At 50.1% G+C, this 282,304-nt stretch overlaps 9 protein-coding genes and 1 long non-coding RNA gene across 25 annotated transcripts in view; 4 read left to right on the forward strand and 6 right to left on the reverse strand.

Annotated features, from left to right (window-relative positions):
- Positions 1-50,505: 50,505 nt before the first annotated feature.
- mef2d (myocyte enhancer factor 2d) lies at positions 50,506-128,995 on the forward strand. Of its 9 annotated transcripts, XM_088904948.1 has the most exons (13): positions 50,506-50,683; positions 87,476-87,833; positions 93,357-93,560; positions 97,268-97,516; positions 97,584-97,721; positions 105,692-105,902; positions 106,698-106,754; positions 109,956-110,134; positions 110,768-110,797; positions 114,289-114,415; positions 114,766-114,988; positions 118,877-118,927; positions 123,514-128,982. In XM_088904948.1, the coding sequence occupies exons 2-13, from the start codon at positions 87,780-87,782 to the stop codon at positions 123,872-123,874; spliced, it is 1,884 nt and encodes a 627-aa protein (XP_088761074.1). In that variant the 5' UTR covers positions 50,506-50,683; positions 87,476-87,779; the 3' UTR covers positions 123,875-128,982. The 9 variants fall into 9 exon arrangements, with proteins under 9 accessions (XP_088761074.1, XP_088761066.1, XP_088761068.1 ...); XM_088904940.1 differs by lacking the exon at positions 97,584-97,721 and having other exon boundaries at positions 97,268-97,402; positions 123,514-128,995; XM_088904942.1 differs by lacking the exon at positions 97,584-97,721 and having other exon boundaries at positions 97,268-97,402; positions 110,768-110,788; positions 123,514-128,995.
- Positions 128,996-139,134: 10,139 nt separating this feature from the next.
- Positions 139,135-155,015, reverse strand: nes (nestin). Its single transcript, XM_088905797.1, has 4 exons — positions 154,083-155,015; positions 150,232-150,356; positions 148,143-148,216; positions 139,135-146,575 (listed from the first exon to the last, which is right to left on the reverse strand). Exons 1-4 carry the CDS (start codon positions 154,908-154,910, stop codon positions 142,407-142,409), a joined length of 5,196 nt encoding a protein of 1,731 aa, XP_088761923.1. The 5' UTR covers positions 154,911-155,015; the 3' UTR covers positions 139,135-142,406.
- Positions 155,016-157,689: 2,674 nt separating this feature from the next.
- LOC148815298 (membrane-spanning 4-domains subfamily A member 4A-like) lies at positions 157,690-169,353 on the forward strand. 3 transcript variants are annotated; one of them, XM_088905684.1, is made up of 7 exons: positions 157,690-157,760; positions 161,988-162,178; positions 162,961-163,071; positions 164,149-164,205; positions 164,998-165,141; positions 165,981-166,094; positions 167,887-169,353. In XM_088905684.1, the coding sequence occupies exons 2-7, from the start codon at positions 162,011-162,013 to the stop codon at positions 168,061-168,063; spliced, it is 771 nt and encodes a 256-aa protein (XP_088761810.1). In that variant the 5' UTR covers positions 157,690-157,760; positions 161,988-162,010; the 3' UTR covers positions 168,064-169,353. The 3 variants fall into 3 exon arrangements, with proteins under 3 accessions (XP_088761810.1, XP_088761809.1, XP_088761811.1); XM_088905683.1 differs by lacking the exon at positions 157,690-157,760 and adding an exon at positions 157,817-158,027; XM_088905685.1 differs by lacking the exon at positions 157,690-157,760 and adding an exon at positions 157,891-158,027 and having other exon boundaries at positions 161,992-162,178.
- Positions 169,354-177,617: 8,264 nt separating this feature from the next.
- Positions 177,618-187,501, reverse strand: ankrd34a (ankyrin repeat domain 34A). Its single transcript, XM_088904949.1, has 2 exons — positions 187,458-187,501; positions 177,618-179,360 (listed from the first exon to the last, which is right to left on the reverse strand). Exon 2 carries the CDS (start codon positions 179,292-179,294, stop codon positions 177,687-177,689), a length of 1,608 nt encoding a protein of 535 aa, XP_088761075.1. The 5' UTR covers positions 179,295-179,360; positions 187,458-187,501; the 3' UTR covers positions 177,618-177,686.
- Positions 187,502-192,478: 4,977 nt separating this feature from the next.
- On the forward strand, positions 192,479-202,250 carry polr3glb (RNA polymerase III subunit GL b). Its single transcript, XM_088905594.1, has 8 exons — positions 192,479-192,548; positions 193,871-194,014; positions 196,144-196,273; positions 196,636-196,704; positions 198,089-198,145; positions 199,486-199,556; positions 199,887-200,000; positions 200,361-202,250. The coding sequence occupies exons 2-8, from the start codon at positions 193,895-193,897 to the stop codon at positions 200,445-200,447; spliced, it is 648 nt and encodes a 215-aa protein (XP_088761720.1). The 5' UTR covers positions 192,479-192,548; positions 193,871-193,894; the 3' UTR covers positions 200,448-202,250.
- Positions 202,251-224,050: 21,800 nt separating this feature from the next.
- On the forward strand, positions 224,051-226,712 carry LOC148815301 (uncharacterized). The gene is made up of 3 exons (XR_016086061.1): positions 224,051-224,178; positions 225,745-225,830; positions 226,614-226,712. It is a non-coding gene; the product is annotated as an uncharacterized LOC148815301 (long non-coding RNA).
- A 7,712-nt stretch (positions 226,713-234,424) lies between these two features.
- Positions 234,425-239,640, reverse strand: txnipb (thioredoxin interacting protein b). The gene is made up of 7 exons (XM_088905733.1): positions 239,115-239,640; positions 238,207-238,282; positions 237,938-238,085; positions 237,581-237,683; positions 236,904-237,160; positions 236,239-236,547; positions 234,425-235,946 (listed from the first exon to the last, which is right to left on the reverse strand). Exons 1-7 carry the CDS (start codon positions 239,368-239,370, stop codon positions 235,902-235,904), a joined length of 1,194 nt encoding a protein of 397 aa, XP_088761859.1. The 5' UTR covers positions 239,371-239,640; the 3' UTR covers positions 234,425-235,901.
- Positions 239,641-244,106: 4,466 nt separating this feature from the next.
- Positions 244,107-253,083, reverse strand: hjv (hemojuvelin BMP co-receptor). 6 transcript variants are annotated; one of them, XM_088904913.1, is made up of 8 exons: positions 252,883-253,083; positions 252,624-252,691; positions 249,763-249,956; positions 249,185-249,325; positions 248,503-248,687; positions 247,655-247,791; positions 246,195-246,706; positions 244,107-245,780 (listed from the first exon to the last, which is right to left on the reverse strand). In XM_088904913.1, exons 6-8 carry the CDS (start codon positions 247,749-247,751, stop codon positions 245,193-245,195), a joined length of 1,197 nt encoding a protein of 398 aa, XP_088761039.1. In that variant the 5' UTR covers positions 247,752-247,791; positions 248,503-248,687; positions 249,185-249,325; positions 249,763-249,956; positions 252,624-252,691; positions 252,883-253,083; the 3' UTR covers positions 244,107-245,192. The 6 variants fall into 6 exon arrangements, with proteins under 6 accessions (XP_088761039.1, XP_088761041.1, XP_088761043.1 ...); XM_088904915.1 differs by lacking the exon at positions 249,763-249,956 and having other exon boundaries at positions 248,503-248,660; XM_088904917.1 differs by lacking the exon at positions 249,763-249,956 and having other exon boundaries at positions 247,655-247,786.
- A 720-nt stretch (positions 253,084-253,803) lies between these two features.
- LOC148815304 (uncharacterized) lies at positions 253,804-256,729 on the reverse strand. The gene is made up of 4 exons (XM_088905433.1): positions 256,536-256,729; positions 256,245-256,410; positions 255,219-255,334; positions 253,804-255,096 (listed from the first exon to the last, which is right to left on the reverse strand). Exons 1-4 carry the CDS (start codon positions 256,689-256,691, stop codon positions 254,284-254,286), a joined length of 1,251 nt encoding a protein of 416 aa, XP_088761559.1. The 5' UTR covers positions 256,692-256,729; the 3' UTR covers positions 253,804-254,283.
- A 7,062-nt stretch (positions 256,730-263,791) lies between these two features.
- The window catches only part of thbs3a (thrombospondin 3a), a 19,681-nt gene continuing 1,168 nt past the window's right edge, over positions 263,792-282,304 (reverse strand). Inside the window, exons 2-22 of the mRNA XM_088905846.1 lie at positions 281,683-281,936; positions 281,284-281,386; positions 281,098-281,124; positions 280,479-280,561; positions 279,675-279,726; positions 278,137-278,285; positions 277,584-277,724; positions 276,790-276,864; positions 276,387-276,539; positions 276,155-276,265; positions 275,528-275,635; positions 274,728-274,887; positions 273,393-273,511; positions 272,882-272,934; positions 272,515-272,708; positions 272,218-272,396; positions 271,559-271,607; positions 271,230-271,426; positions 270,558-270,730; positions 266,841-266,980; positions 263,792-265,524 (exon numbers count right to left, since the gene is read on the reverse strand). Coding sequence (XP_088761972.1) covers positions 265,463-265,524; positions 266,841-266,980; positions 270,558-270,730; positions 271,230-271,426; positions 271,559-271,607; positions 272,218-272,396; positions 272,515-272,708; positions 272,882-272,934; positions 273,393-273,511; positions 274,728-274,887; positions 275,528-275,635; positions 276,155-276,265; positions 276,387-276,539; positions 276,790-276,864; positions 277,584-277,724; positions 278,137-278,285; positions 279,675-279,726; positions 280,479-280,561; positions 281,098-281,124; positions 281,284-281,386; positions 281,683-281,936 — 2,582 coding nt within the window. The 3' untranslated portion in view covers positions 263,792-265,462. The remainder of the gene's footprint in view (positions 265,525-266,840; positions 266,981-270,557; positions 270,731-271,229; positions 271,427-271,558; positions 271,608-272,217; positions 272,397-272,514; positions 272,709-272,881; positions 272,935-273,392; positions 273,512-274,727; positions 274,888-275,527; positions 275,636-276,154; positions 276,266-276,386; positions 276,540-276,789; positions 276,865-277,583; positions 277,725-278,136; positions 278,286-279,674; positions 279,727-280,478; positions 280,562-281,097; positions 281,125-281,283; positions 281,387-281,682; positions 281,937-282,304) is intronic.

Consider the following 282,304-nt stretch of genomic DNA (forward strand, 5'->3'; position numbering starts at 1 on the left):
GAATGAGGGCCGGTGAAGGGGAAATGTCAGAACATTCTGTGATGGGAAAAATCTCGTTTCTTTTGGAGGCTTCTGTTTCGGTTATATTGGCGTTTTATTTTTAGACAATCCAAATCTTCATTGGAAGATCACGCGCAAACGCTACATCTAAACTCGGATTAAATAATCAGAAGCATTTGACCGCCCAGGTAATCGCCGTTTGTAAGGCCGGTCTCTGACAATGGTCTTGCTGCTGACTAGGAGAGAAACCAGCATCTCGCGGCGAGAAGTGAGTTTGTGATTTGTAAGCGACAGGTGGGTTGAAATTTTGCTTTTAATCCGCACCCAGCCCTGCTACCGCTGATAAGACTCTGCACTGCTGGATCAGCGCGGGTCTGTGAGCGTGGCCTGGAGATGCAGGCGGCTTAAGTTGGACCTTTCAGGGAAAGAAAAAAAAAACTCATTTCAAAGGAACTGTAGTCCCCCCAACAGCAGAGAGCTCGGCTGTCTGGACGATCCGGTTTTTAACAAGCAACATGTTCTCTCGGCGTGGGAATCTGGGGGTTGAAACGACGAGAAGACGCGATGTCTCGGGATCATGTTAAACGTGACAGGGGGCAAATTGGCCTCCTTCCGGAAAGTAGAGCAACCGATTCTCAAAGCGGTCCGTTTTCCCCCCCATCTGATTCGGCGGCGTGGAGTTAGACGCGATTTTTCGGTGTAAAATGTAAAATTGTTAGATGCGCGCTTTTCACTACCTTTTTATTAATTTCTGCCAGCCCTCACGCCAGGACAAATCTCCTTTGCTCTGTATTCGATATATATATATATTTGTACCAAGTGTTTCTAGCGATCTATCTAGAGAAGGCCTTTTTACTGCGTCATAGTTACATTTATAATTACGTAATAATCACATAACTTTATTACATGTATATAGCTGAGTACTATTTTATTGTTATAGTTATATTACTTTTACTGTATTTCCTCATTCTGAACGTGCAACAGAATCAAATGGCTTTTCAAAGTCTTCAAAGTATGAAGACTTTGAAAAGTCATTTGATTCTGTTGCACGTTCAGTTGAGAACCAGTCATATTACCTATCCTAGCTGTAGGAGCCGTTTTACCGAAATGCATATTTATGGATCGATGTTCTGTGATCAGCCCCTGCTAACTGCACTAAGCACTAAGTATGTAGCATTTGGGACTGATGAGATATCTGAAGGTAATATTTATCTGTGACAATCTAGCTTTCCAGAATCTCAGCTTTACTTCTCGTATGGCTTCATCGTATCTCCTAGAAAACAGTAGATCTGCCTATATTACTGTTTCAGTGGCCTGTTTTATAGGTTTGTACTGAAATTGCATTTACCCTGCCAGCTCAATAATATCTTTAGATAAATGGCTGTGATCTTTAGTAAATCTCAGTTCTGATTTAACCATAGTTAAACACCTCTGCATTTGTTAAAAATGCAAAGAAATGGTCTAGGAATGCCACTCATGTAGATATTGCATTTTAAGTCCTGCAAACTGATATTGTAGTCTCAAGCTTATATGCACTTATTTTTCCCATAAAAACGATGTAGGAAGAAGCATAGCCAGATTTAATGTAAACTCTTACACAACAGGGAAACTGCATCCCTACATTATCCAGAAGTCACTAAACATTTGCAATAAAAAAAATATTTTCTCAAGTGTGATGATAATAACTGAACTGTTGTGACCTCCCTTTAGAAAAGCCCTGTTCTGCCTGCTAGGTTGAATCAGCTCATAGTATTTCCCTGAAGCTAAATGACAGGGTAAGGAGTTTATTCAGGCTACACATGACGAGGCAACGAAATGGCATCGAACTGGAGCCCAACGCGGAGCAACACGCCAAGCGAGTCGTGCCATGGGCGTTGTTTGTCATCCTCTTGGCTCCGCCCCTGCCCTGTCACCTTCGCAAGCACCACTGGATTACTGCGCGCAGCTACTGGGTCTTCTTTCCGAGAGGGGTGGGCACACGCTGTGCTTGGCACTGCAGCTGGTGCAATCAAAGCCTGTTTGTGCTTGAAAATGATGTTCTGCCCCTGGCTGTTGAATAACCACCACAAACTGTGCTTTAGGGTTCGGGGGTTTTCTGTTTCCAGACGATGGAAAAGCAAGTACTGCCAAGCCAAAGTGTAAGAACTCGCCAACCTCTCTCCCAACCCCAACAAAAATGTTGTCCTCTACCCTGTAATCCTCAGATTGTTTGTCATCATTCATTAATTCTGCCTGTGTTTTCTGCCCCTATCGTGCCATGCTGTAGCAATACAAATGAAGCAACTGACCATTTTTGGGAGGTTAATTTCATTTTCCTCTTAGACCCTGAAAACTGGCACGGTACCACAACATTTATGTGCTAGCGAGATGCAAGATCAATCAGACTGTTTCCCTTGAAGGATCGCCTAGATCCTAATTTGAGTGTTGTTTTAGGATTTGGATGTACAAAAGTATAAAGATTAAATTAAAAAAACCAAATGATTTTTGGTTCTGAGACATTTATTCACCTAAAACAGATGAACGGGTCTTTTATTAGTAGGTTCACCTTTGAATGCAAACATCCATCCATTTTCTAACCACCTCTCCAGTACAGGATCACAGGGAAGCTGAAGCTTATCACTGGAAATACTGGGCAAAAGGCAGGGTACACCCTGGACAGGACACCAGTCCATCAGAGGGCACACACAGACACACACACTCACTCACACCAGGGTCAGTTTCCCCAGAAGCCAATTAACCCACAAGCCTGTCTTTGGACTGTTGGAGGAAACAGGAAGGAGACCCAGAAAAACACAGGGAGAACATGCAAACTCCACACAGACAGCACCACAGGTCCAGAATTGAACTCAAGGTCCCAGCTCTGCGAGACGACAGTGCTGACAGCTATGCCACCATAGATGCAAATATTTCAAGTTTTAATGAATGGAATTTTTTTTTCCACATTGAAATATGATCTCCTTATGTAACTAATGATCATCGGTAATAGTGTTTGTGTCTTTTTCAATATTCTATTCAGAAAGCTGAATTAATATTTACACAAAAAATTCTAAAATAGAGAATGGAATGTATGATTTTATTTCATTTTCATTAAAACAAAGCATATTTAAAGAAAATGTTATGTTCTTTAAGGTATTTTTTTAATGAGAATATTAAATTGTTTTTAACTTTTTAATTACTGTGTATATTATATTTGGTTATAATTTTAAATTAAAACAATAATATAAATCAATTTAAAATGAGACTGCTTCCTAATTTTCCATTTAATGAAATACTCACGTTTCTAGTTCTTCAATTATTGCTTATTTCTTTTAGTTATTGCTTTAGTTTGTGTGAATTTCTTTTTTTTTTAACGATTTATCGATTTCACGGTTGCATCTTCTATTCACATTAAGATCAGAGCCAGTTGTTGTCACTCGTGCCATTGACTTCAGAAATGCGTTCATACCGGTTAAAAAGGAGCTGTAAAAACCAGGACGTGCACAGCGGTTATTTAAAGATTTTCCGTGGGAATTCATTTAATAATGCCTTCAATCTGTGCTAATATAACAATGGTCTATAGATCTATGATTAAGATTGGGAAAATTCTACGCATTTCAAATACAAATTTCTGACCTAAGACTATTTAAAAACACACGGAATTTAAAATTCAGTTTAATTTTAGACATTTTGTAATTTTGCATTACAAACACATTTTTTTTCTGATGCATTCTATTCACACGCAATGCAACAAAACTCCGATTTAAAAAAAAAAGGAGAGCAAATGCCGTTTAAAGGAATCCCAGCCATAAACACAAACTCAAGCTGGCATTAGCCTCGTCTAATCTTGAGAGTGTGGACTCTTTTTCCCTCCATCCGATTAATTCCAACAAATACAATTACAGCTTTTGATTCAGGGCAGCTCCTCTCTGCTTTTGCGTGACAGCAAATCAACTGCACATGAATCATTCTCTTTATTAAGCTGTATTTTAAGTTCCTTTTAGCCCATTGTGGATGCTGTAAAATTCGTTTTATTGTAACTGTACAAACTGAATCAGGAGATGGTGAGGTCATATTTATTACCTGATTATCAGCATTTATCTCCTGCTGCCTCCAAATCAGCTTTTAATATTTCCTACTAGACCCCGGGACGCTGTTGTGAATCTTTGATAATTGCACTGTTTTGCATTAATTGAGAAAAGCTGTAGCCTAACCTGATCTGCGCTTCTTTTAGCAACTTTGTTCTAGTACTGAACAATTTGACCTCCCCAAAAACGTCTGTACTGTCCTTATAAGCTTATTTAGTCATTCAACAAATATCTCCTCATTAAATTGGTAATTGTTTTTCAGTAAATATACTTCAACATTCAGCTAAAGCAGAGGTATTTTTAATGCTAATGTAGATTTCAATACAAAACCATATTTACTTAGGATTTTTTTGTAAAATCAGTGAAGAGTAGAAGTACAACTAGACATATATTTACAATATCCCTGTAGTAGTATTTCAGGATTCAACAGTATTAATTGATAATATTTACCTACAGGACCTTTGTGTGTAAACTTACATACTGACAAGTGCGTTTCTGTCCATCTATTGCTTTTGATCTGAAGGTAATCAATTAATGATCGAGGGTTTTCTCGTCTTTGTTGTCGAACCAACATTTCGAATGATGAAATAACTGTCCGAAGGATCACAGAAACGTTTGCATTACTGCCATTTCGCTTTGCTACTTATTCTAAAGCGATCTGTTTAAAATGTGGATTTATGCATTTATTTTCCTTTATAAGGAAAAAAAAAGATTTGGATAATTGAAATATTGAAACACAAATGTATAAACGTGTATGCATTACGTAAATGTGTAATTTATTTATAAAGTAAGCAGGCATAAGACATAGAATTGCTTTTTTTTTTCTATTTTCTCGCAAAAGCATTACACTATCATCTCCGGTATTCTGTTTTTACACTTAGAAAAAAAATAAAGATATCTGCCGTGTCCCGCCTCCTGGAAGCAATTGCATCTCAGTTAAAAATATCACCAAAGAACAGGGTTAAACATTCGGTGCCGGAAGATTTAACATTTCGGCTTTCTGATGCGGCGGTAAAAAAAATACATATTACCACAGAGCAACAAACAGTCGTTTCCAAAGGCAATTTCACCGAGAAACAAACAGGGCCTTACTTTCTGGAGGAGTATTTCATAATGATGATAATAATAAATTATTTAATTAATCATCCAGACTGCTAATCTCCTGTGTTGCGCCCTGTCGCCCTCACCAGCTCCTGATCTCTGCGGCCCACGGGTGCTCAGGACTGGGCTCTAGTTACAATTAACCCGGGACCCTCGTCACGATAGTGCGTTTCAAGAAGGTGCAGTTCCGAGGGCCCGAAATGACACCTGCAGTTATCAGGAGCACTAAAAATGGCTTCCGAAAACGAGCACTACAAAATATTACAGAGGTGTGCGATTGATACTTGAAAAAAACCCCAACAACACACTCGTACTTGAATAGTGTTCTCTTCTAATGAAGTATTTTATCTTCCTAATTTATTTTACTACTAATAATGATGACGGTAAGGCATGCGTGTGACACGGTTTGAACGTATTGTGACAAATTACGTTTCTGTAATTCGACGTCGACTTTAAACAACAATAAAAAGATCTGTGAAGGAACAGACTGGACTCGCTGCGTGGCGAGCGGTTATCTGCTGAGCTGCGTGCGTGAGTCCCGGGGGCTGAGTTTGTGTTGAGACCGGCTGCCGGGGGGGGTGTTAGAAGACGAGATCAGGCAGCTCGCGGGTTTCAGCACCGCAGAGCCGCGGACAGCACCCTGGACCCGCGAGCCGGCGCCGGCGCGAGCTCGGCGCGCTCACACACACACACGCAGCGCGCGGGGTGGCAGAAGCGTGCCGCGCTCCAGGCGCGCCGTAATGACCAATTCATCTTCTGGGAAATAAACACAGGCGACCCTTTCGTTTCCCGCAGCACCCAGTTTCAGACTCTTTGACGACCATTAGTTGGTTTAATGTTTCGCTGGTAGCAACAGCACCCGGGAGAAACGATTATCGGAGCGCCTGCATCGGCTAACCCAGTCGCCTCACTTTTGTAGGAAATATCATCCGCCGCGAATGCAAGCATTTAAAGAAATTACTGCAATTTTAATGTTGCACAGGTTCACTTTTAAATATAGGCTGGTATGTCCTGGAGTTCTTCTACCATTCGGTCTTTTAGTCGAGGTATTGATTATCGTTATCGCTATCCCGCCTTATGCTTACCGTGGGCGCAGACCGCAGGCGGCAGGAAGGGCTCGCGGGACACCTGGGGGTGTGACGGAAGCAGCACGCGGGGGCTGCACCGCCGGTCTCCGGGGAGCCACGGCGGGGTCTCGGGCGCGCGGTGCGTCAGGGACGGGTCAAGCCGGGCTCGCGCTTGGCGGCGCTCTCCGCGGGCCGCCGGCTCGCGCACTGAGCCGCCGACTGAAGCTTCGTTCATTCATCCTCCTCCTCCGCCTAATCCCCGCTCGCTATTGGCCAGCCGCTGGTGATGTGGTTTTCTTTTGGGGTGGGGGGTTGTGTTGGGGGGGGGGGGGGGCTGAGCTGACGTCTTTAACCCTGGAGCGCCTGTCAGTTTATCGATGGCGCTGTACGTCTGATTCAAGAAACGCGGAGGGTTTGCGGAGTCCAGTAAAGAGAACCGAATAAATCGCCCGTTCTCGAGAACACCCCTCTTTCTATGGGCATACCTGGGCTAAAACCCCCCAAAACGAGGAGAAAACCCGTGGGAAATAAACACGGCAAAGACTAAAATCGTGGATGAAGTATGCCATACATAGATTACAAATACCGAGGAATTTACGTTTTGTCGTCTACACCTACTTCGATCAACGCTCATCCGATGCTAGTTCGACGTATATACAGTCTGTATTGAGGCTATGGGTCTGAGTGTAGCTAATTTAAATGAACAATTATTAAATTAGCCCGTTGGCTTCGACTCGGACACGAACCAAGAGTTATTTCAATTTTACCGCCATCACCATCATCCTCATTCTTTATCTACAGATTATTCGGCGGAAGAACGATTTTTAATTTTGAACAAAATCGAAGCTCAGGGGTCGCCAAAAAAAATGCCTCGGCTTTTCTTCATTCGACTTCGGAGTAACGATTAAGGCGTATTTGTATCGACAGGTCGCCACCTTTAGAGCACAATCTTTTGGGTTACATTTGTCCATCAAGTTTTATTTATTCTTATTTTTCCCCAAACAGCTGAAATGTAAATTATAGGTTGCACATGGGAAGAGGGGGTTAAAATTATATTATTTTTTCAGCACAGTAAGAATTGACAGTAGTGATACAGAATAATTTAAAAGACACGGTAAGATGCAATGCTTCAGAACAACTAAAAACACAATTTAAATTTAGTATATATATATGTGTGTACTATATAACCAGTTATAGGTAACTTTCTCAATATTCACCAACAGAATTTCGGGCTGCGCAGTATTTCACACCCAGAGTACTTTGAAATAAATCCTAAATCGGAGTTTTGCTGGCGTGTAAAAAAATTAAAATAGTATTGTGGTTCACGTTTCAATTTACTTGATGATGTATTTGGAGAGGATTTATGATTATTTATTATTTTATTATATGATTTCTAAAATATTTCCTTTTAGAAAATTACTCGTGGTTACCCAGGTTTAAAAATTTCAGTGAGATTTTTGACGTGTAAAAAACCCTTAAATCAAAAGAAAGAGTATGTGTAAAAATACTGTAAATACTTGAGGATCAACAAGTTAGGAACAGCAACTTTGATTATATATATATCTCTCGTGAAATTATGTAGTGGTTGTAAAAATACAACAATTATAACAACGAAGGAAAATTAGAATTTCACAATTAAATACTTGTTAGGTATTTAAGTCTATTTTGGCATGACGTCTGCTCAGTCACTGTCCCATATACTGTATATCCCCAAACGCAGCTGAAGACGCGTTGATCTGTTTCGAGGGTCGCTCATTGCTCAGTATAAGAAGTATTACAGGCTATTTTCCAAAACTAGGAGAGGCCTTTTAACTCGACAGTGAAAAAGTGAATACGACATTTTGTAACAACTTTAAAATTACTATGGATTCGGGAAAAAAAATCGTATTATTTACGTTACACGCTGAATCTGATGGCCGAACGACTTCTGGAGAGGCCGTGCTCGGATTGGAGGCTTTTAATTGCTTTTTTTTAAGCTATGGCCATCTTTTAAAACTCATATTAATTTTCCCAAATCCCAGAAACCTCGAATCCACCGACAAACACGCCTTTTCAAAAGCTTTCGATATCAAGAGATTTCGTTGACGAAGCGACGCTTCTGACGCCTTCAGTCTAAAAAGTGATTTCTTTACAAACGGTTATGATGACATTTTCTTGAATATCGAGGAGACAACTGCAACCTCGGAACTCTGGGATCTGTCGCTTGCCGACCAACTCTGTGTCGCGAAATTATGAACAAGTAAACGGCACAGAATTACCCACGGTTGCGAATACACCTTGAATTGATCGCTGAAAACACCCCCGAACAGCCTGATCTCTTTTCAAACATTTTCCACATTTCCTCTCCATCTGTTTTAAACACAATTGGTCATTTGATTGAGCAAACGGGTGGGAAAAGTGACCAGACGACCAACTCTTTGAAAAGTGATCTCCGAGTTTCCTACATGCCGCAGCTCGAGTTGGGCACCCAGAACTCAGCCGCCAGTTTCTGTAACAGTAGGTAGATTCCCCGATTCAATTACATACACCCTTCTCCACAGACTATACACAGATTTCAGTTTTTTTAAGGAAGCTATCACACTGCTGTGTCGGAAAAGGCCTACTGTATTACATTTTCAGCGAAGGCTGGAAATGTCAAAACACCCTTTACGTACCAGGAAGCATAACAGGCTTATAGGATCGCATACTGTTTACCTAAGTGCTGGGAAAGAGGTGTTCCGTGGAAAAAATATGGATTGTATGCAGATCTGCATTAGGCTTCTGTTCGGGGAAAAAATGGTATTCTGTGGTATTACGAGAAATACGTATATATGTAACTACGCCATTGACATGCATATAAGGGCTTCGTGCAATACTGTAACGAGGAGGGGTGGGTTGCGTTTGTACGCCAGGGATGCGGTAGCGATAGAAAACATAACAGTGTCTCACAATAAAGACATGCGGTACGTGTGCTTATAGAAAATTCAAAAATGAATATTGGCAAAAGGGAGAATTAAAAAAGACATTACCTGAATCACGTGGTCTGGCGTGCATCGAGCCCAGGCAGCCAGGCTGGGAAAAAAAACAGCAAGAAATTAGTCAGCGTGCCACTGCGCATGCGCTTCTCCGTGGCGTGCATTAGCTAGTGTGTTTCCAAGATGGAGAGAATTCTGCTCGGATAAGGGAGATGGCCAAACCTGTAATGTACAGCGTCACTCCAGACAGTACAACACCTGAAGTCCAGTTTGTGAGCCTCGTCCCGCCACCGTTCACACCGGAGCCCAGCGGGCCGAGAGACATAAACCACGTGCTGGCATTTGTCATGACGCATCAACAGTGTCAAGAGCACAGCGTCTCAAGGCGCTGGGCCTGTCCAAAGCCTATACTTGTATTTAGACCCACTGCATTCGCTTAAAAAAATCTTCTGACGGTTGTTGACGGTGTTCACGCTACCCGGATAGTGCAATGAAGTACTGAAAGGCCACGGAGTATCAAGAAAAAAAAAAGGTTTAGGGCAGATCTGAAGAACGACAACCCACGGGATAGATAGACACGCCTTATTGCACAGCAGGCAGTAACGCGCGCATACACAGCTTCGTGCGGTTTTACTTTCGCAACACGGATCACGGTTGCTTTTTGGTTGCTACATGCATTATTTCGCTGTAATATAAATCACTCGCTCGAAACAGTCGACGTGATTTAAGGTTCCATTCTGTGAAGCTCTTATTTTGCATGATATTCAAAATTCAAAAAGTCAAAACGTCACCTACTAAACCCGTGAATACTAGGCTCCGCTTCGTCGTTCTGATTATCGTCGTAACATGAGGTAGAAGATAGAACTACGAATTGTAAGGACTTGACACGTTTAATCCAAAGTAAATTGTAACCTTCCTACCACCCATAAATAAAAACTGTACCACATACCGATGACACAGTAAAAACAAACAGGAACCCTTCTTTTCTAAAAAAAAAGAGCGTCAAAATCGGCCGAGAGAAAATTCCCCACCAGCCAGCGTGTGTTCTACTGTCACTTCGGTGGATATTAATCGGGAATTAATCCATTTCGGGGCTCTTCCCGGAGCTGCACGATGTGATCGGCTGGTTCTGCCCGGCTTCGTGAAACCTGGCCGTTAGCACAAGATCGGCCAGCCGCCTTTCAAATAAACGGTCGGAGCAAATGGTGTTCACAGTAATTCGCTGTCTCGCCTCAGGTTGATGTTTCTTCGTTGCATTTGCTTATATCTGATGCCTTGATTATTTACGCGCTTTAAAACACACACTTGGGCGCCCGCTTAACAGTTAAGAGAATAAATCACCGCAATTCAATTCCTTTGAATTGAGGCCCGCAATTCATAACGATTAACAAAACGCACTGAAACACGAGCACAAATGTAATGCAAATCCTAGAGTCTTCCTTCTAAAACTGTTCTAAAACAAACACATAATGCGCCCGAATTTCAAAGGCTTGTGTAGTGCTGACAACTGTACACACAGGGTCGGTGAAAAGAGTTCATTCACTACAAGACGTGCTGTGCTGGTGTTGTGTACACTGCACACACGGGGGCTAGTTTTTACGATATTCATATTCTTTGACTGTGTGGCCTTGACGTGGACTGTGTCCTCACCGGGCCTGGATTTCGGCGATTCTTCTGATCATTAATTAAAAAAAGAGGTTCCAACGTTTCGTTTCAGGGCAACCCGTCGCTGAAATGCTTCACGAATTAGCGAGGGCAGCGCTGGCAGTAAAAACCGAGCCCACGAGTTTCCTTAATCTGATTAGAAAGATTTAATTCAAAATCAGGTAATACCCTTCCTAACACTTCCAGTAATTAAAGCGAACCCCGCCGTGGCTGAGGGGATTAAAATCATTCTTTATTTGTGCAAATAAATAAATATTATTATTAATAATAATAATAATAATAATCCGTAGAGCGTCCACCGGAAATTTAAACCGAAGATAGTATAACCAAAGAAGTTATATTTCAAGCCATGTATTAGACAATAAATTAAGGGGGAAATTTATCTTAGATCTTTTACCGCGTTCGATGCATTGCAATGGTTTTGACATATTTAAATACAACACAGAAAGAGCAAGATGAGGGTCCGCGCACATACGGCGGTATTTCACATTTCTCCTCGCACAGAAAAAAAAAAAACAAGCCTTTGTTGTTGAAAGCTCCGCAGTGTGGTGCCTTCCTTACAAAAGCCGAAAATATTTGGAAAAAATGTCTTTAAATTCTCACGGCAGATTACGCCCGTCTTATATAACCAGGTCAGCAAAAGTCATTTGCCTTTTTTTTTTAATCCCACAATACTCCAAAACGCGTACACTCAAGCTTAACTTCTCCGGCCTGGAAATCCAGAACGAAACACAGGCTGGTTTTAAGATCTTCAATGTCACTGGATTTTGCGTCAGGGCGTTCAAAGTTGTTTCGTTAAAAAAAAAAGGACTTCCTACATCCGCACGTCGCTGTATCAGTTCGTACAGTTTTCATCACCTCGTATAAATTCTTCTACAGAACTTCGGTGCCTGCACACAAAAAGTCACCTTGCACGGTGGGCAGCTCCCAAGCTATACACATCACGTTAAAATCGTTTGCAGGGGTCTGACATTTCTTCTACACTTTAAATTATCCCTTTTTTAATAAAGGAATGCAAGGCTTTTTGACTCTTGCATTTTCGGGATACTTCTGTTGGAATATGTGGAGGTGACATCACCTACAGTCTGCACTGATGGCACCGTTAAGACGGTGGCTGATATCGGGCGCTATATTACTCCAGATAACCCTGTGCCACCTGGAATGGTGGAGGCAACCCGGGCTCAGCCTGGCTGTCCTCCACGCCTTTGAATTGCCAGAAAGATCCGTTGGTTTTGCGCTGGGATCCCCGGCTGCTCTGGGCCCAGGCTCCTGGACTCACACCCGGTACCAGAGACGCCTTGCGGGAAAACACGGTTCAGCTCAAAGTGGCTTCGCTTTCAAGGAGGCCGGCCAACGAGTCTGCATTGGACTAATTGTGCACCCTACTCGGCAACGACGCGAATCTTTTGGGGGGGGCGGAGAAAGCCAAACAGGTTGAGAAATATCTTCCGAGATCAACACGACAGGAGCAAGAAATGAGCCTGCTCAGGCGCACGCATACAGACGGATACAAATGAAGCGGCACAATTTCCACGGCTGTTTCTTTTTTGCACACAGTAGACGAGAAACCCGGTGCCTTGAGAGAGAGATAGAGAGACACCGTAAACACAGCTTCGTTTTTTTTTTTTGTTTTGTCTTGTTCTAAGCTACTTGCGTTTGCAGTTGTTAAAAAGACGAGCATGCCGTGGGTTCCGAGCGAGTGTACAGCTGTGATCTGCTGGAGAAGAAGGCACTGGGACTGTCACTGGGGTTATGCGAGTGTGTACGTTTGAGTACGGGGAGGGGGGACTTTAATCCCCCGCCCGAGCATTTAAAAGCCTCCGAGCCCGCTCGACACTTCTTCTCGTAAGGAGAATGGAGGAAAAGCAAAATCTCAAGAGCAGGAATCACGAGTGCACAGAAATCCGACCTGTCACCGAGGGATTCGGAGATACATGTGCAGCCATCTGAGCGACCCGCAGCTCTCACACACACGCCTCCATGCCCCCAACTTAAGACGGATCGCAGAGGAAAAAGCGGACGGGGGGGGGCTGAACGGGAAAGATTAAGCCGGCGTATCCTCTTACACCCGTTCGACCCCATTTCCAGACTGCGCGGGGGGGGGGGGGGAGGTTGTGAAAAATAACTGCACTCCGGCTTCCTCTCCGCCCCACACGGCGTTCAGGTGCGGGGAAGGCGAAGAGTGGGGGAAAAAACGCAGCGACACATATTCGCTTCTCCACCGCGGCTGCAGCCCGGAGCGGCGAGCGGAGCCGAGCCGGACCGCGACCCGGTTTCCCGGCCGAAAAGGGCGACGGCGACGCTGCCGCTCTCCAGCTGAAAGGAGCCAAGCAGGAGGGGAGGAGGAGGAGGAGGAGGGAGGAGGAGGAAGGAGGGGGGGATTTTGCGTTTTTGCTTTTCTCGCCTTCGTCGTGGTTGTCCTGCCGTCTTGTAGTGCCACTTTTCCTAACGACGCCGGTGATGTTTGTTTGGTTTTTTTTTTAAATCATTCATTTACAATATCCTCGGTATATCCACGCGTACGGACGTGCTAAAGAAATCATACATATATATATATAGAGAGAGAGAGGGAGGTCTAATTTCGCGGTCCTGAAGCCGTACTTACCGTGTCCCGCTCGCTCCGGGGGAGGCAGGAACCGGCGCCGAGCCGCGCGGGCCGAGCGGTCCGAGAGCACTGCCAGCTCTCGTGCCGTCCCTCCGCCTGTCTTGCGCCGGCTGCCTGCGGCGGGCAGTGACGTCACAGCGGCCCTGTCCATTCAGCTTTTCCCGTCCGGGTAACCCCCCCTACCCCCCTCCCTTCCTTCATTTTTTTTTTCCCCCTGACATGATTATTAATTCCCATCCAACACCGTCCACTCCGCACCCCACCTACACAACCACAGCCTCTCCCGCCCTCTCCCGGAAAAAGCGAGCGAGAGAGCCGGTGTCACTCTCTCTCTCTCTCTCTCTCTCCCCCCCCCACTCCTCCGCTGCTGTGCCGCCGCCGTCCTCCCCGCTAGACGGCTGCGTGTGAACTCGCACCTATGTTAAACCGACAACATATACGGCGCGCAAGGCCCGCCCTCTTCACGACACGCTGCGATGACGTTTCCCCTCCCCCTGGAAGACAGCGAGCGTCTGCCACCCCCCCCCCCCCCAATACAGTTTTCCCCCTTCAATTTTGTCGTCCGTCGGTCTCTGTTCTCTGGAGTACTGGGAGCTGTCCGTCCGTCCGCCGCTACCACCACCACACCCTTCGACTTTAAACAAGCTGCCCATCTCCCGCGTCCATTTTGTGTCACTGCCTTGTTATTGACCGTTTCACTTGTGCCAATTTTCCATGCCCCCCCCCCCCCAGTCTTCCCCTCTCTCTCTTCTCGCTTGTTAGCAGGAGGTGCTCAGAGACTCAGAGCCACCGAGGGCCGTGGCTGTAAGGCAGCCCGACCGAGCACATCGGTCCCGTTCCGGCAGGAGGCGGCGGCCTTCCCGCCACTCCGGGACCCCGAGCTCCTCTGACGGGTGGCACGGCGCGCGCGGTCACAGAGAGCCCCCCCGAGCCTCGCGGGGGCCCGGAGGAATGCGCGGGTCGGCGGGGTGAGAGCGTGCGCCTCCGCGGTCAACGCCGAGTTCAGACAGGCGGGGCGGAGGGGAGGGGAGGGCGTGTACGGCGGGGCGGGGGGTGGTCTGGCGCGGCTGATTATCATCATAATCGCATCTCGGCGACGAAAATCTCTTTTGAATACATTTACTTGTTCAATAGGAGGCGCGACGGCCAAAGAGAAAACTTTGCCAGGCTCAGTCTTGGGTTCTCTCTGATCGCGGACGGGTCCCCCCCCCCATTTATTTATTTTTGTTGTTTTGTTTTGTTCCTATACATATACACACGGCTACTGTTTCGTGTTTCGTCTAAGCCGGGTGAAGTCCACCCCTGGCGGAGAGAGAGCGCGGCAGACTTGGTTACCAAGGGCGGTCCGGGTCGGTCTGTGGAAGGCGGCGAGGAGAGTCTAGAGTTGAGAATAATGCACAATGGCTTCGTTAACACACACACACACCCACCCAACCAACAAAAAAAAAAGACGCCTGGGAACTCGGACGCACCGAAGTTGACAGGAGACTTCTGAATTGCGGTGTGATGTCTCAAGTTCATTATCAACCCCCCCGAACCCAAATCCAGCCTCGTCCCCCATCCCCCCGCTCACAATCGCCCAGGAACCGTGCGTTGCCAAGAAACCGAGTCTGAAAAACAGAAACTTGTCTGAATATCGCGGATTTACCAGTCGCAAAACCTTCGCCTGGCAATGCGAATCGCGTGCAATATCTTTATTCCAGCAACACCGCCAGACGACAATACCGTGCCTGTCGGCTTGTCAGCCAGTTCGGTTGGTTTTTTTTTTCCTTAAAAAAAAAGGCGAATCAGCGATCAGTACAGACGCACGCCGGCACCGCGGCTCTCCCGAGTGGCTTTTGGCGCTGTTCCGGCGACGTCTGAAAGCGAAGAGCGCTGAACACGTAGCCGTCCCTCATTCCTCTGTATAAGCAGGGTATGAAATAAGTAAAGCAGGTGAGCATTTAACCAGCTCATTGTAGACTGTGAATTAATACGAACTCTGAAACAAATCACAGTCCGCAACTTGGCAAAAATTCGGACAACATCTCCCGGCAGTCTGTAATTTATAGAATAAAGACGCTTTGTGGATTATTCCAGTCGTTAAAGGTTGAAGTCGTGAAACAGCCCCGCTGGCCTGCCATCAGCCCACGTGCTCCTGACCTGTCCAGAAACACGCAGAAGTCGAGCACGTGGAGCTGCGAGAAACGTCAACATTTCTGTACCAGGGGCCGAGTCTGCGGACACCCCGGTGACACCAGACGCAGTATGGGAACCTAGTGTAATTCTACAGTAAATTGTATTTCTCCCAGCGGTGTAACAGAAACTGCAGAAACCACACCGGATATTTTAATCTTAGCATTAGCACAATATGCAACTCCCAGCCTAGTGCGCTGGGACAGTTGTTTTTACATAGCTAACGCAGCATGAACAAATACACATATTAAATACATACATATGTTGCATTTGATCATTTTCCCACATGGCCGCGATCGCATGATCGCAGAGACACTGCGATCCACAGACAGTAAATAAAGAGAGAGGCTGCTGAGATCATCACGTGTGCTGTAGGTGTACACACCTGAAGAAGCTCCAAGCCCGTTGTGTTTTCTTTCTTCTCTTTTCAGCACAGGAATAAACCTATTTACCTGTTCCTTTGCAGTTAAACACTTGCCTACTTTAACAACAGACACCGATAGAGCTTTCCCGTGCGGTGCCAAGAGATAGGACTGCTCATTTGTATTGTCAATAAGTTATCCAGGTTGCGTGCAGTGCAGTAGTAAATGATCTTCTCCAAGAGAAGACAATAATGAGTTGATTCTCAATCAAGTGTGTATTTCCGTAGCCTCTATAACCTAACCCATATCCCTGGCTTCAGTAACCTCTCCTCCCATATGCCCGATTCCTGGCAAAATAAAACCGCAAATGTGCCGAGTTAATCAGCGGGAGAAACGCGCATTTCTTTCTTGTTGTACAATAATCGAATAACAATTTCACTCTGCCGCTCGCTGTCATCGAGTCTCATCTCCGCTATAGGGACGATTCCGATCTGCATACTCTTGATATTATTGATAAAAGACCCCTCTTTGTGGTTTAAATAGACCCTTTAACGCGGAAGTATCCTCCGTGAGGTTCTGTACGTTCAAATTAATTCAAATACAAAATAAAGCCCAGATATGCTCATTGCAGAACATGAAAGATGGTTGTCTTGTTTTAAGTTTTCTCATTTCCCCCGCCTGTTATAATTTATAGGCTTGCAGTAGATGAAATAATTCCAACTACAGGAAACTACGGTTTTGTCATGCGACTATCAAGGCCTCGGTCCCCTTAATGCTACGAGCGGTTTTCATTTGGCCTTAAGACACAATTCGCTTTCTTTCCGTGCGACTGCCTTGCAGTGCTGAAGGTTTTGTCGTTGCAAAGGTAATACTGCAGCGGGGACATTTATCCTTAAAAAGGGAACATTTTCCAACGAAAAAGGCAAAGAGCCGGGCGGAGATAGAGCGTCTTTAACTTGTTGTGTTTCCATCTGACGATTTTGTTTTGGTGAGATTTTCAGAAAATGGCCATTTTCGATGCCAGCGTCGTTTACCAAGACGTTTGTGACGGATTCCTTAGACTTCTTTCAAAAGTCTGTGTGGGTGTGCTTGGGCGGGGGGGGGGGGGGGGTTACTACATTCACGGTTCTGCGTGGATTGTCGCCGGCACCTTCCTAAATCATTCCTGCGAAACAAAAAAAATACCATGGATTTAAAAGCAAAACGTCTGGTGCCCGCGCTTAAATTCATTCGGCAGCGTCAGCAGAATCAGGTGGATAAACGGAAATAACAACAAACTAACACAAACGTCAAAAAATATAGCACGGGGGATCTACCTAGATCTCCAAAGTGTAATTAACCATTGATACTGGCTGAACCACTGGCGTAGCCGAAGAAATGTGCTCTGGTTTGTACACGTTCTGTCATCCAGTCGACGCCAGATTTTTGCAATACACTCGGGCGGGACGTGTTCTGGCTGCACGACGTGAAAGCAGACTTAAGTTTAGGAGTGTGGGTCAGAGAGTCGAACTATAGGAGCCAACTATGTACACCATCACTGATGACGCCGGAAATAACAGCTGGGCGGAACGTCGGGATATTTCATCGCTCTTTCGTCATTTTAAACCTTTTTCACAACAGAATCCTTTTACCCCTTACATTACTGCCGTCTGTCGTGAGGGAGTGTCAGGATCGATGAAGATAATAATAATAATAATAATAATAAAGTATTAAAACTGTACTTTTGCCTAAAGAACGCGATGAATATCTCCATTCTGTTTAATCCGATTATTTAGCTGAGTTTCAGTGATTCTTTTTCAGACGAAGATAATAAGAATGTTGTGGCTTACGAAATACAGTAGCAACTGATGGAATTGTTAGATAGATAGGACTGGTATCCCCAAAACGAGTGTATTACTGATTAATTAACTATACGCTTCGATCAGAAAATACGTGCAGTTGTAGCTAGGGACTATATTGAAGTTTCCCATCTGGGCTTTGAGCTTGCACGTAGTTCAGGTGGGCAGCTGCGTCAGCATGCGTAGGCTACAAGTGAACAAGTAATAGGTTTATTCCACGCTGAAAAGAGAAGAGAGAAAACAAAACGTTTCAGCTGTGACACACCTGAAGAAGGCTCTACAGCCGAAACGTTGTGTTTCCTTTCTTCTCTTTTCAGCCCGGAACAAACCTATGCTTGTTCCTTTGAGCTCGCAATCCATGTCTGTAACAGCAGCGCTTTCGGCACTACGAAATAGTGTCCTCACACTCCCGACGGACAGCGCGGACGCCTTGGGGGTTGGAGACCCCGCGGGTTTTACAAGAACTCAATTCTCAAAGCTTTCAACCAGCAGTTAGGGAAGACCTAAAAAAGACCAAGGTGCCTGTCCGGGTGATGAGTTCGGTTAAGCTCTCCAGATCGCCGCAGTGAGAACTGTGCAAAGCCCTTTCCTCTACAAACCCCGTTACCCTGCTGTACATATATACTGGTCCGCCCTGATCCACGCACCTAACAACCACGCCCGGTACATCTGCGGCCTGTCCCGCCGCTGCAAAGAGTTGGAGTCTTTAATGATACGGGTTCGCTGCAGGAAGCAAACCGCCCTTCCTGGCCCGGCCAGAGCGCCCAGCTTCAGCTTCTTCCAGCCAGCCCGCAGTCATCGCGCTTGAACTGGATCACCACCTCACAATAAACTGGTGTGGCTGCACTTCGTTAAAAAATGTTAAAAAAGAAGACGAAAGGGTGAACGAAGCTGACGATTGTATCGAGTTTTAAAAAGGAGAAAAAAGCGTCGCCAATACATCTCCTGAGAGAGGCTTTAATTCGGCGACCAGCCGCTTTAGAAAGGTATCGGGGGGCAAAGAGAGATTCTGTTCTCAGTGTCCGGTGTGTTATGACATTACTCGGTACTGTTCTGAAAGGGTAATGCCGTATAAGGACATTTTAACAACCCGTTCTTACTCCCTGCCTTTCAGAAACCTCGGTGGACAAGTTCGGGCCCGGAATTTGAACTCTGAGTGACGTCATCTCACGCTGGCTGGGACGTCACGAGATCAGAGTAAAGCACGGGAGAATTCCACGCTGAGGCGAGATCAGAATCAGGATAAATTCCACGCTGAAGCGCGGAAGGATGAAACACAACGTTTCGGCTGCTGAGCCCTCCTGTAGGTCTTCTTCATTGCGGTTTTGGCGCCGCCGAATCGTGCTTTCTCATTTTCAGCGTGCGATTCTCCTGGAAGACTTTAAGGGTAACATTATTCGTCAAACCTTTGAATCTAGAATTGTTGGTTTCGATACCCGGTGTGTTTTGTGAAGAAGCACTGCCATGCAGAGACAACCAAGTAGCGACAAGTCCCCGGAATCACGTGACGTCTTGAGCTTTTCTCGGCGGAACTCGCTGCGCTATCATCTCAGCTACACCGGGGTCCGGGCAGCGCCCTTCTGAGTTGAAGAGAAAGTTAATCTCTTGCAAAAGCGATTATCCCACTTTTCAGTCCCCCCCCACCCCCCGACAAGGGCTTGCACAATACCGTGCTTATCCTGGGGTTCAGAAGTTGACAGCCCGGCCCCGGAACCCGAGGAGCAGCACACACCGGGGCGCGACCCCTGTGACACACGGACCGTCACGCGGAGCTGCTCTTGCGAACAACACAGAATCCAAACACACAGAACTCAGCAGAACATTTACAGAAGTGGTGAGAGTGCTTTTCACGGAATTAATGTCTAATTGGACCATTAAAATAATTATGCATCATTAATGAGTACTTAATGAAGCCATTATTGACGACTGTGGCTGAGGCCAGCGGTTAATGGGCTTCTGGGAAAGCTGCCCCTGGTGTGCGTGTGTGTCTGCCCCGTGATGGGCTGGTGTCCCTGTCTTGGCTGAGTCAGGTCTTGCGCCCGTTGCTTGCCGGGATAGGCTCCAGCTCCCGCGTGCCTCCTTTCTAAGAGATAAGAAAACGGGTGTAGAGACGTTCCCTATAGGGTTAGGTAGTGTTAAATATGCCCAAATCAGAATGGACGTTCAAAAGTCAGATCGTATTTGCCCTGGAGGCTTGTCGTAATTCGAAATTCGTCAAATGAGGCAAAATCGTTTTAGCATTCGTAGGCATTGTGATGTGGCGCGATCGTCGCGGCATTTGTTCCGAACTTTTGTGAGACAGCGCGCACCCGAGCAAATGCAAAGAGAAACTCGCGAGTCAGGCGCGAGGGTGGGGTGAACTCAGCTGCGGCACGCGGAGTCCGTAGCACACCATCTGTGCACTCGATCGCACTACAGATCGGGGCCCGGCACGACAACGACTGGATTCTGCAAGACAGACCTCGACTGTAGCCCCCTTTCCGCCTGACCCCTAGTTAAAAAAAAAAACAAACACGCAAGCTCGCTTGTCCAAACTTTCAGTTCCACTCTGTTCGCTAGTACTGTACAGTGTTTGTTTACCCGCGGACTAACGATTATCTCTGCGTGCTTGCGTCTGAAATAAAGATACTCACGTTTGGCCCGGTACCCCCCCCCTCCCGCGATCAACAATGCAATTCTTTCATGTGCTTTTTTTTTCCTCTTTCCTTTTCGAATTTTCTCACCACATCCAATAAATTGAACCCCTTGTCCGCCCAGCCTGGATCCCGAGACGTGTTCAGAACCCTAACCTAGTCCTCTTTTGTTCCGGCAAATCTGTCCATATTGTCAGGACTCGGCGGGAGCTGCTAACACGCCCTCTTCGACAGCAAAACCCCGTCTTATCCCGCCCCCTCCCTGATTACGGTAGCAACACAACCAGTTTTTTTCCCCTCAATTGCTTATTAACTCCGAGTAAGCGCAGAAGTCATTATTCTAATTCAACGACCAATGCCTGGGTTTTTTTTTCTCCTGCCGTTTTTTTCCCCACATTTTGTCTTTAACCGTAGATACCTCCAAAAGCGCGACCTTTCGCTTAAAATACAAAAAAAAAAAACCACAACAACAAATAACTTGTTCTCTTCTTAATGAGAAAGCAGTGCATCGCTGGTGCACACAGCAGAAATGTTTGGACCCAACGCGAAATGACAACCGTATGACCGCATTAGAGGACAAACAACTTCTGATGACGTAACAGCAGACTGCCGTGGTATTCTCATAGCGTCGCTGTTGTTTGTTTGCGTTAGGAACCGACGCCAGAATTCGGCTTCCCGAATCGAGCGCTTCTCTCCCGCTTACCTGCTCTTGATGGCTTTTGAACGATCCTCTATGGTTCGATTTGTTTTCCTCGCGTCCTGTATTCCCCCCTCGGTGCGTCTGAGCCGCGCTTGTTATTGTAGAAAGACCGGATAAATAAGGATTTTTTAAATGGTAGGTGGGGAGGGGGGGGGGGGGGTTGATTCGAGACGCGCTTGCTGTGGAGCCCAATACGAAATGTCACGGTGAGAGAAAGGAAGGCGATTCTCCGGGTTTTTTTTTTATTTAACCCCTGAGCTTCAATAACAGAGGAGCGCCGTGTAGTCGGAGAGCGTAGCCAACACGTAGAGGCTATGTGTAACGCAGAGCCGAAATAATATGATGTAGATTTTTTGTGACAGGTCCGTTTTTATACAAATGAAGTCTGTGATCCCCAGTTGGGGGGTAATAGACTACACTGCATATTATGAAAACGAGCGAAAATGGTGCACCGCAACGCGAAGCATGGATGCCACCATCAGACATGCAATTAATGCGCATTAGCATATATGCAAATGTTCCAGAATGCATGCAGATTTAAAATGGGGTGGAGGGGGAAATCTGTGCTCACTGCACAAAGACGGCTTTTTACTCAGTGTCACAATTATAATATGCACTAGTCATGCATAGATGAGAATTTGTGCTTAATGCATATTAATGATATTATATAACATGCTACATACCATGATATAGATTTTATGAACGTATACGCCTCTGTGTTCATAGCTGATTTGAAAAGCAGTAGTAGATGTTGCCTTTAGACAGAGATAAATACGTGCATTGATATTTCTACGTAAACACTACTGACATCGAAATAACATTAATTGCTGGTTTGTGTCTTTCTCAAGTGATTGCTTGTATTGTATTACCACGCTGCAAAAAAATCATCCTAGAGAATAACACCCCACCTGACACACACACACACACACACATTTTAACTGGAGCGTTAATTTGTTCATCAAAGCCTTTTCCAAGGTCTTGATGACCACGTTCATTTTAATGCCGTTTTTAATTACGTTTCCTGCACACAGAAAATTCCTTGTCCTTTTTATAAGCATGTATTTATCTGTCGCTAAATGTCCACAAGTCATATCTTAAATGCCCTTTATTGTAAGTAAATATGTAAGGCTTTTACGTCATTAATACTACGTTACGACATACGGTTAACATATGTATAATTCTGAAGTTTTAATGCTTGTACTTCGGGATTAATTGGTATGTTCAAACCAGAGTCCTAAATATTTCATATTGAAATGACATTTGCCGATAGATCGATCGATGGTTATAGAAGAAGACAGAAAAGACGAGTTATGATTTTGAAGCTTAATAAATGCGGTGGTATAGCCTAATATTGCAGCTAGATTTCTGAATGATCTCCGAAGAAGCCAAAAAGGGGAAATAATTTTCTTATGGTGTCAACAGTGCGCGTGTGTACATCTGCAGACACGGATGTTTCCCGATAGCAACGTGCAAGAACGCTCGCGTGCGCAGGAATGGAGCACTGTACAGGTTCTAAAGAAATTTCCTATAGGCCAAAATGTCAAGTTCTTAAATTCCCACTTCCCTGAAAATATTTTAAATACCCTAAATTGTTGGCATGAAATGGTAATTGTATTGATGGTTACTTGAATGAATCATGCCAGACCTGTCCCGCTTATTTCTCTCCAGAACGGGATAAAATTCCAAGACATTTTATGTTGTTATAATAATATACTTTATAATAATATCTTGAATGCCGAGGAATGTTTTCTGTGTATGTACGCACTGATATCAGACTGTGTATGTATGTGCATACACATACGTGTATATGTAGAAAGAAATAGCATATAGAATATGTAGAATTTGAATTAGAATATACAGAAAACGGGATAAGAAATCATTTTTTGTTATTGCTAGATGCTGTCTGGTCAGGTGTCTGTTTATACAAATTAAGTAATTTCTCATTTGACCAAAACAGCCGCTTGAACGCAACAAACGATGAGATACGGATGAAGACCGAAAATTATTTTTCCCTCGTTTTTTTTTTTTTACAACGCATTTGTAATGAAGTACCTACTACAGATACTTCACATTCTGGTCTGCGAGAATGTGTTTTCCCAGGAAGTTTTTCTTTTCTGGGAAAGATGTGCTCAAAGACAATATTTAAAACCTTCGAAATCGCCCATGTTTGCGAACATGCCAACTCCCACTGGCCTCATTATGTATGTTACATTATTATGTTACATCATCCGTTTGCAGTTTCCCTGATTTATACGTGTGTATGAAATTAAGTCCATTGTAATGAAGAATACAAAATGAGTCTCGTGTTTTCTGGAAGAGCGTTACACCAAAAGTCTCTGCACCTATCCCTTCGCAAGAGTGGTCTGTAATGCAATTAATTGCTTAATTAATGCGTGTAGCATTCTTAAATATGAATGCAAATCACTCCCTACATGCTAGCACGCCTATACAAGAGGTGTTGTATATGCAGGGCATTGCATTCACATAAACATCTATTCCAATTGAACGGAGAAGTGTCCGAATAATGTGTACCTGTCTCTTAATGCACGTGAATCTATTACTATTACAACTACTCATTTTTTTAAATTGTTAAATTAAGGTGATTCATTTCTCTCCGAGAGAAATAAAAAAAGCTTATGCATGTCTATAGGAAACACATTAGCAAACGTGAAAATGAAACGGCAAGCGCGTATATTTAATACATCTTGAACTGGATGAACGCGATTGACAGTAATAATACTTGTTGAAGGATACGTGTGCTCAGAAAGCAGTTAGCAGGTCGTGATGACAATGCGGCGGGTTTGTTTTATGTTGGAAGATGAGAGATGGCGTGTGTGTGTGTGTGTGTGCAGGTGTGATAAACTACAGCGCTGTACGAAGAAAAACAAGGCGCCGTGTTTTGTGCGGGAGTGATGTGTGTGTGATCGAACAAAAGTGGAACGGCGCCAGGCGTGAGGAGCTGGCTCAGCCGGCGAGCTGCGAAACCCGATTCGGCAAGACCGCGCCGAGCTCGCCGTGCTGGGCGAGTCGGCGCCGGTTCGGCGGGGCCCGGCCCGTTTTGGCTGAAATAAGTGCAACACGAATGCAAATTCAAAAGCGCTTGGTGCTAAGTTAGAAAAATATTCTGTTTATGTGGATGTGAAGTCCTCGCGCCTCGATTTGACGACTTTTCGGTATCTACTGAAGCCGAATTCGCAAGCTGTTTCATTAAAGTGTGCAGTTTAAGTGGATACCTGTGTGTTGTATGTACAGCAGAGAATTGGGATGTATTTTAACACAACGAAGCGTGATGTCGGTATTTCTAGACAGGTAACCCAATTTACTCTGTTAATAATCAGTGCAGCAGAACCCGGATTTCATTTTAAACCTCGTAAAAAAAAAAAACGTTGACCGAGAGAGAGACTGCGAGCGGTTGCTCGGAATGCAGGGCTGTGGTGTGCGGGATAGTATCGGCTCGGTGAGCGATCCACCTGGTCTGTTCCACACCTGTTTTCCAGCTCCAGCAGCGCCGCACGGGCTGCACGTGGCGAGAAGCGTCCGAGTGAAATCGTCAAAAAAAAAAGACGCTTGTCAGGCGTTTATCTTGATAAAGTCAGGCAAGAAGCGTAATTCTGAACCGTCTGTGCACGCATGTAAAATAAGAAGGGAGGGCTGTGTTGTCTGCACGTCGTGCATGATTTCAAATTTCTCTCAGCATCGAAACCTTGAGCACAAGACTAAAAACATGCCTTCCCTTTCATCAGTCACTCGTGCACGCTCCTCGAGACTGTGTGTACTGTGTGTCGCGTGGGGGTTCGGAAGTATTTTTACAAGCTTTAACTCGCTGGCTTGGTTCGGGATGGAGATAATGTCAGTTCTGCTGCCGGGCTCAAGACTGAAAAACACTCAGCGTCTTTGAACCCCCCTGTGCTGCGTCAGTTATAGTAGCAGCTTCGCAAACAGCCTTATTAAGAAAAAATAAGGAACTTCCAGACACAGCCCCTACCACCAACACCCCATCCTCACACACACGAAGTTACATGAGACGAATAAACTCGTTCTCCTCCGTCGCCAGACCGACTGGTACCCACAGCCCCGCGGTGCAAAGCGCGTTAACGCCCCGCGTTAACCTCAATCAAACATGGACAATCCTATTCCCGTGAATAGTTCATTGAAATCATTCTGATGTGGGTGTAAGATAAGGGCAGAAGAACAGCCCCGTGTGTCTCGCTGAACCAGTGTAGGGAGTCGTGAGATTGGTTTCTGCAGTCAGTCCTGTAAGGGAGTATTTCAGTGTATACCGGCACGGGGGTCACGGCCGGGGGAAATGCGAGGTCCACGCGCAATTTAGAAAGCATCACACACACGCGGTATATTAGCGCTCGTCCCGACGCGATTAATTTTGGAGTATCTAAACGTTTAAACCTGTTAAATATCATCAATAGATACCTAGTCAATAAATTCCCTCAAGACGTCAGTAATTTTTTGGGGGTCGTTATTGAGAATTACAGGTAGGGTACAAATCGGGGTTTGGAGTGATGTTTTGAAGTTAATTGTTTCCAATCGAACGCTATTAGTATTTTTGGCATTGTTGTCTGAGAGGAAGGAGCTTTTATTGGGATATAAATTTCAACTGTCAAATTTTGAAATGATTGAATATTCCTCTATCAGACACAGACGCAATTCTTAACGTTTAATTTTGCATTTACTCCTGCATTTTGCATTTAGTCATTTGCCTTGATTAAATACGTAAGTGTCTCACAAGCTGGGTCGCTTTCTTAATCGTCGTTTAACGGGTCCCTAACTCCGACGCAGACACAGCTGAAATTCATTCTCCCGCAGACCACAAACTGGAGTAACCAGTGAGGGTTCAACGATACTTGTAACTCAAGCCCTGAATCGCCGTACGAGGTACGAGGAGGGAAAATGGAAGCTATTTTAAAATCATTTATAATATGTTAAATAAGAAGTCCAAAGATTGTATCGTTGAATTGTGAAGCGATGGAATCTTTCGAATTATTTCAAATACTGATGAATATAATAATAATAAATCAATGCGTTTGGGTGTTTATTTCGACACTTCATAGAAGACTATTCGTGTATTAATAATTATAGAATACGTAATTATTATTATAGAACTCGTTATTCCTAAAACAGTAAGGCCAAATTCTGTGTGTTGCACGCTTTGATCTTTTCTACTGCGTGTCTCTTTCTCAGCTTCTGTTTTGACGGGTGAAGCAGGCGGCGAGTCTGCCCGAGCGCTCGGGCGGCGGCGGGCTCGGCGGCGGGTGGGGGTTCTGCGCCTGTGGCGCGGGGCGCTCTTGCCCTCTTTCGGAGACAGGAAGAGACTCCCCCCCCCCCCCCGTTTGGTGCTCGAGCGCAAAATTCCAGCGCTCCGCGCGCTTGAAAAGACAGGCCGCCTTCACCGCGAGGCGCCTACAGCCAAATAAAACACACGAATAGGCATTTCAGGAGCTCGCCAGTCACAGACCAGTCAAGTCCCAGTTTGGAAGATGGGCAATTGCACAATTCCAAGTTTGGTAGTCCTGTATGAGAGATTATTCGGTACTGTATTGTACACCTCTGTTTTTGTAGCACGCTGTTTAACATTATGTTGTACGACAGGGTATCATGCACATAGTTGTAACACTACCCCGTTTCGCACAAACATGCTGTCTAACACTTAATGTCAACAAAACTTGTTGGATTTGTAATGAATTGTATAAGATGTTGTATGGGCCAGGAACACTCTCGCCACCATCATTTCAGTGTTTTCTATGCGGTTAATAACTCGGTTGAGACTAATTACTATTATTATTATTATTATTATTATTATTATTAATGTTTTCGAAAAAAGAATACTATTCAAGAACTATTTCAATCATCATATAATAATATTATTGTTAGTAATACATATGGTACTAATAATAACAATAAGTATTGTTATACATGTACTTGCACTCGTGTGTATTTATTGATAAAAGTAGAAGCTTTTCAGTTCATTTCTAATTTCTCTCATTTCTCCTTTCCTTATAAAATCGACTTGGCTGCAAAAATATTTAGTTGACTGACAAAACACCGTCGTGTGTGTAGCGTGGTTGGATCAAGTTCTAGGAACGTCTGAGACCTGAACACGTGAACGGGTCTCCAGGCCCGGCCGGGTCCTGTTCCGGTCAGCTCGCAGTCCGAACCAGGAGAAAGGGGCTTCGAATCACTACACGAGGAGAGGAGGTTTCCCTCTCGCCGGGCGTTCTCTGTGGAGCCCGCGCTGCGAGTCCGCTGTGGGACATACTGTAGCAAGGTGCACACAGACCACCTTTCATCGGTCCGTCTTGTTGCTGTTCGTGGCGCCGCGCAGTTGAACACCACGAGCATCGTTCGGGTGATCGCGAATGTTAAGAATTTTATTAAAAATGTAACATGTTGCTCAGAATCTTAACCAACTGCGGGTGTTGGTATCTTCCACTCAAACGTGCGTTAGTCACTTCACTTGTCACCTCGCACACGTCTACGCGGTAAGCGCTTGATACAACCGAAATGTGGCCAACGCGCTTAGAAAAGTGTGAGTCGTAATAATACACGCGGGCGACATATTCCACGCACAGGCCTCGGTGAGGAGCTCGGCATTTGAAACATCTTCAATGAAACGTTTCAAAGGCCGCCGGCGCTCTTGAACAGTGATGGGTAAGCGGGGTGTGAGCTGAGGTAGTTGCCCGCTATCATACTTGATTTGTGTATCGCCTCGGTATCGAGCTTTTCTCCGGGACTCAGATCGGATTACACAGGTCCGGCTGAGGGCGGTGCCCTTCCTTTGAAGCGATTCCTGCACACAGACAGACCGAGGTGTTTAATTAGGAAGAGTTCCGGCCGGCCGGGAGCCCCCGGTGGTCAGGCGGGGGGGGGGGGCGAGCGCTCTGAACCCTGGCGATTGAGTTATCAACTGGGGCGCCTGTGCTGTACAATGCGGGGGTCAGGCCGCTAATGGAAAAGACGGCGATGTCACGCAGGGGTGTGGCGGGGAGCACGAGATAATGAACTGGGAGGAAGGGGAGGGGGGGTCCCTCCGCCGCCGCCGCCGCGTGAACTTAAACGGTTTTTCCCCCCACTTTGTGTTTTACCCGGCGGGGAAGCGGTCGGCTCAATGTGGGACTTTGTCTGCCCTCCCCTCCGTCCCCTCGAGCCGCCGAGCTCGTGGAGGAGTTTTTATTCCCGGGCCGCTGTTTATGTTAGCGAGGCGGGGGGGGGGGGGGGCAGATGTGCTTTGATGGGATTAGGAAATTAATCCTCGCCCGCCCGGCGGCGGGTTCGGGGCTGCGTCTCCGCTCCGCTCCCGGATCCATCCGAGAACTCGGCAGGAATGTCGAGCACAGCCTTTCAGGAAAAGAAAACGGATAGAGGCCAGCCACTAAGAGTGTAGATCGTTGTTACTAGAAGAAGAACCATTTGGTGAGTTTTCGTGCTAACAGGAGGCGTGTGAAACCGAAAGCACGCATCCATCCCTTTCAAGAGCAGCTTTTACCATTTTTTTTCAAACTCTGTCCTCCTACAACTGCCCGCGATGCGGTTTGTAAACAGGCTGCAGGTACGCGCAGCGCGCGAGTGCTCGTGGCGCAGAGCCGCGCTTGGGCACGAGAACGGCCCTCGGTCACCGGAGAGGACACTGCCGGCGTGTGAAAACACCACGTCTGTGTAATCTCTTTGCTTGTGGATAACATTTCATCTGCTCTTTGCTTTTGCGTCTGAGAAGTAAAACATAATCATTTTACTATGAAAGGCCACACTCCACTTTCAAATGTTCAGACAAAATCCCAAGTGAACAGTAAATATGTTAGCGTTCACTGTTACAATTTTATGAAACCAGGAAAACACGGACACGCCGTTGGCAACGCAAATAATATGATGTCCTTAATTTTTTAAATTAGAGCCCAGTAGCCCGTTGCTGAACGCAGCGTGCTTTCTCGTGAAACAGAACCGCGGTGCTCCAGAACTTCCCGGCTGTGAGGAACGATTGGTTAGTCTCGGCGCTGAATGCCGCAATTCTGAACCTCGTGCATTCTTTATGGACGCTTCGGCTGTCCGCGGCGTTGAGTTAATGAGTCATAGTTGATACGTCACAGCGCTTGCAGGACTGTGCGTCACAGTGTAACTGAAGCTTTTTGCTCCGACTGTCGGATTGTGCTTTCAGTCGCGCGTCTCTCGGGGCGGAGCTGTCCAGCCGGCGGTGCTGACGATTCCGGGAAAGACGCCCAATGGAGGCGGGCGGAGGCGGGGCGGCCGTGCACGCCTGCGCGGGCAGCCCAGGTGAGACAAGGGCAGGTGGGCAGCAGGGAGCGCGAAGCGAAATGCAATTCGAATAACTGCTGCTGCTGCTGGTGCTAAGGTCTGGACTTGGCTGTTTTGGAAGAGATCCCCCTTATCCAGATAAGACGCCCCCCCCATCTGGACCTAACCAGCTCATTCCGGATGATGGCTGAGATTCTGTCGTCAAGAGCGAGCCCAGCTGGGGCACGGGGACGGGCATGCTCTGTGCGGAGGGGCGCGCGTGCTCAGTTTCCCGGCTTCCCTCCTGCCCCAGCGTTCCGACCCGCGTGCCGGCGAGGCACGGACCAGTCACGCTCCCCCGGCGTGCGCACATCTGGGGAAAAACAACAACAGCAAACTTGAAAGTTCTAAATGCATTCTCAATTTCCTTCCCCACCGAATGTGATCCCGCCCATCTCCCAGTGCTTTAGAAGGAGAACATTGCTGCTTTTTGGATGGTTTCAGTCAAAGTGCAGAGAAAACAAAAAAGCGACATCAAAACGGCAATTTTAGTACAGCTGTGCCAAAACGAAATTTGAATACCGATGGTTTCTGGCTGTTCCTGTTCGCAGAACGAATCAGGCCACACAAGTTATCGATTCGTGATTTTTGTTTCGTCCACAAGCTCGGGATGGGCGACTTTAAAAGATTAGATGTTAAGAAGTTAAGAAGACGCTTCACGGTTCATGGCGCGGCAGCGGTGGATAGGAGGAGGCAGGACCGAAATTCACCCGAACCACCGCAAGTGTGTCCTTGTACGTTTGAGAAATGGAGTAGGAGCGAGGGGTCCTGACGAGAGGTCCGCTGCCCGACGGAATCGGGCGAAAGCGCTCGCTGGCGGGTGGACTTGGGGGGTCTTGAGTCTGGACCCTAACTGCGCGGACAGGGGCGCCAGCAGACTGCAGGCGCGGTCTCAGTCGTGCTGTCCCGGGACCTGTCGAACCACTTTAACAAGCGACTCGTCGGGCTGCTAAAGACATAGACGGTAAGGCCCAATTCGATGTCAAAACCGAGTCACGATTGGATCAGCCGAGACGGGAAACGGGAAGGACAATTTCATCCCCGAGACCGGGATTTCGACGAGAAGACGTGGAAAACTCTTCCTTGAAGCCGCAGGGATTTCCCGCTCATTTCTCCTTCTCCTGAGCATTGAAGCCACGCTGCACGGGAAAAACCGCGTGAAGCGAAAGAAAGCGCCGAAAAATATTCATATTATAGAGGTTCGCCGCGTATGAATCGTATGTTCTCGAGGCCTTATTCCAGAGTCCACAACCTTTATTCCCGTTTAGTTGACCAACACACCGCTCATTCTAGCAGAGGCAGATTGAATCTACTCAATGCAAGAAATTAATTCCTATCAGATAGCTCTTCCCCCGTCAGACCTAACGAAGAATTACTTCACAGCACCGAGCCTGTTCCTGATTTTTCGTTGTAAAATATTTCTGTAGGTAAGAAGCGCATTGTCCCACGGAATAAAGGCGTGTTGCAATCGAGCGTGGATACTAAGGACATCGAATTCGTTGCCATTTTCTCAGATTCCGAATTGCCACTGGTTTACAAAACGTATTTGTCCCGGAAAAAATCAAATTCGAAAGACGATGGCGCATTGAATTTTCAGGATTTTTGTGTAGGCTGAATACCTCGAAAATGTAAATCATTTTTACGTTTTTGCTACGCGGTCCAGCACTGTTCCTAAGGACACAATTCTGTTTCGCCTGTACGTTTTTTTTTTAAATAATTAGCTAAGCTATAAAACCCGGAAATCAAAAGCCAGACGTTCAATTTTTACCCTGGGTAAAAACCCAAACACGCAGAAAACTTTTTTTAAGAACTCTCCTGTTAAAAATACGAGACCTCTTCAATCGAAAATCGTACTCATGGGTCACTAAAAATTTCCCCTTTCCTATAATTTCCAAGGTGAAATACTGTGCAGTCACATGCTCGCAGTACATCTGGATTTATCCTTAATATATATCGTTATCGTATGCCCCCATTATCAATTTTATTAATATAGATTAATATTATTCCAAACCACCCTAGGTCTGGTATTGAATCCAGGGCCCCAGTGCTGTCAGGCAACAAAGTTAACAAAGTGCAGTATTATTATTATTATTATTATTATTATTATTATTATTATTATTATTATTATTATTATTATTAAGAACCCGTGAATATCCCAATGATCTCTGTCTTACAAAGCGATGTAGAACAATAAAAGACAGACCTTCAAGTATTCCGCATGCAGACTATATAAAGAAGTGTTTTCTAGAGCCTAAATTTAATTTCTTGAGGTTAACCTGCACGGGGTGAACCTTAATCAAAAAGCTGACATTTGACTAAAGGAGTGAACAACATTATGAGCACCGCCTATTGAGGAGAGGGCAATACATAATCTCTGCCCCTATTCTGAGAAAACAGGGGGTTGGGGCTTATTATTATTATTATTATTACTGTTGTTGTTGTTGGTAGTATTGATAATCTGACTTTAATTGTAACAAATACTATTACATTTTAATACATGTTATTAATCATTTATTTTGTTCTGTTTATTTTAATTTTAAATCAGTTCTTCTTCTCTGTCTCCCGCATTGTTAATGCGGTTTCTTCAGTTATAGTGGTGTTCGCAGCAGCAGGCGGGGACGCGGCGGCGGGTAAATCTGACTGAGTGATATTGTGTCCGAGTGCCGCAGGTAGCAGCGCCCTGTTCCAGCGTCCAGCCCGAGCTCAAGCTCCGCTGCGAAAGAGGGGTCGCTCTTCGGGAAGGGTTTTATTTTTAGCGAAGCCTCTGGGAGTGTCGAGAAATCCCGGTCATTATCCTTCCTTGCTGGCAACAGTGCTGTTGATGTCTCGGATTTTACAACCAGGGAATGTGTGTTTCCTTTTTAAATTTCAGTAGCGACTGATTCGTTCGCTCATTGATTAGTCTTAGTCCGCACATACCTGTTACAGTCGGGTTGGGTTCTCCTGGGAGAAAACAGGAGTCTGGGAGTGTTTTTTTGATTTTTCTTTTGATTTCCGGGGAGGTTTAATACTTTAATACCTGACTTGACTCGGTTTGCCTCCACCTCCTCCGCTATGGACTTGCAGAGGCGACTGGCCCTCAACGACCGGTCCGTAAAATATGAAACGCTTCCGGATTCGGTACGATCTTGCCTCTCCTCTGTCCGGTCACTCACGCCCAAAGCTACGATGGGGATGAAAACAGCCTCACAGCTCGAGAAAAAAAAAATCTAGCTTTTTATCCTCCATGTTTTTAAATTATAAGACAAGGGCTGGTTTTCGTCAGCCCCCGACGATATCGTCACAGGCACGTTATGATGTAGCTATGGCTGTGAATACGTCAGAGATAGAGACACCGCGTTCGTTGTGATGTCTGTGGTATATTCCCTAACTCCAGCCTTTTGGATTATACACGTAACGGAAGACTTCAGACAGGTTATCCCGCATTTAACTCGGAGAAATACAGGCGTGTACAACTCCAGCGGCCCTGGACGTTTTCAGTAGAAGTGTCTGCGGCGTGTGTGTCAGCTTTCTCCGAGAGCAGTTAAGGGCTGCTGGAGTTTCGAGCGCCGGTCCCGGTATTACTCGCCCAATTAGCTTTCAAATGAGTTGCCCTAAGACTCTCTGCCAGTCGTTCCTTTTCAAAATGTGTTCAGAGACGCACCGGGCCACTTGCCGGGCAGAACCGCCGCTGACCAGAGAATGAAGCACGACAGTTAGGAACGAGTTCGCTTCAGTGCAGCACGACAGAGTGTCCATCGGCGATTTGCGCTGAAGAAATCCGAACCTCTCCCTGTGTATCGCAGATGATATCCATCAGGAAAGTTTCGCCTTGTTTTTGCGCCGCCGGGGTCACAAAATATGATTAAGTTCACTAAGACAATCTCGGCTTCGGGGAGCCTGGTGGGGGAGAGAAAAAAGGCGATATTGCCGTGTTCCACCAGCGGTCGTGGGCATGTGCCAGGGCGAAGCAGACAGACAACACTCAGCGCACCAAGAGCCAGACACGGGCAGCCTTTCAGGCAAACCCGGAATGTACCGCGATAGTTAGACGGGGAGTTCGGATCGCCCCGTCAATCGGCCCAAAAATGTCATGTGCAAAACGGAGAGAAGTGTGTTTGACCAGGTATCATCAGCAGCTAGGCTGGAGTTTCAAAACTCAAGGAATGGCCTGTAGTCATAACGCACAAAATATTTTTTTCTTAAACTTTCAACTTTAAAACCCTCAAGGATGACATCCACTCACACGTTATCGTTAGGAGCGGAACTGTCCCCAGCAAATAACAATTATTGTATCAGAGGAAAACTGAATAAAACTGATATAAGCAGGAGAGTCTCTCGTGGAGCTTTCTTGTCCAAATGGATATTCATCCTTTTTCAAAGCGCTTCCGATTCAGGGTCGCGGGGAAGTTGGAGTCTATCCCTGCTAGCAACGGGCGGAAGGCGGGGTACGCCCTGGGTGGGATGCCAGTCCATCGCAGGGCAGACACAGACACTCACTTTGCAATTTTCAATAGTCAATTTTCCTATCAACGAATTAGCCTGCCGGCGCTCCCGATGTAATCAGACCATTGAATGCGTCTGATCAGGTTGCGAAGTGATCGATTTGAACCGGTTGCGCTTCCCTGCCGGGTGAGCAGGTCGTCATCAGCCCTTTCCACAGTTTTTTTCTTTCCAATACCACTCTATAATTTAAACAAAGTAAAGACGGCGAGGGTGGCACAGCACCTGCATTGGGAACACACTGCGGCTGATGGCGACAATATTTCTTAGGGCATTAAGATTTCAATACCCACATAATACACAGAAGCGCCAGAAATGAATTAAAACGCCTCCCCTGCGTCACCCGTTTCCGTTTCTCTACCCGACGTGTTTGTACTTAGATCACCAAGTGTGTCAGCGCTCTGAACACAAACGGATCTCGTAGCTGTGGTCAACATCGGAAAGAAAAGACTTAGAGAGGCGCTACAGGGCTATTTTTATACCTCGGGGTTAGAAAGAATCGGCATTGATGAGGGAATTTCAAACCCCAATGAAAGGAAAATGTTCACAGTAACTTGTAAAACCTCCAATTTACATCACAAAATAGACGACATTTCCAGGTCTGCCAGCGCCATGTTCTGCAATTCAGACCAAGGCAATAAAAAGTCCGGTGAGGTGAAGCGGTCCTATTACACTATGAACTAGCAGGCTTGTGAAAAACATCTCTTTTAATCCAATAGAAATATTAATCTTGACTTTCATTATTGTGGACAAATAATATGACACTTCTGCCTGCAGATCACATTGGAACATTTCTGCTGCACAACCTGTACTCATTTGCTCGTACATCACAAGTGCATTAGTCACAGTGCAAGGTGACTAGCGAGCAGGAAGGGCCACATCGCTTCGCAATAACGCAGGAACTGCTCTGACCGGTGGCGAGACGAGGGGATTGAGTCAACAGTAGCGACCATACTGTTACGAAGCGTCCTTCAGGACCCTTTGCAGATGACACAGTCCGGAAGGGAGTGAACACACACAGGGGGGAGACAAGGAACAGGGTTGGTAGAGGAACGGGGGGGGTCCAGGGCGAACAGTCCAAAGGGAAATCCGTGGTGAGGAAGATGTCCAGAGCCGGGTGATCAACCCAAGACGAACAAGACAAAGTTAAAAGCCGGAGCGGGATCCGGTGAGGGGTCGGGGGGAAAAGGGGGAACAGGACCAGGCACTCCAGGTCCCGGACTCGGCTGGGTCAGGAAACCAATGCAGAGCCCGGAACAGAGTGAGCGTCTGGCTTGAGTAGGGAGGCTGGAACAGGGAGCAGGTGCACAAAATCAACTCAAAAGTGAACGAGCCAGAGCACCCTTAAGGGGGAGGGACAACAATCATGACACACGGTCCTTTCACAAAGCTCACGACTGAACTGAAATAATAATAATAATAATTGCTTACACTTATATAGTGCTTTTCTGGACACTCCACTCAAAGCGCTGTACAGGTAATGGGGATCCCCTCCACCACCACCAGTGTGCAGCCCCCACCTGGATGATGCGACGGCAGCCATAGTGCGCCAGAACGCTCCCCACACACCAGCTATCAGTGGGGAGGAGAGCAGAGTAATGTAGCCAATTCATAGAGGGGGATTCTGCTACTGGAATGTTCACCTTTCATCTGGAAGAATTGTGACTTTACCATATTGTAGAAAAAAGAGAGTGTGTCTTATGTGTTTGTGATGTTGCTTCAGTGTGCTTTCTGCCCTCTTCCAGGAGCATGAAGCTTTGTGCAGCCGAGTTAACAGAAACACAACACAACAGAGCCAGCGGCTTTGCTGTCAGTATCTCAAAGAGCTTTGCAGTGTTGGGTTTTGCTGGGACTCATTACGAGGACACACACACCTGAGGAGCAGACAGTTATCCTGGATTACTAGGGTGTGATTTTCCTATCTGGGCCCAATATGCATCATCCAGGTGGGGCTGTACATTGGAGGTGGAGGGGGATCCCCATTACCTGTAAAGCGCTTTGAGGGGGAGTGTCCAAGAAAGTGCTATATAAGTGTAAGGAATGATTATTACTAATATTTGATGATCTTTCATTGGAGGAGATCAATCTCGAATGATCAGTTTCCATTTTGTATGCTTCGCGGCTGATCAAATCAATGGATCGTTTTGGGGGGGGAGAACTGGGTCACCCTTTCAGCAGCTCTCATAATGCCTGGGTGGTTTCAAGCAAGCAAGACGCTGCTCTCTTTTCCTCCTGCTGGAAGAACATGCTGATCTTCAGTTTGCCATGCGTGTGGACAAACTCCAAAGCTGGAGGCACAGGCTGGGGCTCTTGGCTTTTGGGTGTATTTTAGGGCTATTGGATCGGTGTTTGGATGCACATCACATAAACTCTTTTTGTGTGTGTTTTTTTCTATATCATCGTTGGCTCAGTTGTCACCCTATAGGTTTCATTGAATAACCCTGGGTAGCCAATTCACTGGGGGCTGAAGACATCCGGCGCGGCGTGGGGCTCTTAGAGGAAAGCCTGGGCAGATGGGCACAGCTATAGCTCGCTGGTCCCCACTCCCCCTATGGGCAAGTTATGGGCAAGCTGCCCACCCCGTCGAGGACATGATTTACATGGGCAGCTGGCCTCTTGAAAACACTGTGCCCACTGTCTTCCCACCATCTGCAATGAAGCTTGTTTCTTCTTTCGGATGGGCTCCTATACGCCACGTATGCTGTGTGATGGTGCTCAATTCTTAACCATCTATGGAACTGGGTTCTTAATCAGGGTCGGGTAAACAAAGACAAAAAAAAGAGATGCATGGTCCTTAATTGCATCTCCTGTTTGTCTTTAGTCTTGAAACCCCTTTCCCAGTAGGCTCACTGCACTGTATTGTCAAGCGCTCTGAGTCGGATGAAAGCAATATTACAGCACATTATTGTGGAATCACGCGGGCTGGGAACTGACTGGCTATTGTCTAGCTATCTGTGGAGAGCGCGAATGAAACCTTTGGAAAACTGGTTTGACCGCAAGCGAATTTCACACAAACCCACCCTGACAATTTAGTCAGAATCTTCGACTGCAGTCAAAGAACAATGGAAGAAATCAGTGTAAAGTCAGTGTCTTTGGACTGTGGGAGGGAACTGTAGCACCCAGAGGAACCCCAAGGGGAACATGTAAACTCCACACAGACAGCTCCCACAGAGGTCTGGGGAATTGAACCCAGAGCCCCAGTACTGTGAGGCAGCAAAGCTAACCCTCTCCAGCCATATTATTATTATTATTATTATTATTATTATTATTATTATTATTATTGAAGGGGGGAGAGGGCAGCTCCACTCATCACAGAGAATTAGCTGGAAAAGTAAGAATTTACTCCCTCAGCCGAATCAGATCCAGACCCTGAGCACCCTTTCGCCTATAAACACTGCTCCGGGCTGTTTCATGTCCCAGAGATGTTCTACCTCGTCTCTCTCGTCACAACCTCTCCTCTCGCCATATTGTTGCCTTGGTGTGGAGGCTCTGGCCCAGACCGTAAGAGCGCCACCTACAGGGATAAAAAATATATATTTACCCCCGTAGGCAGGTTGAAGCGAGTGCTGTTTGATACACGGCGACTTCCGGGCAGGTGAGGCAGGCGTGTGAGTGTGTGTCGCGGGGGGACTCTTTTAAAAAAACAGGCGGTACGAGGAAGGCTGTAACTAACCGCAGGGGGAATCGGGCGTGAGACCGGAGTTCAGAGCCACGCTGTTTCGAAACTCGTCTGGGAAGGATGACGGTTCAAACAAGCCTCTGAAGTCGCAGGCGTCTGAAAAAGCCCCTTTCCCCGGCGCTCTGTGCGCGGTGTGTAAATGGCGGATACCCCTTTTTGCCTTGCTTGTTGCGGGCCTGTATATTGGATCAAAAACATATTCAACCGGACACAGAAACACACAGTGTTTATTTGCCTGCTTTATCCCACGGTGACAATTACAATGGGTGACAATTAATATGCGCATAAATTAAAAGCGAGGAGAATTCTGCATTCCGAACACACGCAGCCGGCCAATGGGAGCGAGCCGGCCGCCGCAGTCCCACACGGGCTGTTCACACGCTGGAAACAGGGGAGGACGTCACCGCCTCCCTCCCCAAAAGCAGTTAAATGACGGCATTTAAGTCTGTCTGCCTTTGTCAAAAAAAGCCGATATCCGATAGTGGGTTCCGACTCTCAAAAAGACGGAAACACACTGCGCCGCTCAGCCAGTCAGTTCTGGTTTGATAGTAGGGAATCTGAGGGGGGGTGGCAGTCACTGCAATTAAGGGCGAACGTGGTGACAAGGTGGGGGTGTAATCGCTTTTACAATTTACATTTTTAAGAAATGTTTCAGCGCCAGCGTCCCTGCGAACGTCAAGACTTGAATTTACCGGCATTCACCGAACAGTCCGCCCGAGAGCGGGCCACTCGTAGATACAGTACGCCGGCACTGAAGTGATCTTTTAGTTTGTCGTTTTATCGCACAGTAGAGATGATGAATGCCACCAACCACGTTCTTCAAGTCGCACTGTAGGGGGAAACGAAAGAACAGAACAGAACAGAACAGGTCCGAAGTTCATCCAGCGGGGGCAACAGCAAGAGAGTCCAATAGGTCAGCTTTCAGATTCCAGCGAGAAAGCTCTATAGATTCAGTCGGAACTCACACACCTGACCCTGGCCTGCTCTCTGCTCTCCTCTTGCAGGCCAGTATCGCACGCAGGAACAAAGCAAAGCTTATTTCCACGCTGACCAATGTACAGTACAGGACTCACACGTTTCTGCACACGTGAAAAGGGTTTAACAGCCGAGTCGTCGCGTTTCTCCCGCCTCGCCAACCAGAATAATATATATATATGTATGAAAGGATCACACGAGGCTTAAAAAAGGTGTTTTTTTAAAGATCGAACAACATTTGTGCGTAATCGTCGATCTATTTTACTATCTAGACGATGACCGAACGAGAAACGCCGGATTCGGATCCAGTGAAGTACAGGCTTTCTAAATAGTGGCAGCGTGTTCCTGCCATGAAGTCACGACTCGCAACCTCTCGGTTATCGATTCGCGCAATGCCGCTGTACGCCCACAGAATTTCTGCTGTTTTTACACCCGTTTTTGTTGTGGCGCACCATCCTGCTGAGCAGGCGTGGGTTTCAGGATGAGAGTCCGTGGAGCGAACGCGAGTTCGGCAGAGTGGGCAGTTTCTGTCGTGTTGTACACGATACCAGCTCCAGGACCCCAGAACACGCCTGATATCTTTACCGCTCAACACACTCCTCCTTAATTTCAGTTAACATACACCCGGTTCTCCGATTCGATCAAACGGTATTCTTTGATCTTTGACCTCTACACAACTTGTTATAAAACAGTGGGGTTTTTTTCCGTGTTAACGGAGACTTTCAGTCGAAGATAACAGGTGACAGCGGTACTGAGATTCACAGAAATGATCCGAAAAAAAAAACCAGATTGTCTCCCTTTAATCTAGAGGTGGCAGAGATGCATTTCTCCTCTCGTTTTCAAATGTCTTACGTGGCATTTTCCTGTCATGCTCATTCCGGTCTGGTGCTTGCTATTATTATTAAATTCCGTATTCAAACGGAAAGTGAAACATCCACATCCATACTACGCTCCTGCCGTATGTCGGGATAAGACGATCATCATAGGGATACATTTATAGCTAAACACTCAAAACAGTTTCCTTAGCCTTTTTCTTCCCCAAAATACAATGTCACCCCGAAATGTCATAGTTGACATAGTTTACAGGTTCTCTCCTGCCCGTCATTCGGCTGCAATTCCTCGCTAATGTGTTATCTGACTGAGAGGAACGAGGGGTCGCCGTCGCTGTCATTTTTTCAATGTGTCCAGAAGGGTTTTACGGATGCGGTCGGGCAGAAACCGCCGGAATAAGAGTACGGATCCATTTTATGCTATGAAACAAAACACTTTCTCGCGGCACTTTTCAAGAAGGTAAAAGGGATACACAAATGCGACAGCGTTTGCGGAATTAAATTAAAAAATGCCACTTTTTGGGGGTGATATGCAATATGTAAAATGTACATTGAAGTTTGTATATGGCTTCGTTTATTTGTGTTGTAGTGGTGTTTTATACAGGTGTATATGACTATTACTTCGCAATTTAATTAATTTAATTAATCTCCAAGACTCCGAGGCTCGGATTTCCCTGTGGATTCTGTCCTAAACTCCCATTTTCCCCGTCGAAGTGGACACGAGGAAGCGAATCAGGTTGCAGAGCCCGAGACCAGCCGTGTTCTGGTCAGTCGCGACGTCCAGAGCTGCCTTGACACGGACGGGTTAATGACCTGATTGAAAGGAACCGATTTTAAACGAGCGATCAATCCCGCTTTTCGCTCCAGTCTTTCTAAAATTCCATTTCAGTCGCTAAAGATCGTGACTCATTCCTTACATACAATAAAACCATTATAATGATTAATAATATAACATCATTAAACCGAATGTTTGTAGTGGTAATGATGATGACAGATACAGCCTCATGTAAATCTGATAGGGGAGAAGAAATAGTTTTGATTTTGAAGGTGTGAGATTAGATGCCAAGTGTGACTTAATTAAAAAAATAAAACATACAGGAAACGGGTTTTTTTTTCACCTGAGTAAAATACAGTCTTGCCTTCGTTGGTCCAGATGACACCTATCGAAATCGATGCAAAGAGGAAAATGTATCTGCTTGTTATTAAGGTATGTGTGGCTGTCGAGCAAGTCGTGCTGCCACAGTCATTATCAATAATAATAATAATAATAATAATAATAATAATAACAATAATAACAATAATAATAATAATAATAATAATAATAATAAACTTAATTATAACAATACAGTTATTATTGTTAGACCATTCAACGCGGACAAACGCTCACTGAAGAAGACGATGAAAAGTCCATTGCTTTATAATTCGATTTTCGATTGCAAAAAAATGACACATCCAAATTTAACTCAGCTCTGCCACAGACGTCCATTCTGAGCTCACCTACAACCATGACCTTCCTGTTTAAGACGCCAAATACAGCGGGTGGAAAACGGATCATTAAATGGGTCATGGTATGGTTGAGCGTACATTTATTGATCGTATGATTAATGCTTGCCTATATACAAACAGAGACCGAAACAGAGACATCCTGCTGTTATTTTAGTCACCTAACAAGCGCTGAGCGGTAAAAGCGCCTTATTTCTGCGTGAACAACCAACCAACACAAATGTTTAGCGCCTGGTCTCTGACGGAAAAAACAAAACGAAGCAATTCCCGTGTCCGAACTGAACACTTCGGTCTTGTCAGCTATATTCGACGTGTTTTCTTGATAAGTTTCCAGTTTTTATTTGGAAGTAAAATAGACGACACAGTTATCTCATCTTCAATGTGATTTTACGCTACAGCTCATCTGAACGAGCTCCCAACAGATAACACTGGGTTAGAGATGGCGTGGGCAGCCCGATAACCCGCACTGATGGTTTCTGTAAGGTGCAAAATCGGGTTCCGCTCCGTTTTATTTACAAGAGGGTGGACATTTCTTCACCCGTAGATGAAATTCTGACTTTACCCTAAAATGTCTTCAGCTGAAGATGCGCACTGCCGAAATTTCCACAAAAATGTCCACCGTGTGTGTGTTTAGGAAGTCGAGGGGCAGAATGTCAACGTGAATTGAAACCATATGAACAAAACTGCTGGCTTCACCCAAGACACGCTTATGGAGGAGCCCAGGGGGAATTTTAATTCAAGGTGTGTGACTCGGCCCGGCAATGTGCGACTGCAACTTGGAATTAAAATAAATCAGTAGCCGGACCGCCGGTCTTTTCGTGAAGCGTCGCGACTTCGATGCCTTTACAAATTGACGAAGCAGCGCCCCCTGGCGACGCGCGGAAGAATATCACCTATTCAGTGGGGAGGAGTCGCACTTGCGCACAAAGCGACAGGAAACGACGGCCGGCGCGCTGCGTCAGGCCGATCATTTCTTACCCGCTCCTGCCACCGTGTGGCCAGAAGGTATACAAACACGCCAGCCTCCCGTGGCCAAGTTCCCGTTCGGTAGAAATGATTAATTTTTAAATGCACATCCAAATTATACACGAGTACCGTTGTATTTTGTATTGCACAGTATCGTGTGTAGTCATCCCACCCACGCACCGTATACTTGTGAAGACTCACTGAAAGTACTCCAAAGTCCAAATGCAGTGTTAAGCGCCGCAGGCATCAAAGAGATCCAGGCAAGGCGTAAAGAGGTATCTTAGAGCCCGATACCAATGGCTTCCTCGTCTTGCTCTCTGATATAGTCGTCTCCGCTGATAACGATCTAAAACAATCACTCGCTTCCGGGGTCTTCCTGCAGCCACCCACCACTCTTTGTGTAAAGATGTCTTCCCCCCTCCATTTGTTCCCCATAGTTTGCTAGTGCCCTAGGAACTGAACCCAGGGCCCCAGCATTGAGAGGCAACAGTGCTGACCACTGCTTCACCATGCAGCCTGTGTAACATCCTAAGAGACAAAAGCAATTAACTAGCTCTACATATGCAGGTTTTTACTGACATGGCATACTGAAATTAAATTGAGGGGATGTGGCGAGTGGGAGGCTGGGCCAGTGGTCAGCATTTCTGCCACACAGTGCTGGGGCCCTGGGTTCAATGCCAGACTTGCGGTGCTGTCTGTGTGGAGTTTGCATGTTCCTCTCTTGTCCATGTGAGTTTCCCCCCACAGTCCGAAGACATGCTGGTGGGTTAATTGGCTTCTGGGACAATTGGCCCTGGTGTGAGTGTGTGTCTGCCCTGTGATAGACTGGCGTCCCATCCAGGGTGTACCCTGCCTTGTGCCGGTTGCTCGCTGGGACAGGCTCCGACTCTCCTATGACCCTGTACCGGATGAAGTGGTGTGTAAAGAAATGGGTGGATGAAATGTGGAAAAGACCCCAAATCATCACTGGGGTTCAGCACCTAAAATTGGAAGCCACAGTATAAAGCATCTCTCTATCTGCAGATGGAAAGGCAGCTAGAATTCATGAAGGAGGAGTATCAGTCATCAGAAGCGCCTCACTGGCTTTACCGTTGGTCGTTATTGCCCCCTTGTGGTCACCTGATACAGCACAACGCACTTCAATTGAACCCCAAGACTCCAGACTGGTGGTTATTTTTTCATTCTGCCTAAGTTCTTAATTACCAAAACGAAATATGACTTACATCATGTAAGCAAAATTAACTCTTTTTCACAGCATTGAGGAAGTACATCGAACATTAGAGAAACTTTAAAAAAGATAATGATATCTCCATTATGTAGTAGGTTCTGTAGTTTAGCAGGTGTTAAGTGCGTCCTATCTGGCAGTGTACACAGCAGTGTAGTGATTCACTCTTGCAGTGCTAGAGTGCAATGTGCTCAGTTTGAGACTGTGGGGCTGCAGTGTGTTCAGTAGCTCAGTGTCGAGAGTGCTGATCTCCAGTGTGTTCAGCAACTCAGTGTTGAGAGCTCTGATCTCCAGTGCGTTCAGTAGCTCAATATCAGATGGCTGGGCTGCAGTGTGTTCAGTAGCTCAGTATCAGATTGCTGATCTCCAGTGTGCTCAGTAAGCTCAGTGTTGAGAGTGCTGATCTCCAGTGTGTTCAGTAGCTCATTGTCTTAAGTCCCAGCGTACAGTGTGCTCATGACTTCAGTGTCAAGGTGCCTCACTGCAGCATGTTCAGTGTCTCATTGTCACATCAGTAACTCAGTGTTTTAGTATATACAATGTTGAACATGAACATATTTTTCATCGTGAGTGTTTTGCTGATAATGCTCATATCCTCCGGGCTGTTTACTGGGTCCCAGCCCTGTTCCTGTTTTCAGTACTTTGATGTGCTAGCAGCTATTGAAGGTGCTGATTGTGGGGGCATTCGGGGTGGAGGGGGGAGATGGTGGGGGCGGTGGCTGGACTTGTTGTTCCTGTTGCCATAGCTACAGAGAGTTGCTAGGCAACCCCAAGGATGCTGTGAAGGCTAGGAGCAGTGGGTCACATTTGCAAGTGGGATCAACTCCTACGCAGTACTCTGCTGGCCTTCCGCCGAGAGCTGAGCGGGAGAGAAGCAGAGAGGAGCAGGCAGACAGAGGAGCGCGCGGAACAGACTTCCCTGGGGCGCACAGGAGCTGAGAAAGACATGGTGTTAGAACACAGCAGACAGGAATTAAGGGAGAGCTCAGACCAGGCTTCAGTGCGTTAAAGTGCTGAAGGAGTTACATGTTATGGTACATTGGAGGTCAGCGCTGTGTGCTCTATCTGTTTTGCAGTGTCTGCTCTGTGTGCTCAGAGAACCCCAGTTTCTTCTCAGACACTTGAGAGTGAGGGGGGCAGGGATCTCATTAGTGGGGAAGCTGTCCTCTGGGCTGCGGTCGTGGATCCTGCTCTTGTGGTTGTGGTCGGCGGGCTGCCCTGCCCGCAGGTCTCCCTGTAGTCCTCCCTGTTCAAGAGTTAAAAGGTTCAGTCCCTCAGCCTGTCAGTGAGGGGCGATAACAGCATGCTCAGGCCAGTGAAGGTAATCCTAACCTGAACCCCAGCGACTCACTGGGCCAGAGCTCATCCTGGTTTCTGTAGTGTCAAGTGAACTAAAGTGCATGTGACCCCTCCTGGACAGGACACTGGCCATCACAGGGGTGACCCCCCCCCACCACCAGTGCTGGTCACCTGGAACCACTTGGGTTAAGCACTTTCCTCAAAGTGTAATAGCAGTGTCACAGCAGGGACTCGAACCCACAACCCCCAGTCATGAGTCGAATGTCTGACCTGATACACTACTCCACTCTCTGTCAAGAAGACAGAGGGCTCCAGAACTTCATCTTAAGTGTCACTGCCACACTGCTTCAGTGTTAAATCAGTCAATGTCTGACTTTAGTGTGGTGCTGCACTCAGATAGTGACATGTTGTTGTGTAACTGTGATACAGAGATGGTCAGGTTTATCGACATTCAAAGCAGCTTTGATCACCGGTTTATTTTTTTTTGTAACCAACTGACTTTTCCTTTAAAGATCTTTTTTAAAGGAGAGTTTCCAACTCCGCAAGACTCAAGGCGAAGAGTTCATCAATGCATCTGCTGAAACAAGGAAAAAAGGGTCTTGAAGTCTTTCTTCACATGAAATACAAACATTTTCTGTTTTTTTTTCCTGTTCCTCATGTTGACAAAACTTCAAAAATTATAATCATCACATTGCACTTCTTTTTTTTTTGGGGGGGTGGGAGCATGTTTTCATAAATATTGGATGAAGTGTGCGATGCAAACTCTAACCAGATACTGGTGCGATTGCTCTTCTGAGGGTTTCTAGTGTAGATTGCACGACAGCTGCACTTATTAATGAGTTCGATTAACACATTTGCTCCTGCACCCATGTGCACTAATTTAAGTCCAGTTTCGTTGCTTTCCAAAGACGCGCGTGGCTACAGCAGTCTAGCCATGTACCAGGAGTTATGGTGCTCAGTGTGTAATCGTGCAGGACTCTTCCTCCCAATTCTGGAGGAAGGGGTGGGCAGGAATCGAACAACCTTCCCCCCCATCCTTGGGGAAGGCAGATGCCTTCTTTGCCCCCCCTCCTTCTTGTCTCAACATGGAAACATACGAGCGAGTCCAAACGCGAGGAGCTGTTCGGCCCCGTCCAGCCTGTGTGGTGGCCAAGGATCTCATCCAGGTGTCTCCCGAAAAGGATCCATCAACAGGTCAGGGCAGCTTGTTCCCCACCCCCACACCTCTTGGCGTAGAGCCTCGCCTGCCCGCTCTCAGTTTCGAATGCTCTCCCACCCAGTGTCCACCCGTGTCCCCTGGCTCCTGCTTCGCTGATCCCTCTGAGGAAGTCCCCTGGCTTTGACGCTGTCTGTGCCCCTGAGGACTGTCCAACCTTCCCCAGGTTCTCTGTTCCAGACTCTAAAGGCTCGGTTCCTTCAGCCCGCCCATCGCTTAAACCCTGGAATGTATCTGATGGCAAGGGTAGTGTCCACAGGCATCTTTCTGGACATTGTCCTCTCTTTGAGACCTGTCAACTACAGACCCAGAGAAGAGGCATCCCCCTCACTGGCCTGCCATCTGTTCTCATTGACATTTCCTCTACAGATTAAGCGTAAGCTCCTTATACACACAGATACAAAAACCCGCTGTAATCCACCGTCCTGCTGGGCCTACTACACACACGAATTTATCCTTCGGTTCTTTTTTTCCTTCTCCGGAGTGTATTTTTAAAGACCGCCAGAGATGCTCGTTCTATTTTAAACCCACCGTTCACTGTCTAGCCCTGGCTAGGATTGGAAAGAAGAAAAAATAACAGCACCTAAAATAACTTGTTTTTTGTTGGGGTTTTTTTTTTTTAAGAGAGCTGGCTGGCTCCGTGCAGCGCGTGGCTTCCTTCGTGCGCGCGCGCTCGTGCGAGGACTGCCTCCGCTGTCCCTCCGCGAGGGTGGCCCGCGCGCAGGTGCCACAACCCCATGGGCGCTGGACTCTGGTTGTGAACAAGTATTCGTCCCCCTCATGACCGTCTACACTGGCGCCTGCCACTCAAACAAGACTTTAGTTCATTCAAGGTAATATACGTGCAAAAAACCAGTCACATTCTCACGATCGCTGTAGGAAAACTCACAGCTCAATTAAATCTGCATTTTAGGTCTGTGGTCGACTGACCCTAAACATGTAGTGCTGGATTCACATTAGTAAGGTTTCGTGCTTCTTCAAAGTGCCTTTTTAGTTTTTTAGTTTTGACTATTGCGGTTTTATAGCTGCTTGCTGAAAGAAGACGAGCGTCGACTTCCTGAAGAGTTAAATCTTAAGTTATCACATCGACTACAGCTACAACGCCCTTAGGAGAACGCGTAAGTGAAAAAACTAAATGGGAGTTTTCTCTTAAAGGTGTGTTCTTTTTTGCACCCAGCTTTTAAAACTCCCACTGCAAATACAGTCTGCTGGGAGGTGTGCGGGTCGCTGAGAGACGTGTTATACAGCAGGGGTTGTTACTGTATTCCTCACACCCGTCCAGTTTGGAGTCGCGGACTGTGTTGCTCACAGTCAGGCTCACAGTGACACCACCTGGACCGGGACCGGATAAAGGCACCTGATCGCCCCCCATCCCCCAGCTGTCCTCGCGAGTCAGCGCCCAGTCCAGTCGCCACGTGGAGGTTTGCGGTTTTTTTCGTGTGACACGTGACAGGGTCTGCGGCGCCCCGCAGGGGAGTGAGTGCTGATTGGAGGAGCTGCGCTGACGTCACAGCAAGCGAAGCTATCTCCACAATGCTGAAGAGTTTTTTTCCCCCTCAAAAGGCTTTGTTACTTCAGTATTAGGAAAAGCATGACAATTATTTTTAAACTTAATGATGGTCTTATTATTGAACCTGAGTCTTAGTCCTTATCTTTTTATACTAACTACCAATTAAACACTTTGCAGTTTGCTCTTAAGTACATAACTGCTTATTAAAACGTTGCTTAAGGCTGGGAGGCTACCTTACTGCCACTTAGCAGGTGCAAACCCAGCTCCAGATCAAATGTATACTTTAATTTTATAACAGTTCATAGAGAAAGAAAATGCATATCTTTTCTGACGTATTACTCCGGTCTTTAATGACTGAGATTTCGTCTGAAATACAAACAACAGTAAAGCGCGTGTGGTCCGGGTGACATTTAAATCGGTCCGGGTTGCTTTAACTTCCCCCACATGCTGACCGGTAGTTCTGGAGACTCTGACGCAGTTGTGACGTACGTGGAGGTGTAAGGAGAATTTGGAGCGAGGCGTTCTGGAATAGACGAGACATTCTGCCCTGCCGCCCTCACCCCGCGTGGTTAAAAAGCGCGTGTGGGCTTATTGGAGGGACGCTACTGGGGTCTGCCGCAATATTTCAAAAGGTCTGGCCGCTCCTGCCCCTAAGACACCACCTGGTCGCTGTCCTACTTTGCTTCATTTTCTCCCTGCCCTGTAGCAGCCTCACTGCTTTTCTCACAGTAAACACTATATCCCTCCGCCGTCCACGTACGAAATAGTCCCTTTTACTTCTTCGACAGTAGTTTTGCTTATTTAAGCCTAATGTGAGGCCTTACTTATTTTTTTAAAAAATGGAAATCTCCATGTCTTACACACAGGGAGTGTGTGTGTATGTGTGTGTGTGTGTGGGGGGTCTTTTCGGGCAAAACAATATCACGAGTTTAAGGATCGGTTTGTGGTGTCGGTGACACAGTTGCCTTTTTCGCTCTTGGGCAAGAGGTGGGGGGGGGGGAAACACTTTTCGATTTTGACGAGCGGCTTGTTTATGACCCGAGACGCTGTCGTTGCTTTCTTTCTTTTTCGAAAGAGCGAAGCCGGCAGCCGGGGAGCACCTTCGCTGCAGATAAACACAGGGCAGCGCAGCGCTGTTGAAGTTTTGCCCTCATCGCCTGTAAAGGTCACCCGCACATTCCCGCTTCGGTACAAGCGCGCAGCCTGGACAGTCCGGCCCAGGAGCACAGGAGCACATCCACGTCCGGTATTCGAGGCATTCCGAGCAAATTCACACCATAAAACTATTTTGATGATAGTGATGATAATAATAAACTTTATTTGATATAGCGCCTTTCAAGGTGGCTTCTCAAAGCGCTTTACAGAATGACAACAACGATCAATAAAAAGAACACACAAGATAAAACACAATTACAATGCACAGAGGAGACCGTGGACGGTGGTACTAAGTGTGGTAGGAGCGGAGGGGTAAAGAATGGAACCAGTTCAGTAAAGGTTAATATCTAAGTCAAGTATCTAAGGTAAGTAAATATCCCTTCAAACCCCTGGGCGGCAACGTTAACGATATAGTCGGAGACTTGAACCTCCACCGGCCTGGTTCTTTCTGAGAGTAAAGGGCGTGAAAAGTGTGAAACTGCATTCTTTCTTTTTTTCCGGATCTGCGGCACACACAAAAATAGCCCTTCTCGCGCTGGAACACGCCATTCCGTTAAGTACAGGGCGATTTCGCCCCGGTTGGACTCTTACGCAGGTTAATCATCACCGACTAACAGCTCGCCGCGGGCCCTGCTGATGTCTGGGCTCCGGTTAGCATGGCTGGGACCGGCAGTAGTCGAGTGAATTGATGACACTTCAGCCACGTTGGCATGAACCTCGCTGGTTGAACAGAAGTTCAGCGCTGTCAGTGGAGGCTGGGGCGCGTGTTTGCTCTGGCTGAACATTTTGGGTTTTGTTTTCGTCTTTTTTTTGTTTTGCGCGTTACTAATTTTGAAGAAGCCTTTTGATTGGAAAAAAAAAACCCCAATAGTTGTTTCACCTGCAAACAATCCGGTAGCTGAAGATTCAGGTTTTTTTTTAAATAATTTTATTTTGTAAACTCTGAGCGACGCGCGGCGGGCCTGAGCGTGTCAGTCCTGTAATGTACACCCGTATCTAATGAAGGCACCTCCCGAGCTGTGACGTTGATGTCTGTGTCGTAGGTCGTTTTATCGTTAACGCAACGACTCAAATCCACCCGTGAGCCCTTAAAAATGGTGTTTAAATCATGACGTTAGAAGACTTTGCCTTGTGGAAAAACAAAATCCAAGCCGTGCGCTGGCAGAGGTGAAACAGTGCAATGACCTCGCTCCTGAAAGAGAGGGGGAGCAGTTTCAGAACTGCCAGTGCAGTAGTTTCTACTGCTTTCCAAGTCGATTCTATTATTAAATTATATATATATAATATATAATAATAGACACACTTTCTTTTGAAAATTTACAAGACAGGTCTGTTGCTCTCCAGGATGACAAGTGTCAGTTTTTTTTTTGAAAAATTAATATGATTTTTGTTGAATTACTGTTTTAATAAGACTTGGGTTTTATACACACTTGAAAGCAGAAATTTGCAGCTCACATCGTGGAGGCTGGATTTCAAAATGCAACCAGTGCTTAAAACAATGCAATAGTTTTTAAAAAGTCGCTTTTGAAAATTCCTTTGTGCCATAGTAGCTTTTGAACTTGTAAAATCAATATATAGGCCAACTTTGGAGCAACAAGAGTAGACGTTAGAAATTAAAGGAAAATAATAGTATTCTAACTTAATGCTTGTAGTGTTAGATTAACATTTTTTGTGAAATAAATTATTTTATATAATGAGGATGCTGTATTAACAGCGCTGGGCCACGGACATACGCTGTGTGCATATTTATGTCATGTTGCGAGATGATAAAAGGATCATTGGTGTTGTATTTGGCTGTTCATTTTTTACTGTAGATTATTTTACAAACCAAAAAGTAAACCGGTTATGAAAAAATATATATTTAAATTAACTGAGGTGAAGAGGATCAGTACCCATAAAGAGGAAGAATCGTACTGTTGGTGTTTAAAAATGTAAGGCGGAAAAAAAAGGGCCTGTACCTTTAATAGAGACATTTCCTTCCAAATAATCCAAGCAAATCTAATTGACAAGGCGGAGGGATACACACTCGTCAGTCAAACTTGAACAACCCCCCCCCCCTCGCGTTTACACAAACAACCTACCCTTTCTGCCCGCGTCTCATTGGCCGCGCCGCGCCAGCCGCCGTCCGCGATTGGCCAACGGACACGCCACTCAGGACAAGAGGGCCATCCAGGTTAGATTGCACGACACTTTCTACATTGTATCATTTGACTGAACTAAATAGTTACCTTGTACAGCCAAGAGGGGGGAAAAAAAGAGGACGGAGGCTTTTTTTTAAAACAAAACAAAACGACGTCGTTTATTAATTGATACTTTTTTATCGTAAAGGAAATAGCGCTACCCGTTGTGCCTCGCAGCTGTGGAAAAGCCATTCTCGGGTGAGTGAGACGTTAAATTCCTTCCTCTGGCGTTTTTGACGTCCGCACAGTTGCTGCTGCTGCTGTGGTTGTTTTTGTTTTGCCCCACGAATGTCGGTTCGCTTCTTGCTCCCCTTTTCACAAGTTTGTCGTGCTCAGCCGGTGCGATCCGGCCCCCGGAGCGGGTCCGGACACCGTCGGTTTTGCTGTTTACTCCGGCTTTTTCCGTGCCCGGTCTGTGGTCCTCCTGTCGAAGCGGTTGCTATAATAATGGCTGTCGGCGATCCCCTCCACCCCTCTCCAGTCTCCCAGGGAGGCTTTGGGAAACAAAGATGGGTTTGAGACCCATTTCTGCGTGTTCGCCTTGTCCTCCAACCCCGAGAACATTGCGTGGGGGGGTGTTTTTTCCCCCCCTGCTCTTCTGGGGGCGATCCGCGCTCCGTGTCGTCGTCAGGGCCAGCCGTCGTGACAGGAGCTGTCAAGCCCCGGCTGAAGCTGTCAGCGTGGATTTGGTCGCGCTGTGGAGACGAACATGTTCATTTCCGTGGCACGTTTTCTAGTTGATGTGTTGTTGTTGTTGTTTTTTTTTACGACAGGGTGGTATTTTCCTGAAATAAGAGTTGAACGCCTCTCCAAAATAACATTCGCGCGTGTGTGTGTGTGTGTGGGGGGGGGTTATTAGGAAAATGGTTCGTGTGCTGTATTATTTACTTGCATAGAAAGAAATGAATGTTTTGAGAAGCTTAAAATGAGGGATCGCTCCTCAGAAGGGTATGCCTGAAAAGTGGGCTGGCACTGATCAAAACAACAGTTGGCAGTACTAGAACAAGCGTCTTTTTTTTTTTTTTTTGCCATTCGCGTAGGATAGCTAACTCTCCCGCCGCCCGGGTTGTACCGTCACCATTAGACGACCTCTCGGCGGCGGACTGGAGTTGACGAACAAAAGCTCCGTTTTCGTCACGAAAGCGCCGGCCGGATCCGTTTTCGGGAAAGAAATGCGGGCGGCTCTCTGGCGGACACAGGCGCCGAGTCCCGCACTGCGTGTGGAGCCAGTCTGTGGGGTGGCCGTGGTTGGGACGGCGGCCCCCCGACTCGCCCGACCGTTATTTTTAGGGAGGTTTGTATCGACCGACCTACCGCCGAACCCAGCACACGCGCTGTACCGTGCCGCGAGCCGCTGCGTGTCTGCGTGCTGCTGCTGACGACGTCACTTCTTCTGAGGGTGCCCGAGCCCTCTTTTCCTGCGCGTGCGGCTGTACCCTGCCCCCAGACCGCCTTGTTGAGGGTGCGAGGGGGTCTGTGTGGAGGAGTTGGGGTACGGGGATATGGGGGACGCCCTTAACGCGGCGATTGTGGGAGCTCCGTCTGCGAGGGCCCCGTCCCGACGTGAAGGAAACAAGGCGTCACACGTTTTGTGTTGACATGGAGTCTCGTTGCCGCCCGCCCCCTCCGCCAAAAAAAGTCAATTCTCTCTCTTTTTTCCCTTCCTCTCCTCAAGTAACGCCGTGTTTGGTAAAAAAATAATAATCTCCATCAGTATTATCATTATTACTGTTAATCAATACTTACCCCCCCCCCCCCCACACACACACACACACACCATTGACGTTGAAGTGGCTGTGACGCCAGGGATACTGTACTGTACAGTAGAGAGAAAATATCAAACCCGCTGGTCACCATAGAAACACAGAAGTGTGAACTCTTCTTGTCGAATCTGCCCCAGAAGGACCATCGCGGCAAAGGGAAAATGAAGCTTTAAAAAATGTTCGCCATGTTTAATTTGATTTCCCAGGTGAAAGGAACACGTTAAACACGGGATCCGTTTTGAAACGTGTCCGTCTCGTTGCTGTAGATTTCGGACTTCGCAAAAGCACAACAGATCGTCCGGCCCGCCCGCCACATTTGGAAGGCAAAGCAGATTTTGAGTCCGAATCTCTAGTTGGAAGCTGGGTCATCGCTTTAGTGCAGTCTCGGTTCTGGTCCTGGGACCCGCACACATGCTGGGATTCGCTGCTGCTGGGCCCTGTATTTAATCAAACTGCTGAAAGTGGCTGGAGATGTTTAATTATGAAATGACGTACTGTAGTTAAGAACTTAAAAATATACAAATGAGAGGAGTCATTTGTAGCCATTAGCAGTTATTTGATCCATGTATCTCAAGCCAAAGTATTGGCTTTAACCACTTGGCTGGGCAGCGTGTTCCACACTCCCACAACTCTTTGTGTAAAAAAAAAAAAGAAAAGGTTCTTGGCTTTAACTTCTACAAAGTTTCCACTTGTGTCCTCTGGTTAAACAACTCCCCACACCTTAGGTGCTGAAACAAAGTTCATCCTGTTTTTCGTTCAGTGAGGGGTCAGGGCAGCGGCCATGCTGGGGCTCAAATCAGAGCAGTGCAGACCTGTGAAAGGAGTGTGATGGGCAAACCTGAGCTGTGTCCGACCTGACGCCCCGGCCGTGAGACTCCACTGCCCGCGGTTGTACGTTTCGGTTGTAGAGGCCGTTCACCTGCAGCCTGTGAGCTCACACCGCCCCGCTCCCCCTGCGTTTATCCCTGTCAGTCCTGCCCTGGGCTTGTGACCCAGTCCTGCCAGCGCAACACTGAATTTCCCTTTCGGTCCCGCAGAGCCACGCCGGCTCCTGGTTTTACTCCATCCTGGACTCGGTTCGGACCGAGTTCCGACGGAGCGGTGTTGTGAAATGGTGTTTTGTGTCCTGCGCTGTTGTCGCATCTGCTGTAGGTTGAGGGGCTCTTGTTGTGCAAGACAAATGAAGACGGGCTAAATCAACTCTTCACGACTTGATTAATCAGCTGGTCCTTTCACCCCGCCAAGCACTCTGTGGCCAAGTGTTGTGAAGGGCACTGCACCTGATAAAACGATTGATTGATTTAATGGCTCTGTTAGCCAGTTAGCCAGTTCTGTACTTGCTGAGGCTGACGCGTTGGCTGTTAAACCTGGTGCACTGTGGCTCTCCAGGGCCGGAGGCGAGTGGAGCTGCTCTCTGACCTGCTGGCTGAACCTCCTGTGACTTCGTTGCAGTGAAGTTCGTTATTTCCCAGTGAGACCCTCGCTGCAGAAACTGTAAAAGGGCTCGGAAGCGCGCAGCGTGTCCGCACCGCCAGAATCAATGCAGACCTCTCAAAACTGACGCATAACTGCTTTTAGTGCAAGGTTGTCTTAACCCTGCTTCTGGAAACCACAGGTTTCTTGGATAACCATTAAATTGTTCATTTCTCCACGTTTGGAACAATTTCATTCTGATCAGATAAGCAGGTGGTAAACTGAGCGATTTAGCGGTCATCTGGAGAATAATTCACAGTACCCTTCAACCCTCAAGGACCAGAGTTGCCTTAATTGAGCACACCTGCTGTTTTTTTTTGTTCCAATTGAGTGCTGTTACATGATTGAACCCAAAATTGACCTAATAGGATTAAGTTGAACTCCTTGTTTTCAGTTCCTACAGATCAGAGGCAGACCTATTGTGTTTCACAAGTAATTTACAAAGCTCAGATTATTTGGGGGGGGGGGAATTCTTGTTGCAAAGGTTGCGGTCAGAATCAAGGAGCTTATAACTCCATTAAGGATTCAATTAAGTGAATCAGTTTAATTGATTGTTAGCTTTCACGTGTTCCCAATATTCTGGAAACACGACTGGGGCTCTCCAGGGCTGGCGTTGGAGGCTATCTTCAGGGTCGATGATCTGTGCTCAAGGGAGCTTGTTAACATCTTCTGATTAAGCAGAACTTTGACTAGAACAAAATCCAGAAGATCATAGTGGCTTTTCTGGACCAGAGAAGCTCTCTTTACTAATCTTCTGATGTGAGATTAGAGCTTGCAGCTGGACCTGTGATCAACCTACGGGAAGATGTTTGGGGTATTCTGACGCAGGGGTGTTCAGTCAATATCACTGTTGGCTCGTCAGCCAAGCACAGTGTCCAGTGTCCAGTGTCCAGTGTCCAGTGTCCAGTGTCCAGTGTCCAGTGTCCAGTGTCCAGTGTCCAGTGATCCCTCTCCTCTCTTCTGCGCCTTTGTCCAGGTCAAGTTAATCTCAACACCTCTGAATGGCAGCACATAAGAGGAACTGTAATCGTTGATTATCGCTTGGCAGTACTAAAATAAATATACCACTAAGCATGATGCTGTTATTTTTGTATATTTTGTATTGGCACTATTTCTTAATTTTGTAGCTAGCCATATTGCAGATTTGGTGGTTGCCCTGTTCTAAGTCTTCTTGATTTACTTGAGCTGTTTGCAAGGCATCTGACCATCTGATCAGTGGAACCTTTGGTCGACAATGAGAAACTAAACCAGCTATGCAATTCTGCTTGGTCTGTACATTCATTTAATTCAGTTTAGAGGTAACATGCAGGGCCTGTTCTGTGTCAAAGTGATTGATTGATCTGGTGTTGGCTGGCATCCCTAAGTGGGATTCTCAGGGCCAGGTTTGGGAACGCTGACCACATAATACTCTCCCTCCTGGTCCTCAGGGACTCCAGTGTCTGCTGGCGTTTTCCCTGCCGGTCTCTCAGTCACCAGTGTGAACTGGTGTGTCTGTCCCATGTCGGCTTGCTCATCCTCTGCACTCGGGCCTGGGTTTTAGAAACACTCCAGCTCAAGTAGATTGCTCCCAATAGTGAGTCCCCACAACTTACTGTAACCTGCTATTAAAATGGCTTTGCTCTCTTACACCTGACCTACAAAGCCGGTCACCGAAACAGGCCCGCTGTTAACTGTGATGTACAGGCACAGGTGGGAATGACACACTGTTAGACACTCCCACGCGGAGTGTTTTGCCTTCTGCTGAAGTCCAGTTGGTCCCATTTCAGCTGACAATGAACTCCCGAATTATTACAGGGCTGGTGCTGATTTCACTTCCTGTTCATCTTTTTTTTTAAGAGCTGAAACCAAATTTTGAAAAACAAAATAACCCTCAGAGAGAAATCAGTGAGCCTGCGATGAGGGGCTCTGCTGGTGCAAAAGACGCAGGGGTCCTCCCCCCCCCCCCCGCCTTGTACTCGGGCTGCCTTCCTGTGACTCAGCTCTTCAGCCTAAATAAGGGAGCGGTCAGGAGCTGGCCTGCCTGTCCCCTAGCCTTACGCAAACCTGGCACGAGCAGCGCTTTTCACAGCTCGAGGGGCTTGATTCTCAATCCGGTCACGGAGCGGAGGAGCGGGTCTGACTCCCGTTGCATAGCAGGCTGCTCCATTCCGGGTTTTAGCCGGCTGTAAGCCCTTACGCACGGCAAGGCGAGTCCAGGATCCCGATCCGTCACGCGTCTTACTCCATTTTTGTCACATGTCTGCTTCGGCAGACGTTTGAATTTAAAATACTTATTATATATGTGGTAGTTGTGGGTCATCTAAAGGTCAAAGGGTGTGTGTTCGACCTCAGGACCGGATCAGCCCGTTGTCAGTCTTTTCTTCTTAGTGAAGTGCGTGTAAGCAAGTAGGCTGCGCTGTTGTTAACTGTTCGTTCAATTCCAGAAAAGAGAGTTCGTTTACGCGTGCTTATCGAAAGTTACCACAGTATGGTTTACTTGGTCGATTACATTTTGTGTAGAGTTTGGCCAGACCTGAAATGGATTTCACTGCTGGGCAACGGGAGTCTCGTTTCCCTGCCATCGCTGCTCACGCCTCCTGCTGTGCCGTTAGTGGGCGGCTGGGCAAGGTTGCTCTTTCCCACGGGACCAGTGTTTAATCCTGCGTGCCGAAGCAGCAGTCGGACCCGCGCCGTTAGCAGACGGCTCTCGGTACGCTGCCTCCTGGTTTCCAGGCCTGCCGGAGTGTCTTGTGGGGAGACGACACAGGTAAACGCCTCTTGGTCGAGGGAGTGGGTCAGCGCCAGGGGCCCCCGCGGTTCTGGTTCTGACTCACCCCTCCCGGGTCCTTCTCCTTTCGGGCGCGAGGCTGTTACCTGGCCGGGTCGGCCGGCGCTGGCTCTAGCAGCCAGAAACAGGGAAGTGCACAAGGGGACGAGGAAGCTGGGGGCAGGGAAGAGAATTAACAATAATTCCTTACGCTTGTACAGCTCTTTCCCTGGACACTCCCCTCAAAGCGCTTTATCCCCTCCTCCACCACCAGTGTGCAGCCCCACCTGGATGATGCGCCAGTCCGCTCCCCACACACCAGCTCTCAGTGGGGAGGAGAGCAGAGTGATGAAGCCAGTTCAGAGATGGGGATTATTAGGAGGCCATGATGGGTAAAGACCAGGGGGGAATTTGACCAGAATACCAGGGTAACACCCCTACTCTTTTTGAGAAACCCTTTTAATATCCTGGGATTTTCAGGAATGTCACTGGTTTCCCAGATAAATCGGTCTGTTCTGCCCAACTGCCCCTTTGCGTTTCCTGACACGGTGAGCAGGCGGCCCCCTCTCCCTCACCGTGCTCTGCTCGGCTCTCCGGTTCCACATGACCGCCATGTGTGCAGCATGGCACATAGCGTCAGGAGCAGAAGGACACCATGGGCCAGAGATCCGAGGAATGGCAGCCCCAGAGGCGACGGTGTAGAGGAGCGGTCAGGGCTCTGGGGGCTCAGATTACCAGTGGGGCGCTGCTGTTGAGCCTCTGAGCAGGGATCTTCACCCCCCCCCCCCCGGCTGCAGTCAAATCCCCAGCTGTATAAACAGGTGCCAATGTAAGTCGCTTTGGATAAAAGCTCCTGCCAAATAAATACCACGAATCAAAACCAAACTCCGAATTCCTGCGCGAGTCGCGGCCCGGGCTGGGAGCTGGTCGTGATCCTGTCCGGGACACGGCCCGTGTTCCGAGATCGCCTGGCGATCCGACTCCCCCCACCCCGGGATGGGTGAACGTGATTGCCTGCCTCCCCTCCCCCCCCCCCCCCTGAGTCCTGCGTGAGCTGCTGCCTGCTTGGTTTTGTTTTCCGAGTCCGGGTGACTCAGAGCCGATCGTGACCCGCGCTTTCCCGCTGAGACCGAGCTGAAGCACAGCCCCCCCCCTCTCCCCCCCGCCACCGGCGAGTCCTCTCAACGCAAAAACACAAAAACAGTTTTTTTCCCCCAGGTTAACAGCCCTTTCTTTTAACCCTTCGTTTCCCCTGACAGCTGTCATCAGCCCCATCAGGGAAGGAGCTGTGGGGTAGATCGGTCTAGTCTGGCCCACGTATTTTATAGCAAAGTCCACACTCGAGCTTGGGGACCCCCTCAGAGCAGGGCTAGCCCCCAGCTTTCTCCGCACGCAGTGGCCTGAGAGCCCTGCAGGTGTCGCTGTAGCTCAGAGAGGCGTCTCCACTGATCGGGGGGCGCAGACCTGGGGGCTTTTGCAAGTCCTTTGCAGTTAGCGGCTGGGTGAGACCTGAAATCACCGCTGATCGACCTCTGCTCCACGTGATGAGATCCGTTAAGCTGTTAACACCAGAGGCTGAAAGAAAACGACAGGGAAGGCCGGGGGTGACTGTTAAAGTCCTCTGGAACCTGGACAGGAGGCTGTAGATTTGTGAGGAATCAATGGATTTTTTTTTTCCCTTGCGGTTTAACCATCAGGTTGTTCCAGCTGTGAAATTTTTAATTAATGTTGCTCTGGCCTGGTGTGGTCGGAGCTGAAGCCTGAAAAGACACTTCGTTCATCTCCTGTCTCTGTCTGTATAGCCGCGAGAGTCCTGTTTCCTGAGACCCGTCTCTCCCCACAGTGAGGTGCTGAGTATTTGATCCAGAGCCCAGCAGCTGTGTGTTGGTCTGTCGCCTGCAGGAGGGGTCTTCTGGACCTCTCCCTACAGGAAGTCTGAATGCTTGTAATGTCATAAGAACCTGACCTGCACGCCCTATACAACAGATAGGTGGAGCTCAGCAAGATGGAGTGGTATTGGCTGTGGAGGAGCTGTGCTGGTAGTTGGCTCTCATGTAGAGAGATGGAATTGTTTGTAACATTTGGGTCTAGCTCTGTACTAAGGAAAACCTTCTGTTGCGAGGTTACACAACACATCTTTGAATTGAATTGACATCTTAGGTCTTGAATTTGGAACTCGAGGACGGAAGATGACCGATTAGGCTGATTGGAGTGAACATAACTGATCCGAGGATCTCATCCATCCCGTTTTCCGAAGGAAACCAGCTTCAGCATCCTGGTTGGGTAGCCTGTTCCAGTCTCCCGCCACCCTTTGTGTAAAGATGTGCCTCCTGGTCTGGATTTCTGAATGCACCCTTAGTTTCCACTTGAGTCGTCGGTCTTGTGTTGTGGCAGGGGTGGGCCGCTCAAGCCCTCAGGGATGAGGGCTGCACGTAGCCCAGGCACTTTTCTGGGAGTGAACGATTCGAAAAAGATTGTTGCTTTGGCTTGCTATCCCAATCTAAATGAAGATCAAGGGCCAAATGAAAACCAGAGGGGCACTGAAAGACTGAAACAGAGCTGCCCTTTGCTAAAATAAGGAATCCTTACCCTTAAATAAAAGCATTGGCTCCATTTCAGCTGCTTTTAAACTCCAGGATGACTTCAGGGGAAAAAGAGGAACTTAAGGCATTTCATGCAGCTAGCAGCTAGCAGACTTTCTCAGCCTCTCTTCATGTGTGAGCGGATGCCTGCTGCTACAGTGCTGACTAGGCATCTCCAGTATCGGTCCTGGAGAGCCCCAGTCCAGCAGGTCTGGAAGGTCACCTTTAAATCCCCAGTTTCTAAAGCCCCACAGTGACCAATTAAGCAGGTTATCTGATCAATTAAGTTATTTGGGGATCTCTCAGGACTCTTCGGCCCTGCAGTGCTAGAGTTCTCTTGGTGACACAGGCTACTTCATCAGCAGCTTCCCAGAGACGGGTGACCTGGATGAGACTGGGCGGGGGCTGGCGTCTTCAAGAGTGCAGCAGGGGGTCAGGGGGTCAGGGGGTCGGCGGGTGGCCCAGCCTCTCCCCCTTGTCCCCTGCCCTGCCTGCTCCGCTTCGCTGCTGAGCACGTCCTGGGTTTCTGGGTCTCGCCTGGAGAGCCGCCACACAATTCCAAAAAAACACAGATGGCTGGGAATGGCGTCAAGGAATCGGGGATCGGGGAGGGGGGTGATCAGGTGAAAAGCGTACTCCTGTCCGGAACGTCACTGACTTTGAAACTGCTTTTTCATTCTCTTTTGTGAGTTTGGTTACCGATTTTAATCTGGTCAGTGGAAAAATAATAATAACAGTTTAAGAATTCCTTGCGTGCGAAGCGCTCTTTTAACCCCAAAGTGCAGGAAGCATGCTTCATCGAACGGCCCTTCTCGCCGGATTTTGCAGGCTCGCGTGATACAGGATCACGATGAGCGTGTCCGACAGGGGGGCAGTGCGGAGATCATGCTGGGGTCCGCAGGGCCCTGTGCTGAAGTCCTGGGGGCGGGCACGGCTGCTGAGCGCTTGGGTGAGGGTCCTCAAGAGAGAGCGCAGGCTGAGAATAATCGCCCGGACTCAGACTGGCAGAGACCGCACTGGGGTGAGCCCTGCCAGGAGTTTGGGAGGGAGAGGCTCATCACACTGGCACAGGAAGGAGGTTTGGGTGGCCATCACAGGGACTGTAGTTAAACCAGAGCCTCGGACTGCCCTTCAGCCGGGAACCCGGTATTTAAACTGCTCTTTGCAGAGAAGGGGCGTCTCTCTTCATGTGTCTTGTGAGCCCTCCTGTCCAAGCCCTAAAGATGCTTGGACAGGGATATATATGGATTTAGGTGTTGGCTGCAAAAAGGCTGAAAATCAAGCTGTCTTTTCTTCCTCACATGAGATCTGTACCCGAGGAAAATAGACAAGGAGGAACGTGGGCCTGGAGGCAGCAAGGGGAGGACTGCTCAAACGGGCCCCATTCAGCTGCTCTCCATGCTCCAGGCTGCAGGAGTCTCCCCCTCCTCAGCCCCAGCCGATGCGCGAGTAGGCAGAGCCCTGTCCTGTCCTCTGGCAGCTGTGATCTGCGCCACCGAGAACCAGTTTTGCTAAGGCTTTAGTTGTGGGCAAGTTGTGGGCTCCCAAGCCCGTCTACATTACTATGGGTCACAGGGCCTTCTCCTGCTGCACTCCAGAGCTCTGGAATTCTGTCCCTAAGGCTATCGGAGAGCCATCTTCCCAGAAAGCTTTCAGATCCAGACTCAAAACCTTCTTCTTCAGAAGGGCTTTTACTTTTATTGAGCTGGTCCTGCGTCTGCTGCCCCTTTGCTTTCCTACTGTATGCTCAACCCTTATTGTAACTGAGTAATTCTGCTGTCTCCTCGCATTGTTTTTTTCTTCTCTGTAAGGCGTTTTGAGAAGCCACTTTTAAAGGTGCTGTATAAAAAAATATAAAAAAGTGTATTATTATAATGTGATTGTCCAGAAGTTGGGAAATCCAAGTCAGCATGGAAAATATCGGCCGTGGGTCCTTCAGAGCCTGTTTGTAAAGCTGGTAAAATGAAGCTTTTATAACCTTTTATTAGGAATTAATTCTTTTAAGATTAGGACTGTAAGAGCAGGTGAAGAACTGCAGCCTATTCATGGATGGATGTAAGACTCTAGATGCACAGCAGTTTGAGCTGGGTTCCGGGTTTTCCCATTTTCCTCCTCTCAGTTGCTATTAGCTAATTAATGTGATCTCATCCAGACGTTTCCATGTGATCATTCGAGAATCCCCTTCAACCGCATGGCTGGGCAGCTTGTTCCAGCCTCCCGCCACACTTGGTGCAAAGTGGAGCCTCCTGTCTTAAATGCATTTCCTGCTCGTTTCCATTTGTGTCACCAAGGCCCAAGACCTTTGTGCCTTGCAAATGAGCCACACACTTCAAGGATCTTAGTGCTTCTGGATAAGCAGAGGTGGGTTTAAGGTAACTGTTGGGTGGAGGTGAAGTACATATCTGCATTTTCACTTTGTTTCACTGATTGTACTCAGAACATGTCAGTCCCAAAGCCATGAGCCTGACAGCACTGTGGAGCTCAGAGTCTGTTTGCCATCCTGACCTCCCTGCACCCACACAGCTGGGTACACCTCATCAGATCTTGTACATCTCCAATCCTGAAACGCACAGTGGGTTTCGACAGTGCGTCTAGCCTGTATAGCAAAGCAGAACCCCCCCCCCCCACACACACACACACAATCCCCCACCCCTCCCCCCCAGCGCCCGGTAGAGTGATGCATTTCTGCGATAAGACCAGCCTGCCCGTGCGGTTCAGAGCCCTCCTGTCACAGTTTAATCTCTGATTGCTTCCTGCCTGCTCAGGTACAAACAAACCCTGCGAGGGGGGTGGGGGTTAACTCAGTCACCTCACAGGCTCTCCTGAAAATCCCCCCCCCCCCCCCACCCCCCCCACCCCCTTCTGCTATCTGCCTGACTGCGTGCCTGTGCTCTGATGTACCTGTCCTCCCGCCAAGGACTGCTCCGAGACGCACATGGCCCGAGAGCTCAGCTGCTGGCAGATTGATGGCACAGCTTGCTGGGGGCGGGGGCTGCTGACGGGCCAGCGCGGCTGGTGATCGGTCCGAACGGGCTGGAGCCGCGCGGGTCACTGAGCGGGCTCAGTTGGACAAAGTCAAGTCTTTCACTCGCCCGGCGCCTTGCGTGCTGCTGGAGTCTGGGGACAAGCTGGAGTCAATATCTGAGCTCATGGGAAAAGCTTGATTTGGATTGATTTTGCTTTCTCTTTTATGTTGAGTGTTTGATTTTGAATGGATGATTATTTTTGTTGGACATAACTAATTGGGAGTAGGCAATCGGGTAGCCCCAGGCTGCAATATCAGCACTGATTGGAGGAGGGGAGCGTCCCTCACTGGTGGCACCACCCCAGGCTAGATTATCAGTGCTGATTGGAGGAGGGGAGTGTCCCTCACAGGGCAGAACCGCCCCATACAGTAGAACGAGCGCTGATTGGAGGAGGGAAGGATCCTGTAATGGAACACTGGTCACAGTCTACTAGTGACACAGTCACGGTAACATGATCCAGCCTCAACCTGCAGCCAGAGAGGTCTTTCAGCCAGATCGCCCGTATTAGTGTCGTTGTTTGACCCAGTTCCACCTGTGTTATGGAGGATCTCAGAGAGCACGTTTGTAAACCCCCAACACTCTTAACGTACAGAACAGCTTCCATTTTTCTGCTTGCCTTCCTGCACAGATATTTGAGGTGTCTGTTATAGAAGAAGAGGAGGTGTTGCACAAGGGGGTGATTAGCGATTGCAGCAAGTTGCTGGCAGGCGCCGAACACACCCCACTTTTATCTTAAATAACGGCAAGGCAAACTTGCCTGTGATCCAGACCGCTCCTTTAGGAAGTTATGCGTCAGTCTAAAAATACACAGTTCACACGACTCAGTTTATCCAAACAGGCTCTGGTGACGCAGAAAGAGAGCCGAACAACCGAAAGATCGCTCTAAATAGCTTGCCGGTGAAGAGAAAAATAACCGGACTCTTTTTCGGGTGGGCGGGTGGGCGGGTGGCTGTGCGTTTATGGATTTAGTAAATGAAAGGCGTGAATGCCACATCCAGGCTATTTCTGTCCCGGATTACAGTTTGTCCAAGAGTGTGTAGAAAACTCTCCACCTCCAGTTTTTTTTCTGTTCCTGGGATTTCCGCTGCTGGAAGGTTGGAGGCCGTTGTGTGCTTGGGGCTGATCCAGATTAAGACTCTTGTCCTGATGTGGGGGAAAACGAGTATCTGTCAGTTGTACAGCCCCCGAATGGCCATTGGCGCTGCTTCTCATGGGAGGGCAGTGACCTACATACTGGGAGCGCTGGCTGGGCCTTGGCCCTCAATTCACTACACAGGGGAGCCCAAAACCAGGGCTCCAGGTGGTTTTATTTTTTTCTGCTGACCTTTCTGCCTTTGGATTTATCAATGCTGGCTACACTTTTTTTTGTAATCTCTTAACCGGCAGCGCAGGAGCAACACGGGCACTCTCTCTCTCTCTTGCATTGAGGTCAGATCAGTCATCCGGCTTCGCTGCAAAACTGCTTACATGGACAAGGTGCTGCTCCTCGAAATTGTCGGAATGCGCCCGTTCGGTTCGGACCGCCTCCCCCTGCTGGGCAAGAGGAGAAGCCGAGCCCAGTCGGGCTCCCGGCCCTCCTTTGCCATCGGAGCAGGCAGGTGCCTTCCGGGCTGCCGGGGTTGTCCTGTGCAGCCGGGGGCAGATGTGCCGTCTCCTCGGGCTGCTCCCCTTGTTCTGAGGACACGTGCTCGTTGCCGATTTGTGAGTGAGGATAATCCGCTTTGCACGAGCTGGCACTGTCTTTGTGAGAGCCTGCTCCACACTGGGAGCGCGCGTGTGTGCGTGTGTGTGTGCGCTGGGCTGTGCTGTGTTGCCATGTGTTATCGCACCCCAGCCCCTGGGACGGCCGAGCATCCTTGCTCAGTGACTCGTCTCCATGGCAACGTCTCCCCTAATGCTGGAGAGGTGAGTGTGTGTTGGCGGGGATGGAGGAGGGGGGCAGGGTGTGGTTGACGGTCCTAGGTCAGGGTGGGTACAGGAGGCTAAACGCAGTGCTTGGCGCAGCTGTGTGTCAGAAAGCTCTCCTTGCTTTCCTGCCATCCTGTGAGACGCTGCTTGCTGGATTGCTGTTAGAGTGGATATTGCCCTTTTATTCTATTTTGAGGTCTGGGTTGCTGATTTTACCAAATCAGTGAAATAATTAAGAATAAGTACAATTTAAGAATTGCATGTGTGTAGTGTGGAATAATTAAGAATAAGTACAGTTTAAGAATTCCATGTGTGTAGTGTGGAATAATTAAGAATAAGTACAGTTTAAGAATGCATTGCATTTGTGTAGCGGGTTTCATGCTGCAGGGTTTTATGCACTGAAAGGGGCTCACTTCCTCCATCACTGGAGTGCAGCATGTAGCCACCATTCTGCCCCAGCAGTCCCAGCGCACAGACATGAGAAGCTGTGGCATCAAGGGCAAACTGTAGGTGGGCAACAGTGAGCAGAAGCAGAATGTCCAACAGCACCACACAGGTCATCGGTTTTAAAAGTCTGGTCCGGAGGGAAGAGGCGTCTACCAACACTTTAACACCGAGGTTACGACCGCAGCGTGGTTTTCCTCGGTGGTCTCCCCTCGCAGTAAAACAACGGATGTCGCTGTGCTGCAGTGCATGTCGGTAGCTGATGCGGTGAGCGCCGACACTGCCAGGATCGAGCGCTGGTGTTGATCGCTGCCACCTCCTCCGTGTGTCCTTGGACCCGAGGCGCTAGTGTTTAACTTGCCATTGTGAGCACAGCTGAGCTCTTCCAGTGCATTTGATACCGCTCGGTAAAAGGACACCTGTTGTTTATCCTCTATGGATCAAACACAAATTGTAAAACGGAGGAAGCACAAACACTGCAGTGGTTCCCGACGCCGGCCTGCAGAGCCAGATACAGACTCTTCTTTAAGAAAACAGTTATCTCTTCCACGTTGAGTGCCAATTGCACAGTTTACACCTTGGTATGTTTAGGATATTGTAATCTTTTAGGCCCTGTAGCAGTCTGCGGTCCTCTCTTGTAGGAACGCCAACAAGGAAGCAGAAGAGCAGATCCACTGGCTTTAACCTTGCACAGCTTGAGGCATGCAGAAGCTGGAGTGACAAGAGTGTGTAGGTTGTAGGTCGCAGGGCATAGGTGAGCATGTGCCCGTGCCCAAGGGGCAGCCAGAGGGGGGATGAGCGTGTTGGTATGACAGGGCCAGCCAGTCAGCAGTGCTAATGATGGTGGTGCTGTGCCATCGTCTTCCCATCAGCCCTGGCTTGGCCTTGGCCGCAGCACAGCTGAAACAGCAGACAAGAGAGCTGGGCTCTGTAACATTACACCCTCCGACTCCCCCCCTCTCGCTCAGTGCCGCTGTCTTATTCTGTCTGTCTCTCTTTTTCTTGTGCTGTGCCTCGCTCTCTTTCACCCTGTCACTCCTGGTCAGTCTCTTTCTCTCTGTCTTTTGGTGGTTTTCTGTTGCTCTCTGTCTCTATTTCAGCCTCTTTCTCTCCCTGTACCTCTCCCTCCCTGACTGACAGTTTCTCTCTCTCTTTGTCTTGTACTTCCTCTCCTTCTCTCAAGCTGCCCCCCTCACTGGAACCCCCTTTCTTTTCCTCCCTTTACCGATATTGCTACCCCAATAGCAGCCATGGTCGGGCAGCCAGCAGTACAAGACCGTGCACAAAATGGAGCACGCACAAACACGCCAGATCTAGGCAGCTTTGAGCAACCTGAGGCTCTGGTCACACTTTGTGTCGTCTCCTTTTCAGATCCTGGTGTGTTTGGGTTACTGCTATACCTTCCGCTTCGACTGTCTATGTGGGAATAATTCCAAAGTTCAAGAGAAAAAAAAAAAGATAAAAACACACAGATTTTCTATTTCTGGTTGCCTCTCCCATCCCCACTCGCCTGTCATCTGCTTTGAGAATTCACGTTCACGTCCAATCTGAGCAGGAAAGAAAGATCTGCTGTTTGACTCACAGTACAGTGTGGGGGCCAGCAGGAAGTGGAGTAGCAGGCGGGAGCAGATGCTACTGGGCCCACAGTTTCTTTAACACCTAAATGTAAAGCCGCGTACACTGAGAATGCCAGACCCAGCTGTTCACGGCTGAGTGAAGTGTTCTGTAACCCCGCCTAGCTGTCGCAGAAAAGGACATGCTCTCTGCTGTGGGACAGACACACAGACCTTCGATATTGAGCACTTGGCTTGTAAATTGATCCCTCACAGGGGATTGTATGTGTGGTGCTGCTCTAGGGCCAAATCTGAGCAAAAATCAATGAGGCTTATTTCACTATGGAGTGCTTGCTAGAGTGCCTGTCCAATGGTGGCAGTGGTGGAATGAGCTACTGTACCTCTCTCCCAGTCCCTCAGCTCTCACCACTAACTCCACACTGCCTCTCTCTCTCAGCTCTCACCACTAACCCCACACCGCCTCCCTCTGTCTCTCCCAGTGCCTCAGCTCTCACCACTAACCCCACACTGCCTCCCTCCGTCTCTCCTAGTGCCTCAGCTCTCACCACTAACCCCACACCGCCTCCCTCTGTCTCTCCCAGTGCCTCAGCTCTCACCACTAACCCCACACTGCCTCCCTCTGTCTCTCCCAGTGCCTCAGCTCTCACCACTAACCCCACACTGCCTCCCTGTCACACATGTTTGCAAACCTAGGGTTGAAGTACCAGGCTCAGAGGAGGAGTGGAAAGACTTATTGTTTCACTCCTGGCTTCCCTGGAGGATTAGAGCTACTGTTTGTATTATTTAAATGGTTATTACATTACAGCTGTGGCCCTCCAGGCTTGGTGCCTTTCATTGCTGTTGTCTGGGACAGGCTGTGTGCCAGGTGGAGACACAGTGGGCAGGACACGCATGTTTTCTCTCGCTGCCTGTAAACAGAGATGCCCAGCTCTGTTCCTCAAGGTCCTCTGTCCAGAAGGTTTTCTAATCATCTTTGAGTCTCCAGCTTCGTGAGAGCATGGAAAGGCTTGAAGTTGTTCCTTTAAGTAAATAATGAAATTACAAGAAACCCTCTGGCCCTCCGGAGGAAGGGAGCTGTGCCCCCCTGTGTTAGATATTAAACTCAGGGGCAAGTCCCCCACTGGGCAGTAGTTTGATCTGTTCCAGGTTTTTGGAGCTGCAAGTCATTGTCCAGATTTTGGTGATAAAGTGGAGAGGCAGCTTGAAATGAAGTTTTTGACCCCCCTGTTGTGAAAATGTGCTCCAAGTAAACACCCTTGCTGGCTGTTTTTAAGGCCAGTGTGTGGCGTTAATATTTTTCCTCAGAACACGGCACCCAGCAAAATCATGACTATTTTTATATTTCATGTTCACTTTCCCTCGATTAGAAGTCCACTGGGGAGTGGACTTGAGCTCCGATCTCTCTCCTGAACTCCATTCCCAGCCCAACAAGCTGGAGCTGTCTTGCATTTTGGGAATGTTGCACCTAAATGTCTGTGTTCCTCCTGCTGCTGTCCCTGTCTGGTCGAGACTGACCTGTGCTGACCGCTTCTGTGTTGTAGGAAAATTCACTGTGATCCACTGGATCTGCTTCAGACTTGGACTTTGGGGCAATGGAAGTTTAGCTCATTGAGCGTTGCTACACTTGTTGGCCACGTATTGTCTCTTTATGACTGAAACAGCTTTTTAAGTGCTAGTGCGTGACTGATACCTGTGGAATACAGGCACATGGAACCATGGGGTATGCATTTGCTCTTTATTGGTGACAATGGGTGATAAGTACTATATAAGTAATATAGAGTGTGGATTACAATAAATATTAATGAATAAAAATAAAGGGATGCCTAAATCTTCAGTCCCAATTGATAACCATGCAACTTACTCAAAGTTACAGCATAGTTAAAACTGTTAACTGCTTTGGTATTAATCCATCCGTTTTCTAACTGCTGAGTCCAGGTCCAGAATTGAACCCGGGGCCCCAGCGCTGTGAGGCAGTAGTGCTCACCACTGCTCCACTGTGCCTTCCTCTCCTATTAGTCATGTGTTTCATAACAATAATGCTCAGGAATGATGAGTAATCACGGGGTTGCATTTGAGATCATACTTTCATGTCTGTATTTTATGTAATATTATGGAACGCTCTCCCTCTGTTACAGCTGTCTTATTAGAACTTGTTGCTTCAGCGTTAGCCAGTGTGTCCTCATGAAGGCTTTGTATTTGAATTGAAATATCTCTCTCTGTGTATTCTGTAAGTTGGGTGTGCACCCCTCCGTCCCCAGTGGGACACTGGCCTCTGTCCTTGCTGGGATGGGTTCTTGTGGGATCCTGGCCTCTCTCCTTGCTGGACGGGTTCTTGTGGGACAGACGCTGGCCTCTCTCCTTGCTGGGACGGGTTCTTGTGGGACAGACGCTGGCCTCTCTCCTTGCTGGGACAGGTTCTTGTGGGACAGATGCTGGCCTCTCTCCTTGCTGGGATGGGTTCTTGTGGGACAGACGCTGGCCTCTCTCCTTGCTGGGACGGGTTCTTGTGGGACAGACGCAGGCCTCTCTCCTTGCTGGGACGGGTTCTTGAGGGACAGACGCTGGCCTCTCTCCTTGCTGGGACGGGTTCTTGTGGGACAGACGCTGGCCTCTCTCCTTGCTGGGACGGGTTCTTCTGGGACAGACGCTGGCCTCTCTCCTTGCTTGGACGGGTTCTTGAGGGACAGACGCTGGCCTCTCTCCTTGCTGGGACGGGTTCTTGTGGGACAGACGCTGGCCTCTCTCCTTGCTGGGACGGGTTCTTGTGGGACAGACGCTGGCCTCTCTCCTTGCTGGGACGGGTTCTTGCGGGACGCTGGCAGCCCCTCAGCCTCTCTCCCGCGCCCGCGGCCGGCCGCCCCAGCTGGCGTTTTCACTTCTGCTTTCTCCCCGGCCGCGGGGGGAAGTGGCTCAGGAGTGTGAAACCATAGCCAACGGCCGGCCAGCCTCCGCCCCCTCGCCCCCTCGCCTGGCGAGGCTCTCGCTGGCTCTCCTGACCCCTGACCTTCTGCGGCGGTCCCCGGAGGGCCGCTGTGCGCATCTCTTCTTCCTGTCCCACGCCTCCTCTCTCCCTCCTCTTCGCTGTGGTGGCGGCTGTGGCGGGCATGCTCTGCACTGCCCCAGCAAACAAAGAAGCAGAACTGTAACCAGCTGCATCAAGCAAGCTCAAATTCTCCATCGCCTGCCACCCTCCAGCATCCCTGCACTAGAGCCCTGGCTCAGGGCAAAGGCCTCCATGATAAATGAACGAGCCCATCCTTGACGCACTGTGTGCGCAGGGCATTTTCAGGCTCCCTGTGCTCTTTGGAGAATCTTTTCAGCAGCCTTGCTAAAGAGAACCACTTCCAAACCCTGTTAATACTCATCACCGTCTTCCCTCCCCTCTTGTCCTGTCTCAGTTTGTTTAAGATTGTTTTCTGCAGCCCCGTGAGGGCTCTGCCCTCGTTGGCTGTAAAGCTTTTTTTTCCCCCTTGCGATTAAGATTCATTTCAACGGCTTGTCACCCTGTCTTGACTCTGCAGCCACTCTGGGGGTCAGAAGAGCTAATGTAGGCTTGTCCCTTGTCAACATGTTTGCTTTTCGCTTCAACAAAACCCCAGAGTTTCCATCTAAAGTTTTCCTTGAAAGTCTGTTCATTTCAATCCGTTCACCGCGATTTCCAGCTTGATCTCCTGCGTTCTGAACGCTCAAGACATCGCTGTGATGCATTGATTAAACAAGTTCCATTAGGCTGTTCCCGAGAAAAACTCAAGCCTTCAATCTGCTGCTGTGGCAGACGGGACAGACTACCATTTTATCCTGAAGAGCTTCTATTGAAAATCAAAACAGCCACCCGTTTAAAGGGCATGGCCTTGAACAGGTGATTGTCCAAGTCCCAGGTCGGATAACACCGTAAACAAGCAGCAGGGTCACCTTCAGCAGAGCGGAGCAGGGAGAGCTTTGAAAGGGTCTGGCCGTGGTGGCTGCGCTGAGAATTTCGGGAAGAGAGCGAGCCTGGGAATTCTTGAGGAAGGGGCGTGGGATCAGGGCAAGTCGCTGCTACCAGGACCTTGCTGTTGCTGCCTTCGGCTTGCAGGAGGACTTTATGCTGTACTCAACCCCCAGCCGCTTCCAGAGAGCCTTGACCTGTTCTTGTGCAGATCTGACTAACACGAACAGCTGAAAATTGGCTAAAGACTTTAAAGTCTGCCTCATTGGGCGCCTCGTAGCTTGTAAAATCCACAGATCTCGGCAAGGCTTGTTCTTAAAGGATCCCAGGGAATCTTACTTTAACAGCCCAGCCTGGGCAGCTGGTTCCAGGCCCCCACCACTCTTTGTGTAGTGTCGGCATTAGGTTTTGATCTTTGTTTTTTTTTACATTTTGTTTTGATTGATTTTCCTAAGGCTTGTTTGTTTTACACGTAGGGCCTTGTAAAGCTTTTAACCCCCGGAGTGGCCACATTAAGAGTTTTCCCGGTAGAGTAATCCCTGCAAAACCCTCAGCAGAGAAACAGAAAAAGGGACGATAGTGTCCTAAGCGTAATGTGGTGAAGTGCAGAACGACAGGAAAGCAGCAGTTGAGCAGGGGCTCCAGCGAGTAACAGGTGTACTTGGAGGAGGTGGGTGGTGTGTGTGTGGGTGGGTGTGGAGAGGAGAGGGGGGGTAAACACTGTCCCCTCCCCCACCCCCCCCTGCACCTGTAGCCTGTCAGCTGTTTGAAGCCCGTTAAAAGTGTCAGCTGTTTCTGAGCCACTGTCTGAGAGATAGATGGGGAGGGCTGTTGTGTGTGCGTGCGTGTGTGTGTGTGTGGGGGCTGCTTGACTGAACATCAGACAGCCCCAGGGATTGCTGTACACAAACCCACAACGTTCAGTCTCCTCGGGCTTGGACCCGTGAAGCTCCCAGCTGGGATTGTGTGTAATCAGCCAGTCATTCCAGTATTTGTTCTAAGGCTGCTGGGAAGGGTGGGGGGGGGCGCAGATGGCACGAGACTGTGGCGCTGCTCTTCGAACAGTGCTGGTAGGGCAAGACCAAGGCCGTTCCTGTCTTGTTGACATTTTAATAATTTAATTTATTGGATTATGTTGGAGTCACAATGTTATCTTATCTGTTGTTTCTTTATTAACCCAGTGTAAAGCCTGTATCCAATTCACAGTAAGATGCCCTGGATCATATAAACCGCGGGGCAGTCAGATGTCATTGGCTGCTGTAAGGGCTGGGGTCATGAGAGCACAAGAACTGAGAACGGCTACAGACGAGAGGAGCCCATTCGGGCTGTCCAGTCCGGTTGGTGGTTAATCGTTGATTGATCCCAGTCTCATCCAGCCGTTTCTTGAAAGAAACCAGGGTATCGGTTTCAGCGACATGGCTGGGCAGCTTGTTCCACACTCCCACCACCCTTTGCGCAAAGAAGCGCCTCTCTTTCGAGGTTTTAAATGCACTTCCTGGCGGTTTCTACTTGTGCTTCACTGTTCATCACGGGGTTCATCACAGGGTGCTAGCCCCTAATCACCCCCCTTTTGCCAGTATCACCAGGGATCTGCGGCTCTGTCCACACAAAGCCAAGCCCGAACGCTCAATGTTTTGTTTTACTATGCTGTCAGCAGAAGAGTATCGTTGACCGGAGTTTTGTGCCTGGGTACAGGCATTCCCTGACCCACACCACATGTCTGTGCACATCTGCTCTCTCCAGGTAAGGGGAACAGGCCTGCTGTTCCCTCTTTCTCACAGACCCTGAAGTGACCAACTGCTCTCGCCCTGCTCCTTCACCGGTATAAACACAAGGTTCATTCGGGGGCATTGCAGCGACGACCAGTTCTGCCCTTTCTGAGATAGAGCTCTTCCACGTTTTAATCCCTTCTTGGCTCTTAATCAGCTTTTGCATTTGCAGCATCGGGCCACAGGAAGAGACGGTCCCTGTGATAAAGCAGCATTGTCAGTGTCCGAGAGCTCGGGGAGCTGGTAGGGGGGAAGGTTTTTCGTGCTGCGCAGGGTTTTGAAGCCTATTGTGTGAGTAAGGTGTCACTTTCTGCAATGGCAAATGCAGTGGAGGGCATCGCAGAGCAATCCGAGCAGCAGAGTGGGAGATGGTGTGAGCCTTCCCCTCTGCCCAGCGTGGCGCAACATTGGTCTCTACAAACAATGAGCCGTATCCTGTTGCATCAGGCGGGGCCACTCAATCAGAGCGTGATACACCGGCAATCACTGCCACGCTGCCTGTGCGTTTCACAAGGGCCTGCTGGATGGGAACTCCTGGGCAGGGGTCAGGGGGCGGGGGGGAAGAACTTTGCTGCTGCGCAGGGTTTTGAAGCCTGTGACGGAGCAAGTTGGGTGCCCTCCACAAGGTAAATGCAGCGGAGGGCAGTTCAGTCCTGGAAATCTGGAAAGCTGAAAAGCTCGCCCGACATCCCCTGGGTCCGATGGGGCAGGAGCGTTCGATCCAGTATTCCAGATTTCCCGTCGAGGAGTCTCCTCTGCCCTTGCCGAGAAGCCAGTCTGGCAAGAGTGCTGAAAAGCGAATCTGGAAGAAGTGGCTTAGCCTGATCTTGGAAGAGTACACTGTGCATGGTGAGGCGCTAAGAGTACATTTATTCTTTCTTTGACGGACAACATGCAGGAGTCTTCACATGAGAAAATGCTGCTCATTTGGGTTTGTCCCAGAGAACGCGTACCCCGTGTTCGCGGGAACAGAAAGCATTGTACCCACCTGGGATTTGAACCCACAACCCCGTAATCAGGAGCCCGACCCTGCTGCTGCTGACAGACACATGGAGCTCTAAAATTTGCGCTACGAGTTTGCAAGTCTGCAGCCCCCAGAGGCCTGAGACAGATCAGAGTGTTCTTCTTCGGCATTTGTACTCTCGACTCCTTGTATTCGGGTAGTGCAAGAGCACCGCAGAGCCCAGGGTTTCCTCCCAGCCCGCCTCGAGCCCAGCAGTGTGGAGAGCTCAGCTGACTGCTCGCTCGCTCACCCCTGACCTTTACAGCAGGGAGGTTAGGGTTACTGGGTGTACATGGTACTTTAACCCCACCCCACAACTGTTATGCAGGTTTTGCATGGTACGTTTCTTTGCTCTGAACTTTTTCAGTGGTTAAAGCGCAGTGCACGCTGTAAGAGTGAGCCTGAAGTGTTTGTACGGTGGGACAGTATGGGGTAGAGGCAAATCTACCAGCAGTAAACATTCACTAGGGCTAATTCTACTCTCTTGGCTTGCACCTGGGTCTTTCCTGTGTAGCTACTGAAAAGCCCGATGCACTAAGAGAGTACCATGGCTGTTTTCAAGAGACCCTGGCGGTAGCTCCGACCCTGCTGCACTGGGAGATGTTGCACTTCAGCTGAGTTTAGTCAAAGCTCTTCATCCGCACCACCCTCTCCCCTGCCCAGAAAAAGCCAGCCGCTTGTGTGCAGCGAATCTGAACGTAGGAGCGTTCAGAGAACAGCGTGCAGACTGCAGGGTGCTCAGCTGGGGCGGCAGAGACCAGCCATCGGCGGCCGCTTGGAACCGACTGCGGTGTCGATTTTAAAGGAAGAGAGAGTTACTGGTAGACACATCGTATCTCCCCGTGGTGTTTGACAGGCTAGTCTATTTCACCACCAGTTTATTATTTGGCTTTTCTAGGCAAACAAATAGGGATCTTATTCAATTTTTTTAGTTTTTACCAGGTAATGGCTCAGAGGGTTTGCACTGGAGCAGCTGAAGAGCTGCCATTTCGTTTCACCTGTCCCTCTGTGCAGAGTTATTTCGACTCGGGCTACGTATCCAGGGCATGGCAATGGCTTTTTGCTCTCTTTCCCAGCAGTGGAACCGGGCCCTAGTCTGTCCTCCTTGTCAAGGTGTGTCAGGGGGCACCAGAGACCAGTGTGGGCAAGGGTATAGTGCATCTCTTCCCAAGCACAGTACGTCCCACTTCTTCAAGAGGGGTCTTTGTTTGGCGTTTGTGGGAAAGGAAGGAGACCCTCGAGGAGAAATCGGGCACTGACCCCGGCTAGAAGCCACTCCACTGAAAGGGTGATGTCGCCCTCACCTGGACAGAGAACGGACATTTCTCCCCAGCCGTGGCCGGTTTCCTCCAGGGTGGGAGTGCTGGCGACAGGGAAATGAGTCAGGCAGCCATAGTTGCCCTCCTGCCCCAGTGTTTGTTTTGCGGGCGGCCTATCCACTGTACAGGGGACCCCGTTCTGTGGTGGCGGGCTCTCTGGTGGCAGTTTTCCCCTGTGAAAGTGAAACCGCTCTGCGATTACAGCGCAGTGGTCTCGAGCAGCATGGTCCTGGAGGAACAAGGTCGTCTCTGGGTTTTGCTCCAGCTGAGTCCGCGATCGCAGCTTGATCGGTTTCACTTCTCTGTTCTGGGACGGATTTGTGAATTTGCTTTCGGTTCCTGAGAGGTCAGGGCTTTGGAAGGGATGTCAACCCTGTACCCATGTCGGAGTTCCAGGACCGCCCTCCCTCAGGTGTGTTGAGAAATGTAGCCACACGGATCTCTGGAGTAGCGGAAGACTCGCGTTGTGGGCGTGTCTGATACAGAGTCGCTCCCACCAGTGTCTGTTCATCATCGGTGGATCAATACGTCAGAGCTGTGTAGCCAGAATTAACGGACAGCAGGTTGAGGAGAGGCCGCGTGAAGTCCTGTGTGCTGCTGTTGTTGGAGTCGGGTATTTTTGACAGTCTAGAACAGCCCTGATTCGGCTGGGAGCCACTGATCCGGAGCGCCTGAGTCAGCGGGGGCTGTTAGTTTATGACAGGAGCGGTGATCTGCTGTCGGCTTCAGGACTGGCGTGATGATAGACCAGTGCTGCTGGCTGTGCTTTAGGGGCGATGGTAGGTTTTGATGGCCTGGATAGCGAAGGCTTGGTCTGTGTCTGATCTTCACAGGGTCCCATTTGAAATTCCTTAAGCTTTAAGGGTGCATGAGTTGTGTTCCTTGCTACCATGTATCTGTAGTAGCAAATACCGTGTCTGTGCACGACTGTAGTATTGAATTCTATGTAGCTGTATAATTCTGATATGCTGTTCCTATACAGCGGCAGCAGTGCATGCGCTGTAGCTCTGCAGCTGTGAGGCTGTATATCTGAAGGGTTCCTCTCGTGTCTGCAGGACGAGAGAGGGGTTAGGCCCACTTGTGGAGCGTGGCTCCAAATGGGAGGATGAGGAGAGTCTGGGTTGAACGGTCTCGTTCTAGGGGATGAGCCACTGTCGTCGGAGAGGGACCCCCGCCCAAGGCCTCCCGCGCACCAGTCCCGCAGGCTGGATTTTGGTGTCCGCAGGCCCTCGGCACTTTCACTCCGAAACGTGCAAAAAGAGGGGTGAACGCCAATTCCATGACGTCGATTGACATGAGGCCCTGTAAACTATTCCACCGCTAAACCCCCTGATTGAGGGAGCAAGTCGAGCCACCATCACTTCCATACCGCTAGTGTCTAGAGCAGCCGCTCGACAGCGCCTGATTATTGATCTGGAGCACCTCGAGCCGACCACCAGCGTGTTGTTCCAGCTCGTTTTTCCGGTCGTCACGAGTGTCTCCCCCCTTCGTAGGCCCTAAAGATTTCGTAGGCCCTCAGGCGCTGTGCCTGCAGTGCCTCATGGGAGATCCGGGACTGAGGCGGCCCAGTCCGGCAGCTGAGGAGCGGAGGCGTCGGAGGGAGACCAAAAGGTGTGCGAGACAGCTGCTGGGCTCGGGGAGTGAGTCTGGGGGGGGTGCTGCTGATCTGTCCCTGTTCTTCAGCCCCCCCCCCCGTCCCCGAGACCGACACTGACGAATTGGTGCCAGTTGTCCGCCTGTGGACGGCGGGGGGGCTGGGGGAGGCGGGCCGGGCCGAGGGGCGGGTCCTTCAGGGGTCAGCTCTGGGGAGGGATCCTCCTAACGCTCAGTGAAGGCCCTGAGCCACGTCTGCCGACAGGAGGGCTTGCAGGAGAGATCGTCCCGGGTCCGACACCGCAGGGAATTCACTCTTCCGTCCTGGTTTTTTTTTTTTGTGGCTGGGGGGGGAAAACAAAATCAAAGGAGAGACCACATCGCGGGACCCCCGTTTTCTGGATTGGGGGTAAGCACAGCGTCCGCGTGTCTGAAACGGTAACGCCGAAGCCGTAGCCCTCCCGTGGGCTTGGGGGCTGCGTTTGACGGGTAGGAGACGCAGGAGGCGATGGCCAGCGTCCTTGGCTGCTCCGGTCAGTGCGGCGTCACGGCGCTAAGCGAACTCCCACCCCTTCGTCTGCGGGCCCTGCTCTGCCGGAGCTCGCCACAGCCCGTGAGCTCGCAGGTCTCTGCTAACGACCAGCCCGCCTGCGGATCCTGGGGCTAGGGGCCGGAAAAAGATGTATTGATGATCTACGTTCTAATCTGCCTAGATATAAATTAGTTTCATATCAGTTGAAGATAGTAGGCAGCATGGTGGTCTGCAGTTCTGGGGCCCTGGGTTCGATTCCTGGGGTGCTGTCTGTGGAGTTTGCATGTGCTCCCTGTGTTTGTGTGGGTTTGCTCCGGGTGCTCTGGATTCCTTTCACAGTGTTAAGACATGCTGGTGGGCTAATTGGCTGCTGGGAACTTTGGCCCCCGGCGTGCGTCTGTGTCTGTGATGGACTGGGGTCCGGTCCAGGGTGTGCTGGGATAGGCTCCGGCTCCCTGGTCACCCTGAACTGGATGAAGGTGGATGATCTGAAAAAATAAAAGTGCGGTAGTATTTCATTACATTCAAGGTTGCATAATTGGTGACTGCGATTTGCACTTAACTGGATTGGAAACTTTGAGGTGTTGGGGGATCACACCCCACCATTACACCATTCGTGCAGGGAACCAGTAGTTCTTCTTTCTAACCCCTGGGACGTCTGAGACTCCTGCCTGCCTGAACAGATCTCTTTCGTAAGGACTTGCCAGACAAGAGGGATCTCCTGTGCTGTGTCTCAGTGCATGTCTGTAGAGCTAGGAGAGGCGTGCTCGTGTAGCTCCTGATCATTCAGCGCAGGCTGCGAGGCAAGTTCTCAAGTTTGCTCTACTGGGAGGAGTTCTAAAGTTCGCGGGAGAGATTTTTCAAAGCTTTTGTGCTACAGAACCCAATCTTCTCCTATTTTCCTGCATGCTAAAGTAAAACACATAACAGGTTGCCAGTGAAGTTTAAGAGACACCACAGGGGTGGGGAAAACAACTAGAAGCTGGGAAGCTTTCTGTTTAAAAAGAGTGTGGAGATGTTTTTAACTGAAAGAGTGGGAGAAAAACCTGCTCTTTGTTATTATTGCACAGGAGCAAAGTCCTTTGAAGGCCTGGTCCGTAAATTGGATTATTTGAATATTGGGATCATGGGAAAACGACTAACTAAACCTCCAGGTTTTAAGTTTGATTAGGCACGGCACATAAACCCGGCAGACAGCCCTCCTCTGCCTCACCGGACGAATGCCCTTCTCCTTCGTGCCTGTCTGAGGGCTGAGCGCTGCTGAATCAGTCCCCGGACCTGCAGCTGTTCATCAGCGCCGGGCTCCAGCCAGCCACCTCCCGTCTCCGCTGTGCCAGGCAGTCACGCTTCATCTACCTGCTCGCACAGCTTTTGCTGCCTTTCTCTAAGGACATAGAAGTTTTTTTTTTCCCCCTTCCCGCCCCCCCCCCCCCCCCCCTCCTCACATTTTCATAAACACTTTTAATGAGCGTTCTGTGCCCGGTGACAGAAGACCGTGCCAAATGGGTGACGCGCAGCAGCCGTTTATGTCATAACAATTCTTCACATTGACTTGACCATCGGAAGCCGGTTTTGCAAATGCTGCCTGCTGTGGGTTTAAGGGGAAAATATTACAGGCGCTTTTCCAGCTTCCAGCTTTTTGGTAGGAGACAGTTTCTGTTTTGGGTTTTTTTTTGGGTGGGGGGCAGGGGGTACAATATACTACCTGGGCAGGGGCAGGAGATGTGGGGGGAGGTTAGCTCTCTAAATCACTGTCCGCAGGCTGTTGTGCTCAGAGCTGGGTGACATGCGAGTTCAGCTGTCCAGCCGGTCAAGACAAACAAACAGAGCATCTGCTGGCCTCGAGGTGTCTCACAGGACGCTTCTCGAGGCTGGGTCCCTGTTCCCGGTCAATAAAATTAAAATCACGCCAACCTGCAGCCCTCAATATAAATGATTGGTAGCCTACAATGGAACCAGTGTAAGTACTGGCTCATACCAGTCTAATCGGTCTGTTTAAACTGGCTAAAAGTCCTATACCAGTCTAAAAGTCTGTTCTCCTCCCCACTGAGAACTGGTGTGTGGGGAGTGTACTGGTGCACTCTGGCTGCTGTCTCATCATCCAGGTGGGGGCTGCACACTGGTGGTGGAGGGGATCCCCATTACCTGTAAAGCACTCGGAGTGGAGGGTCCAGAAAAGTGCTATAAAAGTGTAAGGAATTCTTCTTCTTCATATTATTATGATTATTGTTATTATTAAACCTATAAGGTTTCTGGCTATGCTGTGGGGCTTGTGCAGGTACAGTATCAGTAATTGTAGCCTGTGAAGGGCGGGCACTCCTCAGGAAAGCAGGGAGACTAGACAAGCTAAGCAAGGCTTGATAATCACTGTTGAAGGAGTTCATGCAGGCAGCTGTGGCAGCATGGGTAAGCGGCAGTGGAACAGATAAAGGTTTATTCCGCGCTGAGAGGAAAAGAAAAGAGACCCAACGTTTCGGCTGTGGAGCCTTCTTCAGGTGTGTCTTTTCTTTTCCTTTCAGCAAAGGAGACCAGCTCTCTCACAACCAGGCGTCTCTGACTAAGGCCTGTGCAGTGCCTACTGTATATATATTTCCATGAGAGCTGGGGCGTGATTAAGGTAACACTCTTAAACGCTGTTAAGACACTGAGCTGTTGGTTATTGTGTAGCACAGCTGAGTTACTCTGACACTTGGATAGTTGATTTATGCTCAATCTTGCACGGGGTCATTGAATAAGACCGGAGAATCAGCAGGGAGTGTTAGCGGCCGGCGGCGTGGGCTCAGTTGTGACATTCATTTCGCAATCTTATTGACGAGCTCTGAATGGGAGCTGGCTCTGGCTGCCCTTCAGAGATACAGTTCCTGTGAAATGACCTGGGGCTGCCGAAGATCAGATTGATCATAAAAGTGGATTCATGAAACTCACACACACCTCCCGTATATGTGCGAGGTGTGTGGAAGCATTAAGTGGCCATGAAGCTGAAATTTGTCAGCACAGTGGGGGGAAAAAAAAATGTTTTCTGATCTAATGCATATTTCCAATGTCTTTTTTCTGAGAAGCAGTCGAGCTCACTTTGACATTCAGGTGTGAAAAAATACGATTTAAACAGATGTAAAAGCTTAGTTTTGGAGCTTCTCAGTAAAAAAGATCTAAACCTACCCCTAACCTTGCAAGAGGCTGTTTTACTTTCCGCAAAGGGTGGTGGGGGTCTGGAACAAGCCACCCAGCTGGGCTGCCAAGGCAAACTATCTGGGCTGCTTACAGAAAACAGCTGGATGAGATCCTTGGAGACGGTTAAACCCTAAGACTCAAGCAAGCTGGACGGCCCCCCCCGTCTGCAGCCTTTCTTGTGATCGCATGTTTGTAAGGTTCGAGGCTTGTGCTGTGAGGGGGGGTGGAGCTGGAGAGTCCCGTGGCTGTGCTTGTTAGATCACTGCTGAGGAGGCAGCAGCTGCTGAAATACTTTCAGCTGAAAAGGGAGCTTGCTTGGCAAGCGAGGTCTTGAGTCTCCGCCATGAGGCCGCAGACAGAGGGTTGTGGGGTTAGTGGTGAGAGCTGAGGCACTGGGAGAGACAGAGGGAGGCAGTGTGGGGTTAGTGGTGAGAGCCGAAGAACTGGGAGAGACAGAGGGAGGCAGTGTGGGGTAAGTGGTGAGAGCCGAAGAACTGGGAGAGACAGAGGGAGGCAGTGTGGGGTTAGTGGTGAGAGCCGAGGCACTGGGAGAGACAGAGGGAGGCAGTGTGGGGTTAGTGGTGAGAGCTGAGGCACTGGGAGAGACAGAGGGAGGCAGTGTGGGGTTAGTGGGGAGAGCTGAGGCACTGGGAGAGACACAGGGAGGCAGTGTGGGGTTAGTGGTGAGAGCTGAGGGAGGCAGTATGAGGGTACAGAAATACACGCTGGCATGGAGGCAAAAACCATGTTTGAATTTTTCTTCTGAGGAAAGCACCTCGGTGGCAGTAAAGGGGAGGGGGATGTTTCTTCCTGGCCCGTCGCCTAGCGCCTCCAGGACAATAATGCCACCTTTGTAGCGCGTCCCGGAGGTGTCGCCCAACAGGCCCGACTGCATTGCCGAGGGCGGGCGTGGGCGAGTTCCTTGTTCTGGGTGCAGGCCGGTGCAGCGCTTTCTGCATCGCTGTCCCAATAAGATTCTTTATCTGTAAGGATTCCTTCTGCAGTTCCATGCTTTTTCCTGTTGCTCGTGTTCCCTAGAATCCGCCTTGCTGTCTCTTCCTTAATCGCAAGGTTGCCCTAGCTGTCATGGATCCTCCTCTCATCGGGGGACAGATCAGGAGGAAGTGAGGAGTGTGTATGTAGGGGCGGGGTATTTTGGTGGCACGCAGGCTTCAGAGAGTTGTGCGCCACTCGTTTCTTTCCCTAACCCAGCCACCCTCGTCAGCCATCCTGAGAAAATCTCATTTGCAGATCATTCCTCTTTTGCCCTGTATGGTCGAGAAAGAACGCACACAGTTTGTACTTAGAAGGTGCATGCAATAAGTAAGAAATGCTCAAAACAAGAGCCCGTCTCCTCACGGAGCCCGTCTTAGTTAGGAGTTGCTAATCGATCCTACAGTTTCTTCAAAGGTCTGATGGGAGCTGCTTCAGCAGCCTGTTCCAGACACCTGCCACCCTTTGTGTAAAGGCACACTTCCTGTTCTCTGTCCAGACTGCTTTCTCTCACTGGGGCAGTGTCCACACTGGGGACACAAGCCAGGCATGTGCTTAGCAGAATACAAAACATTTGATAGTTGCTGGCGTTGTAACAACCCGAAACCTCAGTAGGTGTCTTGTGTAGGTAGATGTCTGCTGTGTATCTAAGAGAAATTGAGCTTGGAGGTGTGATGTGTGTTTTTTTTATTTAGCCGGTAGTATTATACTTGGAGTCGGGCATTTCCATTTGAATTGAGCTTGTAATTCTCTCATGAACTGGTGATCATGTTATAGTTTCTATATAGATAAATCCCCAGTTCTAAAATTTTCAAGATTTTGCAGATGTAGTGCTTCTGAGATCAATGCAGTTTTGTGGCTGAGGTTCACCATCGCCAATGTGCTCCAAAACAGAAAGCCAGAGACAGCAGTGCCTGGCGACAGGCCCACATGTTCTTAAGCCCAGGGGGAGAGGTGGACAGCCAGGGCCAGCTTCGTCCAGCGCATGGTCACACCGCATTACACCACAGCCTTTTCTTCAGAGCAGTGACGCCTTTTCCTGTTGTCCCGATTCCCTCGTGCTCTCTCTGCTCAGACCGTACTCCTGGCCTCAGCTGCACATAACACCCCAACGAGAACTAATCCTGCACCACATTGCCCAATCTCCATTCAGATGAGCAAGGCCTGTTGCTGTTTGTTGGTCTGCCCAAATCACCCTTCCTGAGTGCTCGGCACAGACAAGCTCAACTGCTTTGTAATGACGCGCTTCAGGGGAAAACTAAAGAGAAGCCACAGGAACCTGAGTAACTGGCCACAGGCTACAAAAAAACTTCAGCGTAACCCAAGACCCAGAAGGTGGGAAAGTAAACAGGGGGGAAGGAGTTCAGTGATGCACAGGGTTCTGAAGCTCATCGCTGCAGCCTTGCCTGCAGCGGCCCTCCTCCTGTCCTTGCGTTTCCCCGCTGAGGAATGTGCTTGCAGAACGAGTTTGCGCTGAGCACGTCACTGAGGTGGCACAGAGCGATTTTTTTTTTCAGTTGTCGGAGATGGGGGTGGGGGCTTGCACCCCAAAATGTGACTGAAGACACCTTCGAGCCCGTGGCGATGCTCCACGACACGAATACGGCACCCTGGGTGTCGCAGATACTGTCGGGCAGGACAGAATTTCAGAGAGCCCCCGTCCCACATCACTCAGGGAGTGAGGTGCAGGTTAAACTAGCCTGTCTGCCTGCACGTCTGGCCCAAAATATGCATCTGATTGTTCAGTGAGGCGTGCGCATTCTGCTTTCTCAGCCCGACCCCGGCGCGGGCAGGTTTCTTTAAAGCCCGATTTCGTTGAAGACGCATGCCCTCGATGTGCCCGAGGTGAGAGGCAGGGGGGCCTTGTCCGTCTCTGAAAGCCGCTGTGAGCCCACCCCCTCCTCCCCAGCCGCCCCCTGAGCGGGGCTGGTGGCGGGGCTCAGGCTGGAGCACTGAGGTTGGGGGGGGGGGGGGGGGGGTGTCTTGAAAATGGGCACAGCGCTGCGGATGTGAACTTGCATTCCGCGTGGCATGAGTCTAGAGCGCTGCCCGCAAAACACCGCTCTGACGGCTTTGAATAGCCGATGAGCGATCGGCAATGAAGAGCAGAGAGAGGCCGGGGCTGAAGTCGAGCTGTGTGCCACACGGGCCCACTTGGTGCCCCATCGCTCCTGTGCTGCATCGCCCTGCGCACTGCCAGACTAAGCCTTCGCCTAGAACGCCAGAAATCAGTGGCGATTTCTTTAACTCCTTTGTGACGTCGGGGCTACCCAAGAAACATTCATCCTTCTCCTGCTCCATTAAGAGACCCGATATTTGATTTCAGGAGCGGGAATGCCGTTGGTAACGTACAGTAGCAAAGCAGGCTGAGGTCTTACGAGCTGCAGGATCTTATAGGGTATGTAAGCCCGCGCCAGGAGCTGGACATGTTTCACTTCAGGGTGGAATCGGGTCGGGGGGGGCGGCGTTGAGCGCTGTGAAGTTCTCGTCGCGCTGGGAGTCTGCCCGTCTGGTTCGTGTGTGAGCCTCTGGCCTACAGTGAGAGCCGGGGAAGGACCAGCCATCCCTTTAAAAGAGCCAGCTACCTTTCTGAAACGAGCGGCCGACCTGAGTCATTGCCTTTGGCGTCTTTTTAGGAGTGATCAGATCTGCAGTCCGTGGGAAAAATTCGTCTCTCGAGGGGAGCCGCGGTTGTTCGGCGTTATTTCTTGAATGCAGTGGATCAGCAGGACAGCTCCCCCGCCCCCCCCCCCCCCCAGCCCGTTCCATGTAGACGCACAGATTCCTGTATTCCCCCGGTGAGTAACTGGAGCCCGAGTCGGGCAGGAGTGGGCTTCGGCGGTTTGCTCACACGTTCCTGGGCCTCGTCTGCTGTCCGGCTGATGGGTTTTTTTTTTCGTTTTCCCCTGCGCTGTCGTAGCCGCTCTCCAGCGCCGTCGCTCTGCTGAGATCTGCAGCCCCAGGCGGCAAAGTGTTGATTTGAGTTCAGGGACACTGGCACGGCTCTGAGGGACCTACTGTAACCCCTCCCGCCCCCAGCCCGCCTGCGCTCGGCACCGGTCATCAGCAGGGGTCCGAGGAACTGGGTCACGTGCCGCCTGGCGCTTCGCGGACGTGATTTCCAGCTACCGCCACCCAGTGAGTGTAGCCCTGTCTGAATGGATCCAATCTCGGCCTCTTCCGCACAAGGAGAAAAACTCCCACCTGGAGATAACATGGAATAGCTGTAGCATGAGTGATAAGAGCATAGATTGTCAGAGCACAGTACAGGACGTATCAGTACAGAATCCTACACAAGGGAGCAGAGACGCTGAGGGAGGCTGAGCAGTCTGTGCCAACGCCACAGAGCCTTCATCTTCTCTTTGACGAGGGTGAGAGCTGCCAGACTCTGCGAGGTGCACCTGCTTCCGCATGTCTGCCTGCTTGTGCAGCGCAGCGTGGGGGTGCCTGTAGACATGGGGGGGTGGAGGTGCGAGCGGTTTTCCTGGCTGACGGGTTTGACAGCGGTTGGCCGGCAGTAGCGTGCAATTCGATCGGATCTCAGGCCTGCTCCTCCCCCCCACCTGGTCTCCTGTCCTCCCCACCTCCGTTTCAGAAATCTGTCGCTCATCCAGACCTCCCCTACCGCTTCTCTTACCCAGCCTGCCGGCAGCAGGGTTGAAGGCAGCTGTCCCTTTGCTTTGCACAAAGATGGCTGACCTTGCAGGCCCAGGTGTTTCTCTGTCCCCTGGATGGCAGGGGATCGCAGTGCTCTGATGTTAAAATTCGCATCTGCGTTAAAGCATAGTTTGAGGAGACTTGGCGCCACAGCAGGGTTCACACAGGGGCAGGGCCTGATGTAGACAGCCATGCGGCAGGGGTGGGGTGCAGACGAGGGCACCCCCAGAGACTCTGCTGGGTTTGGTGGCGCTCGTACTGCAATAGGGCTGCGCCGCGTCTGTGCTCTCCGTTTGCACTGTGGCGCAGATCTGTCGCGTTTTTGTAGACAGGGTAGGTCCAGCAGGGGAAAGTCTCCCATTTCCATGAGCTCATCTGTGCGCAGCGTCTGTGCAGCCACAGGCATCCCCTCAGCCCCTGGGTGCTCTGCACCACGGTCACTCCGAGCCACTGTCAGGGCCAGTCCTGATACTTGCGAAGGGCCATCTGAGATGCTGTACAGTTTTCATCATCCTGAACGGTTTATAAGAGGGGACCAGCATTGCTGGGGGGGCCCATTCAGGGGGGGCAGGCGCTCCTTAGTTTGCTTGAAACTACAGAAACTAGAATAGACTCTGGCCTGGTGAGCCCACTCAGGCTCCGGTCTGGACTTCACCCTTACAATGCTTTTAATTCTATGTGGTTCTCACCCTTATTTAGCTTATTTGGTGGAGCAGTGGTTAGCAATGCTGCTTCACAGCACTGAGGCCCTGGGTTCGATTCCAGACCTGTGCTGCTGTCCGTGTGGAGTTTGCATGCCCCCCCCCCCCCTCGTGTTCGCCTGTGGTTTTCTCCGGGTGCTTCAGTTTCCTTCCAGCGTCCAGAAAATGACCGGTAGGTTTATGGGCCTCTGAGAAGATCAGCCCTGGTATGAGTGCGTCTGTGTCTGTGTGTGCCCTGTGATAGGCTGCCATCCTGAGCAGGCTGTACCCCGTCTTGTGCCCGTTGCTTGCTGGGATAGATTCCTTCTCCCCAGTGACCCTGAACTGGAAGAAGTGGTTAGGAAACGGATGGATGGATTGTGGCGCAGATAAAGGACCGGTCTGGCCAATCCTGCCCCAGGGGGTTGTGGGAAGATCCGCACCTCTTCAGTGGGGAGCCCCCGGCGGGCGTGAGAACTTCGGGCGATTGCAAGCCGCGCCGCGCCGATAAAGATCTGCCCTAAACCAAAAGAGGAAAAAAAAGCCGTCTTTTTGAGATGCAGGCCAGCTGGGGAGCTGTGGTCAGGGCCACTGGGTTCATCTGATAAACGGATCCTATCATGTCGCAGAGCCCCCTGCTGGCCCAGCCCGCCGCAGGGCGAGCTGCCTTTGAACTGGGCCGCGGCGGGCACCGAGCACAGAGGCTTCTGCCGCCCGGGCTGGCGAAAGGGGAACAGGGGAGTGACATCACTCGCAGTCGACAGAGGTGTCCTCACATGCACGCACGCACACACAGCCTCTGGCTGTCCTGAAAACACTCCTTTGTGAAATAAAAAAAACCCCAGCTTTGTTTGTTAGCTGTATCTGAAACTCCCATGAAATATCCTGGCCACGGTCCATTCAAACCTCCCTCTTTTTATTAAGAGTAATAGCTCATGGGTCACCCGGGCTGATAAGTATGCAAAGCATGAGGAACTTGAGAAGGGCGCTAGTTTCCCGTATTGCCCCTGAGCTGCCAGTCACGTGGGGCGTAACTCTGCTTTGCCGTTTGGTCCGTTTCGGGTTTTGCCAGTTGCAGGGTCTCCCCCCCCAGCCCCCTTGCAGCCCTGCTCTGATCACCCCCCGCAGCTGTGCGGTCTGCCCGATACCGAGAGGCGCGTGGGTACACCAGAGCCACTGAAGCGCTTCTGTATTCTGTACTGCGGTGCGGAGGGAGGCAGAGACGGTATTTGGGATCCGCAGTTCAGACCGGGGAGACAAACACTGGGAAACGCGGATGGCGGTAGAGGGAATCTGCCTGCCCTGTCGCTGTGGGATGTATACACGCGTGTATATATATATATAGTATGCTATTTTTATGACCCAGGCCTACATTTTTATCCATGAATAGTAATTGCAGGGTTTAAAATATCCACTGGCTCTGTTGCCATTTCTGCGTAACTTCCATTCACACACACACACACACACGCACACACACAGAGGAGAGCAGACGGACAGGCGCTGGAGAGAGGGGAGCCCCGCGTGCACACTTGGCCACCCCACGGAGAGGAGACAGCCTCGCAAGCAAAAGACACCCCCTCAACCGGGCAGTCGCAGTGCCCCCACCCCCCCACCATGAGCTCTCAGCCAGAGCAGAGCTGCGGGAGATGAAGACCCTTCATGAAAGGGCTCGAGCACTGGCCCGTGGGGGCTGCCCCCTCCCTGGGAAAGCCGGGGGGACTCTTGTCGTGGGCTCCTGCCGTTTGCACCCCCTTCCAGCTGTGCACACACCCACCCGCCATTTAAACTAGGGTGTAGATCCAGATCACGGGCGGGCCCTTGTGCACATCCAGCCTTCGGGACAGGACTTGTGTGTGTGAACACTTACCTCCAGTAGCCCACTGCCGTACAGCAGTCTGATCCGCTCCAGGTTTTCGTTCCAGCTACAGGGCCGTTGTGTGGAAGCTGGCTCCCACTGCGAGGAATTCCACTGTTACAAGCAAACTGAATGATCCTTGTCAGACCTTCGGCATATTTTTATGAATTCTGTGTCTGCCAAAATAATTTAAACATGGTGTGCGTGTCTATGTGTTCGCATAATCAAGAGACCTCTTTGCTTCATCAGTGTAAGACCTTAAGCCTGTAGTCTTAGCCTTGATAACTTCAAGAGAGTTTACCAGCCAGGAGAGGTCATTCAGTCCATATTGATTGTTAAGATCCGAGAAGCTTATTGATCCTGGGATGTCATGATCGAAGGGAATCGGCTCTGATGTCAGAGCTGGACAGCTTGTTCCACACGCCCACCAATCTTAATGTAAGATGCCTCAAGTTCTCTGCATTGAGTGCACTCCCTCTTTATTTCTGTTTATTTCCTATGGGCTTAGTTTCACTGGTGATCCTGACCTCCGGAGTCCCCATGGTTGAATTGGGCATGATATCACCTCGTGGTCTGCTCCGTTCAGAGCTCAAGTCCTGTCTTGTCTCCATCCCTAATGATGTCCTGAACTCCTGAAGTCCTGAAGTCCCAGTCCGATGCTGAGCCTGAAGCCATGGTTCAGACCATTGGTCCCTTGGCAGCTCCCATCTTGAAATCCAGTTTCCCTAAAATCTTGTTTTTTAACCCCCGAATTAAAGAGATTCTTTCTTGGTTTGTTCCTCTTCGGCTCTTCAGACACGATGAGGTGATGGATGTAGGAACACCGGTGTCCTGCAGGGACAGAGGGTTCCTGTCCGAGTGGAGGCGGTGGGCAGGAGAGTCACCTCTGGGAAGTTCACCGTGGTGAAGGCGCGGCGCTCCGGCCGACAGAGGCTCAGTCTCTAACACGCTCTCTTTCTCTGCCGCCCTTCCAGGAGTAACGCCAGCCCAGCGGAGACGGCTCGGGGGGGGAGAGGTCGCTTTGGGAAACGCTCGGACGTCCGGTACAGGCCTACCATGAACTGAACGACCCCCGCACAGCCGGCTTTTTTTTTTACCCCCTTTGGTTTTTTTTTCTTCCCCAATTCCCCCCCCCTTCCCCCATACCCCCACCCCGGAACGTTCTCGAAAACAGGGACGGTCCGAGAGGGAAGAGTCCAGCGCCACCGCCCCCCCCCCTTCCCCCATACCCCCATCACTGAACGACGCCCCCCCTTTTCCGAGCGCAATCCCGGGACAATGGGGAGGAAAAAGATTCAGATCCAGCGGATCACGGATGAACGGAACAGACAGGTAAGAGAACGGCGGCTTCCCAGTTTCTTGGCCGGGAATGCCTTGTGTGAGAGATGTTTTGCATGCGACCAGACTCCAGGCTTTTTGTGTCCAATTGTGTCCTGTGAGCTAAAGGAGCAGCAGAAACAAGCACGCCATTAAGAACACTGAGACCTTTAATAATAATCATTCATAATTCTTTACACTTCAACAGCGCTTTTCTGGACACTCCCCTCACAGCGCTGTACAGGTGATGGGGATCCCCTCCAGCACCACCAGTGTGCAGCCCACCTGGATGATGCTCCAGTCCGCTCCCCACACACCAGCTCTCAGTGGGGAGGAGAGCAGAGTGATGACGCCAGTTCAGAGAGGGGGGTTATTAGGAGGCCATGACTAGTAAAGGCCAGGGGGGAATTTGGCCAGGATACCGGAGTAACACCCCTACTCTTTTTGAGAAATTTTTAACGACCACAGAGTCAGCACCTTTGTTTCACATTTCATCTGAAGAACAGCACTTTTTTTACAGTACAGTGCGGCCTCTGGGGGGCGCTGTTTTGCTACGAGCTGGGGCATGCGTCTCGCCACCTGGGCAGTCTCAGTCTCTGCCGGGCTCGAACCCGTGACTGCCTCCAGGGAGCCACGCAGGAGGCAGCGTGTTTTTGCATTTCAGTAACTGGCAGGGGGGGGAGTTTGCAGCTGGCGAGCGAGACCCTCTCTACACGGGCCGGGGGGTCCTGGGGCAGCTGTAGGAAATTCACATCCCGCTGTGACGGGCCGGATTGTAGAAACGGGGCCTTGAGGGGTTGTGCTCCCCCCCCCCCCCCATGTTGGCATTGTGCCGAGGGGACCACTCGGGCAAGGGCATGCCACCCCGTCACTCGGGACGGGTCGGGGAGAGTCGGGGTGCCATCCTCCTCCGGGCTGCTGTTCCCGCGTGTCCGCTCCGCGCCCTGCGCACAGGCGGGGGCGGGCCAGGTGGGCAGCGCTCTGCGAGGACACCCTGCAGGGTGAGGGGCAGCCCCATTGCAGTTTAACCAAGCCGGCGGGTCTGCAGAAACTACGGCTAGGAAGTGGATCCGCTTCTGGCTTGTGCGATCTCGCGGTGGCATCGCGTGGACCATGAGCGGGGTGCAGAGGGAGCTGGATAGAATTGAGTGGGATATAGTGGAGGGCAGGGAAGAGGCACCGAGGGTCAGCACTCCTGACCTGGGGTGCTGTCTGCATGGAGCTTGCATGTTCTCCCCTTGTTCGCGTGGGTTTCCTCCTTGGTGCTCCCACTTCCTCCCACAGTCCAGAGACATGCTGATCGGTTTATGGGCTTCTGGGAAGGTTGGCTCGGGTGTGAGTGTGTGTGTGTCTGTGTGTTGCTCTGTGATGGACTGGTGTCCCGTCCAGGGTGTACCCCGCCTTGTGCCTGTTGCTTGCTGGGATAGGCTTCCCTCTCCCCTGCGACCCTGGATTGGAAGCAGCAGATAACGGATGAGTGGATGGATAGCAGGGTGGAAAGCAGTGCATTGCTGAATGGAGCAGACTGGATGTGCTGGTTTCTGACAGCAGCGTGAGCTGGCCAGGCTGCCAGTCGTCCTCTCCCAATCGTTCTCTTTGCCTTTTCTGTCCTCCTGTTGTGCCCCGAGGGTGCTGCCTCCCCATCACGCGCTGCCTTCTGGGAAAAAAGCCCCCTTTGATTTTTCACTCTGCATGCTAGTCTTACTTGCAGGCAGTGCAGTGTGAGCTGGGCTCTGCAGTCAGTGGATCAGCACGCCAGTTCTAGGACTCTGGGCCAAATAAAGAATCGAATGAAGATTTGTGGCCACAGTGGAAAAAGAGCTGCAGAGATATTTTCACTCATTTGCAGCATTGAGCCTAAACCTGGAGTATAAAAAGGAGTGGTGCCCCCTGTTTGTCTGTGTGCACCAGCACCTGCATCAGGCCCTGCGTAAAGCTAAGCCGCAATGTCTGTTTTCTGTATTTTGCGTCTGCGGGATCTTTATATATTGGAATTCTGGGGCAGCAGAACTGGAGCAGGACAGTGGGGCCGGACAATGGAATAGAATGCAGGAAAATTGTAGGTGAGCTGAATGGGAGAGGAATGGGATGGAGCAGCACAGTGGAAGAGCCGAGGTACTGTACCTCACTCTCTAAACCATGTACGTTTTCCATTTCCCATCCCGACGGGGGAAACTCCCAGTCGAGTGTGGCTTCCCTGCGCCGGCTGGGCTCTATTTCTGTACCCCTTACAGCTGGAGCTGACAGGGCAGGCCCTGCATTCCAGAGCCCATGAAAAGCCCCCTTTCATGCCTTTTTCAGCCACGCGATGAGCTAATGTGGCGATCACACAGCACGCCTCCTGGGCAACTTGCTGTCCTTTGAAGCGATCTGGGGTCGTCTCGTCCTGGGCTGATTTGCTATTTTCTGGGCTTTTTTTTCCCCCCCAAACAGAGGGTTTCAGTCTGAGGAGTTTGAAGGAGAAGCTCTGTTGCTCAGCTGCACTGTTTTGCTTCGTTGTTTCTTCTGATTTTGAATTTTTTCCTTGGGAGTCAGGGTCCCGTGCCTGTTGCTTTGAAGCCTGGCTCACGTCAGAGCCATCTGACAGCTTGAGCATGTTAGACCTGAGGTAGCATCGACTGAAGATTGTAGCAGCTCTCACCAAGAGCCCTGCTGCTGGGGGGGAAAACATGCAGCATATTAGTTTGTACAAAAAAAAGAAAAAACCTGTGGCAAAATAGTTCAGTTCAGAGTGACAGGAAATGCATGGGGGACATATATCGGTGGTGCGCAACATTGCTTTATCAAGGGATGTGGTGCAACCCTGAATTGCTTCCCCAAACTGATCTTTTTTTTTGCTGAAATAGACACTTGTCACGGAAACGGAGGAGGGGAAGGGGGAGCGGGGGAGTTAATAAGGGCCGAGTGCAGTTAAAGGGATCTGAAACCGGCGAGAAATGAAAACAACATCCGGCAGCGTCCGCGGCCGTCAACTTCCCCTTCCTGGTGCGGGCTTGTCGTTCAGATCCGGGGCCAGAGCAGCGTGGCACAGCCCCGGTGTTAATGCATGCATCGAGGGGGGAGGGGGGGGAGAAAACAAAAACGAGGCCGCCACGACATGCCCCTCCCCCCCCCCCCCCCCCCCACACACACACCCCCAGTCCCCCCGCTCTTTAAGATAATCCCGTCATGTCCGCACGGGGGGGTCGACATGTCGTTCCGCTCCAAAGCCCGTTACATAACAAAGGCACAGGTCTCGACCTGCGAGATCAGTTCTGTGTAATCCCCCCAAATACCCAGGCTGAGCACACGGGGGGGATTAGATATCAAGGGCCCTGCCTCCGAGTCTATGTAGAAAGTGTTTATGACTCCCACTTCCTGTTTTCCTTATGAATCTGCCTCCTGCGTCACATCTGCCTTGTTTTATACACGTACGAGGTTTTGCGCTTCATATAAAGCTTTGAAAGCTCACGGCCGTGAAGGAGGAGCCCCTGCCTGCCCTGGTCCTCCTCTGCTGTCCAGCGGGTTTTTCCAGGCTGTTGGGGCTGTGATACCCTTTGCCAGGTGAAGACCTGGCTGGATGAATTTCCAGAGCCTCAGGGCACCCTGTTGGATGGCAATCCTGGCCGTCCAGGAGTGATATTGGGGGGGGGGGGTCACCCAGCTCCTGTTCAACCCATCGTCTCGGTGTCTGATCCTCGACGCTGAGGCGCAGCAGGACGAGAGTCTCGGACGCCAGTTCGCAGGGACAAAGGGAAGCGTTCGAGGAGAAAACGGGAGCAGCCGAAAGGTTATGAATAGGGGGAGGCCGCCCGGCCTGTCTCGTCTCGTTTGTTTTCTGGAGGAGTAGCCGGAATTCTAAACGCCAGCGGGAATGAGAGCGGATGAGAGTTCCCCCCTGTGGATTGTGCCTTAAAGGTCCTGACGTCCTGGGGACAAGATCCCCTCTCCCTCCCTATCGTTGTTCAAGCTCTCCCGGACTTGCCGATGATATTGATGCGTCTCAGCGGTGCCGCCCCATTGACCTGCCCCTCCAGCAGTGTGGCCAGAGGAAAGAGCCCGCGACCGAGACAAAAGTCTTCAAAGCTCCCCTCTCGCATTCCCTAAACAAACAAAAAAAAAACACAATTCCAACTCCGTACCTCAACAGTTCCCACTTCAGTGCGCGACTTTAAAAATGCTGATGACCTTCCTCCCGAGCGTCTGCGTCAGGCCCCGCACAAGGCCGAGAAACGCCAGCCCCCTGGTGTGCAGGTACCAGCTGTGTTCTGTGTTGTGGTAAGGCTGTTTCGGATCCTGAGGTGAACTTGCGTCAGAAACACGGTACAGCAGACCGGGGACACCGGCGCCTACTTTCACATCCTGGAGAAGTGAAACAGCCATTCCTTGCAACGGCACTTGGCGCCCTTGCTGTTTTCGAGCCTCCAATACGTTTTGCGAAAAAAGAGGTTTGCCATCACACAGGTGAGCTGCTGACTGCTTTGTAATCAAATGCAGATTTGCATTGCTGATAAGCCGAGGGAGACTGCAGGAACCAGAGCAGAACTCGAAAGACCTCGTTTTAAAGTGTTTGTTTTTTAAAAGAAAACACGTGCAAAGCCATAACCCTGGAATGACGCTGTGTTTACCTTCGCACCTGCAGCTTGTTGCAGGGGTGCAACCGGAGCTCTCCCCCGGGGAATTCTGGGTAGCCCAAGATCCGCCAAGGCGTGCCCTTCCCTGCCACGCCTCCTTATTTCCCCTTTCATGTCTGCGACCTTGTCCGCTTTATTTTTGTTTTTAATAATAATTTATAATGATAATTGCTTACACTTATATAGCGCTTTTCTGGACACTCCACTCAAGCGCTTTACAGGTTATGGGGATCCCCTCCACCACTACCAATGTGCAGCATCCACCTTTTCACTCGATCATTATTTCTGTTGCTATTAATAAAAACAGGTTGGTGGCCGATGGGGGAGGTTCCGGGCTGGGGGTGTCACTGGCTGACCCCCCCAGATAACGAGGCAGCATCCCTGCAGTAGTGTGCTGTAGGGAGAGAGGCAGAGGGCACAGCTCTAGTCCACGAGCCTGCACCACAGGGTGGCCTTTTCTTGCTGGATAATGTGTTTTTTTTGGATTATAAACCTTGATTTTGAATACATGTGCATGCGTTTGCTTTTTGAGCTTCAGCAATACCACTTCATCAGCAGCTCTTCGTTGTTAAACTGGAAATGGATCAGACTGTTGTGGAGTGGGAGTCTTGGTTCCTGCGTCTTTATGTGTTTGGTTCTACAGGCAACGACAATTCAGGGGTGCATTTGTCGCTCTTTGTCACTGATCCATTTTTTTGGTCTCTCTCTCGCTCTCGCCACCCCCCTGACCTTGTCCTCCCTCTCACTTCTCTCTCGCTCTCTCTCCCTCTCTCCTCTTCTTCTTCTTTCTCCCTCCCTCTCTCCTGTCTCCTCATCTCTGTCCCTCCCCCTCTCTCTTTCCCTCTTTCCTCTGTCTCCTCCTATCTCTTTCCCCGTCTTCTCCATCTCCTCCCCTCTGTCTCCTCCCGTCTCTCCCTCTCCCCAGGTGACGTTCACCAAGCGGAAGTTCGGGCTGATGAAGAAGGCCTACGAGCTGAGCGTGCTGTGCGACTGCGAGATCGCCCTCATCATCTTCAACCACTCCAACAAGCTCTTCCAGTACGCCAGCACAGACATGGACAAAGTCCTGCTCAAGTACACCGAGTACAACGAGCCCCACGAGAGTCGGACCAACGCAGACATTATCGAGGTACACAGCCCTGAGCCGGGGGGGGGCGAGGGGCATTGCTGGGGTTTCCTGAGTGAGGGGGGTCAGCCATTTCCCACTTCCAGTTTCCACTATTACTCTCTGACTCTCCCTAGATAAGTTGCCAGTGCTGAGTTTAGCCCATGCCAAAGAAGACAGATGTTTCATTTTGTGTTTTGCACAGGGAATTAAGACCAAAATGCTCATTTCACTGCTTACTTACATATGTTGTTTTTTGGGGGTGCGTTTCTGGCTTATTTTGTTGAAGCGTTTGCAGCCATAGGGCCGTGTTCAGGGCGGGCCCTGGCCAGGCCCGTTTGCAGGACGGCCCATGGGAGATATCCCATCAGCCCTGGCCCAGTACGGGCGAGGTTAGACCGCTCCGGGTCTGGGTGCCTGGGAAGGCAATGGGACAGGGCGAGGAAGAGCCGGATTCCTGTATCCCAGTGGAATCGGTGTATTTCTAAAACCTTATTTCCTCAGGCCAGCAAAAGAAAAAACTGTATAACATTCAACAAATCAAATATCCGAAGCTGCTTAACTATCATGGAACATGCTTCCATGGTTCTGATTTGTGTGTTAGTGGGTCGTTTTCTGAAAACTGAAGAATCTGAGTTTAGAGAACCCACTGAAGATCTACTGGCAAGTGTTTAAATACAAAATGCTTAGCCAGTTTAAACCAGCTTAATAGCGGGTGATAGGTCTGTCACATGGCTCGGGGTGTAAAGACGCTCTGGGGAGGCACAGGGATGAGCTCTCTAATCCGGACATCACCGACTCGAACCTGGGTCGTGTCTCTGGCTGACCTTGGCGGTGTTCACAGGATGGCAGGGGCGCAGGGGCGAGGGATTAGCAATCCTTGGCGTTCTCCCAGCGCCCTGTGCAACAGCGACTCCTGCTGGCCGCCGGCAGCAAGTGCCCAGTCGCTCTTCCAGCCGGAGGTGGCTCTCCTGTAAGGGGCAGCAGAGCACGCAGCACGGCCGCCCACCGAAGACCCTCCCGGACGGGACTGTGGGAGCAAGGCCAGATCTGAAGACCATTGGCGATTTTGTTTTGTTTCCCAGTCGGATGGGCGTATGAAGCTGTAGCATTAAGTGAGGGCATTAAGACACCTGGACTCCAGTGGCCTTTGGAGCTTCAACACTTGTTGAGATGCCAGTCTGAGACGGAGATTCGAACCCAGGGGGTCTAACCACATTCAATAAAGTTCTGGATTTTTCTTTTTTACTGCTGAGTGGCCGTTTTGAAACATTATGGTTTGCGTTTTTTTTTTCAAAATAGGCCTCTGGCTCTGGGCACATGGTGAAAAGTGTTGCATACTCGAGGGGTGTGGTAGGAATATGAGGTCATATTCCTCATATTGGGAGGAATTCTTATTCCTCATATAATTCAAATTAATCCGTACTGTATATAATGGAGAATTAGCTCTTGGGGTCTCGGGTTTTTCGGAGAATCTTCAGCACAGGAGATGGGGAGCTGGCCTGGGCTGGCTGCTTTATCCAGGAGCCGGTGTGGGACTGGATGAGGGCAGCTGGTGGCTTTCCTGTGAAATCCCCCCGCTGCTCAGAGTCTTTCTGACAGCTCCCGATGTGCCAGATGTGAGAGCCGAGGCTGGGCTCCCGGGGGCACAGGAGTTCAAGCTTGAGCGCCCCTTGTGCGGGTGTGAGTGTTTCTCTGGGCATCATGCAATATTCAGGGGCTCCCGGAACGTCAGTAGCAAGGGGGAGGGGTGACTCCCCCTTGCCCTTGCATCTGCACAGCAGGAACGCTTGTGACTTTGCTGCCATAGTCCGTGCCATACTTTTCTAGTGCTGTACCTGTAATGGAAAGGTACCTGGACAGCTGGGTAATGATAGGATTGCGATTACCCTATGGACTTAGGGAACAGAGAAATCTAACGAGCTGGACTCGCACACTCAACCCAGATGGGCAGAGTGTACCGATCGGTCTCAGCCTGTCTCTCTGTGTGTGTGTGTGTGTGTGTCATCCGTTTATCCGTGTGTATTTGCTGTCTATCAGCAAAACTCATTTTGTTTGTCTTTGTCCGTGAACGGGCTCTTACAGATCTCCACGCTGACTGGAGGCAGACAGATGTGCCCACACACACACACACACACACAAGCCGCGATGCCACCGCGCGCGGACAGGGCCGCGCTGTCAGAGGCTGCTGGGACTGCGCCCCTGTGCCCGAGTGCACACATGCTTCAGAGCTGATGCGCGAAGACAGGCACACGCACTGAGGCGCCCACGCAAACACGCAACACACACACACACACACACACTCTCCCCAGGGCACACACTGGGGCGCACGTGCTGGGAGCACAGGCAGCCCGCTCGCCCTGCCACTGCCGGTTAATCCGCTCGGCTGATCCAGATCACGGAGTCGGAGGGGGGGAGGGGGAATGCCCTTTCTTTAAGCAGCTCAGGAGGAGATCTCCCCTCAGCACGTGGTGTTTATATTACCCTGCGTTGTCTTAATCCAATTTAATTCAATTAAAATATATTCCTCTCTCTCTCTCTCTCTCTGGCATGGAATCACCTAGGCTCCCCTTTTTCTCCCGTGAGCTGGATCTCTCCATCCCTCCTCTTCCCTTCTGCGTCTCCTTCGTGCTCTATCCCTCCGTCGTCCCTCGTCTCCTTCACTCACTCCGCCTCTTGCTCTCCATTCCTCCCACCACTCTCCTGTCTCGCTCCCTCTCTCTCCTCCCACTGTCGTTCCCCCCTCCTCTCCCCTTGCTCTCCGTTCGCTGTTCTTCCCCGCTCTACCCCTCTCACTCCATTAAACCTCCTGGCACCCAAGGCGTTTGTCCTCCGTGTGCTCGGCTTTTCCTGGTCTCGGGAGAGCCACTTGCAGCTGAGGAATTATTCCCAGATTCCCCCCCACCTCTGGGATAGGGGGGTGGGGAGATCTCAGCTTTCCGAGAAATGGGGTTTTGCCATACGCGGCGTTCTGTAGCGCGCGAGTCGACCCGGTTCGGCCGCTGCTGTCTGCCCCCCTGCCAGTCAGATCAGGCCGAGACGAGCGTCTGAGAACTTAGTCCCGGGTCTGCCGGCGATCGCAGGAAGCACGGCCCCTGCGCGGCGTGCGCCGGGCTGATTGCTGTCTGATAGACATCGTTCGTGGTTCCAGTCGAGCGCTGCTCTGAGGACGGGGACGCTCTGTTGAGAAGTGCTGTTTTGGCTGGGCCCTGGGCAGTGAAGGGGAGAGGTGGGGCTTTTTCTTTCCATACTGTCATGCGACTTTTCTCTCCTACAAGCTAGCCTCTTTGAAGAGAAGTACTCCTCTTCAGGCAAATACCCTTTCTTTTCTGACACGAGTAATAAATACAGTAGATCCTTTCAGGCTGCGTTTCAGAGTCTAACGATTCCTCCTCTGATCGCGAGAGTCAGCCTGGAAGAGCCCTGGTTTCTGGGCCTCTGGCTGCCGGAAACGGGTGTAGTTGGTTCCTGCAGTCCTGGGGTTTGTGGCGAAGTTGCAGCAGTGACCAACTGTGCCAGGGGTCGCCATCAGGTCAGGGTGCGGCTTGGTCTCCAGGGGCCTGGTCTCTCCCACAGTCAGTCGCACAAGCGGGTCGTACCTCTGAGCACGCGTCCTGTAGATCAGTGATGGCCGAAACCCGGTAAACGCGAGGCAGTGAGGGAACGCCAGGGGAGAGTCCCAGCTGATCCGGGCACGGGTATAAAACTGTCCCTGGCTTCGCTTCCCGCAGACGTTACGAAAGAAAGGGTTCAATGGCTGCGACAGCCCCGAGCCCGACGGCGACGACTCCATCGACCAGAGCCCGCTGACCGACGACAAGTACCGCAAGACTAACGAAGACCTAGACATCCTCTTCAAGAGATACGTAAGTACTGCCTCCCCTGCGCCTCTCCTAACCTCCTGTCTCTTTCTTTTTTTCTCTCTCTCTTTCTTTCTGTCTGGCCTGCATCCGGTCCGGGCCGGTCTCTCCCCCTGGGGGGTCCTCCTTCAACCCCCTCCCGCCCCCACCGCCCCCGGCCACCCCCCCTATCACAAACGAAAAAAAGGCTCTGAGCAAGAAGGAGCATCGGGACTGCGAGAGCCCGGACCCCGAGGAGCCCTTCTCCCTCACCCCCCGCACAGAGGAGAAGTACAAAAAAATTGACGAGGAGTTTGATAAAATGATGCAGAGCTATAGACTGTCAGTGAGTACTCGCTAGGGGAATGAGAGCACTCCGAAATCCCTCCCCTGTCCCCCAATCCAAGCCCTGTGCAGAGGTGTGTTTGCCAGAGGTGGGCAAGGGGAGAGCAGCATGATGATGATGATGATGGCTTCTTCATTCGCCTGCTGGTTCGCTGTCCCTTCTGTGCCGTCAGCGACTCTGCCTTCAGTTCCTGCTGGGGAGTTATGTGGCTGGGAAGGATTAAGAATGAGAGGAGTACGTCATCCAATATATTAGGGTTCCCCCCTCCTCCCTAGGCCTAGCATTAGACGGACTTCACCTTCACCAGACTCTCGCCATCCCTGGCAAAAACAGTCCTTCCGGCTGAAAACTGGATCAGTCCCACACACACCCCTCAGCACCCCCTAAACTCAAGGCAGTCCTGCACGTGGGGACAGCATCAGGCAGCACATCGTTCAGGCTCTTGTGGTCTGGAGTACATGCCCACCCCCCGATCAGGGTGCCCTTGCTCTAATCAGAGGACAGTCACCTTATGCCATAGAGGGGGTGCTGTTGCCCGTGTCTCGGCCTAGCACTCGAGAGTTCGGGAGCAGCTGCAGGAGCATCAGAGCTTCAGAACCGAGGGGTGTGAAAGCAAAGAAAAACTCATGCAGTAAAACTAGCAGGGAATACGATCAGCAAACTTACACCCGCATATCTGTTATCAGTAATTATGCATCACAGCCTTCGCAATGTTAGCATTTGCAGAAGACATGGAAAGGGTTTTGCATTTCCTTTCCTTTGCTAAAAACGTGTAAGTTTGGATCTGTCAGGTGGATTATAATTCTTTTATCTTTTCAGATGATCTTCTGCAGCTATCCATAGCTTTGATAAACGCAGACCAGGTTCTGCCTGAGGGCTGAACACAAACTGCGATTGTAGTTCAATTACTGTGGAGTGTACAGTGCAATCCAGGCTTGCAGGGAACGCAGGGTCCCAGCTGCTGATGGACAGATAGATGTTGAATAGCCCCGTAAACAAAGAGGGCTCCTGAGGTTCTGCTGCTCCCCAGCTCTGCACAGTCTTGGGCACGCTGTGCTAAGGTGTGCGTCAGTGATTACCTTCCCCCACCCCACACCCACTTCCTCTTAGTCAGAGATCATCCATAACTCTTCCCACGAGCTGCGACTGCTCGAACAGTCCGGTTGCCATGGCATTCATCACTCTCCGCAGGATCGGCGGCACAGAGAAATCGCTGGCGGCACACGCAGGTAATGGGAGTCAGCAGGCGCTCGGGACTGGGCTGCTCCTTCGAAGCCCAGCTCTGTGTGTCAGGACCGCGTGAGCCTTCTGGGAGTTCTGCTCTGGAGAGACATCACCCTGGCCAACAGAGGGAGCTTGTCTGGGCAGGACGCGCGCGCTGCTAGTTAATAAACTCGCAATATTGACTGCCACCACTATAATCATCACCGACAGTCTTGACAGCAGTTAGAATTCCTCAGTGACCGATCCATACTGATCTTCACAGCCAGTCTGCAGTTTTCTGTGCATCTTATTCGCAAAGGCCTCTGTGGTCTCCTATGCTATGCGACTGCATTCTTTTTCCATTTTCCCAGAATCCAAGAGGGCCGAATGGCCTTCTCTCACTTCATGCCCATACTGCAAACTTGTTCTTTAAACTCCTTCAGGGTTCTTTTAAGTTTAATTTAACTAGATACTGTAGGTCAGCTGAGAACAGATTCCCAATTACAGGGACGACCTGGAGAATCTGTTCTGCAGCAGGGTATTTACTAGAGCAGTTCTGCTCGAGGGCACTATCCTCCAGCAGAATCCTCTATGGGATTTGAACCTGTAGTCTTCCATTTGGGACATCAGAGCCCTGAGCTCTACCCCCAAATGCTGCCTGGATTATTTGCTCTATTATCCATACAAACCCTCTGTTTGTTTTTCTGGACATCTGATTGGGAGTTTTAACTTTTTTTTTTTCCCCACTCGCAGCTAATAATTTAGAGCAGCGGATTGTAATATGGGGTGTGAGGTGCCCTCTCTGGGGGGGTGTGAGACAGGCCAGATTATTTTTAGAAGGTGAATCATCCAGAACCATAATTCAACAATTTTTGATCAGGGGTGCAAGAACACCCAAAGAGGTGCACCTGTAGTAAAGGCTAAGAATCGCTGATTTAGAGCAAAATCACACAGTACATTTTCTTTTTTGGCTTTCACGCTTAAATGTGTCTGGAACTCACATGCAAATTTGGAGTCAAATTTAAAACAAATGAATGATGTCTTAAGTCATGAATCTTTCTCTGTGTTCATTACATTATGATGGTAATGTCGGTGAAATGTACGATTACCTGTCTTCCGACCTGGCCCTGCAAATTTTTAATGCTTCGTAAAAATGATCTGATGCAGCGCCTTTCGTGACGGCACGTTGCAAGGCAGTTTGCACCTTTCACTGAGCAGATCCCTCTTGGCGGAGCTTGTCAGCTGTATCTAGAACTGGAAGGTGGCAGCAGTAGCAGGCTAGGGTTAACAGGTGCAAGTCAACAGCCACAGATTTTGTTTCCTAGCCATTGCGGTCGTGTCCGAACTCCCTTGCCGCGGTGCTTTCCTCAAGTCCAGTCAAGCTCCCTGTCCACTCCAGGGCGGAATCGGAAACAGCTCACGCTGTCATGCTCTGCAGCAGAGACCCCCCCCCCCCCCCCCCTCTTTGGTGTACACACCTCGCACAGGCCACAGGAACTGTCGCATACAGCACTATTCCCACAGGCACGGCCTGTAGCCTTGACGTGACAAGATAGGGACTGATGGGATGCACATCCCTCCTTAAATCCCAGAACAGGGCTCCCCAAGTCTGCTTCCGAAGGATAACAGTCATGCAGGTCCTGGAGGCCTCCTTAAACTCGGCCGTTTCGGACCTATGCACAAAAGACTCAAGGGCCAATCGAGCAAGTTAACGAAAGACGCATGCTGCTGGGACCTACAGACCCTGCTGGGCTGCTCGCCCTGCCTTAGCATATCTTGCCACCCATGCCCTTCCTGGAACCCGTGTTCTTGATCGCATTGTCGGACAAGCGGAGATGGCATGGAATCCTGGGAAATCGGGAAAACAAGACTGATGGTCCCTCCGGCTCTTGCTGTTCTGTCCACCTGCTTGATGAGAGTCCTGGTCATCCATGTGTGGCCATGGGGCCCACATTCATTCTGCCTGACCAGCAGGCTGCCAACCCTTTGCCCGCCTTGCTCCGTGGTTTCTAGTGCTCATCACCAGCTCGGAGTGCTCCTTTGATATCGACTTCACCTGCAGAATACTGGAAAGTTTCTACAAAAACAGGAGCGCAGCCCGTGCTTTCTTCTCAAATACAGATGTCCTCCATTTCCCAGGTGGTTCTAAAGCCCTGGCTCTTCCTCCTGATCTAGATGGCTTTGGGTCCATCTGAGCTTTTAATTGACTTAATTGGCCTCATTCAGTTTCTCCTCTCCCTCTCCATGCATTAGAATAGTCATCAGTTATTATTTCCTGATCCAGTATTGTTCATGTATTTACACAGGACTGAATCCCTGGGCTGCTGTGTTTTATTTTAGCGCTCTTTATCTGATTGGCAGGTCTTCTAGCTGCTAAAATGGATCTCCCTTGGCGGGTATCTTAGCTGTCATGCCCTGAGGGTCCAGGGTGAGATACTGTCTGATTAAATGACACCCTTCTTTTTAATTTCAATCTTTTAACAACCAAGAAGTCTTCATCTAGAGCGCTTGTGCACCAGGGAGGGCTTGGGTGCTATTTGCACTAACATGGGGAGAGAACACGACCTCAGAAATATATTCCAGCTTTTCCTCAGGATTGACTTGATTCAAGCTAGTAAGTTCAGTTATCCCCTAATTACTTAATTGGCCCTAAGGCCTAGGAACTTTTACCAACTAGGAATTAGCCAGAATAGAGTTACAATGGAACGCAAGAAGAGGGACACACCAAAGCTATCAACTTGGTCTGGGCCTGTATCGCACAACCAGCTGTGATCCATGTTGGTCAGAGAGGGGGCGTCCAGCCTGAGACATCTGGTACGCTCCCATCTGGGTGATGGGGGCGAGGAGCAGAGGGTTTTCAATCTCCCTGGCCAGAGCAGCAGGGCTGGGACTAGGAGAATGGGACAAGTTAGAATCGGGCAAATGAAGCTTAAAGAGAAGGGAAAAAAACATGCTTGTGCACTCGTTTTCCAGGAGAACACGGTAACTTTTGCAGACTTCTGGGGCACAGAGGAGAAAAGTAGGGCATAGAATTAATTTGCCTTGATAGCAGCACATCAGCGCAATTCACCAGAGTGGAGTGCAGATGAGAAAAATGGGTTAGTTGTGTAGCAGCCTGTACAACAAAGAAATGGGCTTGCAATGGAGGGTATAACACAGGAGATAGGGGGCCAAATTTGTGCTAACCACTAATTGTTCAGAATATGTTCAGAATGTGCGAACAAATATAATCATGACATACAGTAATACCCATTTAATCTAATGGGGATGTATTCATTTGCATAATTAACCCCTTTTTCTATTAAAAAAGAGAGCACCTAATAAGCTAAAAGGTGTGATCTTCACCTTTTTAAAACTGAAGTTACAGCCCCAATTCATTAAGAATAAATATTGATATCCTGCAGGAAAACTCTCCATTTTCAGTAATCCACCTTTGGTGCAACTGCTAAAAAGCTGCATCTCGCCCCTTGTGGTGAAACGGAGTCATTTGAGGAAGTTTTGATTTTTATCCTTCAACAGTTGATCCCCGCTGCAAACCAGATGGTTAAATGAAATAAGTTATCAGAGAAGCTACCCTGCCTATTCGTCAGCAAGCGTCAGAGCCAGCTTGAATAACGTGGTAATTGCAGTTGTATTATAAAGCATGTGCTTTGTTACGGTAGTCACTGCATGGAAAATATTCATTGCAGAAGATAAAGCAGATGGAAGGATCCCAGATATTTAGAATATATTGTGGGCTGTGAGGACCTGTAGCAGCAGTGGGCTCTTCCTGGTGTATTAGGATCTGAGCATTTTCCACCGATGTCATGCTCATGTAATGCGCTTGACCACTGCTGACCAGTGGACAGCGGGGCAGCGAGGAAACACTCACCCGCCATGATGTTTAAAACCCCAAACCCAAGAGGAGGGCCTGTCTTCTGAAATCCAAGCCCCCCCAAACTCAGGCCGGGCTCAACAGGGTTATAAGGTGGACGCTGGCTCTCTGGACTAGCGGACCGACCGAACTGGCCAAGGATGGGGAACAAATTCTCGCACTGACCCACATCGGTCAGTCCGCAGCTCCCTGGACACTACAGCTGCTTGAACAGCAGGTCCTTACCAAACCAGGCGGCTGGCAGGCTCGTCAACTACACCTGGAATTTGCAGGATTTCAACAGCTGCTTTGACACTTCACCAGACTCTGACCATCAGTTTTAAAAAGCAAGTGGACAGTTCCAAGAAAATTGGTTCCCTCAAAGTTCCGTAGGTCTCGGAATGAAATGAAAGGAAATGTCGCCGTTTTCACAGTCGTGAAGAAATGCCGTCGTTGTCCGTGTGGGGAAGCCCGTTGGGCTGTTGGGTCACGTTTGGCTCTTCTGATTGCAAGACCCTGAGCTTCGCAGCACCTCAATTACTTAATTGAGTCTTAATGGCTTAATCGACTGTGGCAGCAGTTTGAAGGGGCCGGAAAACCCATAGCAACTTTAGCCTCCCTTTCAGTATCAAGTGCTGTATGCCACACTTCCCACACACACCCCCACAGCACCCACACCACCACTAACCCCTGGCTTTGACTGACACTGTGGAGTGCTGGAGCATGCCGCCAGCATGTTTGTGCGTGGCCGTCTCTGCCAATACTATGGACCCTGGCATTCGGAGACGCTCCCTCCCCAACACACACGCCAACGCACCGTGTGCCGACCTGGCCTGCCCAAGGTATTGCCATGGTGCGTTCCCAGGAACGGGGAAGGTCTTTCTTGAAGCCCGTGGCAGGGCACTCAACCCTGTGGCTCAGAAAAGTACGTGGCGGAGATCCTAACCAATACCAGAGTCGCCGGTTCGGAAAGCCACACAGGTTCTGGGCAAAGTCTGCTGCCAGCTGCCCTGTTAAAGTGTGCAGCTGCGATGCGGAACTGGAGTCCAAATACAGTGGACCAGTCCACCTTCCCCTCACCCACACCTGTCCAGTATGCCAGGTTATATCTCCCCCGCAGGTACAGCAGCATTACTAACCAGTGGGGGACAAGCTGTACTACCTGCTTCTACCTTTTGTGTTTTTCTAACGGTTTACTGTGGTATCTTGTGCGGTGCAGTTGTGTGGTACCATTCCTGTGGTTTCACGCTATTGCTACACGTAGGTTTGCTTTGCCATTTCACACCGTACTTGTCTGCTTTTCCCGCGTTCTGACCTCCCTGTACCGCACTTTACCACATTACACCAGAGTAAGCTTTTCTAATGGTCTGCCTGGGTGCGCCTGACAATGGATTCTGAGTTTGTTTGTTTTTTTCTTAACCTTGTGATTTCTGTGTCATTGCGTGTGTTCCTGTGCAGGTCTGCCTGCTTTGGCAAAGGCCCGAAGGACAGCCAATGACTGTCCAGCTGTTGAGTGGGGGGCTAGCCAATCATGGTTTACCTAGTTAGCTAGTGATGTCATAGTATGACCTCATCCAAGACATATGGTGTAGGTCTGTATGGAGCTAGGGCACTGCACAGTTCTGCATCCTGGAAGTGTTTGGGTCGTGCTGGTTTTTGTGTTGTTTGGCACAACCTGGGTTCAGGTCTGTAATCTCTAGATCCCCCCGCACTCACCACGCACATCTGGTTTGAGGGGTGGGAGGTGTGAGGGGAACCATATCAAGGCCGCGCCATGTTCCGTTGGCCGTCGGCGAAAATGAAAGCACTTAAAATTCTCTTGTAGCCTCCACCACCACTCCCCCTGCCCTCCCCCCCCCCTCCAAAAAAAAAACCATAGACACAACAGCAGCGATTTTTCTAAGAGCTCGCGGGAAGGGAGGGCAAGAGCATGTGAGAACCGTAGCGCCGGGGGAAAGCCAGATGACTTTCACCAGCTCTTCGAACTGGGTCCTGTTCACGACATCTGAGGACACTCTTGTCCCACATTCTAAATATAGCCTCCCCATTCACGGAGGAATAGGGGAAAATGGGTTGCTCTAATAAGGCTCCACCAGTACAAGAAGTTCCCGTTGTGATGGACGGCCGGCTGCCTGTAACTTGAACAGGGTGACTCATGATTCCAGGAAAAGAACGGCGCTCTTGCAAGTGCTGGTCGAAAGCAGCCCCCTTGGACAGCGACGGGACTCTGCTCTTTCCTGTTATTTCTCTTCTGACCATCTATTCCTGGTGTGAGCCGCGGCTTTCCACTTCCACTTCGGTTTTACTTCCGTATTCCTTTCCTATATAATCTTCCACACACACAAAAAAGCTTTGGCAAAGTCTTTTAAAAGCTGATCACGAGCCAGGATGGGGAATCAAACTTAGGGTTGTTCAATACTATTGAAGGGGGACATTAAAGAACTATAGTGTGCAACACTGAAAAGCTTCCCTCTTCCTCTGATCTGAAAAATGTATCCTTTGAATGTCTTTGTTGTTTTATGACATAAATTTAATGTTATAAAAAAAAACACCAACCACCAATGATTGGTTAATATGGCCGTATATTCCTTGTATATGCACTTGGCTAATAAAGTGATTCTGATTCTGATTAATCACAAGCAGCTGCACAACTGTCTTTTCCGTGTGGGTGAGGATTTAGTGAATGACATCTTATGATCCCATTCTTTTCCTTTCATAAACAGTTCCTCTTAAATTGCGGAACAGCTGGATTAAACTTGTCCTTCATATGGGACAGGCAGAGAGAGTGAGCTAAAGGTTTAGGTGATGCTGCCCGAGTTTCTGAGTGCTTCCTGCAGATCAGGTGATATATATCCCAGGAAGTTGTGGTGGATGTTCTGACAAAAGACCTCTTTTTTTTCCCTCTCCATCTCAGTCGGCAGTCCCACCTCCCACTTTCTCAATGCCTGTCACGGTCCCAGTGTCCAATCAGAACGCACTACAGTTCAGCAACCCCAGCGGTGCCCTGGTTACGACCTCCTTTGTGACATCATCGCTCTCAGACCCTCGCCTCCTGTCGCCTCAGCAGCCCGCGCTACAGAGAAACACAGTCTCCCCGGGGTTGCCACAGAGACCGGCCAGCGCAGGTAAGACCCCTGACGCGACCCTCTCGTTGAAACATCAGCTAGGAAGTCATTCCTAGACACGGTCCTGTCTTTATAATAAACATGTGCCTTGTTTTCTGCATATACTGTAGTAATTTTGCCTGTTTTGTCTTGCTGTCACATTGCTTTTCCTTGTTATGTTCTGTAGCTGTATAACTTTACTGTCCAAAAGGGTGGAAATTTTTCACCGTTAAAAAAACAAACAACATTCAACATTAAATTAATGCATATTAATTAACGATCGTCCTAGCCATGCAACAATACATACACATCTCCCTCTGCTCGTATTGCTCATCTGTTAGCTTAATACAGGAAAAAATTGCCTATAGTAGCTGCGTTTAATATACCGATTGCACAGAGAACAAAGGATTTCTTCTACAAATTTTTCTAGGCCTTTGGCATTCTGAAATGCTTCCCATGAGGTAGCAGTTTAAAATGGGAAAGAAGAGGGTGGGAGGTGAGATTTAGTGTACAAGTCTCTCTTTCACTCTCTAGGGTCTTTATCAGACCCCGCTGTGGTAGTAATAAGGTGGACTCTTATTATTATTATTGGTGAGCTTTTATAGGGGCAGTGTCCACTAGGAGCTGGATTCCCAGAGACCTAGAAATAAAATGTGTCCTACTCATTGTGTACTTGAAGGCACTGGTTGGACAACCTGAGAATCTGCGCTGGATTACAGTACGACTTTCTGAAGAACAATTAGTTTGTTGCAGTCAGTTCAACAGCCGGTTACTTAATTGCCCTCAGTAATATAAATGTTCTCTGCCTGCTTTCAGGAGCTCTTCTGGGAGGCGATTTGAACAACTCCAATGGAGCTTGTCCAAGTCCAGTGGGTGAGTCAATCAATCAATCAGCAGATTCAGCCAGTCATTCGTTTATTCAAAAAAGCACCTTTTGCACCAGTGTGCTGCAGAGCGCCTAAGAGAATTATAGAGCAGCTGACGGTATTGTACAGCAGCAGTTGACCCTGGGGGCACAGAGGAGGGGGATATGACAGACTGCCCAGTGGGAGAAAATAAACCGGTAAAGCTCTGGGAGTTGCAGACGCTGTGGTTGCCACACCCCCTCCAGGCAACGAGGGAGTCACAGAGGGTCATGCAGAATAACAGGAGAGTGTCTGTGAACAAATGCAAGCTTGAGTGCCCTGCGGATGCTCAACAGCTCATAAGACTCCCCTCCCTCCTGGGTCCTGTCGGTGCAGGCTGATCCGTGGCATCACAATCTTTCAGACAGCACTAATCGAAACTGGCACAGCCGCGGTGCCTGCGGGCCGCACGGCCGCGTGCCAGCCCCTGCGGACGGGCTCCCTCCTGCCTTCCTCAGCTCGCAGCGCGCTTCAGTCCTCGCTGGCGCGGGCGGCGCAGTTCCAGGTCCCCTATTTGAAAAGGGCAAAGGGTTTGGCGCTCCTGCCCCTGCGGAAGGTGCACATACTGTCCTCGGCGGCGGGGGGCCCCCCACCGTACCCCGCACAGGCGCGCACCTGTCCCGCCTGTCTGAGCCAGCCTGTTCTCGCTGCTCCAGCGACGAGGAACACGGGTGAGAGCCCCCTTAAAAACCCTTCAAACCCTCCACCGTGACCAAAGCTCAGAAACCGGGGAATATAACTGCTGTCAGATCGATAACGGGCACTAAAGCGCTTTTTCTGAAGTACGTGGTCGCCATCTCTGTGCTTATGCAGGGGAATCCAACACTCATACATGTTGCCAGCTGTCCATCTGTTGCCGGCTTTCACCCGGTCGCCCCGTTGCTCGCGTGAACCTTCGGGCTGTGGTTTCGTGCTCAGCTCAAGCACTTGCCAGTGGTGTCAGTGTTGTCAGCAGGGAGCCTCTCTCTGAGACCAGCTAGCGCCTGTTTACCAGCCCGGGGTCCAGCTCCACCAGGGCCACCGAGTGACCTTCAGCTGTCAGCAGGGAACAGGTGTGGGCAGTGTCCGGCGCGAGAGAGGCATGAATGGCCTGGATAGACAGCACCCCCCCCCCATCTCCCACTCAGCTGTTCCCTCATATCCAGCTCGGCATATCCATCCCCATCTCTGGAAGTTCGGAATATCCTGGTGGGAGAGGGGGATGGGAGAGGAGCTGCTCGATCGCGATGACGTGCCAGGAAGCAGAAAGAAGCCCTTTCTATCTCTTGTTTGATCCCCGGTTCCACAAGCGCCCGCGCAGCAGAGCTCTCTCTCTCTGTTTCTCCCTCTTCCTGTCTTTCTGTGCTCCTCTCTCCTCTTTTCTTCCTTGCACTTCAGCCCTCCTGCAGCTCCTGCGCCTTTTCCAAGTCCCGGCATGAGCCTGGGCTCAGCCTTCTTTCTCTTTCTGAAAGCGACGCGTAGCTAGGGCAGGCAGAACAGACGGATCAAGGGCCTTTTAAACTTTTTGTACCTCTAGATTCAGAAAATGGGGAGGGGGGGGGGATGAATTCCTATCCCATCCGCTGTCCCCAGATTGTTTCAGGAGTGGGTCCAGTAGGTGGTATTAGCAGATCGCAGTCCGAGACAATAGTAGCGCTCACACGACCGGACAATAAGACATAAGAAATCTAACCAGGGGAGGAGGAGATGCTGCATCAGACTCTTGCAGTGTAGCAAGGTGTTGTCAGTGTGACAACACAGTTATCCATTCCGCCCCCCCCTGCAAAAACACACTCGCTCAGCTCAGCTGTTGTGCTGGTAGCCGGGGCTCTGGGAATGTCACTATTGACGTCATCCAGCATTCCACGCATGCCTCCACCCGGCCCAGAGGAACTGGAGCCATTTCTCAGGCAGAGAGGGAGACAGGCCCAGGCCTGGGGGGTCAGGCAGGGGGGGCTTTGAGGGATGGCGTGGGGTATGGGGGGGGTTGCTTCCAACAGCTGCCCACTCGGTGGTCATCTTTCCTCAGGCTGTGAGAAACTCCAGACCCAGGGGGCGTGGGGAGAGGAGGATAACGGCCCTCCTCCCCCTTTTTTCTCTCCTCAAGTCAAGTCCAGGTTTTTTACGTTTTTTTTTTTGGTTCGACAGCATTAGTGTGCATTTAATTATTTTCCCACAGTCTAGTCACTCTCCGTCCCTGGACACTGCGAGTGTGCTGCAGTGCAAGGCCAGGTAGATTTTGGAACAAATGATCTGGTGATGGCTTGACCCAAATTCGAGATTCGGGTTGCAAGTATGAGGCGTGCCGACTCTGGGTCTGGCCATTTTCACGCTGGTCCACGGCTTCGGTCCGTCATGCAGTGCTGGAGCGGCAGCGGAGAAACTGGCTGTGGGAGGTTGTTCAGGCCAGCAGGTGGCGCTCTCTCCTCCTTTCTCCTCCGTCTTTCTGTCCCACTCTGTCGGGCTCTCCATCTACTTGTGCCACACTCTCTCTGCTCTTTCTCTGTCCCACTCTCCCTGGCCTGATCCGGCCCATACCCCTTCCAGTCTCTCCTCCCTCTCTCTTCTCCTCTTCCTCTCCGTCCTCTTACCTTCTGCACAGGCAGGCCTGACTAGTGGCTGGTTCACTTAGATGTCAGCCCGTTGTGCTTGTCTGCTTGCTCGGTTATGGATCAGAGAAAGGCATCTCGTCTCCATGTTACTTGCAAAACAGACGGTAATGCTGACATCAGGCACAGTAAGACGATTCAGATATAGAAACATTGCACATAGTGAAACAATCTCAGAAAATGTGTGGTGTTTTCTGATTTGTCAAGTGCATTAGTGATGCAGATGGAATGTATGCGTTGTGACTCTCAGAGCCACAGTAAATCCTCCAGTTGTTCCACCAATAAAAACCTAAGAGCACTGAGTACCACACCAACAGCTCCTATCTTAATGGATGGTGTTTGCTTATGATACATGGGACGCATCGTTTGTTTAAATGACCCCAGGACATCTGGACCAGCATTATGACTGGGAGATTTACTCAAGACACAGACCACCCTTTGTGTCAAGGAACTGCCTCTGAATTTCAGGCCCTAGTTTTTCACTTGTTACAGTTTTATTCGCTCACCGAGTGACTGGGCTCATTCAAAAGCAGATTTGCCCCCTCCCACCTTATGTGTAGCATTTTTTTATCCTCTCCCAGCAAACGGGTACATCAGTGCCAGGGCGTCGCCCGGTCTCCTCTCAGTATCCAATGGCAGCAGCTTGGGGAAAGTTGGCCCGTCGAAGTCTCCGCCTCCGCCCAGCGCCCAGATGGTGAACAGCCGCAAGCCGGACCTCAGGGTCATCACCTCACAGAGCGGGAAGGGACTCATGCAGCTGGTGAGTCCAGCCAGACGCCTTTGAACCAGCTGAGCCCAGTTCTGGTGCGCTTAGATCACAGCAGGGCACCCAGATCTCTCCACTGTTAATTCTGTTGCCAGTGTGGAAGTTCGTGTAAATATAAATGCACTTTAGTCCACTTTTGTCCTGTGCTAATGGCCTTTCTTTTTCTGATCCATTGCTAGGAAGTACTGTATGTTCCGGGGAAGCATTTAAGTGTTGCATGCACTGCATGTTTGGAAAAGTGTGGTGCAACACAGAGATATTTCCCCCTGGTGTTTGGAACTGTAGGCTGCTGTTTTTGGGCCCAGGTGCGAGGCATTTAAATAGAGAGATCTGGATTCATTCTACTGGACTTGTGTTCATAACACTTTTTGTGGCAAAACTGATGATGCCGCTTGGCATTTTGGTGTTCTATTCAACTCTTCGCCACAAGCAAAAACAGTAGTTCTACTTCATTGCCTGTATGCATTTGCATAGTCTTGTAAGTCTCAAGTTAAGCTAAAAATTGAGCTTAAGACCCTACCAAAACAAACATCTGCTCGACGCACAGACAAGAATGGCAGGCCCCAGAGGGCATTGCAGTGTCTCGGGGTGAATTAACGTGCTTTCTGTCCTCTTCCCTTCATGCAGACAGATGAGGAGCTGGAGCTGGTGAGTGAGGTACATTGGTCTTGCGTCCGATTCCAGCCTAACACTGCTGTGATACCAGACCTCCGTCTAAACGTGTGGAAATATGCTTGGGGTCTCCTGTCTGGCTCCGCCAGTAAACACGCTCACCCAGTGCACGGGTTTAGCACTGTGATCCAGAAAGCTGAGATCTAAGCAGCTCCAAGCCGTGGCTAAGCGACCTGGCTGGTTGCTGGGGTGTGGCAGCTGTCTGCCCCAGCAGCGACTCCTGCAGTTCGAGAGGGGGGGGGGGGCTGCTCTTCCAGCCATCGCTGGTGCTCCTGTGGTCAGGGGCTCCAGCTGACCGCAGGGAAATCAGATGCCCGTGCCTCTGATCCTACTTCTCTCCCACCTGCTGGGTGCAGGAGTCATTGCCCAAGAGCCGATTCTTTAAAACAGTTACAGATTGGGCAGGGAAGCAATGAAAAATAATTGGCGATTTGACGTAAAAAAAGAAAGACTCGTGATGGGCAGTGTCCAGTAGGAACATGGTGGCACATACCCAGTTACTTTCCTTATTGCACTGTTTCATATCATTCTGCCCTGATGGCATATTTCCCAGTTATTGCCTGGAATATAGCGTGCTCACACACCTGCTAAAACAACATCAACCTGATGTTTGAATTTGTTTTTTTCACTGACATGCATTTTTTTATTGCACTTTTGCTTTTGCATCATATGTCACTGGAATGAAACTTCCAACAGTATTGTACTTCACGTGTGCCATATCTTACCAACTGATTTGTCTCCAAAAGTCTCACAACGCCCGGACACCGTGTTCATCCAAACAGATGGTTCAGCCACACAGTGGGCTCTTTGTTCCATCAGGTGTTCTCTGTAGGTCAAGGATCGTGTAATTAATCCAGAAACTAGGTCAAATAAGTATCTGCGAGCTGGACTGCAGTGTGATGGAGGTGTTTCCAGCGTGGCAGAGCAGCTGTGTTGGCTGATCAATGAGATCTCCCTGGTGCATTGTCGTAGTGCTCTCCCTAAACACTCTATGAGAAACTCCTTTTCAGTGTTAATCCAATTCGGCACTGTTGGGACTTTGATGAGTAGTTTGTATCCACTGTTTAACCAGCCTCTGATTTCATTTCTTGTTGTTTTTTTCCTCTGGGCCTAGACTTCCAATTATCTTTCGCTTCAGTCTAGTATTCCCAGAGCCAGGCTCTTGGAATCCACAGTATCCATGGTTGCATGGGGGCAGCAGTATGGAGTGGCACTTTTTAGAGTGTCCAGCACTCATCTTGAAGAGAGATCAGGAGGGTCAGGCTTGTTAGGTGCTTTCAGACAGCATTGAGCAGGAGCTGGGGCTCTGAATTCACGATTGGAGAGGCGCATGTGTTTGAAATGGATCCCAGCATGACCGGGGAGGACAAGGTGGGAAACCTAGAGCTGGGGATAAACGGGTTCATAGAAGGGCTTTTGACCTTGACCTGACCTCATGCTCTATAAATCACTTCCTTCCATCCATCCGTTTTCGAAGCATTTCAGCCAATCCTGGGTCGTGAGGCAGCCGCGGCCTATCCCAGCAAGCAATGGGCACAAGGCAGGGTACACCCTGGCCGGGATGTCAGTCCATTGCAGGACGAATCACTTTCATTTTAATGTTAATGATGAGATTGGCACCGTTATATGACAGTCACAATTCTGTAATGATAATGTCACTCCAGTCCCGTGTTCCTCTGGAGCACATTGCCTGTGGGGGAAACGACTGGCAGCTTCCACAGCAATCAGATTTCATACCTGATGTTTCAGGACATTTTTGTTTTGCGAAGAATCACTTTTTGTCCTGGTCATGTTATTTTGCTGTTATTTTCTTTGGGGGGGGAGACGCATCTCCTACCAGCTCTTAAAGCAAACAAACTGTTGATGATGGTGCTCATACTTCCAAAAGAAGACCAAAATTAAGAGCTTTTTGAGTCCCAGTCTAGTCTTGGAAAGTCAGCACAACTCTTTTGGTTTATTAATAGCCATTGTTTTAGTTTTGAAGTGGTCTGTAAGTAACTCAGTCCACTGTAGTTAAGCCAAGCCATGACTGTAGGCGAGGCACAAACCGCTCCGGTTCTGAAGGTCCAGACTACTTCGTCATTTACATTATTTACAAAGCCAGTGAGGTAGAGGTAGAAGCCAAGCCTCAGAAGGAGCCTGCGGTTCTTGAGGACAGGTGTTATAGAAAAATCCCATCAGCTCTCTCTCCCCAGGAGGACAGGAGCTGTGTCTTTGTTGTAGACAGTCCCATCAGCTCTCTCTCCCCATGAGGACAGGAGCTGTGTCTCTGCTGTAGACAGTCCCATCAGCTCTCTCTCCCCAGGAGGACAGGAGCTGTGTCTCTGCTGTAGACAGTCCCATCAGCTCTCTCTCCCCATGAGGACAGGAGCTGTGTCTCTGCTGTAGACAGTCCCATCAGCTCTCTCTCCCCATGAGGACAGGAGCTGTGTCTCTGCTGTAGACAGTCCCATCAGCTCTCTCTCCCCAGGAGGACAGGAGCTGTGTCTCTGCTGTAGACAGTCCCATCAGCTCTCTCTCCCCAGGAGGACAGGAGCTGTGTCTCTGCTGTAGACAGTCCCATCAGCTCTCTCTCCCCAGGAGGACAGGAGCTGTGTCTCTGTTGTAGACAGTCCCATCAGCTCTCTCTCCCCATGAGGACAGGAGCTGTGTCTCTGCTGTAGACAGTCCCATCAGCTCTCTCTCCCCAGGAGGACAGGAGCTGTGTCTCTGCTGTAGACAGTCCCATCAGCTCTCTCTCCCCAGGAGGACAGGAGCTGTGTCTCTGCTGTAGACAGTCCCATCAGCTCTCTCTCCCCATGAGGACAGGAGCTGTGTCTCTGCTGTAGACAGTCCCATCAGCTCTCTCTCCCCATGAGGACAGGAGCTGTGTCTCTGTTGTAGACAGTCCCATCAGCTCTCTCTCCCCATGAGGACAGGAGCTGTGTCTCTGCTGTAGACAGTCCCATCAGCTCTCTCTCCCCATGAGGACAGGAGCTGTGTCTCTGCTGTAGACAGTCCCATCAGCTCTCTCTCCCCAGGAGGACAGGAGCTGTGTCTCTGCTGTAGACAGTCCCATCAGCTCTCTCTCCCCAGGAGGACAGGAGCTGCCTGTCTCTATTGTAGAGAGTCCCATCAGCTCTCTCTCCCCATGAGGAAAGGAGCTGCCTGTCTCTTCTGTAGACAGTCCCATCAGCGTGGTGTTCCCAGAGATTGCAGTCAGCCTTCTTGGAAAGTATGTGCTATGCAACACCTTGGGGGTGTCTGAGACTCACAGTGCAGCAAGGTCTTGGATAGGCCATTTCTGTCCGTGCGGTAGTGCTCGTATTAGCTGGTGAGGGCAGGGAGTGAAGGGACTGCTATCCTAAAGCCTGGCAGATTTATTATTCAGTGTATTTGCCCTGTGCACCCGAATCACACACACCCTTGTCTTTTTTTTCTCTGTAGACTCATCGCCTCTCCCTTTTTGTCTTCTTGTCCTTTGTTTTTTCCCCCAGAATGCTCCACGGTTGGGCGGTTCTCAGGTGACACAGCCCTTGACCACGCCAGTGGTCTCTGTGGCAACCCCCAGCCTCCTGGCACAGGGCCTGCCCTTCTCCGCCATGCCCACGGCCTACAACACAGGTGAGGGTCGGGTCCTGTCACCGTTGTGCCAGAGGGGGTGTCTCGTTGGTTAACCTCTTAGCTCGCTCTCTCTCCTCTCTCGGCCCCTTCCTATTTTGCACATTCTCTTTCAGTTGCAGAAATGCTCTTCTGGCCTGACTGCAGTCACAGATGCTGTCCAGCCCACTGCATGACATGGAAACACAGAAAGAAACTATAAATGATGTATAACGTACAAATGCATAGTGTTGGACACGAGGGGCTTGTGAGTCTTTAATATTAACTGGCATACATAGATTTGAGATAAATGTCATGTCTCCCTCTCTCTTGCCCTTCCTCTTTCTTCCTGTCTCTCCTGCTCTGTCTCTCAGACTATCAGCTGACAAGTGCAGATCTAACGGCTCTCCAGGCTTTCAACTCGCCGGGTGGCCTGTCGCTAGGCAGCGTCTCCACATGGCAACAGCAGCAGCAGCAGCAGCAGCAACAGCAGCAGCAGCAGCAGCAGCAGCCAGGGACCCAGCAACAGCAGCAGCAGCAGCAGCAGCAACAGCAGCAGCAACAGCAGCTCAGCCTGGCATCGCTTAGCAACCTGGTGTAAGTACCTCTCACTGGACAGCATGGCGCCCTCTTGCTGCAAACTGCCAGTACTGCATGCCCCCCCCCCCCCCCCCGCCAATCTCCCAATCACACCCCCTTCCTCTTCCATCCCAGTGAAAAAGCATGTGCTAGCGAGGCCTGACTGACTCTGCGCTGTACTGAAGGATCTGCAGCTCTGAAACCTGAGAGCCACCAGAGGGTTGCGGGTTCAAATTCCAGGAGGGACACTTTGATCATTATGTCCTACAACACGTAGTTGTGACCTCTGTCACTGTGAATACGAGTTTGAGCCGAGTGAGTTATTACATAATAACGTATTCGTCCCCTTATTTAGAAAGTCAACTTTAATTTGGTCTGCAGTTGCTAAGTTGGCTGTTAATTGGTGCTGTCAAAGAAATGCCGAAAGATTAGTTGAGGGCAAAAGCTTACGATGGAGTGGAAGGAAAGACCTTCAATGGTTTTAGCTTACTAGAAGCTTATTATTGTAAGACGCTGAATTATACTCAGCACAGCGTCTTTCATTTCCAGAAGCCATCGCAATGACTGCTGTGGGGTTTCCAGTGGTAAAGGAGAAGCCTTCATGCATGTGTCTCTCCACCCTCCACCCTTTGCTACTTCTATAAGTAGGAAAAGTTTTTCCAAAGCCGGGATTTGGATAATTTGTAGAGGTGAGGGGGGGGGGGGGGGGACACAGCTGATTCACACCATGCAGCCAGTAAAGATCTGTAATCCCCCTTTTAAAACAAAACACTCAACAGCCGCAGAAAGAGGAGGCCCGTGCTCTTCTGAGGGGTGACCAGTGTGGTCAGGTGGTCAGTTGAGGGCCATTGTTTTTTGGAAAGTGAAACCGTAAAGTTGTTGATATGACCTGGTCGTCCCTTCAAATCTAAATCGATTGTTTGATCCAGTAAAAATCAAGCCTTACAAACGCCTCTCACTGCCTGGGACATCCCAGCCAGGAAATCCAGGCTGGTCAGGCAGTGTGGAAGTGAGCTTCAGAGCTGCAGAAGTTCAGCACTGCCAGTACTCGTGCTGACAAGTCTGATTCCATTCATCTGAAATTAAAGAGCTGATGTGCACTGTATCATAAAGCTATTCACATTGACCATATGCTTCCAGTCTAAGTGTGAATGCCTTGCTAAGTGTATGTTGTTCTTGGTCTGTTCTTATGGATGTGTGTAGGTGGAGAGGCAGGGAGTGTTGCCTGTCCTGGTGCATGCGTTGATCTCCGTTTGCATTTTGCAAATGGTAATGAAATTTGTCTTGCATACAATACAAAATTGCTTCTGTTAAACATCTGAAACAAATTGCCTGGAAAAGTATGGGACTTGTATGGGAAGGGGGATGTAGATTAATGTTGCACAGGGCTACCAAAAACTGTCATTATCAGGCCTCTAGACCTCTCCTTTGTTAGAGAGCTTGTTGTTAAAATTATTTGTCCCCCTAACCCCTAATAATTCTTCATGCACTACTTGCACACTGTATTGTCTACATCAGCCTTTTGCATGAGCAATCCCCTTCAGCCCACGCATGATCCGCCAGACCTCAGCCCCCCGATACTGCTGTGTTTGTGTCTCCTTCCTTTTCTGCTAGGTGTTGTGTCAAGCAGCACCTCTGTGTCCAGGCTGGTCCTGTCAATACTCTGTTCTTCAAACCTGCAGATCAGTTTAGTCGTGGCTTCGCTTAGCGCTTGCTGCTGTTTCTGACCCGCCTAGGGACAAGAGAAAAGTGTTCTGCGTTGCTGGCGAGCCACTGGGCCTTTTTCGTTGTGTGTCGGCTCTCGGTCGCCTCTTGCGCTCAAAACTGTCCGCTGTGTTTTGTCCAAAGTAGTGTTTTGTATTGTGGCTTGCCGCCCGTCTGTCAGGTGCACACGCACTCACACGCACTCACACGCACTCACACGCACTCACACGCACTCACACGCAACACATACGCGCACAGTGGGAGCCCGTTCCAATGCAGCCCTTTGCAGTGTGGAGTCCGATAAGGCTGGAAAGTCGCGGCTCCCCTTTCCCCCATAATGCAGCTGGACTGCATCGTCCCAGATCAGCAGATCAGCCCAGCAGCCATCAGGACCAAAAAGCCTTTCTCTGTTAAAGATGAACCTGGGTGTGGTGGTTAGAAGCTGAAACGTGAGCTGGGCATAACAGTGATCTAGAAAAGACAGGAATAGCAACAGGGCCCCCTAATTGAGCTGTTCAAGGATCTCAAAGCACTATGCTAAGGAGTGAATTAGACTTTTATCTGCCTGATTTCCATTGGAATTTCCATGAAACGTCCCGCACAGAACTGCGAGCGCAGGCAGAGAAATTTGTAACGCTGTTAATCGATCAACCTGCTTGTACAGCAAGTATGGGGGAGCTCGTGACAGTAATAAGAGACATGAGCTGTGTTGGGGGAAATTAAAATTTTCAGATCATGGAGCTACATCATCATCTGTCAAACTTTTTTTTTAATTCAGTGCTGTATCTTCTTTTGTAAATGGGGCAAAAACACAGGTCATAATTAATTGTTCTTGAATGCATGTGCCAGACTTAAACTGTCTGGAATATCATGTGAGCCTTGTGGTGTTTTCCAATATCAGTGGGCCTGTTCCTTTCTGACATGTGTACATGCATTTTTAATTTAGACTTTTGTCAAGAACCCACCCTTTTTTTGTAAACACAATTGAAATAAAACAGTGGTGTTAAGTTAAACATTTAGAAAAACATGACGTTAAATATTGAGATGGGGGAATAGTGGTTTCTATGATGCAGTCTATTCATTGATTATAAATAATTTCAGGAATGTAAACGCCAAAACTGACACAGAACACAATAGCGCGATTCTCCACTTCCGGACCCCAGCTCCCACATTATGAGGGGGTAGTCCTGCACGGTTGCAGTGCGCGGGTTTACCGGTGCATTAAAGGGTCTGGTTGCAAAACTCTGTGCTGTCTATCAGTGTGTTCAGTGTTGCCGGATCGCTGCCCTCCTGGTCGTCCTGTCGTTTCGAATGGATCGCTCTGCTGCACGCTTCTTTATTTGGGTGGGGTGCTGCTGTAAGCATTGAACCTGAGGGGGTCCCTCTCACTGTGCTGTGCTGGCGTTCCTCTCCCAGACGGCGCCCCCTGTCGTCCGTGGTTACGCTGTTTCTCTGGCATGGCTATCTGCGCAGATGTGGTCCTGACTTAGAGACAAGGACTCACCAGTCATTATTTCAGTTACAGTAGGACCTCAAGAGTTGTGACTGGGTTGCTTTGGGTCAGCTCAGCATGGAACATAAATGCCTGCAGCAACAATATGCTATTAATTCCCAGCGACATTGGGTTCAGAACCTAATGACGACACATGTGCATGGTGCTTCAGCAGTCCCCCAGCTGGTGGAAATGCTGTGGTAAATGCTGTGCTCTGAACCCCACTACTACAGTGCTGTGCACTGAAGCTTGAAAAGCTCTCCCATACCAAAACTAGTGGTAGATTTCAAAGTGTGTATAGATCATTCTGATTAGATATTTATAATTGGGATTTTTCTGTTTTTTCTGAAAAATCTTCCTCAATTTTGTAAGCCAAAATGAAGGCACAGATTAGGACAGTATTGGGACACTGCTCCTTTAGTCCTGTCATGTATGACCCATTTCAGAAAAGATGTCTTGACCACTTGTGTGCAAAATGAAAAGCCAGAGGAATTGCAGGAGGGCTTGATGTCTTTTAACATGCAGTGACATTCGTGTGCTTCTGAGGATGGTCGCCGTTTTCTTCTGCTAAAAGTTTATCCATCATGCCACCTGCCCCCTGCCTCCCCCCCTCTCTCTGTCTCTCTGTCTCTCTGTCTCTCTGTCTCTCTGTCTCTCTGTCTCTCTGTCTCTCTGTCTCTGGTGTTAAAACTGCTCATTTTTCTCAACAGTATGACATCTCAATCAAATTTACTGTTGGGGAGGGAAGAGGGTGTCTTCTGGTACTGTACTCCTTTTCCATCTTTGCTAAGTTTGGAGGACTTTTTTAAAGGGGTAGTCCACACAGAGGGCTCACTCTGGATCCAGTTTGCCCTAGAGAATTGAGGTCTCGCTATATCAGCGTACTCCCAGTCCTGGACTTAGAGAGCTGTTGTTGTTTTTTTAAGCATTTAGTGATTACCCCGAATTGATTTATTTTTAAAGGTTTAGGGCAAGCGAGATGATTTCAATTTCAGCTTCAGTTCAATTCAGTTCCAGCTTCTTTTCTCCCCTGGGGGAAATGTGTTTTACTGCAGAGTCCACAACACACTACAACAAATACAGACAAACATCCCCAACAGAGAATTCAGTACGGCCCTGCAGAGGAGATGAAAGATTTCCTGGGTCTATTACTGTTTCACCTAGGGGCACAGAGGCGAATCCCAGAATGGAGTATTCCAAATTTCCATTATTGAACTACTGTAGTTTTTAGAAACTGATTTAAGAGTGACCAACTGAAGGAAAATCTTGCTGGACTGGTGCTCCTCAAGACTAAGGGGTAGCGTCGTCTTTATTCTCATCTCAATAACAGTTAAGTGAGCAGCCATTCCATTATGGCAAAGGCGCAGTGTTACTGTTGTGTTACTGTTGGTGGCCTTGATGGAGGTAATTCTCTCACTGAGGATCAATCCAGTACTGTTTAGTCCAGATTACTCGTGTGACCCTGACTAGCACTGCTGTGTCCTTCCACCAGCTGTGTCTTTTGTGGGCTTCAAAAAGTAATACCCAGTCACGGGCAGGTCCGTAGAGAAACTCAGCGTACAACAAGAGCAGAAGTGCTCAGCTGGCCCGCCCTGAAGGAGCTAGCCACTTCAGCTAGTCCCTCGGATCTTGCCTGTATCCTGCTGTGTTCTCGCATGGTATCATTTCCTGTCACTTGCTACGATCCAATTTGCCACGCCATCTCACTAGATAACCCTCCTGATGCCCCTGATATCCACAGGGCCAGCACTGGGGAAGCAAATTGGTGCCGTACAGCAGCCTGCCATTGTGCAACGCTGTAAGGTATCCCCAGCTGCATTTCTTCAGTCAACCAGAGGGGGGCAGGGGCAGTTTTCAGTTGTCAGTCAGCGCAGTGAATGCAGAAGCCACCACTAAGGCATTGCTCAGGGTGAACAGTTGCTATGGCACTGCTCAGAAGGGGTCCGGGACAGTTCTGAGAGGAAGAGGAGGGCGATTACCCTCCTGAAGCTTCAATCTCTCAGCTGCCAAAACCATTTCACAATGCAAACTGACAGGAAGGTATACGCACAGAGAGACAGGAAGCTCTGCGATTTTAAAATCAGCAGGCGTAGCACAATTACCAACTGCCAAACACAATTTAATTTTGCGCAGACCACCTTGGTAATATCTGGTGGCCTGGCCTAGGGTCTGACAGCAGAATTATGGTATCCATTGCCACAAGCACTGAAAATCCTGACAATTCTACTGAATTTGGCAGAAGGTGTTATAAAATGCAGCAGAGCTTTTTGGAATGTGTACTTATTCATATAAATACATATGTATGTAAGATGTGTTCAAAGTGAAGGAGGAGCAGCTCACCGACGCATTACGGCTTCAGCCCACCGATCAGTAATATTCTGTGATGTATTCCCAGTTGTACTGTCCCTTCGAAAATGAAAACTTCCCTGCTGCACGGAGAGAACCTGTCATGCAGGATGAGAAAAAGAAGGAAGGGAGATGGGCTGTGCTTTGCCTGAGTCAGTCTGTTCACTGACTACCCCTTTAAAGAGTCCCAATGTGCAGAATGAATGAAAACTTCCTAACGTGCTTTGAAGTGTCTCTTTTTGATGCAGTATGGAGGAAATTAACAAATGAGTGTGTGTGCTTGCATGCAGAGGCTCAGATACACAGATCTGGCCCCCCCGATCTCCAGCCTTGATTGTGTCTACTGGCTTTATTGTGCAGTGGTGTGTGTTGCTGTAATGTGCCAGCAGAGGTCACTGGGAGCCAGGAGGAAGTTTTTTTTTAAAACGTTCTTCCGTTTTCTGGAAGATGTTTGCCCTGCAATATTAATTCTCCTCTGTTTGTTAGATCATTCTTAGGCCTGGCCTTACCATTGCAGCATTTAATACAAACACAAACAGATTCTCTAAATCAAAGAAGTGATGCATGGGAAGGATATCACTGTTCACAAGTTGTAGTTTAATAAAGCCCCACTTTATGATGAATATAAGCAACGTTACAAGCGAGAGGAGGCCATTAGGCACGTCTAGCCCACTTGGTAGTGAAGAGTTAATTGATCTCAGGATCTCATCTGGCAGTTTCTTGAAAGAAGCCAGAGTATCGGCTTCAACAACATGACTGGGCAGTTTGTTCCACACCCCCACCACCCCTTTGTGTAAAAAGATGCCTCTTTTCTTAGTTGTAAAAGCACTTCCACCCAGTTTCCCACTTGTGCCGTCTGGTTTTTGGTTGACGGCTCATTTTGAAGACGTCTGCTGGGTTGATTTTGCCAGTGCCCTGGAGGATGTTGAATATTGGTATCTTGTCTCCTCGTAGTCTTCTCTGTTCAAGACTGACAGGGCTGAGTCCTTTCAGCCTGTCAAGAGTAGGACAGTCCCTACAGCATTCCTTTAGATTATTGGCACAGACTACTTTTCAACAAAGTAAGGGACCCTCCAGGATGGTGAGGAGGTGGTCTCTCGAGAGAGACTTCTGCAGCTAGACCGTTATTCTGCAGGTTTTAGAGGATTTGAAGACTCCTGTGCTTGATCAGGTTCCTGACTGGGCCTTCTCATTTAGTTTCAGTGAAGTGGTTAAGTTGCTGGTACCTCTGATTTGAAATCATAACATTACCACTAGGCTCGTGATTCTAAGCCACCGGCTCCTCTACTGTCCATTATGTCAGAGCTCTTCATGACTTAATTGAATCAATGATGGACTTGATTGCCCTTAATTGCGTGCGTTTCCGAAACGAGTCATTGTTTCCATTGCGTTCCGTAACTCGGAAGCCCTGCAGGACTGTGGCTCTCCAGCAGCAAAAGAAAGGAGCTCTTCCCCGGACCAGTCAAGCTCTGTATAAATTTACTAACCAGTACATTTGAGCTGTCAGGGGCTACTGGCATCTCTCATCACCTGATGAGAGCTGGAATTAGCTGTGAATGCAGAGGTACCGCTCTGCGCTAATTAAATCCCATATACAGTGGGCTGACAACAGTGCCGTATACATGGACCTCCTGCATAGTGTGTAGTGTAGTTTAATAATAATTGCTTACACTTTTATATAGCACTTTTCTGGACACTCCTCTCAAACCGCTTTACCCGAATTGGGGATCCCCTCCACCGCCACCAGCGTGCAGCCCCACCTGGATGATGCAACAGCAGCCATAGTGCGCCCAGTACGCTCACCACACACCAGCTCGCAGTTTGTGTATCTCTGGTTAAAGGACATATCTGGACTAGGGTTCACTTAGGACAGTAGATTGTAAGTCATAAGTCATACGCCACCTGTGGTTGGCACTGCCAGCAGATGTATTGTAGAATTGTGCTGTCAGTAATGTGCAGTAGTGTAGAGGAGGAGAGTGTCTGGAATTGTGCAGTTGTGCGGTAAACTAAACGTTGGCTGATAGAGTTCCACCTTTATATTTTGTCAGTTCGGGAGCATGTGTGCTCCCTCCTAAGGCCCTCGATACACGTGTGTTAGCTGGCTGTCAGACGGCTTTGGAAGCATGCGTTTGTGATCTGCGTGTGGAGTTCGACCCATTCTGGGCTCAGCAGGCCAGCCCTCCCAGATCACTGTTTGTGTATCCCACGGGGCCGTGCAGCGTGAGGAGGGCTCAGATGCTATCCCATGCTCTGTTGCAGGCTAGCCTTGTGAGGCCCCGCTGGCGGGGGCTGAACTGAAAACACTGCCCCCTGCAGGAGACGGGGCCAAATGGCTACCTCCTAGTCCAAGCTAGCAGTGCTGTGCCCCTCTGCTTTGTCTGCCTGTTAGACCTTAACTCCAGAAACGTCAGACGTTTGATGACCTTCCTGCGCTTGATTTTGGAGATTTTGGATATTTTCTGAACCTATTGTTGTTAATGCAGAGAATCCCGGGACTCGGACCCGGAGAATATTGTTTCAGACCCAGCTGTTTGTTTCATGCGCCATCCCTAACTTCAGCAGCAGTGGTCCCGGATATTTCCTTACAGATTCCATCCCAAACTGTTTTTTGACCCACGCCTCCTCTATTATGCGTTCTCTGCACTTTGTTATTCTCAGGAGATCAGGAATAATTGCTGGAAATGTGTCTGAACAGCATGAATAATGGAAAGCAAGTGACACAGTAGGACGCGTTGCAGATGATGGGGAGGAAGTGTTGTGGGGGAAGCATTTTCCTGTCGCACGGGGCTCTGAACCCCATCAGGACAGCACGAAGCCATGATATGTACCCCCCTCCCCCCTTTGTTTATGTGTTATGCAGAAATGTAAAATGCCTGTTTGAGATTTTTGAAAGGAAACTCCTGTATAAGATATGAGAATGTGAGACGGACGCAGAAAAACGAGACTGACAATAACGAAAGCGTGTTTCTTGTCTCTCTTTCTCTCCCCCCCCCCCCTCCAGGCCTGCCAGCCACATACCTCAGAGCGCCACGCTGACCGTGAACACCAACCCCAGCATCAGCATCAAGTCCGAGCCCGTGTCCCCGAACCGCGACCGCAGCACGCCCTGCTCCTCGGCCGGCACCGTGCTGGCCGCTGCCCCCTACCCGGGCGCCCTGCGGCTGGAGCCCACGGGCCGCTCGCCCGTCGACAGCCTGAGCAGCAACGGCAGCTCCTACGAGGGCAGCGACCGCGACGACGCCCAGTCCCGCCAGCCGGACCCCGGCTTCGGCCCCGGCATGGCCCTCCTGCGGCCCGCCGGCGAGCCCGAGCAGGAGGGCGCCAGCGTCAAGCGCATGAGACTGGACGCCTGGGTCACATAACGCCCCCGCCCCCCACCCCCCGCTCCCCCTCGCTGACCTCCTCCCCTCCCCCCACCCCTCCCCCACTGCTGCCCCCCGCACACCCCCCCCTCAGCCACGGGCTGCCCCACCTCCACCCTCTCCGCCCAGGGGCAAGAGGGCGGGGCAGGGCTCGGGGGTCCGAGTCCCCAAACCGCCCGAACCCACTCATGCTCATGCTCAGAACCAGCCCGGCCTGAGCCGTCGCGGTCCGGCCTCCGTGAGCGCGGCGGGGGGGGCTGCTGTGCGCGCAAAGTCAGGGCCGTGGGTTGGCACAAAACGCCCCCCGGAAAGGAAGAGAGAAGCACTGGTGTCTCCACCTAGTGGAAACACGGGTCGGGAGATGAGCTCCGGGTGCGAGGCGTTTCCCCCCGAGTCACCCCCGGTCTGCGAGCGGCAGGCCGGTGTGTTTTCCGAGTTGGGTTGTTTTGGTGTTTTGCGGTCCGGTGGAGACGGAATGCCGTTCGGGGCGAAGCGCATCCCGGCCTGCGTTTAGAGAGGGGAGGGGGGCGGTTTTGCTCCTTGAGAGGGTCCTCCGGGTCTGTTTCGGGTCTTTGCGAGAGGGCGGCCCGACCCGCGTGATTTTCCTGGGCGGAGACGGGGTGGCGTGGCAGTGGGAGGGGTAGACACGCGTGTTTTTTTTTTTTATAGACGCGATGGCTCGCGTGTCTCACGAACCAGACCCCGAGCCCCCCGCCCCCTCGCGCCCACCGGAGGCGCTCGCAGCCCCGCACAAACAGGACTCGAGATCCCTTTCGCAGTCTTGCCTCTTGCACTTAACTCGCCTGTGTTTCGGCTCCAAAATAAAAATAAAAAAAACAACTTGCGCGGTGGGTCGACAAGTCGAAAAAGCTCTGCGGCGGCTTCTGCGCGCCTCGCCTGTCGCGGCGGTCAAGCCGAGACCGGGTGAGTCCAGGCAGTCCCGGACTTACCGGAGGCTCTTCAGCAGCTCCAGCCGCACCTCTGGAGAAACCACGGCCAGGCTCAGCCGGCCGGAGGAGGAGCTGGGCGGGCGCCCGCCGGGGTTTGAAAAGTGCCGGCCGTGGAAATACAGAGAAGACTAAGCCCACTTCTAATCGCTCGAGTCGCGACGGATCCTATATTGTTTCCCCCTACATTTTCAGTAGAACATTTGATCCCTTCCAGTTTTGTTTTGTTTTTGGGGAGGGCCGCAGCGAAACCCGACAACCATGCTGAAAACGGGAAGCAAGCCGTGACGGACAATATGAAGCGCACTAGGCGGGCGGCGCGATGCGCCAGCCTCGGCACGGTTTTGTTTTTTTTTTTATGGGGTGGAGAAAAAATCGCCAAAACTGAAGAGAACAGCTGCTGCAATAGTTTTGCGAAATTCTTGGCTCTCAGTGCCGTAGCTGGAGCAGCCCTCCCCCAGCTCAGACATTTATATTGTGTCACGTGGCTGCTGAAATCAGGTGAACTTTAGTCAGATGATCCAGTAACTTTTCTGTTCGTAATTGAAAAAGCTTGAATTGTGAGGGGGGTGGGAGCGAGGAGCGGTGTACATACGCGGGGGTGTGTTCGTGGTTCCTGTACAGACAGCTTAGCGTTTCTGTCCGGGGGGGGGGTATTTTTAAGGTTCTAGAAGGCATTGGAACTACATAGGTTTTTAAAAGGAATAAAAATGTGTGAAATGTGGGCAGAAATAGACAATAGGGATTTGTATTTATATATTCTCATATATTTTGCAGGACATCCCTAGAAACGTCAATGGTGTTGATTCTCAGTGGATCTGTCTATATATTTATGTATATATATAAATATATGTGTAAGATGTTATGGGCAAAGATGCAAGCAGGGCTGCAGTGGCATCAGCTGGGGTGGGGGGGGTATTGTATTGGACCTTTGACCTTGTGATCACGTGACAGGTAGGAAGCTGAAAAGCAACTTGCATCCATTTTCGAAAGCCGGGGGGGGGTCTTTCAGCATCTTGGGGCTCCCTCCAAATCCGTCTCCATGCCTGTGCAGGAGGGCATTCGTCCACCCCCACCCCCTGTCTCTTGTGTGCCACCTCTTGGCCACTCCTTGAATTCGATTTTATTTTATAGGACATATAGCCAGTTTTTCACCCCCATACCCCCTTATTTTAATGTCGTAGTGGCTGACCCCTGCTGGCCAGACTGGGCGTAACATGTATGAGGCCTCTTCCTGACATTGGCTAATACTGAACTTCCTGTCCTGCAGGATGTGTAGAGTGCACCCAGCGTAGGAGACTGTTAGTTAGGGGCATAGCATCTCTCAGCTTAAGGAGAGGAAGTGTCAGGTGGGAAGATAAATGAGGTTGCACATGTTGGAGTGCACAGTGCTTCACAGAAGTAATGAATGTACCACAACGTTCTCCTCTCAGGCCTGCGTTTTAAAAATAGCATTGTTGGCAATTTCATGAGAAATAAGCCAGTACTGACATCTTAACACTACCCTTTAAGGTATTTTCAGTTTTTAAAAATCTGAAGATGTTAATGGTTGGTGGCCTGTCATTGGCTTATAAGATGTGCTGTATTAAAATAAAATACAGTAAGGCTCACTGTGTGAGTTGCCCCGAGAGGAGTGTTTCATGGTACCTTTGCCCACACTGCCAGTGCATTCTATCTATAGGCTTGTGCGACTCAAATTTCCTTCCTCTAGCACATTTCCTGCCAGCAGCCAGAACAGAGGATACAGAATATACACCAAACTGCAAATTATGGGTAAACTGTCATTGATTTTTTTTTCTGGGGTTTTCCCCACATCCAGAGGTAGTGACAAGTTCCGAAATTGTTTAGCGTCCCTTTCAAAGACCCAATTCCTTCTCCTGCTGAGATGACAAAAGCAGAAATGGCATCGGGCCAGCCTCCTCGTTCCGGGATAAGCCTTCGCCCAGAACGTACGAGTTGCTTGGTCTTTCATTACCAGGCTGCAGAGTAAACTTGAATTCCCCAGAATCTGGAGCCCCAAAGGTGTTTCCGTCCCTCGGCTGATTTCAAGGGCAGGTTCTAGAAACTGTGGAGTACGCTTTTCCCCAGTGGGCGGAGGTGGTTTCAGGTCAGCGCTGGATTTTCGAACAGAGAAAAAAAAAAATCTCGGCCCTCTCTTAAAAAAAAATCTGAGCCCCCCCCCCCCCCCCCTGCGTGGGGGTGGCGATTCCTCAGGCATGGAAAGGCAAGGCACGACGTTCCTTCTCTTGCTCGCTGCCGGGTCCGAACTCCCCGTTCCCCTGCTCCGCACCGCCTCTGTCCACACTGACGTCACGTCCCGACTCCTGCCGCGCAGCGGTTAACCTGGTCGGTCGGGAGTGAACCGTGCAGACGGCAGTTTGCTGCTAGAGAGACGACCGCTTCGCTTTCCATGACCTTCTGGAGGCCCTCAAACGAACCAAAGTGGCACCCTCTGCTCTTCTTGTCTGCTCGTTCCTTAACGTGCCTGAGCTTTCTGTAACCCGCGTTCTGTCCGATGTTCCGGAGTCGTTTCTCGGCTGCCTTGAGTGCTACAGCCTCCCAGAAGACTTCTCAGGAAGTGCCGAGGGGAGCCAATTCGGCGTTGCACACAGGTGACAGCTCGTGCAACGTCGATTGGCTACCCCCGATTCACTTCCTGCGCATCGTTAATAAGCTGTCCCGCAGGTTGAGCTGGAGCTTGTTCAAGGTGCGGTGCGATATCGTCAGAAACAACAGAGGAACGAGGCAGGGCAGATTACAGGAGGTCGCAAGGGTGGGCGAACTCGATGACAAACAGCAGCTTTGATTTTTTTTTTTGGTCTTTGCCCCGATTTGAGGGGGGGCTCTGTTCATTTTCTGTTTCTGACGGCGGCGGTGACGCAAATGACTAAATTGGAGAAGGGGGGCGCTATTGCAGAACTGGGGAATTGTGACTGGCAGAGTGAGCACACGACGCGAACACTTCCGCCTGAAATGCGCGCCAAACGGTGGCAGAAATGGCGGTAAAGTAAAGTAAGGAACGGTCATGCGCCAAGACCCCCTTTGCAGGCATCCATAAGTTCAGTGCGGTTTTTCTCTGCCTTTTCCTTCGATCAGGACACAGAGCTGGTCGGTTCAGCACTCGCTCACTCGTCGATAGAGCCGCGCTATCATTATGTGTCACTTTCAGCACCGGCGTTAGCGATTTTTCTTGTATAGAGCTCTGATATTGTTTCTTCTTCGAGTACAGAAGTATCTGGAAAATCGATGTAATCTATCTGAACGACAATCTTAACAGTTAAACCTACGCCCCTGTTAACGGTGTAAAACGACGTTTTTAGAATATCACTCATTTTCTAGTGTTAATTTGTGCTGGTGACAGTTCTGTTGTTCATTTTTTTTTATTATTATTATTACTGAAGAGAAGCGATTATTTTATTTTCTGCCGTTTCGTGTAGGGTAGCCGTCTTATTTGATTTTTTGATTTTATTTTATTATATATAAATATATATAAATATTATATTTTTTCTGTTTTCTTTTGTTTTTTTTTCTTCAAAAGGGGTGTCGCTAAAATTGCACGGTTTATTATAAAAATAAAGCGATTATAATAATGTTAGTAAATATGACATAATGGAGGAAAACATTCAAGACATTATAAGAACTACCAGTTCAATGCTGCAATTTTTAGTGGAAATGTAAAATACGTAAATACGGAATAAAGTTGAAAAATGACTTAATTTATTTCTGACCAGAAAACACAACTATGACTTAAAAATGTAAATGCATGGGTTGAAAACAAGCAAACGGATAATCAACATTTAAAAAAAAAAATTAAACGTATTACAAAAAATATAAACCTCAAAAGTTTAAAAAATGTAGCTGAAAAAAAGTTTAAAAAAGAAGAAAATTATAGCTAATATATTGTGTTCGGCTAGTCTGCTTCTGAGTTTTGTTGTATAAAAAAATTTAAAATGTTTTTTTTCCTGTTGTTTTTGGAGAATGATATACAATTTGTGTATATTTTCATAAACAAAGTATGCACTGATATGTTATTAAAAATTCTATACTGCTTTTACAAAAAAAAGTGTTTGTTATTGTACCAAAGTATCCATTTGTTCCTTGAACCTTTCCCTTTTTGCGTATGTTTTACCGTATTTTATATATTAAATAGACAAGTTGACTTAAAAAAGAAAAACAATTGTGCATCTTTTTTCTTTCGTCCGTGTCCCACGCCTGGCGGGCAGTGCGCGACCCGTGTCTGCCTGACGGGCAGGTTTGCGTCCGCTGGGAATCGCCGGGGCGACATTGCTGTAACATGTTCCAGTAGGCCACAAAGGAACAAGTTAAAGGTTTATTCCTGTGCTGAAAGGAGACGAAAGGAAACGCAACGTTTCGGCTGTGGGGCCTTCTTCGGAACACCTTTTCCCTCGAGTCCGACACCACCCCGAGTAACACCCCGTAGTAACACTACGGCTCACGCCCGAAGAAGGCCCCACAGCCGAAACGCTGCGTTCCCTTTCTTCTCTTTTCAGCCTGGAATAAACCTATGACGTGCTCCGTCGCTGTCACGTGTTTGGAGTCTGTCGCGCCTTTCTCAGCTCTCGCGTTAGCACGCAGTTCTCTGTTCTGGGCATCAGCGTGCACACGGGTTTCCCAGTCCAGCTTCTAAGAACTGGGACACTTACTATTGATGAACTGTTGGTAAATTACGGAAGCGTATGGCTGCCATCACGGAAAAGAAAAATCCGGATTTATGCTTAATAACGTGAAATCGCATTGTCCCGTACTTCACGCCATCGCGCAATACAATCAGACAATCGCTACATGAGCATTAGCCGACTCCAGTTTGAAGCAGCGGCATCCATTCCACAGCACGCTTTTTCTTAATAATAATAAAAATAATAATTGCTTACACTTATTTAGCGCTTTTCTGGACACTCCACTCAAAGCGCTTTACAGGTAATGGGGATCCCCTCCAGCACCACCAATGTGCAGCCCCACCTGGTGGATAGATTACAAGTGCGATTAGATTACAAAATGGCTAGAATGAGTGTGTTCACATTAGGTACAAACCAACATTTCATTAGGACGAAACCCCAGTGGAAAGCGAGTCCGTGAGCATTCTGCAGCGCAAAGCACAGCTCCAGCTTCTATCTGCTTCAGTCATTACACGATGTAGCACATAGCTCGTACACTCCATAGATCAATGCTATCTCGTAATTAAGGGATCATTTTATCGTTAGTTCGAGATAATTCAGGATTTTTTTTTATCTTGCTAGCAGCAATGCGTGTCCGTTAAAATCGCCTGCTTATTTCAGCGGTTTGAACTCCGGGCTGTATGCCGCCTTGCGCCCATTGCTTGCCGGGATAGGCGCCGGCCCCCCGGCGGTCCCGCGCTGGACGAAGCGCTCAGAAGACGAGCGGATAGTTCAGCTGTCAAACTGGGAACTGGCAGTGTCATGGCCGTTTAAAAACCGGGTACTCACTGGGGTTCGGCCGAAGACCTGGACTGGAAATCTCCGGCTTTTTGAAGGCGAAACGAAATGTTGCAGAAGGTAGTAGTTCAGGTGTGGCAGCTGCGTCAGCATGCGTAGGCTGCAAAGGAACAAGTAATAGGTTTATTCCATGCTGAAAAAAAGAAGAAAGAGAACACAACGTTTCGGCCGTGGAGCCTTCTTCAGGTGTGGCTCCACGGCCGAAACGTTGTGTTGCAGAAGGTAGGTGGCGAACGTCTTGGTTGCTCGGGCGCGGCAGAGTCCAGTCGACACCTGCAGCCTGGAGCCTCGCCTAGCCTGCGTGAGGCAGAGGGGCCGAAACGCGCGTCCGCCATGTCCAGCCGCTGACCTCCGTGTGCTAGGGGCTCTCCCTGCTGAGGCACAGGGCCGCTCTGGACCAAGAGGACTGTGGACTGTCGCCCCCTGCCCGCCCCAGCCTCAATGCGCACGCTGGCGGGTCGGGTAACGGACGGATGGGCGGAGCAGCAGGCAAGTCGTGCAGGAGCCGATCTGTAATAGGAAGCTGTGGGAAATGCTTTCCTTGACGTAGCAACTACACACACACACACAACATGATGACGTTTCAAAAACATATTGCCCTTAGCAGACTTATTAATTTTCCTACGTAATCTCTCTTGCAAGTAGTTTGCAACTGTAATGACCTTTTTGTTTAGAAAGAGCTTTCCCCAGCACTGCGGAGGAGCTTTTCTGCGCTGTTGTGTAAGAGAGGTGATTGATTACCTAAAGGAGTTTGTAACAAAAATTCCCAATTCCAAATTTGATCGGGTTCAACATGAAAGTAATCAACGATTCAAAGTGTTCTGAGCTCCATGTGTGTTAGAGTTAGTGTAGCTTCGCCCCTTGTCCACAAGATGGCGATATGGCGCCACGTTAAAGACCGAACTCGGCGAAAGCAATCCTTCCTTCTACAACCTCCACCCCTTCTTTCACGATTCCTGAACTTGGAGGACAGATCTCACTCCCCCGCAGCCCATCCGTGTCGCATATTTCATCCCAGTTTCTTAAAACGCCAAAAGACTGATTTTAGTTCGCATTGTCCTTCCCTCCTGAGCAAAGCGCACGTGATTTTCCGATTAGCTGCTGTCAGAACCTTCGTACGTTTTAAAAGAAGTACGAAAGCGGGTCTCGCGACTGACGGCGTGGCTGTGGAGGAGACACAGACAGACCTGTTCATTGATTTCTTATGGATTCATCTAGTTTTTATAGGCATGGGTGTGAGCAGTACGGGTTTATGGTGGAACTGGTTTTCTGTGCGCCGGAGCGGCGAGCTCGGAAAGCCCAGTTCTCCGAGCCAGCCGAGCCGAGCCGAGCCGTGGCGAACTTCCAAGCTCCGCGACTCTGAGAGGAAGCGGGAGGAGGTGGTGGGCGGGGGGGTGACTTCACCGTGATCTCATCCTGCGGGAATGAGTGAGAAACTGGTGTTTTGTGGAAACTGGAAAGCGCTTGTCTGAGGCGTGCAGTGTCCCACCGAGGGGGGTGTGTGTGTGTGTGTGAGTTGTGTATCGACGCGTGTTGGTGATGTTGCGTGGGAATCAGAGTATATCTGTGTGTGTGTGTGGAGCTCTATTATCAGGCTAGAGCTCGCACCCCCCAGCCCTCAGGAATACGCGCCGAGGACGGGGGAAAGCCGATGGAAGGAGGTCTGTGCGAGGCGAGCGCACAACCCGGCCTGTGCTGGAGGAAGGAGAGAGGAATGCCGTCTTTCAGGCCGAGGGCTATTGAAAGAGGGGATTGACACGGAGAGGGAGGGGGGTGTCAGTCCGCTGTCTTCTTCCCCCCCCCCAATTGGCAAGCAAGCAGGTGGCGCCCCTCTCTCCTCACTTTCTTCCGCGTCGCTCTTCTGCGGCTCTGCTCTCTTTCCGTCTCCCTTTGTCGGGTTGTTGGTGTCTCTCTCTCTCTTCCTCCTTCGGAGCTTCTCCTCCAGCCCAAATTCATCCTCCCTTCCGCCTTCTGCCCCCTCCTCCTCCTCTACCTCTCCTCTACCCTCTTTCCTTCGTTCTTGTCTCCTGTCACTGACGCTGCGGGGTATGGACCTGGCGGAGGGGGTTAATTAAGCAAAAGCCGAAAGGCGAGACAATACGGTGCAGCAGCCCAGGAAGGTTAGAATAAACCCCCACGCACTAGAGGGCACGAGTCCGGCAGCAGCAGCTCATGCGGGTTAATTCTGAAGTGTTGACCTCAGCCCGGAGCTGACCGGGAGCGCAGAGGCCTCGTGATTAGAAGTGGTTACGAGACAGATATTTAAGTGCCCTCTGCCTGCTGCCAGCCCGGGGTTAATGGCTGTGTTTGACTTAATTGTACGCTTCGGCTGTGCTGTCAATGCAGGGCTTTGTGAATCGACCTTAATATAGAAGCCCGTGTTCACCGCACTGACTTCATCCCCGGGTAAGAAAGGGACTGACGACACTTTTGTGTCTCCCTTGTTTTTTAAAGAAGGGGGGGCAGTCGGCGGAGACAACAGAGGCTCGCGGTCTTTCGGCGACAGCTGAGCGATCCCGGGGGATGAACGCGAGCCCGGAGGTGCCTGCCCGAATTCCCCCGGCAGCTCCGGCAGCTCCAGATGTCCATGGACAGCAGTCTGGGGAGGAGATCCCTGGGGACACTGCCAGACAGCCAGAGGAGAAGGAGGCCATTTGCTCACCCGGCCTGTTCGGTAGTTAGAAGTGAATTGATCCCAGGATGTCCTCCTGCTGTGTATTAAAGAAGTCAGGGTATTGGCTTCAACAATTTAGCTGGTTAGCTTGTTCCACACTCCCACCACCCTTTGTGTAAAGAAGAGCCCCCCACCCCCGCTTGTTCACAGTCCTGCAGTCTGTTTTATCTTCACTCTGTGCCAGGAGGGGCTCTACTTGTTGTAGTTCCCTGTATTTTCTGTCCTATGTTGGATGTTTGTTTTTTGAATGATCAAAAGCAAGATCACCAGTAGGGAACATCCTGAGTAAAGAAACAGTCTGGGCGGTGCGGTGGCGCAGTGCTCAGCATTGCTGACTCACAGTTGTGGGGGTCCTGAATTAAATTCTTGGGGTACAGCGGAGAGTTTGGGTGTTCCATCTGTGTGGAGTTTGCATGTTCTCCCCGTGTTCACGTGGGTCTCCTCCCACAGTCTAAAGACCATGTGGGTGGGTTAATTGGCCCTGGTGTGAGCGCGTGTGTGTGTCTCTCTGCCCTGTGATGGACTGGTGTCCTGGCAGGGATGTACCCTAGCCACCATCCGTGCCTGCAGAATCCTGCCAAGCCTGAATTGAAAGAAGTGGGCAGATGGATGGAAACAATTTTGTTTCTTTACGTAGTGATATTAGGTGGTTAACATTTTCAACCACCCATCACAAGACGTCACTGGTGCCGATGAGTGCCAAAATTTTGAGCGGACCCGAGGGCTCGGGTTCAAGCTGGACAGCGACGGACTCATCTTGACCTGAGAAGATCGTTCTTTCGATTTCTCTGTATATATCCATCCTTTGTGCTTAATTGCATCTGTTCTGTTACTTCTGCAGCTCCTGTACGTCTATATATGTACATGCTGCGTGTGTTGAGCCGTCTGCGGATGACAGATTGTTCTTGACAAGCTCTCTTCTTGATCCGTTCAAGGCTGGGGGACACAGGTGCCGCTGTGGTGGGGTGCGGTCTGCTCGGGAATTTCAGCACCCGGGACAGGGCTGAGACACAGCTGAGAGGCCAGTGCACACTCCTCTGTGGGTTCACCTCCCGTCTCCCCTCTGTCTCAGACATGAGCTCACTGGCTGGACATGACAAAAGGCAGCAGCTGACACTGCCAGCTGACACCGTGGGCAACCAACTGTCAGAGTCACAGTCCCCCCCCCAGCAGCCCAGACACACAAACTGGCACAGGGGCAGTGTGGCAGGGGGCTTATCCAGCTCCTCTCCAAGGCTCTCTATGACTGTAGTGTTTCTGAATCTTTCAGTGAAGGGACCCTAATCCTGATCCTGGTGGGTTTCTGTCTCTCTCTAAAGCAGAGAAGCTGTTAAAACTGGTCTGGCTAAGCCAGTGCTGAGCTGATTCAGTACAACAGGACAGAATTACTATAGATACACCAGCCCTCCAGGTCTCATGCCCCAGCAAGGAAGGGTGGTGGTGAAGAAATAGTGGGATCTGGGGGTGTCGGGAACATGTGGGGTTGCCAGGAACTGAGACCCCCTTTGTAGGTCTTTGCTGTCATCATGTTACCCAAAGCGCTGGACCTCCTAGCCAGATTGAAAATGCTCCCAAGCACTTCTCCTGTATATACAATCAGGCTGGTGTCTGAGGGAGGTTTAATGGGCGCACCTACTCGACACAGCCTGACTGGGGAGCAGAAACTCCAGTGCGTCTGTAAGAATAACTTACACAGCTGTAGAGGGAAAACAATCAGAACTGCTTGTAACTCTTGCACTGTGTCTCTCTTTCTGCTGCTTGTGGATTGGTGGCTTTCAGAGCTCTCCAGCAGGGAGCTGATCCCCCCACATCTGAGTGAAATCGAACCTGCATTCCATGTGCAAAGGAAGGATTTCTGTTCACGTTTTTTTTTTATCCTGCCCTCCCCCAGGAGCGTAGGCTCCGAGATTTAAATATTGTTTGGACTGCTTGTAAAAATAGGTTCCCGACCGCAGCAGCCTGGCGATAGCGCTGTGTTGCAAGGGATTGCATCAGTGGAGTCTGTGCAGGGCTCTTATCACCTCCCACAATGGGCATGACTTGATTCCTGTTTGGCTAGGGAGAAGAATGGAGGGAGCAGGTGTAAGGATGGGTTGGAATGAGCAGCTGCTTTTCCATTCATGCTTCCTTTAAAAATACCCCGGCCTGCCGGAGCTCTCTTACACAGAGAGAGAGGCCACAGAGTCCAGGTTCGGGATGGCCAGCGGGTCTCTGGGTTTCCTAGGTCACTTCAGAGCAGCAGGTCTTGCAGAGGTGGGAGAGGCTGTTGCATTGCTCCCACTGGTCTTCAGAGCCGAGCTGGAATGAAAACCTGCACTGGCTCTCCCAGGACCCGGATTGCACATGAGGATGAGGATGAGATGAGAGTCGGCTAGAGCTGCCAGCTGCCTCCTGCAGCGTTGACCTCAACAACCACAGGAGCCCATGATTTCCCTCCCACCTGTGACCTGTAATTCTTTAATTCAACCAATTGTCTGAATAAGACATTGAATTGTCCCCTATTTGTCCTGACCAAATTTAACCCCTGGCCTTTACCATTTCTGGGAACAATTATTATTATTATTATTATTATTATTATGTCTTCCCCAGTTACTACTTAAAAAGCACCTAGAAAACCCGCAGGGCTCCATTGCTTTCCATTCCTGGCCTGCTGTTAGGAAAAGACTGGAATTCTACACTGTGCGCCAGATGCACCAGACAGGTCTGCAACTCCATTCCACAGTATCTGGAATCCAGCTGGGTTTTACGTGTCTCCTTAAGCTGAATCCAGTCCTTCTGCAGGGAGGTGTGTGAATCCATGTCAGGTTTTACTAGACCCATGCCTCCAGCTACTAAAGACCATAAAACACCTGCTGGATTGTGGATGCTGAGGGCTGGACTGAAGACGTCTTGAAGAAGGTCTGCTGAAGTCCATGCAGTCACACCAGGGGCTCTCAATCCTGGGTCTGGAGTCTGGAGGCAGACAGACAGTAGTATTTTTGTTTTGTGTTTTTTGTTTCAAAAAGGCCCTTAAATGATCTCAGTATTCTGTTTGAGGCCATTTTTTAAATTGCTTCCAGTTCTTAGAAAGCCAAATGAGCTTGGTAATTGGTTTGAATGCTGCGCTGATTAGTGGGTTGTGAATTAGTGGGTTTATCACTTGATCACATATTAAGAGCTATACAAATTCTTAATTGGCTAACTGAAGAGAAATTCAATTAGCCAATTAACCCTGTGTGTTTGAAGTTGTTGTTAATCCATTTTAACTAGGGACTGGACACTCCTGCAAACACACTGACCAGCCCTCTAGGACCAGGACTGGACACTCCTGCAGACACACTGACTGGCCCTCCAGGAGCAGGACTGGACACACTGACTGGCCCTCCAGGACCAGGACTGGGAATCATCCATCCATTTTCCTGCAGACACAGGTCTTCCACTTGTGGGTCACAGGGGAACCAGAGTCTATCCCACCAAGCAACGGGCACAAGGCAGGCTACAGCCTGGACAGAACACCAGTCCATCGCAGTGCAGGCAGACACACACACACTCACACCTGGGCCAATTTTCCCAAGAGACGATTAATCTCCAATTATCCAAGGAGACCAGAGCCCCCGGAGAAAATCCACATGAAGAAGGGAAGAACATGCAAACTCCACACAGACAGCACCCCAGGAATCGGGCCCAGGACACCAGAGGTGTGGGACAGCAATGCTGACCACTGCACCACTGCAGGACAATGGTAGTTTTAGAGACGGGTATGGTGTTTGTCTACCAGGCGGTCTTTAATTATGTTAATAGTTATTTCCTGCTCCTTGTTTCATGAGTCCGTGGTTCGTAACATTTTAAGACGTTGGCAGCTGTTTTTTCCATCTTCATTCCATCTAATTAATGAATAATTGCTTACACTTCTATAGCAGTTTCTTGGACACTCCACTCCAAGCGCTGCACAGGTCATGGGGACACCCCTCCACCACCACCAGTGTGCAGCCCCACCTGGATGATGCTTCCTGGATCTAGCTCCCACAACGGGTTATACGACTTTTCGGCGTTGAAGAAAAGGCCCGTATGATTCAGCGACCAGAGGACGAGAAAAAGAGCAACCTGACAGAAGCGTCTCTCTTCTCCCCGCCAGCCCAGCGAGCGACTCGCCGCTTCCTGGCCGCGGCGGCCGGGCCGGGAGCCACGCGGGTGAGTGGCTGCTGACTCGGTTCTTAAAACGGTTAAGGAGAGGAGCGCACTCCCTGAATAACAGGCATTGTTCTGCAGACCTTACAGATGAATAACGAAAGGGAAGGAGGAGGGGGTGGCCGGGATGTGAAGTCACCCTTTGTCCCCCCCCCCTCACCGCGTGTATTATTCCGCTCAAACCGGCCGTCTCTGTCCTTATAAGGCCGGCCAGCTGCGGAGCGTCGGCTGGCTGGCTGGCTGGCTGGCTGGCTGGGCTCCGTGGTTCCTGTGTTTGCGCTCAGAAACGCTGGGCCTCCAGCCAAGCTCCGTGTGTGGGCCCCCCACGCAGAACTCGCTGGCTCGCTCACTCGCTAGGCCTTTAAGATAACCGGCGCTGAAAAGAAACCGTCACCAGTCAGGCCGCTGGAAAAGAAAGCGATTAATCCGGGTTAATCCGACAGTATCCTGGTGTAGGGTTGAGGGGAGGGGGGGATATTGTACCCCAGGGGACGGTTTTAGTTCATTCCGTTACGCGAGGAAGAGAGGTGTGAATCTTAATGAAATCTAACCAGTGCTCTTAAAATAAAACGCATTACTTTAATACTACCGCCCCCTCACCCCTCCCCTGTCCACCACCCGGCTGTGGGAATCTTTCAGTCCCGCTGCCTGACACGGGACACGGGCGAAATGGACGGGGGGGCTTTACAGATGCATATTTTTGTCGTTTCTTTGGAAGTGCACGGCCGTCCACTTTTGAGAAGTGGAACTAAAACTGTCACCTTTCCTCAACAGCTCATCCCCTTTCACAAAGCAGCCGCAGACCGCGTGAGCCGCCACAGCTGTAGACTGATTTATTTATCTTTACAAAAAGCGAGGCCGTTCATTCCGAGCTGTGGCGCTGTGTCGTGGTTAATGAAGGGGCTCCGATGGCCGCGGGTGAGCGGGACTGCCTCGGACTGCTCTCCCCCAGAGCTCTTGCAGGGGGGATCGGGGGAGCGCCGAGCGGTGCAATTGATGAACGGGACGGGATTGATACCGGAAGTACGTCACAGCCTCGCCGATCGTACACGCCGGGGAAAGTCACCCGTGGCGCTGTAACGGTTTTGACCTCCCACGAAAAATAGCTTTTCTCCCAACTCCAGCCCATACCGGTTTATTTCCCATTACCAAATGCCTGAAAACATGGGTCTCTGCAAATAATGCTTTTACCCGAGGGCTTTTATCCATGTGTTTTTAGTCCAGACACATTTTTATTTACAATGGTTTTTAGAAAGCCATTGATTAATTTAGTACCCGTGTCTGCTCTATTTTCTTTTTCCTCGCTTCTGGTCGTTTGTTTTTCGTACATGTACTTATTTTGTATTCCGACCATTTTATGACTGTGTTTATTTCTACACCTACTGAAAAGCTCCTTGAGATGCTACTTTTAAAGGCGCTATGTAAAATATGTTTTAAAATAATATTACATATTCTAGAAATACACAGCCTGGGGCACTATCGGCTCTTGGTGCCCCTGGAGGGGTAATTAAACTACAAGCTCAGTTTAGCCGCGGTCTAGCGCTCGGCTGACCCACCGACTCCCCCTCGATCAGGAGAAACCTTGCCCCCCACCTCGCTAGCAACCCCCCCGTGAGTAAAACCAGTATTGGTGTGTGCTGGCGGCACTGTAGCTCTTACGCACTGTTAAACTGTGGCTAATAACATTACAAATGACCCAGGCTGGATCTGATTTATTTCTTTCGATATTTGTATTTCACACAGCGACTCCCAGGTGCTGTAGAAGTCTATTCGATGCGCTTTGCTCGTGGTCTCCCAAAACCTGTTTTTTTTATTCTGCTGTTAATGACTTAATTGACTCATCTGTGGTCTTTAACAGGTCTGAATTATCCTGTCCTCGAGCAGTGTTTTTTTTCCTGGGGCGTCTGAGTTCCCTCTACAGCCGATAGCTTCGGGAGTTACCCGCCTTGACAAGTAAGAAACGGAAGAAGAAGAAAAAACGGGACACAGACTCTGTAATTGGTTACCAGTTAGTTTATTCCAAACACTACAGGTTAGTGGAGCAGCGAAACTACAGCGGTCTACCGGCGATCGAAACCGAGGAGCACGTAACGCGCCCTCGGAAGCAGAGAGGTGATGTAGCTGCAAGAGCTGATTTTTTAAACTAGTGCAAAGACAACCAACAGCGCTGCTGCCCGATCCCACGATCTATCTGACGAGCACAAGCTACCAGCTGCGACTTCCCCACCTGTCGCAGGCTGTACAGTCGATGGGCCAGCTCCGCGGAGCTCCGGATCAGTTGGGAATCAGCCCATTGAACGCGCCTGATCAGGGAGTGGCTTGGTTTGCATGGAATGACAAATGGGAATTTCCCCGGGGTAAGGAAGGAGGAGCAGTGTGCCACACCGTCTGGATCAAAGGGGATGTAGCCCTTCTGCCGCAGTAGAGCTGTCAAGGCGGCTCTGAGGAAGGGCAGTTTGCCGACTGCTTCGGCTGGGTGAGAAACAATGCGATCCCAGTGTTCAACCCCAAGGCTGTAGTGTGCTTTTGCTCTCTGCTGCCTAATTGTTCCACTGACCTGATTAGCTCGATAAATTGGACAGCAGAGCTTCTTTCTAGTGCTCCACAGAGTTGAGTCCTGTGTCTTCCATCAAAAATGCCTCCTGCGCTATTGACTAAGCTTTAAAAATCCCGAGATTTAGCCACGAGAACCATCAGACACCCCAGCCCTTCAGGAATGGTACTGGACACTCCAGTTCGATGCAGCCATTTATCTGCTTTTTTTTGATCAGATGTTTAATTATTCAACTGGTTCATTCGCAGGTCTCTGATCAAGGAACCCCGGCTATAAAACTTGCCAGACTTTGGATTTCTAGGTAAAAGAAGAGCAGTGCATACGCCTTCCTGTTGCTCTCAGCCATATATTTCTGATTATTTCATCTTTAAGAATAACACACTGCAGTAAAAGATAATTAGATTGTGGAGGTAAAAAAAAAAAAACAGGTGTTGCTTTTATATAGCAAAAGGGCCAAATTCATTCAGCTCAGTTAGAATACATGCTAAGTAACTGAACCATTCCTCCTTCAACAACAGCTGAGCCACTTTCAGAGTCCTTTTCCCAGCAACGGAAATATCCTGGGCATTAAATGGAACAAGGACACATTGGTTGCTGGCCAAGTCTTGACAGCATCTGAAATGATTTTTGGTGACGTTTGGTCCGTTCTTCGTGAGAAAGCGCGTAATAATTTAACGCTCTCGACATGATTGCACGTATTTAACAGGGCTCACGCTGGGAGTGAGTTACAGAAGAGACGTCGCCCCTCTCTGAAATCTGGACAGTGTGGAACTCTGCTGTACTGAGGTTGACCGCTGTCCAGGGAGCGGCGCTGAGCATGCTGGGAGCCCGCGAGCGAATCGTGGCAGGGAGAGCTGGTCTCGTCACACACACACACCCGAAACAATATCTCCAAGTGCAGGCTGATCTAAAGATATAAAACTGGAATGAATAAAAAAATCCAAGACGACGTATGCTTTCTACGCAGTGATGCAAGCGCTTCTATCCTGTCTTTCGGACATCTGTGATCGGACAGCCTTTCAATAGGAGACACCTGAAGGATACTTCACGATGTTTCCAGATCACAGAGAAGGACACTAAATATTTGAGATCCTGTGCAAATTTTCTCCTTCTTCCTGCACCTATGTTAAATCTCTACAGAAGATCTGTCTCTCTTTTACCATCTCAGTTCGACTCTGCCTTTTGTACCCATTCAGACAAATTATAAGCAAATCTCCGAAAGCTGTCAAAAAGTTTCTGTTCACAGGGAACCATTTTTCACCACAAATTGTTTGATAGCCTTGATTGTTAAAGTCATTAATGATTTAATTAAATCCTAGCCCGGTCATGCAAATTGGTACTGGTCTTCATTTTCCAAGTGAGCAAACTACTTCAGAAACAAATGCAGTAGAAGTGCAATTTGCTCATGGTCTGTCCCATGGCAGGACACGAACCCATCAGCTCTGAATCTTATTTTCTTCTGGTCAAAAGGAAAAGTCAAGGAAACATGACTTGCATCTTATTTTTCAAGTATGACAGATGTGATCCAGTGTGACTACAATGAAGCAGGAAAGAACAGATGTCTACAGCTCCACGATGCCCTGATCATGTGACCATACTTTTCCAGAGACGTTTTCCCATTAGGTCTGAATGCAAAATGCTCAATACTGGCCTGACCGTTTCTCACACATTGATTTGTGTATGTAGTGTTTGTCTGCAAATATAATGGGTGATGCAGACACATGGGATTCAAATGACTCACTTGGGCCCTTTCCCCCATAATGTAATCAGTATCTGATGTGTTGGTGTCTGCTCTCTTTCATGCTCAGTGTTGTGTAGCTGCAACATTTTCAAAGCTCCTCAGGGCTTGAGTTCTGTGCTATAAGCAATAGCTGTTTGGGAAGTAGTATTCTTATTGACCTGTTTCTGAGAGCTAAACGTAAAGCTTTGGTCTTTGAAAAACAATCTTTGGCTCTGCTTTAATACGGCTACACTGTATTGAATCAAGCCTCTGTACTGCCAATGGCTACGAAGCTGAAGAATATATACTGTAGCTCATGCAGATCCCCAGATCCTCCCAATGTGATTCATCAAGAATACAGCTAGTGTTGCCACACAGACCTGCCCCTCACAACAGGCTTCGAATGGAACAGTGTTACTCAGGAACATGGTTCCCTTGGTAGTATTCTAAATTACAGCACAAAAGATGCTGCTGCAATCGTCTTTTCTCGAGCATTTTAATCGATTGCAGAGCGTTGTTTATTTTTTGGTTTGAGATCCCAGGACATCTGTGTATGAGCTGAGACAGAATTTCTCTTTCTTGGGGTTTGGCACATTTGGACTCGTCTTTGGGAGGGTGGTGCGGTAAAGCATCTGATCCGATTCGGACGAGATGAGATCTGTCGCGGACTTGAGAGAGAAGGAGTGTCAGTGGAACAAGAGCAACAGCACCTGAGGAGGTGGCTCTGGTCTGCTTGGTGCTTTGGCCCCTTAAAAAAGTGAAACGCAAGGAAGCTGTAGGAGTGTTTTATATCTAAATGTCCTAAACCTTCACTTCCGATGCTCTTTACTTATCAGTCAGCCACTGCTGGATGCAAACATTTGCAACCCAACACTGGACCAATGCTGCAGTTGTTATCCTCGTTATTTTCCTATTTTTTCATCCTTCCTCTTATCTCTAGGATACGTTGGGCGCCGACTCCTTCTGCCTTCCAGATGTCTGCTTCCAAAGTCCTGCCTACTCTTCTCCAGAGGACCAGGAGTCCCCTTCCTCCAGGGAATCCACTGAGCGTCTGTCCTCGGTCTCCGTGCTCCCGTAGAGGAGCCCCTTGATCGCTGGCTGCCCTCCCAGCTGTGCAGAAATGGGCTGGGTCCCTTCGGTGGCTCCATCTGCCTCCGTGCGCTCGTCTGCTCCCTTCTTGGCCGGGGGGGCCGATTTCAGCTCTGGCTGTTGATCCAGGCGAAGGTCCCCCTGGAAGAGCCGATGCTCGTCATGGCCGAGAAGGTCCCCCCTCGCGGCTTCGATCTCCTCGGCCGGGCTCCAGGGGTTGCCGTTCACGTGAGAGCGGAAAAGGTCGCCCGGTCCTCTGTGATCTCCGTTGGCTGTAGGCAATGTCACGGGCTCGTCGGCATCCACGTCAAACAGGTCTTCCTCGTGGGCAGGGCAGCTCGGGAAGCCTCCGGAGGGCTGGGCGGTGCTCTTCACGTCCTCGGCTGCGACTTCCAAGCTGGGAAAACCCTGGATGCTTTCGCCGGCGACTCTGGATCCCGCGTGGAACTCTACAGCCCCCCATGGATTTGGGTCTGGGTTTTCCAAGACCTCCCATTCTTCCTGTTCCGGCTTGTCGCTTTCCACCCGCGCCTTCCCGCCGAAGTCATCGCCCCCCTGCCCTTCGCTGTACAAGGGGAGGGCGCTGGAGGGCGCTGTCTCTGCGCAGATCTCCTCTGTTTCTTCGGTGGCTCCGGTGTCCGGGGGGCCACCGGTGAAAGAGCCTAAGGCGTCTCCCCCTTTGCCGAATGTCTGTGAAAACTGGCTGACGTTGGGCGACTCGTCGTCGGAGCTGCACGAGCCTTCCGACTCCGAACGGGCCAGAGCGACAGTGTCCATGGTGCCGCTGAGCTCGCTGGCCAAAGACAGCTGCTCGGTGGAGTCCACGTTGGTGAGCATGGACAGGTTTTGTCCTTCTTCCTGTTTCTCTTCCACACTCTGGTCTGGATGGGACTCGGCAGCTTCCGTCTTTTCCAAAGCTCCCGAAACATCAACGTCAACATCCGACCGGGCTGAGGCTTGATGCAAAGGGGCTGGTTTCACATCTTCTGTGCAATTTTCTTCATCAGAGGACACATCCAAATGTTCTTCCGCTGTCAGATCTTCTGTTTTGGAGGGCAGCTGAGTTGTGATTACATTTTCTACATGCACGTGTTTCATTTCTGCCTCCTCATCAGACTGGTTGCCATCGTCACTGTCTGGTTTGGCCCGTGAGTCTTCATCACACTGGTTGTCATCGTCACTGTCTGCTTTGGCCCGTGAGTCTTCATCACACTGGTTGTCATCGTCACTGTCTGCTTTGGCCCGTGAGTCTTCATCAGACTGGTTGTCATCGTCACTGTCTGCTTTGGCCCGGGAATCTTCTTCCACATGCATCCCTTTCTCTGTGTCTTCTGTCACGTGGACATGGTCCGAATTGGTCTGTGCCACATCTGGCTCTTCACTGTGGATTTCAGCATGCTCCTGTGGATTCATCTCCGTCTGCGGGTCTGCCTCCTGCTCTGGATCGCTCTCGGCTGTCTCTGTCTTAGCTCCTTCTTTTTCTTCTGCCAGCTGCACCTCCGCCTCCTGCTCTGCTGTGATGGGCCTTTCCTCCTGCACATCTTTGTCTGCCTCGGAGTCTGTCACCGATTCTGGAGGATCTTCTGTGCGTCTCTCTTCCTGTCCCTCTCGATCCCTCTCCTCCTGTGGTTCGCTCCAGCCTGACCCCGTAATCTGAGCTCCTTCATCTTGTCCTGTCCCATTTTCATCTTCCTTGCTTTCCGCTTCATCCTCAAGGTTCCTGAGAAGATCCTGCTCCTCTCCATGGCTGATGTTTCCCCCAGCTGTTTCTAGAGTTTCATATTCTCCAAACCCCCTCATGTTGTCGGCTTCTGTCTGCTTCTCACTCAAGATCTCCTCCTCCTCAGATGGCAGTGGACTCTCCTGGACTGCTCCTCTAGGGTCATCCCTTCCCTCTTCCTCTTCTCCTTTTGAATTTGACTTTTCTTCATCAGCCTCTATATTGAGATTCTCTGTCTTATCTGCTTCTCTTGATTGAAAGTCCTCTTCCCTTTCTTCTTTCCCAAATTCCGATCCGACTCGTCCTTCCTCGTCGCTCATCGGTCCCTCAGATTCCACGTCCTCCTCGGGCGATCCCTGGGTGTTCAAATCCCAGACTGCTTCTTCGCTCTTGTACTGGATCAGAGAGCGGGTGTCAGCCAGGGTGTTCTCCAAAGCGTAGCCGTCGGCGCTCTCCAGCTCCTCGCCGTCTGTCCTCCAAGACTGGGACGCGTTGGGAGACTCCTCTTCCTCTGCGGATGAATCCACTGGCTCCATTTCTGGGGATGCGTTCAGATTATCGCTTGGTTTTCCTTCTGCTGGGGAATCGGAGCCGGAAGGTGGCTCAACAGCCAAAATGGCTTCCTCCTCCCTGCTCATCTGTTCCGGTTCACCTTCAGGAGTCTCCCTGCCAACCGAGCCCTCCTCTCCCCAATATTCAGCAGCTGTTTCGCTGTCTCCAAAAGCTTTTTCCTTCTCTCCTGTCTCCTCTAGGTCTTCGGCCTTAGTTTCACCTTTGCCTTCCCATATCACATGGTCCTTTCCGGCTTCGTGTTCCGAGAGGCGGTCTGATTCTCCTTCACCCTCATCAGCAGCACTCCTGTCATCTCCGTCTGCCTCCTCATTGTCCCACTGTCCCACTTCATCACCTCCCTCTGCATTTCCTGATCCGTTCTTGGGCGAGGCTTGCTCTTCTGGTTTCAGAGGAGGCTCCCCAGCAGCTTCCAGTGGCTCCTCCCATGCACATTCCGAAGTGACTCTTTCCCCGTGGCTCTCCTGGACGAGCTGCTGGAGAGCAGGGGTGACAAGGTCTTCAGGAAGTCCGTCTTCAAAGGCACTGTCTTTCCCGAGCGGCTCTGCTACCAGCGTGCGCTGGGGCTCGGGATCTTCTGGGCCAGCGGCGTCCCCTGCTGTGGGCTCCTCAAACAATGGCTCCTCTTTGAGAGGTGTGGGGGGAAGGATGGGGGACTCTTCCCTCCTTTCTTCAATTCCGCTGCTGATCATGCTTTCTGGGTGGCGGGTGTCAGCCGTTAACTCGTCCATCAGCTCGGGTGCCCATGAGTCCTTTACACCTGCGCTTGCCTCTGTCGCTTTGGTAGGCAGCTCATCATCATCTGACACTTCAGGGTCCTCCAAGGCGCCTTGAGGTGGCCTTTCTAGGAGGACACTGGAGTGCTGAAGGGCCGCTATGCACGGCTCCAGAGTCTCCTCTTGGCTCCCAGCCTTGAGCTCAGCAGTGGCGCCATCTTGCTCTTTGCACCTTTCCAACTCGGACTCCTGGGTCCCCAGTCCTCCATGACTAACAGGAAGGCTGGAGGCCTGCTGAGGTTCTAGGAGAGAGCCCATTTCAAGAGTCAGCTCCAGAGGTGCCCCTTCTCCTACGTCGGGCTGCGCGTCGTCTTCTGTCTCTCCCGCCTTTTGTGGTTGGTCGCTCGTGGCTCGCTCCGCAATGGCCTGGGGACGATCAACAGTCTCGAGTGCCTGTGGAGCCATTCCCAGAAGGGCTGGAGTCAACGTAGCGTGAGTGACGGCCTCGGTCTGGGAACAGAGCTCTGCCACGGGCTTGTCATCCTCGGGCTCCTTGCTGTCTGCAGCCCGAACGGTTTCCTGCTGCTCGTCTTTATCCTCTACCACCTCGCGATTGTCTTCCGATTGACCTGCGGGCAGCTGGAGCTGGACCTCGGACGGAACAGCAGACCCCTGTGGAGGAGTCGTTGAAAGAAGTGAAGCCGGGCTGACCTCTGCCCTTTGAACTTCCTCCCCTCTTCCGCCCTTCAAACCTTCTTTGGAGCTAGCCGCTGGCCAGTCTACCTGCCTGGATGTTTCAACATCCCAGTTCCCCCTCTCCTGTTTCGTCTCCTTGATGGGCTCTTCTGCCCTTCGGGGTGCCGCGACAGCGGGCGTGTCTTTCAGAGCTTTGCCCACTGGGGTCCGGGAGGGTGCTGCCGTCGTGGGCAACTTGTTCCGCGTCCCTGTTGTGCCAGGCGGCGGCGTCTTGTCTGAGCCAAGCAGCTTCGCAGAGACCAGGCTGACTTGACGGCCCCTGGCCAGCGTTGTTTGGATGGTCTCCCGAACTCCTTCAGTGCCAGACTCTCCATCTGGGAATGGAAAGACAATGGAAAGACTGAGTTGGTACCCTAGGCCACTCGGTTGTATGAGTGTTCAACCCACAATGCAGCGCAATCGTCAACAGGAAGCATGGATTTCAAGTACAGAGCACAGAAAACAATCCCCTTGGAGATGGCGTCTAACATGCTCGAGTACAGAGCCCTTAAACCCAGACAAGCCTGTAGCCTTGGCTTTCCCCCTTTCTAATTTGACTCAGAATGAAGACTGTGCCCAAGGTTTTCTGCTCTTTACAAAAACCCCAGACCTTTGAAATCTTTGCATCTTCCAGGTTTCATGTCGCCCGGGGTCTCGATTCTTGAATCAAACTTTTAATTGAAGGAATGCTTAATTTGATCACTTTTCAGTGTTCTTTTCTTCTTCTGGGAGCGATCCAAATTTCCAGGCGAGTTTGGACATTTTTGTAAGTGACTCTAAAAGTCATCTGATGTGTTGGGTTGACGAGTAAAGTTCTAGTTAAGAATATCATTAGCTCAATTAAGGACCGATTATCAGTGCAATTAAAGTCTCACTAGCATCAACAGTGGCTGGTGTCACACAACCCCGATCCATGTGGATAAGGACTGTGTAGACGAATCTCCTCATTTTTGCCATCACACACAGGAATAAACATTGTACCCCCCTTTCAAATTCCATCGAATGTCATCGTGTAACCTGAAGTTCTATGGGGGTGGGGGTGGGGGGCGGAGTCTGGATTTGAAGGGCAGAGTTAGCCCTGTTTCACCTTGCTGTGGTGAGGAACTGAAGGATTTCCTCCCTCCAGCAATAGCGCGTGGGCAGGGAATTAGGATCAGTTTCAATGGAAAAGGAACTGGGATTCGCCATCGGGGTTTCCTCACCACCTGAGTCCCCAGGCTCCTGTCGCGACACATGTGCCTATTGTCAGCTCACACCACGAGATCAGAGCAGGAGGTGAGTATTTCCGTCCATCTGTTGTCAATTACAGGAAAGGAAGGCCATATGGCTCAGTGCCCTCTGGGGACCACCATACCCAGATTAAATTACTCAGTACATTTAAGTAAGTGGGCTGCCATCTCTTAAGTGCATGGGGCTCGTATCTATCTACAGGTTTTATGCCCTGTGACTCGGGATTGAAAAGGTTTTGTAACAAAATGATTTTAAACCCACCCCCTTCTTAATGGAGCAGTTGTCTGATCTTCAGTGACAGCGCCTGGATATTGTGTGGTATGCTGATACTGCTTCTCAATAACCAGGCCCAGTCGCCCGCAAGGAAGCGGTGACATGTGACACAACAGGAAGTGTTGCGGGGGGAAGCATTTGATCGCTGCACCATCCATCTTTTTCCAGATGGTAAGCAAGCATCAGTGCAGCACTAAGTTCCTCCCCCTCTCTCAACCCAGCCACACGCCCACCTTTTATTAAATCTGTTGGCTTTACTCGAGGAAACTGGGGAGAAACCGCCAATGATTTTTCATCGTCTGCTGAGCACCCCCTTCCACATGTGAGGCATTGCTCTGCCTGACCCCACTTCAGAGAACGCAGTGCTGTGCCCACTTTTCCAGTGGTTACTTTACTTACGTCTGGGAACAAAATTCAGCTGGAGGCTCGCCGAAGGCACCTTAAATCGCAGGCTCTCTGTATCCAGGAGGGCCCTGGAAAAGAAAAACAGTCTGTAACTTTAGGTATTATTATTATTATTGATAATAATAATCAATCAGCTGTATTCTTATAAAGTATATTTCTCATTCTATTCTTATTCCTTATTCCTATTCTCAAGGTCTCAAATTGACCACAGAACAAAAGTGAGTATTGAAAATCTAAACATGTAAAGTTTCGATTTAATTGTTTCTTGTCCATTGAATTATTCATCCATCTCTTCCTGCCTTGTTTCGTTGTAGGTACAAACAGTGTACCTGTCAGGAACTCAAGCCAGTTTTAATGCGGTTTTTTACGTTTCTGCAGGGTAAGAAAAAAATCTGCTTCCCTCTGTGACAGGCTTTGACATTGGTGGTATAGCTGTCAGTAGAATCAAACACTTAATGATCGTGATACACCATGCCTTTTGAATACAACTTTTTTAGTCAGTATCTCTTTCGGCAGAGCCGGTTTCAGGCTGACAGATTGCAATGACATCATCGTGTCTCGGGGGGTGAGGGGGCAGGGCAGCGGAGAGCTCCTGTCGCTGGGGGCCTGGTGGGGGGGGGGAGGGGGGGCTGGCCCTGTTGTTATGGAAATAAAGTGGTGGCTTTCTCATTGTGAGACCATCTGGAGCAGAGAGTGGACTCCCCTCTCCCCCTCTCTCACACTCAGGCACTCACAGACACATGCTGACACATGCAGGGCATGCCCGACACACAGCTATGATTCTCATTTTGCTCTTTTTTTTCACGTCACGGTGGTATGCCATGGACGGTTTTGATGCTTTAGCATGTCCCCCAATTCATTCATTGACAAACGGATAACCAGAGTAATTATTTGGGCACTTCATAAACCTCCACCAGCAATAAGACAGTCTAAAGTGAAAGCTCTGCTATAGGATACAGAGGCTTCGGGACTGCTGTCTGTGTGGAGTGTGCTAGGGGCTGCTCCACCAGTTAAACTGCACAGCTCGAACCCGGCCTTGCCAACAAGCCACTTCAATTCAAAAAGATTGCTAACAGGCAGTTTTTATTTTCCAAGAGCTGCTTCAGTGGCTGGAGTTGAGAGGGACAGCATGTAAGATTTTGGGAGGCCAGTATAGCTGTAAGAATGCGCTGGAGCAGGAAATGTTCAGAGCGTGACCATGTTCATGCATCTCCAAAGACTAATGCCAGTTGTGCTGCTCGCCTCAAAGTCAGCACCCTGCAGGAACTGAAGGACTGTGGCTGGAGGAGACCAGACCAAGGGAAATTAAAGACGGGCCAGGAGAAATTAATGTTCATTTCTTCCCCTCCTCCTCCTCCCTGCCCCCCCACCAACACCCTCCCCTTACGCCTGACATGTCCAGTTAAATTCCCTGAAAGCTGCGCTGTTTTTTTTTCTCTAGCTGGCGCTGGTGTGGCAACAGGTTCAATATGAAGGAGTAGCGAAGTGTGACCCTACAGAGCCAGTCAGCGAAGGAAAGACCGGCTCTCGTTCTGCTGCGTGAAGGTGTGCTAATCCTTTCCTCACTCCCCAGTCTGGGTTCCTGGGAGGAGCGGGCGCTATGTGAATGACGTCTTCATCTTGGAATCCAGACAAAGAAGAGGGGACCTCTGGGAAAGAAGGGGGAGGGGGTATCCCCTTATCTGGGCTCATCCCTGCAACCTCCCTAAAAGGACAACTACAGATGCCCAAGTGTGACCCCCCACGTGCACACAGGAGGAATTTACAGGGGAACGGCTTTAAAACCAAGAGCTGGAGGCGTCCCTTTACACAAAGGGTTGTGGGTGGGTGGAACAAGCCGCCCAGCCAGTACCATTGCTGCTTTCAAGAAATGTGCAAGACACAATGCCACCATGGGTCAGGGATGAGAGGAGCAAAACTAAAGGACGAAATCTGAGATTAGTTTAGTAATATTTGTTTAAAAAAGGTGGTTGGGGTGGAATGCGGAGCCTTAAATTCTAACATGCGTTTCCTTTCCTACGGCTAACTGATCTCTCCTTCTGAAACGGGTGGAGACGACACAGGCCTGGTGGAATAGGGTTACCTGTAGGTGGCCACCTCCAGCCCCAGGGACATCTTGAGCTGCTGCAGGTTCTGCCTGTCCACCAGGAGGGCGGCGATCTGTTCGCGCAGGCTCTCCTTCTCCTGCTCCAGGGAATCTATGTGGGCCTGAAAGAGGAGAAGCAAACAACAGGTGAGGAGAAAGGATTAAGAAAGGAAAAAGGCGCAGGTTCCCTCTCTCCGAGCCTCAGTTCAGCTCTGTGGTTCAGTCGTCGTGGATTGGTGATGCGATCAAGTCATTCGCCAATCAGGTCCGCCCAGGAGGTGGCGCACCATCACCAGAGTGGTGCTTGGCTGGGATGGAGGGTAGCTGGCAAGGGCTTGCATGGGTTTTTCTGTAAAAAACAGCACTCCCCCCCCCCCCCCACCCATGATTGGCCAGGGACTTGCAGTGATGTCAGTGGGAAACAAGCTGCTCTGCCAATCAGTGCCAGTTCTCCTGTCAGGCTCCGTGGGGCTCTCGGTGTATTGGGTGTATTGAAAGACAGGTGGGCGTGACTGAGCAGCATGTCCCAATCTGAGCAAGTGCAGTAGCCTGGGCAAGAGAGATGAATCTTACAGCTACTGACAATTCACAACCAGCTGGTGGTGAATGAAAACAAGTTAGCGATTCCTATATTTTTAAACAGATCTTCCCACTTATTCTTGTCTTGCAGGGTATTGCCTTCTTACACAGTACCAGTGTTGGTGTGTGGTGTGTTTGAGTGAGAGGCTTACAGATGGGTCATTCTTTTACACAAGTGGCCTGGTCTTGTGCTTCAGCATGGAGGAAGCCTCTTCTCACAATCACAGTGAGCACGTCTCGAAGCTCAGCTTCTAGCTTTGGACTGTTTACTTGTGCCACTACGTCCGACAGCATGAATCAACACAGAGTAAGGTCAGTGTTTTCCTTTTATAATAACAGACATTCAAACTCATCCAGCCGTGAAGTCAACAGGTACAGAAATACATGCAATTAAACAAAGGCGTAGCAGTTCAGTTTCTCAAAAAAAGAATTTAAATCTCCCCTCTGATGAGCACATAGCTGGAATCATATCAGTCCGTATGGAGAGTAGACTACAGCCAGTCTCCCTGCTTACAGAGCTCAAAGGAATCCTGTGAATCAGGTTCCAGGTTCTCAGCATTGATGCTTTAATACAGGATAAAGGGAAAAACTGGTCTAGTTAAACATTAAATGGATCATCTTAACCCTTCTCCCCGGTGAAGAGCTCTTTATAACTTTTGGAGACATCAAAAAGCCTCCGTATTCCCAGAATTGGGAGATGTTGGATTTAAAAGATTTAAAGACAGCCACTGCTCCTCGCTTTTCCCACTTCTCGGTGGTTTGTATCAAACTCTGTACAGCCCATGACACCCCAATATCCCGCATAGTCCCCATCCCGCCCATTTCCAAGCTTATCAGCCTAAATCCTTTCCCTTTCAATCTCACCCCACATTCCCCACCACTGAAAAAAAATGAAGGCAGCAGGACTGGATCATTAGCATTTAAAATGAGCCCCACGCTTGGGATTGTCCGGATCAATCCCGCCCAGCCCCCGGCTAAAGAAAGATGGGACAAAGGCTTTCCAATCTATTTAGTGGGCTATTCAAGCCCCTGGCTATGTGGAGGCATCTGGGAGAGACTCCCAGGGCTCGGGGTCTGGGATCTGGAATCTGCTCTGAATTCAGCTCCCATCCTCACAAAGAGGCTGCTCCACACTCTACACCAGCCAAACACAACCAGCCGTTACTGTTCAGGAGCTTGCATGCCATCTAATCAGTCTTAATCAAGCTGCAGAACTTCTGAAGTAGGGCCCTATTGTTAGGTGCAGGAGAATGCATACAAGCTGCCTGCTCCTTCTGTTTGCCCTGGGCACGAGGACACGACACGATGGTTTATAGTGCTTAAAATAATTTACTGTGGGGAGCTGCGGTAACAGCACAGTGCAGTGAAGCCCAGTGAGATCAGGGTAAAAGCACAGTACAGTGCAATAAAGCCCGGTGAGATCAGGGTAAAAGTACAGTAAAGCCCAGTGAGAATAGAGTAAAAGTACAGTAGATTAAAGCCCTGTGAAATCAGTGTAACGGTACAGTACAATACAGTAAAGTCCAATGAGATCAGGGTAAAAGTACAGTGCAAAGCAGTAAAGCCCAGTGAGATCAGGGTAAAAGCACAGTGCAAAGCAGTAAAGCCCAGTGAGATCAGAGTAAAAGCACAGTGCAAAGCAGTAAAGCCCAGTGAGATCAGAGTAAAAGCACAGTGCAAAGCAGTAAAGCCCAGTGAGATCAGGGGGTAAAAACGCAGTACACTAAAGCACAGATAAAGGCACGATAATATATGATCTGTAAGAAATCACTGCAAAACATGGCAGATTCCCGATTAAAGCACAGTAAAGCCACAGCAGGTGAAGGAAAAATCTAGTTTCAAACTCACTCCTGGAAGTGGTGATCTGAGTCACCACCCCTCCCCCCATCCCCTTCACAGAGACTGACTGGCCAATCTGCCTATTTTTTTAAAAATAAAAACAAGTTCATGCCAGAGGTACTTAGCCAGGGCTATAACTACTCTGAGCAAGAAAAAATACAAACAGTAGTGAGTCACCCACAACAGGGGAGTAGAATAATCTTTATAGACGGCAGTAGCAGATGCCAAATCCCTCACTGACCGGCTCCTGCCAGCCATTGTCTCCTCTTTACAAGTCACCTCCTACAGCAGCTTTGGCCAGAAATGCCAAACTCTCTGACTCAGTGGTCTACTAATCTAAGACAACAGATTACTGGGCTGTTGCTGAACAACCGCTGGCACCAGTGCACTTCACCCATCTGCAGAGCCGTGGTCATGGTCAATGAGGGGAGCAGCAGTATGGCACACTGCTCAGTGCTTGGGACACCTAACTGGAAGGTTGTGGGTTCGAATCCCAGCCGAGACACTGCTGTTGTGCCCTTGAATAATGTACTTCAACCCAATTGCTCCAGTAAAAATATCCCCAGCTGTATACATGGATGCAAATGGGAACACCAGCCCAATAAATTAGTAGTAGCCAGCTGTAATAGCAATGAGCCAGGTATGTTGTTGCCCTTCTGTTACATGATAATATATTGTTGTGGGAGTGTGGAACAAGCTACCCATCCGCGTTATTGAAGCCGACACCCTGGCTTCTTTCAAGAAACGGACGGATAAGATCATCCAGTCAAGACAGGAGGCACTTCTTTACACCGAGGGCGGTGGGGGTGGGGAACGAGCCGCCCAGCCACTTTGTTATCAATGACTAATTGTCAGACTGGCTGGATGGGCTGGCTGAATGCCTCCTCTTGATCGCTAACGGTTCTCATCCGCGGTTCAAAACGCTCAGGGAGCAGCCCCGACAAGCTTTCTCCCACACAGGCGCGCCCATCTCTCGTTTTCGGAGCGCCCTGGTCGCGGCACATCCTGCCTTTCTTCAGCTGCTGTATTCCTATTTCCAGCGGCGCTCCGCCGTGAATGAGCAGTCCCTCTCTGGTACTTCCACAAATTCAATTGTCAACAGCCTGCCCCTGACAGATGCAGCAGGAGCCCTGACACACAATGCATGGCCAAGGGCGAATGCTTTATTATTTTTTTTAACCTTTTCTCTGAAACATCTGAGTACTATTGTACAAGGATATACCACACCGGATCTCTTATCTGCAGCGTTACAGCCCCAGATGCTCAGACTGCATCACACCCTCAGAGACTGGTTTGATTGACCACTTTCACCCCTGTATATTTTCCCGGGCCTTGTTGTAATTTTCTGGGAAAGCTCTTTGAGATCATGCCCCCTCCGAGCCGCTGCTCTGCGGTCTCCCCCTGGCTCCCCGCTCGGCCCCGCCACTCACCTGCAGCTTGCCCAGCTCCTCCCTCTGCCTGTCCCGCTGCCCGGCCGCGCTCCTCTCCAGCTCCCCCTTCCTGGCGCGGGCCGCCTCCAGCTCCCTGGCCAGGCCCTGCGCCGCGAGGCAGCTCTCCCTCTTCTCCTGGCTCAGCCGGGTCAAGCGGGCCTGGGCCTGGGCCAGGGAGTCTTCCAGCCGGCCCAGCTGGCTCTGGTAGGAGTGGGCCGCCTCCCTCCAGGCCTGGGCCGCCCTCTGGGAGTAATCCAAGCCCAGGTCCCGGAGCTGGAGGGCCGGATCGGGCTGGAGAGCCGGCGCCGGCTGGGGGGAGGGCCGGGCGTGGGCCAGGGCGGCCCGGAGGAGGGAGACGTCCTCCTGGTGGGTCTCCGCCGTCAGCTGCAGCTCCTTCTCCAGCTGGGCCGCCCGCTCCCGCAGCCAGATCTGGGCTCTCTTCTCCTCCTCCAGGGCCCTCCTGCCCTCCGCCAGCCTCCTGCGGGCTTCCTCCTGGGCGGCCAGCTCCTGCCTCCTCCTCCCCTCCGCCTCTCCCAGCTCCTGGCTCAGGTGGTCCCGCTCCAGCTCGGCCCGGTCGCGGCTCCGCCCGGCCGCCTCCACGGCCTCGCGGGCCCGGGCCAGCTCGCGGTCCAGCTCCGCCCTCCAGGCCCCGGGCTCCGGCTGGCTCCGGTGCAGGGTGGCGATCTGGGCCCTCAGGAGCTCGTTCTCCTCCTCCAGGGCCTTCACGCGGGACAGGTAGCTCTCCAGGCGCTTGTTCAGGTCCCACATCTGCAGCTTCTCCTCCCCCGGCGGGGGGCGCGCGGCGCGGCCGGCCGCCAGCAGCTCCATGGTGGGGTGTCTCTCGGGCGTGCGGGGGGGACCTCTGCCTCTCTGCCTCTCTGCTCTCTGCTCTCTCTCTCTCTGCGCGCCTGTCCGGGGGCCGAGGGTCCCTCTGAGTGTGCTGCTGGCTGTGAGAGCAGCGCCTTTCATAGTCTGATTCAGGCCGGTGTGGGAGGGGAGAGGAGAGGAGGGAGGGACGAGGGGGGGCCAGCGAAGTTTCGGGTTAACCCTCGCTGTGCTGGGGGCTAGTGCACAGCAGCCCGGGCTCACAGGGAAGCAGTGTGCTGAGGAGGAGGAGGTGGATGAAGATGATAGTGGTGATTAGCATTAATAGATATCATTCTATAAAGAGCTAAAAACTTTTATTATTATTATTATTATTGATGATGATGATGCTCAATTTGGATTGGATTTGGATGCAGTGGAGATCGGAAAGAATATATCAAAAAAGAGGTAGTTGTAGTTACAGCCCCCATTAAATGAATAAATGAATCGGAGCCTCGGAATAACATCTCCCGGAGAAGAAGGAAAAGAAGTCTCCCAACAAGCACAGGCGCTGGTCCCCTCGGTCCCCGTCCGGAGATCAAACAGTTTCCGGCAGGACTGTTTCACCCGCTGTTCCGCAGCGCCCTCTGGTGGCAGCGCGGCCGTACTGCCTGTTGAAAAGCTCCGGCGGTTGGAAGCGCTTGGGGCTGCGCTAGCGAGGGGGGGGGGGGGCTCGTATCGGCGAACAAGGATAGCGAGTGAAAAGGGGGGTTTCGGGGCCTGACTGAGGCTTTACGCGATGTTCGAGGGCTGTTCCTTTGAGATCCCCGGTTAAAAATGAACAAACCGAGATTCTGTTTTGTTTTAGGGAAGTAAGAGCGCAGCCCGAGTCGTGTCACACAGCGGCCCGGGGCGATCGCGGCTGTCGGTGACAGGTCGGGGCTCTGCGGCCCCAGTGACGCCCCGGAGGTCTGACCCCTCACACAGCTCCTTTGTGAAAGACGTAGCAAATCCATTGGACGGACTTTGGCACTGGATGCTTAACAAGTTTGAAAGAGTGCGCAATACCGGCGAGGTGAATTATTAACTACTAAACTATTATTATGGGGGAATAAATGCATTTTACAGGCAGCGCGGTGGCGCGGTTGTTCGAGTTGTCTCCCACAGTCCAGGGACATGCTGGGAGGTGAATTGGTTTCTAGGAAAACTGGCCCCGCTGTGAGGGTGTGTCTGTGTGTTGCCTGCCCGTTGCTTGTCTGGATAGGTTCCTGCATCCCCGCGAACCTGAACTGGGGGAAGTGGATAGAAAATGGATGAAAGGACACATGGTGCGAGAATACTCGCATGTTTCTCATTCTCTAACGGGAGACTGCGATAATTTTAGAGACAGACAAGAAGCGGGTAGACTGAGCTCGGCACACTATCGGTCCCTTCTGCGTAAGGTTCGAATTTATGAGCGGATAAGACAAACTACGCCCGATGAGGAAAACAGGTGTTAGTTCGGCGGAGACCAGAGTTTCAACCTCGCTACGACAGCGCCCTCTTGTGGTCACCTACCCACAAGGCGGTTAACGACGGTCTCCGGTCTCGCGAGTTTTGACCTGGACTGCGAAGACGTTCTGCTTTGAAAGCGGTAACTTCTCAGCCAGCAGGCAGACCTCCCGTTAACAAGACGTTGGCATTCCCAGTCCTTGTCCTGGTAGCCCCAGAGTTCTTGTGTTTTAGTTGGAGCTGAGCTCTTAATTACTTAATAGAGCTATTTACTGAATTAATTGCTGGAAATAAAACAGCCGTTTCAGGTTAACTCTGGGGAGTCCGCTCGTTGACTTTCCTACTATTGTTTTGTACTCTTTACCTTAAAATCACGAGATAATTATCTTAGGAATCCGGGAAGGCTTTTACCTCGATATAAAACGCAGTGTCTGTACTGTAATACTCAAAGCTGTTTACGGATCGGAAGGGAAGAGGCACAGTTTGTGAAGCTGTTATTGTGTCATCATTTCCTCTGCGAAATCAGTGTGAAATACTGCCTGTTCCTATTCTTATCATGTCTGTGGATTCGTCCAAGGTGCACAAGTTCCATTTCTCGAAAAGCAAATGTATAAATGCAGTCAACCCAGATTAGATAGATAAGAGTGCGCGGGACTGTGAAGGAAGTCCGACGTCAACGTCTAGAATCGTGCAGATTGTATAATCACTGCCCGTCATGACCAGCCCTGGCACAGCGAATCTGAGCGTCGATTTTAACTACTCAGACTCCACTACAATGGAACTCAGTTGTATTTTATTTCCACGGGTATTAACCTGCTTAATCTGGACAATTGAATGTTGAACTCTTTTTTTTTTTCATCAAACGTGTGTTTCTTAGTAGTTTACGGGTCCACGTTGTGTTATGTCATATCGAGATGTTCAGGTGGGCAGCTGCGTCAGCACAGGTAGGCTGCACAGGAACAAGTGAAAGGTTTATTCCTGTGCTGAACAGAGAAGAAAGACAACACAACGTTTCGGCAGTGGAGCACCCAGAGACCCTCACACCCGAAGAAGGCCCCACAGCCGAAACGTTGCGTTTCCTTTCTTCTCTTTTCAGCCTGGAATAAACCTCAGGATCACCTGTTCCTCATCATATCGAGTGTTGCGTTGTGTCTTTTACCTGCCTGCAAAGCAATTTTCCATCCGGGACAACGAAGTAGGTTAAGGTTCAGTAAGTTAAATGACAGAGCCAGGTGCTCAGCTAGCGAGTTCAATCCTGGAGTGGCCGCCCGTGTCAGCAGATACAGTAGATCGGCACCTTTACCGTCGTGAGTGAATACTACTTATAAAACACCACGTGTCTGCCAGCACCTCAGGTTACTGGAGGACAGCTACAGGCTACAGGTAAGAGGGAAATTAATACACCATGTAACTACTGTAGGCGGATGTAAGATCATTCCGCTTTAGATATACACAGTTTCTGAGCAGCAGTGTCATTTCCTTATTGTGCTATTTGGAAAAGGGGGGAGGGTTTTAATCTGATTCAGGAAAGAGACACATCACGCAGTTATTTATTTTGAGCCGACCGCTGTGTTGCCCATAGATCAGAGAAACTGGGGGAAAAGCAGGTACAGAGAGAGAACGGAAGAGGACGCGTTCGTTTGCTGAAAGGTACCGCTTTAAAATAAGTGTTAAAAACTGTTCTTCTTCCCGTCTGATGTTTTCTGTGTTCAATACGAATCTCTGGGGTCTTTCAATTCACTGGGAACAACACCCCAAGACGAAAGCGTCATGGAGCGAAATTGTAGTTTAGCCCCCTTGGCTGATGCCATGCGGGTTAAGGAGGCCAGGACCCCCCTGCAGGGTGACCGAGGGGCAGCTGCAGAGGTGGAGATGGGGTGGAGGTGGGGATGCAAGAGACGTGCAAGAGAGAGACACAGGGATCTCGCAGGTATTTATAGCGTTTGGGAGAGGAATGGATTGTCAGGAGCGATCGCTAATTACTGACAGCTGAGTCCGATTGAGGTTGTTGTCATTCCTCCCGAACTTTCGTTATAAACTCCAGTAACCGTTTAGGAGACCACGTTTGTCGGCGCTTTTATTTCATTTTTCTCGGACACCAGAGCTCAGAACCCTCAAACGGCAGCTGTAGAACGGAGAACATACTTCGGAAAAATAACGCCTCTTGTCACATCTTTCCCCATTACCTGTCCGTTGCGGTAAACGTGAGCGGGACGGACTGCCTGTGAACGCGCACACGGTATTTATTATTGTCTGTATTAATTCCACACTTGACACCAGCGGTAATTGTATGAACACGTCACGCCGGTCAAGTGCTATTATACCGTGAACGAAGTGAACGCGCTTATCAGGTTGTTTTATCGTGGGGACAGAGTAGCCGGGAAACTAATACGATAACTAAGGTTATTACTGCACCTAAGCCTTAAATGCAACGGCAAGTTTCACCGAATTCGTATACTGTACCTGCGATTAAAAACATGAGAACAACCAAGACGAGGCCCGAGCTCGTTTTTCTGTAGCTATATGATCTGAGACTCTCATCATCCTGTTTCATGAAATAAATAAAATGATAGGGGAGCTTGTTCCCTACTCCCACAGCTCTTTGTGTAAAGGGTGCCCCCCCCCTCCCCTTTTGGGTTTTTAAATAGAAGTCTATGTAGTTTTCACCTACGTACTGAAGCAATAATTCCAAGTCTATCCAAGTCTATCTTAGAAGGTCCTGAAAAACCAACACAAAAATCAACGGTACAATAAAAATCGATAACAGACGCGATCATCAGGGCGAAACGTTCGCTTAAAAACTTGAGGGGAAGAAAAGTCGCTCTGTGAAAAGGGCTATTCTCTAAAACTGTAGAAGAAATCTTTACAATTTTCCAAAACGTGCCAAGATCGAGCTGTATATCCTTTAAACAGAACCGGTTTTCCAGGTGACACTCAAGCGCAATGTTTGTGTATCGGTGCAATTTATTCAACAGCTCATTTCTAGGATAAACGAGGAAGACCTTGGAGAGATCGGTGAGGACGAATCGAACTGCTGATATAACGATACTTACTACAATAGCATATACTGTGGTATAAGCCTTTTTTAAAAAAATCCACAAATCCAGGGAAAACAGTGCATTGTGTTGATTTATTGCCATAAAATATTTATTTCCGTCCCTTTTAAAAGTAACTGAGGTTTTGGAAATAATCAAACTTGCCTTTTCCGGCAGTTCTGATTTTGCAACTGGGGTTTAGGAAATAACAAAATTCCGTTCTCGGCAGTTCCGATTTTTTTTAACATTACTTTATTAACCCTTTACAATTTCTTGCATTAGGAAATATCTTCTCGCAGACCCCAGCTTGCTCTCCATGAGACACCCAGGAGAGAGTAGAGTGCAGGGTCAGCCATTGTACAGCGCCCCTGGAGCAGTTGGGGTTAAGGGCCTTGCTCAGGGGCCCAACGGAGTAGGATTCCTCTGCCGGCTGCGGGATTTGAACCGGCAACCTTCCAGCCACAGGCGCAGAACCTGAACCACAGAACCACCACTCCGCTCCGTTTTGCAGTAAAACTTAGATGCCGCGCTAGAACTGGCCGTACCCGTCCGCTGGGATCATTTCATTTTTACTATCATCTAACACTTCAGTACATTGTGGAATTGGATAATTTACTTATACATTATTTCCGTAATATGCAACTTAATATTAACTATGATGAATCACATTAAACTTTAACAATGCTCAGCAGGAGAGTTTCAGATAAAGCAAAATGATATGCGACTATATCGAGTATATATAAAAACGAGAACTATACATCTATAAAATTCAAGCACGCTTTGCCACCTAAACGTACAGTTTCTGTACAGAAAAGAAAAATAAATATAGGGTATTTTACTGGGGATAACGGGGATGTTAGGTCAATTTAAATAACCACAGAATGAGTATGTTTTTGTAAGAGTCTGGGGATTGCACGGATCAGGGACTGCAGGTCAAACGATGGTAGTGTTTTCGCCTCGGTATTAGCCAGTTAGGGATATTAATCATAAGCTAAGATGTTCTGCACTGGAAAAGGTTTGAAAACGCGTTGTTAAGACTTCGTGAATATCTTTATATTCGGGTTCCTAAAGGCAATGTTTCTCTTTATAACTGGCACGAAGAGTCGTAGCGCTCCTTTGAGGGGTTCGTATATCTGACACTGAAGAGCGAAATCCTATACAGTACAAACTCCTAATTACCAGGTCTTATAGCCATCTTTAATCTTTCTGCACTGCTTCTACGTCAGTTAAAAGCTCATTTCTTTGAGTGAACACCTGATACTAAATGGTGGAAAGCAGCTGACTGGAAAGAGTTGAGTATTGGGAGCGTTTTGTAGTTCCGTGGGCATCAGAACAGAGTAAAAGATCAACCGGCTTTATCTAAATCCGTATGATCGTTCGCTTGTCGATGTTGTAATAACAGGCCTTCAAGAAAATTCCGTGACACAGAAGGTAAATCCTTATGTGTACAAAGTTACACCGCGGAAAACCAGCGACTGAGGCGGACAGATTTCACAGGCGTCTTCTCTTTATTGTGCACAACTCGTAACTGACACAGAAAGGCAAAAACCCAGGGCACCCAAGTGCCGTAAAGGGGTAACCTCCCCACAACCCAAAGCGCAGAAGCGTCGTAAACCACGAACGGAAGCTGTGTGCGACATAAAGTTCATCAGCAGGAAAAGACCTGGAAGCTTCTTGTGAAATTTACAGAATTAAATCGACGCAGAAGGCATTCACAGTTAATCTTGTTCACTTAACACAATACCCATCCATTTTCCAACCGACTCATCCAGTTCAGGGTCGGTGGGGAGCCTATCCCAGGGTACACTTCACAGGGCACACCCTGGACAGGATGCCAGTCCATCACAGGGCACACACGCTCACACCACACCGCGGGACCATTTGAGGACAATTATGCTGTGTTAAGTTGCGATGGACTGAAGATAAACCAATACAGTACAGAGGGTCAATTTGACCATTATTCAGGATCCCAGCCATCCCAGCCTCAAGCTGTTCTCCCAGCTGTGCTCTGGCAAGCGGTACTGTATTATCAAAGCACAGGCCACTAGGCTTAGGAACAGCTTCCACCCTACTGCAGCGTGAACCATAAACAGCTCATGCTTCAACTCACCTGTGCACTCTGCACTGTGTACTCGGCTCTCATGTATCTATTGTCCTGTGTGCTTATTGTTCTGGACTGTGTTGTCTGCTGTAGTGTGTATGTCCCAATAGAACAGCGTGAATAATCAATCAATCAATCAAAGTTAATTTATCAAATGCACAACAATACAGCGTGCAGCAGTAGTTGCTGGTAATGAAATGTCTTTTCTATGAGCTCACCGGGGGGAAGGGATGATAAAAGTTACAAAATAAGGTTACATAATGATAGATAGTGCAAAAGAAATGGAATAAAATGAACTCAGACAAAACTCAGTATGAATAGAGCTGCTATGTGTCCAGGGTGTATGGAGTATATTATGATCAAGTAGTGCAGTGTGCCGATTACTATGAAAACTGTATGTCCATGTAGACATTACGCTTTTCATTGTATCCCATTGTACACGGACATATGGCGAATAAACCCCCTCCTCTCCAGAAAGTCCTCCCACAGCCCAGAGCATGGCCACCTCCAATGGAATGACAATCATCACCCAGGTCTACCCACATGGCTGCAGCTCTGTGCCCGCTGCTGTTGCCCACACAGAGGGGGCGCCATCCTCCATTGCCTACTGCGAGTTGCCCACAAAACTGCGGCGCTTCCTGGCCGGAGAGCCCAAAGCCCTGGGGGTAAGAACAAACAGTTTTTCCATCCATCCATTTTCTAACCAGCTCTTCATCCAGCTCAGGGTTGTAGGGGAGCTGGAGCCTATCCCAGCAAGCAACAGGCACAAGGCAGGGTACACCCTGGACATTATGCCAGACCATTGCATGGCACACAGTCACATTCACACCAGACCTTGGGCCAAAGGAAACACACATGGAGAGAACCTGGAGAGAACATGCAAACTCCACACAGACAGCACCCCTGATCTGGACGTGAACTCAGGGCCCCAGTACTATGAGGCAGCAATGCTGACCACTGCACTACCATGCTGCCCACATCCAGTATAACTCACCTGAAAAAAACGAAGGAAGTCAAGAGTCACCAGTATCCTGGCAGTTTAATGTTGGCTTATACGATTCTGAGCAAGAACTCGTTTAAGACTCATCATCTGCAGTACATCTGTCTGCAGATGCTTTGGGTGAGTCCATGTTATTCTTGCAGTCAGTTCGTTAGTGTTGCTGGAAAAGAAACAGTTTGTGTGAGGATCTTTGGAGGCATTTGGCTGTTTTAGAAAGCTTGATCATGTTCGCAGGTCTGGCTGTACCATAGTCACTCAGGGCTGTACAAGCAAATTTTCCCGGGTCCAACACTGCACGTGGAAAAAAAGCCTCACATCTGGACACACTCACATGGTCACACACTCACACACACAGCCTCCTTCTTTCACACGCGCAGACACTCGCAGGTGTGGACACAGTCCAGCACTGGCCCTCCCACTCCAGTGACACTTTCACCTCTTCCACAGGTTGTGGAGATCATGATTGGCGTGGTGCTGTTCCTGTTCGGGATCGTGGAGGCTGTAAACTCAGAAAGCGTCGCTGTCTTCTCCGGAATTCCGTTCTGGGGGAGTATAATTGTACGTGGCAGCTGACAGCATCACCCCTAGAGCAGCTCCCTGGCTCATTCCTGGCTCATGAGGGAGGTTGCAACATCCTCTTGCTTACAGTCAGGCTGCCTGCCCCTCAGCCAGGCTATTAAAAAACACACTACAGCTTTTGGAAGGTGTTCTTTGTAAGGTGGACCAACAGGTAGCTTAAGAAGTACACTCATACCCTGGTATAAGAATGTTCAGTATACGAATTTTCGCTAATCCGAACATGAAGAATTGGTACCTTGTAATTCATTCTAAGAATGAAATTTCGCTTACCCGAATGTTGAAGTTCATGTTTAAAGTGGTTTTTTGTGTTTGTTTTGTAGTTGCTGTTCATTATGGGGTCTTAAGGAAGAGAAAAAGATTCTTTAGCCTAACAGTCAACAACAGTATGCGCATTGTGCTAGCCGATCACTTGGATAGCAATCTATTACGAAAGAATGAAAAATGTAAATATGATACCAATTATTTCACAGGGATAGTTGGCTGATTTGAGCAGGACTGCGTTGTTCACTAAGCTTGCTATAATGGCCTGTATGGTATTATATGATCAGGGTGGTTTTTGAGTGAATATGTCTTCGGTTCAGGATGGGGTGGAATTTCCCCCTTAACAAATAATGGGATTTTTATTTTTGATTTACGATTTCCCACCTTCGGAACAGATTCTCAGGAGCGAATTAGGTTCATATCCCGGGATATGAGTGTACATCTTTTAGGGTCCTGGCATCTTTTTAACTGCATGTCTGAGGCTGGGCTAACTTGGACTTTAATTCACCAAAAGCAGAATTGTTTACAAGTAGGAACATACGAAAGTTTCTAAACGAGAGAAGCCATTTGACCCATCGAGCCCCGTTTGGTAGTGATAGTCGTTCATAGATCTCAGGATCCCATCCAGCTGTTTCTTGAAGGAAGTCAGGGGTCTTTGTGACTTCCTCCTGTTCTCAGTTTTAGCCCTTCTAGAACTTTTGATTCATTTCACCTTGTGGGTTTGGCCAGTCTATGTCATTTTCCTGTTTCAGAAAAAGAATTTGTAATTCCTGTCTTCCTTCCTGTTCTCCGCAGTACATAGTTTCTGGGATTCTCTCTATTTTGGCCAAGAAGAAAGTCACCCCTTGCCTGGTAAGTGAGTGAGGTACTCACCCCTGTTTATTATGAACCCCTCTTTCATTGACCAGCCCTACTTAATTAGCAGTGAGAATCGGTCATTAATGCCTAACTTGGACTGGGGGATTCAAGAGCTGGAATGTTAAAACTTTGGCCTGGCCCTAAATAGAAGGTAAGTTTAACATCTCTCCACACTGGGCCAGTCATCCTGTGACAGCTTGGGCACTTTTCAAACTCTCGGAAGCACATCTCCAGATGCACTCTGGTCATGATCTGTAGCCTGAAGAGGCCTGAGTGGGGACCTGCCCAGGCTGTGAAGGAACAGGGGGAGGCTAAGTCTACTCCGGCCTGTGGAGGAATGTCAGAGCAGGACAAGGAGAAGGAAAGAGAAGGGCTCTAAGCAGAGTGGGAAGAGGGGGGGGGGGGTAAAGAGCTGGAAATCCTAGACATGGGCCCCTGTAGAAGTCTGCAAATCAATAGAAAGACATCTGCTAATCATTGAGAGCTAGAGGTAGCTGGGAACCTAGTTTCAGAATAGTCAAGAGAAGCCCAATCTCCTGGAGTTAGGGGCCCTGTAGCCCTGTGACTGGATGCAGACTGAAAGCTCTCTATGATCAGAGATGGTCAGTGAAATGGGCAGCACATCTCCTTCCTGTGCTTGATGTTGCTTGATGTGTATTCACTTCCTCTGGGCTGTGCATCCCGTTATCCCAATTGACCCATCCCTGGTGAGCCAGTAGCCCATTGGAGCTGTGAAGGATTCAGATCTCGGGCCTTCCACCTGAACCACTGCATTTCTTCCTGCAGGTGAAGGCTTCGCTTGGGATGAACATCTTCAGCACCATCACAGCTGGCATCTGCATCATCATGTATTCCATGGATATGTTCATTTGGTCTTATTATGACAACTGCTCATATTACGACCACTGCTACAATAACTATTTGTACCAGGCAAGTCTTCCTACTTTTCTGCTTTTGTGTCTTGCAAGGGAGCATGTGATCACAATAGCAGTGCTTTTCCCTAAAGCTACAGATCAGGCAATGTCATGGTGACCCCTCACCACAAGGCGGTGGTAGCTGTGGGTTAGATCCCACCGATTGCAAACAGCTACGAACAGGAGGGTGAGCTAAAGGAGACAGCAGAGGTGTCACAGCTGGAGGTTAGGCCAGGTTAGGCCAGGAACAGTGACCCCAGCTGGTCTCCCTGCATGACAGCAGTGCAGACACTGGTTAGCTGGAGCCAGTTAAAGGCAGCTGAAATCTGTGAAGATGTCCAGTCAGTCTCCCAGGAGAAATGAAGGATTCATGGAGTGAATCCCCTCCTCCTGAGATGCAAACTCCTGCTGGAAATCTGCAGGACGTTTCCTGAAAATCAGGCATTTCAAACACACCTGCAACCGTTTTGCTTTTCTTAACAGTCTGTTAAGATTATGATGCCTTTGGGCTCTCAATTACTCCACTTAACATTAACGTAGAGGAATTTGATTATTATGGCAAATGTAATGGACATCACAGTGGCGCAGTGATTATCATTGCTGCCTCACAGCACTGGGGCCCTGGATTCAATTTTGGACCCGGGGTGCTGTCTGTGTGGAGTTCGTATGGTGTCCCTGGGTTCATGTGGATTTGCTCCAGGTGCTCCAGTTTCTTCCCACAGTCCAAAAACATGCTGGTGGGTTAATTGGCTTCTGGGAGGACTGGACCTGGTGTGTGTTTATGTGCACCCTGCCTTGGGCTCGAGCTCCCCTGCGACCTAGCCTGCCAATGTTATGATTTTGTTGTCGTTCCAGACGAAGACTCGGGGAATACGAGGAGTGCTCCTGGTTTTCTCGATCCTAGCATTCTGCATCTCGATCTCCATCTCTGCATTCGCCTGCAAAGCAGTCTGCCATGACAGCCCACAGGTATGAAACTGCATACTGTACGGCACCTCAGTGGGTCTGACACACATCCCTCATGACTTCTGGTTATTTTAGTGTGAAAATGTTGAACGTCGTTGACTGACAAATAGCCAACGTAGCATCCTACCACAAAGAGAGTGACAATATTGAACCAAGTAGTTATGGACCAATAATTCTTACTTATGTTACATTCAAGATTGCGTAAAACTCAATTAGCATGAAACTAGAGGTTCATCTATAACGCAAAAGGACACTAGGGAACAGTCAACATGGATTTCAAAAAAGGTAGATCTTGCTTAACTAACTCGTTAAAGTCCTCTCATACAAGAGTCATGCTTAAATTGCAGACTGGTGGCATTCAAGGTAATAAATGTTTCTGGTTTCTGGAGTACAGGTAAGGAGCAAATCCTTAAATTAAGGTCGGGTGATTAGTGACATACCACAGGGCTCTGTACTAGGACCACTGCTCTCCCAAATTTGTATTAGTGATCTGTATCCAGGTGTAGTTAGTGAACTTAAACTAAGATTTGAAGACGATAACAAAATTGGAGAATTGGCAAAGTTGATTTATATAACATTTGAGACTGGGTCAACACCTGGTAAAGGATTTTTCATGTAGACAAGTGCAGGGTGTTGCATTAAGGTAGCACAAACTAACCACAAATATAACATTGGAAAAGCTGCAAAACCGTTTTAAAAAAACTAAGCATAAATTAAAAGACACTTACATTTTCTTAAGATATGGGTGCATACTCCCAGCCCTTAAGGGTCCAAATTGAGCCAGTTTTCTAGGTCTCTATAATCATCAACAACTAGAGATCTTTGGGAATATTCAGTGTCATCGGATTTGCCAAGTGCTACTCAGTGTGTGTGTCCACTCCATCTGAGTCCGTTGCAGGGTTTTGCTCCTACCTGCTCTATTTCACAGTCCACTGGATGGATCTAACAATTCTGTGTCTGACTGGAGCAAAGGTCTGTAACGGACTGGACTGGAAGGGTGACAGGTTGAGTAAGCCAGGGAAACGGACACCAGTGCATGCTGTGTTCGTGCAGAAGATTTGAAAATGGTATCCAACCTGCCTTCAACTTGAAGTGCATTGTGGATGACTTTGTAAGCTGGTTCACTATTCCTGTGCTCATACATGTCATGCCGAAGAATAACAGAACACAGAAGAATAAAAATAATGTCATAAAGCTCCCCACGTCCTGGTCCTGGTGACTCAGTGTCCAGGTTTTCACTCTAACCAGACTCTTGGTTGCATAATTTAACCCTTTATTGATCTAATACTGTAATTGATTAGATCTGTTTTAAAGCTTTCCGCACCTAAAAAGTCGCAGTATTCCAGTTGTGAATATTTATTTAGGATTTAAACAGTTTCAAAAAAATCTGGAAAGGAAACCAGCTGATTCTGGGGTCATCTTGTATCTAAGAACCTGGACCTCGAATCTCGGGAAGGTGTGTTACTGTCGTTGGTGGTTTCTGGACGTGGTGTAATCCCAACAGCCAGTATCAGATGGGAGGGGAGCATCAGAGGTGCGGATTGGAGCTGAACTACAGTGGTTCCACTTCAAAACGAATCTCGGGCCATTTCCCTGTTACAGCCAGCTGGCTGTCAGAATGGGCGCAATGGTGTGGAAGACGGTCAGGGGGCCTGTTTTTGCAGTAGCCACCGATCAGACGTCTGCAGCTGATCTGCAGTAGTTTTTGCATCTCTTGTCCGCAGTGGGTGTGGGGGGGACGAGGGGGGATTCCGGAATAAAGAAATAATTTCTTCCCTTTTCTCGTCTCTTCCAGTATGTGATGGAGATTCCGAACCCAATCCTACCTCAGCCTGGCGACCCTGAGGTCCCTGTGCTCATCCCAGCATTGTCCGGCCACGCTCTGAATGTGAACGGCTGCGTGCCTGGGACAGTGCAGCATATCTACGGGAACATAACCCCTAACGCCCCCCCTCCTCAATACACCCAGTAATCCGACAGCACCCCAGTTTCTAGGACAGGGCTTCAGATTTCCACTTGCTCCTTCTGCCTCTAAGAGAATCACTTCCACTCCTGTAGCCCCGCCAAGCTTCAGCTGCCCACAGCACACCTCGGGAACATCCCCACTGATCCAGGATAGGTTTCTGTAGCGCGTACAGTAGGGTCTACAGGTTTCACATGCGAGATTTTACCCATTCGAGATTCCGGCTGGCGGATGGGGCCTTGTACAGAAGACGAGGAGAGTGGGATGACACCGGGCTGCAGGTGGTTAAGCCCAGCTTTCGAATCGGTGGCGCCACAGACTCGGATCCTGAGACCAATCTAGTGTGAGGGAGCCTCCCCCTGCCCCCTGCCCCCTGCCCCACATCCGCACCTCAGCCTGGCCTGGTGTCTGCACGTGTAAGAAACGCTCCAGGTTCTGTGTCAGCAGGGTGGGGAATGACTTCAAGCCAGCGCATTAGTACTTCAATTACCATATAAGAGAGTGTTACTTATGTCTTTAACCATACAACACTATATACTGTAGTATACTATGCACCACTATAAGGGGTGGAGTTGGTTGTGTGTGAATGTCGAGACCCAACTGTATCCTTATGATGACATTTTAGACTTAAAACAGGCCCGATCATTTTAGTTGCAACACAAGGGGTGTTCAATAATCTGTACTATTGCTAAATGTTCGCAACAGCACCATGCTGCCATGCTAGGGTATTGCTGCAGAAAGTGTGGTTCTGCAAGTTGGACAGGGTGCCCCCTGGTGGTCTGATAGGGCATCTTTCCCCCTCTATTGCTTAGCTTCTGTGATGTGAGGAGCTCGGACTTCGAGGGGGTCCCTTACTGTTTACTGCTCACGCTGGCTACATCAAATCCCCCCACAGCTTAAAACGCGTTCTTCAGAATCAGACATTCTTATATCCCAAGCTGTACAAACCCTGTGCAGGTTCTGTGACCTGGCAGCTGTTGGGAAAGGGAGTGCAGGAAAACAAAACAAAACAAGCAAGCTGATCGGTTGCACACGTCGCTGAGCACCAGAGAGCAACGTTCCCAGCTGACATGAACACCAGGAAACACGGCAGTCCCTCCAGATCGGATTTAAACAAACACACTTCCCTAATTTGCAAACCAAAGTTAATGAGTTGCATTCAAAGGCTCAGATCCAAGCTGCCTCACTGGGACAAAGATTTCTCTTTTTTTTTTCCCCTCTCATCGCTAGATGCTCTCTGCTTGTAATTTTGCACCTGGCTGGTAAATAAAGTCTTGCCTTAATCTGGGGTCTAGCCTAGTCAGACATCTGTGTACTCCTTTCAGTGCTCAATCACACCTGCGCCCTTCTCCAGTCAGAGACCGGGAGGTGTTGGCGAGAGAGGAGTGGGTTCTGCTATACGACCGGAACACCAGCAGGAGCAGTTTGCTCGTGTTTCTTCTGTGACATCTGATCCTTCTGTACTGCTGTTTTGTAGCTGTACTTTTTTTTTTGCATTCTTCTTACGCATTTTTCAAAGCAAGAAAGGAAGAGAGTCTGGGTGAAGCATTGTGTGCACTGCCCTGAAAGGAAGGATTGCAATCTCTAAATGTTACTTTCCCCCCTCCTCCACCCACCCCAACTCGTGTTGAGAGAGATTTATTTAGGCATCAGTGACCCAAAGTATACTGCCTCTCCCTGCAGGTAAATTATCCAGAGTATGGTTACCCGCCATACAAAAGTGCTGCTGTTTTCACAAGCACACTTGCCTGAGTGGCAAATTAGTGACAGACCACGTGGAATTAAAAATGTGCTGGGAAATCATGGGCAATTGAATTAAGAAAAACTAAGTAGACGACTGCGGCGTCGTGTTTGGAGAGAATTAAAAATGGCAGGAGTAGACTGAAAATGCCAGGACTACCCATCCAATCGTATTCCAGCTGCTTATCCAATTCAATTCTGCCGGGCAGCAGGAGCCCATCCTGGTAAGCGACTGGCACCGGGCAGGGTACACCCTGGACAGGACACCAGTCCGTCACAGGGCCACACACAAGATACAGGCACACTCCCTAGAGCTGATTAGCCTACCAGAATTGCTTTGGACTGTGGGAGGTAACCGGAGCACCCGGAGGAAACCCACGCAAACACAGTGAGAACATGCAAACTCCACACAGACAGCACCCAGGTCTTTAACTGAACCCAGCGCTGCAAGGCTAACCACCGAGCAAATACACATTACAAGCTGGCCCAAACCTTCATTCGCGAGAGCTGTATTCTTAGCAGAGTTGGTCATTTCTCCTGCCCACTGAGAGCTGGTGTACGTAGAGCGTACTGTGGCTGGCATACTATGGCTGGCGTCGCATCATCCAGGTGGGGCTGCACACTGGTGGTGGTGGAGGGGAGTCCCCATTACCTGTAAAGCACTTTGAGTGGAGTGTCCAGAAAAGCGCTATATTAAGGAATTAATTTAAAAATGCGAGCTGTTGCAAGGCAGTTTTCCAGTAGATGGCGATGTTTCCTAATCCTGTCCGATTTCCACAGCTGAAAGGATGTTGTGATTTAACGTGGAAGAAATACCGTTCGTCACACATCCAGCCAAAGCTTGGTTTTAACTTGGAGGTTGTGGACCTCGGCAGAAAGATGCAGGTCCTGTTGGCGTTTGGACCACCAGGACTGCAGTTGTACCCCCATGCCCCAGAAAGGGTTGTTAAGTCTGCACTGCTTCAAATCTTCCATTAGGAGGCTGAGGGAAGACAGGCATTGAAACGTTCTATTGCCCCAGGTCTGGCAGCGTCTCTTGTTCTCCAGGGACGGGATTTGCGGATTACTTTTTACACCATTCTTCTGTGTTTTTCTTCCTGTTGGTTTCTGCAGGTGTCAGAGTCATCTGTTCTGGTGTTGTGAGGCCTGCGTTGTCTCTATAGTAACACGGCCTGTCGCTTAAGCGTAAAACGCTGCATTCGTAGCACAGAGGACTTCAGTTTCCCAGCACACATGTGAAGCCTCGGTTTTCTGTATAGCACTTCAGGGAGAAAAAAATAACTATACCTTATGGTATAGTATACGGGTCCTTCAACCTGAAAATCCTCTCCTCGGGTTGGGGATTAACTAAGATTCCAACATGACAAAAATTGCAGTCCCAAATCAACTTCAGACGATAGTAGTTCAGGTGGGTAGCTGCGTCAGCATGCGTAGGCTGCAAAGGAACAAGTAATAGGTTTATTCCATGCTGAAAAAAAGAAGAAAGAGAACACAACGTTTCGGCCGTGGAGCCTTCTTCAGGTGTGAACTTCAGACGATGCCTCGCTGTATCCCGACACACTGCGCCGAAATTCAACCTTTAGGGTGTAATAATGGAGCACGACCACAAGAGGGAGCTCCACTCCCATTCTTCTCCCCACCTCCTTCCTTCGCGTGGGGCTGCTGTTGTCTAGCGACGGTGCGGGAGAGCTGTGGTAGCGGTGCGGTAAACCACGTAGGTTTTTTTTTATGCAGTTATGGACTTTTCTAGCTTTCCAAAAAATTTCCTTCTAAAACGGCTACAATAAGTAATTGTACACTGGGAATGTATACTGTAACATGAACACTGAGCATCTGTTTAAATAACACTTATACACCACTGCATAGACACTTATTGAAGCCAATATATATACACCTGGTATTCAGAAACTTGCTGTAGACACTGTATATAATCACCTGGTGTTCAGACACTTACTACTGACGCTGTATAGAAACAGCTGGTGTTCAGACACTTACTGCTGACACTGTATATAATCATCATCTTCACTGGGCACTGGGGGACTGGGGCTGTCCAGGACCGGTGTGGAGACCTCTGATTTAGGGTGACCTATAAGACTAACTGGACTGGAGCTACCCAGGAGCACGTCTGGAGAATCCCCAAGGTTTAGATCTATTGCACATACTGTACACCTACAAAACATTATATACACACACACACGGTGTTGAGATGCTTATTAGACCCACTGCAATGATCTCATTGCAATGTCTTGGTCACAATGGTTTTGCATCTGTCTTGGAACCCAGCATCACATCCTGACAGCGCATCTGAGCTCAGATGACCGTTTCACTGCCAGAAAGAACTTGTCTCATAGGGCAACATATTTCCTCATAAGCTCAGCTTGTCAAAACCCTTTGGCAAGAGTACCATTCTGGTACCGTTTCTGAAAAGTCTGCCAGGTTTTTTTTTTTGGTACAACCTTAAATGTCTTAGAAACTGGCTCTGGAATTCTCATTTGAGAAATAAAATGAGGCGAGAAAGGTTAAAATCAATACTTATTAACTCACATTTATGGTACAATCAAGTTGTCATTTGATACAGCGCGAAAATTGTAAAGGATCACAGCAAATTGACGTAACTGTACAATTTCCTAATGAGCATTAGAAAAATAGCACTTCTTTTTTCTTTGCTTTAAGCTTCTAATACATATTTAACCACATAAATACCTTAACCTTTGTCAGCAGCACTTTACAAAGTATTTCATCGACACAGCAGCAGTTATCTTTAAACAGATTGGACCTCTGAAACAGTTTTTGTTGTTGTTTCAAGACAGCAGACTAGGACAGACAAATTCCTCACACTCATAATATTTTTTTTACAATCCCTCCTGTCAGGATTGGGCTCCTCCTTGGTGTTTGGTTGTACCTGAAATTGACATTGACTTCCATTCACCTTGGATCAAAACAACTGGGCTCATGTGATCTGTCCCTCCATCGCAGCGATTTCTGTCCAGCCTGTGGTCAGCTTTAAGAAATAATCCTCTATCCTGTGATTTCATTTATCTCTTGTGTAAACTTTGGCACTTATGAAGATGCAAAGTCAGTATACATGCAACAGGGGCTCCCAGTTCTCTTCCTGGTGCCCTCTCACCTGCTGGCTCTCATTCCAGCCTACCGTCATTAGATCACTGAAGCCCAAGGTGCTTATTTGAAATATTCGCATTTTGTTTCTAGTCGCAACTTTTGGGATTTTATTTCATTTACAAAATACGATGGCTGAAGCTCCCACATAAGAGCTGGGGGAAAAAAAAAACAGTTCAAATGAATCTTCTGAAGTCGATGAAGGGTCTGACTGTGTCACTGAGGGCTCGGCTGGAACAAAAACCCCAGCAGGTGTGTGGGGGTCACCAGGCCCAGGACTGGGAACCACTGACATACGGTATCTGACCATCCGGGAGTTGTGTGCGAAATAGCAGAGCTATTGCTCCCTTATTTATTCAGACGTAATAAATATTCCACAGATGATCTAGTTCCCTGAACACACATTTATTCGAACTTATTATTCCTAAGATGTGGTACAGCAAAAAGTCCCACTCAGCTCCTGGAAGAGCTGGTATCTTCTGGATTTTGTTCCAACCTGAGCAGTCAATTAAACGACTAACTTTTTTTTTCTTAGTCAGACGTTTAACGGGTGTTTCCTAAGGTCTATGACAGGTGATTACTGAAAAAATTGCACATCCGTTAAAGTTCAATCACCTATAAAATGCTTTTAAGCGTGGTTAGAAGTATTTACAATTACGCTGTTAATTAGATAATTAGACCAGCTACATAAGACAGAGCTCAGGTAGAACCAAGATCCAAAAGCTACCAGGTCCTGCCAGGAATTGATTTTGAGGCCTCTGTGGGAGAGTGTGATTCAAGAGCACCAGACGTCTGGTCTGTTTTACAAGAATGGGGCTGCCGAACTCGCAGATCTCCCTCTCACAACTGCTACGCTACAGACTTCACTCCAGCCTGCTGTGCTTCGCTGGTGTTTGGCTGGATCGGGAGTTCTGTAATGGAACGGACTGGAACAGCTTGATAGACCATTGACTGGACCAGTGGCAGTGGAGTACTGCTCTGGCAAGTATTGTCTGGAGTCTCTTCTTCTGCCAAAAAAATAGACACCATCAGGTGGAAAGGGGCAGGACAGAGATTTGGAATGTCTGGGGTGTTTTCTGTTAGTGGAGTGTCTGAGGAGGATATTTTTCTCATTTCAATCTATAACAAAGAAGGCATCTTATGTGGGATACCACTGGAAGGATAGTGGAGGGAGACTGAAGAGGGAGTCAAAAGACATGTGCATGGGAGAGAAAGGGATCACATACAGTATTTATAGTGCTTAGGATAGGAAAAGACGTCAGGGGTGATTGCAAATTATTGACAGCTGAGTCTGAACTTGGCTGTCATCCCTAAATCAAAACTTGATCAAATCAAACTGTATCATTGGTTCTGTTTCTCACAGGCAAACCCAGGCCACCTCTGTCCCAGGTAGTCCATGAAACACAAGATGGGTGGGCCCTGGGCTTCAGGATGTCACTTCTGAAGAGGATTTTGGTGTCAATGGATTTATCCACTCAAAAGGCCAACTGAACAACAGGAATCCTAATGGAAAGTGCAACTGGTAACACCTTATTTAGAGTATTGTGTACAATTTTTTTCACCACAAATCGAAATTGACATTGCAGCATTGGGATGAGATCAAAGATCAGCAACGGATCTAATTTGCAGTCTCTAAGCATGTAGATTCCTAATAATTTAGACAGCTCCAACCCAGAAAACTACCTCAGAACCTCTGAATAAACTGGGACCTCAGCTCACAGGTGGAACATACGAGTCTGGGCATTGAGGACTGAATTCAAACATTGCTTTACGCAAAGGGTGGTGGGTGTCTGGAACAAGGTGCCCAGCCATGCTGTTGAGGGTGATTCCCTGGGTTTGTTCAAGTAATGGCTGGAACAAATCCTCAACACATCCAAAAGAGTTAGACCTTTCACCTGAAATGGCTCAAACGTAGGTTTTGATGACTTGAACAGTTAACTGACGTTAAACTATGTTAAAAAGTGAAATGCACTAGGAAAATCCTCTAGGTGTAACACGTTTCACTTCAGGGGCCTTCCCTGTTCTGACCACTTCGGTAAATTAAAACAAATTAAAATTAAAAATGATTCCAATGTGCACTGAAGTCATGTGGAAGATTTGATTCGGTACAGCAGTGAAGGATATTGCACTTATACATTGGATATAAAACACTTAATTACTCTTGTATTTGATACACTATATACATTTTACCCGCCACACACGCTGGTCTCAGTGTGCGAGGAAATGGACCAGCCAGTGGATCTGACTCACAGTCAGGACTGGTCTTGTACAGTTGGACCCCCAGACTAGAAGGAATTGTTGGATTGCCCTTGGAATTGCCAGAGGGAGAGAGAGGGCCAGTGGCCAGCGGGCGGGAGATTCCCAAAGGAATTGCACTTTTACTTCACTGCTAATGGAAGAATCGTCCAGTCTGGGCCGGTCCCAGAGAGTGTCGGTGCAGGGGGACACACCAGCCACACTTGCGTCTGCAGTTCCTGAGGAGGGAGGTTTTTGGTCCCCAGGAAAGGATTGCAAGATTTCAGAGGGGGAGGGGCAGTGGAAATGTCCCTGGGGGGTTGGGGGGGGTCAAAGCTGAAATGATCTGAGCATGCCTGGCCCACCCCAGCATCACCCTCGCATCCCTACTGCTCCCGAAGCTCGTCCCGAGCCCGTCGTGCAGTGTCCTGGTGTGAATGCTGATTGCTGGGTGTTCACCTCGGTCCGTGCACGGACCCTCGCACCTTACTTGTTCCCGAAAAAATCTTACTCCCGATGGATGAGGCAAGAAGGAATTGGAAGGCTAAGTCCTCCAAAGGGCCAAAGCACCACCTGCAAACAAAATCCAGCTTAACAGCAGGAATAGTGAGCTGATCAATCAATACACGAATACGAGCAAGTGGAAATCTGGGATCACACAGTCACCTCAGCCCGTTAGCAGCTGACACTTGCTCTAGCTCAGCAGTTCCCAATCCTGCTCCTGGAGGCCCACGCGCCTCCGCGTTTTCATTCCAGCCCAGCTTCAGTCCTGAACTGAAGCCTTAATTGAACTAATAGGTTGTTTGATTGGAACATTTGCCAGTTTCATCTTGCTTAGGAAAAGCAATAAATACAGAGCACCCTTCAACATGTTTAAGAGCTGAAAACGGCCAAACAGTTCAAGTTCATCCAGTTATTAAATCAATTAAGGGTTTGATTGTGTGACTGAGGTGGGCTGGAGCAGATCCTGGCAGGAGTGTGGGTTCAGCAGGACAGGGACTGGGAACTCCTCAGCGGAGACCATGTCTTACTTCAAGCTCCCCTGAGGTCTTTGGTACAAGTTACAACTGTAAGCCCCCCCCCTCTCCATCTACGACACTCGTCTCTCCCAGTACATCTAGGGTTACGTTCTCTGCCATCCTGGGCATTCCCCATTGCTCTCGAGGTGCTCATCTCCACCACTACTCTATCCCAGCACCTCCTCGCTGTGCCATTGTGCAGCCCTACCCATTCCGAATCTCCTGCGCTCTGCACGGGCCAGATCCTTCACCCAGCGGGCTGCACAGCTCCGTCACTTGCCGACAATCAGGCGAGGGTGAACTCTGGGATCGTTCTCAACATCCCGATCGGCAGAGCCTCAAGACGAAGGTGTGAGAGTAATCTCTCCCTGACTTTGGAGGACTGTTTTCCTCCCCTTTAAAAAAACGCCCTCCCCCGGGGACACATGACCCTTCCGCGCGCGAATCTGGCTGGCAGCGCCCGGGTTCGGCCCTCAGCTTCTTGATCATGGCCGAAATCTCAGTTTGGGGGTTTTCCCATTTACTCTGGGAAAAGGGTTAAAAAAATCTACTCTTACACACAAAAAACATTTATCCCTCAACCTGGTTTGGCAAGACATTCAATACAATTCTTATAGCACTGCAGTGTGCTGAGGGATTTAAATATATTTGATTCTATTCAGCATAAAATTTATGTTCCACCTCCCCCCACTATTTCAAGTGCCAAAGCCAAAATGCAAGGAACTGCCGATCGCGTCTGCTAGACTCTTTATATAACCTGATATCACCCTCCGTTTAAGTTACTTTTGGAAATTTGCTTTTTCAGGACAGAAACAAAAAGAAACCGGAAGCCAATTTGTTTTTCAGCTTGCATCACAGATCACCTTTGCTCGGAGGCCAGATAGAAAAAAAAATTGCTACCGGATGAACCGGATCGCCAAACCGAATGTCACGGACGTCCAAAGGGACTAACCGTGGGGCGCAAGAGAGCGGAAAAGACCCATATGCGTAGCGGCGAGACGGGAAAAAGGCCCGGGCTCATAGTGCAAAGAGTTCAGGAATGCCGTATAGAAACCTATGCCCTCAGGGAGCGGACGTGGGGCGCCCTGGTGCTAGGGGGGTCTCAGGACATCCGAACGTCAATGCTGAGCCTGGACAGAGTGCAAGACCCGGAAATATATAGCCCAAGGGAAAGAGAGGGACAGGAAGGACAGCAGACCGGAAACCAGGGACAGGACAGAGAAGGAGCGCCCTCTGGCTGCAGAGGGCGTGACACCGAACAGCTCTGGAATTTTCATCCAGACAGCTCCCGGAATTTCAGGGGACTTTCGGGGAATTTCAGGTTTCCTCCCAGAAAAAGCGAGCAGAGACGTTGATCCTAGTTCGGGTATCCCTCCAGGGGGGTTTCGGTGTACAAGTGTTAGTCCTATTCCAGGGTCTGGGAAGAAAGGTTTCTGTGGAAAAACGGGTCAGCGGGAATGTGGGTCCTAGAATCCGAAGGAGACCCGGATGAGAGACGCGGGCCGTCTCCGCGGGGGGCTCTCAGTCCCCCGTGAACTCGATCATCTTCTCGGCCAGAATCTCCTGGAAGTTGTAGAGCTGCTTCATCTGCTCCGTCTGCATGGAGTGCCTCCGTGTCAGCTTCTTCTTCAGCTTGGACTCGCCGCGCTTGGGGGAGCTGGGCGCCACCGGCACCAGGATCTTGTGGCCCGAGTGCACGGGGGAGGGGGGTCTCCCGTTGGCCCGGATGTCGGGGATGGGCCTCTGGGGGTTCACGTTCAGCGGGGGCAGGAACCCGGGGCGGGTGTGGGAGATGTGGTCCAGCAGCAGCGTGCCGGACCCCCGCCGCTCCAGCAGCCCCGGGGGTCTCCTGCGCATGGTGAGGGGCGAGACGGAATTGGGGATGCTCTCCAGGGATTCCCGGGAGGAGCTGGTGAGCAAGGAGAGGGGGGAGGCGTTGTACTTGCGGCGTTCCACCGAAACCCGGCCGGAATCGGGGGATCCGGGGATGGACTCCGGGCAGAGGTGGGTGTCGGACTCGTAGTGGTCCATCCGGGTCAGTTTGGGGTGGGCCACGCCACCCCGGGCCCCGGCCGGCGCCGAGCCGGCTGCCTCCTGGGATTCGGGGGCGGTGTTCCTCCGGTAGAGCACCTGGTGCTGCTGGACCTTGTCGGCCCAGGAGGAGCCGTAGAGGGCGGCGCAGTCTTCCGAGCAGGAGCGGTCCTTGAGCATGGGGGAGCAGGGGTCGTGCGTCTCGATGCTGTGCCTACGGGACAGGACGGGCCGGCTGGGGCCGGAGATGCACAGGCCGTTCATCTCCGAGACGACCCTCTCGCCTTCCTCCGACTCCGCCACGGCCTCCCCCTCCCTCTCCGGCCTGTCCGGGGGGCCGCCGCTCAGCGCCGAGGGAGCCACCAGCCCCCAGGGCTCGGAGTTGAGCCTCTTCAGCAGCTTGTGCGGGGGGGGGCCTCTCCTGTCCCCCGGCGGCCGAGCGGAGGGCAGGGGGAGGGCGGAGGTGAGGGCGAAGCTGAAGATGCCCTCCTCCTCCTCCTTCTCGCTGCCCGGCGAGGCCGAGGTGCGGATCTCCACCTCGGAGGGCGACATGCAGCCCCCCGGCGAGAGCTTGTCGTCGACGCCCGGCGAGGGGGGGGAGTTGAGGTACTGCTTGGTCTTTTTGGTGCCCGAGGGGGAGGTGTCGGTGGTGATGATGATCACCTCCTTGCCCTTGGCCTTGCAGGCGTCCAGCAGGATCTGCAGGGTCTCCCGGTCGCCCTTGTTGATGGCGTGGACCAGCGCCGAGGAGCCCGAGTAGTCCTTCAGGCTGGGGTCGGCCCCGTGCTCCAGGAGCAGGGAGACCACCTCCTTGCCCGCCCGCTCGGCGCAGGCGTGCATCAGCGCCGTCCGGCCCGACTTGTCCGGGATGTTGGGGTCGGCCCCCTTCTCCAGCAGGTAGCGGACCATCTTGGTCCGGTTCTGGGGGTCCTCGTAGCTGGCCAGGCAGGCGGCGGCCACGGGCGTCTCCCCGCGCTCGTTCCCCTCGTTGATGTAGGCGCCCCCCTCCAGCAGCAGCCGGGCCAGCCGCAGCTTGCCCTGGAAGACGGCCTTCAGGAGGGCGTTGCCCTCCCTGTGGAGGGCCCCCCCGTCCCCCATGGCACCCGCCGGCCTGGGTCAGCGAAGCCGGGTCATCCTGGCCCAAGCAGGAGAAGCAGGAAACACCTGGAACAGAAGGAGGAGCAGAGCGAGGTCGGTGGGTGGGGGCAGGCTTCTCGGGCAGCAGCTCACAAAGAGTGGCTAGAGAGTCCGAACAAGTCTAAGTGGAGCAGAACGTTCGCGGTTAGTGGCATGCACTCCCGAATCGAAAATCCACACACACACACACACACACACACACCCTGGACAGGACACCAGTCCATCACAGGGCACGCACGCACGCACGCGCACACACACACACACCATAATAAAGGCATGAATCTCCTGAAGGCTATTTTAAAGCTCTCTGTTGAAGCTGATCAGTGAGACTGACAATTAAAAGCACGGACATTAGCAATTTTGGCATTATCGTCCTCTGAAAAAGCTAGCCGAGTGCATTTGGAAGTTCTCTTTTTGCACAGATGCTTGCTTGACAGCTGTCCTGTGTGAAAAGGTTTAAGACAATCTCCAGTTCACAGAACTGCCCGTACTGATATTGCCTGCAGAAATAAAGCAGAACGGCGACATCACATTCGCTGAGAAACCTGCAGGAATGATGAAGACAGCAGCTGGTGTAGTTATGGGACAGTAGTGGCACAGCAGCAGGTCTGGGGTGTCTCAGCCCCTGGTGTAGCCCAAGACAATCCTCTCTCTTCAACACCCAGCCCCCCGTCCCCCCAAATGCACACCCTTTAAATGTCAAACCAAACTTAATTACTCAGGTGAGAACCCTTAAGTGGTTGACCAATGAATCATTTTTCCTCCGTGTGGCAATTTTCAAGCAATTTAGAGGCAGTGTAACAGCCTGTGAAAAATCAGAAATCCTTTCTCCCAAACCGGTTCTACTCATTCCTACTCCTGGGCCACCTGTTCTGGAAAATCGAGGGGGGTCTCGACGTTTCACCTCGGGGTGGCCCAAGCAGTGACAGATGGGGGGAGGCAGAGAAGCCAAGGCAACCGGCTGGGGAAAAACCGGGAGAGGGCGGATTATCCCGACCGCTCCTTTAACTCGGAGGAATGTCTCCACTTGTATAGCTGCAGCTTCCCCGTCCTCCTCCGGGAGCACAGGAGTGTAGCTTGGCAGCACACCCTGCGAGGCAGTTCCTTCTTCCTTCCAAGCAGTGACTGCTAAGTGATAACCGAGACACCCTGGGTCATTCACAGCCACCGCTGCAAGGAAGCCAAATTAACAGAGAGGCCTGTCACGGGGCTCGGCTGGGAGATTGGCTTTTAAATTGATATTGCCTTCGGCATGTTGTGAACGACCATGGCCGCCTACTGAGAGCCATTTCCTGTCCGAGATAAAATAACCCCAATCCGACAGCGAGGAAAAAGGGAGAGATAAGGAATGCAAACGCGTCTGAAACTTTTCCTGGGTTTTCTTTTTGTAAGTGCAGTTCTGGACTGCTTTAAGCATAAGACTTCCAGGCCACTGCTCACAGTGACCAGTGCTCATACAGACCCGATCAGCTGAATAAATTCCTTGCTTAACATCACAGGAATGCTTTGCCATTCATGAAATATTGCATGTTTGGTCACTGGTGGTAAATTGATCCACCGACCCAATCCAGCTGTTAATTTTACTTGGAATTGTCAATTGTTTTTCTTTTGTTAACCTTCTTGTTAACCAACAAGACCTGGCTCTCTGGCAACGATTCTTGGCAAAGATGCCGTGCTGCGTGGGAGACGCGTAGACACGTTCCTCTAACATGCCCACCTGCAGAGCTCGGCGATGCCTGACTGCCAGCAAGCGCTCCGCCCAGCCCAGCGGGAGAGGGAGTACCGATTGGAAGGGATTCGCGTCCCGCGCTGACATCACTGCTAGCTTTGCAACCACCTGATTGGTTGCAGGAACTGCTGTCCTAACAACACAGAGGACACTGGAAGACTCATCCCCTTTCCACTGCAGCTCTGAACCAGCTGTAGGCAAACTCCCCCTGATGGAGGTTTGTAGCCACTGCATCTAATCGCCTTTTCTGGCTGTGTGGGCATGTGCAATTTCAAGGGTGGGAAAACAGAGAATAATGACAATGTAGCACACATTCCTTCCTTACACAGCCGTATCAATGTAATTGCATTACGAGCAGATACAGTATGACGGAAATGGACGCAGTCTAATTCCATCCCTGGTACTCTGGCATTTGTAAGGCTCAGCCCAGGCTTAGAGAAAGACAGGACTACAGCCGCCCTGGCAGTTCATCAGCAAAGAACCCAAAATGAGCAGGAGCTGCTCATGGAGGTGAGGGCACAAGCAGTACCTACAGCAAAGGGCCTGGGGTCAGAAGACTTTGTTAACGAGAATACATCGTTAGTCTGCACATCTAACCAGAACAGTAGGAAATAGTTCCCTACTATCAAAGGGAAACTGTTACTGTCTTCTATTCCATTCACTCACAACTGTTCTTTATAATTACATTATTATATTATATTATATTATATTATATTTAGTATTTTGTAACAGGACATATTTACATCTGGCTAAATTCCTCTCCTGGTCTATACACTCCGACATTCCTACAGCTGTCCTTTAATTCCACCGGTGAAGTCATCCTGCCCTTCTCCACCTCCTCTGCTCGCAGTGTGACTCCGGTGGCGGCCGCGCTCGGAGGGGTTGGTGTAAGATACCTTGGGACCCCTGGGGAGGACCAGCGCTGTACAAATTCAAGAATCTCTGGCGTGCTCAGCGGTTGAAAAAGTGAGATCTGCTTCAATTCCCCCGTGAGCCACAATCCTTCAGGTCTCATAGGTGCAGTAATACATCAGCCTCTGGCAGAATGCGCACAGCCTCATTTGTGTGCAAGAGTCCGAGTGCTTTTGACAAATGTACGTCTACATTGCCCATCCTGAGGTTTCTGCAGAGGAGCAGACTTAGAAGGTCTTTCTTCCTTTTACAATATTCTTATAGAACACTGCTTTTAAAACGTTTGGTCACTGTGTTCAAAAATGGGATATTGCTGTCCTGGGAGGAGGGGAACAAGTCAATCGACCCCTGTCTTACAAGGACAGGCTGAGAGCACTTAATGTCTTCAGTTTCGAACCGAGGAACTTCCAACGTATCCAAAGTATCAACATTCAGGCGTGAACCAGGGATCACAAAAAAAAACTGCACAGCAGAGCATTTAAAACTGGGAACACTTCTTTACCCAAAGGGTGGTGGAAGCATGGAACAAGCTACCCTGCCATGCTGTTGAAAGTGAGAACTTGGTTCCTCTCAATAAACAGCTTGATGAGATCCTGGAGTCAGTTAACTACTTAATACCATACAGGCTAGATGGGCCACATGGCTCCTCTCATGTGTAATGAATGTGTAATGTTCTTGTACTGAATATTCAAAATCTGATTCCGAGCCAAATTCAACCAGTGAGTTACTTTAGGGTCCGCAATGAGAAAGGAAGCAGAGGGCAAAAATAAAAATGAAGAGAGTACATTTAAGACAGAAATTGTGTAAGGCATTTCATTACACAAAGAGTGGTGGTTGTCTGGCACAAGCTTCCCCAAGCCAATACAGTTCTTAATTATTGGTACAGAAATGAGCAACAGGAATAGTCACATTTTTACATTCTTGTGTATGTCATACGAAATTACATCATGCCTGGATTCTGAATGCAAGGTTGCTGAATATGATAATTAGTTTGTCCATTCATCCAGTTTTCTAACCACTTTTTTCTAACCATTTTCTATTCAGGGTCACGGGGGGAGCTGGAGCCTATCCCGGCAATCAGGGGGCGCAAGACAGACTACATCCTGGTCAAGATGCCAGTCCATCATGGGGCACACGCAGGCACTCACACCAGGGCCAATGTTTCCAGAAGCCAATTAACCCACCGGCAGGCCTTTGGACTGATGTAGGAAACCCATGCAAACCCAGAGAGAACATGCAAACTCCACACAGACAGCACCCCAGGTCTGGAATTGAGCCCAGGACACCAGAGCTGAGAGGCAGCAATGCTGACCCCTGATCAATTCGTCCTATTAATAATTAATAACCGTGGAACACAACCGCAGCAGGCTCTCGGCTGAGCGGCTTGGAAAGCAAGTCGTTTGAATCCAAGACTGCCCTCCCCGTCTCTGAGAGTCGCTGGCCTGGCCTGACCTTCCTCCGCTCGCCGGATTGGATCAGATCCCCAGCCTAGCGGGCTGGCTGACACACACACAGGATGAAACCAGCTCTTCTGCGCAAAGCCCCCCCCCTCGTCCTTCCTGCCTTCCCAGTCGGTTCCCCCGGGACGGGCCTTCCATTCTGCTGAGCGCTGCGGGGTCGGGATCGGTATTCCGCGCTCCGCTCGAGACGCAGGGCCGGAATCGGTGGGGAGAGAGAGAGCCGGCGCCCCAGCGCAGCGCCGCTGTCCACCCTGCTCAGCGCCCTTCTGAGCCCGCGCGAGGAGGAGAAGATTGCTTTCTGTGCCGGCGGGCGGAACAGAGACGTGAACGAAAAGTCTCAATCTTCGCCATTCCCCCTCGCTCCCTCTCCCCCTCCCTCTCCCCCTCGCTCTCCTTCTCTCTCTCTCTCTCGCACATCTTGTCTCAGCAGGCTCTCGGTGCAGAAAAGAGGCTTCCAGACAGGGATCAAGGAGAGCTATTTGCAGCTCCTTCTCTCCTTCCTCCTCTGTGTTTCAGGTTTTCCTCGCCTCAGTCTCTCCATTTCGTGAGCCCCTCGCACAGCTGACTCCAGACAGCCCCCCGAGTCCTTCTCCAGCTTTTCCTGTTTAGAGTAACACCCCCCCCCCCCCCCCCACGACTCTCTCCCTCTTCCTCTCCCCCCAGTTCCATTTCAGCTCTGCGGGCTCTGAAGACAGGAAGAAACTGTTCTGTCACCCCGGAGGTGGGGGGGGGGGGGGGTGTCATCACAGACTGCAGGGAGGGGGGCAGTGTAGAACGCAGGGTTATTCCAAGCAGCAGTGCAATCCAGCAGCTTTTTGCCCGTCAGAGCCCTTATTAAATAATACCCATTCAGCCTGTGCATCCCATGAGCTCCCAAGATCCAAATCGGGCCCGATTGATCGGCTGATCGGCCATCTCCGTTTCCCCAGCTCCGGGAAAAGATCGCACCTGGCTTTTCTGTTCAGGAGTCATTTACCCTGGGACGTGAGAGTGCGTGTGGCGTCACGCCTGGCTCCAGTGCCCCTGACAGAGCCCCGGGCCTGCTCCTGCGTTGATCTGCTTGACGTGGGTTTCGTCCCGCGGCCCAGAGGCATGCTGGTAGGTCAGGAGGCTTCTGGGAAAATTGGCCCTGGTGCGGGGGTGCGTGTCTGTCTGCCCTGCGATGGAGTGGTGTCCAGTCCAGGGTGTGTCCTGGCTCGTACCTGGTGCTTGCTCTGGGTTGCTCTTGGCCATCAGTGGTCATCTGGATACTGAAGTCAATGGTGGACTTGAATCCAAAGAAATCCGGCCCTATGGATGGCCCAGTAATGGGTGCTCGGAGAAATGGGAGTGCCCAACGGATACAGGGAAGAAAAAGAAGGAGATTTTCCAGGAGAGCATTTCTCCCCGGGGGATGAACCCGGATCGCTGAGCAGCGCGGCTGGGCGCGGACACGCCACGAGCTGGGAAGGGGCAGGAGATCCGTGGCGCTCGTCGGGAGAGACGGATCAGCCAGGGACAGGGGGAGTTCTGAAGTGAGAACCGGGGAGTGAGAGGCGCAGGGACAGGGGGGTTTGCCTGACGGAAGGAGGGAAGTCGAAAAGCAGGAGCTCTCTGGGAACGGGAGGAGAAGGCCGGGACGTGTGGAGCGGACCTGTGTCCCGGCGGATCTAACCAGGCTGTTGATGAGTAGCCCTCGGCTTCTCTCTCCTCTCCATCACCATCGAGGTCTCCTGGCCCCCCCAATCCCCCGTTCAAACTGTCCTTCTTAATCGGGAAGATGCTGTGCCCTACCCGGCTCTCAGGCAACCGCTCGGATACACAGTCACCCAGGAAGACGCAGGGCTGTCAGGTCCTCAGTCCTTGTGCTGCTCTCAATTCATTAGAGCTGATTATTGGCTAATTGGCTAAAATGAGCCAATCTGTCACTGTGACTTGGTTGTACGCCAGCGCTGATGTAAAGAGGCCGGCAAAATTGGATGGAACAGTTCACTCTGGGACCTGACCTGCCTCCGATGCCGGCGCTGATTTGAAGAGAGCTCCGTCCCCTCTGTGTTCCTGAACAGAGGCGTCCGGGGCACCCTGACCGACAGAGGATGTCCTGTGCCGAACCCAGTGGACAACCCCCACCACCACAGCAGGCCAGTGTATGTGTGTGTCTATGCAGAACCCGACGCTTTGAACAGGGGAATCGTTAGGACTGACGCATGACGCGCAGACGAGCTGCCCCCCCCCCCCCCAGCCCGCGGGCCTCAGACGCCTCAAGCCCACTGGAGATGACAGCCTTGCACCCACGGGCCCCGAGAAGCTCGGAGCTTCAGCCAGAGGCTCTGCAGCTGTGAGGTACTGAACAAAAACACAGTTCCACTGTGTTAAGGGACTAAAAGAATTTTTTGGGGGCCGTCACAAAAAAAAAGGATTTCTTGGTCGATGTTGTGGAATTATGAGTATAGAAATGAAGAAACACAAAGAAGAACATACGTTTCTCTCCTTCCTTCCTGTTTCCTCCATATCCTATCTGTATTGCCAACAGCCTCCCCTAGTCGGTGTTCTAAAGCAAATCGCACAGGAAGTCGACACCACAGACGATTGGCAGATTTTGGCGAAATAAGGAGATACGGAGGGAGGTGTGAGCCGGAGGCCGGTCTGTACGCGGAGTCTGTCCCTCGCTCGCTGTGACGTGTCTTCCGCCTCCCGAAGCGCGAGCAGTGATAGGCGAGTTCCTGGCGCTGACGTCACAGAGCGTTCCAGGCGAAGGAACGCGTCTGCCTCTGCGCTTCAGTACACCTGCACCTGTACCCGCACGGAGCCCAGCGCAGCCTCCTTCCTCGGTTTTGTTTTTTGTGTAGTGTTGACAGGCTGGCGAGAGCCGGGCCGTGGAAAGAGCCACGAGCTGTCGCCCACCCTGCGTGGTGGAGCCGCGAGCATGCCTTTCAAGGCTTTGAGAAACGCAGTCAGGATGCGGCAGGCAGGATTTAGCCCGTGTAAAGAAACACCGAGATTTTCCAAAGGTATAACGTGTGTCATATTAAAGATCTTTATTCTGCACGAAAAAGAAAACGACAAGGATGATGATGATGATACCGTTGTTTGAGAAGGAAAAAAAAAAAGGTTATGCCGACCAGGTTTGCAGAAAGTCATTTTCTTAATGTTTAAAATCAAAGCGCGCTCCCATTGGAGCAACTATTTTTAGAACCCGATTCTGTCTTAAATCCCCTCCTCTCCCCCCCCAACCAACCAACCAACCAACCAACCATCACCCCCGCCAGAAGAAGTCACCCCGGAGAGTGACAGATCCGTCTGCGGCGGAGGCGAGCCTCCTGGCGGGCGAGCAGCGTTCCCCCAGCGCCAGGACGCCGAGCCCTCAAAGTTACAGCACGGCACCGCACCTCATGCCGGAGAACATCGTCGCTAGGCTGTACGGGCTATTAAAATTGCCCCCACACTCCGGCACGTTGGAAATTCGGGTGGCGGCGGCACACGGCGTTATGACAGATCGATCTGTCGCCCTGTAACAACGCAGGGACGGAGATCTTCGGTGCGGCTGTTGCGATTGCTTTAAGACGGCAATAATCCTATCCAGTAGGGAAAGAAGACCAACTTTTTTTTTTTTTAATTCGGGCAACATTATCGGACGTGATTTGGAATTAAACGTGGCGGCAATAAAAGCAGGTCCTTACTCGCAGGACAGCGGAAAGCCGAGCCGGTCGCAGAGAAGGCGTTTTGAAGTTCCGAAATCAGAGCGTAATTCAGGACCGCCGCATTCCGAAAATCGCAATTCTCGAGTAAATCGACCCTGCTTGGACACTTTAATACTCTATACGGCCGGCACGCATGTATCGCTCTAAGCGAGCTATATGTGATACCGTATACCGACACAAACCCGTGACATAACCAGTAGTTATGCGGGGGAAGTCGAGCAAAGATCCATCAGAAAGCAGAAAAGGTTATCGTTTTCATAAGTTCCTCAGCACGCCGTGATCGTTTCAGCCCCGGTGGGGACCCTACCATTAAAAATCCAGACCGAGCGCAATTCTCTCTTACCTCGCTGGCGGGGGGATCTGCGGTACTGCCGGTCAAGCTCCGCGCTCCGACAGCTCCTTCTGCTCGTGCTCCGCTGTATGCCGGCTTCAGTTCCTATTTGACAGCGCGTTCTGCATTTAGCTCGACTGTCTCACTCCCCTCCCTCCTCCCTCGCTTTCCCCGCACCAAACACCCCCCCCCCTCCCTCCATCACCACACACACACACACCTCCTCCTCCCCTCCGCACCCCACCGCAAGCATGCCTCCGGCGACCGGCAGTTTAGGGCAAGATGTGGCGTCGCTGCGGGGGAGGGAAACGAGGAGGTGGGAGACAGAGCTCCTCTCATCCGCCGCTGAACCGGTGGACTCCGCCGGAGCGCCGGGATACTGACCGCGATGACAGTGGAAAGGCTGCGGTCTGACGGTGCACTGGCCCCTGGGAGGGACTGTCACCCCCCTCGCCGTGGTTTTGGGGAGACACACCGGTGCCCCCAACGCCCTCCCAGCTGGTTAAAACGGCGCCGTAGGTTAAAAGACGGGTAGATACAGCATTGAAGCCGTTAAAAGCCTGGACTAAAAAAAAAAGTTTCTGGCACACAGAGAATGTGATTTATTTATTTGCAGGATGGTGGGGTTTTTTATACTAAATACTCTGGGGCGAATATCCTATGTCTGGGTTTCCTCGCTGGAGCCGAGACTTCAGTAAAGCCTGAAGTGGGCTACGTCCGGCGGGACAGCTGCAGGAGATTCTGTTCAAGACGCGCGGTGCCATTACAGAAAAGCACATACAGTGTTCAAGAGTTCCGTTCTCCTCTGTTCAAGCGCTTTCTTACGGGCTGAGTGTCACGTCTTTGAGCACACAGAGACAGAAGTGTGGGTTTTAAGCTCACAGCCGCGGTCGGGGTGAAGTTTGGCCAAGCCGAATGCTTCAGTTTAAAGGTGTCTCGTTTCGGTAACCTTCATTTCTTACCGGCTGGAGACTGGGATTGTTCTGGAAGCTTTGCCCTCGACCCGGGATCGCTTCCTGTGTGATCGCCGAAGCGCGTGACGCGTTCGATCGAGTGGGCTCCGCGATCGCGCGCAACGGAAACACCCGCACCCCCACGGCTCTCCCAGCCCCCGCGTGCCCGTTCGGATTTAATCGAGGCGGTTACCTTCCTAAACCGATCACCAATCACACGTGCCCCGAGTCTTTACAAACCTGATGATTCTAAGGCGCCGGAGTGGCTGGACTGAGGCTCTCCAGGACCAGTGCGGGTCACCCCCGGGTCACGCAGTACATGAGGGGGGGTGTGTTACTTGCTTTCTTATTTATACATTACCTCCCATCGGGAATCCAGTGCTGCTTGCAATCGCTTTTCCTATCATTCCGAATTTGTTCGCAGTGCGGGTTGTAGTATTCCTTAACTCACGCACACTGGACTAGAAACCAAAACGTGCTTGCTGCTGTGTGACTGTCAGCCCGACGTTCTCAGAGATGTTTCTTTCCCAGTGTGACCCTCAGGAAAGATTACTGCGGGGCACCTCCAGCATTCCGGGTTTGCAAAATAACTCGGGGCTTTCTCAATGCTCTGCATTGCTTAGAATATACTTTCATACACCTTACTCTGTTTTTACCCTGATCTCACTATGGTTTAGTGCACTGTGCTAAGCAGCTATATCACCCTGCAATTTACAGCTGGCAGCCCACTGGAGCTCAGCAAGTGTGAGCTTGTTCAGTAGCTGGGTGGGAGACTCCTGGGTGAGCTGAGGCTGCTGCTGGAAGAGGTGTTAGTGGGGCCAGTAGCGGGTGCTCACCCTGCAGTCTGTGTGGGTCCTAATGCCCCAGTATAGTCATGGGCACATTCTATTGTAAAAAGGCCCCATCTTTTGGATGAGATGTAAAACAGAGGTCCTGACTCTCTGTGGTCATTAAAAATCCCAGGGTGTTTCTTGAAAAGAGTTGGGGTGTTATCCAGTTCAGGCCCATGTGGGAGCCGGAGCTTATCCCAGCAAGCAACGGGCACAGGACAGGGTACGCCCTGGACTCACCCCAGGGCCAGTTTTCCCAGAAGCTTATTAACCCATGTTGTTAGACTGCAGGAGGAAACAGGAGCACCTGCAGGAAACCCATGTGAACAAGAGGAAAACATGCAAACTCCACACAGACAGCACCCCAGGTCTGGAATTGAACCCAGGACACCAGAGTACCAGTCGTGAGGCACCTCGGTCAAAACGCATCCCTCCACGCTGGCGCGGGCCTCTTGGGGGTCGTTGTCGCTGGTCGCTGCGATCCCAGTGACTGAAGTGCCTTTGGTTTTTTAACACCCGGCAGCGCTCGTGGCGAGAAACACCCGAGGGCGTGACCTGTCAGCGCGGGGGATGGCTAAGAGCAGACTTGGGGTCCCCTCGCCCTCCACCCCACCCCCAGTTTACCCCCACCCTGCCGGCGCTGCGGCAGGACTGAGGACGTCCAGCCGCTGTCGGTAAACTGCGCAGCCAAGAGTCCGACGGCCGACAAGCAGGTTCCCAAACTCCGGGAATCGGACTTTTCGGCTTTCAATATCTGGGGGCGGCAGCGCCTATGGACAGCGCAGGACACGACTGGGGGCGACAACTCCGCCTGTCCGCTCAGCACGTACTGGACATGTGACGAGGGGAGGTGATACCAGAAACCTTCCGAGACTAGCGAAACACGAAGCTAGTGGAAGTGCATTTAAAAGCCGATGCTAGGAAACACGTCTATATACAGAAACCGGTCTTGGGGTTTTCTTTCGTCACTTTTGGTAGTCCCACACTCCCACCACCCTTTGTGTAAAGAGGTGCCCCCCGCCTTCTCTGCCTCGTCCGCGCAATTTCCAGTTCTGCCCCCGTGTTCGTGTAGCACCGTTCACGGACCTGGCATTGACTTTGATCACCGCCTCACCCTGCGTGCGCTCCCTGCGTTTCAACCTGCAAGAACGGGGGGCACCTGTTTACACAAAGGGGGGTGGGAGTGTGGAACAAGCTGGCCGGCCATCCTGTTTTTTTTCCTAAGAAACAGCTCGATGAGACACTCGACTACAAACAAAGAAAAGGACTCAGAGGGGCCAAATAGGCTTTCTCTCGTTTGTAGCCGTTCTAGTGTTGAATCCACACTCTCAGACAGCTGTACAAGCCACGAGTGAACATTCCCACTGGCGGAGATCCTACAATGGCCTCCAGTGAAATATTACAGCCATCTGTGACGGGCACACAATTCCCTATCGCTTTCATAGTGATCTCGTTGCCTTAAGTTGCCGTGCCTCACAAAAAAAACAATAAAGAAGGCCTTTTGATATCATTAGCGCTTATTTTAATTTGCGTCTAATGGTTTTGGGAGCGGTAGAAAACGCTCGCCCGCGAATCATATCCGTTTACAGCACGGCAGGGATAGAGTCTGACTCTAAATCTGACTCCCGTCACAGGGAGGTATGGGGGGGGCAGAAAATAACAATTGTATTCTCAGATGGTATAAATACCAATTTAGAAACAGCGGCGCTTCTAGTGAACATTGGCTGTCAGTTTCTATGGCAACGGGCTTGCAGGATTCCAGCAGAAGCGTTCCCACGGTGACACGCGCATGCCGCCGCAAGCAAAGCTCCTTTTTTTTTTACGTCCCAGGTTCTCGCCGGGAAGGAGAGGAGTTATTTGATTTTAATCAACAAGGCCGAGGCTTAACAGCGCTCCGTTGTCACTGGCGTGAGGGGGGAGGGCGTGCGGGTTATGCCCTCCACTCCACACACACGCACACACACACGCACACACTGAGAAAGAGAGAGCTGCGTCGTGTTAATCTGTCAGACCCTCGTGGGTTCGGCGCTGGAAATGTGTGTTTTCTTGTGACGTCTTAAAAGGTGGAGGGGGGAATCGTTACAGGGGCAGAGGACAGCGCTCGGCAGATGTACAGCACACGCAGGGCTCCCCAAGAGCTTGATTAACCCGGCTGGCCGGCTTCAAAACTGGCAGCACCTAATGAACAGCAGCAGGTCCAATCCACGCGTGCCGTTTTATAACTTGACGCTGCTGCCTTCGAAGGCGGGGGGAGGACTTTTTCCGGTTAATTTTACGCATTTCCACCCTGTTTTGAGTTTGAAGCTGAAAGCGCTGCAATAAAAATGGTATAACGTTGTGCGATTAAACTGCTTACTGCTGGTGCTTGGAATACAAAAGCATAAGAAAAGCGACAAACGGGGAATCTGGACCCGCCTCATTCGATTGATTGCTGTAATCCCGGACCTGGAGGGCTGTCTGTGTGGAGTTTGCATGTTCTCCCTGTGTTTTTTTTGTGAGTTTTCTCCGGGGGATCCGGTTTCCTCCCTCGGACATGCTGGTGGGTTAATTGGTTTCTGTAAACAGATGGCCCTGGTGTGAGTGTTTGTATCTGTGCGTGTCCTGAGTGGACAGGGTGTATCCCGCCTTGTGCCCGTTGCTTGCTGGGATACGCCCCGGCTCTCCGCGACCCTGTGTGTTTCATTCGAAGTGAGATATCGGTGGAGGATTTTGAAGTGGCGTGGGTGTGCCCCCTCTCCCAGCCCACACCGAACCCCGAACCCCGAACCCGAACCCTGCCCTGGGCTTTGCCGGAGGCGGGGATGTTAGCGGCCCAATGCGCCGTGCTGCGGCACTGTACTTCCAGCCGTCACCGGCAGAGGGCAGGCTGTCGTAACGCCCTCAAACGGTCAGCGTCTCAAATCAGTTCTTCAAAAAAAAAACCGAAGACAAAAAGTCCATCTCTTTCGTCTGTTCAGCCAAATTAATTAGCCATCATCAGAGAAGAAAAGTAAAGCAGAGCAAGTGCGCGGAAAGCTCGTCATGTATTCTTCTGCGAGGTTTGCATCCGTCATGGACAACAATCATCAATAATTTTTGCACAAAAAAATAAATAAATGTTGGTCTGTTTTATTCTGTAAAAGGTACCAGTTCGAAATTACCTCAATAAGGTTGATCGCGTTTAATGCACTTTTAGTAGTGTATGAGACACCAATACCTGTAACCCTGATATAGGAACCATAGTTGCCAGGAACCAGTTGTGATCAGGAGAATGTGTCGGTCAGGGCGCTATTCAGCAGCGGCACCAGAAGGCTTTGGTGTTATGTGATTCGTGGAGTAAGGTAAAAATTTATACAACACGTGCAGAATGCGCAAACTTTGGGTTTACAGTTTACAGAAATGAGGGCAAGACAAAACTGTGTTTATCCCTTGCGGTTAGGAACTTTGGAAGTTAAATAAGTACAAAGTACTGCTCATGTTTCTCACAACACCGATGAGTATACTTCAGTGCATTTTTAGAATTGGTTACTAACATTCCCCGAGAGAATTTCGGTTATGTGCTTACACGTCTAAGGTGGTTATCAAAATAGTCTCGCAGAAAAATGCCTGTGCCAAAGGTCTTTAACAAGACTGTGGTTTGCGCCTAACTCCCATGTTCGACGGCCACGCGGTGTTTTGTTAGAAAAGATGGTTTGAATGTACCAAAATGCAAGGGAAACCCTCTAAAGGTCCAAATAAAATCGAAAGAAGGATGAAGCTGGGTAATTAGGGAGAGTGTCGAAACCACAGATTTGTAGATCGAAACAGATTTGTGCGTTAGAAAGTTGATACCCGGTCTGCTTCAGGCTACCGCTGCATGGGGAAACTCCAGCACACTGTAGAGTCCACTGTGACAACCAGCGTTCGTATCACCACGAACCTGCCCGTTAAACGTTTTTGTTTTTGTTCTGGTTGTACCCAGCTCGGAATATTTTAATAAAAAGAAGGTAAAAATTGCTTTATGAGTGCTTTAATTCACTGGTGTGCAGCAGAAACTGTACAGCGTGCTGAAAGTACTGAAGGATTAGCAACTTCCCTGAAGCGTCCCAGAGTCTGGCAAAACTAAAACTCGCCCGGTTTGAGTCAGCTGTGTGCCGCTGAGTCTACAGCCCCCGCTACATTTCTGCATAGTCCCGTTATATTGCTAACACAGTAAAGCTGTTTAATATGTTTTTTTTTTTAAATTTGTGTCCTGGAATATACCCCATCCATCTTCTAACCATTTCATCCAGTTCAGTGTCACATAGGAGCTGCAACAGGCACACGGCAGGGTACATCCTGGATGGGACATCAGTCCATCACCGGGCACACAGACACGCTCACACCAGGGCCAGTTCGCCCAGAAAACAGTTAACCCACCAGCATGTTGGACTGTGGGAGGAAACCCATGCCAACATGGGAAGAACATGCAAACTCCACACACACACAGCACCCCACGTCCGGATTTGAACCCGGAGCCCCGGCTCGGTCAGGCGGGAATGTTCACCAGTGTGCCACTGGGGCCGCCTGTTGAAATAATCGTGTGCTTGTCAAATCCACACCTCTTCCGTCTTCCGTGGGGGGTGGGGGGGTTAAGGATCGCGGGAGTGTGGGCGTCACCCCCTCTTCCTGTGCCCCCCTGCAGGGCTGCCCGCTGCGTGTGTTGGCGATGGCGGGCAGGGGCAGAGGCAGAGGCCGGGGTCAGATGTCCTTCAACGTGGAGGCCATGGGGCTGGGAAAGGGGGAGCCCCTTCCCCCTTCGACGCTACAGCCCACCCCCCTGTTCCCGGTGAGTATCGGCGATTATCGATCGTGAAGGGAAATTTCCTGTTGATCCACAATTTTTAGATTGATTCTCTGTATACATAAAAGTGTTTTATATTGTCTCATATGTCTGATACTTTATAATGCATTTCTAAAGCAAGGCAGCTTAAACTGTGTCACACGTAACTGTTTGAGACACTTTCTAGACGCAGCTTCAGTGAAACCCCACTGTCAAAAACTCCCTTTATGGACACTGACTTGCTCTCTTTTGCTTCTGCAAGTTCGCTCTCCGCTTAGCAACTTAGGGCTATGAGATATAGTCCTTCCTGGGCTCTGCTCTTCATGTGTGTGAATAAGAGCTTGATCACTTTCTCACTCGAACCCTGATCTCCGGGGAATATGTTCCTAACAACGGGCTGGCCCCATTATTGCCCAGTCGAACCCCAACCCCCCTTCTTATTCAAGCACTTGCTTCCACCTGGGTGTCGCCTTAAACTACTCGGGTTCAAATGCTTCTGAACCAAGTGATCTTTTATCCCCACAGCTACTAACCTGCTAACTTTGGTCAATTGCTTGTTTTTTAATGAATAATATTGTGAGATACAATTTTATCATTTATATTGAATAATCGATTGTATATTTTACTTTGTTTATATTTATCCATTTGTTATTTAATTATATTGATGTATTTTTTTCTTCTTATCACACGTGTCTCTCTTACTAACTGGTTCATTTTGCGCTAGATGAATTGTGTAGTATGGTGTGTCTTTTACCTGCCTGCAAAGCAAATTTCCCATCTGGGACAATAAAAGGACGAAAAAATGTAGGATTACAAGCTAGAGGTGGCTGTTTGGCCACAATTCCACTTTATGTTTGGAATCTCACTGGGTTGCCCAGTAGCTAATTAATGTAAAGAGCCTATACAGTTGTTTCTTGTGGGACGCCAGAGCATTTTCATGTTTAGGATAGTTTGCTCCAGGCACCCACCACCCTCTGTGTAAAGACGTGCCTCCTTTTTGCAGTCTTAAATGCACAAGTGTCATATGAACACGGAAATGAAAATCAGCCTCCCTTTGCACAGTTTATTTTTAGTGCTGCTTGTGTAGGTCTTCGCCTCAGCTCAGTGTGTGTGTTATTCGAACAGTCTAACTCTTGTCAGTTTTGGTGAGTTGTCTCATACTTTAACAGAATTGCGGGCTGCTTGCCTTCCCTGCAAGCACCCAGGGGATGCCTTAGTGATATTTTGGGTTTGCGGCACCTCGTTATCGAAAGGCAGTAGATGATCTTTTTCTTAAAAGGTTTGGAATACATACGTGTGGCAGGTGACAGGAGACTAGCCTGTTTCTCTGTAAATTGGGCCAACAGGTGACTGCAGTCCCTGAGCACTGAACTCCTGCAGACATTGCCAGAACCCTTCAAGAAACAAGCTAACCGCCTTTAAAGAAATGATGATCTATTATTTTAAATAACCAGTGCAGTTGTGTAATTCAGGTGTGGAATATGAACCAGCCATGGGCTCCCAGTCCTAGTCCTGGAGGCCCACACACCTGGTTTTCACTCCAGCTGAGCTTAATTAATTAATTGAAGCTGCCATTGAACTAACGAGTTGCATGCTAGTAGTACGTCTGCAACTGTCCACATGTTTAAAAGCTGAGAGCATTCAGCTGAAATTCATCATGTTGTTGAGGCAGTTAAGGTTCGATTGTGTAGTGGAGAGCCGGTGTGAGGGCTCCCAGGACCAGGATTGGCAACTCCTGCTCTAAAGTTCTAAAGAACCTCTAAAGAACGGGCTGTTCCTTGTGCCCAGAGCCTGACTGTTCCTTGTGCCCAGAGCCAGGCTGCAGCCCTGTTCCTTGTGCCCAGAGCCAGGCTGTTCCTTGTGCCCAGAGCCTGACTGTTCCTTGTGCCCAGAGCCAGGCTGTTCCTTGTGCCCAGAGCCTGACTGTTCCTTGTGCCCAGAGCCAGGCTGCGGCCCTGTCCCTTGTGCCCAGAGCCAGGCTGTTCCTTGTGCCCAGAGCCAGGCTGCGGCCCTGTTCCTTGTGCCCAGAGCCTGACTGTTCCTTGTGCCCAGAGCCAGGCTGCGGCCCTGTTCCTTGTGCCCAGAGCCAGGCTGTTCCTTGTGCCCAGAGCCTGACTGTTCCTTGTGCCCCACAGCCCATGGAGAACAAGCCGGTGCCCCTGCAGGCGGGCGAGGAGGCCGAGTACATGTTGGCACTGAAGCAGGAGCTCCGCGGCGCCATGAAGAACCTGCCCTATTTCGTGAGGCCCGCCGTGCCAAAGAAAGGTCAGTACCGCGGTGGGGGGGGGGTCCCGAAGCCCAGGGGCTGAGGGGGCATCTCTGACTTCTGAAAGCAGACTGTCAGGGCCTCTGCCGCGATCAGGATTTCCGAGCTGCAGGAGGGGCTGGTGCGAGTCCGGTGATGTCTTGGGGGCGCGTGCAGCTGCCCTCTGTGAAAACGAGGGCTTCAGGGCATGAGCCCTTCCTCTGGTTCAGCCGAGAGGTTCACACCGATGGGCTCTTTCTGACACGGCCCTGGACTGGCTGAGCCTGTCATCCTCTGCAGGGGTCGCTAAACTGATAAACTGTTGCGTTCGTCTTCCCCTGCTTACTGGCGCGTGCCTGTTGTGACTGTGCTTGTTTCGTAGATGTGGAGCGCTACTCTGACAAGTACCAGAGCTCAGAGCCGACGGACAACACCATCGAGTGGACACCTGGTGAGTTCTCTTCTGTGGGACAGCTGGGCGGTGTCTTGCAGCGTCATCTGAAGTACTGTTAGGCGCATCCTGGCTCCCTTCAAGAAACAGCCTGATAAGATCTTCCAATCAGGACAGGAGGCGCTCCTTTACACAGAGAGTGGCAGCAGTGTGGAACAAGCTACCCATCCATTTGGTGGAAGCTGATACTTTGGCGCCTTCCAAGAAACAGCTGGTTCAGATCTTTGGGTCAGTTAACTATTAACTCAGTCGGGCTTGATGGGGCCAATGTCTCCTCTCGTAATAATAATAATTGCTTACACTTAATATAGCACTTTTCTGGACACTCCACTCAAAGCGCTTTTGTAACCCTATGATCTTCAACTTCCTGTGGTTAGCAGATTTGAAAACTGCCTTTTCTGGTGGTGAAATTTTAATTTGTCTCATTTCTGTACATCCTTCTCCCAAGAAAGTGATGCACCGACATTGTGAAGGGAGACTCAAGTGGATGTGAAGCAGTGCATCTCACTGCTTGTAGTACATTTCAGTGCGTCATGGCTTGTGGGTGGCAGTCATTAAACTTACCCCTGTGTGTACCACAGGGACTTTCATAACGTGGTGTTAGAGTCTTTCTCTAATAGACCGCTTACAAAGGAACAAAATGTGACACATTTTTGATCAGTAGTAATCCAAGTGTCTCAATGAATACTGATTTACCCATTTAATAAAATAAAATAATAGCAATATTCCTTACACTTATATAGGACTCCTCTCCCCCACCACCAGTATGTAGTCCCCAACTGGAGGATGTGATGGCAGCCAGAGTGCGCCAGTCCACTCACCACACACCAGCTCTCAGAGGGGAAGAGAACAGAGTGATGGGGAAAACTAGGGCAGGACACCGGGGTAACACCCCTACTCTTTTTGAGAATTGCCCTGGGATTTTTAATGACCACAGAGAGTCAGGACCTGGGTCTCATCCAAAGAAAAGTACCATTTTTACAGTGTCCCCGTCACTATACTGGGGCATTAGGACTCACACAGACCGCAGGGTGAGCGCCCCCTAACACCTCTTCCAAGAGAACCCCTTAGCTTTCCCAGGAGTCTCCCATCCAGGCACTGACCAGGCTCACAGCTGCTGGGCTCCAGTGGGGCTGCCAGCTGGGAGCTGCAGGGTGGGCTAGTCGAGTTTCGGCAGTGTGATTGGTATGATTTCTCGGTATCCCCAGCTCAGCCGTGACGGATGCTGTGTGACGGATCACGTGTCGGTTGGGGCCTGTGGTCTCCGCTCCGGGGACATGCCAGCCGCCTCCGAAAGGTTTTTCCCGCGGCTTGGTGGCAGCGGTTTGTCGGGTCTGGGAGGGAGCGGCGATTGTAACTCCTTGTGCGCGCGTCTGTGTTTCAGACTGGAACCGGCTGCCCAGGGAGCTGCGGATCAGAGTGAGGAAGCCCCCGAAAGAGAGTGAGTACCCCAGGGGGCGGGCGCAGTGCTGGCATGGCATGGCCAAGGCAGGGGGCAGCGAGAGACCCCGAGACTGAGAGACCAGGGCTTCCCAGACAGTCCTGGCAATGCCTGTGTCTCCCAGTTGTCATTACGTGGCCAGCTCTCAGCTGCTGAGCCTCGTATACGGGTCTCATCCTGAGCTCGGACAGTCGGGGTGATCTTGTTTGTGCTGCGGGACTGACCCAGCGCTGCGTTACTGTGTGTATTGAGCTCAGTATAGGCTGAAGCTGCTCAAGGCTCTCTCCTGCTCTCCTGCAGCAGAGTTTCAGCTGTCAAGCGAAAGGTGAAAGGTGAAAGGTCAGCTGTCAAACAAAAGGTGAAAGTTCAGCTGTCACGCGAAAGGTGAAAGGCCTCACTTGAGCGTTCTGGCAGCTCAGCCCGCAGCTCGTCCTCCTTGCTGCTACCTTGTTTACCTTGGGTGGGCTCAGCAGCGACCCCGGTATGTTATTTTCCTCAAGGATGGGACCAGCAGTGTCCACAGCTGGGTCTTGTACCTGCAACCACTTGCTTTGTCCAAAGTCTCACCCGCTAATCCACGCTATCCCTTATCACTGAAGAGTAGCTAGTAGCTAATACAACAGTATTTTTATATTTCTGGGTTAGAAAGCATCAGCACTAATGAGTGCTTTTCAAACCACAATAAGGATAGTTACACAGTAAGGTGTAAATTCTCCAGGAATACACAGCGCCATATTCTGAGACTCAGAATGAGTCCGCAAAACATCTGGTGACATGAAGTGGCCCTATTACGCTGTAAACAAGCAGGCTTGTGAAAACATCTCCTTTAATCCGATAGAAATATGGCTCACGACTTCAAGACATTTCCGCCAACAAATACTCCTTACTTGTTAACTCTGCCTGCAGGTCACGTTGCAACATTTCTGCGGTGAAATGTCTGCAGCACAACCTGCACTTATTTGTTCGTACGGTTCAGTACGTCGGTCATTACGGGGACTAGTGAGCGGGAAGGGCCGCTTCACGTCGCGATTCTCACAAACTCTCGCTCTCGCCTGTGGAGAGACCAGGGCTTTGCGACAACAGGGCGACGTACGGTCCTTTCACACGGTTCACGATTTTGTGCTGAGTTCGGAATTTGTGAAATCTTTCCGTACAGGCCGTGAATTTGTTTTGTTACCGAGATTTAATAACCAATCTGAGCAACTGGGACTGGAGTTCCTCATTAAGGCAGTTATAAGCTAAGCCTCGGTGACGATCACAACAGGGCTGCTGGCCTCGGTCTGGAGTTGGTCCACGCTGTGCTGCTGGACTAATTCTCCACCACCTGTTGTCTCCCTCAGAGCCGTTGCAGGTCCCCAAGCGCAGCCAGCAGAAGCGCGTGGACAAGGAGGAGATCATCCGCAAACTGGAGGTGAGAACAGGACTGGACACAGGATGGAGCTCCTGCTTTAATTAGTTGACTGGGACTAGTTTTCTAATTGATTCCCTGTTGTTTATTGACATGCTTGGTGATCAGATCAGTTTCGTGGTTCTTACGTGATTGATTTCATTGGCTCATTTTTAATTGATCCTTTACGACTTGACCGTTATTGGTAAATTGATCCCTGCTGAGGAATTGATCTGTGTTTTACCGGTGTCGGTGTTTCTCAGCTCTAGTCCTGGGTCTGGATCCAGAGTCACCCACCTGGTCAGAACTATTGAAAGCCTCACAGTGCACTGATTTTGGTTTTTTGTGGTGCAGACACTTGAAAAGAAGGAGCAGGAGGTCAGCTCGGAGGAAGAGGAAGAGGAGAAGAAGCAGGAGGAGGAGGAGCAGGAGAACGAGGAAGAGTACGACGAGGAGGAATTTGAGGAGGTCAGGGAGCAGTGTCAAACATCTACTCTGACTCTGACACTGGTCATCCAGAAGAGAGCACTGACCCTGCGTCCCTTCCCCCTGACCGGCACCCAGCACAGAGCTCTGACCCTGTGTCCCTTCTCCCTGACTGGCACCCAGCACAGAGCTCTGACCCTGTGTCCCTTCTCCCTGACCGGCACCCAGCACAGAGCTCTGACCCTGTGTCCCTTCTCCCTGACCGGCACCCAGCACAGAGCTCTGACCCTGTGTCCCTTCTCCCTGACCGGCACCCAGCACAGAGCTCTGACCCTGTGTCCCTTCTCCCTGACCAGCACGCAGGACAGAGCACTGACCCTGTGTTTGTTTGTCCCCCTGCAGGAGACGGACTACGTCATGTCCTATTTCGACAACGGCGAGGACTTTGGGGCGGACAGCGACGACAACATGGACGAGGCCATTTACTGAAGCCAGCGGAAAGCCCGTATCTCCTCTTTGTTCTGGGTTGTTTAGGAGTGTGCCCTTTTTATTTTTTTTCTACGTGGGCAGCATTGTTTCATTCCTGGGCTGCCAGACTGATGGATGGTTTGCGGTCACAACAGATTTCCTGGCGGAGATACGTTTACCGTTGACCCTGAACTTCAGGCTGTTTCATTGGAACTTCAGAAAAGGTGAAAGGTCACAAAGGACAGAGGTCGACTTCCTTTCACCCTGATGGCCTGTTGGTTCGCATGTTCGGGGATCCTACAGTCTCGTTGTTGCAGTCTCTTCAGTCCCCCTGAGGGAATCCGCTCTTCAAAATGTCTTCAGCGGGCTTGATGTCCAGTTTTGTCCCTCCAGAGGAAAAGATTCCAGATGCCATTTTACATGTTCCTACAACAGATCCTTTTTATTCAAATGTTCTTTTATTTTCTTGTAAAACAGATGTTTTAAATCAAGGGTGTTTTTAAGGGTTTGGGAAGGTTTTCCAGTTTTTACTTATTTTAAGTCACAAAATTTTAAGCAAGTGCGGAGGTCGAATTGTACCAGCAGCAAAGCAAAGCCAGGTTCTGCAGAGTTTAGACTTCCCAGCAGGGGGAGCTATTGTCTTTTTGTAGGGTCTGGATGACATCAGTGTAGCCTTTCTAACAGCTGGTTAGTCCTTTAACCATCTAGGTGTAATATCATCTGGATCTGTGTACGTCTCACTGAATGTCTTTTTAAAAATCTCAAGTGTTTTAAATATTTTAACGCAGTTGATTCAATTTGCAAAATGACGTTTTAAAACCAGCCCTGGTTTTATTCTGTTTCTGCAGTAGATTAACCCGAGTGTGTAGCTGTAGTTTTTAAGAACTGCCACCAGCTGGTGGTGTCTGAAATGAGCTGTGTGCTCATTGCCTTCTGTTTGGATATAGGCACAATTTAAAATATCCCGCTGCCTTCAGACACACGACTTTTTAAACCGTTTTTAGATGCATTGCAGTCTTGTGTTTCTGAAATCTTTTAGGGTCAGGTGAAAGTAACAATGCGTGTTCATTCTCGGGCGTGTTTCTGGCAGAATAGCTTCCGCCACTTCAAACGATGAGGCGCGCCAGTGAACGAGGCCAGGCGTTTTCCGGAAAATGCCGAAGTTCGTGCGAATCGTTTCAATGCAACTTGGTGATTTGTAATTTCATTGAAGTTTGCTGAAACTGATGTGCTGCCGCTGATAAACGGCGTAGCTGCGTCGACATATAGCGAGATCTTTAATAACAATGTTCCTGCGCTGTTAAACTAATAACCCACATTTTGTTAATAGTATGGACACGCGCTGTGTCGTTAAATAAAAACGGTAACTTTTGACATTTCAGAGCTGAGTTTTCTTGAGAAGCGGATGATTCTAAATATTGAAGTGGACCAAGTGTTGGTGATGCACCGATTTTCCTAGTGCCTACGAATTGGAAAACGTTAAGATTTAGAAATGAAGGGTTTTGAAAAACACTGTTTTCGCTACCAGAAAGCACTGGCCCGGTGTATCAGAGAGAGAACTATTCATGCCTCGTTTTGGTGGTTTCCTCAGATATGGGACACCACGCGTGTTAATAAACTTTCTGTGAGAACACTGCGATTCAATGTAACACATGTAAATAAAACACTGCCCGGCTACTTCCTTCACCTCTTTGCCTCAAAGAGAGATTTTCGACATTTTTTTAAAGCATAATTTGGTTTGACACTTTGCATTTTAAAACTCGTAGATGTTTTTAAAGCCATTTTGTGTGGTTTTTAAATAAAACCTTTTACGAAAAAACAAAACCGTTGTCTTCGCTGCTGTCTCCTGTGACTGGACGCCGTGGTGTCGTGCCGACGGCTGTTTCGTGTACAAAAAAAAAGTAGATTTTCACGAGACAAAACTTTATTTGAGGGCTGCTTGAAATACCAGAGGGTGCAAATTTTTAACTACGGGTAAGATGTATAGCAGTTACGTGCCGACGTCACATGATGCATACAGTAGCAATTAATGTTGCAAGTCATGATTTTGCTGTCCCCACGACAGAGCATCAGAAGGATTACAGGTTAGGAGCCGAGTCAATGTTTGGTCTGATTGAACATTAGGCTCTTCGGATTTCATCTAGCTGTTTCTAGAACACTCAGCAGCACAATACAGACACCTGCCACTCTTTGAGTAAAGAGGGTCTTAGTCTAGTGCTAAGCGCAAGATTCTAAGTGCTAAGTGCAAAAAACACTTCCTTCCCATTTCCCCAAGCCCCTGTCTCCCTGCTGATCCTGAAGATCTGTCGGACCAGCTCCGCTGAGCCCTTTCGGGATATCGAACCCTGGCATCAAGTCACCTGGTGTGCGCCAGGTTTCTCCCTTCAGGACAGACAGGGGTGTCTGGGACAGGGGGTCGCTGGCCCTTTGTCACGCCTGCACCCTCCCTTAAAGAGATGGTACCGCTAGTTAGGCCTCACATAGATGACAGTGCTCAATTCTGGTGCTCAGGAGTCGGTCCAGAGAAGAGGAACCAGGTGCCTTCCTGGGCTGGAAGGGAGGGTCCGATAGGGCAGGCTGGGGGAACTGGAGCTTTAAATTTTGAACAGAGAAGGCTGGCAGGAGACCAGACTCTGGTATTTTGAATCCTCAAAGATACCGACCAAGAACAGCCCAGTGGACTTTTGTCTTTATCAGAAGTGAAATCAAAAGTCGAGGAGGTTTCCAAGAGGGAACTGCATGAAGTGCATATAAAACCAGGAGCAGGAGGCATGTCACACATACACAAAGGGTGGTGGGAGTGGGAAGCAGGCTAACCAGCCATGTTGTTGAAGCCGAAACAGCTGGATGAGATCCTGGGATTAATTAGCTTCTAACTAGCAGATTGCACTTACAGAATATAGAGGGATTCAGTCCTGACGCTCCTAACAAATGTCTTTGCTCTTGAACACTATAGAGGAACACAATACCTAACACTGCTAACTTTTTAACAAGTTGTTAAATGCACTGCATGCATTTCATAAATATCTATTTTAATTTAACATCTCTGTAAACTCTTTGCAAAATCTGTGTATTCTATCATACTGGGAGCTCATGTATCTCGGGGTGTGCTGCACCTCTAATTGATTTCAATTAATTGATTAAGCAGAATGAAAACCGATCATGTTTCCACGCCTCTCTGAAGACATCATCACGTTCCTATCTTCTCACATTGTTCCTGCTTGGTGTTGAGCAATCCATCAAATGAGACAGATTGCTCTGTACTGCACAAGTGTGATTTGAACTGTGCTGAACTTGGTTTTTGTAATCAACGTATTTCAAAGTTTCTAAAAAAAAACAACACTGCAATTGGACGATCCCTGCAGCCTTGTCCAAGAAAGGTGGGAGGTGAGTTCAGACCCTGAGGTCCTGCTGTGGTCAGGAGCCTGGGGAGACAGATTTCTGCTGCAGTTCTTCTTTCAGCAGAAGAGTTTTCTGCAAACACCGCAAAACACATAACGAAAACAGTTCTGTCAGCTGTGGGTTTGTGGGTGGGTGGGGATTCTTAAAGATCCCTTTTTGCTGTGTCTACAAGACTTCTGTGCTGAACGGTTTTGGAGTTTTGCGTCTCAGTGACAAGTCGTGCAAGAAAAACAAACACAACTTTACGCCTCTGTTGTGTTGCTGTTGGTGCTGGTTAATGTTAACTGTATGGTACGAAATCTCAGGAAATTATTCTGAATAACTGGTGTTAAGTCTTGTAGGACAGACTGCCTTAACTGATCACCTGAAGCAGACGAAAAACGCAAAAAAATAATTGCAGTCAGCCGCTGTGCAGTTGATGTTCCTGGTTTGTGATATACCTGAGAGGGAGCAGAGTGCAGAGTTCAGCATGAGCACAGGTGAGCTCAGTAGCAGGATTGTTGCTGAATGGTTACCAAGACGATTCCTGTTGCACAGCAGCTATCAGTTGCACAGACGTTACTATCAGAGCCCTGTCTTCCCACGTGGTCCTGGCTTGGTGACACATCCCACGTGTAGCCGTTGGTGGTCATCCACTGATTGTATCGCCCCGTCTCTGTGTGTCTGAAGTGCCAGCCATCTCTTCTTGGCATTCCTCAGACCTGAAGTCCCTGTGTTCCTTGGCTTGGATCCGTGGAAGCCGAGTGAATACAACCGTGTTGGGGCAACCTTGTTGTGAAAGGCGCTATATAAAAATAAATTGAATTGAATGCAGCGTGCTTGGATGTTTTCTCCCAGGTCCCATTTTCTTTCTCTCTCTCTCTCTCTCTCCCTCCCTCCCTCTCTCCAGGGCACCCCTTCGATAGCCTTTCTGCCCCCAGAGCAGAGAGCCGTGGCCTGTGGTCCATGGTAGTTAGTATGAATTGATCCCAGGATCACCCAGGGTATGAGCTTCAACACCTTGGCTGGGTGGCTTGTTCCACACTCCCGCCACCCTTTGAGTAAAGAAGTGCCTCCTGCTCTGGGTTAGCTGGACGTCCACATAGTTTCCACTGCAGCCCTCTGGTTCGTGATTCACCATTAATTTCAAGGGAGCCTTGATGTTGTTTTTTTCAGAAACACGTTTTGGTTGTTGTTGTTTTTTGAAACAAAAGAGTGACTAAAAATGAGCGGCATTTTTCATTTTATTCAGTATTTCACTTTTAGGGATGATCAATTTTTTTTACATGCAGAATGATTTTTTTGGGGGGGGGGGGGCTGCGTTGCTTGGTCATGCAAAATCTGAACACTGCCGTAGTGTGCTCCCCCTGTGCTCTCAGGGGTTTTTCCTCAAACCTATCAAGGAGCCATACCGACACGGTCAGGATGATGACTCTCAGTTGTAGCCCTGGTGCTCTGCTGAGCTCAGGCACATGACGTGACTGTACAGCACATGACTTGGAACACTGAAGACGGTTCTGCTTTCTCACTTCCTCCTTTCTGCCTTTGGAAAACAAGAAAGTCTCCTTCCAGGTGTAACTCGAGCGAAAGGGCAGCAGAAGTGGAATCGAGTTCCGAGCTCAGATCGGAGGGGTGGGTGGGAATCATGCAGGGCCTGACACAGATGCTCACGCAGCTGTCAGTAATTAGCGATCGCTCCTGACAATCCATTCCTCTCCCAAACGCTATAAATACCTGCGAGATCCCTGTGTCTCTCTCTTGCACGTCTCTTGCATCCCCACCTCCACCCCATCTCCACCTCTGCAGCTGCCCCTCGGTCACCCTGCAGGGGGGTCCTGGCCTCCTTGTCCCAAGGCTGGGAGGTCAGCCCTCAGCCAAGAGGGTTAAGCCCGGATTTCGCTCCATGACGCTTTCATCTTGGGCGTTGTCATTCCCAGTGAAACAGGTTTGCCATTATCAGTGTGATAATTAGGGTTGGGTTAGGCTTAATGAATTGGGTGTGTTGAGACCCCCTTCCAGGGAACTCTACCCCCCCTCCCCCTTCCACCAGCCCTGCTAGGAACCCCCTCTCAGGGTCCTGGGCTCTCTTCCGTTCTGCACGTGATAGAAAAGCGTGCCAGAGTATTTTCAGACTGCTTTGCTAACTCTGAACCCTGCAGCCTGCGAAAGTAGCAGAAAGAGCTGCAGAACCCCTTTATTGTTTGCATGTATACAGCGGTTTTTCCATCGACATTCCTACAAAACCTTTAAAAACACCAGCACTCATGTGCACCAAGGGAAACCGATGTGTTAATATCTGGACACTAATACGTTTAGCCAAGACCGGTTAAGTCCTGTTTCCTCAGTGCATTAAGAGGGTGTAGTCACATGCTACCCTGGCACACTCTGAGGTCACCTTCACGAAAATAAGGGCGGTCTCTTTGTCTGAAGGCTTTATCTATCGCCTTATTCCTATCAAGAAAAATAGCGTACACCCATATGAAACATGCGAGCAGGAGACCGCTACCACGGAGATGAGAAATGAAGTGGGCGAGCGACTGACACACTGCTTTGGTCTTGACTCACGAGGGCCTGACTATACAGATGGGAGAGAAATCACAGCTTTGCACATCCAACAAACTGCTGCTCTCTCCCAGACTCGTGCTGTCAGTCTCTTTCAAGCAGGATCAGAGCTGTGAGGTCAGGTCCACAGCCGTTAACATGTGAGAGCTTTCTGCACACCGTTCGATATAAGGGCACAAGAGGAATCACTAACGAGCGGAGGTCATTCGACCTACTCCAGACATCCACAACTCTTTGTGTAAAGAAGTGTTGGCTGTTCCCTGTCTGGAATGAACTCCCCTGTAGTAACCAGCTGTGGCCCTGTGTGCTTGATTTGCTACTAGGTATGAAGTCGCCCCCAAGGCTGACGATGGCTGTACCCCTGCGGAGATTAGTGAGGTGAGGGACACTGGGAAGGAGACTGCAAGGTGAGAGCAGGCTGTCCAGCACAGCAGAACTTGCCCTCCTCTTGCACTTAGTCGCAGGCTTGCAGTACGGTTCACGTTCAGCTGATTCGTTATGCAAAAAGTTTTTCAAAAGCATTTTCTGGCATCTGTTCAAGTTGGTTTTTTATTCGAGCCTAGTTATGGCTTTGAGCTCTGCTCAATCGTACATCTTCAAGATGGAGAACCTCCTTCGAGCCTCAGCGGTCCAGGAGAGCCTCAGGCCACTGGGAATCAGTGTAGAGAAGAGAAGGTGATATTCTCTTGACTGAGCTCCTAGTGGTCTCTTTGTCTGAAGGCTTTATCTATCGCCTTATTCCTATCAAGAAAAATAGCGTACACCCATATGAAACATGCGAGCAGGAGACCGCTACCACGGAGATGAGAAATGAAGTGGGCGAGCGACTGACACACTGCTTTGGTCTTGACTCACGAGGGCCTGACTATACAGATGGGAGAGAAATCACAGCTTTGCACATCCAACAAACTGCTGCTCTCTCCCAGACTCGTGCTGTCAGTCTCTTTCAAGCAGGATCAGAGCTGTGAGGTCAGGTCCACAGCCGTTAACATGTGAGAGCTTTCTGCACCCCATTCGATATAAGGGCACAAGAGGAATCACTAACGAGCGGAGGTCATTCGACCTACTCCAGACATCCACAACTCTTTGTGTAAAGAAGTGTTGGCTGTTCCCTGTCTGGAATGAACTCCCCTGTAGTAACCAGCTGTGGCCCTGTGTGCTTGATTTGCTACTAGGTATGAAGTCGCCCCCAAGGCTGACGATGGCTGTACCCCTGCGGAGATTAGTGAGGTGAGGGACACTGGGAAGGAGACTGCAAGGTGAGAGCAGGCTGTCCAGCACAGCAGAACTTGCCCTCCTCTTGCACTTAGTCGCAGGCTTGCAGTACGGTTCACGTTCAGCTGATTCGTTATGCAAAAAGTTTTTCAAAAGCATTTTCTGGCATCTGTTCAAGTTGGTTTTTTATTCGAGCCTAGTTATGGCTTTGAGCTCTGCTCAATCGTACATCTTCAAGATGGAGAACCTCCTTCGAGCCTCAGCGGTCCAGGAGAGCCTCAGGCCACTGGGAATCAGTGTAGAGAAGAGAAGGTGATATTCTCTTGACTGAGCTCCTAGTGGGTGTCCCACGGGGCATGGCGTTTCACAGGTGGGGTGTCCCGAATTCTTGGTGCAGGACAGGTGAGCACTGGCCTGGGGCAGGGGGGTGTGTGCTGGGGCAGGGGTGGATTAAGGAACAGGCTAGCATAGGCTGTAGCCTAACCTGATTGGCCGGGGTATTTTTTTAAACGGACCTGTGGGTCCCATTGGTCCATAAAAACGTTGAATAACCTGTGAACCAATGATTGGTTAAATGCAACAGGTTCGCATTTCAAATTTATTTTGGCGGCTTCATCGGGCGATCTCTGGTGCACGTTTACCTTGACTAGCCTCAAAATGTGCGATAGCAAATATGATAGTGGGGCGCAAAAACAGCAATGTGAGCAGGATCTGCTTAAAAAGACCCCCAGGTTGAGCCAAGGAACATGAGTCGGAGACAGAGCCATCTGAAACGCCACCATCTCCACCAGACCGACGAGCCGTGTCCGAGCCGCTGCCATGACTGTTGCGCCTGCTACCGTGGAGCCAACAGAGGCCGCAACACCGACTCCCGCTTCCTATAGCTCGGCCCCAGCATGCGGGGGTGAAAAAGATGAGCAGAGGCGGCCATACTGAGCTAAATCGGGCCCGATATCGTGTCAAAACCAAGACGCGGATGTTGCAGCATCGGAAAGACAACATAAACACCAAAAGAGGTATTTCTCCAAAACCCTCTTCAAAAGAAAAACTCGGAAATGGCGAGTGTGTGGCAAGAGAATAGCCGCTGTATTCCCCTCTCGAAAGGTGCAGTGTTTTGTTTCGCATGTAAATTATTTGGGGGCGGTGATAATCAGTCCGGACTGACCGCGGGCTGTAGCGACGGAAAACGCCGCCGCACGCCTGGCTGAACACGAAGTGTCGGAGAGCCGTAGAAAGGCTGGGGTTGCATAACGTTATGCGATGTGCTGATAGTGGTCGAATAGATTCAGAACGATAAAGACAGTTTGAAAGTGAAAATGGGTATTGGACTAAAGTCTTGATAAGGGTGGTTGCAGTGGTGAAGGGCTGCCTTTTAGGGGGGCGCAGCGAAATGTTCGGGCGCCCCGACAACGGGAACTTCACGGGTGTCCTCGAGGTTATCAGCGAGTTTGATCCCTTCTTGAAAGCCCATCTAGAAAAATATCTCATCGTCGATGCCGTGTATTGACTGATTTGAGTCTATTGACTGTAGTGGACTTGCACGAGTGGGGAGTGACCTGCTGTTCTTGGGGTAACGCTCTCAAACAGGGTGGTCGCTGGTCTCTGCTGTGCTGATGTTGTGTATCGTCGGTTTCAAAGTAAGCGTGCGCATGATTTCTGTTGTCAGCTCGCAGGTTGGCTGTGAATCTGAGTTATTGGTTGCATTGCTGTACTTGCATTACAGGCCGTTGTAGTGTGTGTGTATGTGGACTCCCCTGTGTATGTGTGTGTTCTTACATTCCGTTTGAATCGGCGGTAGCAGGCTCTTACTCCGAACGCGTCACTGAATTATTACAGTATTTTCTCTCGCTTTTTTCTAGTAATTGGATGGGGGGCCTCTGATCACCTTAAACCGCCACTGGCTGAGGGTTTGGGGGGGTGTGTGTGTGTGCGTGCTCTGGGGGAGCTGGGAGGTGTGTGCACACGTGTGTGGCTGTCAGTCTGAGGCGCTGGGAAGACTGAGGAATGTGTACCCTCGCCTGCTGCCTCTGCAGAGCCGCACGTAGCCCAGTCCCTCCCCCCTCCCCCTGCACAAGGGCTCCGACCGGATTGGTGGCTTGGAGGAGTCTGCACACAGGTGGGGGGGGGGGGGACTGGTTCTGACCAGCTTGGAGGGGGAAAGCTACACAAGTGCAGCTGCGTCTTCTTACCCCTTAAAAAATACACCCACTTCGAAATGTCTAGGATTTCAGGAAATGTTTTGGAATTGGAGAATCCCACGATTTATGCCTAATCCAGTCTTTCCTCTGAGCTGGAAACAGTACAGACTGTCCATGTGCTGTAGAAGGCCAGGCTGCCAGTACTGCCGTTTGTAACTGCTCCTGTTTGTGCTTGGTGTTGTACTGTGCTGTATTTGCATCACTGTACCAAGACTATTTATCTACTGTAAGTTCACTGCAACTTAATAATACTGGCAACAGAATTGCTGATATAGTATGTCTCATTGCTACAGTATTCTTGCATTCTGTGTTTCTTTCATTACGGCGGATGTGTAGTTGTATGTAGAAATGAACTCAGTCACGCAGAAGCGACAGCAGACGTGAATACCGCTGTTCTTTTGCGAAGGTAGCAGCTCCGCCCGGGTCCGTCACAAACGGCGCAGACGTGTCTCTTCCCCGGGACTACAAGAATCGCGGAGGAAGCAGCCGGGAACGCGCTGTTCTGTGTGCAAACCGCTGCCCACGCGCTGAACGCCCCCGACGCAAGACCGGAAGCTGTGAAAACTGCAGGACTAGCAGCCGCAAGAACGAACAGAAATCAAGACATATCTGCGGTGTATGACTTCACCGTGTCGGTGTGTTACATTAGATTTGACCTGCAATTGGAGACAACAAGATTTGATTACATACTGCACCTATAATATGCCCATCTGCTTAATTCAAATGCCCTGTAAATGTTCTTTGAAAGCACGGTATAAACGTGTTATTGCGTGATTGCGGTTGAAGTTGTAAAATTTACTAAAGTTAAAATTGTTGCTATCAAAGCGTCGTGGTATTGAATATACCCACAGCCCGAGCCTCCAGTGCAGATACAGTATAAACTGTCTGCTGCAGGCCCTGCGGGATGCTCGAGGCTGTAAATGCTGCGGGGTTAGGGCCTGCTCTGTTTTATGCTCGGCATTGTGCCACTTTACCTGTCGGCTAAGTTTCGGGGCTATGCGTTTCAAACACCGCGGGACGGGTAGGGGAACGGCGTGTTTATTTGCCCGTGCGCATTTCACACCCCCTGTGTCTTGTCCGCGTGCGGACGACGAGACGTAAGAGACGGGAGGGGAGGACGCGCGCGCGCGCTGCGTGCCTGTTGGTATTGGGACTCGTGGCGTCTTGTTTTTTTCACGCCAGCCTGCGGTCCGCGAGAGAACAGGCTGTGCTCAGCACTTCCTCTTTCTACAGAACACGCGTTTCTGCCAAAACAAGTTCAGGTCCTCTTAGACATTACTAAAACGCACAATTTGTACTACTGTACCTTACAGCAATGCATTGTTTCCTACAGGTTAATTACACTACAGAGTCCGGGTTACGGTTTGCAGGAGCTATAATTGCAATACACTTCGTAGACAACTGTTTTATGCCTGAACCTTTGCATAATTTCCATCCATCCATTTACCAACCTGTTTATCCAGTACAGGGTTGCAGGGCAGCCTGGGCCTATCCCAGCAAGCAACAGGCACAAGGTAGGGTTCACTGGGCAGGACATCAGTCCATCACAGGCAGCACATGCACCAGCACACGCATCTCTTTGGACTGTGGGAGGAAACCCAGGTGAGCACAAGGAGAACATACAGACTCCACACAGACACCACCCCAGGTCTGGAATTGAACCCGAGGCACCAGTGCTGACCAGTGCACCACTGTGCCACCTCTGTGGCAGAATTGCAATTGCAGTTGTAATTACACTTATTTACATATTGCTTAATTGCAGTTCAATCGAACTGTTGTCTATTTTTGGTGTTAAATCCTTTACACGTTGCTAATAGGATTTTTATATTCCCCGTTGTTTATCAATATCATTGTCGGGTTTGTATTGCTGTGGTGTCACTCAGTGTAACTGAAACTGTAGTGGAAAATGGCCAGAGGTCATTTAGACGTTTAAAATTGTATTACACCTAACGTCTTTTATACCGTCCAACATCGGCAGTAGCCATACTCTGGTTTAATGGCTCTATGTGAGTTTTGAACTTCAAGGACGAGAGCGTGCAGTTCTGCCTCTCTCCACTTGGCGGCGGTGTGTGACGCTCTTTCGCCGAGCCGTGGGTACAGAACGTCCCATAGCTCAGGCTCTGGAGCTGCATCAACAGAAGAAAGCAGAAGTTGGGGAAAACAACTGAGTTGCGCAATATTATCACTTTTGTTTTTCAAAGTGGCATTGATATTTCTTAGGCGTGGTTCGCCTTCCGAGGATTTTTCTCGACTGTTGTTGCAAGAACACCTTGCCAAGTCACTTGTCTTTAAATGTGAGAGTAAACCTGCGCGATGTTCCAAACACGGGACCGAGATCAACGTGAAAGTACAATGCATTTTGTGTGCATTTCCTGCATATACCAAACGTCATGTATAAAACTCCTCGAATGGATACATTCTATGGGGATCGTGCGTGTATTAATATTAGCCTTTGAATTCAGCCACAATCCAGTGCATTGCGGTGTAGGGCTTGTAATCTGTTGTCAAGTCTGTAAATGGATTTGTTGTTGGGGCAAATAAACAGCCGAGGTGTTTTTGTGCTTTTGCACTGCAACTTTTGTCTTTGCAACTTTGCTGGGTCGATCAAGAGAACAATTAGCACAATGTATGGAGTAAAAAACCCTGCAGTCTTTCGAGATGAAATGGGTACCTTTTTGATGCGTGTGCATGAGTTTCAAAGACTGTGCGGCGTATGTTATTGTGGAGATAGGGGTCTATAATATTTCCTAATCCACATGACGCGCTCTGTCTAAAGCTGTTACAACCTGTCTGCTGTAAAATTGCTGTGTTGTTATGATGCACATACTGTACGGTAATCGCTCCCTGCTCAGTTTTGTCTTCACACACAGAACAGTCTCGGTCTATAATCGGGACGTTCTGCTGATCTAGTCCCGTCCCTCTGCGCCAAGACTGTTCTAGCTGCGACTTCAAATCTCTTGTGACCATTTCAATAAACATTCCTGCAGATTTGATTTTACACTTCGGCTACCTATAACTACCAGATAACACAAGATGGTTTCAGGACTTGGACACACGAGCCTGCTGTGTTCGTCTTCATTAATAAGCATACTGTATTTAGAGGAGACCCAAGCCCAAGCGATGTTTCAGTCCAAAAAGTCATTTTTCTGAACATCTTGTAATCGTCAGTGTGTGAGTAAATTTCCCAAGTCTTCTGTCCCAGTGTCCTTCACGCCAAAAATCGCCCGTGACTACGGCCCTCCATCCGTTTATTTTCTCATCAAAGTTCCAAGTGTGATTATTTTTTTATTGCTCTATATACTCAAACGCCAACCACGGGTTTCATGGTTTAAACCTATAATCATCAATCAAGAATATCAAGGTCAAGAGGAATGAGAGGAAAGCTCGTGATCAGGAGTGTCAGTTGTGGGGTGAAATGGTTTATTCCAGGGGGTATCTCCGAGGCCTGGGATCTCCGGGAACCCACCAGCATTCGGGAAGCCCTTTCCCGGAGCCGAGAGCACCAGTACTGAGACTGGCTTCTCGAGAGTCTCACACACACACACCCTGCTATGTGAGCTTCTGGAGGGGCAGTCGGTTACCGGAAAGTGAGGGTCAGGGCTCGCGCGCTCCTTGGGTAAGGGAGGGGAGCACCTGGTCTCGCAGCCCGGAGTCTGAACCGCGGCGTCAGGCTCCGCTCGGAGACTGACTGACCGAGAGCCGCTGTCCGCCGCGGGTAATTTCCCCCTCGGGCTGAGCAAACGTTCATTCGAGTGCGAGACCTGGCACTTTTCAGGTTATAGGCGGCCGGTGTCAGTTTTCAGTCTGTTTTGGCTGAGTAAGCATGCCCGTGTTTCTGCGGTTTGCGCCGCCGGGGTAGGTTTTCACAAGGAATCTGATGACTTAATCGTAGCTGGCTGGCACAGCTAAGTGGGAGGTTAACGTACTGAAATCACCTTCAGAATTGTTTACAGCCTAGCTGATCCGAGAAAAGCCAGAAAAACGGGCTCTTCCTGGTTAAGTTTCAGGGCGAATGTCCTGGTTGTAACGTTTTCTTCAAATATCTTGCTTTCTTCGGGTTATGTGTGTCCGTGTACTAAAAGGTACAAACATGATTATAGGGGCTTCTTTGCATCTTTACTCTTTACTATTGGCCCGGGGTTCGATTCCAGACCCGTGGTGCTGTCTGTGTGGAGTTTGCATGGTCACCCTCTGCTTGGTGCACCATTGAAGAATGGTGCCTTCTCTCTCTTTGAAAGATTGTCGGAAACCGGGAAATTGGATTGAAGTTGCAGTTTCCAATAATTGGATCGATTAACTACTAATTAGCAAATACGTTAAGGGGCCGAATGGCCTCCTCTCGTTTGCAGCTGTTCTTATGTTTTGCGTTAAACAAAATCCATCTGCGATGATCCTTCACCCCCCTTGTTTAATAACTTCCAGTCACTCCCATCAGAACGCAGATACCGAGATCCCAACTGCAAAACCAACAGATTCCAGTTCTCATTCAGACCCGGAGCCATATCGTTACTTAACACTTGGCCTTCTATGTAAATATGTATGTTGTTGTTCCTGTCGATTTTCTTTTCTACTCTCCGTCTGTACACCAACACTGCTGCTGCTGTAAAACAGCTTCCCCCCCCCGGGGATAATAAAGACTCTCTCTCTTATGGTTTTATGTTCGTAAAAGGAGAAAATTGCCTGATCATGTTGCGATGTCCGGAAACTAAGATCAGAAGTGTGTCCCATCAGTACTATCCCCCTCCCCGCTCGAAAATGAAACGGTTTACCCCGATGTGGGGGGGTGACGGGGGCTGCCTGGGCCCTCTGACCTGGGCCTGCAGCAGTGAGTGAGCGTACCCGGACGGACCGGCGGACCGCCGCCGAACCGCTGGCCGGCGCGCCGCGTTAAACAGCACAGCGGGGCGGAGAGACCCGCAGGCGGAGAATGGCGACAGCAGAATATGTTCAAAGCCAGCGACGCCACTCCAGTGCCTGTTAACGGGTAGGCAGGGCAGGGCTCTGAAGTGAGAGTGGCGGAGCGGCTCCCCCGCTGCGCTGAGCTGATTAGACGCTGAGCCGCGGCCGAGAGCGCGGTGCGCTGAAGAGGCACTCGAAGCGCCACTCTGCTCTCGGCTGATATCTCCCCTGCCAGCCGGGCCAGCTCTCTCTCCTTCCTGCACAAGCGTTTCGCTGTCACTAGGGAGGCGAGGTCTTCCGCTGGCTTGAGCTGGTTTGTCAGCCTGGAGGAAGACAGGAAGAGTTACAGGCGAGAGGGGGCTGGTCCTCCCCGCTTGCCCGGGTGGCTCCTCAGAGTCCGGTGCATCATGCAGCGCGCTGGTTTTCGTTTCTCAATATCCGAAGTCTGGTGCAAGTGTTCAGAAACCTCAAAGGCGACTGGCACAGCCAAGCCAGGGCCCTTCTCCGAAACTGAGCACTGCAACGTGAGCGTAGAGGTGAAAAGGAGGTGCTTCTTTACCCAAAGGGTGGTGGGAGTGTGGAACAAGCAACCCAGCCATGGTGTGGAGCATGTGGCAGGTGCCGCTGCTGTTCATGTCTTCCCTGCTGGAGGAATTGTTATCTGAGGAGCCATCGGACAAGCTTGACAAAAGGTGGTTTAAACGGTTGCCGGCTTCTGTTACCCAGGAGTCCAAAGCCGAGCTGTGCCTTCAGGCTCAGGATTCGGGGCTTTGAGGTAAACGGGCTGGGCTGCAGGCTCAGCGTGGGATAGACAGCCATCAGTCAGTCCTTGGGAAAGTGAGTCGCCCCCTTGGGAAATAATGCAACAGCAGTACAACACCAAGCACAAACCAGAGCAACCCCAAACACCATAGTGTCCAAAAGCTTAGTTTTGCGTTAATGTCAGAGGACAGAGCCCCGACAGATAAATAGACGAGCTAGTAGACCACACTGTGGTTGAAAACAAGAGTGAGGTAGAGTTAAATGTAGACAAAATTATTATTACAGGCAGCAGAATTTTAGGTTAGAGCCCACTTCAAGATACTAAAACGTAAATACATTGTAATTGCTTTGCAATCTGTTATTGTATGCCCCTTCGAAAGGTTCTTTCTCTGTTGTTTTATATTTAAAAGTCACAACATGGAGATGGAGAGTATTTTTTTTGTTGCTGATCAGATAGGATCAATATAGGAATAACTACATACAATATTTGTCCTGGTATGAAGCACTACGCTGCTCTGTCCAGAAACAATAGCAGCACAAGATTAGGGTTAAATTTAGGAGGGCAGGCGCTGAGGGGAGACATGATCAAAGCTGATGTCAGGCAGCCAGTCGATTGCAGTTTACAGACGGAGCTGGAAGTAGCGGGTTTTTGTCTCGGGCTGCCACCCACAGCTCCATGACGCCAGCTGAAGCACTCGGCTGCAGCGGGGAGAGCGTGCACAGGCCATGTGAGAAAGCCTCCCAGCCAATGGCAGGGCGAGTGTTCGCGGGGCTCGGCCAATCGCGGGCCTCTTCCGGGAGTGGGCGTGGCGCTTCCGCTGCCGCAGGGACATACCTGGGTAAACAGTGCCTCTGAGTCAGGCGGCTTGCCCACGGCGGAAGAGCTGTGGAAATGGAACAGCAAGTCTCTGTTGGGTCTGATTACCCTTCATCCCATCTGTATAGACCTGTGTGCTCCTGCTTATGTTTTTTCTGATTTTACTTTTTATGGCACTTTTTTGTCTGTTTCTTTATCGCTACATACAGTGTCCTTGGGTTTGGAAGAGCGCTTTATAAATAAAAGTCATTATTATTATTGTTACGGTAAAGCAAGTTCTGATCTAGTTAAAGGAGAAAGATTCCTGGGGTGGGGGGGTTACCTCACGTTTCCGAATGATTCGTTTGGGTCGAATGATAGTTTGAGTCATTTATTTGGTCAGGGGGGGAACAGACAAGTTCTGCTCTAAAAACTAATTCTAAGCGCTAAACATTTGAACTTCCTAACACGCGGCAGAAGAAACCGTGGGTTTATCCAGAAACAGAAGCTGCTGCAAGTAAAGGTTATTTTAATGCTGAAGAGCAGACAGTAGAACCACCCCATTTCAGCTCTTGAGCCTTCTTTAGGTGTTCCTGGAGCGTAGCGGATCTTCTTTCTCCTCTCCTGGTTGGAAATGACCCCCCACTCGTTCACTTCAGAAGCTTCATTTCAACAACGTGCACAATTCTCACAAAGAAGACAATTCCAACAAAAAGGTCTCAAAGGGGGGCCGTGCACCGGCTGTCCATATGGCAAGTGGTGGTTAAGGCTGGATTCGCACCACAGCGTCCCTCCGGGCCTCCTGGGTGATCCCACTTGCTACGGTCCAGTTCCGTGTCTTTGCTGGCGCCGGTGTGGTCTGTGTCATCACTGCTGCCCCCCCTCGCAGCTCCTCCATTAGGGTCTGCTCTGAGGCTGCCTGGGCCGCCCCTTAAGAGCCACACTAGTTCCCGGGGGTTTACAGTTCCTCCGAGCGACACCAGTGGGGGGGGAAACGGAGCAAACAGCGTCAGTGGGGCTGACCGGCACGTCCAGCACGTCGCCTCCTGCAGGGCGGGGCTGAAGCAGCCGGCCCTGTGTTGCTAGGCGACGGCCAGGCAGGTTCCTGGAGACGGTCGCTGGGCTTCTCCTGTGACTGATTTAGACCTGCGTCTGACACCGATACCACTGTTACCTCACTCCCCCGGCACGCTGAGATAATGGAAACACCTAGAGACCGCCGCCCGCTTTTTTCTGCCAGCGCTGACCTTATTAACTCCGTTGGGAAGTACATATTAGCTTTGTGATAACATGGAAAGAGTATGGAACAGCACATTGTTAATCCCAGCGAAGAGTGACCACATGGCCAGTAATCTCCATGTACTTCACTACAGGAGTGAGTTCTAACTTTCCTTAAAAAAAAAGACATTGAGTGCCCCATCGTAGCTTCATGTTTTGTGCAAGCTTCTGTTTTACCGTTGACGTTTGCTAAGTGTGACCTTCATCTGTGCTGATTCTCCCAGGTCGGATCAATCCCACAATCCCTCCTGCGGGCTGTTCCCTTGCTCCGGAGAAGGGGGGTGGGGTTTGGATCAGAGGGAGGTTGGGCAGCCCCCTTTACCCCAGTAGAGCACCACTGAAGCAGCAACATCCAATTAACAAAGGGATGTAACTAAATTATCAGGTCAATTTAGTTTGGTTTAAGTACTACACTGCCCCGGGGGGCAGCGAGCATAGTGGGCGAACTCTCATTTACAGAGAATAACACCATGGTAAAAACACAGTACTGTACAGTACACCACGGGGAATCCCAGCGAAGCCTGGAGATCATTGGTACGCCATGATGAAAACTGTGGAAAAGCTTACACAGCGTGAGGCTTGGAAAACGGTGAGAATGTTCATGCAAGATGCGTGTTTCTGGGAGCTGCACAGCAATGATTAACTCTCTGTACTCTTGACTAGGGGGTTGTGGGTTCGAATCCCTGCTGTGACGCTACTGTTGTAGCCTTGTGCTTTACCCCAGTGGTTCCACCCAGATGCATAAGTGGGGACCAGCATTGCTGGGGGGTCATTCTACAAAGGACCAGTGTCCCCTTCATTGGGGGGTCACATGCTCTCTAGTCTATGTAAACCTACTCCACTGATTAAAAGCGCAGTATGGCATTGTAGGCCTTTTGTGTTTTGGCGTCGTCACTCTGCTCTCCTCCCCACTGAGAGCTGGTGTGTTGAGTGTAGTGGTGCATCATCCAGGTGGGGCTGCACACTGGTGGTGGTGGAGGGGATCCCCATTACCTGTAAAGCGCTTTGAGTGGAGTGTCCAGAAAAGCACTATATAAGTGTAAGCAATTATTATTAAGTATTATTATTACACAACACGGTTTCTTCCTGCCCATGTATCACAAATTAAAAACAACTTGGACCCAGTGTGAAAGCAGAGTTTCAAAGGAAATATAAAGTTTGGGTGTCTTGGGAGTCTTCATCACCCTACAGGGTTCTGCAGCTGTCAGTCACTGCTGATCACTGAGTGATTAGCTGGGCTCTGGCTAGGGAGATGTGTGTATATATAATTGGAATTTGGATTCCACCTGGCCCCAGCAAGAAACAATACACACCGTAGGTTTACAGTGGAGAGGGGGTCATCAAAGCCACCTAGCTCATTGGTTACTAGTAGCTAATTAATGCAAGGATCTCGTTCGGTTATTTGCAATGTATCTTCCCCCTTCCAAATCGTTCATGCAACATTAGTCTTTCCAAATTAATTGCACAACTGCTTGCATTTCAACCCCATTTTGATTGCTTAATTCTTAGATCAATCCAATTAACAACTCATAGAATCCGAAGCATAAACTCATCCATAGTTTATCTGCAGCTTTCATGTGCTAGAGTTGGGTGAGACTTGTTCTGGATATGGACAGAGCCTCTCACAGTTTCTGGGGCAAACTTTTGACCTCACCAGCTGCTGGCTCAATATCTCCCTTACAAGAGCCAGGCCGCTGTTTTGGAGCATAGCTGACGGAGGGTTCAGGCATCTCACTTCCTGTTTGGCAGCACAGGGGCCTGTGGAGGTGTGCCAAAAATCACAATGCAGCAGTTCAGTGATGGAGGGTGGAGGGGAGCATGCACTTTGGGCATGACTGCCCGTGTGAAAAAGCTTCTCAGCCAATCAGAGCGTGCATGATCACAGAGCTCAGCCAATCACGGGAGACCAGACTCTCTTTGTCAGCCAGGAAATGTGGAAATGAGTAGCTGCGAAATCTGTGGTGGCAACAAGAGTTATTTTGGTAACAATTCGGACTTTTTTGTCAAGGCAAAACAGAAGTGTTGCAGAGATCAGCTGAGGAAATTTTAATTATTTCATCAAAATGGTGGGTGTGAGAGTAGGTCTATATTGATAAAGAGATTTGAGTTGAAAAGACCTGTTTTTCCCTGTATTTGTGTCTGTCTATACTCTGTTATAGAGCCCTGAATTGCCAGATATTATCTCTGTCTAGCTCCTCTTTCACAATGAATGATTCCTGAGGGTAAGCATGAAGAATACAGGACAGAAAATGCTTGGAATAAAATGTGCTTGGGCAGTGAGGTGGCTCTGTGGATAAGGATCTGCGCCTGTGGCTGGAAGGTTGCTGGTTCGTATCCCACACCCAGAAGAGGAATCCTACTCCATTCGGCCCCTGATCAAGGCCCTTCATCCCAACTGCTCCAGGGGTGCTGTATAAATGTCTGACCCTGTGCTCTGACCCCAAGCTTCTCTCCCTGTCTGTGTGTCTCATGGAGAACAAGCTGGGGTATGTGAAACGACCGATTCCTAATACAAGAAATTGTCAATGGCCAATAAAGTGATCATTGCACAGTTCTAATTCTCAACTTCTGTTTAACACCCAAAGGAGGCTCCATAGCTGAAACGTTGTGTTTCTTTTCTTCTCTTTTCAGCATGGAATAAACCTTCACTTGTTGCTTTGCAGCCTACGCATGCTGACGCAGCTGCCTACTTGAGGTGTGCATGAAGCCATTTAGGTCACTTAATCCGTACTGCAGGTAGCAACACACATACTCCTGCTGACACCATATGGCTCACAGACTCTGACACCTGAGAAACAAATCGAAGCAGATGATGCTGTAGTTTTCTAGATTAATAGGACCATCATCACAGACCTCATGCTAAAGGAATTGGGCCCAGAGCTGAAGTATTTATTCTCAGATGACAGGCTGCACCGATCAGACCCTGATATAGAAAGTCTCTCACACAGACTCCAAACACAGCTCCTGCCCTGGATGCCAAACTCCTTCCGAGCACGAGAGCAACATGTACTGGAGACAAAATGCCCTTTTATGGTGACTGTGAGGGGTCTGAAGACCTGGCCCCCTAGGAGATGAAATTTGTATGTTTCTTCTCAGAGTTTTTTTTCGTACCCTGAGGGGAAAGCCTGGTTATAAATACCCTTTGCCAGATTCTCAACAGTATGCAACCTGCAGCCTTCCTGCCCTCTGCGTGTACTGCATTATTGCAGGGGAAAAGCCATCTGACTCCTGCTGCGTAGCGGTTTGGTCCAGTCCAGTCCTTGCTGCAGGCCAGCACTTGCACAGATAGGAAATGAAGAGACGCAGGTCTACTTGACACGAATCCAAATTCGCAATTCATTTGATGCAGAGGCAACGGTTTGATTAAGCAAGACACTGGTTTTGGCCAGTTTAGTCAAAGACCTATATATGATAAACCTTCCTCAACAGTGCAGAAACCCGGTGACTCATTTTGCTGTCTCCAGACAATAACCCACAGTGAATCACAACACCCGATCAAACCGATTTCATGGTTTCATGTGACACAAACAAAAGCCCTTTGGCAAACTAGGAAAGTCTTCCTGTAGCTCCGATGTTCATGGAGACATTGCTTGCGGAACTGTTTCACCACGTTAGAGGGAAGAATATTTAAGTCTGAGAGCAAGAGTCACTTCTTTACACAAAGGGTGGTGGGAGTAGGGAACCAGCCGCTAAGCCATGTTGTTGAAGTCCATACCCCCGTTACAGGATGTTACAGACAGGAGGAGGTTCGGGCCCATTTGGGAGTTAGTATTCCATGGATCCATAGATCTCATCCAGCTGTTTCTTGATAGAAGTCAGGGCATCAGCCTCAACACTATATTTCGTTCCACACTCCCACAACCCTTTGTGTATAGAAACAGCTGGATTAGATCTCAGATCAATTAGTTACTAGCAACCTAGCAGCCCAGACGAGCTAGGACTAACAAGACCTCATCTAGTTAGTTACCTTTCTTATTTTCTTCTATCCAGGACTTATTTTGTCATATATATATATACTGGAAATAAGTGGCAATAAAATATAAAATTAAGGTACGTTTTTCCATAAACGGAGTTGACTATTCAGGCTCCTATTCTGAAGATTCACTAATATAAACGTCCAGTCGTCTCAAAAGCTGAATGAAGTCTGTAAAGTCAATGTCACTCCTAACTCTAACATTGTAGTCGATACAGTGTAATTTTAAAGGTTAAATTGCATTTGTAACACAGGGCAATGACTGCATTGAGATATTCTAGGAAGTACCTGGAAAAAAATATTATTAGCTGTTGCTTTCTCAGTTAAGAAAATTCTGAAACTCCTGACTAAAGAAAAAAGAACATTGTTACAAAAATACCTCAATTATAACTCTGTCATGACCGCAACTTCCTCTTCTATAACAGGCATGCTTCCACAGAGTGCATGAGCAAGCTAGTCCCTGATTGGCTGTCTCTCGTGATCATTTGCAATCCCATTGGCTGAGCCACGTTTTCACACTGGCAGTCACTCTCCGGAGGCATGCACAGTCCTCTGCCTGTGTGCTGTTGATGGTGAAGACTGAGGATGAGGCATCTCGTCTGTCAGCAGTTGTCAGGCTTGGTCTTGCACAACAGCCTCGTCCCTCAAGCTGTGAGAAAGGTTTGAGAGAATTTCAGGAGGACTTGCGGGGATGCTGAAAGTACTTGTTCTTTAAAAAAAAACGAATTGAAGAGGTGTATATGTAGACGTTTTTCATCCTACACACGGACTGCACAACCTAAGAAATATGTCAGATGCACAGAACCTTTTATTAGGTGGTTAGAATAGGTGACATTGCGAAGGATTTAATTTGCAGTGAATTCCCTTACTTCTTTAATAAAATCTGAAATGGGTTTTGAAACCAAGGCTGGTTTCAATACAAGAAGACACAAGAGGTCTAAAGCTGGGCTCAAAAGAATGTTTCAGAAATGACAGGGGACGTTTGTTTATAAAATTCTGAAGCAACGACTTCTCAAACATTTTAAACCAACTGCTTGCTACAATAATAATTTATGGGCAGTTTTCCAAAAGCTCAAAGCTCTGAATAAGTCAAAGAAACAAGAATGGCAATGAACAGTAAAATGTCTGAGAAAAGGAGGGGCTGCTTTACACAAGGGGTTGTGGGTGTTGTGAACAAACTCCCCATTCCCTAGGAAATGACTGCGCGACAGGCCAGTCAGCTGGGGACCTACAACGTACAGACAGGTGTACAGTAGATCCTCCTCTTCCTGTCTTCCCCTTGTCCAGCTTCTCCCACCAGCCTGAGCAGAGAGCAGGCTGGGAAACAGGAATGGGGAACCACAGCCCAGAGCTTTCAGGGTCAGGTCGGTATGTTTTTTCACAGACCCCAGCTTGCTCTCCATGAGACACACAGACGGGGAGAGAAGCTGGGGGTCAGAGCGCAGGGTCAGACATTGTACAGCGCCCCGGGAGCACGGCCTTGTACCAGCTCAGGGGCCCAACGGAGTAGGATTCCTCTGCCGGCCGCAGGATTTGAACCAGCAACCTTCCAGCCACAGGCGCAGATCCTGAGCCCCAGAGCCACCGCTCCGCCCTAATCGTATCGTGCCCACGTTTGAGGTCACCTGTCTTTATGGAGGGTAGGAAAATGGAGGTTTCTGAAAACGGCCTGGAAGGATGGCCTTCCCCAGCGTCAGTGATCCCCTGCCCATTTCCTGTCGTCCAGCAGCAGGAAATGGCGGTCACGGCTCTGGACCTCAGACTGAAGGGGCATTTGGTTCCAATAGCCAGTTTCAATAGACACTGCTGTTGTACCCTTGACCACGGTGCCTCACGCAAGCTGTCCCAGTGAATACCCAGCTGTAAGAGTGGGTCACTTTTTGTAAATGAGAGTGCCTTCTTACAGGATAAAACTGATAAACTAGGGCATACAGTGTTTCAAGAAATGAGCACAGTGTTTACCAGAGGTTAAGGTCATCAGCTGAGAACAGCGTATTAGTCACCCAGCGACAGCATTCCACCCACTTTTGTTTCTATGACTTAGTCTTCAGAACTTCTCCTCTCGTGTACACAGGAAGCAGCAGGCCTGCGGGGGCTGGAAAAGCCTGACACTGGAGCGCAGGAAAACAAGAGCATGCACCCTCGGAGTGAACACGGGCCTCCTCCAATCAGAGCGCGGATGATCTGGCCGGCCGGCCAATCGGGTCGTGAGAGCATCTCATGCACAGGAAGGGTGGTGTGAATGAGCCGGTGGCGAGGTGGCTGGGGGTGGAGGGTGAGTCTCAGACTACAAGAGAATGCAGTCTCACTCCAGCATGCTGAAGATGATACAGCAAAGTACATTTCTCAGAACTGAGGAATAAGTGGCAGTGGGGGATATTTCTACAACTATGAAAGCATTGAACTATCCAGGTCAATGTCAAAGAAAACAGCAGCCACTTGGAGGCAAACTCTCGGGTATATGCTTTTAATCTCTCTCCTACACGAATCCAGACTTGCATTCCAGACCTGAATATATATACACAGAACAGTTTTAACACCCTTAAAATATTTATTTCCACAAACACACACAGCGGGTGGGGAAGAGGAATAATATTAGGCAGATCTGACCTTGAAGAGGTTGTGTGAGTTCTGGGAGCACAGATCTCATACTAACCTGCGTCCCAACAGCTGGGAGAACAAAAACAGGTACGTGCCGCTGGAGAAAGACCTCCACATCAGACACGTCCAGGTCGTGCCCAGTGAGCGAGTGTGTGTGTGTGTGTGTGTGTGTTAGCAGGGAAGTTAAATTTATCTCTGTGTAATGGGAGCCTAACACTGCATACCACAGTGTCCTTGACTGCACAGGTGATTGGCATTGCAAATCTGAAAGGCTGCCCTGTGCCCCACATAGCTGCGCTGGGCATGCAGAGAGACACGTACAGTAGTGAGAAAATTTATTAGGGTGCCCTTTCGCCTTTCGTAGAGCGTCCAGGTTTGAGCTGATGCTACAACAGCACTGCTCGTGAAATCCATAGAGGGCCTCATTTGATTCCGATAAAAACACTCGGAAATATCAAGGGGAAAGGGATCTCGCAGTCCTGCCAGATACGATTGGGACTTTTCTGAAGTCATTTAACTCCCTTTAGCCAGACAATCTGAGCAGAGCAATAGGCCGAAAAGTTTTGCTTTACATGTAGTTGCGTGTATGACGGGTTTGCAAAATGTGCAGTGTCAAAAATAATTTCGTGCCATTTGCATGTCTGATCTCCGTGTTTTTCGTTCATTCCTGCCACTACTCAACAGGCAGTTTTAGTTCCAGCACTTAGTGATCACAGTTTCTGCAAGTAGGCAAATATGAAGAAAGCTGACCCAGGGTGACACTGTGAGCAAGACTGCTTATAACGTCCTGGACAGCTCTGGAGAGCCGATCCTGTTATTTTGATACTGTCCCTGTCAGCACCCAAAGTCCTACTTTCTGTAAACTGGCTGAAGACCGCCAGGCATTCAAACTCCTTTTGGCCGTGTCTCATGTTTGCACTCTGTTAGCTGTTTCTGCTTTAAATCACAGCTCACACTCAGGTTTCAGGTCAGGAAAAGCTCAGGCTCGGGCTCAGAAAAAAACAATGATGGAAGGGAAACAGGAGATGTTGTCTCTGGAATGCCTGACTTGCGTGCTTCTGCATGTTTGTGCACGATTCCATCCTGTGCCATCTGATTTCTGTAAACCCTGATTACACTCAAGAAGCAGCTCATCTTGCAGTGTGTAGGGGTTAGGGCAAATAATTTGAGGACTGAGGATTCACTGCCCCAAGATTTAGACTTCTGTTCCATGCAAAGCAAGACCTGCTTCCCTGATTGCTCCTGTTAGCCTCAGGTGTGCGAACAGGTGCCAGTCTGGTCTGGAAGGGCTCGCATAAGAACAGAAGAAAGATTCGGCACTGCCCTCCCCTGCCTCAGCCTTACTTGGAGTTCACTTGGCCTGGCTATTCTGCCCACCTGGCAGGGAAAGTACATTTCTCTGTAAATTTCTCTGGCAGCTGTACAGAACTTGGATTCCTGGAAGGGGCACACTGCTGAAAAAAGGAAGTGTAGCACCCTGAGCCCCCCCCTGTCCCCCTCTATCCCAGAGCTCTGGGAACAGGTGCAGGGCTGGAATGCGATAAACAAGGGCATCCAGTTTCTGATCATTATCCCCTCCGTCCACCCAGCAGGCTGGAAAAATTTGCTGCGTCCCAGATTTCCGCCAGCGTATTGCCTCCTGTTTCCCCACAGATCCCTGGATCTCTACCGCGTCCCAGAAGGATACACGGCGAGTCACAAACGAGGGGCACAATTCAGCCTGTCCCACCCCTTTGAAAGTGAGTAGCGCATTCACCCAAGGATCTCATCCAGCTGTTTCTTGAAGGACACCAGACTTCAACAACACAATTGAATAGCTTGTTCCATGCTCCTACCACCCTTTGTGTAAAGAATTGCCTCCTTAAAGTCCCCCTTGTTCGATCAGGTGAACCTGATCTGATGTGTAGTTGGACTGGAGTAGTATCAGTTGTGGCCGCACTTCAGAGCTGGGTGAAGTTCTCCTCTGTGCAATGCCTTTTGAGATCCTTTGGGGTAAAGTGCACTCTGTAGATGCAAAGAATAATTAACTATCAAAATTAAAAATCTATGTGTATGTAGGAGTAGGATAAATATATAATGTTGTCAGTTGTGTTTAAGTACTAAGTATTCTAAGTACTAAGAATCTACAGTCTATTTCAGGCCTGTATTAGGGTGTCCAGATCATTCCAAGCATTCACTTACATGATGTGTATGTATTGATGGAAACCGGGGGACGTGACCCCTGTGGGAGGATTGTGGGTAAACAGGCTGGGGTCTGTGCTGTTGTTGTTCTGTTCTGAGCAGCCGAACAGCTGCTTGTCTGCAACACCTCTCTGCTGTGTACAGTACAGCATGTCCACAACCCCTCTGGGACAGTGAAGCACGATAAACCATGATTCACTTCTTCTAGTTTAATCTCTGCGTACGGTTTTTGCCACATTTGCAAAGTCTCTGGCTGCCAGGCCTGTGAGACGCATTTTCTCATTTTCTTGAAAGCAGTCCACTTTTCCCATCATTGTTAAACCCGTTCCTTCTAATTGCAGCCTTTAGATCCGAAAATTAGATGGTCTTCGTTAAGCTGTGCCGCAGGCCATGTGAAAAGAGCTACGGATACGTCAGAGAAGGGATGATCTCACCTTCTGGGAATAATCCTGGGACAAACATCCCTGCTGCTCAAGGCATGTGACACATTGTGACCATCTGCGCACATCTGCACAGTTGCTGACACACTAAAGGCAGAGGACCTCACAGCTTTAAGCCAGTTCTTATACACTGTGGTAATGGTTCAGGTTCATGCTGTACACGAAGAGCTTTGTGCAGGTTTTAGGACCTGCGGGTCTGACAGGTACTGAATGGAATGTGTTTGTCAGGAAGTGGCAGGTGAGAGCAATACATTTACTGTATATGGAGGAGGACGCTGTGTGGCAACATATTCGTTTTGTCACCTGTGGCAAGTGGCTGATGAAATACGTCGTTATGATTTCGAAGCACTATGGGTCAGTCGCCCCTGGCGGCCTGTGACTCTGTCTCTCTTTTTCCGGCTTTTTGAAGGGGTCAAGGATGGTCCAGCCTGTCCGATCTGTCTGCCCCCCCCCCGGCTGGTTTCTCTGATGGCCTTCCTCAGTTTGGCTTTTGGGGGGGTGCAGTCGGAAGCTGGATTCGAAGGAGGCGCCCAGACAATGGCGCTCCTCTTGCTCCGTCAAAGTGACGCCCACCCACTGGATCAATTATGCCCCCTCATTAGGACGATCAGGCCTGTGCTTGTCAGAGCCTGGCTAACCTTTGCCCTGGTTGGAGTCGGCAACTCTGAACTCTGATGACTGCTGCCGCGGCTGGCAGCCACACGCAAAGCATGTTTCTGCACAACAAACGTTTCCAAACAGGTGCCCTCAGTGCAGGAAGAACAGCTCACCAGGTTCTGTTTGTCCAAGATATTTCTCTTGTGAATAAAAGGGGAACTGCAGGGCTATTTTTATATTTTGGGGTTGGAAAGAATCAGCATTGATGAGGGCATTTCATTCCACAATAAAAATAAAATGCACACAGTAAAGTCGTCACAAAACACACTAAATTTCCAGGTATGCACAGGTCATGTTGCTGTCATTGTCTGTGATTCAGAATGTGGCAGCAAAACTTCAGGTGAGGTGAAACGGCCCTATTGCACTGTAAACAAGCAGGCTTGTGAAAACATCTCTTTTAATCCAATAGAAATATTTCTTTCGCCTTCAAGACGGTTGTGCTGACAAATACTACTTGTTAACCGTCTCTCATTGGAACATTTCTGTGGTGAAGTGTCTGCCGCACAACCTGTACTGTATTTGCTTGTACTTCATATTACATTAGTCGTTACAGTGACTAGTGAGCAGGAAGGGCCGCTTCATGTCACAGTTATCACAGACTTGACAACATCCTGTCTGTGTGTGCGCGGGTTTCCTCTCTGTGCTCTGGTTCCGGTCCAGAAACACACTGGTGGGTTAATTGGCTTCTGGGAAAACTGGCCCTGGTGTGAGTGTCTGTGTGTGCCCTGTGTGTTCCCCACTTGCAGCCTGGTGCTTGCTGGGATAGACTCTGACTCCCCCGTGACCCGGAAGCAGTTGTGTGAATAGACTGGAATGTGGCTGGATCGTGTTTTCCTCTGTATTCGTCATCATGTCCAGGCTTTAACTTTCCCTGTTCTAAATTAACTAAGTCCTCAATCGCTATTACCCCTGTTTTTCTAGACTTTTCCTGGACCGTTCAGTGGCTTTCGTTAGGATTTTCAAAACAGGAAAACTGGAATAGGGAAGCAATGGGCTGATGAAATATAGAAACGCTTACAGAAAAAATAATACATACATTTTATGCTGTGCACTTAATCCAAAACCTACTGAGGAAAAAAAAAAGTAAAAGCTGAAATCTTGTGTCAGTGCCAAGAAATAGGTTTGTGTCACCGGGCGCGTGACCCTTAACAACAAGGCACATCAGTATATAATAAAAATATTATTATCCCCAAAGTTAATGAGTTACTAGCACAATGGTGGTAATAACCATCAAACACTGTTAATGTACTCCCACTCTTAACAGTGGCTCCAAGTATTTGAGGGGGAAAAAACAACTAAGTTTCCTGCCCCTGCTGGCTTTTGTCCTGCTGAAGTTTGTCACTCTCATTTTGCATCACCTTGGACCCAACAGCAACAGTGAATGTCCTTGATCGGGACGCAGGACACGTGAGTGACTCTGCACAGGTCTGCCATTTCCCTGATGAGCTAGTGTTGTGGAGGGGGAGGTTATAAGCTGGAGGGGAACACAGTTGTGAGTCAGTGGAAGTTTTTACAACCCTGAAATGCTGGATGTGCAGGGATGGGTGCTTAGCTACAGATAATGGGAGAAAATACTGCAGATTCCGGGCAGTCAGGCATCCCGTTTATGAAGCCTAGAAGTGTCATGAGACTCCATAAATGATGGCTTGGTCTTGTCAGCCATCTTGCTCCGAGCAGGGTCTTGTGCAGCCAGAGTTGGCTTGAGGCTCAATCTGTGTGGTGCTGCAGAGACTGTTATCAAGCGTAAGTAGTGCAAGTCAAACAGATACAAACATTCCATTCTGATTTAACATTATAGAGAGGGGCGGAGCAGTGGTACTGTGGCTCAGGATCTGCACCTGTGGCTGGAAGGTTGCCAGTTCAAATCCCGCAGCCAGCAGAGGAATCCTACTCCATTGGGCCCCTGAGCAAGGCCCTTCACCCCAACTGCTCCAGGGGCGCTGTACAAATGGCTGACCCTGTGCTCTGACCCCCAGCTTCTCTCCCTGTCTGTGTGCCTCATGGAGAGCAAGCTGGGGTCTGTGAAAAGACACATTCCTAATACAAGAAATTGTATAGGGCCAATAAAGTGATCTATCTATAATTCATGTAGATCAGTGATGAAGAATCCCACACAAATATATTTCAATTTTAAAATTGTGAGGCGGGGGGCGTAAAGGCACACACTCTGAAGTGCTGCTGTACAGAAGCCAGGGGAATCACTCTACGATGGGCCTCCTCGCAGCAGGAGCACGTGTAACTGATACAGAGCAGCCCAGGGAGAGCGATTCAAGGATAACAGGTGTTTATTGATCAGAGGTGTTTATTGATCAGAGGTTGGTGCCCGAGGTTGAGATTTCCCTTTCGTTCCGAGTGGAAAACAACAACGAACACTTGACGGCACAGATTTCTCTGTTATCGCCAATAACAAACCTCAGACTTTGATTCCTGGTAATCGGCGTCGTCAGGAGATTTGTCTGAGGGCGTGGAGTGTGTGACAGCACAGTTTTTATTTCTCTTGCAGTTTGCTTTTTTGGTCTTTCCTGAGTTGGGCTTTAGCATCCGATCCCCGGAACGGTTTCCCCACAGTCCGGTGCTTCCCGGTAGATCTCTCATTTTCTGTAGTTTTCTGCCTAAAGAACAAATAACTGCCTGTGTTGTGCAAAGTCATTGTAGATCAGGTGTATAAACAGGCATCAGGGCTCTTTTGATTTCCATCTGTGTTGGGCTGATGAACTGATTATGGGGAGGGAGAGTAGTGGGTGTTTGCGTGCTGGTTTAGGGTTTTCTGTGATGGGCAGGGACCACAGAAATGGGTGACAAGAGATCAGTGACAAGGAATCCTCAGTAATGAAGAATCCCAAACAAATGTCTTGCTATTTTAAAATCGAGAGTAACTCATGAGGGGCGTAAAGGCACACGCTCTGAAGGCAGCGCTGGGGTGGTTGTCCGTCTCTCGTCCCCGGGCTGCACGTAACTAAGTTACTGGACCCAGCCCTTGATAGCAGACAGAACATACCTGCTCCTGAACACACAGGACTCTCGCTCGGGACCAGAGTCTGAATGGAAATCTCCACTCCCACACCCTCCCTGCAGGGGGGAGGGGGAGGTATTATTGATCTGAGAAAGTCTTATCTAAGTTACACAGAAGAACCCTCCCTTTACCGAAACAGGTGTTGTCGATCAATAAAGCCAGCGGAATCACTCTACGATGGGCCGGCCTCCTCGCAGCAGGAGCACGTGTAACTGATACAGAGCAGCCCAGGGAGAGCGATTCAAGGATAACAGGTGTTTATTGATCACAGGTGTTTATTGATCAGAGGTTGGTGCCCGAGGTTGAGATTTCACTTTCGTTCCGAGTGGAAAACAACAACGAACACTTGACGGCACAGATTTCTCTGTTATCGCCAATAACAAACCTCAGACTTTGATTCCTGGTAATCGGCGTCGTCAGGAGATTTGTCTGAGGGCGTGGAGTGTGTGACAGCACAGTTTTTATTTCTCTTGCAGTTTGTTTTTTTGGTCTTTCCTGAGTTGGGCTTTAGCATCCGATCCCCGGAACGGTTTCCCCACAGTCCGGTGCTTCCCGGTAGATCTCTCATTTTCTGTAGTTTTCTGCCTAAAGAACAAATAACTGCCTGTGTTGTGCAAAGTCATTGTAGATCAGGTGTATAAACAGGCATCAGGGCTCTTTTGATTTCCATCTGTGTTGGGCTGATGAACTGATTATGGGGAGGGAGAGTAGTGGGTGTTTGCGTGCTGGTTTAGGGTTTTCTGTGATGGGCAGGGACCACAGAAATGGGTGACAAGAGATCAGTGACAAGGAATCCTCAGTAATGAAGAATCCCAAACAAATGTCTTGCTATTTTAAAATCGAGAGTAACTCATGAGGGGCGTAAAGGCACACGCTCTGAAGGCAGCGCTGGGGTGGTTGTCCGTCTCTCGTCCCCGGGCTGCACGTAACTAAGTTACTAGACCCAGCCCTTGATAGCAGACAGAACATACCTGCTCCTGAACACACAGGACTCTCGCTCGGGACCAGAGTCTGAATGGAAATCTCCACTCCCACACCCTCCCTGCAGGGGGGAGGGGGAGGTATTATTAATCTGAGAAAGTCTTATCTAAGTTACACAGAAGAACCCTCCCTTTACCGAAACAGGTGTTGTCGATCAATAAAGCCAGCGGAATCACTCTACGATGGGCCGGCCTCCTCGCAGCAGGAGCACGTGTAACTGATACAGAGCAGCCCAGGGAGAGCGATTCAAGGATAACAGGTGTTTATTGATCACAGGTGTTTATTGATCAGAGGTTGGTGCCCGAGGTTGAGATTTCACTTTCGTTCCGAGTGGAAAACAACAACAAACACTTGACGGCACAGATTTCTCTGTTATCGCCAATAACAAACCTCAGACTTTGATTCCTGGTAATCGGCGGCGTCAGGAGATTTGTCCGAGGGCGTGGAGCGTGTGACAGCACAGTTTTTATTTCTCTTGCAGTTTGCTTTTTTGGTCTTTCCTGAGTTGGGCTTTAGCATCCGATCCCCGGAACGGTTTCCCCACAGTCCGGTGCTTCCCGGTAGATCTCTCATTTTCTCACAGTTTGACTGGTTTTATCCGCGGACCAGGCACAGGGGTATTCCCTGCTGAATGGAAACAGAATTTTCTTTCGACGTGGAATAAACCTGTTCCTTTGCTGTCTATGCACGCTGACACAGCTCCCTGCTCTGACTCGTTTTATCCACGTTGCCCCAGAATCTGGGAAGAACACAGGATGCCCTGCTGGAGGAGAGGTCTCTGGTCTTGGGAATGGTGGTGTGGTTCAGTCAATGAGCAGGAACATGTTGAGCGCTGATGAGCTGAATCTCGTCATCAACGTCTCTTCTGTTTTTTTAAGAACATAAGGAAAGGGTACACATGACACTAGGCCATTCGGCAGAACCACACACACAGAGACACAGTGGGATCCTGCGTGAGTGACACAGTCCACTCCCATATTCCAAACTCACAATGCAGTACAGGCCTCGGTACGTCACAAAGACCATTTTAACATCGTGCTGCTTCTGAAGAACACGAGAAAGGTTACAAACGAGAGGGGACATTCAGCCCATCAAATCCGTTTGGTAGTTATAGTAGTTCATAGATCGCAGGATCTCATCCAGGTGTTTCTTGAAGGAAACCAGGATAACGGCTTCGACAACATGTTGCAGCTTGTTCCACACTCCCACCACCCTTTGTGTAAAGAAGTGCCTCCTGTTCCCAGTTCTGATTGACAGGAAGTCATCCATATCATCATGTTTGGTGCATGTGCAGGGTGGAAATAAGTACAGCTGTGTTTTTTCTAATGTCAGTGGGAAGGTGAGGGGTGTTGTTGGCTTTTTAGAGCCAGGGTTGGATTCTCTCCTGGAGCACCAGCTGTGTGGAGTTTGCATGTTCTCCCTGCTGTTGGATCTGTGGGTGTGAGTGCCTTGTAATGGACTAGCATCCTGGCCAGGGTGTGTTCAAACTTGAGGCTGTTGTCTGCAAGGATTGGTTTGACCCTGCATGGCTCTGTGTTGGGCTAAATGCTTGTTGGATAGTTCAGTCTGATTTTGAAATAACTACTGAGATCTACCTCAGAGATTCCCTAGTCCATAAAAAGTGCATCATCTTTAGATGCACGTCCACAAAATTTCCATTTGCAGAATTATTCCAGCAACTAATCCCTTAATCCAAACAGATGTGGTTTCTTGTCAGTAGACAATTATTATTTGCACGATGCATCTTCATGAATATATTTCCTGCCCGTAGGCCACCCCTTCCAGTGGATTCTTTAGATCCTGTTTTTTAACTTTGGTGTCGGGAGAAGGAGTTTGGGTCGCCGCTCGGAGTTGAGGAGGATACGTGAAGTCTCCCTGCTGGTGCGGACGTGACAGAGCCCAGCCCTGAGCCTCTCGTCCCCCCAGTGCCGAGGGAGATAAGGACGCTGGTGAGCTTTATCAGCCCTGCCACACCCCCCCCTCCCCCTTCCTCTTCTCACTCTCCTGAAAGCACGGGAGCAGATCGCCCATTTCCCACGATCCCTGCGCTATAACTTGCTTAACTCCCACGGGTACCGGAGGCGGGGGAGGGGGGGGGGGCTCTTTATCAGAAACGAGAACAGACCCCTCTGAACTGGAATCCCACTCAAGCTAGAACTTTAAACAAAAAGGCCAAGAGACAGAGAAACTCTCACAGATGAGCGAGCTGAAGCTCAGAGCCGTTCAGAGGCTCCCATCATGCTCTTCCCTTGGTGCCACGAGTGGCCTCGCGCTTTCCGCGCGCTCTTTCCAAGGAAGGGTGGAGCGGTTTCCCAGTCCCATGCCTGAAGCACAGCGCCAGTGAAATTCCGTGAATCCCGTTTCCAGTAATTGCTTATCCCAGAGGTTCACAGCCTCTGCGCCTGGGCTCCTGGCCAACACAATTCTCTGCTGCAGCCGGTCCTTAATTATTTAAACGCATCTGCAACAGTTAAGGATCCATCCGGCGCTCGGCTGATTGGACGTTCCGTGCCGACGTGCAGTCCAGATGACATCTGACTGAACTTCAACACAGGGCGGCGATGAGCCCGAGTTTAATCTGGCAGGCAGTGGGCGCAAGGCAGGGCGTGCTTTAGTCCCCCACATCTGAACAAAACTCGACTGCCAAAACATCGGTTCTTGTTGGTCATTTTCCACCTTCTGGATGTGAATTTTACTCCAGGTCTCCTTATGGTTCCCGTTTTCACAAACCATTTTCCACTGGTGCTGGTGTGGGAAGTAATCCACTTTGGCTCACACACTGCTGGACATCAGAGACTTGGGAATTCTTGGGAGGTGGCGGGATCGCGATGTCCATGTTCGATGTCTCCCACCATCCTGGCACCGACGCCCACACAAGAAGCACGTCCCAGTTACCTCTTCAACAAACAGACAGATCCATTTTCCATATCCCACCTGTTGGCCCTCTTCCTGAGAAAAAGGCTTCTCGGTTTGCCAATATTGTAACAAAAATATGCAGGATTGGCTAAAAATTTGAGAAGGTGCGACTTAGGACATAAAGGAAAAAGGAAAAAGGCCATAATTAAATTTAAAACTTTTATTTATTCTTTATATAGAAAAACAAACCCATAGGGTTCCATACAAAAAAAATACTTTCTGCATTTCAAAAAAATACAAAATACAAAAACAAAAATCACAAATAGAATTTCTTTCGGATTCATTGATTGAACAGTCACTTAGCCTAAGAAAAGAAAAAATGTTCTGGTGGCACAATTTCCAAAACGAAATGTGGTTTCAGACCAGCCCTCAAACACCTGATGTCAATAATAAGGAAAATGGAAGGCACCACCAGACAGATCAGACTCAAGTGTCAGAGGTTCAAGCACAATGACCTCCCACGTTTTTGGCACCAGTAGTGCGAGAGAATTTGGCTTTTAACCAGATCTGACAACAGAATGCGTTGCCTTAATTTCAGGTTTTGGTTAATCCAAGGAAACCAATGTGCTTTTAGATCTTCTGCTCCAGTCTGCGACACATGGCTCTAACGCAATACAAAAACAAATCAATTGTTTCTACAAAAGATCATAAACCAAGCCTGGAAGACTTTTTGAAAAAAAAAAAAGAAAGTTCACAATTTCCTTTAGGCAGTTATAGAGCAACTTGCATTCGCAGAAAGTGCAACATTACAGTAGAAAAATAATTGCTGTGGAACAGTTCTTCCTAAAAGTTGTTCTAAGAAACTGTATATGGAACATGAAATACACATGCAAACAATCTCATATACAACCAAAAAGAAAACACTCATCTTGTGTGCCTTTATGGTAACAAATCACCCCAGACTGCTTTCCTCGGGAAATAAGTGGTTCCTCAGATAACCCCCCCTCCCCCCCCACTACAATGAAAACAGATTTATGGAATGACTCTACAAAATGCATATGGACAAATCCAGAAAGCAGCACACAGGTGTTGTGTGGGGAGGGTATGGGGTACAGCTCCAACTTTAGCCTGAGGCTTCAAACCACAGACTAGGCCTCGAGCCCTCATGAGAGAGAGAGAGTGGGTCGGGAGTGGTCTGTGTGGCCCGTTCCAATCCACATATTTGAAACTACCCTCAAAATGTCTTTTCGCGTGGAGAGAGATAGCTTATGAAATACTGAGCGAGGGGTTTCTACGTTTGTAGGAGTGTCACCCCAACAACAAGCAGCACCCAGAGTGAGAAAAGGTCTCGGAAGGAGCTGGGAAGCACCAGGACTCGAAACGCAGAACGTTCGGCTCGGGCTTTTTGAATCGCGAGGTGGGAAGGTCACCCACAGTACACAGCGCCCCCCTCCCCCGCCCACCCCACCCAGGAAAAGGCACGGCTTCGACCGGCGGCCGCCATCTTCGGACTCCTCTCCTTCCGCAGCACATGGCCCGCCAGCCCCAGTCTCGGGAGACGCGATTAAAAACAACCAGTCTCTCCGTGGCGGTCCCCTTGATCATTTCTCCAAAAAAAAACATGCGCTCTGAAGAGACGCAGCAGCCCCAGACGCTGGGCTCAGAGTGCTCTGGACATCTCTTCAGCAGGCCTGCACAAGAGGATTCCCATTGAACTCCTGGTCAACCTACAAAACAAGAACACAAGCCAGGTTAGTTTACCGGAAGGGATGAGAGCAATATTTAGCATTGAGAAGCGGAACATCTGTGTCAACGCTAACAGAAGACTTTCAATCAAAACTCCCATTCCTGCTCAGCGGTTTGGGATCCGTTCCCCAATTTCAAACTCACTTCAACTGAACCAAAAAAAACCCCCACAATGCTTTGCACAGCCAAGACGTCAAGCTGAAAACAGATCAGATCCGCCAAGCCCCCGCCCATCCCCAAAATCTCTCCCCCTTCCTCGAGACCCTCTTTTACCTCGGAGTAGGCTGGCAGGGGAGGGAACTGGAACTCGGGTGCGTTCATGAAGAGGGGGCTGTCGCCCTCGTCGTAGTCGTCCAGCAGCGGGGTGAGTGGGGTGTCCAGCCGGCAGTCGCGCGTGATGTCGCAGTAGCTGGGCGGCGCGCTGGGCATGCGCAGGGACACCCAGCTGTTGGAAGAGGTGCTGCTGCCGCCCTGGCTGCACATGCTGTTGTTGCGGCTGCTGAGCCCGTTGTAGGGGACGGTGCCGATGACCAGGGGCAGCTCCAGCACCAGCTTGTCGCTGCCCGGGATGTGGACGTAGATCTGAGTGGAGAGAGGCAACCGGATTAGAACCTGGAACCCGACAAGTCCCCTGCAGCGAGGCTGCACGGGATTATCCTGCACTGGGGGAGAAGCACTGCACTCGTCTCCAACTACAAAACAAATCTCAACCTGGTCTTTACCCCAAGAGTGGCGGGAGTGTGGAACAAGCTGCCCAGCCATGCTGTTGAGCCCCGATACCCTGGTTTTGATGGGGGATCATGGGGTCAATCAACTACTGTACAGGCTCCAATGACCTCTGGTTCGTCAACTTCCTGTGTGCCTACTCTGCCTTGACGTGACCAGTCACCCTACTCGCCAGCTGGCCAGCAGACAGGAGCAGAGAGCGTGGTGCTCACCATCAGCGCGTACTCCACGCGGATGATGTTGCAGCCCAGGATGGATGGCTTGATCTTGGGCACGCGGATGGTCTTGCCCTGCCAGGCGTCGCACATGCCGGAGATGATGTGGTTCCCTCGCACCGACGACAGCTTCTGCCGGAAGACCTTGGTGCGGCCGTTGGCCTGGTAGGTGTGCTTGGCGATGATGGCGGCCTTGGGCACCACGATGCGGGAGCAGGTGTTCTCGAACTTGGCGCTGATGCAGATATCCTCGCCTGGGGGTGAGCAGGGAAGAGGAAAGAGTTAAAACTCCAGAACTACAATTGAGCTCAACGGGCTTTGGTTAGGACTGAACTCAAGGTTGGATACAGATAAGAGGAGGCCATTAAAGCTCATCTATCCCCTTTGAGGGAGACTGAACTGAACCCAGGATCTCATCCGGCTGTCTTTGAAAGCCGACACCCTGGCTCTTAACAGCATTGCTGGGTAGCTAGGTCCCTACTCCCACCACCCTTTGTGTAAAGAAATGCCTGCTGTCCCCAATTGGAGGATCTAATCCAGCTGTGTACTGACAGAATCCAGATTACTGGCTTCAACCCTTATGGCTGGGTGGCTTGTGCCACACTCCCACCACCCTCTGTGTAAAGGAAGCACCTCCCCTCGTGTGTCACCCGAGGAAAAGGGCCGCCACTCACCTTCGCAGAAGCCCCTGCGGTCAATCCTGGCGTTCAGAGACACCTGTCCGTCAGGGATGAACATACAGGTGACCTTCTTCTCCTTGGCCCCGGCTGCTGGAGACTGGAGAGAGAAAAACAAGAGCCCAGGTCAAGTCCAGCCCCACCAGCGCCTCTCCCACTCAGACCAGTTACAGCTCAACTCGGGCCCCGCTGGCAGCCCAGTAACACTCACAAGGGGAACGTCAGCCTCCGACAAGGCTACTGTACCAGCAAGATTCCAGGCACAAATCCCCCTGAATGACTGAAGCCCTTTCGACAGCATCAGAGAAACCGGTCTGATGTCCCAGCAGAGGAACAGAGGTGAGTCTCACTTACATCCAAGTCAGGGGTGTTGACGTCCAGCGGCTCCACCACGTCAAAGTTCTTGGTGGTCTCCAGGGTGGGGTGGGAGGGTCTCTCCAGCAGGGCCTTCACGTAGTACTGCACGCTCCCGAACTTCCCCTTGTAGGAGGACACCAGCTGCCTGCAGGAACACGAGAGCAGAGATCGCGCCGTTAGCCCACAGAACAGAGGTCTTTATTGGGGAGGCTGAATAAAGAGACGAGCCACTTTTTTTTTTAAGATAAAAAAAAAAAGATACCTACCCTTGCTGAGGAAGCTCAAATCCAAACATGTACTCGTATTTGTTCCCCGGTCTCAGAGTCACAGAGCCATCCTTGTCTGAAATAGAAAGCAAAAACGGTTTAATTCTTTGTTTTTGGAACGACTTCTCCACCCCCAAACCTTGCAGTTTCAGTATTTTTCCGTTTTTTTAATTGAACAAAGCCCTTGCTTCTCTCCAACCCCCTGTCGTTACAGACGGGGACTTCCTTCAAACAGCTCTGACGAGCTGGCGTCCCGGGCCAGCCGAGCCTGAATGCCGGCCGGCGGCCCAGCCTGGGCGCTGCCCAAGTACAGTAGGCATTCACCCCCTCGGCTCCCCCCTCCCAGGGCCCGGCACATTTCCACGCCAGGAGGGGAATCCCCGCATGGACTTCCCCCGGCCAGACCCGCTCCGTGCCAGCGCCCCCCTGCGGCGGAGACGAGCAAGAGGCGCAGGTGCCGTTTCCCCGAGCTGGGGATGTTGTTATCACCGACCCTGAAGGTCCAGGCAGCTCGGAACAACAGTCACTCGTTACCACAAACTAAACCCCTTCCTCCTCTCGCTCTCTCTCTCTTTATTAATTCGTCAGCCCCGCCGCTTGGCTGAAACCGAAACTAAGCAAAACTTTCTTGCCCCGATGACAAACCGAGGGGGGGGGGGGGGGCCCCCCCAACAACCACCAAACACTTCACGGAAAGTAGCCGTCATTCTGCTGCATTGGGAAACTTAACTGGAAAAAAAAAAAGCTTCGACTTCCCTAAAAACGCACCGCTTTGAAAAGGACGTTTTCAACTTTTGGTTTTGCTTTTCGAACCAGCTCCTGCACCGCGCACGGAGAGTGAGATCATGCCCGTCTCCGACCCGCCCGACCCCCCCCCCGGAGACATGCACTCGCTCGCTCGCCCTCACCTGTGGGCTGGTCGTCCAGGTGCAGCGTGTCCTCGTACTTCAGGTAGTCCATCTCCTCGCGGCACCGCTGCTTGCCCTTGGCGTACTCCACCTTGGCGCAGCCCACACCGAGCACCCGCAGGGCCGACACCGTCGTCACCTCGGACACCTCCACCACCACCCGGCCGGCCACCTTGTCCCCACTGGAGTAGGCCGTCTTGCTGGGGTCGCTGAAGATCACCTCGAAGGTCTTCACTTTCTTCATCATGCCCACCATTGTCCGCCGATCGAAGCTTGCTTACTCCAGAAAGTGCAATCAATCACACCTGAGCGAGATAAGGGATCGACTTTCGCAGAAGCTGCTTCCAAGCAAACTTGCAGTTCTGCCGAGCACGGTCGATTTGTTTGTCTTTTGACGAGTTTTGCAAGTGAAGGCTAACAAGCCACGTTTAATTAGAAAGCACGAGTGCTTCTATTTCCTCTTGTCTACTGCGCGTCTATGCAAGGCACCATCTGTACTCCGCGGTAACTTTAGAGGGTGTAAACAGAGAACGGGGAAGTCGGCTTTTATACTGCCAATGCATCGGCTCGCTCCCCTCCAGCCCAGCTGCTCATGCGGCGCTGGGATGCCCAGCTCGGCTGCCCGCGTGCACAGCGCGCCCATTGGCCGAGCCGGGCTGTTTGTGTCGCGCTCGGCCAATCAGCGGCCGGCGGCGGCGCGTGTTCAGCTCATGGAGGAAAACACGGCGGCGAGTGCTCAGCAAGTGACGGGGCGGGGGGGGCGTGGCCAAGCGGGCCTGACTGAGAGCCTGAGCCAATCTCCTATCTCTCCTGCGTCTTTGTCTCTCAACCACCACACACACACAAAAACAGTATCGCACATATTGTACCGTTTTTTTTCTGTTCGGGGAGTGGCCAGATGTACCAGACTGGATGTTTTTTAGAGGAACAGGCACGTTCCGTAGTAACCTCAGGGATTCCAGGGGAAATCTCCATTATAATCACAGCAGTTCGAAGGCGATACCCCGCTTGCGCCCAAACCACGATTTTTACAGACACGCATTATACAAAACAAAAAGATAAATACATAAAAAAAATGCCAGCCGTACACATTATTGCTCGAAACGGGCTGCTGATGGGACAAACAACGAGATACAAATTTGTGTGAAAAGTACACCCACAAAAATGGCAAAAAACGTGAAGTATAGTTTGCATTTCTTCTCAGACGACTTTACCTTTACAGACCGCAATGAGGCTTAGTGTTGATAAAACAGATATTGGGGATGAAATTGGTTTTCTTTATTTCAAAGAACAACAGCTACAGGAAAACAAACTATGTTGATATAATGTGACGCTAAATCTAACGAACTATTCTGAGGGAAACGGATTTCTAAGAATATTTCAGACGATCGATAGACTCATACCACTTAAAACGATATTTTAACCTCGGAAAGGAAATAGGTGGAAAACAGTATATACAGAGATACACAGTATAGAGTTTTATCTATCCGTTCACTGTAGCTTTTAATGTCTCAGTCTAGTTTTACTCTTGTTTTTTTGTAAGCAAATGTGATGTTTTTTATTTCCTTTTTTTGTCTTGTATTAGTGTGTTACTGTACAGCGCCTCTAACGCGCGCGTAGGGCTTATCGTATTATCGTATCGTATTACAATGTTGATCTGCACAGACATACCGTTCCTCGTTATCTACCATCAAGCGGGATAAAACAGTTGTGTCACAGAAACGCGTTTTAATTCGATGTCAAATTTCCATCAGGAGGCTACCAGAACAGAGTGCAGGGTTGGTGGACAAGACAGTGCGTGAAAACACACTTTGAAGACATTAAGTGCTCAGGGAGAATGTTCGATTTTTCCATCATCAAGACATATTAGCGTCTTGACCCAAATTGCTTAAACATTTCAGCTCAGCAACCAGTGCTGGATAAACCTTAAATCGCACGAAATTCTTAAATGGTTTTTCCTTACTTTCCTGTACCTATATGTCGACACATATATAGAGGGGGAAAAAAATACTTCAGCGGTTCACCATCGAGTTTCGAATCTTGTTTTTGGAAGGACTCGTGTTTTGTTCCCACAGATACGGTGATGGTGTTGCCCCCCTCAACGACCACCCGTTGCCAGTACTATCTGAAGAAGGGGAAGTTATTTTTCTCTCGCGACGGTTTATTGACGCTGAAACGGGGTCGGTTTGGGTCCGCAGTGAATTCATTTTGGTTCTCCTCCGTGGTTCTGCGCCCACGCCAGTGGGCTGCCATGTTCTGTAATTCCAGTTTCATATTCGATACTCCCACACCAAGCAACTCAAAGTGAAGCGCTCGAACTCAGTTAATTGCCTTGACCCCCCCTCCACACTTTTTAGATAATTCGAAGCCGAAGTTGTAGCTTTTCAACCTCAATAAAAACGAATCGGTCGTTGTTAAAACGGTTTCTTGCTTGTATACGCCGTATCGGACCGGACCGCATCGATTTACATTGAAACCGGATTCTCCTCGCGAAGGAAACCGGTCGGGTACAATAAGGAGGTTCGGCCGGATTCACGCAACCCACAAGGAGTCTCCTGCACATTTCCGATAGGAAACAAATGGAAAAATAAAAGGATTAGTATTACAAATGGTGGGGAAGCGGCGCAAAGTCTAATTGTTAATTGCGCCTTAGAGAGACCGGTGTTTTATGGCGCAGTCCCTGAACCGGGGACCTTCCGGGATTTCGTGGAACCCCAGGGGCGCGAGAGCGAGACTGAAACGGGAGAGGTTCATTTTAAGTCTCGACACCGCCGGATGTGTCTTTCCCGGCGCTGTCCAGGAACACGGCACCCCGCTTCCCCCCCACCTACCCACCTACCCTGAGGAGGCCGTGATAAGACACGTGGGATCACAGACAGATCGGGTGGACGGACCTCCTGTTCCCACCTGTTTAAACAATACTGGCACCTCCGGCGTCACGAAGCCGAGTGAGTTCCACTACACGCGTGAACGACGTTTTCATTCTTTCATCCGAGCTAGTGACGGTCCGGCAATCACATCGCGCAGACAAGTTGAAGAGACAAGATGTCAATTCAGTTATCCCTACAGCTGCGGGACATTTCTGATGGTGAATGGGATCGGGTATTCCATCGATAAGGGCTGCGCCTTCAGCCAGAAGATCACGATTATGATTACAAACGAAAGGAGACCCCCCCATCTAGCCGGTTCGATAGTATCTAACTGGGTTTGTCGAAAGCACCCAGGGTGTCGACTTCAACATGATTGCCTGGGCAGCTTGGTCCACACCCCCACCACCCTTTGTGTAAGGAACTGTTATCGGTTTTAAATGCACTTCCCCGTAGTTTCCTGTTATGGCCCCTGTTTACGATCCCGGCATGCACTATCCCTTAGTGGAGGAGCGGTGACTCTGTGGCTCAGGATCTGCGGCTGTGGCTGGAAGGTTGCCGGTTCATATCCCGCAGCCTGCAGAGGAATCCTACTCTGTTGGGCCCCTGAGCAAGGCCCTTCACCCCAGCTGCTCCAGGGGCGCCGTATAAATGTCTGATCCTGCGCTCTGAGCCCAGGCTTCTCTCCCTGTCTGTGTCTCATGGAGAGCAAGCTGGGGTCTGCGCGCGGTAAACGCGTGGATTGTACTACGTCACAGTTTTAAAAAAACATTGAAACGTTGTCCAATGTTATGTCACGGAATAGGTCCCTGTGGCTAAGCAGCCGTGTTTCTGGACCTTTTGGGCAGGCTACTTCGCCTTATTCCAGTAACATTTCCATGGATAAGTGGATGAAAATGAGCATAAAAGCATCAACCAAAAAACCCGAATATCTCGTTTATCTGGATTAGCTCGTCTTCAGACACACCGGCCCTTCCGGGATCCATACTGGACATAACCTGTCCTCGCAATACCGGCCGCTTTAACGGGGGAATCGTCTAGCAGGGTAACATCGTATTCAGCCACGTTAGTGCAGTCGGTTTACCCGGCTGTTGGGTTAGAACTTGAAATTACCCCCCTACAAACAACAAATATGATGGGTTTTTATCTTTTTTTTTTGCTGTTTGTAGTTTCCTTCCAGCTCAGCTCTTAATTACCTGATTTTGCCCATTATCAGCTTAATTGGACCAGTTTATCACCTTTTTTCCACGGCAACTTCACCGAGCTTTGGGTTAATACTAGATCAGCACCGGTAATTGACAACAAGAGGTATAATTTCGTTGAGTTGTGTGCGTAATGCACAGACTGTATTATTACTAAATTACTGTTTTCCCATTAAACAAAAAGGCTAAATTGAAACTGCGGTCGCCTCACGGCTGTAGCATATATTTGGCCAGCTGGTGGCCTAACTTTGGAGACTTGGCGCCCCCTAGTGGTTGTTTCTGGAGTCGGTACTGTTGCGCCACCTCGTACCCTGCATCTCTATAAACATCACATTTAAGTCAAGCTTTCCGACTGCCAGTGGATGAAGAGCAGGGGACGGGGTGTGTCGGCAAACGGGTTCAGAAACAAGACTTGCGCACACGCTGTTGGTGATCCGGGACTGGGATGACGACACGACACGCCGCGCGCGGCAGTGACGTAACAGAGGAGCGCCAGGTTTGGGAATGTGTGCTGGCACGTGTTGCCTTGGCCGCCCGGCGGCGCGGGACTCAAGCCAAAACAAGAACAACGCAGGTTTTTGCAGAGACAAGACTCCGAATTTATGTATGATTAATTCATAATTGCCTGTAATTTATCCTGTTTGTTGTCCAGTCTGCAACCAACATTGATCCTAGAGACTGTTCCAATAGCATTGAAAGCACGTCTGCAATCACTGCTATAATCCCCAGTTAATTAATTATTCCCTTTTCGACACAGTAGGGGACTCACTCCATCAAATTAATAGATCTAATTAATTAATCCCGTTAATTCGATTGCTTATCAGACTGTGCAACGCTAGAGTGATGTTCCTGGACACTGCAGTTAACATCCCCGCTCTTGCAAAAAAAAAGACACACCTTGATCAAAAAGTCAGGACATCGGATCAACGTTAAAATAACGTCCTTTAATCCGAAACGCGGGATCTCCGACAGCACAGTGTCTGCAGTCACCATACAGGGACACTGGCATGGAAAGTCTGGTGTAAAGGCAACAGCACCACCTACTGGTCCGCCAGTGCCATCTACAGCGGCCACCTATGTATTTATAAATACATATATATATATATTTATGGTCCATTGTAAGTTGTACTAAAGTCGGGCACCCCTTCAAATGTACAGTCTGTCAAAATGACATCAGACATCCAGTCGAGCGAATTGGGATGCAGTCCGAATGAGGGTTCGATGGAGCAGGTGAGAGATCGGCTGTAACAGTCATGAGGCCCCCAGACGGCGCACCCTGCTTTGGACTGGAGAACCTGGAAAATACGAATCTGTGCTTCGCCGCGAGCAGATCTGAGAGGAGGTCCCTGCGGCTGACGAGAGGCAGACTCATCCCTCTCCCTCACGTGACCGATCAGCTTGCACTTGCGGTGTCTGATGCAGGGGCAGCGTCCTGGCGAGCTGGAACACGCTTCTCCTTCTGCAGGTGTTTGCATCCTGTGCGAAATGCTTCCCAGCTTCCTGTCTCGAATAAGAGAGCCTGCTGGCCCCACTAGTACCTCTTCCAGCAGCAGCCTCAGCTCACCCAGGAGTCTCCCCTCCAGGTGCTGGCCAGGCTCACAGCTGCTGGGCTCCTGTGGGGCTGCCAGCTGGGAGCTGCAGGGTGACATGGCTGCCGGTGCTGAAATGAATAGAGGTCTAATGTGAAATGGAGCCACTGGAAGAGCACAGGGTCCCTTCACACAGAGCGCCAGGGATTCCCGAGATCGAAGGTGGAAGATCCAACCCAGCCCCTCCGGCTGGCATGTGGCCTGGCCCAGACTCAGGGCAGATTGCTCGCGGTGAGCGGCTCTCCTGCAGTGGGGGAGCTGGGAGCAGGCTAACCTTCGGCAGGTCCGCGCTGGGAGCGCTGAACAGGAGCTCCGGCTCCAGGCGTGGGATGGGGGGGCTGTGGGCTCTCGTTGGCCCGTCCCAGCCTGCACTGGCCAGGATACAGGGAGCCCCAAATCCGACGTCTGCTCACGATCTGATCACGCCCACAGGGCGGCAGCCAGCAGGAGGAGGGCCGGAATCTGGGGTCTTGCCGCAGCGCTGGGCAGGAGGTGCACTTTCTCGGGGTCTGCCACCATCGCCCGGGCATCCTCCAGAGCCGCCACGGCGGCCGCGGCCGCGCTGGCGTTGCCCGTGACCAGCAGGTCGAAGACGCAGGCCTGGAAGTAGACGTCCTCGGCGGGCAGCTGGCGGGCACAGTGGGCGCGGGCGGCCAGGGCGGAGGCCGGGGGGGCCGGGGGGGCCAGCCGCTGGGAGGCGGGGCAGCCCCACACGCACAGCTGCAGGTCCTGCTCGGGGGAGTAGGCCCCGGCCACCTCCCGGGGCGCCCTGACCGCCAGGGACAGGGAGCGCCCGCTCTGCCGCACCACCAGGGTGGTGCCGATGTGGGCGGCGCGGATCTCGGCGTGCTGCCCGGGCGCCAGGCTGCGGATGCCCAGGCTGGGCCCGCCCCGCCTCTCCCCGGCCGCGGAGGAGCCGTCCACGAAGGCGGCGGGCACGTCGCCCAGCCGGGCCTGGTAGGTCTGCTGCTCGGTGCACTCCGGGGAGCTCCTGAAGATGACGGTGATCTGGGCAGGGGCACAGAGCGGGAGGGAGAGGTGGGTCGGAGGGAAAGATCGGCCTGCAGATCTGGATCTGGGACAGAGCTGTAGTTGGCCCCCAGAGGGCGCTGTATCTCGGACACGAAGGCCACTGGGAATCTACTTTCAACGGCACAATAGCAGCACTAATGCATGAGACCGGTTCGGTTTTCCTACGACGCTGTAGGGGGACCTGAGAGATATTGCACCCCCCAAAAAGAAGGCGCTAGATCTCGCAAACGAAAGGCGCACAAACGCTACCTTCCACGGCACAGAGCGGCACAAACAAGCAAAGTGGGCTTCATCGTTGTGCTGGTCATGGGGGGGGGGGGGCAGCTTCACGGAGCTAGCAGCAGCAGGAGGGATTCTGGGGGTGCGGGGACAGACAGACGGGGCCCCTACCTTGCTGAGGGCGGTGGCGGGCGAGCCCTGGCCCACGGGCGCGCTGGTGGCCTGCACGAACAGGAAGCGGTTGTCCAGGAGCGGCCAGGCGCCGGGCACCGCGCAGGTCTGGAACTCGTCCCGGAACGTGCGCACGTGGGGGTCCCCGAAGACGGCGCAGTGCAGGTACTCGGGCGGGCGGCCCTCCCTCTGCTGGTAGCCCCTCTCGTAGCTGCAGGCGTCGCCCGGGGGCGGGGCCCGGGCCGGGGGCGGGGGCCGGGGCGGGGCCGTGGGGCCCGTCTTGGGGCAGCGGTTCTGGATCAGCAGGTCCTCGATGCCCTGCACGGCCGAGTGGTAGGCCAGGTTGCCACGGCAGCCGCGGGCCGTGCGGCGGGTGCAGAGGGCGTAGGAGCGCAGGGCGCTGCAGTACGGGGCGGTGCCGCGCCCGCCTGCGCCGCCAGGGCCTCCCCCGAGCTCCAGGGTGGCGGCCACGAACTCCGAGTTGCACCTGAGGATGTGGCACTGCGCCCACACTGCCGAGAGAGAGCGGCACCAGTCACATGGCCGCTGCCGGCCAATCGCAGCGCAGGATTCCCAGGCCCTTCCTGTGAGCACAGAGCTCTGCCTGGTTGAGTACAGAGGACGGGGAGGACCACTACGATCATCCCCTTTAGGGCTGAAACACGGCTGTTGATGTTGCTGGAGGACAGGACCGCTGAGAAACTGAAAGATTGGGTATACATATGCTGATAAGCTAACATGATCTGTTTTTAAGGCCAACCTGCTGTAGAAATAATAGTAATAATTCCTTACACTTATACAGCACTTTTCTGGACACTCCACTCAGAATGAGGACTCCCCTCCACCACCAGCAGTGTGTATTCCCCACCTGGATGATGCTCCAGTCCGCTCCCCACACACCAGCTCTCAGTGGGGAGGAGAGCAGAGTGATGAAGCCAGTTCAGAGATGGGGGTTATTAGGAGACCATGGCTGGTAAAGACCAGGGGGAAATTTGGCCAGGATACTGGAGTAACACACCTACTCTTTTTGAGAAACTCCCTGGAATTTTTAATAACCAGAGAGAGTCAGGACATCAGTTTTATGTCTCATCCAAAGGAAAGCATCTTTTTTACAGTTTAGTGTCCCCGTCACTATACTGGGGTATTAGGACCCACACAGACCGCAGGGTGAGCGCCCCCCACTGGCCCCAGTAACACCTCTTCCACCAGCAACCTTAGCTTTCCCAGGAGTCTCTCATCCAGGTACTGGCCAGGCTCACAGCTGTGTGCTGCAGGGTGATAAGGCTGCTGGTAACATGACAAATGTCGTATTGCAAGATAACATAACAAGCAATGAGACTTGCTCTGTGTTGCTGGTCCACAAACTTGCAGACTGGAGGTCAAAACTCACATTTTCAAAATTTGGCTCCAGCCAGGGAGATATTAGGTTGCTGTGCTGTTAAAATGAACATTTCTCATACCTTGTTTACAGCACAACTGCATGATCACCAGGCTGATGGCAACGGTTCTTTCCCACGGGGGGCGTGCGTGAGTGTTGGAGACAGAGAGTTTCCCCATTCCCGTCCATATACAGGGCGCTAGAGTGGGCGTCGCTGCACTGCACGAAGTGTCCACCAGAGGGAGACAAAACACACAATAAGACAAAAAAACACCAGGATGAGCTAGGGGAACTTTCTCCTGATCGCACTAGCACTCTTCCGCTTTAAATCCAGTTATCCACAGATTCTACTGGCTTTCCACTTGTACCAGTGTTTCCCAGTCTGGTCCTGTATAACTACTGCATTGCCTGCTTTTAATTACAGCTCAAACTTGTTAGTTTGGCTGTCAAAGCCCTTGAATTCAACTGTCTGCTGGTAGTGTTAAAACCATTTCAGTTCCTAAATACCAGGATACGGTTAGTAACTGGTATGAAATCTGCACTGGGTTCAGCCTTCCTCTCACTTTATTGTTTCAGTGACTTGCTTGAATTGAATGACTGGTCCCTGGCAGCCCTGAGAACATCATGGGTGTGTTTAAGAGTGTCACTCCCCCTGCCTCTGTACACCGTTCCTCCACAAAGAATAAGAGCTGTTCAGAGAGCTCTTAGGGGAGCAACAGTTTTACACCAAGCGGACACACAGTCCTGCTCTCTGTCTCACTCTCTTGAAAATGACACACATAACGGAGATCATTAGGGAGACCAATCGATCAGCTGGTTCAATGAAGACATCGATGAGCTTTAACTGAGCTTAACTCACCCAGAACAAAACAAAACAGGAAGCAGGGAAACAGGTTTGGTTTCACGGACAGAGGCCAGGGAGAGCTGTACCTCGATTTGTGATGAGGGGGTAGGACGCCTCCGCTGGCGTCCTACCTAGTGCTGGAGCAGCCGTGTGCCAGGACAAACAGCTGGAGAATGGGTGAAGGTCCCCTCAGCAGCAGCCTGGCCTGTCACTCCATCTCCGCGCTCAGGGAACACTGCCCCTCCTGGGCAGAGAAGCACAGCAGCTGAGCCTGCAAACAATACACAACCAGGATATTGTCTTAATATATTGGCGGCACAGAGTTTTTGACTTCAAGAGCATGGTTGGATAGCTTGTTCCACACTCCCACCACCCTTTGTGTAAAAAAAAGGCCATTTTACTCTCAGTTTTAACAGCACTTCCAAGCAGTTTCCATTGTCCTCTAGTTCATGTTTCTGAATTTTCTTTTTTCTTTACAGTCTATTGTGCAAATGGTTCTGATACGTTTCCTTTTTCGACTGTTCTGTTCTCACACTTGATCTCTGTTGTGTCCTTTCTGACTCTGACCTATCACCAATCCACCTCTAGTTTAAGATTTTCAAGGGCATCAAGCCAGCTTACAGACTTCATTTCCATTTATCACAGTAAGCAGTGCAACATTGTACACGTGGCAGATCAGCGGTGTTTATGCCCTGGATGGGAATCATTCCGAAAAGTAACCCAAACTTATGCTTAAGATCCTTTTATTTTTTTCCAGGCCAGACTTACCAGACAAACTCAGCTCCTGTCCTGTTCTTTCAGGTGTTTTGACGGGCAACAGGAATGCGCCAGGAGTGGGATGATAGGAGAATCCAGCTCGTGAGCCGAGAGAGTTCGGCTCTCGGTTATTTCCACTGCCTCCTTGTCCAGCTAGGGAGATAGGAGAGGACACATGTCCACCTGGTGGTCTTGTTTCGACGTTTAGCTGAGCTCAGGTCAATATGGCTTTAAAGGCACGGCCGAAGCAGACTGCTGTCACCCTTTCTCCTCCTGAAATGGAGGCCGACAGGAAGCTTTGTAGTTTGGACTTTCTCTCTCTCTGTTTGTCAAAGAGGCACAAGGTCAAAGCTAAATCAAATATGAGTGAGCCCAGGGAAACGAGGAGGCCGCTCTGTCCTTCCTGCTTGTCGGATTTGTGCTGATCTCCCTGCCCTTGCTTAAATAACATTGCTGGGGCTGTTTGTTTCCAACATCCACCACTCTCTGTGTAAAAACAAACGCATCCAGTTCCTCAATCTTGAAGGCGCCTCCACTTGGTTTCCTTTAGACCATGTTTCACTATTGAAATATAGATCCATTTGGATTACCTTTATCAGTCATTTTTGAGGATCTCGAACATTCCTGCCAAGGTGTCCTGAAATCTCCTCTGTTCAAGACCGAAGAGATTCAGCACCTTTAACTTGCCCGTGTGTCTTTTCCGTCTGGGAGTTCACACGATCACTCTCTGAACTGACTGTTTATTTATGTGGTCACTAAAACTGAACACTATCCAATAACAATGCTGAAAATAAAAAGAAAACCATAGTAAATTTGACACGTTTTGTTGAAATCGGCCTCTATTCTCTGCTTCTGTAATTTGTTTGTACAGCACATAGGTTAGAACAATGATAATTTTTTTAAAATAAAAAGCCTGATTTATGTACTGCTTCAGAGAATTCCCCTTTTTCAGCAGAATCCTGTCTTCCTAACATCAGGAGTGCAAGGTCGAGGTGAAACAGAGTGCTGGATACAAGACTGGATTGCAGCTCCCTGTCCTTCAAGGTCTCTGATTGCAGGAAAATGTAGGGACCTAGCGCAACAGAAATACTCTTGAACTCCGACCTCTGACCTCCAACCTCCCCTTGTTTCTTCACTGCTGCTGGTAGGAACAGGCCCAGTGGGCTGGAGAGAGGCTCCTTTCTGAAGATCAGCTCTAGGCACAGTTAACCTCACCCCCTCAGAACACCAGAGAACACCAGGTTTTCAAAGCTGTTCCCGAATTAAGCCAATTGCCTGTGCTAAATGCATCCAAATGTGCATATGTTCCAAATCTTTACAAGCTGTTGGCTTATGGGTGACCAGTGGGGCTGTGGTTCCTCTGACCCAGGGTTGACCTCTTCTGACCTATGACCTATGACCCATGACCAAACCTCTGCAGCAAACAGAAGCACTGACACCAAGGTGGCTGATACCTTGAAAACTGGCGCGATCTCTTCACACACAGGTGAGGGTGAAAAAAAAATCTTTTCTTTTGGAGTAATCAGAGATGTCACCAGCACAGAACAGGAAAAGGGAGGCCAAAAAATATTGTCTTTAAAGAGCTACATTAACCACCGTACATCTTACTTTAGAAAACTCCAAATAAATTGACTTCTCAGCCTATTACCGGCATCTGTGGGGGGGTTCTGGTTTCAAATGTTTCTGGGGGGACAGGAGAGGATCTGTCGAAGAAGAAATTCGCCCTGGCAATTTGACCCCGATCATTTTCTCCCTCTGACCTTTAATCCAGTTTAAGAGCTGCAAGCCCTGTGCTGTAGAGAAGGGGTGGGGTGAAGAATTACTCTCTAAATATACCCCCTTCACTCCCCAGCAAAGCATGGGGCACTGCTGCTGGCCGTCTGAAATAGCACCTGCTAAACTGAGCGCAGGCAGGCAGGCCGGCCACACAGAGAGCAGCCTGCAGCCCAGCCCCAGGACCCCAGCGCACAGCTGCGGCACTCTCCGCACAAACAGCCCTTCCCAGAACGCCGTGCGGCTGACTGAGCTCCTCAAGCCCGTGTCTGCCCTCGTGAGGGTCTCCGGTGGTGAAACTGGGACAGTACGGGGGGGGGGGTTACACATGCCTTATAGTTTGCACAGTCGCTGCGTAGTCATTTCCCACAAGAGCCACTTGGGATCCCCGAGAGGCGTTCTTTACACCAAGAGTGGCGGGTGTGTGGCACGGCCTAGCATACCATCTGAGAGCTGATTGGCTACAATCGTATTCTCATCAGGCTCCTTCTACGGTCCTGTGGGGCAGGGCTGTGTCCTTAAACTATTCCTCATCGGCAGGAAACGCGAGAAGACAGAAGCTGCGCCACCTCTTCCAGTTATGACTGGAAAGTGTTAACACGGCCTGAGCCCTGTGTGGGCCATCACCACTTCACGAGGATAATAAGAGACGGGCTGGAAACATTTGTTGCGCTTGGTCCAGTTGCAATCCAACGCACGGGGCCCACGGAGTGAACGCACAGCGCGCGGGGTGAATAACACCGTGCGGTCTGGCCGTTGATGTGAAAATAATTTACCATAAAACAACGGCATGAGCTCGGATAAGGCCCTTCCGCTATAGAGGTTCGGCTCCGTGGAATTGCGGCGTAACGTGCCGTGGAGGAAATACAGTGCCGTGGGTTACTCCACCGGAAAATGCTCTGTATGAAAGGAAATAACTGCCTTGTCTAAACCGCGCACCGTGGATCTAACGCGGCTTGCCACGCCCGCGGGCAGTGCGATGGCCAAAGACAGCAGGCACCGGAGCGCTACTGGGTTACCTGCCACTGCCACGGCGCGTATCCACCACGGCTCACAGCTGCGTGAGGCAGCCAGACGCGTGAAATGTAGTCGTGGGAGCGTGTCCACGCGTCTGTATTTTTTCCCCCGCTTTTGTGAGGGTACCAAAGTACCGAAATGTAACATTCCGCGGTTCTGGCGTTATAAAGTTCGTTGTAACCGGAAAAATACAAAATCTGCACGGTTGTTTGCGGAGGGTCCAACGCCTTTGCCATCTAATATACGATGGGTATGGCATTCTGCCTTACGGTAATGGCCGAAGAATTTCTTTTTTAACCCGCTTTATCCTGTCCAGGGTTTCGGGGGAGCCGGGGCCTATCCCGGCAAGCAAGGGGCGCAAGGCAGGGTCCACCCTGCACCGGGCGCCAGATCATCTCAGGGCAGACAGACACACACTCACACCAGCGCCAGTTCCCTCAGAAGCCAATTAACCCACCAGCATTGTGTTTGGATTAAGGGGGAAAACCGGAGCACCCAGAGGAAACCCACAAGAACACGGGGAGAACATGCAAACTCCACACAGACAGCACCCCGGGACTGGAATTGAACCCAGAGCCAGGGCGCTGCGAGGTAGGGGTGCCACCCGCCAGCCAAAACAAGGAACTACCGGTCTCCGACCGCTACGGCTCCTTCAGCTCACCAGTGCTCCAGTTTCCAAGCGGAGGCTCTCATCAGGCTGTCCGGACAGCAGGTGCGGGACGCTGGAACCTATTAGGAGAAGATTATCAGCGTTCGTATGCGTCTGGGAAACCGTTCAATAATCACTTTGCATATTATTATTAGTAGTAGTAGTATTAGCATTAGTAGTAGTAGTATTTTCATCACGCACAATCAAATTCACTTAAACAAATACGACTAAATTCACTCAACGAATGAAGAAAAAGAAGACCCAGCCGTGCCTGTTCGGAGCGAACTTTAGGAAGAGTACAGACGTATCGGGGAACTCCTGTCGACACGCTCTTCCACGCGCGTCGGTCTCGCGCTGGCGCCGCGGGCGGCGCGTGTCCCTTCCACGGAGCCACACCGGGGGGGGGAGAAAGACCGGCGGCCGGCGGGAGCGGAGGGGTCTGTCTGCAGGCTGCGCGCACGGAGAGGGATCTGCGAGTGTCAGATGGTCACATGAGATAGCAGAAATCCACTACCGCATGAGTGGGATTTTTTCACGGAGTTCCTTCCTGGGCGGGGGGTGAGGCGGCCATTAATCACCCGCAAGGACACCTGCTGCGGGCGCCAACAGCTGTCAGCGGACCCCCGGAGAGAGAGCCGGGAAGGGCGGACGTGGGCCTCGCCGCTCAGGACATGCAGAGCTGAGAGAGAAGGGGAACCGAGCCTGGGCACGACACGACGGCGCGGGGCGGTCGGATGTGCCCGTGACAGCGAGCGGCGGCTGCGGGTCCCACACCCGGCGCGGGGCCAGGGGCTCCTGCCATGCTTGGCGGCGTGCCCACGCTGTGCGATCACTTCAGCGCCCGTCTGCAAGAGAGCTGCGCTTAAGAGTCGGGAACCAGCGTGTCGGGCTGTCGGCGGCTGAGGAACTCGGCCTCCTCGGACTGCGCCCGAGAGCCTTCAAATCCCGACTCAAAACCTTCTTCTCCAGAAGGGCTTTTATCGCACTGGTCCTGCGTCTGCCGCCCCTTTGCTTTCCTACTGTATTCCAAACCCTTATTGTAGCTGTGTGACTCAGCTGTCTCCTCTCACTGTGTACTTCATTCTTACTGCAAAGCGCTTTCAGAAGCCACCTGAAGCGCGTTCAGTAATGAAGCCACTAACGGATATTGTGAATACAGACCTAAATCTTTATTATTTGTGACGCGGTGGCAGAAAAGTGATGTAATATAACATATATATAACACATCAACCCACACCCTCCTCGAACCTTTACAGAAATGCTACACAGCAGTTTGCCAGATGAGTACTTGTAAGATAATGTGCCCATTATATTACACGTTATAGCGCATTACTAATTTGTTTATAGTATTTGTTTTAGAGGTGTTTTATACTTTTAACTGTTTTATTTGTGCAAATTTGTTCTATACTTATAAAGAAGAGTTATTTTTTTTAAGATGTTTATTTGTGGAGAACACTGCCTGTTTTACATTTTTCAGGATGTGCACAATGCTTAGGTGCAAGACAATGTGAGACATTTAAGGATGATGTTCAGTATTGTCCAAGAGAAAGAGTAATTGCAGCCATGAAAATGTACCTTTTGCACCAAACAGTAAGCGTGTCCATTTTCAACAAGAGGTGCTGAAGAGATGCAAGTCTATTTTGTTTTTACTAACTGTACTTGCAGTGCAGTTTTAAATGCACCTCTCCTGCCAAGGCACTCGCCCCTCGGGAGAGACAAAGTACTGCTTCAGTCGCTCACGCTGGTCTTCGGCCTGCTGGGGGGGGTGGCCCGACGCTTCCGCAGGAACATTCAGAAATGCCCCAGCTCCATCTCTCCTCCAGTTTCCTGGGATCACCTGATGTTCTGTGTCCTCCTGGTCTGCCAGGGCAGGCGGCATGTACGCCTCAGAACGGCACCGTCTGAGGTAGTTGTGTAGGCAGACAGATGCCAGGGCGATCTTCGCCACCTTATCCGGTTCCAAGCAGATGGTTGTCCTGAACACACGCAGCCGGTTTGCTAAGATCCCAAAGGCGTTTTCAACCACACGCCGAGCCCTTGAGAGTCGATAATTGAAAACCCTCTGGTCGTGGTCCAGCTGTCTATGGGAATATGGCTTCATTAGGTCGGGTCGGAGTGGAAAGGCATCATCCCCCAGAAACACATATGGCAGCACAGTGTTTGTGTCTGGAAGGGGCTCTGCTGGTGGTATACTGAGTCGTCCTTCATCCATGGCTCTGTGGAGGTCCGAGTGGGCAAAGATACCTGCATCTGGGAGCCGACCCTGGCAGCCCACACTCACGTATGTGAAACTGTAGTTGGCGTCTGCTATGCCCATCAGGACAACGGAGAAGCGGCCTTTGTAATTATAAGACGTGCTGCCCGAGTGTGCCGGTGGCTGTATGAATATCCGTTTTCCATCCACAGCACCCAGGCAGTTTGGAAAATGCCATTTTTCATAAAAGTCCTTGGCTATCGCTCCCCACTGATCTTCTGATGTTGGTGTCTGGAAAAAAAGGAAAGAAATACACGAGAGCCTGTCACCGTTGACTGGGAAACATTCACACACGCAGGGACGTGATGCTGTTTTTACAACTGGATGGTCAGTTTGGCTTTGTGCTGCATTACCTTCAGATAGTCCTCCTTCAGGACTTTATGCAGTGCTTCACACGTCGTTGTGACGATGTCAGATACCGTGGATCTCCCAATGTGGTATTTGAACCCCAACAACGTAAAGCTCTCACCTGAAGAAAAGGCATCAAACAAGATGTTTCTACTCTTGAAATACAAGGGCCTTGAATAGGAAAAGTCCCTGAAGCTAAGGCTACCAAATGTCCGGATTTTCCCAGACATGTCCTCTATATTGATCCTTATATCCCTGTCCTGGGGGAATTTTCAAAGATCCAAAAATGTCCGGGATTTCGACTCCCATTATTTTCACCATGAAGAATAATTAACAAAAGTTTTAAGGATGAGGAGGTTAGGAAGAGAGAGAATTTCTTAACCTCTCTAGTTCGCTTCACGACCTACGTCGGCATTCAGTTTTCATCCTGTACGTGTACGATGATGTCATGAGAGAGCGAAATCGGGCGTCAATACCAGTGTCTTTACCCAGTCTGTGCAGTGCACAAGCGTTCCCCTGAAAAGGCTCCCTATTCGGTTTCTCATTTCCCTACCCTCAAACACCATGCCAATGCGAAAGTGTAAATTCACAGCAGAATTGAAAAATACATTTCCGTGTTTTCGAAGTGGCAGAGAAGACTGGGAAGCTGGGTGTTTGGTGTGTAAGCCTGGTACTTTTGTCTCCGTGGCAGATAAAGGTGGACTTGCCCTGCACGCTCATGTTGACTCAGACAAGCAGACAGGCAATTCCAGGAGAGAGTTCGTCAACCAAATTAACAGATTATTTTGTCAAATCTGGCAGCAAAACAGAGGATACTGTTATTGCAGCAGAGGGGGCTTATGCATTTCACACAGTTAAACATCATCACAGTTACTTTACCAATGGCCATAAAACGTGGGATATTTTGAAAACCCTCTCCATCCCGATCCCTTCCCAGATAAGGCAATAGGAAAGCTCCTCAGGGTGTCCTCTTTTTTCGATGTTCAAATATGGTGACCCTACTGAAGCTCCCCAGAGGTTAGCCTACTAACCTGTGGCCAAAAATCTCAGCGTGACGGACAGGCGCTCCCTAGCTGTGATAGCCTTCCGGAGTTTGGTGTCCTGCTTGGATATGAGCGGTGAAACTCTCTCCAGCAGAAAATCAAATTCCTCTGCGGTCATCCGGAGCAGCTCTCTGAATCCCGTCCTGTCATTCAGCTGTTCACGAAAAAGCAAACAACGGAAAACTAGAACACAGATAAATAACAGTTCATAAACAGTCTCTACTAGTCAGCGATAGGATGCTCGTAGCTAACGTGCGTAATAAAATCATTCCTTCTCACCTCCAATTGTCGCTGAAGAACTGTCAAACCATATTGTCCACAACCAAACAAATGTGGCCTACTCCGCGTTCTTCGGCGTAGCCTCTTCTTCTTTTTCTCGCCACAAAGGAGAGCACAGGCTACCGCAACGGCAGCAACTATCTGCTTGCTCTCCATGTTGTTTGTTTACTCTCCTGCGGTGCTCCTCTTCCTGTTCCGGTGTGCTCCACGGTGATTGGCTGCCCAAACGAGGTGACCTCGCGGTACAACATGAGATTTGGAGCCGTGATGAGAAGTCGTGAGGGAATCGTGTCATTAGTCACCCCCTGCAAATCCTTGTCGTATGATTTGACACCCTCTAGGACAGAAAAGGCCGCGAGATTCAGCAACTGCAGCTGGTAAATTTGACATGCTCTCCGACTGGAAGTCGTGTCGAGTCATGTAGTGTGACGCCTTAATCATTTACTCTGAACTTAATTAACCACGAGAAACCAGATTCCTTAGATGAGTGAGTCCCAGACCCAACCACAACCCAGTAAACCTCAGTTCCTATCTTGCTTTGAAGCGTCCCGAGAACTGTAAACGTTGACACTATCCAGGTGTTAATTATTGTCTCTAGAGATATAAGATATTTCAATAATCACTTCCGATAACCGTAACATTATAATTTAAAATGAAATCCAATCAGTATTGTCGTTCCCAAGAAAAAGGCAGTTTTTAGTGTTTTAACTGAACAGCAGTCTTGCACCTATCTAGGTATATACATGTTTATGTGGTATAAATACAGTTGAGTCAGATGCTAAATGTGTTCTGTAGAATAATAACCATGGTTGGAGTTCATTGTGTAAAAGATTTTTAGACAACAGGTTACATGACTTATAATACACATGCATGATGTCACAGGCAATCAACGTGTAGTTCGAGATCGATCCTATTTGGAAATGAATACGCTATCGTCGTGTATCGCCGCATGTGCGTGGCGTCTGTCGCTGACTCTTGCTCACCACAACCGCTCTCCTCCGCTCGCCTGTGAACTACCCTAGAGAAGAGAAGCACGATTTGAATCAGTGTGCCCCTTTTCGCCCCGCAGTCAGATTTTAAAGTTTGTAATCTCGATACATCAACGCAGTCTCCGTGAAACGACTTTTCTCATCCTAATCCGGATTATTTAGAGCCGATGTTTCAGGAAACCTGACTGATCGCCAAGGGGTCAAGTCTAGAACTGAGCCTCAGGCGGATGCAATTCACGCAAATAGCCAACAGGGGGCGCCGGAGCTGCAGCCGTCATCCAGGATCGCACTCGTCTTGAACTGGTTGTGCGACGGGTCTTATTTTTTTTCCTTGGTGTCACAATCGCTGTTAACGGCGATGCAACAAGTGCGACATGCTGGACAGAAAAGAAAAATAACGAAAGGACATAAATTGACGGTTCTTCCGGGCGATCATAAGCTGTGTCGGGACTCACTCAAAAGAAGAATATTGTAACGCAACGGGGGCTCCGGCGGGCGCCCTTGCCGCATCTGGTCGGCCCAAAGTATAGGTGGCTCGAACCCGGGACTTCCGCGTCTCTCTGCAGCGACCCAGCCCCGTGAGCTAAAGAGAGATCTCTCTCCAGCCCAGTAGCTGTAGTCCTGCTATCATAGGGAAGGGCGGTGACGTCACCTGCTCTGGTACGCCGGCTCTTACACAGTACCTGACGGCCGTAAGCGTTACAATATTATAGAGGTCCGGGGGTCATAAGGTTTCCTGAACAGCGAGGTGAAAACGCCCGAATTGTTCATTCAAATGACAAATTTGATTGCCTTCCGTCTTCCACTCATCTCAGTGACCAGTAACGAGACCCAGACCCCTCGGTGGTCAAGTGTCGCCCAGGTGACGATGGATTAGGGTTCCTCTGGCCTGTACCTGGTCTGGCGTGTCCGGCGTGGGTCTCAAAGGCGGAGGTGGTGTGTGTGCGGTGTGTGTGTGTGTTGGGGGGGGTGCAGTTGCGGTACAGTGTCAGAGCTCTGGCCGGGGCTGGGGGGGGGCTCGTGCAGGACGCTGAACGGACCCGCGAGGCCGGCGAGCGACAGGACAGACAGGTGAGCGCGCGTCCCTCCCGAAAGTCACGCGCGGGGCAGCGCTCGTTTCATGGCGGCGGGAGGGGGTGAGGTTTTGTTACAGCCGATGCCAGGAGCGCCGGGCACTCCAAAAATCTCGCGGGAGATGTCCCGGGAAACGTTGCCCTTTTAAGAGAGAGAGAGCGCGCAATCGCGCACGGTTCAGTGAGCACAGTACAGGCGCCTTTGTGCATTGTGGCTGCGGCCGGAGGCGTGGCCTGCCGCGGGCTGGGCTGGGGCTATTCAGCCCGGAGAGGCTATTGTGCGGCGATGTGGGAAAAGCGAGAGACCCCGTGTCCTGGGAGCTGCACACAGCACAGCCCCCCGACAAGTGTGAGGACCGCGCCGGGAGAGGACAGCCAGCCAGCGCTCGGATCCTGTTGAGCCCCAGCGAGCCCGCTCAGAGCAGGAAACTTCTGTGCGACAGAAACTGCCTTTTTTTTTGGTGGGGGGGGGCATTGTTTTTTTTTAAAAAGATATTTTCTTTTAACTAACGAAGGGGATGATGCCACTTCATTCGCTCAAAGAAAGACATGCCCTTGCGTCTTCGGACCGAAAGGCAAAGGTAAGGTGTCTTCTCGGAGGATGGAAAGTTCTTGTGGACTTTCTGCGCCTTGTTCGCGCGCGTCCGGGCAAATCGCCGCAGCTTTCATTGGTGGGGGTGAGGGGGAGAGTTTTATTTTCAGAATAAAACAATAAGACTTATCCTCATCGTAAAAATATCTAAACATGGCTTAATACATTTGTTTTTTTTCCGCTGCAAGTGCCGTCCGCTCGCAGCCTACAGGAGGACATCCCCCCCGCTCGCCTCTTAACAGAATATGCCCGGTTGCCTGGAGACCGTCGCCGTGGAAACCATTTTAATGTCGCTGCGTTATTCATTAGCTAATGTTTGTTCTTTTCAGACTTGGGAACGCACAAACAAAAACGCGCTTGAACCAGACTTCCGTTACCACCAAAAAAAAAAGTTTCGCGGGGACGCACAAAAGTTAGGTGGGAATGGCGTCATCCGATTCTCACGCTCACCCCCCACCCCCCGCGAGAACACGAGTGGGGTGTAGCGTCAGTCACTCCAGTTGCTTTTATTTATGCGTGTGTGTGGTCATTTCCTAATTAAAAGTAAAAAAACAAAACAACAACAACAAAAGCCTGTTTGGGAAGCAGCCCCCACCGAAAAGGAGAAAACGCTTCGTGGACACCCAGACAGAAAAGTGTCAGGTTGTCGAATACGTAACTTTCAGCGTTTGCGAGAGTTTGTTTTTGAACAGGTACAAAAGCACAAGCGTCCAACGGGGTAAATTATAACGCTGGACCACTTTTCGCACCCGGGAGTGGCGATTTCGCGTCTCATCGTAAGACGCCGGGCTGAGACGGTGCAAGTGCGCGCTGAGCTCTCATCTGAATAATCCCGGCTCCTCTCTGCGGGCGCTGTAACTCGGCTCCGTGCTCTGGTGCGATAGTCCTTTCGTCTTGTACCCGAAGTTTACACTACGCAGTTCAGCATTGCGCTGTTATAAATTGTTTTTTTTTCTTTCTTGCTGCTGCTATCAAGATCATAGCTCGTGTTGGTGGCTCTTCGCGAGCTGCCGCAGACAATGGAATAAATCAAACCCACGCAGTGAAAGTGCGCCCCCAGAGGCCGGGGCAGAAGCTTTCGGGTTTTCGTATTTCGCACAGAGCCGGTACCAGCTGTGTCCGGGTGCGAGTTCACTCTCGGCGTGCTAGACGCGACGCTCGTCGGCGCATGGGAAAGAAAACAATCTGAACGTGCTTTAATCCCGCTGCTGCGATCTACCCCACTGGTCAAAATATTAGGAACCCCACACCCACACACGTCGAGCAAATGTTTGATGAAAGACTCATCAATAGAGGCAGCTGTCTGGAGAAAGGCAATGCACTGCTGCCTGGAGGAACTTATCACAGACTCGAGCTGGCTCTGTGTACCCCCTGGCCGAAATATTAGGTACACCAGTGTGACGAGGTGCAGATGCACCCCGTTGTCACACCACCCTGAGAGAGATCGGCCATGCGCTATTGGCTGCAGGTGGGTGCTTGACACAGACCTATAATTCAGACAGAATTAACTGGTCTTGTCTACCCAAAGGCCACAATATTAGGAACTCTCTGCCCCCTCCATCACAAGCACACACACATGACGCAAAGCAATAGAGACAGGCAATATGCTGTTACCTCAAGGAGCTTCACTGCTCTTATATACCCAGCGGCCAAAATATTAGAAACCCTCCCCCCACCACCAGAAACATCAGCAAAGGATGCTACTTTTTAGCATCGAATTAGAAATTCTCCACACACACACACACACACACACACAATAAATATATGCATATCCTCCTGGATTCTAATATGTACCAGATGGCCAGATTAACAGACGCATGCAATAAAGACAATGGAAAGAAAATGAAGACGAATTCCAATCCTGATTCCGAAGGTGATATACAACGGGGTACATTTTGAACGGAGACTTTTTTTTTAGTGCCTCGGACACACACCTGTGACGTGGAAACGTACTCAACCGGTTTGTCTTTGCAGAGCCTTGGAATAGCATCCGGAGACGTTCCCAGGCGGATCACCTCTCGCGCGGTATTCCGAGCGTGGGGGGCAGCTGCTGGGGCGATCCCGGCGCTGTCCCGCGCCCCCGGCTCCGACGGCCCGGCAGGTGTGGGATGCAGTGCACTGTTGTCCGATCTCCTCCCAATATTGCACTCGTCCCGGCCTCCCGGACCCTCGGGACACCACGGGTCGGGGGGGTCAGCCCGTGGCCTCGGGGACCCCTGTTCCTTCACTCGGAGGGCTGGCGCTTGACGTGACTGGCCAAGTGTGTGACCAACAGGCCGTCCTCATCGGGGCGATGAAGAGGCCGGCTGGATCAAAGACCTGTACCGGAGTCACGCACGGGCATGGCCACTGCGGGGCTGTGGCTCAGGATCTGCGCCTGTGGCTGGAAGGTTGCCAGTTCAAATCCCGCAGCTGGCAGAAGAATCCTACTCTGTTGGGCCCCTGAGCAAGGCCCTTAACCCCAACTGCTCCAGGGGTGCCATATAAATGGCTGACCCTGCGCTCTGACCCCCAGCTTCTCTCCCTGTCTGTGTGTCTCATGGAGAGCACGCTGGGGTCTGTGAAAAGACAAATTCCTAATGCAAGAAATTGTATAGGGCCAATAAAGTGATCTTACCCAGCTCCTGTTGCACAGCAGTCAGATCCATTTTGGGGTGGGTGGCCAATGGAAGTGGGTATGTGGGGAGCCCTCCCCCACGAACAGGCCCATGGGACACAGCTTCTCATTGGCAAAGACAGGGGGCGCCGTCGAGGCCTGACCACCTTACTGGCCCTTCTTATCGGCCTTTCCCCTGTCTAAAGGAGCAAAACTAAAAATCACCCAAGACCGCTGGAGTCAGCACAATGGGAACTTGCACGAGCCAGTACAGCGCCCTCTGCTGTTCATTGCCCTTGTCCATGCTGGTGTGTGGCCCCTGATCCCGTCGTGTTGCCCAAACTCCGCTCCCCCCTTTGTGCGGCTGCCATGATGACGTGGGCAGAACCGGCCAGCTGATGTTCTATGACAAATCCCCGCGTTATCTGTCTGCACGAAACGTTATAAAGTCCGACTCCAGATGACGGAACCCTTACACTTGCTGTGCGCGTCACGATACCGCCCTGGATCGTAGGCTTTGTGGAATAAAATACGTTTATTTTGTGGTTAAATGTGTCAGGCTGAACTTTTAAGCCAGAATCAACAGGTACCCTTTTCCGTTTTCGCTTGATAGTGTGGCCCTGCTGGGCTGCTTTACTCTGCGTTGCACTTGTATTAGTTGTGGGTTAAATTGTCAAGCAATAAATGTGTCATGAAAAAAAATGGCTAGAGTGGATCTTCTGTGCCTCTTGGCTCCCTGCTCTGCCAGTCTGAAGGTGTGAAAACGAGGGTTGTCCGTTTCCCAGGATGGAATGGGGGCACATATGCGCTGTGCATGTCAAGCTAGAGCAGGACGGTGCCCTTCGGAAAGACAGGCTCCTGGACCACGGCAGCCATGGCAGTACAAACCAGAGGGCGCAGACCTCACTGCCGCCCAGCAGGGGGCGCATGCCGCCTTAATAAATTATTAAAGGCTGGTGCAGCCCCCCCGCCTCGGCAGCTCAAGTTGTTTCCCCAAGCCAAACCAGCAACCATATCACCCTGCAACTCACAACTGGCAGCCCACTGGAGCTCAGCAGGTGTGAGCCTGGCCAGTACCTGGTGGGGAGACCCCCTGGGAAAAACTAAGATTGCTACTGGAAGAGGTGTTAGTGGGGCCAGCAGGGGGCGCTCACCCTGTGGTCCATGTGGGTCCTAATGCCCCAGTATAGTGACGGGGACACTATACCGTAAACAAGCACCTTCCTCCGGATGAGACGTAAAACCGAGGTCCTGACTCTCTGTGGTCATTAAAAATCCCAGGGCGTCTCTCGAAAAGAGTAGGGGTGTAACCCCGGCGTCCTGGCCAAATTTCCCATTGGCCCTTACCAATCATGGCCTCCTAATAATCCCCATCTCTGAACTGGCTTCATCACTCTGCTCTCCTTCCCACTGAGAGCTGATGTGTGGTGAGCGTTCTGGCACACTATGGCTGCCGTCGCATCATCCAGGTGGGGCTGCACACTGGTGGTGCTGGAGGGGATCCCCATTACCTGTAAAGCACTTTGAGTGGAGGGTCCAGAAAAGCACTATATAAGTGTAAGGAATTATTATTATAAGCCAGTGCGCTGGCCTGCGGTTGGGGTGGGGTCCCTCTGGGTGCTCCTGTTTCCTCCCACAGTCCAAAGACATGCTGGTGGGTTAACTGGCCTTCGTGTGAGTGTGTGTTTGAGTTTGTGTGTCTGTCCTGTGATGGACTGGTGTCCTGTCCAGGGAGTACCCTGCCTTGTGCCGGTTAGAACATGGACAGATTCCAAATGGGGTGGGTATGTAATTCAAACTCACCAGCAATTCCATATTGCATGAAAAAAGAGAAACATTGCACAGAGACTCTTTTGCCACCCGCTGTGGGAGACAGATTTCTGGTACCCAACTCTGGTTCTGACTGCCTGCTCCGGACAAGCAGTCCTTTCCAAGAAAACAGAGTAAGAGGACCCTTGTGTGGGTGCTGTTGAGCCATGAAATCGCACTTTTGATTTCCCGATCTACCCACGGTTATCATTTTTATTTCATTTAGTCAAACAGACACAGGTTTGCACTGTATACACACGAAATGCATGTACATCCAAACGAAATTCATGCACTCGCCCAGACACCCATGTAAAAAGACAGCCAGGACGTACGGATTGTCCATATGCATCCAGTTGTATTTGCAAGTCTTTAATGCCTCACTTTTTCTAAGCAGGTTTTCCTTTGTGCACTTGTGTGCCAGCATGACTTCTGAACTTTTCACCTGCTGTTTTCTGTTTTTGACAATATGCAAATTATTATTAGAAACCACTGCTATATATATAGGGTGGAAATAAACCAACAGACATCTCATTACAATGCAGGCATTACCCATAACACACACACAGCATCAGACTCCCTCATCTACAGAAACCTACTGAAACAAGGACACTAGTGGAAACTGAAAGGGAATGCATGTAGCATTGATGGGGGTATTTCTTTACACAAAGGGTGGTGGGGGTCTGGAACAAATTACCCAGCCACGTTATTGAAACTGTTCCCCTGTGATCCCTCATGATCCCGCCGGACAAGATCCCCAGGAACAGCAGACTACTAGCAACCAAAACAGTGAAAGAGTAACAGCTACAGTAAATACTTTTATCTAGTTTATCTCTGGAGACCCAGCTACCTGTCTGTACTGGGAAGATACAGACTGGCCTGGATCGTTCACTCAGTCCTGGGCCTCCTGAATAAATAAGGTGCCTGTCTGGAGCACAGACTGACCCATTAAATCCTGACATTCGACCCTGGTACTGGCATCAGGGTGCAGTGACTGGAATAGAGCTAGTAACCATCTGCCCAGGAACGGCCAGGACGGGGTGGACTTCAGTGTGGTGGTGCTTACTATCACCCTGGTCTTGTATACCCACTGGCCAAAATATAAGGAACACACTGGCACCAAGAGTCCTCCTGGTGGTCCTTAACATTTTAACCAGTTGGTGCACAAAACACTTAAAGTGTCAGAAAGCATTTTAACCAAATTGAGGATGTTAACTCCACAAGGAAGATGATTATAAAGACAATGCAGTTTGAAAAGGAGCTCACACTGACTTTGACAGCAGGTGTTAGGGCTTTAGCCATGTTCTTGACTTTGGGATTAAAAAAATATAAGCTACAAACTTCCTGGACTGAAGTCACTCCATCCACCAGCTGCACACACGCATGTCTGCAGCACAAGCACAGCCTCAGGATGCCCATTCCAGAGCTAAAGGCCAGTCCAGGTTTTACACAGGTTCTGGTTTATACAGTAAGTCCTGTCCCAAGCTGGGTGTTCCCTGCTTGTTACCCTGTTGTGAGCACATCTACAAAGACACACGCTGGGGTAGTTCAGTAATGTCAAACAGCTAGGAGTTTGTTTCCCCTCCCATCAGTATATTTCTGCCCAAGACCCTGCAGCTTATAAAATCTGAAACGAATGAAACCTCTTCAGCAGAAAGTGTCCGATTCCCAGCAAGATTCCTTCTACACACACACGCACACAGAAATCAACAGGCTCTCGGTCTCTCAAACACTCACAGCAGCTCTGCAGGAAGAACTGCACTGGGCAGGAGACTGTGGGGACCCGAAGCGTCTTGGCGTTCAGGCTGCACTCGTGTAGGGGCTGTTCCTCACGCCCCACAGCCCGCCACGCCCCCCTCGCCACGCCCCCCTCACAGCTTGTAGTTGTGCTGTAGCTGCTTTCGGAACGGTTCAAAGTCTTCAGGCACAGTGTCTGAAATCAGGAGAGCAGGGACATGGTTTCAGGCACAAGCCTGCACTGAGCAGACAGAGACTTTAGATCAATTAAATGCAGATATTTTCTTTCTGTGCTGCTACCAACCCCCCATCAGAAACTGAAAACTGAAAGTTTTTTAATGAAATCTGCAGCCTTGAGACGAGTGCAGGTATGACACACATGCTAACTTGTTTGTTTTTCTAAAAAAACTCCTTAGATTCATTTTGTGTAGGAGATCTACAGCCCTGGGTCTACAGAGCCCCCTTCTAGTTTGTCCTACAAATCACCTGTTCTTTTAAATTGTAAGTTCTAAATCTACTAAGCAAGTCATTTGTTCAATTAAGGTAACATTGATCCCTGAGGGCAAGTGTCTTCATTTTAAATCATCACTAAATTACTTGTAAAAATCACGTTTAACTGTTTTAATGCAGATAATTGATTGAGGATTTAATGGCTGCCAAAACATCTTGCTGGATATGGGCCGTCCAGCAGCAGGGTTGAAGGGCTTTAGATGAATTAAATTCGTTTCTAAGTTACAAAACAACCTGTAAGAGGGCCGAAGGTTAAGAGGACATCTCGCTGGAACTACATTCCCCAGGATGCTGTTGGGAATGACTGGCCATCCTTAGTCACCTGACCAACTAGTGGAAGACAATTGGTCAGCTGACAGTTAAAAGACCACAAAGCTGGATACAGAGGGCACATCAGGAAATTACTGATGGAGTGTGGAAGAGCAGGAGTTTGGAAGAATCTAAGAGGGGGGCTTTTGTTTTAGGAGCCAGTTACCCAGCCGTTTTTGGAGAGGAATTTCAAGAATTGAGTTAGTAGCTCAAGGAAAGCTAGGCTTTTGTTTTGCTTTTTTTGTTATAGAGGTGTAAAATGAGATCCAGACTTCACATCTGTGCTGTTGATGTATCCAGAGGTCCTTGAGCTGAGTTATCCCAGTTTGGGATCACCAGTTGACCCCGACTGGCTTTCTCTGGTGACAAGTGGGAATCTGTTGTAGACATGCTCCTGTGACCTGTGACCTTCTGCAGGAGTCATCTTTTGCAGGAGAGGTCATGGCGACTGGAGGAATGTGCAGAGGGTCGCAGAAATTCATTTCTTACATTACACCAGCTCTTAGTGACCTCATCAAATCACTTCCCGACTTTGGCATTAATTAACACTAGTTTTCCATCTTTTCTGATTGAGGATGGGGCTCTCTAGCACCAGGCTATTTTAACATACCCCACTTTGCTTGTTTGTGACCTCTGACCTCTGACAGACCAAGACAAACTGACTCTCCCCCCCCCACTCCCCTGCTCCCATACCATTGCAGCGATAGCGCAGATTGGACCAGATGACGTTCTCCTGGGAGAAACAGAACACGCCCAGCCGGCCCCCTCTCATTGAGGTATCGATGATCACCCCGGAGTCAGCGACCAATCCGGGCCCTTCATACAGCTTCACCCTGCCAAAACAACAAAAAAGAAACACTGCTGTAAAAGTAGAAGTGCAGCCAATGACACACAGGAGGTGGGGCCACCCAACTGGAGGTGTGTGGAGCTGGGCAGCCAATGGGCACGCAGGAGGAGAGGGGTGTGGGGGGAGAGGGGGAGGGGCTAGGGAGGTCAGTTTTATGAATGAAAACAATGCTGGAGTCCGTTTAAGCCTCCCAAGCTGGCCCGCTAACTACAATCGCACTAAAATCCTGACGAACACTTCTGTGCAGAAGGCATAGCTGGTTCCACAGGTCTGGAGTGGAACTCCAGAGCGCAGGGGAGTTGGAAATGGCCTGCTGGGAAGCAGGTCGCCCTCGGCCTGCAGCTGGGCAACAAGACGAGCCAGGGGACAGAGTTCCAGCTGTCGGCTTTTCGAGCGCCGCAGTGGGAGAAGGTTAAAGCCAGCAGGTGCATCGAGTGCTTCCGAGCAGACGGTCTATTTACTAAAAAAAAGCAGAAAACGGAAAACACAGCCCACAGCATCTCTGACAAAGAGGGCAGTGAGACTGCGGGTCTCAAGAGAACGCCCTTGCAGTCGGCCCCGGTCTCGGCCTCTTTTCTCTCCAGCACACCGGAGCGCTCGGCTGTCCCTGTGTGAATTGTTCAGCACCGCACAAAGCAGGGTGTCATTCACAGCACGCCTGAATGAGCCCTGGGGGGAGAGAGAGAGAGAGAGCTCTCCAGCCCCCACAGGGACCCCCACTCTTTATTCAACGCGAGGCAGGGAAGCAGTGTTCTTAAGATGGCAGTATACTGAGCTGGCCAGAGCAGTGGCACCAGCTGCAGCTCCCAGATCATCTCCACTGGGGAGGCAGGGCAGGGTTTTGAAGTTACTCTGGTGTGCTCGTCTCCTGCTGGCAGATTTCGGTTCAAAGTGAGTTAAAGTGGGATGTGATCTGGCCTTATGTGAGCGCAGGCCCGGCAGCTCGGCAACTTTTCACTTTTTCCCATGTTTTCACAAGCCCTCTTCCTGTTCTGTCTTCTCAGCTCGTGTTCGGTCTCACTGACCCCCCATTCCTGTCCGTCTCAGCCTCCAGACCCTTCCCTGCCCTGTTCCACCCCTCCGTCTTTGACCACCTTTCTCGCTCCTCTCTCCTGCTCCCTCTGCCTCTTCCTCCCCCCCCCTCATCTCCCGTCTTCCTCGCCCTCTCTCTCCTGGGTCCCCCCACTCTGCATATGAAAAGACAGAGTCGCTGAGCTACCACATTCCTGCCAAGGATTGGGTTGGCATGGCGACGGGGAGACAATGGCCAGTTGGGGGGGGGAGCTCTTTCTCTCCCTGAACTTTCCCTTGAGGTTTGGGAAGAAAAGGGAGAATCGACTGATCGCCCCCCCTTCTGTCCCCCCACCCCTCTTTAAAACACTGAAGGCTTCGCCCTCTAGTGTCCAGATGGCAGGGAGTTCGCTTAAAAGTGTTTATTTCTCCTTACATGGTTTTCTGCATCTCAGAGAGCTCATAATAGAGGTTATTCAGCCCATCAGGGTCATTTCACTGCTTGTATCTTACTGAGTCTCAAAGGATCTTATTTGTTGACCAGTCTTTTCATGAAAGGCTTTAACAGTATGTTTGCAACCTGTTCCAGACTCCCACCACTCTTTGTGCAAAGAAGGGCCTCCAGAGTTTTCCCTCCCAAACTTTGCAGGAGAGCCCTGCATATTTGCTGGCACTAAGGACTCAGCTGGAATTTTAGGGGGAAATCTGGTATTAAGGCGCAAATGCTCAACGTCCACAAGCGTCATCGTGTAATGGACAGCTGGAGAGATCGCTGTGCTCACGGAGGCGCAGGCTGCATTAACTGGGGAGGGTTGGAGCACATCTGGAGCTGCTGCTGGGGTGAGATTTTGGGGTATGGGAAGGGAGCTTGGCGTGTCAGGCTTGTGGATCAGGAAGTTGTCATGCTCAGTCAGAGATGCCAGTGCAGCATTGCAGTCCAGATGCCACAGGTTCGAGCCTGCATAGTGTCATTGGCCAACTGTGGCCGGGATCCCAGAAGTGATGGTGGCGGTTGCTCCCCAGGGTATCCCTGGATCAGGTCTGCTGTGCCACAATATGTAAGAATCCCACTGCACAGCAGAATGGTCCGCTCCAGGGTTTACAGTGACATCAGTAAGAATCCCACTGCACAGCAGTCTGACCCACTCCAGGGTTTACAGTGACGTCAGTAAGAATCCCACTGCAAAGCAGCCTGATCCGCTCCAGGGTCTACATTGAGTCTTGTGACTCAGCAGATGACAGCGAGAGTGGCAGCGACAGGGATCAGAGGTGGTAGCAACTGCAAATTGAACAGCAATATGAGGGAGTATATAACAGCAGGGTAGTGGTAGTTGGCGATAGTGTTTAGATTGATTTACTTAATTTGGAATCTCCAGCTGCCTAAAAGGCTTAGTTTTGTGACGATCACTGCTGGACCCCAGTCAGGAGAGAACCAGGCACGTGCAGACACGCCTCCATCGTCATGTGACCTGCTCGAGCTGCACAAGCACCTGAGGGGGGAGCTAGCGCTGGCTGCAGGAATGGAGTCGCTGGAAACCTGCAAGTCTCAGCAGGGGGCGCTGTTTGCTGGCCCCCGGGCAACGGATCCCCACCCTCGCTCCTGCAGCCCTGAGCCCCTGTGTGCTGCCTCTTTAGGGGTCCAGGGTCACCCCCTCCTACACGCACACAAGAAAATCAACTTCAGAAGGGACAGAGTGGGAGCTGGCAGACCTCCTCTTCCTGGATTCGGTACCTGTCTGACTTACTCCTACTCCCCACTTCGCAACCTTCACTGGTCTGATTCTGCTCTCCTGCTGTCCCCCAAGATCACGTACACTCCATGTGTGACAGGGCCTTTTCCTGCTGCGCCCCAAAGCTCTGGAACTCTATCCCCAAGGATACCGGAGTCATGTGCTTTCAAACCCAGACTCAAAACCTTCCTGTGCAGAAAGACGTTTACTTAAATGACGTCTGCTGCTCCTTGGGATCTTCTACTGCTTCTAAACCCTAGTTTTAAACTGTGCTAACTCTGTTATCTTCCTGTCTTTGTTTCTGGTTTCTTTGTTATAAATTATTTTTTTTCCTTTTCCTGGCAAGTGCTTGAAGGAGATACTTTTAAAGGCACTAGATGATGATGATGAAGATGATGATGTGCGGTGGCTCTGTGGCTCAGGATCTGCGCCTGTGGCTGGAAGGTTGCCGGTTCAAATCCCACAGCCGGTAGAGGAATCCTACTCTGTTGGGCCCCTGAGCAAGGCCCACTGGTCCAGAGGTGCCGTATAAATGTCTGACCCTGCGCTCTGACCCCAAGCTTCTCTCCCTGTCTGTGTGTCTCATGGAGAGCAAGCTGGGGTATGTGAAAAGACAAATTCCTTATGCAAGAAATTGTATATGGCCAATAAAGTGATCTTAAATCTTATCTTGTCAATTGTCTCAGCTGCAGAGCACACACCTCAAAGCTCAGTCGAGGTGGAATAATGGCACAGCCCGGCCCAGAACAGCAGAACAGTGATGGTCCGGACCACAGAGAGGCCTGGCGTGGACTCCCGTGCCGGGATTGTGCGGGATCGTACCGGATGTATCCCACCTGCGGGCGGTGGGTGAGGTGCCAGCGGTAGGAGGTCTTGTCCCTCCAGCCCACGTTGCGGGGGTCCTTCCACAGCAGGGTGACCTCGCCCGGCGTGTCGCCCGTGTTCCACAGCGCGTTCCTCAGAAACTCGCCCGGCCCCGTCCGAGACTTCACCGCCTGGGGGAGGATTGAGAGGAAGAGTTGGCCCACACAGGAAGAGTGAGCTAATTCCCATAGTCCCAGTCAGGACACTGGCATACTGAACCCAGAGAGGGATGAGGAATGAGGAGGAGGGATAGGGAATGAGGTAGAGGGATAGGGATAAGGAGAAGAATAAGGAATAAGGAAGAGGGATAGGGAGCAGGATAAGGAATTAGAGGACAAATGACAAGGAGAGGGATAAGGAATGATGAGGGATAGGGAGGGGAATAGGGAATGAGAGGCAGAGGGATAAGGAGAGAGATCAGGAATGAGGATAGGGATAGGGACAGGGATAGGGAATGAGAGGTGAAGGTGATGGAAGGATAGAGGAAATAAGAGGCAGGATGGTGGGACAAGGATCGAAAGGGATCTGACTGGACTGGATAAATGCAGTCAGGAGGGCAGGAGGGCGGGAGGGCGGCGGCGCATGTCTGAGTTCACAGGCTAAACGACGTGCCCAGCTGGCAGTGCCCACCTTCAGCTGCAGCCCCGGCGCCGCCACGGCGCGGAAGGGCACAGACTGCCAGTACGCCTGCTCCGTCTGCTTCCACATCACCACGTAGAAGCTGGAGGAGTCCTGGTAGCCGAAGATGAAGCCGGCGTAGTCGTCGTCCGTCACCGTGTTGATGTGGAAGGTGCCCTCGAAGTCGACCCCGTTGAAGGCCGTGTAGCCTGCAGGGCACAGCACAGGCGCGGGTCAGAGCCCCGAGGGCGCGGGCGAGAGAGGGGGGCACGGTGCCTCTGAGCGAGGAGGCTGGGGGACTCTGCACCTGCCTTCAGTGGAGGACAGCATACTGTACCTACCTACAGCCAGCCCAGGGTCACTGTTCATGGTCTGCACAATCTCCATGCCCTGGGAACACACACACAGAAAGTGTGTCACAACAGGTAACCCGCCTCTCTCAGACTCTTTTAAAGACATGCACTGATGAGGGCCACTTCAATTGCCTTAAATTACTGTTTTAAAAGTCATCTAATTGTTTAATGGAGTTAACTCCTTAACTGGTTCTTTATTGACCAAATTGGAAATTGACTGGAACAGCCACTGGCAATAGAGTGGAAGAGTGGTCCAGCCCTTGACCACGGTTGCCATGGGAAACACCACTGGCAATAGAGTGGAGGAGTGATCCAGCCCTTGACCACGGTTGCCATGGGAAACACCACTGGCAATAGAGTGGAAGAGTGGTCCAGCCCTTGACCACGGTTGCCATGGGAAACACTGGCAATAGAGTGGAAGAGTGGTCCAGCCCTTGACCTCGGTTGCCATGGGAAACACCACTGGCAATAGAGTGGAAGAGTGGTCCAGCCCTTGACCACGGTTGCCATGGGAAACACTGGCAATAGAGTGGAAGAGTGGTCCAGCCCTTAACCACGGTTGCCATGGGAAACACCACTGGCAATAGAGTGGAATGGAACAAAATGGTGGTCCAGTCCTTGACTGTGGTTGTCATGGAAACACTGACCTGGTTGAGCACCACCCAATTGGGGTCGATCTGGGCGTCGCCCTCGGGGTCCAGAATGACTGTCTGATAGGCCCGGAAGTCGGTGAGGGTGACCTCGGCGCTCTCCGGACACACGTCGTTCAGATCCATCACCGTGTCGTTGTCGAAGTCGTTCTCACAGACATCGCCCACCCCGTTCCCTAGGGAGGGAGGCGGCCAGGGAGAGGAGCTTGTCAGTTATCCTACATCGTACAGGAACAAGCCAAGCAGAGCCAAAGACCTGGACCATCTTCATGGCCCCAGACTTGCTGTCCATACCATCAGAGTCTTTTTGGTTGGGATTAGGGATGAGCCGGCAATTATCCGGGCCTGGAGGTCCGGAGTCAGGAATGCCATCGTTGTCGTCATCTTCATCGCAGTCGTCTCCAATCCCATCATTGTCCGAATCCAGCTGGGAGCTGTTGGGAATCTCCGGACAGTTGTCCCTGGTGTCCTGGTGACCATCCCCATCACTGGAGAAAGAGGAGGAGGGGGGTGAGAGACAGAGGGAGTGACAGAGATGGAGGAGGGAAGTCAGTCATTTCCCTGCTGGATATTTGGATTTCCCTGCTGGTATCTGGGTTGTCCAGTACATGGCAGCGTTGCTGTGTTGGGGTGTAAGGTGCTATACAGCATGAGCACTCACAGGTCCTGGTTGGTGTCACAAACATCTCCCACAAGGTCATTGTCAATATCCGTCTGTGGGGAGGAAGAAGAGGTGAAAGGTTAAAGGTCACTTCTCTCATTAAAGCCATGAACATTTAAAAAAAAATATTTATGCTTAACAGAATAACAAAAATTACAATACAAACAAGAGTACATATAACGGTTCAAGACAAAAAGATCGTCAAGGGTACATTATTACATAAATTCAAGTTACGAAAAAAGATTAAACAAATTAAAAATAATGTCCACGCCGCTAAGCTGTGAACATTATTCATGCAGCTCAGCTTCCTAAAACAGCTGTGAGCAGCACTAGACAACATACAACGCGCAACACAACCACCGGCCAAAATATTAGGAACCTCTATTGGCTAACATGCTGGGCCACTGTGATGACGGACCGGCATGAACAGCTTAATAAGGACCCCAGGATGAACTGCACAATGAATCAGTTCCCACATGTGTACTGTGGGGGAACGAGGAGTCATCTTCACCTGGGTGGGGTTGCTGATCTCAGGACAGCTGTCACACGCGTCGCCCACCCCGTCTCCATCCCGGTCAGTCTGCAGGGGGTTCGGGACCTTGGGGCAGTTGTCTAGGACGTTCGGGATACCTGCCAGACACGAAGGCACAAAGCGTTCAAGTCAGACAAGGAAAGGTGCACCACAACAGCTTAGGGGAACAGAAGCTTCACTATCTTTAGCCTGTAACAGAGATTGCTGAGGGACTAGGGTCTCGAATTGCAAACCATAATAGACGCTGACCAAGTCAATCTTTGTTTGCACGTGTTTAAGATCAACAGTCCAAGGTCCCGGGGGCACGAGGGCAGAGAACAGAAGAGATGGGAGAAGACTGAGGGAGTCTGGGACCTAGTGCCACTGAACAGGGTTCTTTCAGGGATTCAGGGATCATGATCATTCAGGCACAAGCCAGGAAGCACACAGGATAGGTCAAATGACCTCCTCTTGGTTGACAAAGCGAGAGTCAGGGAGTCAGGGTTTTTATGTAGTTTACTTAGCTCAATCTAACACAGAGGGCTCCAGTTCAGAGTTCCCATCAGTCATCCTCACTCGCAGCCTTTCAGACTGATCTTCTCAGACATCAGGAGGTCAGGTTCAGCAGGCCTGGCCCCACAGTACTCATATGGGAGACCTCATAGGAAAACCAGGCTGCTGCAGGAGGAGGTTTTCTTGGAGCACTGGGTGGTGCTCTTTGCTCAAGAGCAGAATTTCTAGTCCAGTGCCTAACGAGGGTGAACATGGGACACTGTAGGAGGTGCAGAACGATCTTCTCCTACTGGGCAGAACATGAAGATACAACCAGCTGCTCCACAACTCTGTGAAGCCGAACCGGTGCGAAGGGCACTGTAGCAGACTGATCAAGAGGAAGAGTGATAAACCGACGAGTCGGATTTTGAAAACGTTTTGAGGCTGGCAAGAAAAGTGCCGCGGGTTTTTGTTATGCGGATGGGGCTCGGCCCACCGATCCTGTTCCGGAAGGGAAGGCCGAGGCAGCCCAGAACTTCTCCCCCTGGACTGGGATGGAATCCCGAATGATCGCACCCAGCGGAGCTGCCCGCGCCAGGCGAGAAAAAAAAACACCGAAGCGCAAACAAAAAAGAAGCCAGCGTCACCCAGAGAGAACGGGCCGCCAGACAAAACCGCAAACTTCCTGAAAAACTGTTCAAAATCAACACGTTTTATTCCTTTTGAATCCTTTGCTGTTTCCCAACTAGAACATCAAGGATTCTGCCTAAAGTCCAGAAGGCGGGTGTCTGTGCGCTGGGGAGGGGGGGGGGTTTGCCAGTGGGGGGAGAGGGAGGGGGTTACCGTCTCCGTCGATGTCGTTATCGCAGGCGTCGCCCTCCCCGTTGCTGTCCGTGTCCTGCTGGTTGATGTTGGGCACGTTGGGGCAGTTGTCACAGGCGTCCCCGAACGAGTCCGTGTCCGAGTTCTGCTGGTCCTTGTTGGGCACCAGGCGGCAGTTATCCTGCGGAGAGGAGGGATTGGGACACAACGGATCAGCGACACTGCCGAAGTGTCCGCAGGGCCTGACGCAGACGCTTGTTCCGAAGGCTTGTACGGTATTCAGAACCAGGCAGGTGGGCTGGATGGTACTGGAGTACCCGAGCTCATCATGATCCACTCTGCTGCCGAGAACTTGAAATGATGCTGGATGACCACAAGAGGGTGCAAGCTTGCAGCATCCTACTTCACTGGTGATGCTTCAGACATTAACCTTGGCAGCACAGACTTGGACAATGTTAATCACAGACATACAGTGAATGTGCGGGGGGGGGGAAACAGAGCCCAGAGAGACAGGCAGGTGAATCAAACACACAGTCACACAAGAATGATCAGTCTGGTAACCTGTAGAACTCATTGAGATCTGGCTTGATATTGGAGCTGCCCCAGACCTACAAGAAGAGAACTAAAAGTGTTAGACTTTTCTAAACTGGTGTTGTTGAACTCGTTATGATGAACCCCGATCACGTGGGATCACGCGTCCTTATTATTTCTGATACCGATCGGGGCGAGGGAACAGCCGATCGGTGTTATTGATCTAATCCGGTGGAGAGTTAGGGGCGACCTGCGACAGGCGAAGGGAGGAGTTGGGGGGGTGTGCTGACCTCCACATTCTTGATGCCGTCCCCGTCCGCGTCCTCGTCACACTGGTCCCCGATCCCGTCGTTATCGGCGTCCTCCTGCCCGGAGTTGGGGGTGAAGACGCAGTTGTCCTGAGCAGAGGAGAGGGGTGGAGAAAACGAGGGGAGGAATCAATACGAGGAATGAGGACCTCCTGCGGTGAGACTTTATCAGGATCTGACCATTCTGATATTTACATGCCCTACCCTCCAGACCCCCCACAATCACCCACAGCGAAAACAGCACCCTCACCTTTCACCCCATAGCGGTGCCTGCACTGTTTTACACAGGTGAACTGGCCCCTTCGCATTCTTCATATATGAGATCCTGAGGACCTCTTTCCAATCAACATCGACTATACACACTAGGTGGCGCTATCGCTTCCCCAGGCCAGCATGGACACAGATGGGGAGCTGGAGAGGCTCCCCCTAATGTTCCCACAGAGGGTCGATAGGGTCTATAGCAAAGTGTGGGTGCTCCTTCACAAAAAGAGGTGTTCTATTGTAGTCAGGGGCAGATTCCTCCACAATCTGCACTAATGAAGCACCTTTTATCCTAGTAGCTTCAATGCTTCACGACACTCAGCCCTGGAACAGGAGCCGGACACCGACCTGCTTGCAGTGCTTGTCGTTGTCGATGCAGGGCAGCGATTGGTCGGGGTAGCCGTCAATATCGGTGTCGGGGCCACAGGTGTGGCCGTTTCCCGCCCAGCCCACGTTGCACTGCGGGAGGGAGGGGCAGGGACGACAGGGAAAGTCACATGTGAGAGAGCCATCGGACTCATCCAGAATGAAGCCGAAATCGAAAAACTCCCCCCCCCTCCCAGCTCTCCTGCAGACTCACCGCACAGGACACCTCCCCGTTCCTCTCCATGAGGCAGTGGGCGTTGACGTCGCAGGGGTTAAAGGTCAGCGTGCTGCAGGACTTGCGCGGGAAGCAGCCGGCTGTCTGGTTGCCCACAAAGCCCTGTTTGCACTGACCACACCTGAAGGAGCCCTGCAGGACCGGGAGAGAACAGGGAACAGAGCCTGAGAGAGAGGAGTAGAGGCTCCCCGTTCTCTATGGCATTGCCTTCAGAGAGCAGAGCAGGAGCAGGTAGCAGGACAGCCCCACACACGCCCTCTAGAACCGTCCCAGCAGCGCTCTGCCCTGTCTGCTGGGCTAGACTGGGGCTCTGACCCTCACTGTGCTGCGGGGGCCCGCCCCTCATCCCCCCCACCCACCACCCTCGTGCCCGAGCTCTCACCACTGTGTTGACGCACACCGAGTTGGGCACGCAGGCGTTGCTGCCCTCCGCGCACTCGTCGATGTCCACGCACTCCTGCGGAGAAAGAGACAAGCGCTCTTTACCGCCAGGTTTTCCAGCAGGCGTCAGCCCGCACAGAGCTCCTCATGTTCAAGTACACGGACAACTCCAGTCACATGGACTACATGTGGTCAGTCAAAGGACAAATAATATGAATCAGGAATTAAAGCTGGAGTTTCAGCTATGCCGTAGAGTCATTTAAACGGCATCACCTAATTGTAATACCACACTAACAGTGTCACTCTAATGGTGATGTCACTATCTAGTAAGATCACCTGCAACATCTGTATCTAACAGCACCACTCTAACGGCGATGTTGACTAATAGGCTCAGTTAACTGTGACATCGCTACCTAATAACATCATTCTAACAGTGATGTCACCATCTCATAGGATCACCTAACTGTAACATCACTACCTAACAACATCACTTTAACAGTGATGTGACTATCTAATAGGACTGTGACATCACTCTCTAACAACATAATTTTAACTATGATGTCACTAACAGGATCATCTAACTGTGACATCACTATTTAACATCACATAACAGTGACGTCACTATCTAATAGGATCACCTAACTGCACCAAAAAAAATCACTCTAATAGTAGCGATTTCACCCTTTAACAATGTCATTCTAATCTTGATGTACGAACGCACAGAACTCACATTCACTGACAGCCCCTTGTGGGTAAGTCTGGGGGTTTGGGTGGGGGGTGTGTGCGTGGTCTCACCTGCTTGTGGCTCTTGGCAAACTCCACTCCCACCCCGCTGAGGGGCGGGCCGTAGTACCCCGGGGGGCAGGGGTCGCAGCGGAACCCCGAGGCTGTATTCACACACCCCGATGGCAAGAAACAGGGCTGGGCCAGGGAGCACTGGGAGACAGGGAGAGGGGGGATTGAGATCGGGGGGTGGGAAGCAGTGGCAGAGGGAGACAGGAGCAGGGAGGCAGAGAGACAGAGAGATTATTAGAAGATAAAAATGGCGAGGCCCGCCAGCACATACTGGTCTGTGTAGGAACGCACCCAGGACATGGGGGCCAGTATTAGGCAGTGGAATGTTGCATACGGACACAGTTCTCAGAAGGCAGGGGGCAGCTTTCTGCAAGGGGGTGAGCATTTGGCAGCAGTAAATAGCAGGCACAACACTTAGCAGCAGGTTCATGTAATACTCATGATGACCAGCAGGGGTCAGCATCGCTCTTTTGTGCAGAGGTTGGGTTGGAAACTAAGGCAGAACTGGGGCCAGCGCCAGGCTGTGTGTTTAAAGAGGGGTTCGGTGGGGTACCTCGTCAATGTCCTGGCAGTGGGTGCCATTGCCAGTGGTGCCCTCGGGACAGGGCCCGCAGCGGTAACCGGGGTACTCATATGTTTCCATACAGGACACCCCCTTAAAACAGGGATTGGGGGAGCAACGGGATCGCGGCTCGTGGAAACCTGGGACAAAGAGAGAGAGAAACGGAGAGGAAGAGTTTCTGAGAAACTTCACTAACACTTGGGGTGCCACTGCATAATGGTTCCATAATCCCTTCAAAGCTGATACACAAGATGTTATAATCAGGGACAATGACATAACATGCATAAGAGGTCATGGCATTTGTTGTAACATCTCACCGCACCAAGCAATACAAATGATACTAAAATAAGAGTCATGACCTCTTACACACACATGATGCAATTTGCACCTGTCTATAAATCGCAGGCCCCGACGAGCTCTGTTGGGAGAGCATGAGACTCATGATCTCAGGGAAGTGGGTTCGTGTCCCACGTCGGGCGCCAGGACCTCTATGTTGGAGGCTGGGCACAAGGCTAACAACCCTGTCTCGTAAAAAACTAATGTTACGGTAACAGCAACAGGGTGTTGCTACCCCTGCATGCCAGAAGGCATAACAGGCAAACATCCATCCCTCTATAAATCGTGATGCACGTGATTATAACACCTTGTATAGTAGCTATGAAGGGGGTATAGAGCCATCATGCAGCAACACTTAAATAAAGCCGTACCGAAATTTCGCTGTCATGTTCAAAACACATCAGTTTCATTCAGAGATGGGGTGAATGATACGATCAATTAAAAATATGTGCCTGTTTAACTGTACCTAAGACCTGATTTTTACCCAGTATGCTTCACAGCACAGGTCTAGCACACACCTGCCTTGGAATATTGAGCTGACAAGACGTGTGATAGGTGGATGCATATGATCATATACCACACATAGGGATATATCAGGATATACAGTATGAACATCAATTACCTCTGATCATTTTACAATGCTACTAGAAAACTGTCGGAAAAGGCTTTACTAGTCCTGCTTTAGGTATGGTCAGTCAGAATAGTCATAAATATTGCCCTTATGATCAGTGCAGTATAGCCAGGCTATGGACAGTGAAATGGGCTTTAATATGGATCCTCTATGAAAGATCATCCAGGATTATGGTGCTATGTTGGTAGAGACTTTTCATTCTGCTTCTCATCATTCAGAGCAACTTCTGCCCGTTCTTCAAAAACATCAGAACCTTGGTCAACTTTTCTTAGAAGATCCAGACTGAGTCTACATATATCTACACATGTTCTCCATGTCTGATCCGGGTCCTGGCTGGCTGATGTGTCTGCAGGTTTTCAAAGTCTCTTCATGGCAGCAGCACTTGAAGAACTGGGAGAAACTGGGAAATTTCTCTAGTTAAGCCAATACCAAACGAAGACTTGCAGACGTGCTGGCCCTCCAGGACCAGAACCCGACAGCTCTGATCAACAGGACATCTGTCTATTCACAGAACCACAGGCTGAGTACAGAGATATTGTCCAGTGAAGGAGTACAGTCTCACCACACACTTGGCACTCCAGGATAGTGTTTCTGATCAAGGCCATCTCCTTCACCTGCACAGGGAAGGCGACAGGACACAGTGTCACACAGCCGGACACTATCACACAAAACCAGGTCTGGCAGATCTTGCTAACCCACTAGGGATATCTGGGGGACCTAACACACATGAACCCCATTTAATATGGGGAAACACAGAACTGGGGACAAGGCCAGACCGACTCAATATAATTCATCTCCCCAACTCTCAGCTGGTCCAAGTCCTGCAAGCCTTTCCTTGACCCCTGTGGACAAAACCTGCCGTTCTAACCTAACTGGCTGACCCTGTTTAGCCAGGATCCTCTATCTGGAGATATTAGTGTCCCTGACTTAGCATCAGTGCCTTTGTGTTAATATTCTAACCTCAATGTCTCACAGTCTACTGACGAGACTGTATCTTCTACCCTAGCATATGGTTTCACCAAGAGACTTTGCTGGTTTATCCCGAACTCAGAACAGACAACCTCCGTTGAGAGCTGAACTCTTTATAGAGCTATCAGCTTCCAGAAGCCGAATTCTCTAACAACCTCCTGTAAAATGCTGAACCTTATTTAGCTCCCTCTGTCTCTTGAGTGTCCCCAGACTGCCCTCTAGTGAATTAAAACAGTGTTAAAACTCCAAATCCAACTGCTCTGGTACACCATACACAATAACATGCAGTTGCACATACAGTATAGTCAAAGACAGCCTAGTTCTGCCTAATTCTGCCCAGCACAGTCAAGATACTTCACCCCCCCATTTCTCCTCTCATCCCCTCCCTCTCACAGACCTGCTCTCGGATGTCCTCTCTCAGTTCTCCCAGGATCTGGTTGAAGAGGACGAGCTGACCAATCAGAGCCTTCGTGTGGTCACCTGACAGGAAGCAAAGCCCAGGCAACGCCAGGTTAACGTTCACTGAGGACAGTATTTATTCAGTCGAATTCAAAGAGTTTCACTGTCCACTCTGCAGTGGGTCCTGTGGCACTCATTGTGTTAAAGATGGCATGTAGATAAAATAATTTGCAAAAAATAATTTCATCCCAGTTGCAATGATATTCCAGGGACTGGGATCATCCCGCTTCTAGTATAAGTGGGTTCTCTGAAAGGGCACTTTTTCTAATGGTCCAATGGATTGAGGTGCAAGGATAATTCCCAGGAGGTTCATGGTTCATATCCCAACTGTGTTTACATAAACTTGAAGACACGTGTGGAATTGCTTTTAAAATTGAGCCCATTTCTTTACACAAAGGGTTATATAAAACATGCTGCCCTGCCATGTTGTTCAATCCAATACCCCGTCTTCTTTCACAAACTAGCAGGATGAGTTCAATTAACTACCAAATAGGCTAGATGGGCTGAACGTCTCCTCTCATTTGTGACTATTCTGTGAATGAAGAGTGAGAACTCACCCAGGATCGTGTTCAGAGCGCCGTTCACTGCAGACAGAGAGAAAACAGCATCATGTCATCAACATCATCAAGCATCATTCTTAATCGCAAATCTCTAAGAAGCACAAGTTCATCACTGCCCATCCCAGCTCTGGGCAGGGACAAAGAGAACAAGGTGGGGAGAGGGAAAGAGAGACACTGCTGTACCTGTATTGTACAGTGAGGAATCTCCTTGGAACGGACAGTCAGTCAGGACCCCAACCTTGGCCACTGTGCCCCCCAAGGCCAACTTCAGAGACTCCACTGAACCCTGTGAACACACACCCATCTTGTCACCCACCCCAAAGAGCGGTACAGCTTACTTCACAACCTGCAGAGACTGGCCTCCCAGCCCGGTTTTGCTTTCTAACACACCTCTCAGAGAAAATAAGTCAAGCAAAGCCTGGCTACAGGCTTGATTTCTTTTCTTGTTCATAGCTTCCGAGATGTATACCTAGGAAGCACATACTGAAGCCTTTGAAAGCTGGCCTGACCAATCGGAGCTCGGATAAGGCCGAGCTCTGATTGGCTGTGACAGGCCATCCAATGACGATGAGCCTCCCCCACCTGCAGCCTAGCGTAGGCCTTGAACCCGGTGCGGATCTCCACCGAGTCCGCCTCGGCCGGCAGCTTGACCAGTCCGGGCAGGCCCTGGCTGGAGTCGGCCAGCCGGCAGTCCACGTACATCTCCAAGGCCAGGTTGTCGCGCCGCAGCCCCCCCACGCGCAGGATGAGCGAGTGGGTGCGCCCGTCGACCAGGTTGGCGTTCTGCAGGTTGACCGTGTGGAGCTTGCCGTCCTCCCGGACGTAGCGCACCAGAGCTGGAAGGAGACTGGAGTCAGTGCGTTGAGCGAGCCTTCTCGGATAACAAGAGGAGCGAGACATCCGTACCGGGCTGGCTGAAGTACCACACTCACGGGGTTCCTCCCTGTGAGCTACCCCTCCTCGTGCTGATGTCTGACCCCGCTTTCTGCAGAGCTCCCATGAGAAAAGCAGGCACTCCCGTCACGGTCCTGCCCTGAGGCCGAACCTGCGGCTCCTGAAGTCAACGACGCAGCAGCCCCCGGTGGCCCCTACAGGCTGTCCTTGCGCCTGGCGTCCAGCGGGGGGCGCTGCTGTCGCGGGTTCTCCCGCCGGCCCCTTACTGTTCGCCCACTAGTCCAGTTGGCCCCTCAGCTTCTCCTACTCC

This window comes from Atractosteus spatula, chromosome 25 (assembly GCF_055471065.1).
Source record: "Atractosteus spatula isolate fAtrSpa1 chromosome 25, fAtrSpa1.hap1, whole genome shotgun sequence".
Classification (NCBI taxonomy): Eukaryota; Metazoa; Chordata; class Actinopteri; order Semionotiformes; family Lepisosteidae; genus Atractosteus; species Atractosteus spatula.

Bases quoted from the DNA above. Each gene is read 5' to 3' on its own strand.
- mef2d (XM_088904948.1), top strand. From the start codon at position 87,780: ATGGGGAGGAAAAAGATTCAGATCCAGCGGATCACGGATGAACGGAAC. The intron at 105,903-106,697 runs GTAAGACCCCTG...GCCTGCTTTCAG, and splicing joins ACAGAGACCGGCCAGCGCAG to GAGCTCTTCTGGGAGGCGAT. The intron at 110,135-110,767 runs GTGAGTCCAGCC...CCCTTCATGCAG, and splicing joins GGAAGGGACTCATGCAGCTG to ACAGATGAGGAGCTGGAGCT.
- nes (XM_088905797.1), bottom strand. From the start codon at position 154,910: ATGGAGCTGCTGGCGGCCGGCCGCGCCGCGCGCCCCCCGCCGGGGGAG. The intron at 148,217-150,231 runs GTAACCCTATTC...TTTCTTTTCCAG, and splicing joins CTGGAGGTGGCCACCTACAG to GGCCCTCCTGGATACAGAGA. The intron at 146,576-148,142 runs GTAAGTAAAGTA...TTCCATTCCCAG, and splicing joins GCTGAATTTTGTTCCCAGAC to ATGGAGAGTCTGGCACTGAA.
- LOC148815298 (XM_088905684.1), top strand. From the start codon at position 162,011: ATGGCCACCTCCAATGGAATGACAATCATCACCCAGGTCTACCCACAT. The intron at 163,072-164,148 runs GTACGTGGCAGC...TGTTCTCCGCAG, and splicing joins CGTTCTGGGGGAGTATAATT to TACATAGTTTCTGGGATTCT. The intron at 164,206-164,997 runs GTAAGTGAGTGA...TTCTTCCTGCAG, and splicing joins AGAAAGTCACCCCTTGCCTG to GTGAAGGCTTCGCTTGGGAT.
- ankrd34a (XM_088904949.1), bottom strand. From the start codon at position 179,294: ATGGGGGACGGGGGGGCCCTCCACAGGGAGGGCAACGCCCTCCTGAAG.
- polr3glb (XM_088905594.1), top strand. From the start codon at position 193,895: ATGGCGGGCAGGGGCAGAGGCAGAGGCCGGGGTCAGATGTCCTTCAAC. The intron at 194,015-196,143 runs GTGAGTATCGGC...TGTGCCCCACAG, and splicing joins AGCCCACCCCCCTGTTCCCG to CCCATGGAGAACAAGCCGGT. The intron at 198,146-199,485 runs GTGAGTACCCCA...TGTCTCCCTCAG, and splicing joins GAGGAAGCCCCCGAAAGAGA to AGCCGTTGCAGGTCCCCAAG.
- txnipb (XM_088905733.1), bottom strand. From the start codon at position 239,370: ATGGTGGGCATGATGAAGAAAGTGAAGACCTTCGAGGTGATCTTCAGC. The intron at 238,283-239,114 runs GTGAGGGCGAGC...TTTCTATTTCAG, and splicing joins CCTGGACGACCAGCCCACAG to ACAAGGATGGCTCTGTGACT. The intron at 237,684-237,937 runs GTAAGTGAGACT...TTCTCTCTCCAG, and splicing joins TCAACACCCCTGACTTGGAT to TCTCCAGCAGCCGGGGCCAA.
- hjv (XM_088904918.1), bottom strand. From the start codon at position 247,751: ATGGGGAAACTCTCTGTCTCCAACACTCACGCACGCCCCCCGTGGGAA. The intron at 246,707-247,654 runs GTATGAGAAATG...CTCTCTCGGCAG, and splicing joins GCAGTTGTGCTGTAAACAAG to TGTGGGCGCAGTGCCACATC. The intron at 245,781-246,194 runs GTAGGGGCCCCG...GCCCCTGCCCAG, and splicing joins CCGCCACCGCCCTCAGCAAG to ATCACCGTCATCTTCAGGAG.
- LOC148815304 (XM_088905433.1), bottom strand. From the start codon at position 256,691: ATGGAGAGCAAGCAGATAGTTGCTGCCGTTGCGGTAGCCTGTGCTCTC. The intron at 256,411-256,535 runs GTGAGAAGGAAT...TTTCGTGAACAG, and splicing joins TTCTTCAGCGACAATTGGAG to CTGAATGACAGGACGGGATT. The intron at 255,097-255,218 runs GTAATGCAGCAC...CTTTTTTTCCAG, and splicing joins TGAAGGAGGACTATCTGAAG to ACACCAACATCAGAAGATCA.